Consider the following 214,145-nt stretch of genomic DNA (forward strand, 5'->3'; position numbering starts at 1 on the left):
TTGAGCCATTACAGTGACCCAGGCCTTGTGTTAGGGGCTTCCCCTACAAGTTCTCATTTGATCCTCAAAGAGGGATTATTATCTGCATTTTGCCTATGAAAAACCAGAGGTTTAGGCTGCACTAATATACAGCCATTAGCTACACTGGCAATTTAAATTTGAGTAAAAGTAAATGAAATTAAAAATTCAATGCCTCATAGCTACTGGTCAGTGGCCAACACATCTAACAACCTTTCTATAATGCAGAAAGTCCAAGGGACAGTGCTGGCTCACACAGATTTGCTCTACTGTCTGAGAGCACATTTCTCATAGGGGAAGATCTGGAACCTAAATGGTCATCATGAACCAGGTCCTGGTGGAGGTTGCTGGGTGAATCTAGTAACCAGGACTCTCAGATTTGGTTTTCACTGATTTCTCAGAAGCTATTTCATAAAAGCATTTGTTATTGTCATTTCCCACGTAAAGAATGGAGAGTTAACAGGGCTTGATACTACTCTCACCCTACCTGGATACCAAGCAAGTCATGGAGGCTTAAAACGGGTGGAAATGGAGTTCATAGCATAGTAGTTTTGAGTCAGTGGAGCCAAGACAAAGCTGATGAGGACTTTAGCTTTTTGTGGTTCCTCCCTTTAGGGACTGCAGCAAGTTGCCTCTGCCCCACATCAATGGATCACTCCTTCATTCAACAAAGAGATGTTGAGCTCCAGCAAGTGCCAGGCGCTGCAACAGGTCCCAGAAACCACAGATGCCTTTCTTTTGTCTCCTGGGGTTGTTAGAATGGGTAATTTCTATAAATATAGGCGTCAGATTTGGGTTTAGAGACTTGAAGCTGCTCAGAGAAAAAACAGTGCTATTAGTTATCCATTAGTAAGAAGGAGCCCTCAAGACCCGTTCTGGGTGGACAACAGCCATCCAGAGGGGCCCTTGTCTACCAGGTGACCGGCAGCAACAGGTACCAGGTCGCAGAGGGGCGGAACGGGGCGGGGCGGGGCAGGGAGCGCGCCCAGTACCCGTTGCCGCCGCCAGAGGGCAGCCAGGGAGCGCGCCGGGCGGCTGGGCCGAGCCCCCAGGTAAGTGTGGCGAAAGTGGGGCCGCCCCCCTTTCGGGTCCCAGCCTCTGATCGCCTGGGAGTGCGTTGGGCTTCGCTGCGGGGGCCGAAGGGGGGCGCGCAGGGAGGTGCCCGAGCAGCGGCTGGGACCTGGGAGTTCTGTAGGTGGGGTGGGGGCGAGCCTTAGGGGCCGGCGGGGCGCGGGCAGGGCCGGGAGCCCAGCTGCCCTTCCCGGCCGCACCCGCCGATGGCCTTGCTCGAGTCTGGGGCTGCACCCGAGTTGCCCGGGACAGCCCCTGGGCCAGGCCTTCTGCACACTTTGCTTGTGCATTCGCCCGCAACCTGGCCGGGGTCCTTGGTGGAGCAGATCGTGCGCCCCCAGCTCAGGGCGGCGGGCAAGGCGGGGGCGACCGAATGGGGGAGGGCGCAGAGGACTGCGGACACCAGGCGGCGCTAAGGCGAGCGCTGCCGGAGAGCGAGTCAACAAGTGCTGTGTTTACCCAGCGCCGGGCCGGCGCGCACGTGCGGCGGGAGGGGCCTCGGGGTGGCCGCGGCGGCCTGCGGGAACCTGCGTGGGGGTGGCATGCCCTCGCCCATCTGCACTTGGCCTGGCACAGGGTGGCGATCGATCGAACTCTCCAGATGATTGGCGTAGGGCTGCTTGGCGATTCTGGGCGCTGGACGTTGTTGCCGCCCTTGATTAGGTGGTTAGGAGTAGGATTCCGAGGGCATGTTGGCACCCAGGGGTGTGTGAGTGCGCGATGGAAGTGTTTCCTCCCTGGTGAGGCACGATCCCGCCGTGCGCCCTGCCCACCTCTTTTCATCCCGACAGCCCTACCCTGGCTTGTTTTCCACTCCGGTAACCTATTCCCAACAATCAGGCAGAGGTTGCGGGGAGGTGTTTCAGGCCATGCTCAGGCGACGGTCCTGGGTTCGCAGTGAGACTAGGCCACCTGAGCAGTGGTGCAGAAGTCTCCTTCCTTGGACTGCAGAGAGCGCTCTGTTGGGAGGATTCTAGACTCCTGCCTGCCTGTTCAGATGCAGGAGAGGCCTGATTATCTACGTGGGTGGTTTGTCACACCCTAGGGGTTGCCCTGGGGAGAGGTATGTGATGAAGGTGGAAACCTGCCTTCTTTGAGATCAAAGCTAGGGGGTTCAGGTGAACAGTGTGTCACCCTCCATCTGCGCAGCAAGGAACCTGTGATCCTCCTTGCAGTCTCAGGGGAGGAGGAGTGAAAAGATATCCCTGGAGACCCTGGTGAGAGCAGCGGACCTGCCAGTACTGCAGTCCAGGCTCTGCCCCGCCCCGCCCCCACACCTGGAGCGAGTGCACTCTCACCTGGGTCTCCCAGATCCTCCGACTCCCTGTCTCTGACATCCACTTGGCTTCTCATAGCAAAAAAGAAAACCAGGCGCCTGAGCAATAAGCTCTGCTTCCTCTTTTCTCTCACTGTCACATCCCCCACACACACCGTGCACCTGCACCTCCTTCTCTCCACCCTCCCCTTAATCCTCTGCAGCCTGGCTGCTGGCCCTGCCACTTTGCTGAAGCTGCTAAACCGCTTTCCTGAAAGTCATCTTCTTTCCAAACACTGCTCTTTGGTGGGCCCTCCATCCTCCTGTCCCCTGGGAGGCTGACCCCTGTATGCCTGTGTCCTCTTTGCAGCCTTGTCTGCTGTCATTTCTGTGTAGTCTCTCTCCTGGGGTGGTTCCTCATTCTTGATTGTTCCTTTTCCTTTTCTGAACCTCTTCCCTCTTTTCTGGGAAGGTTTTCCAGGCCCTGTGTATGGGGCTGTCTGCAGGAGTCCTCCAGGAGCACTGCCTCTGCTGTCCACCCCTGTCGTGTTGTGCTCCACTGGGTGCCCCAGGGTCACCACAAACTGAACAAGTCTGGACTCTTCTTCCCAGGCAGTGCCCTCTCTCCCTTGTCATCTGTGGGTTTCCCCCACTCTGTCATGCCACACTTGTCTCTGAAGTGTCTCTGCCTCTCCCCTCTCCTTTGTGATCCACTCTTCTAGGCCTGGGACATCCTAGGCCAGAGTACCCAGGTTTCTTAGCTGGCTTCTCTGCTGCCAGACCCATGCAGCATCCATCCAGCGTGTCACCTCTAAAATGAGTGTCCCTTTTAACTTGTCACTTATCTCCTCCTTTGAGAAGTCTGAAAAGGCCCTGGATTCCTTCTCTTGTAGAGCTCAGCTCCTCCCCTGCCTGTGAAGGGTCTCAGTCATGTGGACTCACTCTCAAACCTTGTCCAGTCCTGCACCTTCTGACCTCTCTACCTGTTGTCGCCTTCTTGCCCCTACCCTGTGCTACTTGGCTTAGATGCTATTTCCTTGCAAAGCTTGGTTCTCCCTCCCTCCCTTCTGCTGCCCCTTTCCTGGCCCTGCAGACAGCCACCTCTGTCTGCAGCTGCTGCTGATTCACAGCCCCTCCTGTCTCTGATGGAAGTCTGTTCCCTTTCTCCCTGAACCCCTAGGTCCAGGCACCCTATGGGTGATTAATAAAGGCCTTCCCACCCGCAGACCTCCAAGAACACTTCCCAACATCCTTCAGAGTCCAGTTCAAGCTCCTTCTTCCTCCAAGACTGTTCCATTTTCCCAGATTCTGTTCAGCCTGTTCTTCTGGGCTCACTGATGGGTTGGTTACAGGTTACACCACACAATTCAATACTTTGTTCTCTGCTGTCAGCCTCCCATTGCATTGGGTACAAGACACTGAGACCTGCCTTTCCTGCTCTTAACCATAGCAGCTGTTTATCGAGTGGGTCGTTCTGTGGCTCGTGTTGAGCAGTGTGCTGATCAGTCTGGACAGTCCCTCTTTTTGTGTTGTCCTTACACCACTCAGAGACTAGGCATTAGGATTCTGAAGGCTTAATCTGATTTTGTCTCTCTCTCTTATTCTTTCTTATGGGACTGGGAACTGAACCCAGGGCTTTGCACATGCTATGCAAGAGCTCTGCCTTGAGCTCCAGCCCCAGCCCTTTAGGCCTTAGGGTTATTGTGCTCATCTTTTTTTTTTTTTAATTAGTTGTTCAAAACATTACGTAGCTCTTGACATATCATATTTCAAACATTTGATTCAAGTGGGTTATGAACTCCCATTTTTCCCCCATATCCAGATTGCAGAATCACATCGGTTACACATCCACGTTTTTACATACTAGTGTCTGTTGTATTCTGCTGTCTTTCCTATCCTCTACTATCCCCCCTCCCCTCCCCTCCCCTCCCCTCCCATCTTCTCTCTCTACCCCATCTATTGTACTTCATTTCTCTCCCTTGTTTTTTTTTCCCCTTTCCCTTCACCTCCTCATCTTGTCCATGAGGATGCAATGCAGAGAGGACCAGGGGCCTGCCAGAGCCACACAGTTGGCAGGTGTACAGAGTGGAGGTTGAAACTTGATGCTGTCTGACTCTCAAGACTGTTTGTCCAGAAAGCATAGATGGTCTGCATCTTCAGTGTCCCCTTGGCAGCTGGCCCCATTGTGCAGGACATACTGGCCGCTTGGTTTGTTGGTTGCTTGGGACTCCCCTGGATTCCAGGAAAGGACTTTGTAACAGACAGATGGTTAGGTAGGACCAGTGACTCAGGGAGACTGAGGTCTTGGAAAGGGCTCTTTTCTGGTATGGTTTTCAGTAAGAATTGTGGATTAAATGGAGAAGAGAACTTTGCAAGGGCCCTAGGTAATTTCTTCCCCCCAGCCCCTTTTAAATGACTTTTTTTTCTTTGTAAACAAAACTAACCCTCCACCCCAGAAGGCCTTCAACTAAGTTTCTTTAGGAGACGTCCTTCCCTTCTCCCACAGGTCACTGTCATATTAAAATGAGCTCCTGCTGTGAAATCCCGTTACCATGACAACCAGTAGTGTGAGGCCCAAGTCTCTTGCTCCTAGGTCTCTGTACTGTATGCTTCAAGGGGCTTTTTCAATCTTTGTCGCTTTAAAAAAAAAATTCTCCTCTTTACTTCTTTTGCATAGACACTAAAACAAAAGAAAAAAAATGTTTGTTTTTTTTCCCAGGCAGCAATTTCGGGATATTGTTGGTGCTCCAGCAGGTTGTCACCAGGCTGCTGGCCCACTATTAATAGTGCCCCTGAAATGATGACCCTGGTTTAGGTGACATTTGGCGTGACTCACAGCATGCCACGGATAAAAGGACAGCATTTGGGATGCTGGAGAGGAAGAGGGACCAGGAGGCGTCAGTGTGGTACAGCCCTGCTCTAGATAGAGGTGTTGTAGGTGCCTGTCTTCAGCTGCTGTCTCCTCTTCTCTGAGGTCTTTTCTCATAGACAACTGGGCAGGAACCACCCAGAGCAGGGTACCTTGGAGGTGTTAAGAAGGACAGGGTGCCTTTGGCAGTGGTCAGAGCTACTCATGCTGACCAAGTGCTCAGGGTGCTGACACATCCCTTATTTAATCCTCCATGAAGTGGAATTGAAAGTACTGTTATTGTTGGGCTGGGGTTGTAGTTCAGTTGCTAGAGTGCTCACCTTGCATGTAAAGCCCTGGGCCTGTAATCTCTGTAATCTCAGAGACTTGGGGGACTGAGGCAGGAGGATCCCAAGTTTGAGGCCAGCCACAGCAATTTAGTGAGACCCTCAGTAACTTAGCAAGACTTCATCTCAAAATTTTAAAAAATATATAAAGGATTGGAATGGAGCTCAGTGGTAAAACACCCCTGTGTTCAATCTCCAGAATCAAAAGAAAAGAAGTACTATGTTGTTCCCATTTTATAGGCAAGGAAAATGATGCATAGAGAGGTCGAGTGTTTCTCAAAAGACACAGGATATGAAGGAATTAGGCTTTAGTCCTAGAACGTCTGACTCCTGTGGTCAGTATTCTATCTGGCACTGTACGGACAATGGAAGAACTTTGTTGCAAGAATGAATGGGTGAGCCGGGGTGGTGGCACATGCTTGTGATCCCAGGGACTTGGGAGGCTGAGGAAGGAGGATTGCAAGTTCAAGGCCAACCTGGTCAGTTTAGCCCGGGTTGGCCTTGAACTCCTGAGCTCAAGCCATCCTCCGGGCTCAACCATCCTCCGGGCTCAGCTTCCCCAGTACCTGGAACTTCAGGCCGATGCCACCCTTGGCTTATTATTATTATTTTTTAATCTAGATGTTGGTCACATAGATGTGTTCATATTGTCAGAATTCATCAGTTTTTATGTGTCCTTCTTTATATGCGTTATATTTTACATCAAAAGAGGAAGCAATGTCTCTTAAACCCAAGATGTGAATATGAGAGTAAATAAGAGTCCACACCTTTGACTTCACTGTACCTGGAAGCTTGGACTTCTCATGACAGGTGGGAAGTGAGTGGGTCTGCTTGGGCTGTGGATTAGAGCCAGGGTCAACTCTGGTTTCTTCCTGTCCCTTCTATCCCCCTGGCTTTGTGAGGGAGCCTGCTTAGCTCGCAGGTGACTGCTCGCAGTTCCTAAAGCAGCCCAGGCCTGGTCCCTGGATGCCCTCCCTGGGGGGTAAGTGAATCAGGGTGGCCTGGGGGAACTGCAGAATATGGAGGAGCAGCCTGAGCACAGACATCCTCAGCCCTGCAGCCGCTGCCAGTGGCCTGCAAACACCAGCATCTCAAGGACTGAGCAGCCTATAAAGTAGTGGACCTGGCGATGAGAGTGGCCCCACCATTCACACAGCAGTTATGTGCTGCTAAAAATACCCAGGCGCCTTATGTAAGCCCGCAGTTCTGTGGTTGGCACCTTATGTAAAAGCACTTCTTCCACCCTGGACAATTAATCAGTTGCATGCTGCTGTGTCCGCCGTGGGCAGCACGGAGTTGATGGTGGGTTTTCCTGGCCATGAGGTGCACACCCTCTGAGGGCCAGCCCTGCTGGACTCCTGCTGCGGCTGCGCTCCTGCCTCATTTACATGTTGGTGCCTTCTCATCTTTGGGTCTGGCCCATCCACATGGTTAAGCTGATGCCAGGGTTTGTAAAGTTTCCTCTTGCATAGCCCCCTCCCCCATTCACTGCCAAGATGCAAGCATTTTGGAGTTGGAAGGATTTCCTGCCCCATTCAAGGGTCCTCTCCATCAGAGGCCAGGATAGGTGACCCCGAACCATTTGGCTTGAGCCTTTTTTTTTGGAGGGGGGGATGGTACTGGGGATTAAACCCAGGGCCTTTTGCCTGCAAGGCAAGCACTCTACCAACTGAGCTATATTCCCAGCCCTTGGCTTGAGCTTGGATGCTGCCAGTGATGGGGACAGCCTCTCTCATTGTTACATGGCAATTTGAATAGTGAGGAAGAATGATGGGATTAAAACCAAGGCACAGGGGCTGGGGATGTGGCTCAAGTGGTAGCGCGCTCGCCTGGCATGCGTGCGGCCGGGGTTCGATCCTCAGCACCACAGACAAACAAAGATGTTGTGCCCACCGAAAACTAAAAAATAAATATTTAAAAAAAAATTCTCTCTCACTATCTCTCTCTCTCTCTCTCTCACTCTCTCTTTAAAAAAAAAACCAAAAAACAAAAAACCAAAAAACCAAGGCACAGGGGCTGGGGCTTAGGCTCAGCCATAGTGCACTTGCCTGGCATGTGTGAGGCACTGGATTCCTTTCTCAGCCTTGCATATAAATACATAAAATAAAGGTCTGCTAAAACAAATAACAACAACAACAACAAAAGAAAAACAAGGCACATAATAAGCCAGGTAGGCCAAAATGTTGGGCCAAAACCAAAAAGAAATTTCATAGTGATCAGATGGATAATCCATGGGCTATGAGGTGTGGAAAGGAGCATCACAGGGGACCCAACTGGGCAGGGCCTGTTAAAATAAAAAGGGAGGCAGCCTTCCAGCATAGCGATTCTACCACTCAGGATCTACCAGAAAGAAACTGGCACATGAAAGAGGGGTTAGCTCAGTTATAGAACATGTGCTTAGCATACTTGAGGCTCTGGGTTCAATCTTTAGCACAAATACCCCCCCCCCCAAACAACAACAACAACATTCTGGTACCTGTGCTTAGGTGATAGATTCTGGAACAGGCTGTGTGCAGTTTGCAGTGGTGAAAATGGTACAGTTTTCACGTCTGCTGGTGATGTGGAGGGATAACTGCATGAACTCATATTTTCAAATGTTAGAATACTATGCAACTTTGAAAAAGATAGATCTTTATAGAACAACATGGATAAATCTCTAAGACTGTAAAGTGAAAAGAGCCAGTTTCAAAGTGATAGATGCAGTATGATATCTTTTATAAAAATATACACAGGGAGGCTGGAGTTGTAGCTCAGCAGTAGAGCACTTGCCTTATACATGTGAAGCACTGCGTTTGATTCCCAGCATAACATATAAATAAGCAAAATAAAGATATTAAAAAAATTTATATATATATAATACACACACACACACACAGGGGCTAGGGAGATGGCTCAATGATACAGCTTTTGAGTCTATCCCTTTAGCATCATCACAAATAAGCCTTTCCCTTTTCCACAAAGCAAGAGTTTCTCTGATTCCAGCTCCCCATCATGCCCTCCTCCCCCAGGGCCTCTTTCAGATGTTTCTTGATGTATCTTTGGTTACATGGGTCACATATCAAGGACTGTGTGAGGCTGTGCCAGGCTCACCCTCCTTCTGAGTGTTGTGTGGTGGACAGGCTGTAGCTCAGTGGCAGAGCACTTGCCTAACATGTGTGAGGTCCTGGATTGGGTCCCCAGCACCATTAAAAAAATGTTTTTTAGGGACTGGGGCTGTAGCTCAGTGATAGAGCACTTGCCTCACAGGTGTGAGGCCCTGGGTTTGATCCTCAGCACCACATAAAAATAAATAAATAATAAATAAAGGTTTTTTAAAAAAAATTTTTTTAGAACGCATTATATGGAGAATTTTATAACCTGTATTTTATTTAATGTTACTTATCTATGAAAGTATTGACTGACATATGTAACAAATATTTCCCCCTCAGTTTGGCCTTTTTCTTTTATGGTTATTATATAGAGAAGTTTTAAATGTTTATGGATTGAATGTTTGTGTTCCCCCCAAATTCATAACCCTAGTGTGGGTTACTTAGAGTAAGGAAGTAATTAGGGTTGAAAGAGGTCAGAAGGGTAGGGCCCTGATCAGTAGGATTAGTGCCCTTTTGAGAAGAGGCCGAAGACAGCTCTCTTCTTATCCCCTCACATGCCCCAAGGAAAGGGCACGTGAGGACACCCGGGAGAAGGTAGCAGTCTGCCAGCCTGCCAGCCAGGAAGGAGCCTCACCAGGAACCGAATCAACTGGCTCCCTAACCTTGGACTTAGCAGCCTACAGATGGAGGAGAAATAAATATCTGTGGAGGAAGCCACCAATCTACGGTGCTTCGTGATGGCCTCCCGAGCTGACCAACATGTGTGATCAGTCTCTCAGTTCTTTCATTTTATAATTTCTTCCTTTGCTTTTGGGTTTGAAAGGTCTTCCCCCACCCCAGGTCAGATATATAGTCACCAATATTTTCTTTTTGGGTCTCAGTCTTTCCATTCTGCTCTATGTTCAATTCTAACCCAGTTGAAATTTATTTTGGTTTACGATGCCAGGTCTGCCCCTGGTTTGTACACACCATTGACCAGTTCTTTGGGTTCACTTTCTTTCTCCAGTAACTATATATTGAATTTAGTTTTTTGAATCTGATTTCATTTTTTGAATATACATCACTGGCTGAGTATCCATTATCCTAAATGTGTGGAACAAAGAAGCGTTTGGGGTTTGGGATGTTTTTGGATTCTGAAATATTTGCAAATACATAATGAAGCATCTTGGGGAATGGGACCCAGGTCTAAATATGAAATTTAGAAATTTCTGTTTCATATACATCTTATACCCATACCCCGAAGGTAATTTATATGATATTTGAAATAATTTTATTTATTAACAAAGCAAGTTTCATAGTGTGGAATTTTCTGCTTGTGGCATCGTATCAGCGCTCGAAAAGTTTTGGATTTTGGAGCATTTCAGATTGTGGCTTTTTTGGATTCGGAATGTTCAGTTCATTCTGTCATGTGATTCAAAAGCCAGAAAGTACAGAAGAGAAGCAGAGAGAACCTCTCTCCTCCCCGGCCCCTCAGCCTCCCAGCTCCGAGAGGGGATTTTTAGGGATCTTTCTTCTTTCCTCCAACTGACTTGAAATGTCAGCTTTATTAGAGTGTGCAAACAGGTTGGCTTCCAGCTTTCTGTTTTTTTCATGAGTCTGTCTCTTTTTCCTTCACTGTTATATATATATTTTTTGTTACAGCTTTATATATTTTGATGTCCGGCCATGCAAATTCCCTTTCCAGCTTTCCTTAGTGATGCATCCCTCTTCTGCATGAAATTAATAGTCATTCCATTCATATATATATATATATATATATATATATATATATATATATATAATATATATATATAATCAAAACCTCATTAAACTTATAAAATAATAAATATACTGAGTTTTCCTGTTCAGAAGTATGGTCCGTCTCGTTTTCATTCCTTCATGTCTTGTTTTCTGTCATCTCTCCTTTTTTTTTTTTGGTATTAAAAATTGAACCCAGGGGAACTCACCCACTGAGCCACATCCCCAGCCCTTTTTTATATTTTATTTAGAGACAGGGTTGCTTAGGGCCTGGCTAAGTTGCTGAGGCTGGCCTTGAACTTGTGATCCTCCTGCCTGAGCCTCCTGAGCTGCTTGGGATTAAGGGGGGGCCTGATGCATCTTTCCTTTTACAGCACCCAGTAGCATTTCATGGTTTTCTTTACGGAAGACGTGCATTTTTTGTTGCAGGCACTCTAACACTGAGCTACAACCCCAGCCCTGTTTTGTGTTTTATTATTGCTGTTGGAAATATAATCTGTTTCCTCTCATTTTCTCTTTCTTTCTTCTTTTCTTTTCTTTCTTTCTTTCTTGTTTTGGTGCTGGGGATTGAACCCAGGGCTTCAAGCATGCTACGCAAGTGTTCTACCATTGAGCTGTACCACCAACCCCTCATTTTCTTTGTAACTGAATATTGTTGGAATATAAGAATGTTATATATATATATTCGTTTGCAACAGGGTCTCACTATGTTGCCCAGGCCAGTCTCAAACTCTTGGACTCAATTAATCCTCCCACCTCAACCTCCCAAGAAGCTGTGCTCTACTGTCTTAGCTGAAGGTTATTGTTAAATTTTTAATTATGAAATATACATATTAAAAGCAAATAGAACAGGGGCTGGGGACGTGGCTCAGTTGTAGAGCACTTGCCTAGCATGTGTGAGGCACAGGGTTCGATTCTCAGCACCACATATAGATAAAATAAAAGATCCATTGACAATTAAAAAAAAAAGCAAATAGAACAGCCAGTTGTGGTGGCACACACCTGTAATGCCAGCGATTCAAGAGGCTGAGGCAGGAGGATTGCAAGTTCAAAGGCAGCTTCAGCAATTTAGCGAGGCCCTGTCTCAAAATAAAACATAAAAATGGCTGGGAATGGGCTGGGGTCGTGGCTCAGTGATAGACTGCTTGCTTGGCATGTGAGGCACTGGGTTCAATTCTCAGCACTACATATAAATAAATAAAATAAAGTCCATTGGCAACTAAAAAAATATTTTTACAAAGTAAAAAAAAAAAAAAAAAAGTAGAGGATTGGGGATGTGGCCCCTGGGTTCAATCTCTGGTCCAAAAAAAAGAACATATAAAACATATATGTATTATTTAAGAAGACTAATAAGCAGACATCTACCCAGCCAACTTAAGAGAGAGCACCACTAACCCTTTAAAAATTGCTTTTAAACCTCTCCTTAAAAGGATCATCTCCCCTGCCTCTCCCCAGAGGGAATGCTCACATCAATTTCACTGTAATCCTTCATGTGCTGTTCTTTAGAGCCTTACAACACAGATTTATATCCTTAATTGATTGTTTGATTTTTGCATGCATTTGAACTTTTACAAATGGAATTGTGTTCTATCCCCACTTTTTAATAGCTACATTGATAAGCAAGTGTGTTCTTGAAACTCATCCTTTTGTTAAATGTCACCGTAGTTGATTCCCTTTTTTACTGCCTTGTGCAAAGATGCCTGATTTACCCCTTCCACTTGTTGATGGACATGGGGGTTGTTTCTGCTTTTCTCTCTTGTTACCAACATCCTTTCCAGGTATAGGCGTCTCCAGGCTGTATACCTAGGATTGAAATTATAAGGGGACAGGCTGTGTGCATCTTCATCTCCTGTCCCTCCCAGAAGTCTAGAGCATTGTGTGTCCCCTCCAGTCATGGGTCTCAGTACCTGTTACCCCACATCCTCGATGGTTCTTAGTATCATCCAGATGTCTAATTTATGCCAACCTGGCCTGTGTGAACCAAGGGTTCACTATGAGTTAAATTGTCATGTCACTGATTATTATTGAGGCCGAGTGGGTTTATGAGCTATTTGTGTTTTCTCGTTTGCACATCTTGTACTTTTCTTTACTGGCTTTTCCCCTTATTAGATTGTTATCGATTCCTAGGAGACCTTCATGCATTCACGATGTGGTACTAATCCGGCCCCTATTATGTGTTGCAAATACTTCTCGCAGTATGTGGCTTGCCTTTTCACCATCTTAATAGCATCTTTTGATGAACAAAACAGTCAGATACTTCAGCAAGCTTGCCATTAACTAAAATTCAATATTTGTTTATGATCCTTTTGTGGTAAAATGCGCATACAATGAAATGCACAAATCTTACATGTTCTCTCCAATGAACTGAGATAAATCATAGACCTGCGTGATCCAGACCCCTATGAAGATAGAGAACATAACCATGAGCCCAGAAAGTTCCTTCATGACCCTTCCTGGTCAATCCCCATCCACTCCCCCAGAATCAGCCTCTAATCGGATTCCTTTTCCATTGTAGATTAATTTTGCCTGAGCTAGAACTTCATTTAGATGGACTCATACAATATGTGCCCTTTTGTGAAAGGCTTCTCACTTGACTAAAGGTTTTTGAGAGTCTTCCCGATGCTATATCAGTGTTTGCCTTCCTTCTTACTGCTTTATGGTATTTCTTTGTAGGAATATGTACAGCTTGCTCATCCAAATTGCCTGCTGATGGATACCTGAGTTGTTTTTAGCTTTTGACTGTTAAAAATGGAGTGGCTATAAATCTTCATGTTGACATATTTTTTATTCCTTTTATAGATATCATTTCTTTTATATGATTTACTTCTCTTAGCCGAAGAATGGCTAGGTCCTAGGCTAAGAGTAAATTTATCTCTTCAATTGAACCACAACATCCATTCGGAGAGTTGCACACATAAGTGAACTACCTGTCTCACTTGGAGAAAGGGAACATACCTGTGTAGCTAGCCACCACCCAGGGCAGGGGTGGGACTGGGCTACCTCCCTGGGCACTCCATTCTGGGATCTGAACCTGGAGCAACTGAAGCAAGGATGGAAAGGACAATTGAAGCCACTTATTCCCATCCTGGCAGCTGATGAGACTTTGAGGCTCAATTTCTTGCCATTACCAGAATTCCTGTTTTCTTCCACATCTGAATCTTCAGCCTTCCTATTGATTCTCAGCTACAAGATATTCCTCCAGTGAATTCCTTTCTGCTTCAGTCAGCCAGACTTGACTTCTGTTGCTTATAATAACCAAAGAACCCACATAGATACAGTGTCGCCCATCAATGACTAGAATAAAAAATTAGGTGGAGAGTGCCTCTCACATTGCTAAAACTGAGAGTAAATAAGTGGCCTTTAAACAGTGCTGAGTTTTTACATGACCCATTAATTTTTCATTTAGTTTTGTTCTGGTGCTGGGACTCATGCCCAGGTCTTCATGCATGCTAAGCATGCACTCTTTCCCCTGAGCTACAGCCACAGCCCCATGACCCCATTCAAACAGATGGATTCCTGGGCGGACAAAGCGAACTCTCAAACAGGCAGTTGCTTTAGATCACATTAGAGCTAATTTAAAAAGCTTGCAGCAGGCTGGGAGTGTGGCGTAGCGGTAGAAAGAGCAGTTGCCTAACTTTTACCAGGCCCCGAGTTTAAGCAAACTACTTCCCACATCTGGGCTTGGTGAGCTGCTTTTTTTTTTTCCCCTCTTTCTCTCTCCTTACTTTAAATTCAATTCCCAGTTTTGAAACCATTCTCTCTTAGTCCCCAGCGGAAAGCTAATGGAGAACACTGGTTTAATTTGGAAGGTGAAATGCAGGAGAGTGTGTTATTTTCTAGACTTAATTTCTGGAACCCGGGTTCACCCCTCTTGCTCCTTGATAGAGCGCATAGAGGGATTAGGTGAGGGGGTGTTTGGTGCAGTGAGAAGAAAACAAGGGTTCAATCTAAAGTTCTTTCATGCCATTCCTCAGGGATGTGTTTGCTTAAGAAGACTCACATCTAGGGCTGGGGTTGTGGCTCAGTGGTAGAGCGCTTGCCTAACACGTGTGAGGCACTGGGTTTGAGCCTCAGCACCACATTAAAAAAAAAAATGGTATTGTGTGCATCTTCAATGACAACAACAACAACAAAAAGACTCACATCTAAGTTGTTCTGCCCCAAGTGGGGGCCTCATCTGAAAATGAAAAGGGAAAGGGATTCCCTTTTGGTTTCTTTTTAAAATGTTATGGAATCGTACAGATTCGTGACAGAAAAAGACCCAATTTCAACTGGTCTCTGAATTGTCACAGTGCTTGTCCTTGTTAATGTCAGCATCTGGGAGTGCATTTGATCAAGAGGAAGGTGCTGCGGGTGAAGCTGGCCAAGAAAAGGTCAGAGATGAATGTGAAATCATTTCCAACCCCACATGGTAAGAATCGGTCCTGGTTGTGGCCGGAGCCAGGAAGTTGCCCGCGTTTGCCCAGGGCTTGCTTCTTCCCTCCCCACCCTGGTGGCCCTTTCTGAGAGCAGATGCCCGTGACTTTTTTTTCCACCTGCCATTTCCAGTTCTGCTGCAGGGTTTCTTAATTTCCAGAAGCCACTTCTCTGCAGTACCATGATCTTGACTTAGACACAAAGACCTCCCACTCTTCTGAGTTTATTCTGACCTTGCACTTTAAACTTGAGCTAAGTAGGGACAAGGCATGGTGCAGGGTGCAGTGGTGCACACCTATGATCCCAAGTGGCTCAGGAGGCTGAGACTGGTGGATGGCTAGTTCAAGGTCAGCCTGGGCAACTTAGCAAGCCCCTGTATTTTTTTTTTAATTGTTCTAATTAGTTATACATGACAGTAGGATGCATTTTGACACATGATACACAAATGGAGTACAGTGTCTCCTTTCTCTGTCTGAACACGTGCAGAGTCACACCCTAGTGTAATCATGCATGTCTATAGGGTAGTATGGCCCTATTAAGATTTCAAAAAACTGGGGGGGACCCAAACATTCAGATCCTGGCAGTGTCCCTTTCTCGAGCTCTACTGAGTGGGTAACTGTTTTGAGTTTCTCATTTGATTTGCGCCTAGGCTGAGGGTGCCCAGGTCACTTTTGCAGGTGGAGCACTATCTAAGGACACCATGTGGATAAGAGTTGTGTATGGCTTGTTATGACTATTTTCTAACGAATGGATGTGAAATGTCCTGTTTTCACCTTATCAGTTTATCAGTGTTTCTAAGTGCTCCCACAAAGGGGGACCTCTTCTGATTTCACAAAGGATCCCAGTGGGCTGACCTGGCCTCAGGTTGCCCACAGACCCATTGTCAGGTTCTGGCACCACAGGAGATTGGGAACTAATTTAGCGAAGGGGAAACCTGGGAGTGAAAGACCCTACAGGAAGGAGAAGTTGCTTTTGTAAGTTGAATTTCCATCCAGGTCATGCTCTGAGGTTAGGGTAGAAAGGACAGGCCAAGGGGGCATCTGGTACGCAACCATGGACTGACACCACTTTTTCTGATGTCCCGAGTGTGGACTCACGGGACAGCTCAGCTAGGGGCTAAAGGTCTGCACCATGGGGGTCATTGCCTTGATGAGGTTTGCTGTATGGTACTGTCCTATGATGAGCTCTGCCAACAGATGTAGAATATGGACCCTTCGGGTGCTGGTGTTGGACAGGCCTGGGGGATGGATGGCAAGCAGAGGCAAGTTGGGAGGAGCTAGAAGTTTGTCACTCAGAGGAGGGCTAGGTGGGCAGGGGGCGTGTGTAGAGACAGCAGGTTCAATTGTGGGGAGGAAGGTAAGACCCATCTCTACAGGTTGGCAGCGAATACAGGCAAGCACTCTGCAGAGGCCTCACCAGGAGGCAAGGAGGTGATGGGCAGTCCTCAGGGAAGGTCTTTAGAAGTGTGGGAATGAGGCCTCAGGGAAAAGGGCCTGCCCAGATCCAGAGGCCACACTCAGGGTAGAAGGATGTGCTGGGTCCTGAAAGAGCAGGCTGGATGCTTACAGGTTAAGGGCTGAGGCTCTGGCTTTCTCTCTCTCTCTCTCTCTCTCTCTCTCTCTGTCTCTTTGGTACTGGAGAATGAGCCCAGGGCCTCGAGCATGCTGGGAAAGTGGGAAAGCACCTTACCCCTGAGCTACATGCTCACCCCTTTTAAAAAAATATTTTTATTTAGAGACAAGGCCTTGCTAAATTGCTCAGACTGGGCTCAAATGTCTGATTCTCCAACCTCGGCTTCAAGTAGTTGAGATGATAGGTGTATGCCGCCGCAGCTGGCAGTTTTAGGACATTTCTGTGAAGGTATTTTTTATAAGTTACAGTTATTTATTTTCTGGTGCTGGGTATTGGACCCAGGGCCTCGAGTGTTCTAGGCAAGTGCTGTGTCTCTGAGTCGGACCCCCAGCCCTGGAATCGGTTTTCATCCTGGTTCTACCTGTTCCCCATTTTGTGACCTTGAGACATTGCTGTGACTTTGGGCCCCCAGTGTCCTCATCTGTAGAGTAAGAGTCATGAGAGTGTCTGAGGCATTATCATGAGCATTAAATGAGAAGTCACATACGAAACATAAAAGCTTATGGCCCATGGTGGTGGCTGTTATTGAGAGTGTTGGGGTCTCCCTAGTTTGCCCCGAGGAGTGTCCCTGGGGGCTGGGAGCTCTTCGAGTGGGGTTCCCTCCCAGGACTGCTGCTGTCTTTCGGCTGGTGTTGAGGTCCACAGCCCCTCCACTGCCTTGTCTCTGGCTGCTAGAGAGCTTGTAGCAAGATGTGTTGCTCAGTCTAAATCATCAGATTGCTGGTGACATTTTTTTCCTTTCTGCTTGGCCTCTGTTCTCTTTGATCCTTAAGTTGTTTATTTTTATTACATTTAGCCCCTAAACTGCCTCAAGCCCTCCTTGAAATAGGCAGCGACACATTTGGAATGAATAAATAAAATTTTAGATCAGGCACTGAGCAGAGTTGCCATAGAAAGACGCGTGCTGTGCCCGCCCCTGTCTCGTCCCCTCCTCTGCATAGTCTGGAGTATCCGTCAAGGAAGTAAGACAGCTCAGCCTCTGAGATAGATGAAGGCATATCCCCCTTCCAGCCCCACAGCAGAAAAGGAACCACAGGTTTTCTGCTGTGAAGATTAACTCTCAGGCAAAGGGGTGGAATTGGTAAGGGGACAGAATGGGGAGGACATAGCCTAACTCTAAGCAAGCACCTATCGCGTGTGCCTTGCACTGTGCTAGGTGCTTAGTACACTCTGGGCTGCTCCAGGAGGGTGGTACTGGAGATGAGTATCCCAGTTATGGGATTGTCAACTTCTGGGAAGTTGATTGTGTGAGCTTTGCTAAAACATGGACTCATGGACCCTTAGGAGTTATGTTGGGCTCTGGGACAGACCTGAAGATGGACAGCAAATGGAGGCAAGTCTAGAGGAGCCAGAAGTAAACTTGGGGAGGGCCGGGAGTGCAGTCTTGAGGGAGGAAGGTAAGACACATCTCCAAAGATTGAGGAGCAGGGAAGTGGAACTCCCAGAGAATCCATCTGGACCCAATTGTGGGCCATATGAAGGACCACATGGAAGACCTTCCCCAGGACTTCCTCCCAGTCTTCAGATTTCCCAGTGCATATGTCTTAGGCATTGATTGCCACAATACTGTAGCGTAACGAACCATCTGAAACCCGCTGGCATATGGCAGTAAGTATTTATTTCTCTCTTACAGAACTGTGGGTTGGGTGAGGTTTCGCCTATCTAGGCTGTTCTCAGTGGGACTTGGTTGGCTTCATGCTGTGAGTTGGGTTTGGGTTTGTTCCATGTGTCTCTGATCCCACTTGGACCAGTGACACCCAAGGCGTATATATTTCAGGGGACAGGCAGGAGTCCAAGAGAGAGTTCAATCGCACAAGCCTTTTCTCACAAGATATCATGAACAGCCCATTGGGCAAAGCCAGTCATATGGCCAACCCCAAGCCAAGGGGCAGGGAAGTACATTCCCACCATCAGGCCACTGTTGGGTGTGGCTATTTAATACTAATACAGGGAGTGAAAAGTTGAGACCAGTAATTCAGCTTCCTTTAGGATGAGTTCCATTCATTCACTCAGTAAATATTTATTGAAAGCCTGCAGCACACCAGGCACTGTGCTGCTTCTGGGGAGCAGGCCTGGTTTTTGTCTTATGGAACTTATGAGCACATATTAAAGAGCTATTTTTATCATTAATGATTCAATTACATTGGCAATAATCACTACAAAGGACAATTCAAAGTGTAAGAGTATATATAAGTACAGCCGGGCGCAGTGGCGCACATCTGTAATCCCAGCAGCTCAGGAGGCTGAGGCAGGAGGATCTCGAGTTCAAAGCCAGTGAGGTGCTAAGCAACTCAGTGAGACCCTGTCTCTAAATAAAACACAAAATGGGGCTGGGGATGTGGCTCAGTGGTTGAGTACCCCTGAGTTCAATACCCCTACCCTAAGAAAGAGTACGGGTACCAAAGAGTCCGACCTGGTCCAGGGAGGAGAAGATGTCTGAGATCAGAACTGAAGGGTTAGAGTTCCTCAGTCCTTAGGCGAGGGATCCTTAATAAGGTCAACTTCACAGCTGATGTCTCATCAGAAGCCACGGGAGCCAGAAGGCAGGAGAATAACATGGTCAAAAGTACTTAAAGAAGCTGTTAGTCAGGAACTCTATGTTCAGAAAAACTATCCTTCAGAAATGAAGGAGAGGGGCTGGGGTTGTGGCTCAGCAGTAGAGCACTCGCCTAGCATGTGCAAGGCCCTGGGTTCAATCCTCAGCACCACATAAAAAAATAAATAAATAAAATAAAGGTATTGTAAAAAGAAGGAGAAATCAAGGCATTGGAGATCAATAAAAACTGAGAAAAATTTGTTGTTAGCAGACATGCCCTATAAAAAAATACTCAAGGGAGTCCTTCAGGCAGATTTGAAAAGATTAGAGAATGACCCAAATCCATGACATGAGGAAATAAAGAGCACTTTTAAAGTGTATTTTGTTTGTAATTCTTTTCTTCTCCTGATTAAAAAGACAACGACATAAAGCAATAATTACGAAACTCTATTGACAGGCTTATCATGTGCAAAGACAATGTGTATGACAATAGGAGCACAAAGGAAGGGGGAGGGAAAAGAAGAGTCACACCTCACTTAATGACAGGGACGTGTACTGAGAAACATATCACTAGGCAATTTTGTTATTGTGCAAATACGTAAGAGTTCTTACAGGAGATGGCTACCGTACCACCAAGTGATGTAATCCACTCTTGTTATATACTCTGCCATTGACTGAAATATCATGCAGCACGTGACGGAATGGTAGAGCAATATTTAATCTATTGAGATTAAGTCAGTATTGATCCAAGTTAGATTGTTTTGAATTAAAATATTAATTGTATGAACTGGAGATATGGTTCTATGGTACAGTACTTGCCCAACATGCATGAGGCCTTGGGTTCGATTATCAGCACTGGGGGGAAAAATAATTGTGATCTCCAAGGCAACCACTAAGAAAATAACTTAAAAATGTGATAAAAGATAATTAAAAGGTATGCTAGAAAATGCCAATTTAACGCAAAAGAAGACAGAAATTTAACAATTTAGGGACAAGAAAAGGACATAAGACATATAGAAAACAAATAGCAAAATATCGTAAATCCTGTCTCACTAATTATATTTAATTTAATTATATTAAATTCAGATGGACTGGACACTCCAATAAAAAGAGATTGCAGAATGAACTTTAAAAACAATAAAAAATTATGATCAAAGTATCTACAAGAGATACCAATAGAAAGTCAAAGGATGGAAAAAATACCTACTATGTAAGCAGGAACTAAGAGAAAATTGAAGTAACTAAAATGTCAGACTGAATCAACTTTAATATAAAAACTGTTACTGAAGACTAATAAGGATATTTTGTAATGATCAGAAGAGAAAATCTATCAAGATAGCATAACCATTATAAACATACGCACCTAATAACAGGTTCTCAAAATACATTAAGCAAAACTAATACATGAAGGGAGAAATAGTTCAACAATAAAAGCCAGAGACTTCAAGGTCTCACTTTGAATAATAAATAGAACAAGGAGGAAGAGGATGAACAAGGAAATAAAAGATTTGAATAACACTATAAAGCAATCAGGCTTAACATCTGTAGACCACTCACTCTGCAATGCATTTAAAGCATCCTCCAGGAGAGACTGAAGTCCTCCAAAGTATGTTCTCTGATAAAGGGGAATGAAAATTAGAAATCAGAAACGAAAAGAAATTTGAGGAATTCACAAATGTGAATTTGCACTCCTAAGTAATCAAGGAGTCAAAGAAGAAATTTCAAAAGAAATTAGAAAGTACTTTGAGATGAGTCAGGTATGATGGTGCACACCTATCATCCCAGCTACCAGGGAATTGCAGCAGGAAGATCAAAAGTTCGAGGCCAGCCTCTGCCACTTAGCGAGACCCTGTCTCAACATAAAAACTAAAAATGGGATGTAACTCAGTGGTAGAGCACCCCAGGTTCAATCCCCAGTACCATAAGAAAATTAAAAAATAAAATAAAAACCTTAAGATGAATGAAAATGAAAACATACCAAAACTTGCAAATATATAACCATATATAGGCCTATATTAAGAAAGAAGAAAGACTCCACTTTAAGAAAATGAAAAAAGAACAGTAAGTTTAACCCAAAGCCAAGAGAAGGGATAAAAACAACAAAGATTAAAACAAGAAAAAAATGAAGTCGTGAATAAAAAAGGTCACATATCTTGTGATTCCATTTATAGTCAATGCCCAGAATATGCAAATCCATAAGACAGAAAGTAGATCGGTGGTTTCCAGGGGCCGTGCAGAAGGGAGGCATTGGAATGACTGCTAATGGTTTCTTTCTGGAGTGAGGAAAATGTTCTGGAATTTGATAGTGGTGGGATTGCACAACTCTGAATCGACTGAAACCCACCCAACTGCAAAATTCAAAAGTGCCAGTTTTATGGTTTGTGAATTATATCTCAATGATGGGACTAATAAAAAAAAAACTTTTTTTTTTTTTTTTAAAGATGGAGTTCATTAGGCAAAAGAGATTGTGGAAAGAGGATTGGGGAAACACTTCTATGTAGTAGTATTGTAGTGCTTGCAGAAAGGAGCCTGGTGGTAAGGGGAATACAGAGGCCCCAGGTGGGTAAAGATTTTGGTTTTATTCTCAGCGGACTGGGGAGATTTTAAGTAGGGTAGTTCCATGACAGGGCTGGCATTTTGAAGAGCTCACTGTGACAACAGTGAGGGCAGATTGGAGAGGGCCAGGAGAGGATCTGGGATGTAGCTGCAGAGGCCAAGGTACAAGGAACTTGCATTTCAGGGAGGCTTGTTATTCCAGGTCGCCCTGCTAGAAGGAGATACATCCTGGAGCCTCTACCACTGAAATCTCTCTCTCCCTAGCCACTGATTTGAATTCCCCCAGGTTGGTTGGTTTTTGTGGTACTGTTGATAGAACTCATGGGTGTTCTAGCACTGAGCTACATCCCCAGTTCTTTTTATTTCCTCTGTAAACTGGCCAGTCTGGCCTCCAGCCTATGATCCTCCGGCCTTAGCCTCCTGAGTTAACTGGCATTACAGGCATGTGCCACCAGAACAAGATGAAAATGTTCTGGAATTTGACAGTGGCCTAGCTGCCCACAGGTATTTTCTCCCTTTCTCTCTCTCTCTCTCTTTAAATTTTATTGTGTTTTCAATGGAGAAATACATCATCTGTTTGCAAAATAGCTCTTGAAAAACACAGGGAGTGCAGATATTGTAAAACAAAGCAAACTCCAGTCACGAGTCACTACATACACCATGCAAAAGCAACAGTCTGATCTCCAGGTTGTGAAAACTAAAATGAAAAATCACTACACAGAGAAGGTCCAAGTTTCCAGGCTGGCAAAGTTTGTGCGCAGTGACATGAAATGTTTAATAAACTGAATTTTTCCCCCCGACGTGTAAACACAATGACAAGACTAAATCTGTGCCTGTCGATATCAATCTAACTCTGAAGCTACACAAAAACACACAGACCCCTTGTGCACTTCACCTGTTAGTTGACTCTTTTTTTTCCTGAGGTGGTGGCAGGAAGGGCAAGGTGACTGGGCAGAGCAAAGATGTGGGTGGTGGAACTATTGTAAACCAGACGTTATAAAGTCATGAAAATAAAACCTCCATGGATGCATAGTGTAAGGGGCAAAGACCACACTCTAACTTTGGAAAATTAATTAGAAGGACGGGAAAAGCTTAAGTAATCGTGGTTTAGGCCCAGCGCAGTGGCCCACGCCCGTAATCCCAGCAGCCTACCAGGCTGAGGCAGGAGGATCTCGAGTTCAAAGCCAGCCTCAGCAAAAGTGAGGCACTAAGCAACTCCGTGAGACCCTGTCTCTACATAAAATATATAAAAAAAAGGGGGGGGGATGTGGCTCAGTGGTTAAGGCCCTTGGATTCGAGCCCCACTACCACACACCCCCCAAAACAGTTTAACATGAAAAATGCACTTGTGATTGAATGGAGTAGGATGGAGGGTTTAGGAGACAGGCTCACCAGAAAAATCGAGGAAGACTGCTCCCACAGGTATTCCCAATCAGCTCAGAGAATGGCCGGGGAGGTAAGCAAGTAGGTGTCTGTCCTGTTGGTCAGACTATGAGAACAACGTGCTGACTAAGGCTGGTTTCAAACAGTAGAGATGGAGGAGAAAGGGAGTTCATTGCCAAGGACCAGAGTGCATCATAGAAGCAGAAGGGGAGCTGCACACCCAGAGCTCAGGAGGCTGGGTCAGTGCATGCACTGGGGGAAGTCCGGAGCCCCTTCTGCCTGTGTCTGCCCCAGTCTTTGTATTGGCCCCCCTTCTTTCTTGCACTGCAGTTAGCCTTTCTGTGTCTCTTAGTTGGTCATTTCATATGGGGAGAATGGCGCCTTCCGCAGTTAATAAGTTTGCATCCTGCTGTCTTAGAGAGCAGTGAGCTCAGTCCGGCAGCTCCTCCCACCCCGTAGCTCCTCCCACCCCCGTTTTCTTTCTTCTTCTTTTTGGTGGTGCTGGGGATGGAACCCAGGGCCTCACCTGCAGTCGGCAGGTGCTCTACTACTGAGTTACGGTACCAGCCTCCTTTCATTAAAAATAATAATAATAATAATAAATAAACAAATAAATTAAAAAATTTTTTTGAGACAGTGTCTCCCTAAGTTGTTAAGGCTGCCTCGAACTTCTAATTCTCCTGCCTGAGTCTCCCAAGTCATTTCCTAGATGTTTTTTCCTGGTACCGAGGACTGAACCCAGTGCCTTGTACAAGGGCTCTACCAGTGAGCTACATCCCCAAGTCATTTCCCAGATTCTTTTATTTTTATTTTTTTGCCGGGGGTAGGGTATACCAAGGATTGAACTCAGGGGTACTCAACCACTGACCACATCCCCAGCCCTATTTTGTATTTTATTTAGAGACAGGGTCTCCCTGAGTTGCTTAGTGCTTCACTAAATTGCTGAGGCTGGCCTTGAACTCGAGATCCTCCTGCCTCAGCCTCCACAGCCTTGGGATTACAGGTGTGGCCCACCTTTCCTGGCTCATTTCCCAGATCCTTAAGGGATCGACTTCAACCAGCAGACTTGATCCAGGTGCACCCCTGGGACAGTCACTGGGCCAAAGGGGAATTTGTCAGTGTAAGCCCAGGGTTTCTGGAGCCACACTAGGTGGTGGCTGGGCAGCTACAGCAAGTCTGGGGAGCAGAATGCCCGGCTACCTTATTTCAAAAAGTTGTCCCCATCCTCACTTTGGATAGCTTAGAGCCCCATCAGTCGGCCCCTGGGGATGAACTACACAAGACTTTGTCACTTGAATTAGTTTGCATACAGCTGTCTGTCACCCCTCCCTTTTTGCCCTTCACTCAGCCTTTCCCTGGGCAGGGCACATTCCAAAGTTCAGAAACAGTCTAACTCTCTGTGTGAATTCCGTCAGTTCCCCCAGAAAAGAAATGCCTGACTGTTGCCCTCCTGAAAAACTTGTTGAAAAGGACCCCAGTTACTGTCATTGTCTCATTTTCACCTGCTGTTTGGCGCGAAGTGGTGCTGATTCAGGCAGCTGGAGCCCTGGTGACTGTGGAATAAATGGGCCTGTGATTGGGGACAGGAGGGGACGTGATGTGTCTGTGAAGTCCGGCGGGAGGCGAGTGCGAGGGTTCACCGCCCACACGACCCACCGTTGGCAGCTCGCCCTCTCATCCCTTTTCAACTGGCGCAGGTGATGTGTGTGGTGCCACCCTTTCTGCGGGGACTCTGTGGTCAGGAGACTGAGGGGCCATGGGGACCAGGCTCCTGGCACTGGGGCAGCCGCCTCCAGTCTCAAGAAGCACGATTGATCTTGGCTGGGGCTTTCTCTCTTGCTGGGAGAAGCAAGGAGTCGAAGTCCTTCAGTCAGCCACTGCCCTCAGACATCAGAGGAGGGGACAAGGACACTCTGAATGCAGATGCAGCTTCTAAGGGCTCCTTTCTCTTTGAATTCCTACCGCATTTGTAAGGAGGGCGTGCAGTTGGGTGCCTTATTATTTATGGCTGAATGCTGTTGCCTCAAATGTTGCTCCTAATACTAATTGCTGTGATATGCATAGACCTGGCTGCATAGAGCAGCGCCAACCTCTGCAGTTCATTTGCTACCACCGGGTGAAGGAAGTAGGGCAGGTTGTGGGGTGGGCATTTAGTAGTTGATAAAAATCTTGGGTTGGAGGGTGGGGTGTGTGTGTGTGAGAGAGAGAGAGTTTGTGTATGAGTGTGCAGTTCTTTCCCTTCACAGTCACATAGATGATCAGAGCTGAAACTAAAAGCCTGGCTTCTGAAGTCTAATTCCCGTCTCTGACCATCACAGAGGGCAAGTGAATTCAGATTCTTTCAGGCAAAGACTCTGCCTTATTCTTTCGTGTTTTCCCAATCTGTTATCTTTCCATCCATCCATTCCTTCCTCCATCATGTTCCATAAAGAAATTGAGAGTGGCAGTGGCACACGCCTATAATCCCAGCCGCTTGGGAGGCTGAGGCAGGAAGGTCACAAGTTCAAGGTCAGCCTCAGCATCTTAGTGAGGCCCTGAGCAACTGAGCAAGACCCTATCTCTAAATAAAACATAAAAGGCCCCAGAGATGTGGCTTAGTGGTTAAGCACCCCTGAGTTCAATACCCCATGCCAAAAAAAAAAAGAGAAAAGAAATTGAGGACGTACCAGGCACCTGTAATCCCAGCTACTCAGGAGGCTGAGGCAGGAGGATTGAAAGTTCAACACCAACCTCAGCAATGTACTGAGACCCTGTTTCAAAATTAAAAAGGGCTGGGGGTGTAACTCAGTGTTAGAGTGTCCTTGCGTTAAACCCCCAATACCAAAAAACAAAAAGAAAGAAAGAAAGAAAGAAATTGCCTACACAAGGATGCCTATGAGAATACGTATTTGTCTGTTATGTATAAAGAAGATAGGGCTGAGAGGGTGCCTGGGTGGTAGAGGGCCTGCTTAGTGTGTGTGAGGCCAGAGATGTGATCCCCAGCACTAAAAACGGCAAGAAATATAAAAACATGTACTTATAACAAAAAGGTAAAAAAAAAAAGTAGGTGCTATATACCAGACCTTTGTGTAGATTGATACATGTATATGTTTATATATATATATATATATATATATATATACTTTTTTACAGGCATATTTATACTGTATGCATGTATATAAGTATATGTAATTAAATAGAAACCCATAAAAATAAGATCAGGAAAAAATAAAGGTCATCTAGAAGGTCAAAACCAGGGGGAGAATTAGAATACATCTCAGGCCCCCGATGTATACACAGTGTACTATATTTGAACTAGACTTCTGAGAGGTGAGCAGTCAAGGCAGGAAAAAAATATGAGTGGTGTGGTTCCTGTCGTCCAAAGTGGGTACCAGAGGCCGAATGCTCTTCCAGGCCATTAGAGCTGAAGGAAATTTCTTGCCTGGATAGTCCTCTATGAGACCCCATGTGGCAAGGAAAATGTGTGGCCTGTGTGCCGTTGTGCCACAGTCTGGCTGGGCACAAATGCCGCAGTCTGGCTGGGCACACAATCACGAGCCACCACACAGCTTGTAGATTCAAACAGCAACTCTTTATTCCCAAACTCACACCAGCCGTCTACAATCACGTTCTGGGGAAATCCACGTTCTCTTCCCAAATCCACCTCCACTGGGCTTCTATCTCCCAAAATATACTGTCTGAATCCCGTGAGAACTCAAGGGGAACTCAGGCAGCAGGATACGCCCTATTCCCAGCAGGAATAATCTTAAACCTTAAACCTGGAACCTAAATTGGGAACGCCCTAAACACGATTATCTTAAAACCGGGAACACCCTAATCTGCCTTGGTCCTTGAGCAAGGTCACCTACATTCAATGTCACTGCAACATGTCAGCAACATGGGGTACGCTGGCAAGGAAATTGTCATACCTACTTGGCTAATGGCTCCCAGCACCGTTGCTATTCCTGCTTCGTGGTAGACGTCACTAATCAATCATGGCACCTTCCCACTGGGACCAGGGATAGCCTTTCTGCCCTTTTAAGTGTTATGTTCCAGGCCGCCATGCTCAGTGCTTTGGAATCTGCACACAAGATGAAACCCATTTGTTCTTCTAGCACAAGGGGTGGTGGCACCATCCGTAGTGATGGGGGGATTCTGAGTGGAGACCTTAATATTGTGGCAAGTGCCTTTCAGAGTGATGTCTGCTGGAATGTGTTGGCTGTAAAACTCCCCTAGGTTTAGCGGGAGTGTGGCAAGACAGTAAGAGGTGGGGGAGGTGTCTGGAGCAACCCAGTACACACTCAGGATTTCTGCTGGGTTATTGCACAAGTCTTTAGCAAGCACCTATTATGTGCCTAGAAAGTGTACCCGACTCCCTCTGCTCACCTCTCTGGCCTCAGTTTAATGTCACTTCCTCTGTGGCACCTTTCTGACTCTTCCATCTGCATGGGCATTCATATTCATAGCCCCTGGCACCTTTGCGTCATAGCTGTGATCATGGCTTGTCCTGAAAGATTTATGTTTATCTGTTTAGTGATTTTTTGTTGTTGTTTTCCTCCTCTTCTAAGATGTGAGTCCCAGCCATGCTGAATACCCTCCTGCTGCCCTCACCCAGCCCTCCAGAGGGGCTTCTTGCAGCCTCTGTCTTGCTCATCATGTCTCCCCAGTCCTAGTACAAGATCTGGCATGTAGAAGGTGCTCAATTAATATATGTGGAATGAAAGAATAAAGGAGGTGCAAAGATGGTGCAGATACACACTTTGTCCAGGAGAAGCAGACATGAGTGCAGTAAGGTGGCATTTGTCCCGCGCTGGAGGAGAGGGACAGGTGAGCTGTTGAGGGAGCTTCAGGGAAGGGAGAGGCACTTTACAGAAGGAAGGGGCAGTCAAAGAAGGTTTCAAGGTGTGGTGCCAATGGCTGGCTCTTGAAGGATGAAGTTGAGGGGAGGGACATTTGGGGTCCTGGGGCAGCAAGAGCAAAGGCAGAGAGGTAGGACTGGAGGAGAGGTAGAACTGGTGGTCATAGGGAGTGGCCACTCTAGGAAGGGTGGATGTGAGCGAGATGGTGGAGACTTGCCACCAGACTTGACTGGGCAGGAGAGATTGAGCCCTGATGGGGTGGGAAGGCAGGGCCAGCGTGGCCAAGGCTGGGGAAAGCAAGTAGGACTGAGCTTGGCCTGGGCAGGTGGAGGCCATACCTGGGGAAATGAACAGCCTCCGTTCCTGGACTCCGTTTACATCCTGTCTCGCCCATGCCTGGGGGACCACCCTTCATCAGGCTCTGTCCCCAGGACCCCAGGCCAGTCCCAGCCATGCTGGCTGTCCTCCTGCTGGCCTGGTGCCGCTCCCCAGGGGACTCCATGCAGCTAGGTCACTGAATAACATCCTTGCCCACATGTTTCTAAAGTTTAAAATCTGTGTTTCCCATACCTACTGCATTTTATCTTGAGCAGGGTTTCCATTCATGCTTGTATTTTGCAGTGATAGCATTATTCTCATTTCTCTCCTCTTGAGTTTTGTGGAGTTTTGTTTGTTTGTTTATGGTACCAGGGATTGAACCTAAGGGTGCTCAACCACTGAGCCACATTCCCAGCCCCTTTACTTGTTTATTTTGAGGCAGGGTCTTGCTGAGTTGCTTAGGGCCTCACTGAGTTGCTGAGGCTGACTTTGAATTGGAGATCCTCCTGCCTCAGCCTCCCAAACTGCTGGAATTATAGACACATGCCACTGTGCCTAACTCCTCTTGAGCTTTTTAAAGTGTCTCCGTCATTGAGCTAGGGACTTTTTATTTCCTACTTACATATATATATATATATATATATATATATATATATATTTTTTTTTTTTAATTTTTTTTAGATGTAGTTGGTCACAACACCTTTATTTTTATGTGGTGCTGAGGATCGAACCCCACTCCTCACATGTACAAGGCAAGCGCTCCACCAGTTAGCTACAGCTCCAGACCTCCTATTTATATTACTTTTCAATATACTAACTTACTGTATAATCAATTTCTGAGTCATTCAGTTTATCTGCTTCTGCCTCCTTCTTGCAAATCATACATGCGGGATTTATGAATCAATTTGGCATCTGCCGCCCTGTCCAGACCCACCCATTTCACCAGGGAGGAGAATTGCTTGCGCTTCCCGCATCACCATGCGATGCTGATTGACAGATGCTAACCGCTGTGGGCTTCCCACATGTGAGCGCGGAGAGTTCTCATGTCAGCATTCAAGGCTTCCTTCCGTCGTGAGTCTGCTTGCACTAGCCTGGAAGACCAGAGACGGCCAGAGGTGGATGACAGCGCCTCATCCTGGATCCTGGAAGATGGGCTAAGGTCTGGGATGACAGCTTCAGTCATCCTGGGGGCATGGACGAGTGGGTAAATGCTGGGTGAGCAGATCGAATGTGGTCACGGAAGAGACTGCTATATCAGTAGGTGGAAGTAGCTCAGAGGGAAGGGGCTCCCTTTGGACCATGAGCCTGCTGCAGAGGAGCCAAATTCTAGGAATGGACATTGGTGTTTGGGGGAAAGCAGCCTCTGCTCTGGCATCTCAGTTGCTGGCCTAGGCCTCCAAAGCACAGTTGGGAACAGGAACAGAAAGCTCACTTCCAGGGCTCATGTCGTATCCATAAGATATCTGGGTAACTTCCTCAGGGCTCTTGATTATAAATGACAAGAACTCAGCTCATAATAGCTTAAGCAAAAAGAGAAATCTGTGGCCCTGGCCACTTAGAAACCCAAACAGTGGTTCAGGCATGGCTGGATCCAGCCATGGATAATGCCATTGGGACTATTTACTTCTGTCTTACAGCCCCCCCCTGAGCTTCATTTGTGGACAGGCTGTATCTGGGCCATCCCAAGTCAATACTGTGTTCACAGTTGTCACAGACAAAGGGAAGTCTTTGTATGTCTGGGTCTGGGTCACATCCCCAGCCCTGAGCCAATCACTGCCTGGGGAGTGGGGCTTTGCTCATGGGTCAGCTCCAGTCATATTCACCCCTGAGGAATTGGCAGAAGGACCAGGCACGATCACCCTGGCCTGGAGAAGGAATCTCCTCAAAGAAAGGAATGCTGGGCAGGCAAAATGTATGGGCATCGCACAGGCCGGCAGAGGCCCCTGGACTTTTCTCTGCTAAAGACAGAACTGACTCCCCAGCCCACTAGAGCACATCCACCTGGGGCCTAGAGGCACAGTGTCCAGCTGCCCCTGATGCTGCAGTTCTCAGGTGTGCAGAGTACAACAGCTCAGGTCCCTTCCCACGTTCCTGTCTGGTGGGTCCTGACCACGTGGAGCTGGCCTTTCCACGTGCAGGCACTCTGTGAGCAGGTCGTCCAAGACTGCCTCTGGTCACTGGCACCACTTGGCCTCTGGTCACTGGATCCAGGGACTTGGTTCTGATGTCTGCATCAGGCTTTCCTCCCTGCTGGGGTTTGAGTCACTTCCTAATGCTTGACTTGGCTCAAGGCTTGACTTGATTTTACTGTCACCTGCAGTTTCTGAACTGGTCCATCCAGCCTAGGGTCCTGCCAGGGGAAGGACAAAGTGGACAAGCTGGACCCTGACAAAAGAGGCCCCTCTCTTGCATTGCTTCTGAACTCAGAGCGCCTGCAGCTCAAAAGTGGTTCCGAGCGCACCTGGTGGCTGCCTTTTGCAAATTCAGTGACAAGGTCATCACCTTCTCCCTTCCCTAGGACTGGCAGCGACTTTTTCTTTTCTTTTCTTTTTCCCCCAATGTGGTGTCGCAGATGGATCCTGGGCCTCCTATACAGTAGGCAGGCGACCTCCCATGGAGCCCCCTCCTCAACATTTGAAACTATAGAATCTTCAAATGAAGTCCTACTGGAAGCCTGATATATAAAGCAGACAGAAGCCACGATGCCTGGGTTGGGTTGCAATCCCGCCCCTCCTTCTTCCCACCTCTGCCCCCATGAGGGACCTGACACTCCTGGGGCTCCTGGAAACCCAGTTTGAGAACCCCTGGGTGACTGCGTCCATCAGTCTCTCTCAGGAACACCTGTTTTTATCCCCCTTAGGGACAAGGTTGCCAATGTTGTGTTTTTCTTATCACCAAAACATTTGCTTCCTTCGCTGGCTTGTTCCTACTATGAAAAGGTCAGTAGGGAGGTCCTTGTCACCTTCCTTCTCCCTGCAGGCAGATGTCAGGGGGTAGGCACTCCCTCGCAATGCGAGCCCTCCTCGTTTCATTACCTCCGCGAGTTGTTCTGGGGAGGCTGTTCCATTCACAGTATGGGTCAAGTTATCTGTGCCTCAGTTTACCCTCTTCCTGAGGAGCCATACCAGACAGGTCCCTACCCCTGTCAATGGCGGCTTTAGGGAGTTTTGAAATGCTGACTTGCTGGGCAGAGCTACTGCCTATGATGAGTGTTTTAGAGAACTTTCTAGAAAATGTGCCCTTCCAAACCACCGTCCCCCCCCAAAAATCTTGAATTTCATAAAATCGTATTAGAGTGATAAAAGAAACGACCCCACACACCAAAAAGGATGTAAAGATTCCCCAAGAAGACCTTGGACATGTCCCGCATCTTTTGTTTTACAGACTGTGTGGTGGCAGGGAACGGCTCTGGGGTAACCTTGGCCAGGCTACCATCCACCAAGGAGAATCCAGGCCTTGGTTTGGCTCCAGCTGGGCCTTCCTGGTGGCCGCCACTTATTGACTTAAGTGTGAGTGATTCAGATCTGCATCTGGAGCACCTGGGTCGCCCCTGACAACCGTGTGGGAGGGAGTGCGCCCTTGTCCTGTCTGGGGCTCAGCAGGGCCTTGCCCAGCGGCTGTGGCTTCCTGGTAGGTGTTTTTCTGGATCTCATGGCTCTGAGGACCCGGCAAGATGGCTTTGTGTTTTCCGGAGCCTGGGGCCTAGTTCCTGCAGAGGTTCTTCCAATACTTTCCTCCTCCCAAAGGGAGAGGGTGTGGGTTTGTGCTGAGGAGTGTCTGGTTAATTATTGACTAGAAACTTGCTTTTCTGGGTGCCCCAGGCCTTGCTGCACAGGAAGTAATCTCTACACTCTGCCCCATCCTTCAAATTACCCCAGGGGACGGGTGGATTTGGATTTGAGGTGCAGGTGAAGGGCTCCCGTGTTTTGGTCAAAGGTTAGCAGCAGGTGGGTCTGGGCTCAGGCTGGAAATGGGAGCCTACAACTAAGCAAACGGAAATGTTCTATCTGACAATTACCTTGTTGCATGCCATGCCGGTTGTAGGGCTGTAATAGGGGCAGCAGGATGTGTGTGTCCCAGTACTTGAGATTGTGACAAATCCCCACGTAGCCATGAGACAAAGCCAAGCCCAAGGACCACAGAGGAGGCAAAAATAAACAGGCAAAAATAGCATTTCTTAGAATGTGTGAGGAATTGAAATGATACAGACAAGCGTTTAAAATATTTTTTTTAAATATGTTTTTAGTTGTAGATGGACACAATACCTTTATTTTTTATTTGTTTATATTTATGTGGTGCTGGGGATCGAACCCAGGGCCTCACACCTGCTAGGCAAGCGCTCTGCCACTGAGCCACAACCCCAGCCCCCACGTTTAAAATATTTTAATGATTATTTTCATATGTATTAGAACATAACTTGTTTTTTAAATTTGCTTCTTATGGCAAATGACAGTTTTATGTTTATCATGCAGCTATAAGATTTCCTTTGAAAAGAACTTTAAGGAAAAGTTGAGTTGATATAAAGGAAAATATTGAGTGAAGAATAGTACAGGAGCCATGTGATGGTGGCAGGTAGCATATAAATGCCTGAGATTTGGGAACGATATACTAGAAGATTCAGAGATGAGTAAAGCAAAGATCTCTTAGAAGGTCCACTGAGGTGGGGAGGAATAGGACCCACGAGGCTGAGAGAGGAGGGGAGTCCGAATGTCCAGGTCCGGAAATATGGGTGTGAGTTTTGGCGTGATCCACTATAGTTGTGACAGATAGTTCTATCAGGACAGCAGGGAGGGTTTGGACTACAGTGTTGAGGACCATCCATCTCAGGATTGGGCTCTGAATTTATCCAGGAGGCAGCGAGAGCCAGGGCAGGTGTTTGAGGAGGCGAGTGTGTCTTGAGTGTCCCCAGGGAGGCTTGTTTATCTGCGATGGGTACCAATGTTACCAGCTCAGTGGATTCTTGTGCTCTCCATCAGGAGAATCAGATAAAGGCACAACTGTGACAGGAACAAAACCTTTTATTGGGACCTCTTGCTTGAGCAGAAGGGAGACACAGCATTGACTGAAAAGGTGTCAAACAGAGTGTCTGGACAAGGGACAGAGCTGGTTTTATTTATGCAAAAGGGCCACTTGCAGAGAGTTTGAGTATTTGAACTGGCTTTGGGGGCGTTTTCTAAGGGTTTTCATTGTGAGTCCCGTGCAGGCGCCTCAGCTTTGAAAGAAGGGTGGTCAGTCCCAGATGTCACATCTGTCCCTGTGTGATCATCTTTGCCTTGGGATAGGGATGAATTGATGCAGCTTTAAGAGAACACACAGGTGGGGAGTGGAAGAAAACACAAATTGTGAGAGTAACAGGTTAAGGGTGCAGGGAATTTGCTGATTGTGTGCCTCCTGAATGGTTTTATCTTTTCTGTTGTTTATTCTTGGAGCATCATGACCGGGGCATCCTGGCTTTAGTGATGCTCCTGGTATTTGAGGCCACTAAAGCTGTTAGAGCATGCGTGAGCGAGAGGGTAGGAAAAGGCACATACCCTGCTCTTCATAGCTAAGAAGCTGTGAGTGAAGGCCCCCCCCCGGGGGGGGGCACTTCCCCTTTTCAGAGGTGGCCTGACTGTCTCATTAGGACTGGAGGCCGGATGACCCATTGGGGACCCAAGTAAAAAAGGGTATTAAGAGGTCAGTCTAGGACCATGCCCACCTGGCCTGTCTCCTTCCTGCTGGCTCTGGCCTGCAGCCCAGACACATTGCAGAGAGACAGGTCTGAGGTAGATGAGCCAAGTCTTGGTCTGTCTGGGAGACAGTGGAAGCTGGGCAGGGCTGCAAGTCAGGGGTTGTGGATAGAGGCCTGGGACAGGGGGTTGGAAGGAGGCGGGAGGAGTGGCCCAGTGACCTGTTCCTGGTGCCTCCTGGCCTAGCACAGAATGTTCTGGAATGTTCTGGGGGAAGTGGGTGGAGTCAGCTAGAGGAAACTCCTCTCTGGGCCAGAATTCTTGTAGGATCAGGAAGTGTGCAGTTTCCTGCCTTGGCCTACAGCCCTGGGCCAGGTTTCATTCATCAGCTGGGCCTGGAGTCATCTGGGTCACTTTTTTTTTTTTTTTTTTTTACTCTCCCATTTCTCATAGAGCAGAGAATCCCATCAGTCATTCAGACACAACTTGGCTTAAAATATAGGGGTTATTCATTTTTTTCCCCTTTGAGAGCCTACTATGTGCTGGATATTGTGTTAGGAGCTTTCTTTCTTCTCCCCATTCATCCTGGACAAACCTAGACAGGGTGGGGGACATTTCACTATTCCTGGATGATACCGTTGGTGAGTCGCAGCCTCTGACTCCAGACTCATCCCCGCCTGTTGTCTGTGGTAGCCAGACTGTGGACAGGATGTCTCCCTTGCACAAAATACATTACTGTTCATGCTTCCTCTGTGTGGGTAGGGGGCTGCCCTGCAAAACGCGGTGCTGGCAGCGCCCTTCAGCATTCTGGTGGGATGACCTGAGTCATGCTGTAAGTAAGGTTTAACTGCTGCTCCCAGAGTTACATAAGACCAGAGGCTTATATAAATCAGTTTTACCTGAAGACGCTTCTGGGAACATGTCTCTTAGGGCAGGAGAGAAGCATTCTTGGAATTTTAAAATAATAACTCTCATTGGGGTAGAATGTGAAAACTTGACCTTGGAGGCATTTCCTTTTTGGATTGGCTGTTTCTGGCCACACCCCTGGGCCTGGCTGTTGGGGGAGGTTGTGTGTAGTGGGCGAGGGGTGTTCCTGCTCACTTTCTCTCTCTTTGGTCTTACTTTGGGGAAGATTTGAAAATCGGGGTGCAGAGTTCCCTGAGCATCTCAGCTCTGTCCAAAGTTGGTGCCAGGAGCTGTGACCTCCCTGCAGTGATTAACCTGCCCCAGGGCTTTCCCTTCCTGATTAGCGGAGTTCCTGGATCAGTTTTCCGTTCTAAAATTTGGAGAAGAGAAGGGGTCTGGGGGGGCCCCTTCCTTTGGCACTTCCTTCTGGCATTCCTGTCCCTGGGACACCTGACCTTTGCCTGCCAGGATCCTACCTCTCCTCTGAAGCCCCGGACACCAGACTCCTCCTCCTTGAAGCCCCTGTCCTTTGGCAGCGCCGGCTTTTATTAGCACGATTATCAGGTTCATTCGGGATTCATCCCCCCTGAAGCATGTACTGGGTGTTCAGAGCAAGCAAAATAGAGGTGACCCCTCTCCCCGGGAGTCTCAGGGATGAACAGATAAACAAAGAAATAAATGCACAGATTCAGATTATGATCTATGTCATGTAGAAAAAAAAATTGGGAGTTTATGCTGGTGACCTTTCTATCTTCTGCATTAGGCTGTTTCTCCAGTGAGGGCCACATACTGGGATCAAGTGGATGTTAGAGAAATAAAGGCGCAAACAGCATGCACATGCTGCGGCTAGCCCCATGCGGTTGTGGATGGACACAGAGCCTTCGGGAAGAGTGACCCAGTGCTCAGACGCTCAGGCGCAACGCTAGCCGCCAGGCGAGGCCCTTTCCCACCCATGAAGGCTATAGTGGGGTTTTTATTTTTCCGTGGAGAAGAACATTTAAAAATTAGGAACAAATTTCCACTGGGCCTGGTGGCGCACACCTGCAGCCCCAGGGAGACTGAGGCAGGAGGATCCCAAGTACAAGGCCAGCCTGGGCAAGTTAGCAAGACCCCGTCTCAAAATAAAATAAATAAAATAAAATAAAGGGCTGGGTGGTGGCGCAGGGGTGGAGCACCTGCCTGGCATGTACAGGGCCCTGGGGTTAATCCCCAGTACCACACACAAAAGTTCCATTGATGTACATTGGAGTACAGAGTTCCTCCTAAATACAGGCTAGTTCCCCCAATTACCCATTGTTAACATTTTACCTGGGTATGATACTTTTATTACAATTGATGGGTCAATATTGATACATTATTATTATTATTCAAATCCATAGTTTACCTTGGTTTTGCTCTTAGTGTTGTACATTCTGTGGGTTTCAGCAGGTGTGCAAGGATAGGTATCCACCATTGTGGTGTTACAGAGAGACATGGTTTCCCAGCCCTGAAGCCCTGGGATGGGAACCATGATTCCTTCCCTCTGTCTCCAGATCTCTGAATTTCTTAGTCTCCATAGTTTTGCCTTTTTCAGAATGCCACACAGTTGGGATCACATAGTATGAAGTTCTTTCAGATGCTTCTTTCACTTAACAGTATGTTTAAGAGGTTTTTTGTTGTTGTTGTTGTTGTTGGGGGGGTGGCTTTGTTCCATTTAATTTTTACCTGGGTATGATACTTTTATTACAATTGATGAGTGAATATTGATACTTTATTTTTGTTTCCTGACTTGTAACTTATATATCTATTATTTCACCAAAATTTCACAGGCAGGTATTACATATTGGTTCTGAGCTCCTAATTGCTGAAATTGTGAATTAAGGTTTAAGCATAATTGGGTCATTACTGTGGCACTGCCAAAACAGGTATATCCAGTGGAATTGCTAGGCTTGCTAGGCATGGTGCCACATACCTGCAATCCCAATGACTTGGGAGGCTGAGACCGGAGGATTATAAGTTTGAGGCCAGTCGGGGCAACTTAGTGAGACCTGGTCTCAAAAAGAAAATAAAAGGAGTTGTACTGAAGATATAACTCAGTGTAGAGGTACCTGGGTTTAATCTGGGGTGGGGTATGGGAAACTGTGGAACCTGCTTTCATAATGTCACCTGTGGGATGAACTTCCTAGAAACGCTTTACTAAAGGAAGACTTAAACATACAATCTGATCCAATGACAAAGCCTTAGTCCTCACAGAGAAAATGAGTCCTCATATAAATTGGTACCTATGACTCGGAAATATTCCTAGTCTATCTCCATGAATAAAAGAGCCAATCCTGGAGAAAGGACCATAAATGAAATGAGGACAAGCCATTTCATTACTGCTCTCTAAGATGCTGGTAGGATGAAGGCTTATTTTGGTATTTCTCCAGCTAAAGAATAAAAGTCTAAAAAAAAAAGTCAGGAAAAAATATATTCCCTTTGGGCTTTAAAATTCTATTCATGAAGCCAGGCACAGTGGCACATACCTGTAATTTCAGCTACTCAGGAGGCTGAGGCAGGAGGATCACAAGTTCAAGGGCAGCCTTAGCAATTCAATCTCAAAATAAAACAAAAGGGGGGCTGGAGGTCGTGGCTCAGTGGTAGAGATTGCTTAGCATGCACAAGACCCTGGGTTCAGTCCCCAGTACTGAAAAAAGAAAAGATTCTAGTTCCCTGCAGGTGGTATTCAGAATGATGAAGAGAATCAATGATTTAGCATGTGTAAGAGTTAAATACCAGGGAAGACAGGGACAGAGTGACGGTGGCAACAGGAGACTGGATCAGGTAGCTGGTAATCAGTGTTTGGGGGCTTATATGAAGCACACCCTGGGGATATCTGAAAATATTTGGAAGGGGATTTGAAATGACAAGAAGCCCATGTATCAAATGACTTCTGCTCTTAATAGATTCTGTTCCTTCAAGATGAGGGAAATAAAAACTGGCGCTACACACAGATGGAGAAACATAGGGTGATTGTATTTTGGGTTTTAAAAAATTGTTGTTGGTTGCTTTGTTCATTTATCTATTTGTTTTTATTGTTGATTTAAATTTTTGCAATGCTAAGGACCCAACCCAGGGCTTCACACATGTTATTTAAGTGTTTTGCCACTGAGCTACATTCCCTGCCCAGGAAGATTGTATTTTAAACAACAAAAAAAATTTTTTTGAAAACATCTTGTTCCTTATAATATAGCTGATCATATAGGCTTTTACATAAAAGAGCTAATTTGTTATTAAACATCTGCCTTGGTTTTTGCCACTATGATTTCTCAAATGAGAGAAGGAAGCAGAGTTCTATAATTCTCAAAAGACAACCGCACACCCGTAATCCCAGCAACTCCAGAGGCTGAGGCAGGAGGATCACACATTAGAGGTCAGCCTCCACAGCTTCGACCCTGTCCCTGTTTCAAAATGAAAAATAAAAAGGGCTGGAGTGTCGCTTGGTGGTAGAACACCCCTAGGTTCAATCTTCCATGTGGAAAAAAAAAAAAAGCAAAAAACGCGGGGCACTGTCTGCTTCCACAGTAGGGTTTATTTGTTTTGCTATTCCTTTCATGCACAGTGTGTTAAACGTCAGTGACTTTGTTGTCAGTTCAATGAAATAAAGATGCAATCAGCAGCAGAGTCTAATGTTCTGAGTTGTCCCATGGCGCCTTTGCTTCAAAGTGGACTAATGGGATAAAATAGATTCCACTTTCTCTTTCTTGTTTAGCAAAGACGAATCACTTCCCAGCCGGAGCAGGGGAGATGAAACCAGTAACATGACCTCAGCCCGAACAACAGTGTCGCTAGCTCATTTTTATTGCTGATTATATTTCAGTGTAGAGGTACATTTTGTTTATTCACCGGTTGAAGGAGATCTCGGTAGCTTCCAAGTTTTCACAGTTACAAATAAAGCCGCTACAGGCATCAGCGTGCTAGTTTTCCTATGGACATAACTTTCATTTCCATACCAAGAGGCACATTTATTGTGGATCATATTATAAAAATTCCTTCTTTATCCATGATTTTTCTTTTATATTTTCAGTTACTCGTGGTCAACCAAAAAGCTTACTGTAGTGTAATGAAGAATTAAGATATTTGGGCACGCCCAAATATGATATTGGTAGAGCACGCCTGTAATCCCAGCTATTTGGGAGGCTGAGGCAGGAGAATCATAAGTTCAAGGCCAGCCTCAGCAACTTAGACCTTAGAACCTGTCTCAAAATAAAAAATAAAAAGAGCCTGGAATGCAGCTCAGTGGTAGAGCACCCCTGAGTTTAAGCCCCTGTGCCAAAAGAAAAAAAAAAGATAGAAAGAAAAAAAGATATTTGAAAAGAGATACACCACACTCATAGTTTTTTTGCAGTATATTGTTAAAATTTGTTCTATTTTATTTAGTAATTATTGTCATTTATATCTTACTGTGTCTAATTTATAAATTAAACTTTATTAAAGGTTTATATATTTATAGAAAACATCATAGTATATGTAGGGTTTGATAGTAAATGTGAGTTTCCAGGAATCCAAAGCAGGTTTTAGACTATATCTCCCACAGATAAGGGGGCCACTCTTATGTTTAATTTTGTAGGAAACTGTTTCCAAAGTGGCTGCAGCATTTTGCAGTGAACAAAGATTCCTATTGTTCCTCATCCTCACCGGCATTTGATGTCTTGTTTTAGATTTTGGTAATACTAATAGGTGGGTGGTACTATCTCATTTTTTGTTTCAATCAGTAATTCTCTAATAACTCATGATGTTGAGTTCTATGCTTGTTTGCCATTTATATGCCATCTTTGATGAGCTAGCTGTCTTTGGTGTTGGGAATTGAACTCAGAGCTATGTGCATGCTGAGCCAGAACTCTGCCACTGAGCTGCACCCCCAGCCCCTTTTCAAATCTTTTTTCCACTTTTAGCTAAGTGGTTTGTTTTCTTACTTTTGAAAAAATACGACTTCGACATTTAGAATCCAATTTATTGTAATTGATTCATTTGACAGGACAGGGGGAAAAAAAAAGATTGTCACATGTATGTGGGATAACTTTGATGGGAAAAAGTCTCCAAGTACACATATGGTTCTGTTTAGAAGAGAAGCGAAATGTTGAGAAGGTCAGGTGCCCCATGGTTAAGACCTTGAACTTGAAGTTCATATCCTGAGGCTTTGTCACTTACCCACTTAGCTATTCACCTCTCAGAGTCTCAGTCTGATGTCAAATAGAATTGTTAAAAAATATATCTCAAGCTGGGAGTGATGGCACACTCCTGTAATCCCAGCAGCTCGGGAGGCTGAGGCAGGAGGATCACAAGTTCAAAGCCAGCCTTCAAAATCAAGGCGCTAAGCAACTCCGTGAGACCCTGTCTCTAAATAAAATACAAAATAGGGCTGGGGATGCAGCTCAGTGGTTGAGTGCCTCCGAGTTAAATCCCCAGTTACCCTTGCCCCCAAAATGTATCTCAGCCTGGCACAGTGGCACACCCCTTTAAGTCAAGCTCCTCCAGAGACTGAGGTAGGAGAATCACAAGTTCAAGACCAGACTGGGCAACTTAATGAGGCCCTTTCTCAAAAACTAGAAAGAGCTGGGAATATAGCTGAGTGGTAGGGTGCCTCTGGGTTCTATCCCTAGTACTGCTAAATAAATATATAAATAAATAAAATATATTTTAAAACAAAGCAAAAGGGATGAGGGGCGGTGTCGGGGGGGAACCCTCTCACGGGGTTGCTTTGGAAGATAAAAGGAGATGATTCTGTAAAGCATTTGGCACCAAGCTTTGTAGACGGTAAGTGCTCCTAAGTGATAGTGCTTCTAATTGATAATTAACAGGCACAACTTTCACTTTCCCTGGGATATTTTGTTTCTCCCTCATGGCCTACTCTTTGAGAGCCAGAGCCTACTGGAATCCCATCTATCCTTACCAGGCGGAGTTGGTGTGTGTGTTGGGGGACAGGGTGTATCATGCTCCAAGAGGTGCCCCTTCTCAGTCTCGGGGACCCTGCTGCTGGCTGCCTGTCATTTCATAAGTGTTCATGTCGTCTCAAGCCCTGGACCCCTCCATTCATATCTCCTTGATCACTTCTCCCACCCACCATGTCTCCTGGGCTGCTGCTTCTGTCCCTCTCAGCCTGGCTACAAGTGTGGATACCCCCATGGCAGCTTCTCTGAGGGTGAGCTCCAGGGAGGTTTGCTCTCCTGGTCAGAAGTCAGAGAGGCCAGAGAGTGATCAGGTGGACCGAGCTCTTCATGGTGGCTCTAGACACCTTGGGCTCCAGGCATCTTTGGAGATGGTTTTGGGGGTTGGACTTTGGTGTGACCCTGCCAGCAGACCTCCTGTCCCTCTCAGGAAGGCCACGGGGTCTTTCTCTAAACTGACTTATCTTTCAGTGGATGCACTTTCTGTTCACCGACCCTTGGTACTGCCCAGAAAGGAGCCCCTCTGGTGGGCATTTCCCACAGTACAGTGGGGAAAATCAGGAAAAGTGCCCACATTAGAGGTTGGACACAGAATTGTGCACCCCCACCCCCACCATTTTTTTTTGGTACTATGAATTGAACCCAGGGGCACTTAACCATTGAGTCACATCCCCAGCATTTTTTGTGGGAGTACCAGGGATTGAACTCAGGGACACTCAACCACTGAGCCACATCCCCAGCCCTATTTCATATTTTATTTAGAGACAGGGTCTCACTGAGTTGCTTAGTGCCTTGCTTTTGCTGAGGCTGGCTTTGGACTTGAGATCCTCCTGCCTCAGCCTCCTGAGTTGCCAGGATTATAGGCGTGTACCACCACAACCACTCCTCAGCCCTTTTTAAAAATTCTGTTTAGAGACAGAGTCTCGCTGAGTTGCTTAGGGCCTCCTTAAGTTGCTGAGGCTGGTTTTGGACTCACAATTTTCCATGTCAGCTTTCTAAGCCACTCAGATTACAGATGTGCACCACCACACCCAGCCAGAACTGTGCCTTCTTGTACAGTGGTCAGATCAGTGCCAGGGCTGGCCAGAGGCCAGGGGTAAATTCTGTGGAGCCACTGCTCCCTCCTGCCAGGGAAGCAGAAGTTCAGTGGTTAAGATCTTGGCAGGGAAGGGAGATACATTATTCTCTTTGAACTGACCTGCGAGGTTGTTGAGAGATTCAGATGAATTCATTCATGAGAAGCTCATAACTCAGACACTCAGCATTGAGGGAGGTTGCTGGCTGGTATCAGCATCATTGTCTTAGACCCTTCTCCCAGGGTCCCAGGGTACTCCACTCCCTCCCCCCACCTGCCTCCCACCTCCCCACCTCCCACTGCTTTGGCTCCCTCAGAGGAGGTGAGGGGTTTGAATGTACATTTTGGAAGAGAGCGGGGTTTGGTTTTTCTTTGTTTTCTGTGGTGCTGGGGATTGAACCCAGGGCCTTGTGGATGCCAGGCAAGCACTCTACCAACTGAGCTATATCCCCAGCCTGAGAACAGTTAAAGAAATGACCTGATGATTCAGTCAGTGCAGCCACGTTAGTTTATACCTCCTACCTGTGCTTTCCTGAGTATCAGGAATTCCAAGGCCACCAGTGGTACTGACAGATGCTACTTACGATGATGGTGGTAATGGTGATAGTGATGACAACGACCATGACACCGATGGCTATCTGCCCTGAGAGTGCACACTAATACTGGTCCTGTATGGCTTGGGTCACCTGTACCACCTAGAGTTTCTCAACCTTAGTGCATTCACCTTTAGGTTGGGTGATTCTCTCTTACGGGACTGTTCTGTGCATTGTATGAGGAGTAGCCTCCCTGGCCCCTCCCCACTGGGTAGCAATCTGTGGCACCTCTCCCAATGTCTGTGGTCATTGCCAGATGTCTCTTTGGGGACAAAATCCCCCCCCATTCTGAACCCCTGATCTAATCCTTTCTTCCCAACAGTCCCAGCAGGCAGTTACCCATTGTACAGATGAGTCCAGCTAAGGCTCAGAGACATGAAAGAAGCTGCCCAGGGTCACTCAGCAAATAATTCACAGAGTCAGAAGGTAAAACTCAGGCTTGTAACCAGGACCTGGTATTTCCAGGGAATAGAAGATAATTCATCAGCCTCTTGGCAGAGCCACCTGGAGAATGTGCCCAGGCTGGAACCTGCTTGGTCAACCCAGGTATCCACTGTCAGAGTCCTTGGGAGCTCAGAAATACAGTGGCTGGTGCCTGTTTTCTGATTTGATTTGAACCTAAAGAGCTGAATATATTTCTGTGGAGACTCCACAGGCCCCAGATCTGGGCTGTGACAGAAGGTCCTCCACTTCTTCCTTTAGACATCCTGACATCTGTAGACACCTGGGGGGAGGAGGATCAAGCAGGGTATGTTTTTCTGAAAATGAGGCCTCTTCAGCTCACCGTCTGTTTTCTCCCACCAAAGTTGTATCTGAGATTATGGGTTGAATGCTCCAAATGCCCACCTATAATTTTACTTTTAAAATAATTTATTATGAAAAATCAAAAGCAGACACCAACATTGAAAGCATTTTACTGCGAATACCTGCCTGCCCACTTAGATTCCGTCATGAATATTCTACTCGAGTTCCTTCAACACTCACAGTGTGTCCCTCTCCTGAATCCAGGTCAGCCTCTTCTCTGCCTTGTGGGTAGATGAGCACACCATAAATTCTCTAGGAGGAGAAATTGGTAATACAGAGTACAGCGTTACTCTGTATTGAGACAAAGATGATCCTCATTAACTGGGTTGATGGAAGAGATAAAAAAAAATCACGACTAGTTTAAAAGAGTTACTTTTAAAAGAGTAGAAACAGACTACTGAGTAGATTGAAAATAGTTTAAAATGTCACCCAGGACTGGGGGTGTAGCTCAGTGGTAGAACAGGTGCTTAGCATGTATGAGGGCCTGGGTTCAACCCACCACCCCCAACAAATGTCATCTAGGATTTAATTGATGCCATCTCGAAATACAGAAATAATATAAATGTATACTTTCAAACACTAAAAATACAAATTGCTTGACAAAATGAAGGCTGCATTTTGGCTATGAAATTCTAGATTACTGTCCTTGGTTTCCTGTTGGTGGAACCCCAACAGAAATAAGAAAAGACCTTGATAGGCCATTCCCACTCTTACCCCTTCCTCAGAGATTCCAGTTCCCTCCAGCCCAGATTCCATGGGTTAGGTAGGGGAGACCCACAGTCACATCTTGGCTTGCCCCCACCCTACTTTTCCCACCCTCCTTCTCAGGAGCTTCATGCAGGGAAGGGGGTTTCCCCTGCAGGTATCTTCCTAGGGGACAGATGACTTGGGCCTCTTGATATAGGCAATTCTGAACAACAGACACCTTTAATATAAATTTTTTTTTTAATCATGAGAATTTTTTAGGATTTTTAAAGCTTCTCATTTTGAAATAATTTCAGACTTGCAGAAAAATTTCAAAAACGCTACAGAGAATTCCTGTACACCCTCTACTCCGCTTCTCCTGTTATATTTAGTATCTTAACTCCTCATTTCTTTTCATGACCTTCACGGTTTTTTTTTGCCAGGTGGGGGCATGTACTGGGGATTGAATCCAGAAGCATTTAACCACTGAGCCACCTCCCTGGCCCTATTTTGTACTTTATTTAGAGACAGGGTCTCACTGAGTTGCTTAGCACCTCGATGTTGCTGAAGCTGGCTTTGAACTCGACATCCTCCTGCCTCAGCCTCCCGAGCTGCTGGGATTACAGGTGTGCAATACCATGCCCAGTTGACCTTCATATTTTTTAAGAGAACTGGTCAGTTATTTTGTAGAATGTCCCTTGATTTGAGTTTGTCTGATATTTTCTCACGACTCAGTTGAGGTTTGCATTTTGGAAGACTCCCTCAGAAGCGGTGCTGTGTCCTCAGCGCGTCAGATCAGAAGCCACGTGACATCCATGTGTTTTATCCCTGGGGGTCTCGGTCTCCATCACTTGGGTAAGGTGGTGACTGCCAGGTTCCTTCACTGGAAAGTTACTAGTTTTTTTTCTTTGCAATTAATATATATCCTGGGGGAGATACCTTGAGACTCTGTGAATATCCTCCTTCTCCAACTTTGCCTATTAATTTCCACCTCCATCATTGAATAGAACCAGGGATTAAACCCAGGGGCGCTCAACCACGGAGCCACATCCCAGCTCTTCTTAGTTGTTATTTTTTGATAGGGTCTCTCTAAGTTGCTTAGCGCCTCTCTAAATTGCTGAGGCTGGCTTTGAACTCGCGATCCTCCAGCCTCAGCTTCCTGAGCCGCTGGGATTACAGGCCCTTCTACATTTACTAATTACAACTTTTCTCTAGGAGAGGACTGTCTCCTCGCCTCTATTTATTTATGTATCATAAAGACAAGATATTCGATCTTAGGGGTTATAATTCAATAGTATTATTATTTATTTTGTTCAGATTATTCAAGCCTTAGCCATGGCAGCTCATTATGCAATTTTTTTTTTTTAATGAAAGCTTTCCACCATTATGGTACAAAGAACCCCTCGCCCTTCTCCTGGATTCTAGTGGTTCCTTGCATTTGACTGCAGTTGCTCTCTCTGCTCCTCCCTCCTCCCATCCCCTCCCCCTCCCTCCTCAGTCTCACGCAGTGTTTTCACAAATGCACCATCTGTTTGGTTTTTTGTTTGTTTGTTTTTTAATTTTTAATCAGGGTTAATTTGCAGTTAATCTGTGCCCAGACTATTGGGAGTCGACAGTAAAATGTCAGTGGCTAGCTCCTCCTGTCTCTGTTTAGGTCCCAGGTTTCTTCTTCATCTTGCCACAATTTTTTTTTTAACAGCTTTAAGACACAGTTCACACGCTCTACACTTTACTCTTATTTAAAGTGGTCAATTTATTGTTTGTTTTTATTTTTGTTTTGGGGAGGTGGGTTCTTGCTGGGTTGCCCAGGCTGGCCTTGAACTCCCTCAGCCTCCCAAATAGCTGGGATTATAGGTGAGTACCACTAGGCCCAGCTCTCATTGTTTTGTGTGGGTTTTTTTTTTGTTGTTGTTGTTGTTTTGTTTTGGGTACTGGGGATGGAACCCTAGGAGCACTGGAGCACTTAACCACAGAACCCCATCCCCAGCATTTTACATGTTATTTAGAGACAGGGTCTCGCCAAGTTGCTTAGGGCCTCACTATATTGCTGAGGCTGGCTTTGAACTCGTGATCCCCCTGTCTCAGCCTCTGGAGCCGCTGGGATTACAGGTGTGTGCCACTGTGCCCAGATCTCATGGGTTTTTTTTATATGTTCATAGATAGGTATCAGCATCACCAGTCAGTTTTAGAACATTTTCATTCCCATAAAAAGAACCCTATATTTTCAGCTGTCATTCCTCATTCACCCCAATAAACCTTGGGCAACCATTAGTCTACTTTCTGTCTGTAAATCTGTCTATTCTGGTCATTTCATGTAAGTGGAATCATATAATATAGTCTTTCGTGACTGGTTTCTTTTATCATGCTCTTGAGGTGCATTGTGTTGTAGCATGAATGAATATTTCCTTTCATAGCCAAATAATATTCCTTGTGTGGTGACCCCACATTTTGTTAATCCTTTCACCTGTTGATGGATATTTGGATTATTTCCACCTTTTGGCTGAACGTTGCGCTGCTGTAAACATTTGCACAGAAGTTTTTGTTCAAATACCTGTTTCCAAGAATTGTTTTTTGTTTTTTCCAGTTCTGGGGATTGAACCCAGGGGTGCTCTACCACGGAGCTACATCCCCAGCCTATTATTATTATTATTATTATTATTATTATTTTGAGACAAGGTCTCAGTGAGTTGCTGAGGCTGGCCTCAAACTTGCGATACTCCTGCCTCAGCCTCCCACGTTGCTGGGATTACAGGCGTGTACCACTGTGTTCGGTTCTGTTTTCAGTTCTTTGGAGTATATACCTAGGAGTGGAATTGTTGTGTCATAATTCTAAGTTTCACTTTTCGAGAAACTTCCAAGTCATTTCCCATAGTGGCGTCACCATTTTACATTCCCATCAACAATGCACAAAGGGTCCATTCCCTCCACCTCCTGGCTAACACTTTACCCTTCATTTCTTTGATTAAAGCCATCCTTGCAGATGTGAAATAGTGTCTCACTGTGGCTCTGATTCTATTTCCCTGACAGCTAACAATGTTGATTTGGGGTTACTTATATCTATCTTCTGTTGAAATCCCTTGTCTAGTTTTTAATTGTCATGTTGTTGTGACATAGGAGTTATTTATATATTGCCAATTTGACAAGGAAGGTGGAGCCTGGTGATGGTCAATAACTTCCAGGTGAGGACCATGGGCTTCATTTAAAATCTAAGCAGATTGGAGCCTTTGGAGGCAGAGTAGGCAGGATCTGAGCAGGGGAGGCTGAGGCAGAGGAACCCTTAGGATCACAGGGTGACTCAGCTCTGGTGAGTACCTGGCTCAGATGGTGGGAAGGGTGGGGAGCAGGGGCTGCCTTTTAAAAAGACCCCAGGCCTTCTCAGAGACCACTCCCTTTGTGCCACTCTGCATTGTGGGCCTGGGGTGGGGAGGGACACAGGGTCAGCAGCACTGGCTGCAGGCCTCCAATCCCAGCTGTGGCCTGCCCTGGGCAGCCACGTCAGCCCACCTTCTCTGTAACACCTTCCAGGTTTCTCTGAACCAGGTAACCCGGAGACTTCTCAGAACTCCTGCTTGGCCAGCTCCTGCCCATCTCAGTTTCTGGGAACTCCTGGCACCCTCCCGAGGGCTGGCTGCATGGTAAATGCTGGAGAAGATTCCCTGGTTCATTACTTTTCTTAGGCAGTACTTGCTGCAGAAAGACTGGGGGCAGAAGAAGGTGAGAGAAAGCACCTCGGCTCAGACCAGCAAAGTGAAGTCAAAGGAGGCCCCAGGTGCCAGCCCTGTGGGCATTGAGCAAGTGCTTGTGCCTCTCAAGGATTGCTTTCTTCAGTGACCATCATGTCACCCCCTTGGGCTTGTGATGGTTTGGCAGGAGGCCGCACCTGGTGCCTCCGGCTGCTTTCTTCCTAATTGGTTTGTCCAGGGCCGGCTGACTGTGTGCACATGTGCAGGGTGGTTTTAATGTGTTGGCTCCTCTTAAGCCTTGAAAGCTCCTGGCAAGTTGCCATGGGTTCTGTTTGGCCCTTCCCCTGCTCACCTGCTCTGTACCAAGCCCTGGTCTGGGGTGATCCCCTCTGACTCTCTGCTGGCCCCCACCATCACCTTGGCAGCGGTTGTTGGTGATGGCATCCCCACTTATTTGGGGTCTGAACCTCTGCCAGGGGCTCAGGGAGTGTGTAGCTAATAGACAGCTGGTTCCCAGGCAGTGCGGTGCTTGACCTTGGAGTTGGAACAGAGAACCGTCTGTTTGTGTTTCCATGAATGAGAGGGGACAGCTGGCCCGCAGACAGCAGGCTCAGTCAGTTGGGGTTGCGTTGGCTGCTGACTTTAAGCAAACAGCGAGGGCCAGGGGCTTAGGTGGAAGGAGGATGGAAAAGAAGAAGCTGGCAGGGCCCCAGGAGAGCCACCTGAGAGCTGGGGCCTGGGCTGGGCTGTGCAGAGGCCACTGGGGGAGGTGGCAGTGAGGAAAGCTGCTCCCCAGATCTAGAGTCTACGCTGTCAGCAAACCTGAGGATTGGGTCTACCTGGCAGGTAAGGAAGTGTGGGTCTGGTTTTGTTTTTTTTTTTTTCTAGAAGTCTCTGCTTCTTGGAGAGGTTTCTCTTGGGCTCCTTCAATAAGCAATACCCAGGTGTTAGCTAAAATCAGATTTCCTTTACAAAAATTTGGTTTGCCTGGGACTTTCCAGACCCACATAGAGCACACAAATGAAAGCAGGTTGTATTTTTTTGCATTAAGAGACAAACACAATTATCATGGCCCTCGCTGCCTGTCCCAAGCCAGGTGCTTACCAGCCCCTGGAAGGATTTGGGTATTTTCTGAGTGAAGACTTGCTTACCCAGATGACTTGCTATTATTCCCATAACTGTATAGCTTAAGTTCTAATTCCGTTTCCTGTTCTTTCTTTTTTCTCTTCTTTTGGTGCCGTGGATCCTTCTTTAACATTCTGGTGAAATAGTGGCTTAAAATGCAAAATAAGATTCAGAGGAAACCAATTATATTGACTTTATTAGAATAGTTGAGAAAGCATGTGATATTATAATCCATGTGCTTCTTTGTTGATGTGTTAAACAAACAGCCTTGCAATGGGTCTAACTCTTTTAATTTTTAATTCAGTGGTAAGTATAAATATTTTAAGGTATCTGCTACTCTTTAGTGTGATAGGAAAAAATCTGTGATGTTATTGATGACCAGGACACAGGGACTGACAATATTACTGCGATGTTTCCTACACTCGTAACTAAAGGAAATAGAAATTTTCAGTTGCAGGTTAATAAAAATCGAGATATATTTTTTCCCATCTAAGTTCATGGATCCCCTGTTAAAAACCCCCAAGACAAGCAATAACCAGAGGAGGTTGTTTTCCTGAATTTTCTCTTTGTATAAACCATGATATCTCTCTGTCCCAGAATTTAGACACCTCTCTGGATTTTCAGGGGGTGCATATTAGACTAATTTAATCATCTGTCTGTGGCACTTGGTATCCACCCACCCTCTAGATGGAGTTCTGGGTCCTGTTATCCCATGTTATGGGTTTAAATGTGTCCCCCAAGCTGGACATGATGGCTCATGCCTGTACCAGCTACTCTGGAGGCTGAGGTAAGAGGATCACAAGTTCAAGGCCAGCCTGGGTAACTTTGTGAGACTCTGTCTCAAAATAAAAAGGGCTGGGAATGTAGCTCAGGGGTTTAATCCCCAGTACCACCACCAAAAAAAAAAAAGAAAAAGAAAAGAAAAGAAAAGAAAAAAGTGTCTCTCCTGAAGAATATGTTGAAGTTCCAACTCCCAGTACCTTCAAAGAATATGTCCTTTGGAAATAGAATCACTGCAGGTGTAATCAGGTAAGACGAGATCATTCTGGAGTAGGATGGGCCCTTAATCCAATATGACAAATGTCCTTTAAAGAGGAGAGACAAAGGTGAGGCCACCTGAAGACAGACACAGGGACGCGAAGACCTTGGGAAGATGAAGACAGGCTTGTGGGGTGGGGGGACTCCAGCCACAGGCCACGCACAAAGTGCCAAGGTTTGCCTTCAAACAACCGGCGCTGACAGACAGGCTCGGCACACATCCTTCCCCGATTCTTCAGACAGAGCTTGGCCCTGCGGATACCTTGATGAAGACTTCTAGGTTCCAAGTCAGGCGCGGTGGCACACGCCTGTAATCCCAGTGACTAGGGAGCCTGAGGCAGGAGTCAGTCTCAGTGATTTAGTGAGACCCTGTCTCAAAATTAAATACATAAATAAATAAACGAAGGGGTAGGGATGTAGCTTATTGGTAAAGTGCCCTTGGATTCAATCCCCAGTATTTATAATAATAATAATAATAATAAGGCTTCTAGGTTCTAGAACTGCATAAGCCACAAAGCACAGAGTACTGTAAGAGACAGCCCTAGGGGGGACACACCATGGGGAAGGGAGTGCCACTTTGGGGAGGAGTTGGGGCTTCCCTCCTCCCTGGGCCTGTGCAGGGTGATCGGCCACCAGAGTCTGGTTACTCTGGAGTCCCTGCCTTGACTGGGGAGTTGTACCTGCCCTGTGTCAGACCTTTCAGAAATGACAAATGCTAGCTGCGCCTCTGGGAGCGCGTGGGCAGAGCCTGCAGCTCGAGGGAGGGGGGAAGGAGGAGGATATTTTGCATCTCATTTCAGGTGGAGGTTTTGCATAGCATCAGCCTGGGAAGGAGAAAATGGTTTCTAGATAAAGAGACAGGAAGGAATTTGGGGCCTATTGGAATAGGCACCTTAGGCTATTAAAGGGTCCCAAAGATTTACTTTCCTGGTTAAAAACAAACAAACAAACAAAAAACTGCCCCACAGCGTTAAGTGAGATCTCCTGTGTGTGGACCATGGGAGTCTTGAGGGGGTACAAAGAAAAACAGTGTGTACTCTGCTCCCCAAGCGGTGAGACTGAGTGGCTGGGGCCGGGGCCTGGTCTCAGCAGTGCCCAGTGAGTGATTGAATGTTGCAGTGAACCCAAAATTTGCTCTTTTTTTGCCCTGCTGAGGACAATAGGAGACTCTTAGATCTGCGACCGAGTCAGGATGAACCAGTGGCGTGGGTCATGGGGTGTCCGGGATGGACCGTGGCCAAGAGGGGCAGCAGCAGTCTGAACTGTGGCTTGGGGGCTTCAAGGGCCCACCTAAGCGGAGGAATCTGAGCAGGAGCTATGAAGATAGGTAGGGCACCCTTGTTTGTTTAACTATTACTGAATCATCCTTTGAAGACGATTCAAGAAATAAATCCTTTCATAATCCCAACTCCTACTCTGCCCCGTGGACGCCGCCTTTTCTGTGGTTGGAATGTGGCCGTGATCTTGAGCCATCCCTGTGTCCACTGATTCCACTTCTTGCACCTGATCTTGCTGTGTACCCTCTCCCAGGTCATTTGTTGGTTTTGACATTGCCCGTGACATTGTGTCTGGATATACACCATTGTTGGCCATTTCTCAAGACCTGGAGTCCCTTCTGGAGATCCCATGGTCTTAGTGGGTATAAACTGCCTTGCAGGGTGGGCCAGAGGCAGGGAGGCAGGACCCATTCAGAGGACGGGTCTGTGTGTGGCCGGGAGGAAGATGGAGATGGAGGTTGGACTTGAGATTCCAGGTGGAGGAGACTGGGCTTATTCCATGGGCCACCGTGGACTCTTGAGTGTTTATATCAGTTCCATGAAGATGTCCCAGATACTTGTCATGTTCTGGGCACCATGCTAGCCTAGGGACATCTAGACACCTCCCCAGAACCATGGTCTTTATAGGGTTAGCAGAGGCAAAGACCCACAAAGATACAGGCAGAATGAGATGCTGAGGAGTTGGGAGTGGAGTCAATTCAAATGGGGCTCAAGTAAGGAGGAGCTAGAGAGTATTCAGAGCAGGTGGTGCTGGGCATCTACCCAGAGACAGTAGGAAGAAAAGGAGTTCTACACAAGAGGACACAGGGACAGGGCTGAGCATGTGGGACATGTCCAGCTTGCAGTGGCTGGAGCCTGAGCTTTGTGCTGGGATGTGGTGGCAGGTGAGATTGGAAGGCTATTTGGGCCAAGTCATAGACAGACTCAAGTACAGCTTGGGTTTCTTCCCTAAGGTAGTGGGGAGCCATTGAAGGTTTTTGAGCAAAGGAATCACGCAGTCTAACCCAGGTAGTAAGGAGAATTTCTCTGGCTGCACAGGAAGTGGGAATAAGGGTAAGCCCCAAAGATCAATTAGGAAACTTTTCCCACATCTGGGGCAAGAGAAGAGGAGATCTGGAGAGGAGAGGAGGAGGAGGGGAGAGCCACCCCGAGGAGGCAGATCTGGCAGGATGTATAATGACAAGGCAGAGTTTTGGGACATTTGTCAGGCACTGGCTTCCCTGGGGCTCCTGTCTCATCTTCTGGATTTACTCGGGCCCTGCCTTATGCATAATGAGCTCAAGATGCTTCCAAGTGAGTGGTCCCTTCAGGTTTCAGGCAGGCCTCGGAGGCTTCCTGTCTGAATCTTTCATCCTCCCAGCAGGGCTGACAGATGGGGGAAATGTGGACGTCTGGGCTCACCTTATCTCGCTGCTATCATCCTGTTTCCCCGTATCATAGTAACAGAGCAGATGTCAGGGCCTGTTGCTAAGGGTTCCCTGGAATATTAATACCTGGGTGTAGAACAGAGGGCTTTCACACGGGGCCTTTGAGGGCTTTGGAAGCACCAGCTTGGTGGCAAGTATTGGCTTTTCTTTCTTTCCTTCCTTCTTTCCCACCCTCCTCTTCTCCCCTGTCACCAGGGTCTGTGCACAGCGAGCTGTCTTGGGATGGCAGACTTGGCAGTAGCAAATATACAGCCGCTCTCCCTCCCACACCAGGGCAGACGTGACTAATGGATCACAGCATCCTCTCCCGGGGAGGCTGAGATGCCTGTGCCATGCAGCTGTGTGTGTGTGTGTGGTGGGGGGGCGGGGGTTGCAGGGCAGATGAAGCCAGAGGCTACCTGCTCATGCCCCAGCCCCTTCCCTGTGCCCTCTTCTCCTCCCCTGGCACGTGGTGGGGTTGGAGTGGGTTTTGCGGTCCTCTCCTCTTTGCCCCATAGCCAGGCTTCTGGTCTTTTCACTGCCAAGTAGAAAATTAACTCGGAATAGTTCCGGAAGGGCTTTTAGCTGGATATTGAAGCCAGAGTGGGGGTTTTATTTGCCAGATGTCATTTGTTGTATATTGCCATGATAATGCTGTGGTGGCCCTAAGTGCTTGCTCTCTCCCCGTGGCTGTTAGAAACCAGGGTTTCTGCACTTGCTGGTGGCCTGTGTTTGCCCTTACATGTCAGTGTCCCCTCATAGGCACACGGTTTCCTTCCAGCCGTCCCCTGCCTGCTTCTTTCTTGCTTTTCTCCCTGGGTCGTTTCTTACACAGAGATGGTCTGTCCTGGGAACCCACACCCTCTCACGCCTGGGCTCAGGGATGTGTTTCTCTGGGGGTCTTTCATGGAGTCACACATGTGACTTCATCAAGGCAGACTTTTGGCTAAGCAAATGCTCTGGTTCCAAGTGGTTGGGTCCACTGACCGCTGACACTGCCACTGGCACCCTACAGCTCCATGCAAGCTGGCTCATTTGGGCCACAACCTGGGGAGTCCCTGGGCTCAGTCGTATCCACCAAAGCGCCCCTGAAATGAAATCAAGGAGGTGAGAACAGCAGGGTCAAAGGAGGGGAGATGGGAGTGGTAGGAGCTACCTTGTCCCTGGCCCATCCCCAGATGCAGGCAGAGGCTCCCCCAGCGTGCATCCTGCTTCTCTCAGGGCAGGTTGTTTTGCCCTCTGAGCGTCTGCTTCAAAGTCTGGTGTGTGCCAGAGGCAGCTGCAGATGGGTCATATTTTCATATTCTGTAATAGCTATTTCAAGTTGGGAAGGTTGGGGGCTGAACAGCAGTTTTCCCGGGGTAATGACTATTTGTGCTGCTCTGAGCGTCACAGAAATGTGCTCTCACAGTGTCCTCACCAGGACCCCATGGGGAGGTCTTCACCCCATTTTTTTTTTCTTTTGGTGTTGGGGATTGAACTCAGGGACGCTCTACCACTGAACGACGTCCCCAGCCCTTTTACTTTTTTACTTGGAGACGGGTTCTTGCCAAGTTGGCCAGGCTGGCCTTGAACTTGTGATCCTCCTGCCTCAGCCAGCCCCTGCTCCTGTGTAGTGGAGAATATTCTGCTGGCCAGCAGTTCCCTGACCTGCCTAGACCACTTGGTCAGCACTCAGAGTGCTAAAGCCAGTGCTGGCTTTCTCGACTGTGAGCCTGTGAACTCTGTTAGGGAGGTAGAGACCTTCTTTTAAGTGGATACGAATGTTTGCAAAGAAGAGGCTTTTTTTATTTTTATTTTTTGAGTAAGCGATTAGCGGACGGTACATGTTATTAAAACCAGCTAATAGGAGATCCACAGATAGCTTCTTCTATCTCTGAGTTCTGAGTTCAGAAATACAAAATCCACATTAGGCCAACAGGGCACAGCTGCCTCCAGCCGATTTTTCATGATGGCCAATTCTAGATGCACTTTGGAGAGAGTAGGCAGGAGGCCTGCCTGCAGCTGACAGCTTGGAGTGGCTCTGAGCATTACTGTAGAAAAGCTGACTCAAAAGTACGTTTCCAAAAAATGCACATTTCCTTTCCCTTTTGGGAATGTATCCTAAGGAAGTCATCAGAGCTGGGCACTAGGATTTATCTCCCAGGATATCCATTTTAGTGTTGAATATATTGAGCAAAATTGGAAATCATTTCTGTGTCCCCAAACTGGCCTCTGTTTCCCTCTAAGCCAATTCCCTGTCCCCCTCCCTCCCTCTCTTTCTGCCCCCCTCCCCACTCTCCGCAATTGGGGGGTTCACTTTCCTGCTTTTCTAGCCACCTTCTATAAGTCCCTGTTTTGTGGCCTCGGAAATTAATTTTTGTCCAGTTAATTATTGCCACGAATACAGTGCATGTTTAATACATATAATATTGTTCTTTGGAAATTTGGAGGAAAATGGTAAAATATATCCAGAATACTAAAGTATAATTGCAAATCGTATTTTTGAAGAATTTTCATAATGTGGGAGAGTACCATGTAGTACAAAATAGTAAATAATGTAAGTGGTAAGGACCTGATTTTATTTAAAATCTGCACTTGGGGCTGGGGTTGTGGCTCAGTGGTAGGGCACTCGCCTTGCACGTGCGAGACCCTGGGTTCGATCCTCAGCACCACATAAAAAAATAAATAAGTGAAATAAAGGTGTTGGGTCCAACTACAACTAAAAAATAAATATTTAAAAAATAAATCTGCACTTACGTACCTAGGAAAAATTGGAAGGTGTACCCTTAAGATGTTAAGAGTCATCTTGGGGGGTAGTGATGAGTGAAGTTGGGGAGTTTTTCTTTATAATATCCTACAGTGCCCAGGCGACAGCCGAGTGAGGTTGCATAATGACAGCTGCTGAGTCGGGGTCAGTCCCTCTGATTGCAGCATCTGCCTATGGTGAACTAATACCCAGGGCCACAAGCTTTTGACTTGAGGGGCAGAAGTGAATCTCCCTTTAAGAATGTGTTCAGTTTTTACAAACCTGATTCCAAAAGTTGCCCCAAAACTTATGAACTTGTATCCCCTAAAAATTTTCTCAGGGAGTTGTCACAGACCACTCCTGTTCCCTGTCCCCCATCCTGCAGCCCCCTCAGCCTCTGCATGGCAGACTGTCTGAGCATCTGTCTGTCTGGCAGCCTGGGCAGCTGGGTGCAGCTCTGCTCAGCTCGTCTCCCCCTCCCCCGCAGAGGTCAAGATGGCACCAGGACGCTGCAGCTTCCTGGCACAGGAAGGGCTGGTGGGCACAGCAGCCCCTGGCGGATAATCAGCTCAGCTGTCAGACAGACCGCCACCGCCCTGCGGCTGACTACCCCATAGGGAATCCCCAGGAACAAACTGCCTGAGTCAACAAGTCACAGAGCGTGCCAGAGTCCCTTCTGTTCTTTGCTCGTTTGTCTCCTCTGTTTCCTGAATTCCTCCTTGTCTGGTAAGGGCCTGTGCTGGGCCCCCGGGATGCTGAGAGGGGGAGGATGCAGGGCTTCCAGGGAGTCCACAGCCTCATGGGGAGAGGAGATGGGGTCAGAAGCAGGACCTGGGGCTGGTTGTGACAGGAGTGCCCTGCCCAGCAACAGCCTTAACTCACGTTCCTCATCCAACACGTGCACACACCCCAGTCCTCTGGCCTCTTCCTGTTGCAGCTGAGAGAACCTCAGAGATCCTCGGTGCCATCTCTCTCTGGTTTACAGAGGAGGTGACCAGAGCTCCACTTGGCCAGTCTTGGTCCACCAGCCCTACCTCTCTTCCCCTCCAAGCCCGTTCCTTCCCTCTCTCTCCCTAATTGGTGGGTTCACCTTCTGGCTTTTTTTTTTCTTTTCAGTTATACATGACATAGAATGTACTTTGACATACTCTGCATCCATGAAGTATAACTTCCCATTCTTGTGGTTGTACATGATATGGAGTTACAGTGGTCATATATGAACACAGGAAAGTTATGTCCGATTCATCCTACTGTCTTTTCCATTCCCCCATCCCTTCCCCCCTTCTTTCCTGTCCAATCTGGTGAACCACCCCCTATCTCCCCACCTATTGTGAATCAATATCTGCATATCAGAACATTCTGCCTTTGGTGTTTTGGGATTAGCTTATTTCACTTAGCATATTACCCTCCAGTTCCATCCATTTACTGGCAGATGCCCTAACTGCATTCTTCTTTGCGGCAGAAGAAGAATGGTATATATACACATTGGTATATATACCACATTTCTTTATCCATACTATCTGTTGAAGGTACCTAGGTTGGTTCCATAGCTTGGCTATTGTGAATTGCACCTCCCTGCTTTTTAAAAAAATTTATATATGACAGTGGAATGTATTACAATTCTTATTACACATGTATAGCACAATTTTTCATATCTCTGGCTATATACATGGTATATTCACACCAATTTGTGTCTTCATACATGTACTTTGGATAGTAATGATCATCATATTCCACCATCATTAATAACCCCATGCCCCCTCCCTTCCCCTCCAACCCCTCTGCCCTGTCTATTCCTCTCATGCTCCCACTCCCTATCCCACTATGTATCAGCCTCCTTATATCAAAGAAAACATTCAGCATTTGGTTTTTTGGGATTGGCTAACTTCACTTAGCATTATCTTCTCTAACTCCATCCATTTACCTGCAAATGCCATGATTTTATTCTCTTTTATTGCTGAGTAATATTCCATTGAGTATATATGCCACATTTTTTTATTCATTCATCTATTGAAGGGCATCCAGGCTGGTTCCACAATTTAGCTATTGTGAATTGTGCTGCTATAAACATTGATGTGGCTGTGTCCCTATGGTATGATGTTCTTAAGTCCTTTGGGTTTAGACCAAGGAGTGGGATAGCTGGGTCAAATGGTGGTTCCATTCCCAGTTTTCCAAGGAATCTCCATACTGCTTTTCATATTGGCTGCACCAATTTGCAGTCCCACCAGCACCTCCCTGCTTTTTAAACCACCTTCTATAAGCCCCAGTTTGGTTCCCTCGTAAGTTAATGTTTGTCTAGTTAACTGCCATTATCACAAGGGTATGGTGCCTATTTATCGCATATAATATGGTTCTGTGGAACTCTGGAGGACCCAACTCTTAGGGTGTGGGTTGCCCCTCTTGTTCGAGACCACCCTTGAGGAGGCACAGAGCTCAGGAATGTGTGTGTGTGTGGCGGGGAGAAGGTGAACACATCATTTGGCAGAGAAGCCCCTGGTGAAGAAGTCTGGGAGCCAGGGACAAGGGTCCATATGTGAGGTCCTCATCTGCTGCCAAGTCAGGGACCTGGCAACTCAGGCTGAAGAGGTTTGGAGAACCTACGCTGGTTATTGGCAGATTCCAAAAATGTTCCTCTTGGAATTCTTCGTCCTCTCCCCGATCTGTCCTGAGGTTACTCTGTGCGGGTAAAGGACACTTGTGTCTTCCCAGATGCCAGCCAGTCTGGGGTGGACTCTGTGGTCCCAGAGCTGGGACTTGAATGCTCCTATGTTCTCTTTTCTGACCTTTGCTCAGAGCCAACCCTGGGGACATGCTCAGCCACAGACTTGCATCTGAGATGAACCTTCCCAGCCAGCACCATGGAACTTAGCCCCAAAGGCGACATATTTCCACTTCCCTTGAATTCTCCATGGCATGTCACTCTGGACTTGTCTCTCCTGAAGCTCCACCAGTGACAGGTGTGGTGAGTGGGAGGAGCTTGTTGTTGTGTGGACCCTCCTGTCCCTGCCTCCTTGTGCAGCTCAGCAGGGTGGGGACCGGGTGCCGTGCCTTTTCAGCCTGTCCCCTCAGCTCCCTCGAGTACCACGGGGGAAACAGAGGCCCCAGGAAGGTAACTGACTTGTCCCTGGGCTTCTAGCAAGTTTCCACAAAAGCCAGACATGCACAGGTCTCTTTCCTGCCACCTCTCGCCCTGCCATGAAGCCCTCCCCACCCCTGGGTTTGCTGCAGAAAGTGACAACATGATGCAGAGAAAGTGGCTCTAGTCTGAGGGCCGTGGACCAGCATAGCTAGCTGCGCCTTTCCTCAGCCTCTCTACCTCAATCTCTCTCTCTCTTCTCATCCGTCAAAGAATAATGATTAGATTTCGGAAGAACAGAGCAGAATGGCCTGTGACTTGCTGAAGATGGATGGATTGTTTTGGCTAAAGTTAATTTTTTTAAAGGGATACACCCCCAGTGGATCAAAGCACAGCTAAATGGCACCTTGAGGTGTCCCTTACCAGTGATCCCCAAACTCTGGCCCCAAAGTGACCCAAAGGGGACAAGAAGTTCATCCCCTAGAGATCTATGTAGGGGTGATTTTGGGGGGGGCCGTGAAGAGCATCTACCACCCATATTGGGGGCCTCCATCTTCTGGGTGCTTTCATTCTTCATCAAGGTGATGAAGGTTTCGGCATCAGGACTTGGGGTTCTTTTGTCATCCCCCCTCCCTGCACTTCATGGTCTTTTAGTTCAGAAGCTTCTGCAAGATGGGATCTTCCTGTAGGGGAACCCTGAGGTTCCCTGGACTGTCACTGCCCTGTTACTCCCCAGTTTCTACAGGGTAGAGCAGAGAGTGGTCACCCCCACCCTTACTGTGCCCAACCCCAGGGGGAATGAGCTGGAAGGCTCAGGATTTGCTGTCCTGAGCGCAGTGGCCCGGGAGGTAGCGCCCCCTGCAGGTTGGACAGGAGCTGTACTGCTCCTTCCATTTCTTGAAACTCCCAGAATATTAAAAAAAAGAAAAGAAACAGGGGTATGGAGCTGTAGTACGTTTTAAATGTTTGCTTTGAACAGAGTAATGCATTTCACACCCACACAGCAGTGTGACTCTGCTATTCACAAGATAACAAATTAAAAACAAAAACAAAACCCCTTCTGAAATCCACAGTGCTTCAAAGGCTGAGGCTGGGGCACAGGTTGAAAGCAGTTGGAGGAATGTTGTTTTTTGAGCCTGTGGTTTCCTGACTTGTATGTTACCATCTTTTGAGAGAAGGGCTGGGGTGATATCTGGGGAGGCTCTTGGTGTCTGGCCAGCCCCTGGGTCTGCCCCTGGAGACCTGCCTGTGGGGTCTCCACACGTGGCTCACAGTGTAATGTCAGGTCCAACCTGCAAAAGCAGGTGCCCAAATGTGCCTGTGGGACTGAGACCAGATTGGTAAGGTCCTGGGCTTGGCTCCTGCAGGGGCCAGTCAGCTGTGTTCCGCACACTGCCCCCTGCTGGTGGTCACAGAAATGGGGTGACATTGGTCTGGAAGCAGTTCTCTAAGCACAGTCCAGCAAGGGGTCCATGAAGTCAAAACTACTTTCCTTATCATCATAAGACTCTTGGTCATTTTCTTAAAAATGTACAGAAAATGAAAAGTTCATACATGTGGTTTTAGACGCCACACTGGAGCTAATCTTTAAGAAAATTGATGTCTGTGGAGTGTTGGTGGCGTATCAGAGAAAAATATCCACAATTATCTGGAAAAGCTATTAAAATCCTCCTCCTTCTTCCACCTGTCTTGCACACCTGTGACACTCTGAATAGACTTTAACAAAACAGCATATCACCAAAGGTTGAATGAAAAAGCAGATAAGAACATCCACTTGTCCTTTGTTAAACTACAAATTATATAGATTTGTAAAAATACAAAACAATGCCATTCATCTCACTAATTGTTTGTTTTGAAAACAGTTATTTTTATAAACCATATAATAACCTAGTGGGTTTATTATTTTTAATGAATTAACAATAATTTTTAAATTTCTGTTTTAATTTTTATATTTCATACCAATAAATATAACCCTGATAGTTTGGAGTCCTCAAAAGATCTTGTAACATTTATCCGGGCATGGTGGCACACATCTGTAATCCCAGCTACTTGGGAGGGAAGGTTGCAAGGTCAAGGTCAGCCTGGGCGGCTTAGCAAGACCCTGTCTCAAAATAAAAAAATTTTAAAAACAGGGTTGACAATATAGCTCAGTGGTAGAGTAAGGTCCTGAATTCAGTCACCATTGCCACAAACAACAACAACAAAAAAACATCAAATGGGTGGTGATTCATATCCCACAAAGTTCATGCTTTTTTTGGGGGGGGAGGATGGGAACTACTCCTTCAGCTTGTGTCAGCCACTAATCTACTTTCAGTCTCCATAGATCAGCTTAATCTGGATATTTCCTATAAATGGGATCATATGATATGTGGTATTTTTACCCTTAGCATCATGTTTTCAAGGTTCAGGCATATAATAGCAGGTATCAGAACATCGAACATCGTTCCTTTTTTATGGCCAAAGAATCTTTATCATATGCCTATAGCACATCTTATTTCTCCAACAATTGATGAGTATTTTAATTGTTTCTACTTTGGGGCTATTATGAATAATGTAGCTATGAACAGTCCTGTGCTGGTTTTTGTGTGAAAATAGGTTTTCGTGCTCTTGGGTATATACCTAGGAGTGGAGTTTCTTGATTATAAGTCTGTGTTTAACATTTTGAGGAAATAACAAACAAAGGTCCAATCTCAGTGGGTTTTTAAAAAAATATTTATTTAGGGCTGGGGATGTGGCTCAAGTGGTAATGCGCTCGCCTGGCATGTGCAGGGCGCTGGGTTCGATCCTCAGCACCACATAAAAAAAATAAAAATAAAGATGTTGTGTCCACTGAAAACTGAAAAATAAATATTAAAAATTCTCTCTCTCTCTTCTCTCTATCTTTAAAAAAATTTATTTATTTTTTAGTTATATTTGGACACAATATCTTTATTTTTACGTGGTGCTGAGGATCAAACTCAGGCCCCTTGCACATGCTAGGTGAGCGCTCTACCGCTGAGCCACAACTCCAGCCCCAACCTCAGTGTTTTTTGGGGACTGAGGATTGAATCGAGGGGCACTCTACCACTGAGATACATTTCTGCATTTGTAGCCTTTCTTCTTTCTTTCTTTTTTATTTTGCTAAGTTGCTGGGGCCTTGCTGAGTTGCCCAGGCTAGCCTAGAACTTGAAGTCTTCCTGTCTCAGCCTCCCAAGTTGCTGGGATTATAGGTGTGCGCCACCACACCTGGCCCACCTCAGTATTTCTAAAAAGCTGAGTTCTGGAACCACTCACTGGCCTAGATTAAATCAGAACAGGGCGGTGAGGGTGACTCTCCTTGCTCGCTCTAGCCCAAGCTCATCTCTTTCTCTCTCCACACATACACACCTTTCCTTCAATATGCGCGAGCAGCATTCTCATAATAGATCCTTAAAGAGGTGGCCCCATCCTTGGTGGCCGAGCTAGACTGCGTTAAACCACCAGGTTTTGCCAGAGCAGGATTCTGGGCCAGTCCTGGTGGACAGTGCCTGGTGGAGGTCCTTGCTGCTGCTGTCCCCTCCCTGCCCTCTCCCCTTGCTCTGGAGAATGCTGTGGTCTTCCGTGTGATCCCCTGGGGAACATGAGTCATGGATGCCCGGGGCTGCTATTCTGGATCCCCCAGGTTTGGGAACAGGGGAGAGTTTTCCCCAGCTATCTGGCCTCCTGGTTGGACCCTCTTGGAGGGGATGTACTCGGGCGGGGGGGGGGGGTGCTGGAAGGTCAAGGTTGGATTGCCCTCTGGATCTTGCCAACTGAGTTGAAAATTACCAAGGCTGCACCTCTTCTTTTTCTGAACTTCCCCTCTGATGTCCTGCGAGTCTTGTCTGCTCTGGTCACTTAGCCACATGATCCACCCAGTCACCCACCCAGGATTCTGGAGCTCTGAGGGAGCTGTGTTTTGCTGGAGGAATAAGAAGCCATCAGTGGGAACGGTATATGGGGACAGGCTGGAAGTGCCAAGTGTCCCGTGCTTGAGTGCAGAGGGGTTCTGTTGGCCATCCACATCCCAGCCACATCTCTTGTCTTCTCCTTTTTCTCATCTAGATGTGATTCCCCGTGCCTGTCCGGGTGCCCTGAGCCATGGCTGACACCATCTTCGGCAGTGGGAATGATCAGTGGGTTTGCCCTAACGATCGGCAGCTTGCCCTGCGAGCCAAGTGAGTACTTCCAAGGCCACACCAGGTTGTCCCTTCCCTCTCCCTCCCTGCTGCCTTCCTTCCTTTGGGAAGATTCCTTCCCAGGGAGTTGAAGCAAAGCCTGGAGGGAAGTGCCCGTCAAATGCACGCTGTCTGGCCCCTGGGCTGGGAGCTTCACTCATTTAGTCATTTACCCACCAGGTGGAATGTGTTCCCATTTCTCAGATGAGGAAAGTGATGCCCATGTGATTTAACATTAAGTTAACATTTAAGTTAATGAACATCAAGTTAATGAAGTTAACATTTAATGTTATCATTTAAGTTAATGAACATTTAGTTAATGAAGTTAACATTTAATGTTATCGTTTAAGTTAACATTGGGTTAAATGCCCATGTCATTTAACATGTGCGTGGGCGGACTGGGACCCACATCTGGTCCAGCTGACTCTCATGCCTGTGTGTGATCACAACAGGCCACAGAGGACCCAACCACCTCATTTTCCCTTTCTCCTGTCACTGAGGCTTGAGTCTGAAAGTCCCTTGAGGCAGAGCCTTGGACTCTGGATGCCCACTTCAGAGTCCAGTGCCTGGCATGGTCACACCGTACAGGTCAAGGCCCCCTCCAGGAATGAAGAGCTGTCTCTCAGGCTGAGACCCAGCCGGGCTCTTTCTCAGGTCTCTCCCATGCTCTTAGCAGGGTTCTCTACCTCCTGGCTTTGGTCTGAGCCCTGGGGAATCGTGACTTTCCCTTTAACCCAGGTGTCCCCCCAGCTCTGGCTGGCCCCAGCTACTTCCATCCAATGTCCCTCTGGACTAGGGGGTGTGGCTCTCGGATGTATCTCCAGTCTTCCCATCCCTCTTTGCCCCTCTGAGGGGTGGGGGTCCCTGGCGTCTGGTAAAGTTCTAGAGTGTCCTTGACTCCGTCAAACTCTGCCAATTATGGGAGCCAGTATTTCCCAAAAGGGACCAAGTTTGAGAAATTTGCAATTAGATGTTATGAGCCTTCGGGGGGGACAGAGCTGAAACTTCAAAGGGAAATAGGAAAATTAATCTGAAACGCCCAAGAAGAGTGGTGTCATGCATGATTTGCGGGAATTTTTGCCCCACAGTTAATTTGTCCGGTTCACTGGGATGGCTTGGCTCCCCTTAGCTGCCTCCGCCTCTCCCCTGCAGGCAGAATGACCAGGGACGCAGGGTGGACCCCTGTCCTTCAATGCCAGGCAGACGACAGGCCCTTCCTGGGAGGGCAAGGAGTCTGGAGAGAGCTCTGACAGAGCCAGATGTGCCCTGCTCACCCCTCCAGGGTCCCTGTCCTTCTCTCTGACTGCAGCTCTTGCTCAGTGGCAGAGAATCTTCCAGAAAAGCAAATGCTGTGTCTCTTCCCCAGGGTGTGCTTCCAGTAGGGCCTGGCAGTGTCCAGGAGAGTAGTGCAAATCAGGGATTTGCAGAGTGGGGAGCTGTGCCCCATGGGACCCTCCAAGCAAGCCCAAGGCCTCTGCAGTACAGGCCTTCCTGCCGGTCCTCTGGCACTATCCACCACTGGTTGTATAGCAGTGAACAAGACCAACATGGTCCTTTGTCTTAAAGCAAAGACAGGGAGGTGAGCTTTGTGCAAATACTTACCCATGTGCTACAGCTGTTTTCACAGTGATCATTGGCAGTGGGGGCATGTGATAGGGATGCTAACATAGTTTGGGGGTCAGGAGAGACTTCCTTTGAGTGTGGTGCTTTTGTTGAGACTCAGAGGAGGAGTAAATGTTAGATGGAGATATAAGGGAAGCTTTAGGCAGAAGGAACAACATATGTAAAGGCCCTGAGGTGGAAAGAACATGGCATGTAAGTGTGCTGACAGGAGGCTGGTGTGGTTTGAATGTAGAGAGTAAAAAGGAGGATGGATGGGTGAGCCAGGACCAGATGGGGGCAGGGTCTGGCTTTCTACAAACTCCCATTCTGGAGGGGGAGACAGCAGGTGCCACGTTGCCTCATAATAGTACTGCAGCGATAGGCACATACCCATGCCTTATAGGAGCTCTCATGTGGCACCTCTAAACACGTGGCCCCTGGACTGTCCCCAGGTCATTCTGCAGCTCTGTGGATGTGGTAAGGGTGCTGGAGTTTGCACCAGGCCTCACGGTCGGTGCCCTTGTTCTCTCCCAAGGCTGCAGACGGGCTGGTCTGTGCACACCTACCAGACGGAGAAACAGAGGAGGAGTCAGAGCCTCAGCCCGGCAGAGGTGGAGGCCATCCTGCAGGTCATCCAGAGGGCCGAGCGGCTGGACGTCATGGAGCAGCAGAGAATCGGGTAAGGACTGGCCAGCCAGGCAGCAGTGAGCCTGGTGGGAGAAAGACCAGGCTGTTGGTGTGAGCCATGGGTGGGGAGGCTGGAAAGCTTGGTCCTGGTGTTCTGTGGCCCGACTGGGCATGGTCAGGAGGCCCCCCGCTCTTCTGCCAGACACCCCTGGAGTATAGGCAAGAACCTAGCTCCTCAAAGCCCCAGGATGCCTCTCTGTAAGCCGGGATGGCAACTGACATACAGGCCCAGGTCACAGCGCATGAATGAGCCTGGTGAGCCCTGTCAGGGGCTGGTGGGCTCCACACACCTTGCCCGTCAGCCACAGCTCAGCCGCGGGACAGATTCAAGCCCTGGCTGAACCTGAACGACTCCACCCAAGGCCTCCAGCTCGTTCTCAGCTGCTTTAATATCCAGAGCAGACCACAGTTCAGTTGTCCAATGTTTTTTGTGGTGTCTTTTTTATTTAATTATAAAAGCATTTTCTAAAAAATCTAAAAAAATACAGAAAAGTCTAAGCAGAAAACAAATGACACTGCATTGCATGAGGCAGGAATCCATTTCATTCTGGTCTCTTTTTTTCCCTGTGGTCATTCTTGTTTTTTTTTTTTTTGAAAAGGAGGATGGATGGGTGGATGGGTGAGCCAGGACCATGGCGGGGGGTGGTTACCAGGAATGGAACTCAGGGGCACTCAACCACTGAGCCACATCCCCAGCCCTTTTTTGTATTTTATTTAGAGACAGGGTCTCGCTGAGTTGCTTAGTGCCTTGCAAAGTTGCTGAGGCTGGCTTTGAACTCGCGATCCTCCTGCTCTTGAGCTGCTGGGATTACAGGTGTGACCTACTGAGGCCTGGAAAAATCAGACATTATAGAAATGCAGTTTGGGAGATAGAGGTACTATTGTAAAGATGACTGCTGTATGCAGTTTCTTGGATGTGCCTTAGAAAAAGGAACATACCCTTTTAATACAGAAAGAGCTTATATAAGACTGGTTGGATTTTGCTTTTTTTTTTTTTTCTTTTTTCATCTAACCTGGTAGGAACCCCAACCTCAAATGCTGGTGATTGATCTCCTGGGCTTCTGATTCCCCCCAGAAGCCTTCATGGTGGAAAAGAGCATTCATGGGGTCCCCTCAGCCATCGGGGTGCTTCTTTGCCTCTCTGAGCAGCTTTACGGAGTCCTTCCTGTTGTCTGGCTCCACGGCGAGCGCTGGGTCGGCAGGGACATGGAATGACCCAGAAGGTCACGACACAGGTTCATGGTTCAGATAGAAGAGGTGCATCCTATGTGTTTAGGTGACAGAAACATGGGATGGAGTGACAGAGGGTCCCCAGGAACAAGTGGGTCATGCCAGGGCTGGAGCTCGGTTTGGCCCAGGCCCTGCAGGTCCCGGCATGAGGGACCATGACCCCTGTGGAAGCCATCAGTGCTGGCTGGAGGGCAGGTGCAGAGGTGGCCTTGTGACCCAGCCTGCTGTCTCTCGGCCCCAGTGGCAGCCGCTCACCATCTCAGGGGAAGGCATGGGGCTCCGCCTCTTGGGAGCTTTGTGATTCTAGCCAGTAGCCTCCTATTTTGGAACCTCAGTCTTCTCATCTCTGAAATGGGAAATGCAACGTGCCTTTCACTGGGGCTGTAATGCCTGCGTATTGTCCTTTCCTTCGTTCAAGAATTTTTCCTGAGTGGCCCCTGGCTCCTGGCAATACAGTGGCTGACAAGCCCAGTCAATTCCATGGGGCCTGTAGGTTTCACACAGGTTGTGGAGCAGCAGAGGCTGTGGTGTGACCAGGGGCCGCAGGAGAGGCACCTGCCCAGGCTTGGCAGGGTTCAGAGAAGTGCCCTGGACGCTCACCCTCTCAGCATTTCCAAGAAGAGCCCTTTTTTCTTTCCTGTGACAACCTCTCCTCTGCCCTGCTGCTCAGACCCAGAGCCACCCCGTCATCCTGGGTCTTTCTCCCCTCCCCCCACCAAGCCATGCAGGATGCTTCAGAAATACCCACCCAGTCTCTGTCCTCTCTCCTGGGGCCCCAGGCCCAGTTCCTCTTGGCATCCTCCCTTCGGCTCTCCCTGTTATCCCAGCTTTCCACAGAAGCCAGGGTGAGCTTTTTAAAATGTCACTTTAGATCCAATCACTCCTCTCTTTAAAACTCTTCAGTGGCTTTGGATTGAGCTTAGGAAAAAAAAAAAAACGGACTCCAATTTGTGGCCTGAACCCCCGTGATCTGGCCCCTGCTCGCCCCTCCAGCCGCACTGGGTCACTGTCTGCTCACGAGGCAGTGGCCCTGATGACCTTCTTACCGGTGGCCATTTCTCTGCCCGAGCCTTAGCTCTGCTGTTCCCTCTGCCTTTCCTGCAGGTGGCTGGGTCCTGGCCATCCTCCACCTCAGGTCCCATGTTTTCACAGCCTTTGCTGGCCACCAGCGCCTCTGGCCCCCTCGGTCGTCCTCCCCACACCCCCATTCTTTGCATTCCACAGTGCGTCTCTGTTTCCTGACCCAGTTTGCTTGTTTATGGATTTTTCTTATTGAGTGGAAGTTCCACGGAAGCTGGGGCCGGCCGTGTCTTTCTCTGGCTAGTTTGCTCCAATATCCCCAGTGCTTGGGGCATTGGAAGTGCTCAGTTGATAGTTGGTGAATAAAATGAATGATCCGTGAGAGAACAGTACCTGTGGCATGGTCCAGTGTTGGGGCCCTGTGGCAGCCATGCTCAGGCAGTGGTTGTGTCGGGGACAGGAAGCACATTCCTTCTGATTCCGTGTCCTGTGCTGCAGGCGCCTGGTGGAACGGCTGGAGACCATGAGGCGGAATGTGATGGGGAACGGCCTCTCCCAGTGTCTGCTCTGTGGGGAGGTGCTGGGCTTCCTGGGCAGCTCATCAGTATTCTGCAAAGACTGCAGGAAGGTAAGGCCCTGCTCTGACCCTTCTATTCTGACTCTCCCGCCTTGACCAGCTCTGCTGCTCTGTGGCTTTGCATCTTGGCTCCCAGGAGTGAGAGAGGGAGTGTGCATGTGTTCATGCCTGCGTTTATGCATGCATGTGGTGTTCTCTGCCTCTTGGCAAACAGGACCAGGGCCTGAAGATGAGAGGAGAGGACCTGGCTTCTAGGGCTCGCTCCAAGAAGTGGACTTTGGGTCAGAGCTGGGGTGTGCATCTGGCTCTTACACTAGCCATATGACCTCAGAAAACTTGGCTACTATTTCATGCCTCAGTTTCCTCATCTGTAAAGTAGAGGTAATGATAACATATACCTCGGAGCTGTGAAGATCAAATATATTAAATTTGAGGCTCTTAAAATCTTGCCTGGCACAGAGACACACAATAAGTAAATACTGTTTTCCTCAGGGCCAAGTCATGTGCTAGGAGTGTACTTCCTATTCTATTGGTCTGCTTTCTTGGTCTCTGGTCACTCAATGAAAAATGATCTTTGCAGCAAGAGCAAATAGATTTTCTCCTTATTGTAAATTGTGTCACATGTTAAATTGTTTCATATTGAGTCCAGGACTATATATATACATATGTGTGTGTGTGTGTGTGTGTGTGTAGAGAGAGAGAGTGTGTGTTTTTAGTTTTCCCTGGTGTTTCTAATTGCATTTCTTATTGCCCAAAGAAATATGTCCTTCTGATCTTCAAGATTATTCAGTATCTCTATTTTGCTCTCTGTCACACCGAACCTATTTCCTATTTTCTCCTAAAAGAACCCTTTCTAGATTTTTATGCCTGCTCTAGACTAGAATAGTTGTGACACAGCAATCATGGGACTGTCCTTTGCTGTCCTCCCAGGTGAGAGATAGTATTCCCAAGATACCATGTCTTCCTCTTTTTTTTTTTTTTTTAATCCTCATTTTGCTGGAACGCATCCTCAAGTAACTTCCATGTGTCAGTCACTGTTTTAAAGCTGGAGTTGTTAGGGTTCTTTTTTTCTGTCTTGTTCACTATATCTCTCGAGATGACATTGGGCCAGGAAACAAAAAACAAGTAACGATCAAATAAATCGGATGATTTTGGAAAGTAATAAATCTGGGAAGGAATAACAGGAAATATAAAACTGGGGTGGAGAGGGGTCAGGGGTGACAAGGGTTGAGAGAACTAAAACAGATGGAATAGTCGAGTAAATATGAACTTGGAACACTGAGGCCATTGGCCACCTTGACAAGGGCATTTTCAGTGTCATTCAAGCTGGATGAGAAAGAGGTTAATGTAACCAGTTATTAAATGGGAAGGTGAGAATTTGGGGGTATGGTCATTTTTTCCCCCTGACTTTGTCACATGTGGTGAATTGGACTGAGGAACGTGGATTCGTTGGCCCAAGTATGGTGGAGGTGTGACAGGGCCCTAGTGTCATGGTGTCCCAGCTTCTCTCCAGCCCCTGGACTGGAGACCAATGGGGACTCGGGTTGCCTCATGCTCAGGGCTTGAGCAGGTGAAGTTGTTTGTGCTTCCTACCTGGGACAATAGGCCCCAGCAGCCTGTTTCCTCCTCCTGCCTCTCAACCCACAAGGCTCCAATTCCAGGTTTATGGCACCATGAACAAGGGCAGAACCCTCTCTCCTTCCCCTGAGAGGCAGGCTACGGCCCCTGGCTGTGAAAAGTGAATGCCAGCTGCTCCTGGGAGAGCCATTTCCTAGGCAACGTGGGGTCCCAGGGGAGGACCTCAGCTGGATGTGGGCCTGAAGGGAAATTGTTCCTCCAATCTCTCTCCCCGCCCCCACTGCCTGGTACCCTGGAGCTCTGGGCTCCTCAGGAGGACTTTTCTATTTGAAGTGGTATTCTCTCTCTCTCTCTCTCTCTCCCCCCTCTCTCCCTCTCTCCCTCTCTCCCTCCCTCTCCCCCTCTCTTCCTCCCTCTCCCCCTCTCTCTCCTTCTCCCACCACCACACCCACCTCTCTTTCTTTTCAGTACAGGAGTTGGAATCCAAGACCTTGCATGTGCTAGCTAGGTAAGCACTCTACCCTGAGCTACACCCTGCTCTGTTAATTTTATTGAGACAGGGTCTCTCTAAGTTGCCGAGGCTGGCCTGGAACTTCTGATCTCCTTCCTCAGCCTCCTGAAGAGCTGGGATGATGGGGACGTGCCACAGCACCCAGCCAAAGGGGTTCTTACTCTGCAGCAGGCTGAGGACTAGGTCCTGGCCTGGGCGGGAGGCAGAGGAGCCCTTTGAGCTTCAGAGGGGACTTGCACCCAAGCAAAGGTAGGAAGAGGGGCTACTGGATGAGCCCCTGCTGATGAGGGGCATTTGGAAGTTTTCTTCATCTGTCTTTAAGAAGATGGCATTGTCATTCATTCATAGGCACCCATTCTTTAAGTAGTAGAAGGCCCATTGTGTGCAGTACCCATTCTAGGTGCTGGCCGTACCTGGAATGAGTTAGACAAATCTTTGCTCTCCTGGAGTTTATTTTTCAGGGGTGGGAGAAGAGAAATAGATGAATATGGATAAACCTAAAACAATGTCAAGTTGACTGAAGGCTCCACATTGAATTCAAACAAAGTGATGTAATAACCTACACCTGGGTGCTCTGGGAGGCTTCTCTGAGCTCAGACTCAAAGCAAGAGTCGGGCCTGGGAAGATCTGGGTGGGAACTATCCCAGGCAGAGGAAAGGGAAGCACAAAGGCCCTGAGGCAGAACTAGCTGGGTTTGTTCAAGGAACTAATGAAGGTATCTGGGACAGTAGGAACAAGGGGTTAGCATGGCTGATCCCAAACAGCTTTGTAATTTTAAGGTCAGGAGCTGGAATGTTATTGTAAGTTGAATGGGATATCAGTGGAGTGTTTGAGCAGGGCTGTGATGTGACCTGATTTGTCTCTGAAGGGTGGATCCTAGCTGCTGTGTGCTGAGTAGACTGCAGGGGACACAGGAAAAGCAGGAGACAGGTTTGGTGGTGATGGCTCTCATTAAGAGATGATGGGCTTGGGGACAAGGCATCATAGCGACAGAGGCCCTCTGCTAAGACAGAGTCAGTTTCTTTAGCATATTCAAAGCAGATGGGGAAGAATGGCCTTAGGCTGGAAAGAGAGTTGTAGGCTCCCCTGGACAGGACAAGGGGCCATTGGTCCACCCTGTGTCTCAGGATGCTGCAGGTCTCCCGAGACTTGCCAGTAACTGTTCCCACACAGGCTCTGCAGTGTGTGGGTCTCCCGGCTGTGTCCAAGGGGCTCATCCATATTTCTGGAGTGGCTTCATGTTCTTACAAGGACCAGGGAGGGCCAACTTCCCTCTTCCGCAACAGCAGGATCATGAGGTGCTTGTGCCCAGAGCTATAGGTTCAGACAGACTTGAGCTGAGGTCCCAAGTCACTGATCCACTCTGGACCTCCACGTCTGCATCAGTAAAATAGGGTCACACAGCTCCCACCAGCACCCAGCGGAGATGAAGAGTGGACAAGGTAGAACGTGGCTGCCCCTAGCCACACATGGTCCACTGCAAGCCTTGGTGAAGGGCCCTGGCTATTGTCATTCCTAGGCCACCCGAGGGTCCCACCTGCTCAAGCTAACTGATCTCCTGTGGACCTTATGAGAGGTGGAGTGACATTCCATGGACTGTTTGGCTCTTCCTGGCGTGACAAAACACCACAGACTGGGCGCCTTAAACAACAGACATTTACTTCCTCGTGGTTGGAGGCTGGGAGGTCTGGGCCAGTTCAGTGCCTGCTGAGGCCTCTCTTCCTGGCCTACAAATGCTCAGAGATCGGAGCCCTGGTCTCTCTTCCTCTTCATGTAAAGACACCAATCCTGTTGGATTAGGGTCCCACCCTTGGACTTCATGTAACATTAATGACTACCTAAGGATGCTCTCTTCAGATACGTCACCTTTGGGGGTGGTGACTTCAACATGTGAATTTTGAGGGGACATAATTCAGTCCATCGCAGCCCATGTGCTCTTTAATAGAATCTATGTTTTCTCGGACTTAAAATGGAAGCTTCCACAGTGAGTTCCCTATTTTCCAAAATTTACGGGGAAGCCTCTGGACACCGTTGTTGCTCTCCAGCATGGGATATCCCAAGCTGGCAGGTATACCCCTCCGTTTCCTGCTGGTGGCTCATACACCCCTAGCACTCGATCACTCATTCAGCCTGAGACAGGACACACAGCTGAGGCGGGAGGGTTGAAATGAAAGGGACAACTGGATGACAGCAAGGACATGGATGTGGCAGGAGTGTTTGCCTTAGGAACGGGGTGGGGGGTGGGGCTTGGAGGAGGGATGGAGCATGCTCTCGTGACCTCCAGGGGTGAGATCCTGGGATCCTGGAGACGTGGGCAGAGCTGAGACCTTTGAGAAGCTAAGGCATTAGGGCGTGGGGGGTGGGGGGACAAGCAGCATTTGAGCAGAGACAGGTCTGTGGGGCCCTGCAGTTTCCAGAAGATGGTCACAGAGTGCACCGATGATACCCAGGCAGTGATCGTGTAGGATCTGAGTCCCCCGATAATTAGGGGAGCCAAGGCGTAGCCCCTGCAAACTTTAGCCCACAGGGTCTCTGAAGGCTGGGAGGTCAGGGATGACGTAATCCACTCCCTCATCCAAAAGGTGCTTCTCATACGCCCACTGAGGATGTGGAGACCCGGATCCCCACCATCCAGGGAAGAGAAGTTAATTGATTATGCATAATTAGTTACAGTTAGGGTTGGGGTGAAGGCGGCAGCCCTGGAGGAGCCGGCAGAGCTCTAACAGGGTGCTGGGCCTCATGGGGCCTCAGAAGCGACCTCTACTCTGGACTGGCTCCTGTCGGGGGAGACTCTCTGTTTATTTCCATCTCTGCTTCCTGGCTTCTCACCCTTAGGGTAGGCCACAGTCCTGGGACCTAAGTTATGGCCTTGGGCGGGCTGTAGAGAGGGACAGCTGGGGAGGTCCCTGACTTAGGGGTTGTCCAGAGCGAGGCCTGGTGGAGAAGGGTAGGCCCCCGGGTGCTGAGCGGGAGCCCTGGCAGCATCCAGCAGCCACAAGCTAATGAGCACGAATGGAGGCGATCCCCCCCTGGTCTGCGCGGCCAGGCTGCCCGCCCTCATTATCTGAGGGCGTAGTGGGAAGGGAGAGGGGCTGGCTGGTTAATTAGAGTTAATTAGAGAGGCCTGGCGCTCTTAATTGCTTAGGATCTGAGTCACGCAGCCTTGGGTCTAATTGAGAGTCCAGCTCCGCCAGCCACGGGGAGGCCATGCAGAGCTGTGGAAGGACCCGCCTGAGCCCACGATGGCATTGTCACCACCACAGGGGAGCCTGCCTGGGAAGTGATCTGTGGCCACGTGCACTTAGTCCTGGTGAAAGAGGCTCTGAGGTCAGTCTGTATTTTGCTTAGAGGCCTTAAGGGAAGTCCAGCTGCATGGGAGGGAATGTGGGCCCAGCACCGGGAAGCACTGCAGGGAGGGGGCTGGGCTCGGCCCCTTTGCTCTGAGGAGGAGCTGTGTGCTGCTGAGGGTAAGCTGGCAGTAACAGGAGGCTGTGCTGATTTCCCCCGAAGTCTCCCTCTCTGTTCAGTGTTGGGGACAGTGGTTGCTGAGCCCAGGGAGGAACAAATGGAATTTCTTTGTCACCCTGCTGCCTGCTTACTGGACTGCAGTCAAAGGAGGCCGAGCCCTCCCTCTCCATCACTTTTATTTCCAGGCACTCAGCCTTCCACTCAGAGATGGCAGTTTCTAAAGAGCCTGCTGACCCCTGAGAAGGATATTGCTTCTGGGCTGTGAAGCTTTGGGAGTCTCAGCCCCACCCGGTTTCCAGAGCCCTCCTCCTGAAGGTGGAGGCCTTGGGGACAGTTGTAGAGAATCCTGGTGCTGATAGGGTCTTCACTGCTCAAAGTGTGGGCCGAGGGCCAGCAGTATGGACATCCCTTGTTGCTCATTGAAGATGCAGATTCTCAGGCCCCCTCAGCCCTTGTGAACTAAAATCTGCTTTTTAACTAGATCCCCTTAGCCTAATATCCTCAATGTAGTATGTGTCTGAATTTCCTTCTTTTTAAAGGGTAAATAATATTCCATTGCATATATATATATATATTACACAGCAGTGGAATTACTGGATCTTATGGTAATTCTGTGTAGTTTTGAGGAGTTACCGTACTAGTTCCCATACTGGCTGCACCATTTTACATCCCAACCAGCAGTGTATGAGGGTTAGGAGGTCAGTTTTATGCAGGGCCTCCCTCTCAACTAATTCCTTCCCCTCAACTGATCTTCAGCACCTGGGTCCCTCAGGTGGAGCCGCGGAAGCAGCAGCTTCCTTGAGCAATAGCCATTTCATCTGAGTTGCCTTCAAATTGGCCTCGCCATGTCCTTTCTCCTCCTCGACCTAATTCAATGCAGAAGACGTGTTGGTGCCTCCTAACAAAGATGGATTTTTTCATTCAGCTCCTGCTATTTCCTCAATTCCCTGAAAAAGTCACTTAATTCATCTGCCCTGAGGGGCCAATCTGGTGCTTGCATGTTTATTCGCCAAGGCTGTTTGGCAGGAATTGACTTGGCTCCTGTTCTCGGGGTCAGAGGACCAGATACCGCACAGCATCTTGGGACATCTGCCTTGCTAGGGGCCTGAGAGCAGAACATCTCTGTTAGGTGTGCTTTTTTCTTGCTGTTTTGGTATCTACAGGTACCAAGAAGATGACTCTTCTTCCCCCAAAGAAAGAAAGAAAAAGAAAGGATGATTACTTGGTGCAGTTCAGAGTCTATTCTGTTCCCCCAGCATGTCACCAGCAGGCCATGGGCCTTCAGCTCGGGACAAAGGTGGGCTCAGGGGACACATCCCCCACCCCCACTGTTCTAGACTGAGACCTTCCTTCCTGCCCTGTGGGTTCGTGTTGCAACTCTCAGAAGACTGTGCCCACTTAGCCACGCACGTGAAGCATCTTGCCAGGCTCCCGGGGGAGGAGATGGAGATGCCAGCTCCTGCCCTTCGAGGATGGTGACAGATCTTGCAGCACAGTGTGAGAAGTGCTGTAGAATTTGAAGGCAGGGAGCAATTGGGAGCAGACCCTGGCAGGGCCCCATTGCAGAGTGGAGCTAGCCCCTGAGCTGGCCTGGGAGGGCAGGAGGAGGCCTAGCTCTGTGGAGGAGATGCAGAGGTCGGGGGCACATGGCTTAGCTGCTGCTTGGGGTATACCGGAGAGTGAGATGGGAGGGAAGAAGAGAAAGGCAGGCTGAGGAAGAGGAGGGAGGAAGGGAATTTGGGTTTTCTCCTGTTGGCAGCAGAGCCCTCTAGGAGTGCTGAGCAGGGAGATGAGTTCCAGGGCTCTTTGGGGGAGGTTGAGTTCACACACAGATTTGAAAGGACAGTGTCATAGGTGCGAGTGAGCATGCTGACACTGAATTATCCAGTTCGAAGTGGCCAGGGATGTCCCGAGATGCTGTGCAGTATCTGGTCCTCTGACCCTGGCAACAGGAGCCAAGTCAATTCCTTCCAATTCCACCCAAACAACTGGGGTGGAGACCCAAAGATGGGTAAGAGTTAGAAATAGCAAGAGCTGCAATGATTGACAGCTCTCTCTAAGCCAGGGCCCTGCCCACTTCATCATCCAAGCCACTCTGGGAGGTCACCATCTGCTATCGGCTCTTTGCAGGTGAAGAAAGGCATGCTGAGTGGAAGTGACATCCCTTGCCAGGTCACCCGATGGGGTAGGTCTAATGACCTCACCCACCAGGTTGCTCACGTGCACAGGGTCTGCCATGGGGTGTGGGGAAGGGGCTCATGGCCTGTCTGGAGCTACTTCTGTGATCTCATATCCTGAGGTGTCTTGCTGTTGAAGTATCAGAGCCCCTCTGTATAATAAGTGAGCCAGGACCAGTCAGGGGACACCTGCTGTGTGGGCACCAGGTGTGTGGGGAGTCAAAATAGAGAAGGACCAACCTTGTAGCCCCATGAAGCCACCCAGAGGGGTCTAGAGGCAGATAAGGTGGGTGTGAGCTGGGCCACCAGGAAGGGGTTGTTCTTCCCTCCGAGCCCCTCACCTGGGAGGCCACTCCAGTGAGGCCATCTGCAGCACAGCAGGGCACAGGCTGCCCCGAGTTCAGCCACGCAGAGACTAGAGCTTTCATGCTCTGTCTTGACCTTGCCCGACTCTGCCAGTGCTGGGAGGCTCTGATTCTGTGTTTCTAGAATGGACAGCTCTTGCCACCGCCCAGGCCATAGATCTGATAATATCTTGGAGCCCATTGCAGGCAGCCTACCATACCTTAGGGACTGAGAGCCAATGACAATAGATCGGGGATCTATTTTGTTTGTATGACCTATGGGATAGAATGGTTTTTACATTTGAGGTTGAAAAAAGTTGAACTTGGTGGTGCACACCTGTCACCCCAGCTACCCAGGAGGCTGAGGCCGGAGGATTAGGAGTTTAAAGCCAGGGTCAGCCACTTAGCAAGATCCTCTCTCAAAATATGAAAAAGGGCTGGGGATGCAGCTCAGTGGTGGGTAGAGCCCTTGTCTAGCATGTGCAAGGCCCTGGCTTCAATTCCCAGCTTCTCAAAAAAATAAAAATAAAAATAAAAGTAGATGAAAAAGAAAATGATTGAAAACAAATGAAATGAGAATCATTTAATGTGTGAAATGATACTGAATTTCAAGTTCGGGGACCATAAAGATTTATTGGAACACAGTCATACACAGTTTGCTCATTGCCTTTAGCTGCTTTGGTACTACAGTAGCGGAATAGTTGTGACAGAGTTCCAAATGTTTGTTTGCCGCCCTTTGCCAAAAAGTGTACCTACCCCTGCCCTAGCCCATGGGCCCCACCCAGGGCACCGGGGCTGCTCAGAGGTGAGAAGGGGTTAGGGAATGTAGCTCAGTGACAGAGAGTTTGGCATGCCTTGGGTTCCATCCCCAGCCCTGGGGACAACCAAAACAAAGAAACCTTATGTAAGGAGGGATGTGACTTCCTTCCCCTCTGCATTATGTCACTGGAGACCAGGTGAGTGGTGTGAATGACAATAGGTTGTTTGGGCTCCACTGAGTTGGCATCCCTCTGTCTTCCTGTAGAGCTTCTTTTCCTGATTTTTCTCCCCCTGTTGCTGGGGATTGAACCAGGGCTTCACACGTGCTAAGCACCCTCTCCACCAGGGAACCTCATCCCCAGCTCTTCTTTTCCTGGAACTTAAAAAAGTAATTGACACTATTACCTAGAGATTTAGAGCACTGGGTTTTCCTGGTGTGGGCTAGTTCCCTTCCCTCTCTCTGCCTGGGTTTCCTCATGTGGAAACTGGGGATAATCAAAGTACCTACCAGAGCTGGGCACGGTGGCACACACCTGTAATCCCAGTGGCTCAGGAGGCTGATGCAGGAGGATCGTGAGTTCAAAGGCAGCCTCAGCAAAAACGAGGTGCTAAGCAACTCAGTGAGACCCTGATTCTAACTAAAATTCAAAATAGGGCTGGGAATGTGGCTCAGTGGTCGAGTGTCCCTGAGTTCAAGCCCTAGTACCAAAAAAAAAAAAAAAAGTACCGAGTGGTTGTGAGGACTGAGGAGTGAAGTGTATGTGAGCTCTTGGAGACAGTGTCTGGCATATAGTGACTATCAAAAGTCAAGTGACACAGATGTGTGTAGAATACTGACCCCCCCCCCACCCTTGACCTTAGCAGTCTTTTCATACCTTTCTCTCTCTACACTCTTACAAATGTGTGCAGGTGTATATACTATGTGTTGTTTTTGCACTCTTGGCATTGAACTTGGGTGCTCTACCACTGAGCTATGTCCCCATCCCTTTTAATATTTTTTTTTAGTTGCAGATGGACACAATACCTTTATTTTATTTGTTTTTTTTTTATGTGGTGTCGGGGATCGAACCCAGTGCCTCACGGATGCTAGGCAAGCACTCTACCCCTGAGCCTCAACCCCGGCCCTCCCCAACCCTTTTTATATTTTTATTTTTATTTTTACTGTTGGTTGTTCAAAACATTACATAGTTATTGGCATATCATATTTCACACATTTGATTCAAGTGGGTTATGAACTCCCATTTTTACCCCGTATACAGATTGCAGAATCACATCAGTTACACATCCATTGATTTACATATTGCCAAACTAGTGTCTGTTGTATTCTGCTGCCTTTCCTATCCTCTACTATCCCCCCTCCCCTCCCCTCCCCTCCCCTCCCATCTTCTCCAACCCTTTTTTTAAATTTTATTTTGAGACAGGGTTTTGCTCATTTGCTGAGGCTGGCCTCCAACTTGCCATCCTCCTGGCTTTGCCTCCCAAATGGCCAGGATTTTAGATATGCACCAGTGCACCTGGATATGCCATATTTTTAAACGCAATCATAATACTCCTTACTCCATAATTTCCTGTTTTCTTTTTTCTTCCCACTTGATAACACATCAAAGCCGACGTCCCTCACCCCCGGGGTCTATACATCTAAATCGAATTCCATTTTTAGGAACTAAGTAACAGAAGGGAGCGCTTCACACTTCCTGGTCACCACTTCTTCCTGAGGCTGCTCACACAGTCTGCTGGGGGCCAGACTAAGGTGGTGCAAGTAAAAACAGGGGGGTTGCCTGCACCCACCCTCAGATCGCTGAGTCTGAACCTCTGCCAGGGTGCACAGCCCTCTGCAGCTTGGTTTCTGCTGCCCTCCTCTGCTTACCACTCCCAACACCACCCACAGGCAACCCACCCATCTGAAATCCAGCTCTCTCAAAAGCCTCTTGCAAATCAGAAGGCAGACAGCGGGTAGGGTGGGGTGGGACCAGGTGGCCTAAATTCACAGGTAACAATACAGCTGAGCGCCTTCCCTGCTACCCCCACGAAGGTAGGAGTCCAAACAGGCCTGGTTATGGCTCTGCTCTGACCTTTTCATGTGACCTTGGATAAAAATCGCTTCCCCTCTCTGGACCTTCCTGTAAAAGGAAAGGGTTGGCCCAGAGTCTCTTGGGCCCTGAGCTCAGTCCAGCCCTTGCAGTGTTACCATCTGCAGATCCGGGAGCCACAGCTGGGGACTGGAGTTCATTTCCCTCCCCTCTGCAGTTCCGCTTGCTTCCCAGCTCACTTGGGCTCAGCCTGGGATTGAGCCCATATCCTCTGAGCAAGAGGAAGCAGGGGGTGGGGTGTTGGCCTGTGCCTCTGATGCTGCTATGAAGTCCTGTGTCCTTCCTGCCCCCAGCCCCGTTCCTGAGGATACACAGGTGAAAGGCAGAGTTTGTACCCATTCTCCAGATGGAAAAACAGATTCAGGAAGAAGCCTAGGGAAGAAATGGTGACCAGGAAGTGTGAATCGCTCCCTTCTGTTACATAGTTCCTAAAACTGGAATTCGATTTAGATGTATAGACCCCAGGGGCGACGGCTTTGACGTGTTATCAAGTGGGAAGAAAACAGGAAATTATGGAGTAAGGAGTATTATGATTGCGTTTAAAAATATGGCATATCCAGGTGCACTGGTGCATATCTAAAATCCTGGCCACTTGGGAGGCAAAGCCAGGAGGATGGCAAGTTGGAGGCCAGCCTCGGCAACTGAGCAAAACCCTATCTCTTGGGGGTACAGCCAAGACCTCTAGTTCCTCCTACAGCTCAGTTCAGAACATTACCTACATATTTTTTAGGATTCAAAAGAGCTGAAAATGTACAGGAGATCCCCAAAGGAGGATCTGGTGCATTTTGTCAATGGGATGCTAAGGGTGATGTTTGTGTGCCCTGAATGCTGGGGAGGGACAGAGCCACTCAGACAGACTATATAGTAGGAAGTGGTGCCAGACTGGGCTCCCCAGGGCCTGAGACCTTGCCTGGGATACACATGGAGGTTTGCAGGGGGTTTTGGTTATCGCCTCGTGGACATGAGGTGGTCCCCTCATTGAATGGTAAAAACTGCTCTAACCTTCAGCTGGGGTGTCCGTGACACCGGCCAGGCTCTGAGGGCTCATGCAGTCTGTCCCACCATGACTTCTCCCTGGGGACACTTGCCTGGCCCCCCTGAGGCCCCTTGCCACAGCACTCAGTGGCAATTTTCCCCGGGTCTGGTCAGCGTAGCTGTGAGAGACCCTGGCAGCAGGAAGCGCTGTTGGCAAATCTGTTTGGCAGCTGATACCGGGGACGGTGATTTTGTGCAGCCTCTTGTCCTCTGTTGTGGTAAATAGCAGATAATGACATTTCCAGGCCGTGGCGTGGCTCGGCGCCACACACCTCACTGCTGCCTGCCAGCTGCCAGACTTCTGAGGCCTGGGATTCTTCACGGCTTTCAAATCGCCCCCTTTGTTTCCGGCTGCGATGTCTCCTTATAGCTGCTGGACGATCACCGGCTGCAGCTCGGGCTCCATTTAGCCTGTCCTTCTGTGCCCCACAGGCGGGCACCAGGGGCAGCATACCTGCTGACCAGGAGGCCAAAGGGAGAATGGGGAGTTGGTTCCTCTCCCCAAGGCTCCTGTTAGCTTCAAAACCAAGACTCAGGGCTGGGGATGTGGCTCAGTGGTACAGCACTCCCCTAGTTCGCATGAGGCTTGGGGATGCTTTAGCCTCTTTCCTCACCCTTATCATCCCACCTTCTGTGGGAGAGAGAATTCCTCCAGGGTTACTGATGTGGGAACTGAGACGGAGGGGGAGGATGATCTGCCAGCCCTTCTGGGGACCCTCATGCACAGAAACCACACCCGAGCGCAGACAGGACTGTACTTGAACCCTCCAGGGGGAGAGACCTGAGCGCCTGGGTTCCTAGCTCAGGGGAGGGGCTGCCGTGCCATCGCCATGTAGGGCCCCTTACCAGGCCTCTGACTGCCTCCCACTTTCCAGCTCATTCTCCGGTCCTCTGCTTATTCATCTTGCTCAAGTGCAGCTCTGATTATGTCACTCTGCTGCTCTCCCTGAAGTGTTCGGTGGCTCCCCAGAACGCCTGCAAAATAAAGTCTAAATGCTGCCACATGGTGCCCACGGCCCTCAGTCCTTTCCCCGCTGTGATCTGCTGACTTTAGTAGCATAAATGAAACTCGGGGCTGTAAGGGCTGGCCCTGCCAGGGCCTGGCCTGTCGGGCTTTCCTTGGAGCTCTGTCCTGCCCATGCCAGGGTCTCTAATTGATCATTAGAGCTGTTGCTCTTAGAATATAAAGAAGCACCAGGGTATTTATCTAGTCTGCTGTGTTTTTCAAATTAAAAACAAAGCAGATCCGTTCTAACAGGCTTTTGCTGGCTAGGAAGATATTTCCTGTGTCCCTAGTGCTGGAAAGAGACAGAGAAGAGAGTATTTTCCCATAGACCAGCCTTTTGAGGATTACAGGAATCCCAGAAAGGCAGACGGGCCAGTGCTCTATCCCTGGACAGGGGGAGCTTCTGAGGGGCAACAAACGTCTCACACTGAGTTGGCAGGGGCAGAGGTCTCCTGACTGTGGCCAGGGACTCTGGGCCAACTTGATTTCTGGACTGGCCATGTTTATCTGCCTTCAGTGCAGGCCTCCCAACTCTCTGTGGTCCAGCAATTCAAGTTAACCATGTGGCTGCCTGGTGGCCAGCTTCAAGTCGCAAGGCTGTGCTCTGGGTCCCTTCTGCCCCTCTTTCCTAGGACCTGGCCCCACTTGGCCCTACCTTTTCTTACATTTTCCATCCCGCCCAGCGCCAGCCTCCAGCCCGAGCTCTCTGCTTGCTCCCCCATGGGCCTTCAGGAGAGCAGGGCTGGGCTGTGTGGCCTCTGCCTCTCACCTCAACCCCATTTGTGCCTGGCTCCTTGCCCCCAATGGCTTTCCTACCACTCTGCCTATCCCCCAGCAAGGGTGCTGCTTCTCCAGGGTCTGCCTCTAGCCACTTCTTAATGCTTTCTTCCCCTCACTTAAATGTTTATGGAGCATCTAGAGTGTGCTGGGGAACAGTCCAGGCTCTGAAGCTACATTGGAGAACCAGGCAGGCGAAACCTGGGCCTCTGGAAACCTGTTCAGAGGTGGTAAGATTGACAGCAGGGAGCACACACCAGTGTGAAATGGGAAATCCCCAAGGCCTCTCTGCTCCCCAAGTTCCAGAGCTTCAGCAACACTGTGTGCTGCTCCTGCCTCTCCTGTATCTGCCACTCTTACCTTTCTCCCAGCCCTGGTTCTGTGTGTCACCCGCTGCTCTACGGCTCTTCCAATGGAGTCCAGGGAAAAACGCCACAAACATCAGTGCCCCACCTTGTCTCCTTGCTTACACCACCCCCGCCCATCCTGATGGCCAGCAGGGTGGTCTCAGGACAACCCTGCAGTCCTTCCTTCCTTTCCCTCCCCTCCCATAGGGCTCTAGGAATTCCATTGGTATCTGGGAATGTTCCAGAAAAAGTGCCTCTGCAAATAATGTGGAGGACAGATCCACTGGGAGGAGGACTGGGCCCATATTCTTAGCAAATGCCCTCTCCCTGAAACTCAGGTCTGATCATGGCCCTCCACTACTTAAATGCCACCAGCGGTCCCATGTATCTAGGGAATCCCAACCCCTGCAGTGACTTGTTCGCATCCCTCAGCCCTGTCCTTCCTTCCCAACTGACAGCATCAGGTGTCTGCTGAACCCTGGGGATTAAATGTGGACGCTGTTGAGGGCTGGGAATGTGGCTTAGTGGAAGAGCATTTCCCCAGAGCGCACAAAGGCCTGGGATCAGTCCCCAGCGCTGGGTGGTGGGAGAGTCCTCTCTCTCTAAGGACTCACAGCCTTAGAGGGGCCCCATCCCGGGGGAGAGAAGTCCTGTGTGATGCACTCAGTGGTGCTCTAGGAAAGGCAGCCCACTGTGGGGACACAGTGGGAAGAAACTAGTAGCAGGAACTTAAGAAGTGTTTGCTGATGCCCTTGACATCTCTGGCCCTGATCTCAGCTAACATTGCTGTCCAAATTCTAGGGATAGGGCCGTGGAGGGTTAACTCGAGGCTCCAGCCTCCCTGCCTTCCATCATGGAGATTTTAAATCTTCCAAAAGCAGGGCTGTGACTTCACATCTTTGGGGTCAGGCCCTAAATATATGGGGAAATGCCAATCCAAGGGCTTTTTGTTTGTTTGTTTGTTTTTACACCATCACCCAATACAGCATACTTCTGTGACCCCTGGTCACCCGAAAGTGTGGGAATCTCTTCCTGCTGGCTACCAATCCATTAAGCTCTAGATTTTCCAGCTGAGTTCTCCAGTTCAGCCCTGACACTTGCTACCTGGAGCGAGGGTCAGCCCACAGGTAAGACTGTACCCGACTTTAGATGCCAGTTGCAAGAATGCGGAGGACCAGCTGGCCATAAATGAGGGTTCCCAGAACCCATTCTTCGATTCAGTTAGTTTACAGCTCACAGACTCAGGGGAACACATTCCCTGGTTTATTGTAAAGGATATTATTATAAAGCGTACAGAGAGAGATGTGTGGGGCCAGGTGTGGGAGAGGGTGCAGAGCTTCCATGCCCTCTGCCCCATGCACCGCCCTCCAGCAACCTCCATGTGTTCTGCTGCCAGAAGCCCCCAGAGCCCCGACCTCTTGAGATTTTACGGAGGTTTCGTTACACAGGCATGACTGGGCCATTAGTGATCAGTTTCATCCTTTGTCCCCTTCCCTGAGGTTGGGGGTGGGGATGAAAGTCCCAAGCCTCTAATCATGCCTTGAAATTTCTGGTGTGCAACCCCTATCCTGAAGCTCTCTGGGGGGTCACCCGCCACTTCATTAGCATAAAAGTCACTGTTACCACTCTGGAGAGTCCCAGAGTTTTTTGACCTATAGGTCAAGAAATAGGAATGAAGACCAAATACATATGTATACGTTGGGGGTTGCTTCTTTTGTTTGTTTATTTATTCTAGTGTGGCACTGGGGATTGAACCCCGGGGTGCTCTGCCACTGAGCTACGTCCCCAGCCCTTTTAAATTTTTATTTTGATTCAGGCTGGCCTCAAACTTGCCATCCTCCTGCCTCAGATCCCCAAGTCACTGGGTTTCCAGGCACATATCACCATGCCCAACTATACATATATTTCCCAGTATCACAGGCCCGCGGACTGCTCAGATGTTCTGGAACTATAGAACTTTGGAGCGAGGACTTTCTCTGCCTGCCCCCCCCCCCCTCCTTGCATGGTCAAGACTGACCACGGGGAGTCCCCCATCCGAGGCCATCCGAGGCGAGGCTTCACGGCAGCCCTCAGGAATATCAGGCTCACTTGAAGCCCTGGGCTCAGGCAGCCGAAGAGACGGGACATTTTCAGAATACAGAATGGAAAACAAAAGACCTGGCCTCTCGTTTTCTTGCTTTCTGAGAACCAGACTCCCTTCACAGAGCCTGGGCTGATCCAGGGCGCAGGTGCTTCTGGTGAGACAGCGTATGTGGGAGGCCCAGCCCAGGGCTGCTAGAAAGCAGAGGTTTGTTATGCAACCAGGGCTGGGCTGGGGGAGGCAGGGCCTGCTCTGGGGCTTTGTGCTGCTGGCATGGCCGGTGTCTGTCTGGAAAGTTTTCACCATTTGTCTCCAGGGGATAGCTCTCTCCACCTACTTTCTCCCTGGCTCCCTCAGAACCCATGAGGCCTATTAGCATCTCCTCAACAAGTGTGCAGGTCTGCAGCAGAGGTGAGAGGCGCAATTGGGGGTGAATTCCAGCATAACCTGTGCAGCCCCTGACAGATGCCCTAAGCTGTCTCTGCTTCGTGTCCATTCTCGTCAAAAGCATGATCCCTGGAAAATGCTCACACTGAGTCTAACACAAAGCATCCCTTATATAAGCTCTTGCCTGTTTTATTTTTTAACTTTTTTTTTTTGCGGTGCTAGGGATTAAACCCAGGGCCTTGCACATGCCAAGCAGGCACTCTAGCACTGAGCTACCCACCCAGCCCGAACTCTTGCTTTTATTATTATGTTCCTGGACCTCCATCCTGGCTCTGCCACCTCCTCTTCACATGAACTTGGCTGAGCACCCCAGTCTCTCTGGGTCTTTGATTCCTCATCCGTGACATTCCGATCATCAAGCCTCCCCCCACCTGGGCCGTTGTGAAAGTCAACAAGATTAAATGTGGTAATGATAATGTGTGTTGAGCGCCAGGCACGGAATAAGTGCTCAATAAATGGTGGCTATTATCGTTCTTAGGAGTTATGAGTCTAAGTTACATGGCGGGGAGCAAGACTGATGTGAAGCCAGTTTCCCCCGCCACCTGGGCCTTCCCCTGCCCTAACTGCTTCCCAGCCTTGAAGCAATTTGACTTGGAAAGGCGAAGGGAGACTTTGGTGGGAGAGCTGCCAACCACTGTGGGATGGTGGTGGTCCTGGGAGATGATGGACAGAGTTCAGTGTGAGTCCCCCAGTGATCTGGGTGGAGACACACGGGCCCGCAGCCTGGAGGGCATGCTAGACCCAGCTCTGGCTTGGGCGTCATTTCCAGGAGGCCAGGCTCAGTGAAGAGGGTGCAGAAGCAAGGGACAACTTCTTTTAGGGCTAAAAGTAGCAAGGAGGGCCCCAGGACTGTAGCCCCCCCGAAGGATTTGTTGTAGGTTGCCTTAGTGACGGGGCAGGAGGGTTATGTTTGAGAACGCAGATGGAACTGACCTCAGCAGAGTGCTTAGTGTTTATGCACATTGATTTCCAGTCCTCTGTCACCCCTGGGGAGAATCAGTGTCATCACTTGTCCCCACACAGAGTCCCATAAGATCCTTTGATAGAGTTCTGGAGTCCACCCTGTGGTATCCTGACCAAGAATTGTTGGGGGTCTTTTAGTTCTTCTGCTGAGGGGACTTTACAGTTGCATTTACCTCTAAATTTTGAAAACCCAAGCAGGCACCCTTAGAGAGATACAAAGACTTTCCACCTTCTTTTTTAAATGCAAACTGAAATTTCAAAATAATATTGTGTTTGAAAAAAGTGAACGTGATATTGACTCCGCTTTTCCGGCTGCATGTGTCCCGTCCTCTGAACTCAGAGGATCTGGCAGCCCTGAGAGGAGAAGGAACCTGGTTGGAGTCACAGACTGGTGGCCACAGTGGGACCTCAGTGGAAATGAGCCTGTGACAGACTCATCAGCCTCTGGGGCCAACATCGGGCCCTTACCAGAGATGGCCAGCACAAGGAAGCTGTTGTGGGCTGTCTCCTCTGGCCCTCTAGGGACATCTCCCTTGTCCCTTCCATGTGCATGATTCTTTCTGTGCAAGTGTTGCTGTAATTGCCCCCTCCAGCCTTGGTCAGCCCCTCTGCTCTGTCCATTCAGACCAGTGTTTGTATGTCTTTCCTTCAGTGCTCAGTACTCCCATGGGTACTTCTTAACACCTCATGCTGGACACACATCTGGCATCCACTGTGTCCCCCACAAATGCCTGTTGAATGGATGAATTCCTTAGGACCATGTACCACATTTTGTGTGTCCCCCTTCAATTGTATGTTATTAGATTCACTATCGTCTTAAAACTCTCCTCTCAGCTTCTGATGGGACAGCCCCCTCCCCTTTTGCCCAGGCTCTTGTTGAAACCATCGCTGCCTCCGCTGTGGTTCACGTTATCCATCCTGCACACCCCGTCAGCTGGATCCAGATGGCCCACCGGAAACAAAGCAGAAATCCCAAACATAGTCTCCCTGTCTGCCAGGGGATGTGGAGACGAGCCAGGATCAGGAAGGGTTAACAGAGGCAGCGTACTGGGCCACTGTCCTCCCTGCCCACCCTGCCCCCCCCCGCCCCGCCAGCCCTGTGGTTCATCTTGTCTCAGTCCCCTGATTTCCCTCTCAGACCCACACACCGTGAGACACAGTCACAGAAATGATCCAGAGACACATGGAGTCATGATATCTTATTATGTGCTCTGTGAATGTTAATCATCAAGAGCAGAGGCCGCTGACTTCTTTAACCCTCCCCCTCTACTCAGAGGTGGCGGTGACTGAGTGGCAGGGGAGGGAGGCGTGTCTTGAAATCTGCAGAAAATGAAGGTGCTTTCGTTCAACTAGGGAGAGGTGGCCTGGGGCTGGCAGGCGGTGCCCGCATGTCAGCAGCTACTCTGACCGAGGGTGGTCAGTGGTAATGGCACAGCCCTCAGGAAGCCTGGCTGCGGAGGCCTGACCCTCCCTGGCTAATTTACCTGGCCACTAGCAGCAGGGGTGGAAAGGGCTGGAGGGTCCCTGGCAGGACACCCAGGTGAGAAGTATGGAGAGAGAATAACCTTCCTTCCAAAATCTCTCTCCAGTCACTTTCTGTTTCTATCTCAGACCAGACAGCAGGTGGCTGACATTCTTAAGGATGTGTCTCTCTGGGCCCTGTCTGTGACAGTATTTCTGGGTGGTCAGTTTCTGGGTGGACTCTGCATGCATTCAGCCCTGCTGGCTGCCTGGACGGTGTCCTAATGAATGGGAAGAGGGGCCAGGGCCAGGCTGTGCCTGCTCCCACCTGAGGTTCAATGTCACTTGTACTTCTGGAGGGAGGTGTGGCGACCAGGAGCCAGCCCTCAGCATGAGGAGGGTGAAATTGAGGCCAGGCTGCAGGGTGAGGGCTTGGAAAAGCATCCTGCCCAGGCAGCCAGACCTGGTTGGGGCAGTTGAAACCTACATCTGAGGCACAGAGGGAACAGCGTTCACATCCCAGCTCCCCACGGTCAAGTTATTTAACTTCAAGTCTCAGATCCCTTGTTTATAAAACAGACACTATAATACCCACTTTATAAGGTTGTTGTGAAAATTAAATGAGATTCTATATAAAACAGCCAGCTTGGTGCCTGGCATAGCATAAGCACCTACTAAAGGGTATAAATGTTTATAAATTGTACATCAGTATCTGAACTGTATGTACTTAAAGTTGTTTGGCAGCGGGACCCAGGCCCCCCATACTGAGTCTATGGCAAAAAGGCTATTTCTAATCTGTCCACCAAGCAGGGCCAGCGTGCATCTGCAAGCCTGGCTGATCATGTTTCATGGCTTGAGCATGGCTGAACTTATGGGGGGATCAGTGACCCAGTGACACTGACTGGTAGGGTGGGTTGTGCATGAGGCTAACTGTCTTCCTTTGAGTCACAGTCAACAGCTGAGTCCTGTCTCCTACATATGCTGCCAGCTTAAGTCTGTCCTGGCCTGCGAAAGTCCAGATCTGATCAATAAATGAAGTTGGGGGTGGGGAGTATGAGAACACCTGCCTAAGGTTTTTGAAGCTCTGGATTCAATCCCCAGCACTAGGGGGGAGGAAAAAGAAGGGAGGAGTGAGGAAGGATTGGGGCAAGTGATTTCTTTAAATAGGAATGCAGTATGTCTATTTAAAATAGATTCTGAGCTGGCCAGCATGCCTATAATCCCAGCCACTGGGGAGGCTGAGGCAGGAGGATCAAGAGTTCAAAGCCAGCCTCAGCAACTCAGTGAGACCCTGTCTCTAAATAAAATACAAAAAAAGGGCTGGGGATGTGGCTCAGTGGTTAAGGACCCTGGGTTCAATCCCCAGTAAAAAAAAAAAAAAAAAAAAAGGAAAAAAATGGATTTTGACTTTGCACAATCTGATTCACATTTTGGCCAGTATCCTTCCAGGTAGTCGTCTGTGTACAGATAGACTTTTCAGTGACCAGGTATGTGCGTGTATTTCTACAGTGGAGCATCATACTATGCAGACTGTTTATAACAAGCTTTTTTTTTTTTTAACTTGATTGCGCATATCACTCCATTTCATTATATATACAGCTTTGTCATTATTTTTGTCACTTTTCTGTTTGCATCATCATCATTTTTATTGCTGGCATAGCTTTCCACAAAACACAAGAAGATTTTTCATTTTGCCGATTTGATTCTAGCATCAGGAACACAGCATGTGGTGCGGAACACAAACTGGAGCCTTGTTCCTCACGCTGCTTTCCTTGTGCGTGTGTAGAAGGCATTGGGTTGTACCCACTTTCCCCCGCTTTATTGGCGTGTGTGGACAGGTCCTCTGCCGTCATCGTTTACAGCATAGTTCCTGATGAGAAACTCTCTAACCTACCAACTTCAATTCACTGTAACTCTTGGGAAAGTCTTTTATTTTATTATTATTATTATTATTTAATTTGGTACCAGGGTTTGAGCCCAGGAGCATTTTACCATTGAACTACATCCCCAGCCCTTTGTTTTATTTTTATTTTGAGACAGGGTCTCACCAAGTAGCTCAGGCTGGCCTCAAACTTATGATCTTCCTGCCTCAGCCTCCCAAGTCACTGGGATTACAGGTGTGTGCCATCACAACCAGCCAGGAAAGTTATTTTCCAAATTTATGAACCCCTCTTTCTAATATGACACTCATTAAGGACAAAGGGTTGTACCTTGTTCATCCTCAACATTCCTAGAACAGTGCATTACATGCAGAATTGAATAAATGTTGAATTGAAGCACCCAATATTTTTTAATTAACCATCTTAGGCGGTGGCACTGCCTGTAGTCCCAGCTACTGGGGAGCCTGAGGCAAGACAATCACTTGAGACTAGGAGTTTGAGGCCATTCTGAGCAACCATAGCAAGACCCCGTAAAAATTAACTATCTATCTTCGATATTCATTTGTGCAGGGCAGTGTACATTTTCTAGGCCTCTTTGTATAGAATATTTGAAGGCAGTTTCATCCTTTTTGATTGACAGCCTCATGAACGTCATTTTCTGTGTGGTAAGTGATAATATTGCCAAGCCCTCAGGGCCCATGAAGGTGTATATGGCCACTTGCCCAATTAATAAATGACCCCACATGGCTGTTCCACGAGATGGGGATGCCTGCTCTCAGGACAGTTTCCTTCCCTCCCCTCCATCGGTGCTAAGCCCCTCTGTGTCCTTGGTGATGGCCACAATTTGGAAAGCTGTCCATGGAGCTTGGTGGGACCTGTGTGGAGTGGCCAGGGTGCCTGGGGAGGCCTTGCAAGCTGACCTTGATACAGAGTGTCTGGTGCTTTCTGACTGACTCTCAGCTATGGTCTGGGATGGGGACAGCATGTGATGGGGGTTCCAGGAGGACACTGAGGAGGGCACCAATCAGGTCTTGGAACAGGCCTGCACACATAGGCGGCCTATAGGATGCACCCCTGGAGTGATGGGGTAAATATCCCTGCTCCCCACCTTTAGCCAATGACCCTTAGTCATTTCCTCTGTGCCTGACCAGCTGGACTCACACTCTTGTCTCCTGAGAATGGGGCCCGTGAGGCCAGCAGACCCACCTCCTCCAGACCACCATTGCTGGTCAGCCCCACTTGGTGTGGATATGAGTCACCCTGCCAGGGGATGCTGAAGGAGCATTTTGTGTTTCCAGGTGTCTTGTCTCCCCAGCAGATTGGCCTATTCCAGGAGGGACCACATCTCACCTTCTCAGTTGTAATCCTATAAGTAGTTCCGGCCTCTCTCTACCTTTGTTCTGCAAATAGCCATGGTGCTAGGCATTAGGAACAGGACAGTGAAGAGAAATAGACACAGCCTCTGCTCCCGGGAAGCAGACAGGTGTAGAAGCCAGGTGTATGGTGGCACAGATCTATAATCCCAGCCGCTTGGGAAACTGAGGCAGAAGGACTGCAAGTTCTAAGTCAACCTCAGCAACTCAGTGAGATCCTGTCTCAAAATAAAAATACGTAAATAAAAAAGACTGGGGAGGTAGCTTAGGGGTAAAGTACCTGTATTAAAAAAAAAAATTGCTGGTGTTTCTGCTGAGTCTGAAGGATGCATAGGCTACTGAGGAGACAGTGTGGTCAGATGCATTCCAGACAGAGGTTGTGGCACATGTGAAGGTCCTGTGGCAGAGGTAGAGCAAGGACCAGGGACTAAAGGAAGGCCAACCTGTCAGGAGCACAGAGGCTAGAGAGTAGGGGTGGAGGAGGAGACAGGTGTGAGTGGAGGCCGGCAAGCCAAAAGGGTCCAGCCCAAACTGGCATCAGCACTGTGCAGAGTGAGACAGGTCTTCAACAGACATATCAGGAAGCCTCTGAAGGCTGCTGAGCTGGCAGGGATGGGAGAAATGACATGATTTGATTTGCATCTTGAAAAGATCAGTCAGACTGTGTGTCAAGAGCCAGTTGGAAGCAGGCCAAGGTGAGGGTGGGGACGCCTGCCAAGGGGTTTGTGGCACAGGCCAGGCACAGGTGGTGGCAGTGTGGATTGGGGAGGGGTGCCGGAGGTTGGAGAGACACCTGGAGTTCTTGGAGATGGGCCCTTTGGTGGGGTGAAGGAGAGTGAGCACCGGGGACGGTGGCTGGGTTTGGGGCTATATTTATGTCCAATGACTGCTGTGTCCGTCACTGGAAGGGATGCCCTGGCAGAGCTCTGTGGGCCTTGCCTCCTCTGCACGACGCAGTGAGCTAAGCACATTCACCAACTGTCTCCCTGGCCCTCCTAGCTGGGGGCCTGCTTGTCACCACTGATTTACAGACGAGGAAATGAGGCCGAGGTAAGCGCCCAGGTCAGGATTGCCTCCAAAGTGCACCCCTGCTCTGTCCTGTTTCCCATGGGCTCAACCCCAAGGCACCCCCTTCCCTGTGTCCTCGAGGCTGGGACATACACAGGCAGAGGGGTGAATGGAAGGCTCGAGACAAGGTGACCAGAGAGGACGCACCGTCTGCAGGCCTTGATTTTTGTCCTTCCTGCTTGGAGTCAGGCCCAGCAGCACAGTGTGGTTGTTCAATGCCCAGACGCAGGTCCAGGAGGCAGGATGCAGGAGGTGGCCGAGCCCCAGAAGCCAGTGCTTACGTGCCCAGGGGCAATGCCACTCCAGGGAAACGCATCCCAGGCAGGAGGCAGGTGGCTTTCCCTGGGACCTGAGGCTGTCCTTCACAGGGAGAGGCTGGCCTGCCCTCTCGTGCATACACTTTTTAAAATACCAGCTGCTTCTTTTTTGGTATTGGAACCTGGAAACAGAGCCCATCAGGGGGAAAGGCTCATTATCCTCTTATTGATCTGAGATTTAATAAAGCAGCAATTATGAGTGATTTGAACAGGAGCCTGTTATCTCTCTGTGGTCCAAGCCTCTCAGGAGCATCTTGTTCCTGTACCTGCCATAGACACTATAGGTGCTTGAAGATGACCAAGAGATGGCAGGAACTGGCTGTGGGGTCCCCCAGGGACGGCTGGTAGTTAGAACACAGGGCTGTGCACACACGGGGGTGGGTGTGCCTTGTCATGCCGCCTTACCCACCCCCCATGGGGCTCCCAAAAGCAAGGGATAGAAGGAACATTCTAGAAACCCCTCCCACCACCCTGCCTGCCAAAGGTGGAATTGGAGGGGCTTTCTTCCCACCCGAAAACCACAGTCCTTATTGGAACCTGGGGAGCAAGCAGCACTGCACCCATCCTCTGTTGGGGAAGTAGGGGTTCCCCCGACCAGCAGGGACAAGCCACTGTCCCCCTTCCCCACTTCCGACCCCAGACTGGAGCTGACTGACAGCCTTTGAGCCCTTCTCTTCTGGAGGGTGACTGGTGCATGCTGTCCCTGTCCCCAGGCTGGGTGTCTGTGTTCCTGGGTCTAGGGGGGAGGACAGGACAGTTTTCAGTCCCTCCTTCCTCATCCTTCCCTGCCCCCAACAGCATAGCTATGTGATCAATCAGAGAGTATTTACCAAGATCATGTGCACCCTGATCCTTCAGAACCCTGCTTGCTCGTCACACCCGTGATGCAGCCAAGCACCCTGTCAGCCTGGGCAGGGTGAATTCCAAGCCATTGTGCATAACTAGGGCCACAGTGAGGCCTGGCCCCGCCCTGTTCCTCAGTGTCCCTAACACAAGGCTGTGCTCCTCAGGGTGACCCACAGGTGATAGTCACATGGACTAAGGAATCGGCTTTCAGGGAAGAGGCAGATGGGTGGAATGGAACTGCTGCTTTGTGGAGTCCTGCATGCTAAGTCTGAGGGTCCTGCAGCCCTGCACCACCCAGCAGAACTTCCAGCCAGATATAAGTGTCCTGTTTCTGTGCGGTCCTATATGTGGCCACCAGCTAGGTGTGGCAGTTGAGTACCTGAAAAGATCGTAGTGCCACTGAGGAACCATTTTGTTTCGTTGAAGTGTATTTTTTTTTTTAATTCCAGAGTTCAATCCCAATGTCTCCCACAGGGTAGGCAAGTGTTCTACCACTCAGCCACACCCTCAGCCCCTAATTACACTTTAAACATCCACCTGTGGCTGGTGGCTACTGCAATAGATAGCAGAAGGCTAGAGGAGAATCATGCAAGGTTATAGAACAGGGTGTGATGGGGGGTGTCACTAATCACAACAGGGACTGATGTTTATTGCTGGTTGCTTTTCATGCGTGTCTAAGTGAATTCTCAAAGCAATCCTAGAGGATAAACATTATCCCACTTTACAGATCAGAACAACTGAGGCTTAGAGAGGTTTTCTTGAGTAGTTTACCCAGGCCTGCCCCTCCTAAAGCCTGTGTTACAGGCACCATGCTACACTGCCTCAGCTTGAGCTAACATGACTGTTGACAGAGTTCACGGTATGGGGGTTAGAGCACCAAGGAGGACTGGGGACTCTTAATAACTCCAGGATTGAGAGATAATGCACCCAATTCTAGAGCTTCCAACATACAAAAGCAGAAAGAAGGGCCCAGTGATGATGGGGGTGGGGGGCTGCTAGGGACTGCATGTTTGTGTCCCCTCAAACCCCTGTGTTGACGCCCTCTCCTCCTAGGGGATGATATTTGGAGGTGAGACCTTTGGGAGGTAATTAGGGTTAGATGAGGTCACAAGGATTCTACCTGAGCAGAGCCAACTCCCTGATTGCCCTGGTGCCTTTGTAAGAAGAGACCAGAGTCTCCTCTCCTCTCCTTCCACCACGTGAGGACACAGTAAAAAGACCACTGTCTATAAACCAAGAGGGGGGCCCTCTCCAGCACCCATCATGTGGACAGCCTGATCTGGGTGAGGAAGAAGTTTCTGTTGTCCCAGTCATCCCATCTAGGGCAGTTTTGTCAGAGCAGACTGCACTTAAGACAGGGCCAGGACTGCACGGTGCCCTCCCCTTGGCTGTATGGCTGGGGGAAGGAGGTGACCACGCTGTGCAGAAGGCCGAGGGATGTTGGTGGAGGAGCTTCTGGGCCTGGACTTCCTGTCTCCTAGAAACCTCTCTCTTCCTCCTGAGCGATAGTTAGCTCAGGAGAGAGCCAGCTCTTTGGCCTAGAACCAGCACTGGGGAGTGTATGAGCTTCTGCTGGCTGCGCCTACATGCCCAGTGAAGTCTTTGTCCCAGGGTCATTCTGTGTCCCTTCTCTGCCCGGTCATTTAAGAGCCATCAGCCACATCCTTAGGTACAAGCCTGAGCAGAACCCTGATTGCCGTGGGCACTGACTTCTGGGAGGGGAGAGCATGATGGTTCCCCTGAGCTCTGAGAAAATATCCTGCTTTGCCATTAACTAGCTGGGAACTGAAGCAGTTGGTGACATTGCCGGCCTCCATTTCTCCATCTGTACAATGGGAACTGTAACTCTCCCTTCATACGTCATGTCCAGGGTCCCCGCGCCTTTCACACATACGTTTGGCAGCCATTGGTGTTTTATTCTCACCTGATTCTCAAGGTCTCATTCAGCAGCCTTGGGAGGAGCCACACAGAGTTTAGGGTGAGCCGTCAGCAAAACCCCTAAGAATGCAGCAGGAAAGTCTGGCCTCTCTGAGGGCCATTTTGCACACATGCCCTCTGTATAGGGCATCGTGGAAATTAGCAAGGAAAACAAAGCCACTAGGTTTCAGCCCCTGCGTCCCCTCTCCTAAGAGAGGTCCAGGTTGCAGCCTGAGGCCCACCTTGACTGATGGGGGACCCTGCCCTAGAGGCATCAGGATTGGGGATGAGAGGCAGGAGGGGTAAAGAGAGGCAGCCCTCAAGGGAAGGTCGGGGATGGCAGCTGGGGGTCCAGGGAGACAGGCTGCTGGTCTGTGGAGAGACTCACCTCCAGCCTGGCAAAGATCCGACACTCAGGGCTGACAGAGGTGGCCATCCCCACCCCTTTCAAGAATCCTGATGGCTCAGAGGGCAAGAAAATAGCAGCAGACAGTGCCCAGGAGACCCTCCCAGATGTGCCGGACCACCACAGACCCTCGGCCTGGGACCTTCCTGAGAGCTGGGGAGGGGCCCTGTGATGACTGGGACCTGAGAAGGGCTTCTCTGCCTCTTCCCATCCCTTCTCTGAGAGGGATGGGCGCTTGGAGCCAATTCTGTTTTATTTGGAAAAAGAAAAGAAAAGAGAAGTGACGTATCTCACACCTGAGCTTGGGATGGTAGCCAGTCCGTGCCCCCACCAGTGTGTCACAGCCTGTCTTCCGAGTGCAGACTCTCTCCTCTCCTCTCCTGCAGCGCCCAGGCTCAGCCACCCAATCAGGCTGGTGACACATGCTTTGGGAAGCCAAGTTGGTGACATTTCCCTCTCCGCGGAGAGGTGCACTCCTTGCTCAGTTGGCAGCCTGCAGCAAAGGCCAAGTAACAGATCCAGCCTTCCCTCGCCTGGTGCGGGGGGGTGGGGGGGTGGGGGGGTGGCAGGGACTGGAGAAAGCCCCCTCCTCTGCAGGCACCGGAGGCCCCGAGTCCCCTGAGAAGGAGCCACCGTCACCATCACCATCGCTGAATCATGCCCGGGGTGGGCTGGGAACCAGTCTCAGCCCCAACAAATCCACCTCTGCCTCCCTGTGTGTTTATTCTGGCCTTCTCAGTATTGCTGGTTGCCGTGCCTCTAGGGGAAGCAAAATATGTATTTAGACGTTACGTGCTTAAACAACTCTGGAGAAGGAAAAAACACTGGGATCGGAGTTCTGGCTATTTCTGCATCCTGAGGAAATGATATCATGGCTCCAGAGTCAGTCCCCAACCCAGTCCCAATTCGCCGCAGGATGTTGGGCAAATTCTCAGATTCCTCCATAGCCCAGATGCCTCACCTGTAAAGTGGGCCTTGTGTGCTTGCACAGGGGGGTCTTGGGATCGTTTTGGGGAGAGGGCTTGGCATTAAGTACACGCTCAAGCTTCATTGGGGTCCTCTAACCTGACAGGCAGGTGTGTGAGCTTTTTGCATGGTTATGTACAAACAGGTATCTTCTGTGCTGGATGACATTCTTCCCGCCCACCTGTCCAGGTAGCCAGCAGCACATGCTGTGTGAAGGCCGCACCACATTCTGTTGTGTTCGCCTGGTTCTTCCCCTGGTACTGGGCGTTTGGGTTATTTCCAGTTCTTTGCCGCTGAAAATGATGTAGCTGTGAATATCAGCAGATTTTTTTTTTAATGAGGTCCTAATAGAATATAATTATGGGGGTAGAATCAAGGCACGGACGGCATACCTCCACTGAGCCTCAGAGCCAAGCGAGGGTGTCCGTGCCTCTTGGATGATCTGTCCTTGTATCCCGAAGCAAAATCCATCATCCCTGGGAAGATGCCGAGGTGACTCTTGTTTCTGATTGTCTCAGCCCCTCCTCACCCGAGGGGGAACACGCTGAAGTATTAACACCCCTGTGTCCTCTCTCTTGTAGAAAGTCTGCACCAAATGTGGGATCGAGACCTCCCCTGGCCAGAAGCGGCCCCTGTGGCTGTGTAAGATCTGCAGTGAGCAAAGAGAGGTAGGGCCCTTGGGGCAGCAGGGTCTGGGAACACTCACATGTTAGGCTACATGGTGGGTCGCCGGCAGGAGCCTCTCTGGAGGTCAAGGAGGGACCATCCAGGGGTGTCCAGAGGAGAAGGGTGCAGAGGGACAACAAGCTTGGCCTACCACCTCCATACAGAGATGGCAGCGGGCCCCGGTTCTGCGCTTATGGAGTCTACGGTTTCAGTGGCATGTGGCATTTGTGCCGGCGGGGGGGGGGGGGGGGCTGTAATTGTAATTATCCATGTTGCACATTTACTCAGTTCTTGGCCCTGTGCTAATAAGTTCCTTAGGTTTATTCATTCATTTCCTCCTTGTTCAACCCCATCAGTGGCCACTGTTCTTATCCTTTTTTCCTGGTGGAGAAATAGAGACACAAGTGGCTAAGTGACTTGTGGACACTGAGTTGGGGGAGGAGCATGGAGTTGGGAACCAAGCGTAGCCAGGGCCTGTTGCAGTGCGCCACCCCCCCCCCCCAAGTCCTTTCTGGGGCTAGGGTTGTGTCATTTCAGTTCTGACCCCATTTCAGGGGAGGAAATTGAGGATGCTGAGGCAGTATCTGGCGGGGAGGTAATAGGGGGGCCCTAGAACTGCATCTCCCAGCCCCAAGCCCAGGGGCTTTCCTCACTGCACCAAGATCAGGATGGAGTAGCAACAGCAGGACTACACAGGTGGCTTCTGGGGAAGGCCATGGGGAGGCAGAACGGGGATAGAAGGAGCCTGGCCAAGGGAGCATGTCCCTGGCTTTCCAGATATGGGTTTGTCTTCTTATTGATCTGACTTGGCACTTGGTATGTGCTTATCATCTGAGGATCCATAAAATATTCTCAGTTCTGGAAAATTCTCGTTCATAGCTTCTTTGACTATTGCTGCTCTGCCGTTTCGTTTCTCTCCTGACGATCATATCTTTGGCAGCTTCTCATCATGGCCAGATCCCTCTGTTCTGCTGCCCACTGTGGATCTCCCTGACCCTCAGCCTCCTCTCCCAGGTGCAGAGCCTCCTCACCAGCCCCATTTTTAGTGACTTGGCCCTGGTCCCCCACCTCTCCTGGGACACGTTAGTCCCCGTATCCTAGAAGAACCATCTCCCAGCAGCCTCCACCCGCTTCTGGCTCTGGCACTCTGCCAACTGAGCCTTGGCTTCACAAGATGTATCGAGAGAGAGATCTTGGTGTTGAATGCATGTAATTTTCCTTTTTGTTGTTTTTAAAATATTTCCATCTGTCGTTGCTGCATGTTGGGAAGAGAGAAGGCGATGGGCAGAGCCTTGGGGAGTGAACTAGTACTTGGCCTTGCCTGGTGGTCCCTGTGCCTCATCCCCAGATGGTGATGATAATGCCCAGTTCACTGAGATGCTGCAAGAATTCAGCAAGATCTTTAAAGGGTGCAAAATGTCTGGCACTCCTTAAATATTAGAAACTTCTCTTCTGCCCCAGCCAGAAAGTCCCTGGGTCTCTGGGTCTCCAGTGGGCCCCTTTCAACTTTCTGATAGTCAGTATCCTCCAGGGAAGAAATTCCTTCACACAGGACCTTGAGGGGAGACACTTTTACAGGATGCATTGATGGTCTCAAATGAGCCATGGGAGGTCAGAGGTCAAGGAGTTGTCAAGGAAAAGAAAGTGGAGAAGGAAAGATGAATTTTGCAAACTTAATCAGCTAGCTGAGGCTGCTGCCCTGTCCGGCCACATCACGAGTTACCTCCATACTCCTTAATAGTCCTGACCTACCACATGCAGGGAGGGCCCAGCCCGTCCTAATCTCCAGAGCGCTCCAGGGCCCAGAAAAGTCCAAAATAGCTTAGGATGAATTTTCTTATCTTTCCTAACGCAAAGAATATGAGGTTATGCATTAGGCTATCAGTTTGTCCTTGAATTTTTAGAAGCCAATAAAACTTCGCAAGATCAAGAATGTTCGCTGTCCTCAGCGTCACCCATTCTGTGGACACACAGTAGGTAGGAATGGGGCAGCGGACGTGCTGATGGTCTGTGTCCCATGGGGACCACATCCCGGTGCTGAGTTTCCTGTGTGCTTTTGGGGTGGGAAGAGGGGCAGGGTGAAAGGTTTCCTAATGCCTTTTCTTTTCCTTAGAAAAATATCTAATCATAACAAAGAGATAGCATCCTAGGGCATTTGAAAATGTCTGATCTGAAGCACCACATAGAGCTGGTTCTGAGACTCTGATAAGAATGTGGTGTTCTGTCTCCTGGCGAAAGCCAAATCCTAATGGAAGAACTTGGGTTTTCTGATGGAAACTCTTGTTCCACTCTGCCCAGCACTCTAATCTGCCTTTCCTTTTGGTGCTTCACTTCCATCATCTCTTGCTATAATTGGAAGTAGTTTTTTTCTGGAGTGAGTCAAATGCAGGTCAAATGTTCCTGGGACTGTCGGGCTGGTGTTGCTGCCTGTTTTATGCACCCGAATGATGCAGCAATGTGAGCCTCAGTCCCTCTGCTCTTGAGGAGTTTATAATCCAATGTGTTTATTCGTTCAGGCAGTCAATATATATTTATTGAGCATCTTCTATGTGCCAGGCAAAGTAGCTCTTCTAATGGGAGAGGGAGAAAACATGCAGAGTCAAGTAAATGCTGTAACCTCACGGGGGACAATAAAGTGCTCAGGGGAAAGGGGGTGTTGAGAGCAGTAGTATGAGTGCTGTTTTACATGGGGGTCACAGAGGAACTCACCGATAAAAGGACATTTGAGCAGAGATCTGAAACACATTCTGCGGATATGGGGGGAGGGAACATTGCAAGTAGAGGGTACAGCAAATGCAAAGGTTTGTGCTTAGTGGCTTTGAGCAGCAACAAGGAGTCCAGCATAACTGGAGTGACATCAAGGTTGGGAGAGGTTGGTCAGAGATGTGGGAGGAGATCAGATCAGAGTGGTCCTTGCAGACCATTGTAAGCACTTTGGCTTTTGTAGTCCGTGAGATGAGGAGCATTTGGAGAGTCTCAGGTAGAGGAGGGATGTGATCTCTCTCTCCACACTCTTAAAGAACACTCTTTCTGCTGTGTTGAGAATAAACTATAGGTTGTCATGTCAGAGCATAGCATCCTATTTTATTTTTCATATTAAATGTTGCTCGGGTATCTAAGATTTTTATCAGTTGCTACTCTTGTTGGAAGCTTTCATTTTACTAAAAGTATACATTTTAGTCTTTTCTGAAATTAATATGGATCACCAAGGAACCTTTATAATGTATAGAAAAGCAAAATACACACTAAAAATATCTATCATCTTACTATCCAAAGAAACTGCTGTCAATGTTTTGGCATGTTTACCTTTTTTTCTGTGCTTTTCTTGTTTATATTGTTGAACCTGTGTTTTATTTTTTAATTTTTTTTAATTATTATTATTATTTTTTAATATTTACTTTTTTTAGTTTTCAGCGGACACAACATCTTTGTTTGTATGTGGTGCTGAGAATCGAACCCGGGCCGCACGCATGCCAGGCGAGCGTGCTACCGCTTGAGCCACATCCCCAGCCCCTGAACCTGTGTTTTAAAATCCACATTGGATCTTAAGTATTTCCCAGTGTGATCAATAACTCCTGGTAAACATTCTCAATGACAGTCTGTCATATGACTCTTCTTATTTAGGGCATTTGTTTCCATTTCTTTCTCTTATTAGTATCTGTATGTATAACTTTTTGCATGCATTTTATTTAATTGAATTCCTTAATGTATTTATTGTGCAGTCTGGGGATGGCACCCAGGGCCTGGTGCATCTTAGGCAAGTATTCTACACTGAGCGACACCCCCAGCCCTTTGCCTACATTTTAGATTATAGCCTCTGGATGAATTCCTAGGGTTCACTTGCCCCCTTTTCTTATAGACCCTGGAGCTTTGTTATGGTTTTTATTGAACTCATAGGTAGCTGATGTGTAATTTGATGCAATTTTTAAAAATAAGGGCACATAGATGGTGTGTTTCCTGGGTCCTTTGCCGCCATGTGATCATTGTTGCCTTTCTACATAAAGGACAAGTTGATAGTACAATTGTTCAGAATCTTTCCCACTCAATCTCTGTACTTGGCCTACCAACCACGTGAAGAACCATCATCAGGAAGAGGTGGCAACTAGGGGAAGTGGTCTCCAGGGAAGGGGAGCAGGGAAACCTGTGAAGAGACTAGAGAGAAGGGTTTTTTAAATTAGTTAATTAACTAAAAAATATAAAAGAAGGAATAGAAACCTCACTGAACAAACAGAACCTTTGCAAAAAGTACAGGCAAATTTGAAAAAGAGCCAAAAGAGTCATTTTTCTTCTTAAAAATAAAAAATATTATTGGGCTGGGGTTGTAGCTCAGTGGTAGAGCACTTGCCTAGCATGTGCAAGGCACTGGGTTCGATTCTTAGCACCATATATAAATAAGTAAAGTAAAGGTCCATTGGCAATTTAAAAATATCTTTAAAATATTATTAATGAATTATGAAACTCACTTGAACTACGTACTTCAATCGTTTCTTAGATCATCAAACCTTGTCATTCTCATTACTGGCTACAGGCATTGCCTTATTATTTGCTGCTTCTTTTTTTTTTAAAGATGGACACAATATCTTTATTTATTTTATTTATTTTTATGTGATGCTGAGGATCAAACCCAGTGCCTCACATGTGTAAGGCAAACTTTCTACCGCTGAGCTATAACCCCTGTACTCATTTGCTTCTCACCAATTTTTTTTTTTTTTGATTCCTGTGTGGTGCTCCCAACTATCTTGCCCGTGATTTCCTTGATCCCAGCTGTCAAGAATACTACCCAGGGCTGGGGCTGGGGCTCAGTGGTGGAGCACTTGCCTAGCATGCACAAGGCCCTGGGTTCCATCCCCAGGTCTGCAAAACAAAAATCAAACAAAAAAGAACACGATGCATTTGTGACCCCACCAAACTCCATTTGCCTAATTAGCTGCTTGGCTTTTAAAAACTAGCCTTCTACACCCGCGTTCCGTTTCCCAGCTCTAGACATGTCCCTCTGTGCATATTCTCATTCTGGGATCTCTGTGGACTGGCACTCTCTTCAGTCACTTGCCCGATTTTCTTGCTGGCCAGTTCATAAACTCTGTCATGTGTTTAAGATCGAATGAAACAAGAAAGGGAACAAAGTGGCCCTCCAGTGGGCTGGTTAAATAGCACATCAGCCTCACCCGGGAAGGGCCCCGAAACCAGAAGGCAGTTCAAGGATGCAGCATAGAAGGACAAGGAGGGTACCAGGGGTTGAACCCAGGGCACTTAACCACTGAGCCACATCCCCAGTCCTTTATTTTTTATTTAGAAACAGGGTCTCACTGAGTTGCTTAGGGTCTCACTAAGTTGCTGAGGCTGGCTTTGAACTGGCGATTCTCCTGCCTGAACCCCCAGGCTGCTGGGATTCCAGGTACACGCCACCACACCCAACTGCAAAGTGGTTCTAAAGGTGACAATGGAGACAGGCACAGATTGAAGCCACACTTGTGTTTTCATTCCCCTTTAACAACCTGTTGTGTTTTAAAAATTTAATAATTAGAAGTTAAAAGTTTTGGTCTGATATGCCTAGGCCATTTTCATTGATTTTTTTTTCTGAAACAAATAGACAATATTTGGATATTTGACCCAGGAAAGCTTTTTAATTACATTTTTGCTTATTTGTACTAACTATTCTGACTTCGAGAGCCCTTACTCATTTGAAGTTTGGGTTTCCATTTTCTGTCTTGCATACTAGTCATTTTCTTAAAGTGGTTTTCTATTTTTTTCATTTTTCCCTCCATTCTGGAAAAATCTTAAAGCTTTTCTCCCATGTCACTTGGAGCATGTTTGTGTGTGTCAATAGCCTAAATGGGATTCTTCAAAACCATCTGTGTACGGTTTAAAGAATCATCATAAAACAGTTGTTCACTAACTACTGCCCCAACCAAGAAATTGATCTTTGCCATGCCTGTGTTTGACATAAATAAGATGGAACCATGTGCCTTGCTTTTCCTTTATCCAACATTATGATTTTTTTTTCTTATTTTACAGTACTGGGGGTTGAACCCAGGAGCACTCTACCACTGAGCCATATCCCCAGCCATATATATATATATATATTTTTTTTTTTTTTTTTTTTTTTTTTTTTTTGAGACAAGTTCTCACTAAGTTGCTTAGGGCCTGGCTAAGTGGCCCAGCCTGGCCTCCAACTTGGGATCCTTCCTTAGCTTCCCGAGCTGCTGGGATTACAGGTGCATGCCACCAGGCCTGGCCTCAGTATTGTGATTTTGAAGTGGATATATTCCTTCCTCTTGTTGCTGTCTCTCTTCCCTGGGAATAAATACAGCCCCCGATGCTTTAGTCCTTCTGTTGATCTTGTCAGTGGCTCTCTATTCCTTTGCTGTTGGGGATAATTCTCCTGTCACCATCCACGTCTCCCAGAACACATGTGTGAGTGTTTCTCCAGCATTTACACCTGAGAGGGCTGCCCTTGGGCTGGGACATGTGCTCACATTCAACTTCATTAGCTAATTCCCAATCGCATTCCAAAGTAGCTGGACTGCTGGGTGCTCCCGCAAGCAGGTGACCGGAGTTCCCTCTCCAGCCACTTCCCTGTTCTCCCTGGTCATTTCTGCACTCTCCTGCCTCTGGCGTGGGTTTGGCTTCTGCTCTTACAGTCCTCCATCATTCCCCTCCTGTGGCCTGTTTTCCTCTCTTGGTGACTTCATAGCCAGTCTTCATCTTTTCAAGGCGCCAATCATCCACTTTTCTCTGAAACCTGGCATGCACATTCACACGTACTCAATATTCTCAAGGTTTTTCTCTTTTTCTGAGTCTTCTGGTTGGCACCTGCCCTCCAGTTCTCCCTGGCCCCAATTTTCTCTCTGTTCACCCATCTTCAGGTGTGGTGAGCTTAGCCAACCAGGGTCGACCCAGAGGCCATGGGCAGATCTCTCCCAGCACTTCCCCTTTGTTTGGGAAATGATGCTCTGCTTTGTGGAGGATACACCTTTGACTCTCCGGTGGCTGGGCCCTCGAGGGCCTTTGGAGCCAGGGAGGATGTAGGACTGTAGCCCCTGGTTTGCGTCTCCTCAGCTCTCCCTCTCTCTGCTCTCCCACACCGAGTCTGAAAAAATCCACCTTCCCAGATGCAGTGCACTGGCTGTGTCTGGGAGTCAAATCTCCTGGGGACAATGGCAGGAGGACAGCCCCTGTGTGGTTCCAGAAACCTGCAGCCCTGCTGGGTCAGGAAGGCTGCCCAGGCAGCTTCTGAGCCCTTCCCTGCCCGCTGGCAGGCAGGCAAGGCCTTGCTGTGCCTCTGCACACTTTTGCCATCCATCACCTGTGGTTGAGGGGCACCCTCTGTGACCTACTGTCACATCCCTCCTGCTCTGACAATTGTGATTTCTTTTTTTAATTTTTGAATTTGTTTTCATTAGTTATAACAGTAGAATTAATGCATTTATGCACTTTGACATAGCATACATAAAGGGGGTATAATTTCTCATTTGTGATTTCTTTTTTCACCTGTTTTCAGGGGTCTGTTAGTTGGGTTGGAAGGGACAGCAGAGGGGGACTTCTAAACACACAGTGTTGCAGACTGGAAATTCATTTAATTTATTGTCTAGCCTTTTATCTCTATCCATTTTTGAAAAACCAGAGTGACTCAGTGAACATCGTAATGTAATCAGGGGAAAAACTAATTGGAATCTAGATTACCCCGGATTCTAGAAACCATTCCGTCAGCCTCTAACAGATACCTGTGGCGTAAGAAGGCTTCTGAAGACTCAGGTGTTGTCTGAGGTGGGGGATGAGCTAGGAAGGGGTAAAGACCAATTTGTAAGTAATTGAAAGCTGATTAATACAATCAGCGCGTTCTCCTGTGTTCGTCATCTGCTTTGTGTTCAGATTTCAAACACACCCTGATTATAACTCGGCAGAGGCCAGGCTGCAGCCAACACTTACTCGGCCTCCCACAGTGTTTTGCATATAAAGGTGCCCGGGAAATGTTTGTTGGTTGAAAGAGAAATTTGCAAAGAAATGTCCTTGCTCTGATCACTTTAGAACCTCTTCCCAGCGGGTGCTTTTGATTTCCCTGGAGTCTTATAGCAGGAAACCCTGGCTGGGGCCAAAGTGCCCATCAGACAGCGGCTGTGTGTTCCCTCTGCCTGCCCCTCCCTCCTGCTTGTTGATTGACAGGCAGAGGGGATTTATGAAAAAGGAAAGTGACTCCCCGGATAATATTGAAACCATCTCCAACTCACAGAGGGTCAGGAGAACCAGGGACTCTCCCCTCCCCAGCCAGTCCCTGATGGTAACTAGCCGTGCCAGCCGAGCCCAGCATCCTTGGCACCTGCCTGCCGGGAGGGTGGCCTGTGCTTGCTGCAAGCTGCCATCTGCTTCTCCACACTGGTTCTCTCCTGGTCCCGCTGTTACTTGCAGTTTGGATTTTTGCTGCAAACAGCTTTGCCAGAGGGCCCCCTCCGCAGGCCCGTGAGTGCGCTTGGGAGTGGGTGGCTGGCGCTGGGGTGGGTGGCTGCCTGAGCACCCTGCCATCTGTGCCTGGCTCACTCTGGGCTGCTGTCGCGGCGTCCCCGGGGGACCCGGATGGTCACACTTCCTTAGTGTGTTGGTTGCCTCCCACGCCACTGTGGCTCTGCCAAGGAGACCCACTATCAGTGCTGCCTCCCAGCCTCCCACACAGGTACAGGTGACAGAAGGAGGAGGCTCCTGGCCCCCAGCACCCCCCAGAGCACTCTGCCTAGGGTGGACCCTCTGGCACACCCTCCCCACCCCCGAATACTGAACCACTTCCACCCCACTCCCCAACTTTGTTTGGGGTGCCTACTCAAGTGTCTGCACTGGAGAAACCTGACTCCATCAGCACGCTGCTCTAGCCTTCCGAGTTAATCGTCCATACCCAGGCATGCCAATGCAGCCCTATTATTGATAGCAGACATTAGCTGAGCACCAACTAGAACCCAGCAGCAAACACCTCTTATCCTCACAGGAGCCAGTGACAAGCATAAAAGGAGCTGTTGTTCCCTGTGACAGATGGAGAAACTGAGGCTTCGAGAAGGGAGGCTACTTGCCCAATGACATCAGAGAGTAATTGACGAAGCCACAAGTACCTTCGTGCAAATGCTGGGCAATGACTTACTTTCTGTTCTTTCCTCATTCACCCAATATTTGTTGAGTATTTGCAACAGGCCAGGCCCTGTTTTAGGCCCTTGGAAAACAGCAATAAGCAAAACACCCCAATATTCTTGCCTAGAGCTTGTGTCCTGATCAGAGGCCAGAGATGGGGAGTTAAGAACCAGACGATTAAAGTAGGAGCAAACTCATAAGCTCATGGTACAGCCTGTTGGATACTGAATGGAAACAAGGAAAAGGAGCACAGGGGTCAGGGGTGTTGGGCACGGGAGGGAGATGGCCATGCTAAAGTCTACCGGCCACCTTGTCACACCCATCAGGATAGCTATTATAGAAAAGCAGAACATATCAATTGTCAGGCTATGGGGAGATCAGAACCTGCACACTGCAGGTGAGGATGTGCTCACTCCATGTGAGCATGGAGGTGGTTCCTCAAAAAATTAGATAGAATTACCGTGTCTCCAGGATTTCTACCTCTGGGCATCTAGGCAAAGGAATTGAAAGCAGGGACTCCAACAGATATTGGTACACGCGTGTTCGTAGCAGCGTTATCCACAATAGTCCAAATGTGGAAGCAACCCAAGCGTCTATCATCAGATGAATGGATAGACAAAATGTGCTACACACATAATATTATTGATATTATTTGGCCTCAAAAAGAAATGATATTCGGACATATGCTGCCACCTGGATGAACCTCAAGGACATTGTGCTGGGATTGTGGCTCAGCAGTAGAGCACCCGCCTAGCATGGGTGAGGCCCTGGGTTCAATCCTCAGCAACACATAAAAATAAATAAATAAAATAAAGGCATTATGTCCAACTACAACTAAAAATAATAATAAATAATAAGCCAATCATAAAAGTACCAATTACCATAGGATGCCACTTAGGTGAGATACCTGGAGTAGTCATATTCATAGGGACAGAAAGTGGGACAGCAGGTTCCAGGGGGCTGGGGAGGTAGTATTTAGTGGCGCAGAGTCTCAGTCTGGGAAGATGAAGTTCAGGAGGTGGGTGGTGGTGATGTGCACAGGGTCACTCACTTAGGACTCCTGAAAAAATGGTTAGAATGGCAAATTCTATGTGCTATATATATTTTTTGTAGGGGAGCACAGGGGATTGAACTTGGGGCACTCATCCACTGAGTCACATCCCAGACTTATTTTGTATTTTATTTAGAGACAGAGTGCCACTGAGTTGCTTAGCTCCTCACTTTTGCTGAGGCTGGCTTTGAACTCTCGATCCTCCTGCCTCAGCCTCCTGAGCCGCTGGGATTCCAGGCATGCACCACCATGCCTGGCCTGTGCTGTACATTTCAACCGTAGTTGAGAGAAAACAAATAGATTAGCCAGGATGGGCCTTTTTGAGAAGGTTCAGCAAAGACCTGAGGCAGGCTGGCCCAGGGGGACAGTTGGCACAGCGTATTCTAATTGCTCAGGGCTCCCCACCTTCTAGGTGCCAGGCCCTGGACTCCCCAGAGGTGAGTGCTGGGAGTGGTAGCAGAAGGCTCTTTGGGGTTGACATGGTCCTCCATGAAGTCCCTGGGCCCACAGGTCCTAGCGTTTGGCTGTGTCACTCGACTGGAATTACTCCGCCACAGTAGATACGCTCAGAGGTTGGTGGTGTTGGGAACACTGTAGTCTGTGGGACCAATCTTGACCACAGCAAGCTGAAAGGTGCCTCTCTGTTTCCATGGAGCAGCTGATGTGATACTGACCTGCTGCAGCCACCCACCCGCCCCTCTGTTCCTGTGTGTCAGGCCTGATGTGTCTTGCTATGCTACCCTCCCATGCACGCCCCTGGGGAAGGGGTATAAAGCAAGGGGGAAAGCATCTGAATTTAGGCTTTTTCTTGCACTAATTTGAATAAAAATTTGATCCAACTTTCCTGCCCATTTTTTAGATGCCAAGTGACATTGGCTGGCACAGTTGTGCCCCTCCCCCTAGTCAGCTGTCTCACAGATGGAGACTGGGGAATTGAGGGTGGCTCCATCCTTCAGGAAGTATTTATTAAGCTCCTGGGTGGTGCCGGGCCCTGGAACCGCACACCCATCCCCTCTCCTATGCACATCCTATGAGCTGCCAGAAATTTCATCAGATGAGGAAGAGAAACAGGAAGAACTGGCCTCTGCCGAGGTCCTTCTGCAGGGGTGGATGCGAGGCGCGGTGAGATGGGCATTGATGTCCTGTTTTTTTGAGGCCAAATAATATCAATAATATTATGTGTGTAGCACATTTTGTTTATCCATTCATCTGATGATAGACGCTTGGGCAATGAAAGAATATGCTGTATATTCTCTGGAAGCTCTGGGACCTTCAATGACAAGTCTATGGTGGCACTGCCAGGACATGCAGAGCTGGTTCGTGAACCTGGGCTGTCTGACAGACTCTTTCCTCTAGATCCGCTTCCTCTTCCCTTCCACCAGGCCAGTGACCCCCGCCTTCAGCAATAAGCCCACAGACCTCCTGCTCCAGGGCCGGCCTGCAGGTTGAAGGAAGGACAGAGGAATAAGGTGGCCCTTCAGCTTCTTCTTTCCCCAATGGTTCCCATCTCTGGGGAATTCCAGGTCCCTGCCTCTTCTTGTCCTGACTTTACAAGTTGTGACTTTACAATACTTACTTAATTTCAAAATGCAAGTCACAACTAACACCCAGCCTGGCCCTGACCCTTATCTACTTAAATGCATCTCTGACTCTTGCTTTGGGTCTCAGGACCTGGTTATCCCTCTGACCCTTGAACTTTTGCCCGCACTCCTAACACTGCATCAACTTGAGGTCAGTTGTCATGGTCATGGGCTAGCTCCCAGTACTCCCTGTTTGCCAAAGAAAGCACAAAGCCTCTTCTGTAGGAATCTTGGCTGGTACCTCTTCATGTTGCAACTGGCACCTCATGAGATCCCTCTTAGCTTCATCTCCTGTGCATGAACCTTCAACCCAGCCAGTGGGTCACACTCCCTCTCCAGGAAACATGCCAAGAATACATATTGCAGCATTTCTTGGAATAGCAAAAAAAAATCTGGAAACAACTCAAATGTCCTTTTAAAGTAGAATGGATAGATCAGTTTGGGCAATGAAAGAATATGCTGTATATTCTGCAGAGAAGTCAGTTAAGCTTACCAAAGTTTGAATCAAAAAGATAATAAGCAAAAAAATAGCAAGTTAACAAAGAAAGCACAATGACTCAAAAACATGACGTTCAAAAACAGGTAATGAAGAATACTTACTTAATTTAGAAATGCATTCCCTGGAGTGAGTTTGTTTTGCTTTGGTTTGGTTCGGTACTGGAGAGTGACCCCCAGGGGCACATTACCACGGAGCCACATCCCCAGTCCTTTTTATGTTTTTATTTTGAGACAGGGTTTCACTAAGTTGATTAGGGCCTTGCTAAGTTGCTGAAGCTGGCCTCAAACTTGCAATCCTCCTGCCTCAGCCTCCCAAGTGGCTAAGATTACAGGTCTGCACCACTGAGCCTGTCTGAAGTTTTTTGTTTTGTTTTGTTTAATAGGAAAAAAAAAACACAAGAGATTGCTTAACACAAAATTTCAGATCCTGCTTACCTTTGGAAGGGAGAGTGGGCTTGTGGGGTCTTCTCCGTCTTCTAATGTTTGGTTTCTTGATGAGTTTACAGGTGTAAACTTGAATATGATTCTTTGAAATGTGCTATGTATGAAACACACTTTCATATGTATGCTAGATTTCACAGGCATGCACCCCCAAAATACAGGAGATCCCTAAAATCAGACAGTAATAAGGTCGAATCAGTGACACGGAGGAAATCCCGTAAGGTCTTCCAGATTGTGGGGGGCTGGGTGGAGTCAAAGATCTGAACTAGATTCGGGAAGGCTGAACATGCAGAGCAGAGAAGGCCTCATGCAACCTCAGAATTAGAGGTTTTCCTGAAGAGGGAACAGGACTTGATTGGAAATGAAGCAATAATCAAATACATGAGTGAGGAAAGTGTCCTTGAGTGGAAGCCCCCCACGCACCCCTGCCCAGGAGGGGTCAGCTCAGAAATGGTTTCACTTTAGCTTTGGAACATATTTCTGAGACTGTGTTTAAACATAGACATATTTGTTGTTCTGGGAATTGAATCAAAATCATGAAGCTCCTCTGAAAAGACCTGGCTGGGTGTAATTGGCCGGTCCAATTTTCTGCTGCCAGCCTCTATTCATTTCCTGTGTGCAGCCCACTCCATCTGGGGACAGAACTTGGCTTCCCCGCCAAACGTCACCAACACAGCTTCTCTCAGACCTGCGTGGGAACAGGGAATCGAGTTAAATATTGGGATTTGAAAAAATTTCCTACTGCTTGAGAATTAAGAGTTAGGGGAAGCTTTTGCAAAACGGTGACGGTGCAAATAATTAAGAAGGACACCTCAGCCGGGCAAGGTGGCGCAGGCCTGGAATCCCAGCAGCTCCAGAGGCTGAGGCAGGAGGATCTCGAGTTCAAAGCCAGCCTCAGCAACAGCGAGGCTCTAAGCAACTCAGTGAGACCCTGTCTCTGAATAATATATAAAATAGGGCTCGGGATGTGGCTCAGTGGTTAAGTGCCCCCGAGTTCAAACCCCAGTACCTGCCCCTCACCACCCTCTGCAAAGAAAGGAACACCTTCTTGGATTTGCCAAACTTGCAAGACCATCAGGACAAAGGGAGGAGATGTCATTGGGGGCCAGAGGGAGAAGATAAGGGTCCCCATGTTTAGTGATTTATGGGAAACTTTCCATACCCCAGAGAACATGGGAGTTGCAAGGGCTGAGGGTTTACCCAACAGGACACAGCTCCTGAGGTTAAGCTACAAGGAGCGGGTGAGGCCAGGGTCAGAGTTTAGCAAGACTGCCCCAGGACCTCTCCCTAATGCAGGGGTGCCCAGGCATGTGGCTGTCTATGGGGAGCCAGCATCGGAGGCTCCCCCCACCCCCGTGATGCTTGCAAACACTCCTCACCAGTAATTGTGGTGATTGTGCAGAAACCTCACCCGAGCAGCCCCTCACCAGGGGTTAATGGAAGCCAAAGCATTTCCTCTGGTTCTGAAATGATCCAGCCAAGGTGTTTAAATTATCTGTCAAGAAAACAGATAGCACCCTCATAATATTTTCTCTCACTGCATTTTTTTTTCCTTTCCGCTGTGCTGGCGATTGCCTGGCTCCCGGACTGACCTGGTTGCTCAAAAACCTCACTTGAAGTGAAGAGGAAACTCACTGGGGCCCTGGGAAAACCTGCGCTCCACGGGGCTGAGCAGGGAGCTCTCCTGACCCACAAGGGCAGGAAGAAAGGGCAGTGGTGTGTGCGCTTTGCCTTTGTTGGGGCTGGATCTCCAGCCTGCCTTCTGTTCTGGGAGGTCTGGGGACTTGCACAATGTGTTTCAGAGCTCAGAGGGGAGCTAGCCAGTCACCAGCGAGACCCCAGAGCCAGGAGACTTTCCAGGCAAAATAAATATGTTCACTGCTGCAGATGGATGGGGTGGTGGTGGTGGTCCTAGCTCACCAACACACACATACATACATACCTGTGAGTTTGTTTTTATTTGGATATGGGGCATTAAACTCAGGGGTATTCTACCACTGAGCTACATCCCCATCCCTTTTTAGTTTTTATTTTGAGACAAGATCTCACTAAGTTGCTAAGACTGGCCTCGAACTTGCCATCCTCCTGCCTCAGCCTCCCCAGTTGCTAGGATTACAGGCCCAGCTATCCATGTAATTTTAAAGTGTTATCCTGGGACTTGGAGTATAGCTCAGTGGTATAACATGTTTGATTCCCAGTACTGCAATTTTTAAAAGAAGTGTTACTCTTTAAAATGCAGATATGCTAATGCTTATAGGAGGAGTCTCAGCCTCAGTTAGGAGTTAGCACTTTAGGCAAGATTAGAACAAGATTGTTGTCCGGGCCAGAAGAAACGAGGAGCAGATCCAGGTCTTGGACAGCTTTACCCAGCAAGTCTGACAATCCTCAAACCACCTCTTCCGAGGGCTTCCGATGGCTGGCTTTGCTGAACATGGCCAGCTGAATGTATTCAGTGGCCCTCCCCAGGGCGGGGTGGATATGAGCTACACCATCCCAGACTACGACCATGCTCCCAGGCAGGAGAGGAAAACAGCCCTTTGTGGACTTAAGCCCTGGGCCACATGTGGTTTTAGTTTCCATAGCTCAATCTTAACACACAGGAGGAGCTCAATGGATGTGATTTGAATGAATTAATAAATATCCACAGACTCCCTCTTCAGAAGTTGTTTGTGAACATCATCTTCCAGGGAAGCCAACAGGAAAGATAATTACTCTAAACTTAATTCCTGCCAAAAGAAAAAAAAAAAAGGTAACCACAAAGAAAAATTACAAAAAAAAAAAAAAAATGGAAGGAAAATAGGGAGGGGGAAGGAAAAGAGGGAAAGCAAGAAAATTAAATATGTCCGATGATCTTTCTCCTGGTTTTCATTCTACTGGTTGTCTTAGATATGTATCTGCATGTATGTAACTTTATGAATAGTCAAAGCAAATAATTGTGTCTAATCTCTTCCATTACAATAGAAAAATATAGTAATTCCCTCACCATGAGGAATCCAGTGCTTTTATTTCCAACCAATATTTCTTTTATTTCAGAAATAATCTGAAATTCTGCATCAGATCATGGTTAACTTTAACCCCGTCTTCTTAACATAATTGCACATTGTTATATTTTGTAGCTACATTTTCATTCGTTATTTGGACTGAATTCTGCCTTTGTTGTGAATTTTCTGCTACCATGCTGAGCTGTTTAGTTCTTCTGTTGGCCAACTGACCTATTATTATACCTTTGAGCAGTTTATTAGGGAAAATGGTTGCCTCTCTGAATTGTCTTTTTTGCGAACAGAGTCACAGGACCCATTGGAGATCAGTCTCAGCCATTCTTGGGATGACAGAGGCAGGTGGAGCCACTACCCTAGGCTCTTGGAAGGGAAGATGCCAACCTCTTCCCTGTGCTGCTGTGTTACAGGCCTATGACCTCTTTTGCACCCTTACACAGAAAAACTAAACAGGGCTCGGGTTGTGGTTCAGCGGTAGAGCACTCACCTCGCATGAGCGGGACCCGGGTTCGATCCTCGGCACCACATAAAAACAAAAAAATAAAAATAAAGGCATTGTGTATAACTAAAAGAAATAAATATTAAAAAAAAAAAGAAAAGAAAAACTAAACACACACAAAATAACCACCCATCACATGATAGTCACACCCAGTATGAATTGAGTCTCCATCTAACTTGAATGGGTCTGGAGGCTTGTGGGCCAGCAGGTAATCCAGCAGTTAGCCAGAACTTGGGGTAGGATGGTTCCAATCTGCTTTGAGTGACAGACAACATTTCTAGCAGAAAACAGTGCTAGAAACAAACATGTATATGTTGCATTAGTGCATCTCATCATGACCTGCCTCCTTCAGTATTTTCATGAGCCCAAGGCACTGGTAGAGTCCTGTGTTAGTCAGTTTTCTGTTACTCTAACAAACACCTTAGATAATCCATCTATGAAGAGAAAAGGTTTATTTTGGCTCACCGTTTTGGGTTCCAGTCCAGGATCAGGCAGACCTGTGGCTGTTTGGCTTCTGGCTGGGAAGTGGGTCAGCACATAGGACAGGAGTGTGTGACCAAGCAACCTGCTCATCTTGAGGCTGGGAAGTGAAAGAAGGGAAGAAAAAGGGGTTGGAGGTTCAACTGTCCCCCACCACCTCCCAGTAGCATCACAGGCGAAAGACCAAGCCTTCAGCACGTGGGCCTCTGGGGACATGGGTTTCCAGATCCAAACTCCAGCAAGCCCAGCTTCTCGCCTTTGGGTATAATCACAGCCTCTCCTACTCAGCCTGTCACCGCAGAAACCTGGTCATAGGGTGTGCCCAGCAGGCTTGGAGAGCAAGACCGCCCTGACCAACTGCATGGTACCCCAGGCCCTTCCTGCTTTCTACCAGGTCCAGCTTTGCCCACCTTCATGCAGTAAAGGCTACTTCCTGCTGCCAAGATTCTGGCTCCTGGTGGGTAGGTGGGTATCCACCAGGGCACTTGGCTTTTTTCAGGGACAGAAATGTCAGCATGATGAACGCATGCTCATGTTTTCAAACTAACCGTAGCTTCACTAAGTCTTTTCCTATCTTGCTCCTCTTAGAAAAAAAAAGAAAAAAAAAATATATATATATATATATATTTTTTTTCTTTCCTTTCCTGAGCTACCAGTTTTTCTCCCTAAAGCCACATCCAGATTCAATATACCAGCCCTGTTCCAACTCCCCATGTGTCGACCTGCCATGTGGCCCGAGGATTGAATAACATCAACATTCAATTACCAATCTGTTATATTTTAATTTCAATCAAACTAATGCATGTGATTTAAAAAAAAAAATCAAATTGTTCGGGAAAGCATCTGCTGGTGAAGGCAGCCGCCCGCCTGCTCCTCCCTGGCCGTCCATCACCATCAAACTGCGTGTTGGGTCCCTTGCTGGTTTCTGGTTCTTTCTCTTGATCCGTCAGCTTGCGACACCCTCTGCCGACTGGCGCTCTGAAAGGTGAACAGCTGACTAGCTTGGACTATCCCGCTTCCTCTCTCCCTCCTAATTTTTGATGACTATATTATTCTTAGCACTTTGGTTAAATTCATCACTTCGTATAACATTTTCCTCTTTCTTCTTCCATAGGCTGTAGCATGCCTACCTCGGCTCCCTCTGGGTGACTTGTGCGTACCAAGGTCCCTATTCTTCCCTCCCCCATACCCACCTCCTCCTCTGCTAGGTTATGTCTTTACTAGTAGATTGTCAGAATTCCACATTTAGATTCTGATCGCTAGCAGTTAATTAATTCTTCCATGCTTGGTGCTTTGTGCCCAGGTCCTAATTTATAAGGGTGACTGAGTGGTGACACTGAAAGGCTAAGGCCATGGAAAGAAGGATTTATTTCCTACAGCTCCCAGGAGAAGAGGCTCAGCACACCATGCAGGGCCACCAGTGTCACTCAGGAGGCAAAAGGAGTCAGGGCAAGGCATGGGGCACAGCGTGATCAGGGTTTCTGCAGAAAAGGTTAGACAAGGGGCAGCCGAAGGCCAGCGAGTCTGGCAGCCTTTGGGCATAAAAGCTGTCCCTGCTTGTGTAGTACCTGGCCCTAGGTTGATTGAGGGCAGCGAAAATGTTTGCTTTATGTGAGAGTTAGATAAAGGAGATGGTTGGGGGTGTGGGCTCAGGAGGAGTTGGATAATCATATTTTTAAGTGCCTACAAAAGCCAGGTCCTTGGGGAGAGGTAAACAATCTTGACCATTAATATTTCTGCAGAATCTGAGAAAAACACAGAATATTTTGACTCTAGTTAGTCCTAAGAGTTAAAGATCAGGGGCTGGGGTTGTGGCTCAGTGGTAGAGCACTTGCCTAGCATGTGTGAGGCCCTGGGTTCGATTCTCAGCACCACATATAAACAAATAAGTTAATAAAGGTCCATCAATAACTAATAAAAATTTTTTAAAAAAGATCAGTGAATAGTATTTAATAGAGTATGATTTTATAACTAGGTGAGGTAAGCAGGCTATAGCTGGATTGCCTAGGTTCTGACTTTTGTGCCACTTCTCCTGTTTGAGTTACTTATTGTTTCTGCCTGGTTTCATTGGCTGTAAAATAGAGATAATAATAATAATATCTACTACATAGGATTTCTGTGAGAGTTATATAAATTATGGATAAAATTCCTAGAATGGTACCTGGCACATACAGAGTACTCAATAATTATTCGGGAGTTAAATTTTTAAATTTGTTTATTTATTATTTATTTTTTGTGTACCAGGATTGAACTCAGGGGCACTCAACCACAGAGCCACATCCCCAGCCCTATTTTGTATTTTATTTAGAGACAGGTTCTCACTGAGTTGCTTAGCACCCCGCCATTGCTGAGGCTGGCTTTGAATTTGCCATCCTCCTGCCTCAGCCTCCCAAGCCGCTGGGATTACAGGCCTGTACCACCACACCCAACATCTAAATTAATTTTATTAAATTTAAATTAATTAAATATCTCAGGATCCAATGGTATGTAAGAATTTCATTTTGGTTAACTACCTTAACCCCTCTATCACCCAAAGGGAAACATTCCTACTATCATGATCAAATGGATTCCTTTTTAATTCTTTCTCAAAACTATGTCACATTTTGATTTACCTAATATTTGGAACATGGTATTCTTGAGTAACTTTTAGTTTTTCCTGGAGTTTTTAATTGACATTGTTGTTGACTAAAGAATATAATAATGAAACTTTGTATCTTTTATCATTCTGCTTCTCAATTTTACTCTCTCTTGTGTGAAGCCTTCTCTGGAAGTTGGAGATACTGTTTTCAGGATCCTGTCTTCTTCCTCTTTATTGTTTTTCACCCGTGTTGTGCTGGAACCCATCCTGAAGTAACTTATTGAAAAGGATAAAGGGAAACTTGGCATTCTTGTGAGTTTTAAAATGTCTCCATTCTGCCCTTATATTGAATTGATAGTTTGGCAGATTCTAGATGCAGAACCTTTTAGCATGCAATGTTGACAGTTATTAAGTCTGAGGCCATTCTGAGTTTGGTTTCCTTCTTTGATCATGGCTCTGTGGTTTGAGCTGGGATTAGCAGGGTGGTTCTTTTGCTGACCTCTCCTGGAGTCCTTAGCAGCTGTAGCTCTCGGAGGGGGCTCACTCACTTGTCTGCAGCTGCTGGTGGCTGGGGTGTCTTAGCTTACCTCCATGTGGCTTCTCATCCCTTTGTACACTGGACTAGGTACTGTCTCATAATGGTGGCAGTGTTCTAAGGGACTCTTGAGTATGTGTCAGAAGTCACATTTTACATCTGCCACATCCTATTGTCAAAGCCAATCATAAAACTAGACCAGATTAAAGAGGTGGGAAAATAGACTCCATCTCTTGAAGAGAGGAGAATAAAATAATTTGGGGCCATATTTTATCTACTATAACCACTCCCCACACTTCCTCTGTATTAGTCAACTCAAGTTGCTACGACAAAATACCATAGACTGAGACAATAAGACTTAGACAATAAGAATTTCTTTTGTTGTTTTTTTTAGTTTGTTTTTGTGGTGCGGAGGTTTGCACACAGGGTCTCACTCATGCTAGGTAAGTGCTGTACCACTGAGCTACACCCCACAACCCAGAAACTTCTTTCTCACAGTTGTGGAGACCAAGAAGTCCAAGCTCAAGGCTGAGTTAGTCCCACAATGAAGGCCTTCTTTCCGGCTTGCAGATGGCTGCCTTCTTGTTGTGTCCTCGCCTGGCAGAGAAAAAGAAAGAGGTAGCAAACTCTCCCCAGGTCTCTTCTTCTAAAGATACCACTCTCCTAGTGAAGGCCCCACCCTAATCACCTCATCTAAACCAAATATTCTCCCCAGGGCCCACCTCCACACAGCATCACCTTGGGGGCTAGGGCTTCAGCATACAGATTTGGGAGAGACACAGTATAGTCCCTAACACCCTCTAAGAGCCTGTGCTTCTCCTAAGGAACCTGAGTGATTTAAAGCATTGAAATGTGGACGTCACATTTCACAGTCATGAGCTGCCGTATTTGTTGGGCACCTGCTATGTGCTGGCATGTGCTGGGTGCCCTGGGTGGCTCCTGCTGTTGCAGACCTTTTGATCTAGCAGAGACCAAACATGTAAATAGGCAATCTTAGCACAGGAAGGGTATGCGCCTTGCAGTGGGGGAAGTGCAAGGTTCTGCCTGTGGAAGCTTCTGGATAACAGTGGTTTCCCACTGGCAGAAGAGAAACTAATCTGGGGAAGGGGGGGCAGAAGAGAATTTTAAAGTCCGGGAGGCAACAGAGAGCTTAGCATGGTCAAAGGAGTGAGAGCAGCTGTGTCCAGCTGGTGGGGAGGGGTGGGGACGAGGACTGTCCTATGTATGGAGTGCAGCTTGCCTGGTAGGTCCCTGGGAGGCCAGCTCTGTGTGTGTGTGTGTGTGTTCAGGTGATGGGGGTTGGGGGGCAGGCACCACTCCTCCATCACCTTAGAGAGACCCTTAAAGTGACCACAGTGTGAAGGAGAGGACCACTCTCCATTTTCCCATGGCTTTTCAAGGTTGGGTCAGCCTGTGGCTTATAGACAGAACATAGTCTCCCTGAAGACATGGTCCCACCTTCCGTCCCCTGGAGACTGTTCCTTTGCTTGATCCTCCATCTGTTCATCTGGAGTGTCGGCCATATTGCAGGTTCCTACTGGGTCCTGGGCATGCAGAGACGGCTCAGGCACACAACTGCCCTTGAAGAGCTTCCTAGTCAGGAAGATGGGCAAGTGTGCACTCCAGCCCAGGTGTGACATGCTGTCCCAGTGGTACTACGCGGCCTCTGGGCGCACCGCACAGGGATCCTGGTTCTGCGTTAGATGGCTCAGAAGCCTCCCCAGGGGAAGTGAAGCTGCCTGATGGAGCCCAGATGAAGGGTGTCACAGGTGATAGGAGCAACATGACAAAGACCATGAACTTCCCCTGTGACTATGGGGCAGAGACAGTAATCACCCATCCAAGCCAGTGAAGACACTTACCTGAGTCATGCCAGGTGTGTGGAAGACAGAGAGGGGGTCACACTTGGACGGGGCAGAGCAGTGGCCAGAGAGGTCGTCAGCCCCCTCCTCCCCTATCCTCTCCAATCTGTTAGGCCTCCGCTTCTTTCCAGCAGGTTCCCGGCAATTACCACCTTCTCCAGCCACAGCCATTTAGGAAATGCCAATGATTAGTGATTGTTATCGTGGTAATTAAAATTCCCTGGGAACAGCTTGGCTAATATCCATCAGTATCTGCAGTCAGGTTGGCCGTGAGCTGAAATCATAATGAAAACCTCGAAGCCGAGCACAAAGCAGTGTGGTACCAGGGAGCATTCAGTGCTGCCAGACACCCCCTGCGAGTGCCATGGTGGCTGTGTGGGTCTTTTCTCATTAAATGGCATTTTCAAGGCTGGCTGCTTTGCTGGTCTTATCACAGCAAACCACACGTGGGGAGCAGAGTAGGGTTTCGCCGAAGCGCTCGGCTCCTCCAGAAAAGGAATGAGTTCCAAGCTGCGGGGCTGGCCTGGGGTGCAGGGGGGGTGTATTCCCATGGAGGGGTCCTCCTACCCATGTTCTTGGGGAGGGGCAAGGTGTTGATGTCAGGCTGTGGGTGATGGAGCTGGATGCTCCAAGCAGGAGTCACATGATTGACAGCTGCTGGTGTGCGTTGTGCGGAATGGCAGAGGGCAGCGAGGCAGGAGAAGGTCGGGATGTGCATGGCTTGGCATGGGGAGGGCGTTGCTCCTCCGAACTCAGCCCAGCTGGCCTGCTCAGTCCTCGCCTAGCCTCGCCAGGCCTGCTCACCCACGCGGAAGGCGTTTTCCAAATACTGACAGTGTTGTGTTACGCACATCTGCACAGGTGCGCCTCCTGTACTGGGTGATACACCTGTGTGCTCTGAGCCCTCTGGTGCAGGGACTCCAGAGCTGCCACTTCCCTCACTAGGCCAGAATCCCAGCCATTCCTGGCAGTTGGGGCCATCAGACTGTGTCCTTCTGGACTTCAGAGAAGAGTCAGCCCGGAGTCCCTACTACAGCGCACTCATAGGAATGACTGATCCGTTGGCCAGCCACAGACCTGCCCATGGACCCCAGACAGACCTTCAGCCTGGATGGCCTGTGGGGACATTGCTCTGCTGAGCATAAATATTAAGTGAATGATGTCACATTGATGACGTTTTCCTGGGTTTCCAGGGAATACCTGCCAAAGAGCTTGATGACCCATAGTTTCATGCAATTCATCCTGATAAATGTGGCTCCTGTGTTCTTTATCCTGTCTCCCAAAAGCACCTTACAGACCACTGTGTCTTTTTGGTGGAGGTGGACTGAAGATGGATTGTTATGGTAGAAAGTGAGGCTGAGGCTTGGGGCCTGGTGGCTGGCCTATGTCAGAGAAGACAGGAACAGCTGTGGAGGACAGGCAGGAGGGGCTGGGTACACACAATTCAGGGAGGTACCCTGGGGCTTGCTCTCCACCAAGACACTCTGCTGGGCCCTTCCTCTGTATCCTGTCTTTCATCTGCAATAGTCCACTTGGCTAATTCCCAAGAACTCCCGTTAAACACCCAGGCTACTTCCCCAGGAAGCCAACAAGCTCTGCACATCTTCCAACAAACTACCCGTGATTGCCTGTCATTTAACCAGTGTATACTGAGGATGTGCTAGGAGTTTGAGGACAAAGCAGCCATGATCTTTCCTCCTGGATGGTAGAGTTCTGTAGGGAGACAATTAAAAATGGAAGCCCAGGGTGATGGAGCACACCTGTAATTTCAGCAACTCGGAGGCGGAGGTAGTAACATCACACGTTCAAGTGCTGCCAGACACCCCTTGCGAGTGCTTGGAGTTACTAAGCAAGACCCAGACTTAGAATAAAAAATAGAAAGGACTGGGGATGTAACTAAACACCTCTAGGTTTAATCCCTAGTACAGAAAAAAGAAAGAAAGAAAGAAAGGACCAGTCAAAAGGTGGAAGTAACCCAAGTGCCCATGGGTGGATGTGTGGATCAACAAGTCACTTATCCATCCATAAAATGCAATATTTTTCAGCCTCAAAAAATAAGTAAATCCTGACAGTGCTACAGTATAGGTGAACCTTGAAGACATTGTGCTAAGTGAAATAAGCCAATCACAAAAGCATAGACCCTGTCTGATTCCACTTACATGAGGCAGCCAGAGCAGTGAAGTTCACAGAGGCAGACAGGAGAAGGACAGTTGCCAGGTACTGAGGGAGGAAATTGTTGTTTAATGGGACAGAGTTCTGTGTGCAAGAGGGAAAGAGTCAGAGATTGAATGTACCTGACACTACTAGATACTGAAAAATGGTTAAGGCGGTCAGTTTTGTGTTATGTATATTTTGGCATAATAAAAATTTTAATTTTTTTTCAAAAGGACCATACATATTTGTGAGCAGGACCATGGTCCTATGCTGCAGAGCACTGAAGGCTGTCCTCCGGGTCTTATTGGTCACAGATCATGTCCTTGTCCCTGTGCTCTCCCACTCCTGAAGAAATATCTTAGAAGTGGCAGGGGATTCCATTGTCCCTCCTGCCGCACTTACATCTGGGGACCTCAGGACTGGACAAATGTCCTAGCCCACCAACCCTGGGAAACTTCTCCCAAGCAGGGTCCACAGACTTAGGTTCCACAGGGAACATAAGATAAGGTCCCCACCCTGAAGACACTTAAGTGTCACACTGGGATGTCACTTTTCTTCCTGGAGGCCAAGCTGCCAATATACACATCCTCATCTAGATGGACGTATTCACATCCCTTGACCTGCAATCCCACTTCTCAGGATGTTACCTAAGGCAGTAGCCCCCTACCGACCAATGCCACATGGACAAAGATGATGCTCTGAAGGGCGTAAAGTGGCACATGCCTGTAGTCCCAGTGGCTTGGGAAGCTGAGGCAGGAGGATTGTGAGTTCAAAGCCAGCCTCAACAACTTAGGCCCTAAGCAACTCAGTGAGACCCCCCATCTCAAAATACAATACAAAAGAGGGCTGGGCGGGGGCTGGAGTGGTGGCTCAGTGGTAGAGCCCTTGCCTAGCATGTGTGAGGCACTGGGTTTTCTTCTCAGCACCACATAAAAATAAAATAAATAAAATAAAGTTCCATCAAAAAAACAATGACGGAGACCATGACTTATTAACACAGAACAATTCCATGATAGGAGAGGATGGGTCATATCTATACACTCTTATTTTTCAAATAAAACAAAAAAAAATTGCACATATGCCCTAAGTAAGAAATAGAAAAGAAACTCACACATTGGTGATAAGCAGGGCTCTCTGTGGTCAGGGTTATCGGCAACCTGTGGGTTTGTTTTTTTTTTTTTTCATTTTACTTCATTGTTATTGTCTTGATTTTTCTGTACTCTGTATCTGTTTCTCAGAAAAGAAAAAAAGACAAAGCAATTTCTATGGACGGGGGAGGCAGTGTGGCACAGGTCCCAAGCCCACACTGACCCCTGCTCACAGATGGCTGTCCGTGCCCACTTCATTTGATGCCCTGAAGCCCAGCCCACATTGGAGGACAGGAGCTGGCGTGCCCAGGCTGGGGCAGGCAGGGGCTGCCACTATTCAGGCCTTGCTTAGCTTCAGGGAGGCTGAGAGAGCCCAATGCAGGCAACTCAGGACCCCAGTTGTATAGCAGCTCTCCAGGGACAGAGTGGCCTTAGAGGCTCTGTTATCCCTCTCCCTCTGTGGCACATCCCTCCCCTCTGAGCATCCAGTCTGTAGAACACTTAGCTTTTGGTGGCCTCGCCTGACCCACTGAGGACTTATTTACTTGCAACCACAATTCAGCGAGCATCAGCTCTGCATCCATGGGGGTGAGACCCTGAACCCCCTGAACCCCCGGGGATAGGGTTAAGGCCCTTGGGCAAGTTGCTGAACTTGTTGGAGCCTCAGTGTTCCCCTTGGGAAAGTGGAGTAATAACATAAGCTTCCTCAGTGAACTCCTATCACCAGGCACCTCAGGGAAGGGGAGGAGACTTTGCCTTTGTGGATTTAGACTATGTGCATCCACAACTGCCTTAATCCATTTTATTTTGCAATAACAAAGCACCTGAGGCCGAGTAGTTTATTTTTTTAAAAAATTATTTGGCTCATGGTTCTGGAGCCTGGGAAATCTAGGAGCATGGTGCCAGCATCTGGTGAGCGCCTTGGTGTTGCACTGTGAGACAGAGCAAACGGACCAGCTCTTCCTCTTAGAAGATAGCTAATGGCAACACGGGGACCCCACCCTTATAAACTCATCCAGTGCCAGTTACCTCCTGAAGGTCCCACCTCCAGATACCATTTACACATGAATTTGAGTATTAAAGTTGAACCTAAGTTTTGGTGGGGACAAGCATCAATCCAGGGGTTTGGGATGCTTTCCAAAGGGGGCTCCACAAAGCATGCATCCCACAAATCTGTGCTGTTCAAGAATTGCATTAGACCAGTCCCTGCCTTGCAGGGATACTGGGAGGAGCCATGAGTAATTCGTGCCAGCCCTGTACCTGGCACTCCAGAGCATCAAGAGGTGACCCCATCTACTTGGAGAAATAGATGCAGCTCACTCAGCAAGTTAGTGCTTATTATGGTTTAGATGTGAGGTGTCTCCCAGAAGCTCCCATGTGAGACAGTGCAAGGAGGTTCAGAGAAGTGATTGGGTTGTGAGAGTCTGAACCCAGTCAGTGGATTAGTCCCCTGATGGGATTAACTGGGTGGTAACTGGAGGGTGTGGCTGGAAGAGGTGGGAATTGGGGCAGGCTTTGGGTATATATGTTTGTATTTGGCAAGTGGACTCTCTCTCTCTGCTGGCTCATCACCGTGCAAGCCGCTTCCCTCTGCCACACTCTTCCGCCATATTGTTCCTGCCCCACCTGGCACCCTGAGGAATGGAGCCAGCTGCCTGTGGATTGATACCTCTGAAACGGTGAACTCTCAAATAAACTTTTCCTCCTCTACAGTTGTGCTGGTCGGGTCATTTAGTCACAACAACGAAAAAGCTGACTATAACAGTGCTGTCCCCCAAAGTGCTGAGTGGATGGAGACTGAGTTTCTGCAGCAGGCATAGAAAGGCTCAGTGGGCAGCAGGGTGTGTTCTTTTGCCCTGATGGAAAACTCTGTACTTTAGCAGATCAGAGGCTCTGAGAAATGGTGCAATACAGGATCGGTGCAATACTCACTCATACTTCTCCTTCCTTCCTTCTTTGTGGCTTAGATCTTATTAACATCCCATAGCATCAGCATGGAGCTGAGGGCCTTTGGGGAGTGGGAGACACTGTCTCAGAGAAAAGATTCTATTTTAAATTCTTTCTTTCTAGTAGGGGATTGGGTCCACTGGCTGTGTTTGTCAGATGGGAGGAGGAAGATGGCATAGTGATTCTGAGCTTCAGAGCTGTGGGGTGGCTTCCCTGCCCCATTCTCTTGGCTGCCCTGTGAGAAGAGCACTGTCCCGTGTCCCACCTACTAATGAGGAAACCGAGGGTCAGGGAGGTGGATGTGTCCAAATCACGCAGCTGCGAGGCATGTGACACACCTAGAATTCAAACTCTAGGGCTGTCTGCTTAGAACAGGCAAGGTCTGCCCTTCTCTGACAAGGTGACATGAGTCCTCCACACACTCCCAGCCCTCCTTACTCAATGCCTTGAATGCATTTCTTCCATGGGGAAAGGGATTAGAGAGGACTTGGTGTTTTCTGAAGTAGGCATTAAGAGTTCAGGGACCTTATCTCAGTTGCTGCTCTGAATTCTAACCTGAGGCTCTGAGATTTGACTTCTTTCTGTGCCTGCTGCAGAAGCCCTCAGGAAGAGCTTTCAAATACTGTGATGTGGCCCAGCCTGGATTTTCTTTAAGCCTCTTGTCACTCTGTCCAGAGTTTCATGGGAAAGGGTTGGTTGGGAGGAAGGCAGGTGGCCCCTACTGAGCAACTTCCGGGTACTGGGCACCGGGCTGAGCATTCCCCAACTTTCTCAGCAGCCCTATTGGACATGCATTGTTATCATGCTTCACCAATGAAGAAATTTAGGCTCAGAGAGGTTAAATAATTCACCCAAAGCCACACACAGACAGTGTGTGTAGAAGCTGTTTTGATTCTACCTTGTTTCCAGAGGCAAGCAGGAGGGGAGCCTGAGTGACCTGCTGAGGGTGATAGGGGCACAGAGGGACTCCTCAGGACCTAAGAGGCTGCAGGTCCCTGATTTCAAATATCTCCTGCCCTGTCATTCTCGTTCAGGATGCAGGTGAACATCCTCAGCTCCCTGGCTCTGCCTAGCCTCCGGAAGTCCCACTTCATGGTTTAGTGTGATCTCTTCTCACTGCCTCCCCAGCCCTAGATCTTTTCCAAGGGGAGGTGATGGAGCATGCTTTGCACATGCTTGGGACCTGTCGAGCATCGTCTGACCTCTGTGGTGGGCTCTGTGGGATGGAGAAGGGTTCCTAGGGCACCCAGGAGGAGGATGCACTGAGGAGGATGCATCAAGGCAAGGAAGAGGAGGGCGAAGCCAGTGGCTATGCCTTGGGGGTAGCCAACCAAGCCTGGAACTGTGTAGCCACTTCTGAGCCCCTCTCTGAGAGATAGTGACAAACATGAGACAGGAGTGGCTCAATGGGAGGGGGCACGAAATACCTGAGGGACCACCAAACGGATCCTCAAGAAGCTGGGGTTTGAGCAGGATGTGGAGGAGGCCGCCCATGTCTGGCGGGCAGTGGGCGAGGTAGACACTTGCGGCTGAGTAGGTCGGCACAGTATGGCCCCTGACATGGGGCCAGAGGGAGAAGGTGCGGGTGAGGCCAGCCGGCAGCGAGGGAGCCTGTTGTGGCAGATCTACTAGAAACTCCACAGAGCCCTGGAGGGGCCGGGGATGGGCAGGGGGTGGCTAGGTGTTTCCTGATTCTGGGAACCAGAAAGGACAAGATGGTAGCAGTGGACAGTTTCATAAGCATGTCCCCATGCTTCAATGTGTCATCCCCTGAAATCACCACTTTGCAAGACAGAGAATGGTCCCTAAATTAGATGCAAAGATTCTGTGGAATTTATTCCCACTTGTCCTAGGTCCTTGAGGGGGAAGCGACCACCCTGGCCCACTGGCCAGGGAGGGCAGAGGCAGGAGTCCCTTCCCACTCTGATGGCTCTCTGCTCTCCCATCTCCCATCACCGGAAAGCATGGGGCTGAAGCAAGAGGGCGGGCAGGCAGTGATTGCTCAGCACAGGAACTCTGCATCTTGTTCTCCAAGCTGATGTCTCCCCACACAGGTCTGGAAGAGGTCTGGGGCCTGGTTCTACAAAGGACTCCCCAAGTACATCCTGCCCCTGAAGACCCCTGGCCGGGCTGATGACCCCCACTTCCGACCTTTGCCTGTGGAGCCGGCAGAGCCAGAACCCAGGAGCACTGAGGCCAGCCGCGTCTACACGTGGGCTCGAGGGAGAGGTAAGACCCTGTTGCCCTCTCTCCCAGGATCACCGCGGATGACCTGCAGGCCATCAGCCCGCCAGGCGTTGCGTGGGTGTGAGGCTGGGGCCACTACACTCTCCACATGGTCATGCTGTGCTTCGTCCCCTCCTGTGCCCTGGGCTCCCCACATACACCCAAGGGAGAGGGCAGCTCTGATCCCACAGTGATTGCTCGCTCTGTGCAGGGATATGGTGGGAGGGTCCTCTGGGGGCAGTTTCCCAAACAAGTGCTAATTCGGGGGCAGGGATGCTGCCGGCGACATATAGATCTTTGCAGAAATAAAATGTTGGGTGAAGTTTTTTTGCAAGATGTAAACCGGTATCTTCCCCAGGCAGCCTGTGCCCCTCTCCCCCACACTCATCTTGTGTCTCAAGAAGGACTTCCTGGCCCTAATGAGCAAGGGACCTTTGGCCCAGTGCCCTTGGCATTTGTGATGGCTGCATCGCCATGGGTGTGTCCCCTTGGGACATCACCTGGTGCTGTAGAGCGCTCTCCACAGCTTTTATGATGGTTTTTTGTTGTTGTTGTTGTTGTTGTTCCTAGGCTTGTTTTCAATAGTCAGTAAAGGTATTTAACAGCCCCATTTTACAGAGAAATAGCCTGTGGCCCAGAGAGGGGGGCCTGGCTCAGCTAGTGCGTGGCAGAGCCAGGTTCTAAGGCAGGCCCTTACCCTCCTGCCCTGATGTGACCACATTTCAGCCCAGGACTTGGGGTCTAAGGGTCCTAAGTGAGACAGCAGCCAGAGGGGTAAGGGGCTCATCTTGAGAGAGGTAACCCCAAGATACTAGACTTGACAGCGTCTTCTAAGGAGCACCCCAAGGGGTCATCATTACCCTATCTGCTCCAGATCAGCACGCCCACACTCACAAGCACACACACAAGCTTACAGACACATACACACAATCATGTGTGCACGCACACACACACTCATGTGCACATACACACACTCATGTGCATACATAGGCGCTTGCAGACACACACATGCTCTGGGCAGGAGCAGCGCCCCCACCACCTCCCCAGCTGCACAAACACAGATGGCCTTTTTGTTATGTGGGCAAGGAGGCCGGTGGCCCCACACACTTGCAATCAGCGCTCTTTCTTACCAACTTTGCACCAAGGCCAGACCAGGCCACTTAGAGGCTCCCCCAAGGGAACGTGTTCTCCCTCTGAGGTACCAGATGGCAATACCCACCCACCACCAGGCTCCTCTGTGCCAGGCCTGTGCCAGGCACGTCAAACTCTTGACAAGTGTCACCCCACAGGCAGCCAGTCGGGAAGAGCTGGTGGCCTGTCTGGTTGTGGCAGCTCAGGGGGCCCCTGAATCCACACTGAGAGGGACCACACTGGGATACAGAGGTACAGTGGGGGAAAGAAGGACCAAATTTGGGTGAAGGCGGGGAGAAGAATTGGTGGCAGAGGCAGAGGAGACAGGATCCAGGAGACACAGGAAGCTCTCGGCCCCAAGGAAGCTGCTATGTTAGGTGGGCAAAGAGGGGCACTGGGGAACCACAGATGGCTGACTGTCCCTGAGCTGCTCCAAAGCCTGTTCCTGGGTGATTTCTGTGTCCCCTGTGGTTGTCTTGTGCAGAAGCTGGGGTCTGTGCTTTCTGATGGAGCTGTGTCCTCTGCTATCCCAGGTCTGGCCATGTACTCACAGGAGTCCCGGGGTGGCTCCTGGATGCTTGTGGGAGACCAGAAGGCCCTGGGGAGCCTTATAGCAGCAGTGCTGGGCTTGGGGCCAGGGAGGAGCCCTAGCCTTTTCCTGCGGCTTCTTAGTAGTTTGCATGGCTTCAAGATGAAGTCGTGGAAGCCTCTGGGAAAGTCTCCAAGCTGCCAGAAGCTACTGTCTCCGTCCATTCTGGCTGCCGTCCTAGCTTTGGGGCTCCAGGAAGCAGATAGCCAGCAGCCCTGGCCGGGACATCTCTGGGCCTATCTAGTCCCTTGCTAACTGGATGTCCTCTTGGTGATCCCCTGGCTCCGAGTGGCTTTACCTTCACCCCAGCCCCGGGACCATCCAGGACCTGGTGCCAGGCGGTCTGCTGGACTCTGGGACTTGGGGCTTCAGCTGTGGTGCCGGTCCAGACTGTCAGGCGGAAACAGGCAACAGCACTAAGGGTCAGCAAGGACCACGTCTGTCCTGACAGGTCAGTTCCTCGGCACATAGCAAAGGGCAGCCCAGGGTAGACACTTATTAGATAAGAGCGAGGATGGATGACCCAGCCACCACCTGCTCCAGACATGCACAAGGAGGGGAAGGCCCCATGGAGGGGTTTTCATTAGGTCCAGCAGGCTCCTCTGGGCCCAGGGTCTCCTGAATGGCCCCAGGTAACACTGGGAGACTGTTAAAGCCATTCTCTCCCAAGGTGACCCTCTTTCGGCCTGAGGACCTCTTGACCAGCATCGTCCTCTCATGGGCACGGAGCTGATCCCAGCACCAGCTCGCTCACCCAGCCTCCCTCGGCCTCTCCCAGCCTCCCTCTGTCTCTGACCCTCTTCCCCACCCCCTCCTCCATCTCCCCTCCTCTCCCTCTGTCTCTCAGCCCTCGGACTTCTGCACCTGCAGTCCCCCACTTCTCCCCACATCCCAGCCCTCCCCGTTTTTTCTCATGTCCGGTTAGAAGAGGGGGGATAATCAATAGATACGAGCCATGAACTTTTCAATCCTCAGAGCAACTGGGTGAACGTATTGATGTTTCTGATATGTGCTCCTTTTCTTCCTCCTCTGAGTTTTCTTTGTTCATTTTTAATTACCTAAGAATACAAGTTAAATAATTCAACAGGATCTGAAAAACTAATCATCTCTTCTACTTGCTATTGTCCCCAACCCCTTTCTCACTGTACCTACAAACAGGCACAAATCTAGGCATGGAAATTTTTAGTTTTGCTTTTTTTTTTTTTTAAAGCAACAAAAGTAAACAGGCTCTTACCCAGGACTTTGTTGCTTTTTTCTGTTGTTGTTTTTAAAAGACTACCATGGGCATCCCTCCAGACCACTAGGTATAGATTTTACTTCATTCATGCTAATAGATGAATAAATTCCAGAGTATAGTGCACCAGGGCTTCATTATTCACCCATCAACAGACATTCAGATGGTTTCTCCCTTTTCACCATTGCAAGCAGCACTGAAATGTATTTATGCATAAAATACCATGAACCAGAGCTTTTTTTTTTTTTTTTACCAGGGATTGAATCCAGGGGCACTTAGCCACTGAGCCACATCCCCAGCCCTTTTAATATTTTATTTAGAGGCGCTAAGTTGCTTAGAGCCTCCCTAAGTTGCTGAAGCTGGTTTCAAACTTGCAATCCTCCTGCCTCAGTCTCCTGAGCTGCTGGGATTACAGGCATGCACCACTGTGCCCAGCTCGAACCCGAGCTTTTAAATCTGTGGAGTAGGTTTTCAAAAGTGGGGCCACACGTTTTAAATTGCAATGGACGTTGCCAACTATATATAAAGCTGTTCTCGTCATTTACACTCACCCCCATGAGACACTCACCTACTTGCACCTTTTCTGGCCGTGAATATTATTGAGGTTTATACTTGGGGCCAAGATGCAGGATGGGAGGGAATTTTGTTGTTTTTTAATGTGCACATTCAAATATCTCTTCCTTTGGTTGTTATTTATTGATTTTTCAGATTTCCACTTTTAAAAGCAGCCTGTTCACATCCATTGCTCATGTTCTGCTAAGTCATTTCCTTACTCTTGATTTGTCAAGAGCTCCTGACATGTTAGGGGTAGTACATGGTGCTAAATGGGCTGCAAATATTTTTCTCCTCTTTTGAACTTTCCATTTGATCTGGTTTGGGTTTTAACCTTTGTGATAGCATCTTTTGCCATGCAAAAGCAGTTGTGTGTGTGTGAAGTCAAGTGTGTCTTTTGCTTTGTGGTGTCTCTGTTTCCTGTCTTACTTTGAAATGCCTTCCTTGCCTGAACATTTCAGAAAAAAAAAAAATGTGCTAAATAAAAAGTTTAAGTAATGTGAGAGTAAAAGGAAACTGTCTATGACAAAGTTAGCAAAAAAGGAAAATATATAAAATCAGATATCATTAATTTATAAAGCAGTCAAACCATATTCAATCAAAATTCAAGTCAAGAATATCCCATCATCACCAGACATGATAGCGTATGCGTGTAATCCGAGTAGCTTGGGAGGCTGAGGCAGGAGGATTGCAAGTTTGAGGCTAGCCTCAACAACTTAGAACCTATCTCAAAATAGAAAGAACTGGAGATGTCGCTCAGAGGTTGAGTGCCTCTGGGGTTCATTCCCCAGTACTGGGGGGGAAAAAATCATTCAACAGTATTTTCTAGTTTGTGGTTGTTTCCAGTGCTGGGTGTCAAACCCAGGGGCCTCACATATAGCAGGCAAGCCCTCTACCACTGAGCTTCACACCCCATCCCATATGATTTTTAACTAATATAATAAAGCAAGAAAATAAAATTGCCTGTTCATATTGGAAGAGAAGAAAAGTGGTTCTCCCGTTTGCAGATGATGTGATTATATCCCGGGAAAACGCAACGGTTTCCACTAAAACAACCCTCTAGAGTGAAGAAGAAAGATTGGAAATTGCCAGGGCCTGAGATAAATCTATAACAAAGTCAATAGCTTTAACCTATGCTGGTTAATTAAAATTGGAAGATGGAAACCCCATTTGTAATTGCAACAAAAATAATGAAATGCCCAGAAACAAAATTTTTTAAAGAAAATTATAAAGTATTATTATGTTAGTCTTCTTGGGCTGCTATAACAAAACACCAGACTAGGGGTGGCTTAAACAACAGCAATCTGTTTTCCTTTCAGTTCTGAAAGCTGGAGGGCCAAGATCAAGGTGGCAGCAGCGCTGTTACCTGGTGAGGGCTCACCCCTTGGGATGCAGTAGGCTGCTTTCTTGCTCAGTTCGTGAATACAAGGACAGAGAGAACGAGAACTCTCTAGTGTCTTTTCTTATGAGGACACTAATCCCCAGGCTTTGCCCTATGACCTCATTTAACCATAATTTCATCCTTTGAGTCCAAATGTAGCCACACCGAGATTTAGAGCTTTGAACTGAATTGGGGTGGGGTGGAGGAGGGGAAAGAAATATTCAGTCTATAACACGTTATCAAAGGACAAAAAATTAGCTCTGAACAGAGAGGCAGATGAGAATCTCAGTCCTTCCCAATTTATAAGCGTAGTATAATTCCTGTCAGATTCCCAGTGGACTTATTAGGAAGGAATAAGTTGATTTGTTTAAAGTTCACAAAAAAACACAAATGTTCTTACAACACTATTCATAGTAGCCAAAAAGTAGAAACAACCTAGATGAGTCTCACCTGATGAAGGATAAGCACGATGTGTCATAATCAATCAATTGAATTATTCAGCTCTGAAAAGGGATGAGGTAGTGATAGGTGCTGTAACATGGATGAACCCTGAAAATATTCAGTGAAAGAAGCCAGAGTCCAAAGGCCATGTATTGCTGGGCAGAGTGGCACACACCTGTAGTCCCCAAAACTCAGGAGGTTGAGGCAGGAGGATTGCAAATATGAGGTCTAGGTGATTTAGTAAGACCCTGTCTCAAAATAAAATTTAAAGACTAGGGATGCAGCTCAGTGGTACAGCATTTGCCTAGCATGTGTGAGGCCCTAATACTACACACAAACACCAAGAAGGGCCACGTATTGTATGCTTCCATTCATCCAAAATGTTCAGAATAGGCAAATCTGTAGAGACAGCAAATAGATTGGTGATTTCCAGGGGTTTGGAGAGTATGGAGGGATGTGGGGAATGATGACCTCATACGTACAGGATTTCTTCTAGAGATGCTAAAAATGTTCTAAAATTAAACAGCGGTGATGGTTATACAATTTTATGACTGCACTAAAACCCACTGCATTGTGTACTTTCAAAGGGTGAATTTTATGAGAGAAGAGTTTAAAAATTCATAAGGAAGTTAGAGAATAGCTTATTTATTATAGAATAAATAAATAGATAAGTAGACTATAATAGAGATAGAATAGACCTGAGAATGTATAGAAGCTGAATATAGGTAGCTTTTCACTTCAATGGGAAAATAACGATTTATTTAATGACTGGAGTTAGTGTCATTAGATTTCCGTCCCCTTTTATACGAATTCAGAAACACATTTAATATCAATGTAAAAAATAAAAGAAGGAAGGGCTGAGGACATAGTTTGATGACAGAGTGTTCACTTAGCATGCACAAGGCCTTGGGTTGAATCCCCAGTATTGCAAAAATATAATAATAACAATAATAATAATGATGATGATGAAAATAATGAGATGTTGCATGCCTGTAATACTAGCTCCTTTAAAGTCTGAGACAAGAGGGTCACAGGTTCAAAACCAGTCTGGGCAAGTTAGTAAGACCTTGTCTCAAAATAAACAAAAAGGGCTGGGGATGTAGCTCAGTGGTGGAGCACTTGCCCAGCATGTGCAAGGCCCTGGGTTCAATTGCAAGTACAGAAAAAAAGAAAAAGAAAGAAAGAAAGAAATCTGGGTACAGTGACATGTACCCATAGTCCCAGCAGTCAGAAGGCTGAAAGAAGAAGATTCCTTGAGCCCAAGAGTCCAGGACTTTAAGGCTGCCACCTAAAAATAAATAAAACCGTGAAATTGTCAAGAAATAAGGAGACACGGCCCTTTCCTCTGTTACCTCGAGGACAGCTGGTGACTGCTGTGTGGCCCCACAGGACAGGGAGCTGACTCTCTGCATCTGCTAGTATCCCCTTTCTGGATTCTGCGTGTTGATTTGAGTCAAGAATTTGCCTGCAGACCCCTTGATGTTCCCCAGAAAGCCTGCCCGCAGCAGATACTCATTCTCACCACAGAAGGGGGCAGTGAACAGCCTGACCTGAGACCCCTCCTGGTAACTGACCCTCGAGTCTGACCTGGCCACCTCTGGGGACAGTTCTCCACCCTCCTGCCCAGTCGAGGTGGGTGGGGTGTGTCCCAGGCTGCTTTTGCCTGACAGATCCTTCCTGGCCCTGGGTTTATAGCAGCGATAAATAAAGTCAGCTGTCGGCTCCGCCTGGTCTGTTTCCCCGGGAGGCATGAGGTGTAAGAGGCAGAACCTGGACCCAGGGCTCACAGTCAGCATCCTCGTAGAGCTGGGCCCACCTCTTCTCCAGACCCTGAAAAGCTTTGCTCCCAGGGTATAGATACCCAATTCCTCCTCGCCTCAGCTCCCTCCAAGATAGTAGAGACACCAAAAAGACCCCGTCTTGAGCACAGGCTGCTTCAAATGCCTGGAGTTCCTGAAGCTATGAGACTGGGTCTGCCTGGGTCACAGTCTCTCCCCAGAACAGTCCCCGCCCCCTGCACAGGAGCCCCCCTATATACACCGTCCCCCACCCTCCCTCCTTCTCCTGGGCTGAACCCTGGCTTCCTGGACTGCTGGTTCCCTTCAAGGTCTGTTCTAGAAAAGTTCTTCGAGGGTTTGGATTTTTTCCATTTGGGTAACTTTAAGAAAAAAAAAAATAGGAGTTTTGTTATCATTTCAGTGATTCACTAGAGTTTAAGTAAATTTTTTAAAATCTTAACCTGTTCCTGGTTGCAGTGCAGTGAAAGCAAGCTTCAGGGTTCTGTTGGGGTTGAGCAATCTGGATCAGCTCAGGCCGCAGAGGTTTACCTGGGGCTGCCCTTGCTGAGTGACCCCCCCCCCAGCTAACCTGTCTACCCACCCGCCGAGTGTGCCCATGTCCCCGTGCTCCTGGAGGAGCCGAGTCATTCAGCTTCGCGCTGGCCTCTGCCAGAGCCCTCTGTGACTCATGGTCATTATCTCATTTGATGCTCAGAACAGCCTATGGGGCAGCTACAGACAGTGAAATTGACTCTTCGTGATGGATGAGGGGGGGAAGTCTGCCCAAGGTCACGTAGGCGGCTGGGCTGTGGCCAGGAGGGCCAGGGACCCAGGCTTCTGAATCCCAGTCCCACACCCTTGCCTCGTGGTACAGAGTGAAGCTTCTGCCCACATCACCGCCATGATGGCTTTTCCTTTCTGACTGGGAACAGAGCCCCCCCCCAGCCCCAAAACTGGCTTGAGTAAGAGGGTGCAGCCAGGCTGCTGAAGAGAGGTCCCTGGAGAGGGAGGGGAGGCCACAGGTGCTTCTTCATCTCAGCCCTGTTCCCCTCCCTCTGCCTGACCAGCAGCTTACACTCAGCCCAAGTCCACATGCCCTTCAGTCTCTGCACCTGTCCCCACTCTCAGGACCCCAAAGCCATCCTCATGATGTGATTGGCTCCTCATTTCTGCTCAGAGCACCCCTTTGACATCCAGTCCACAGTGGGACATAACAAGGACACAGCTGGTGAGGACCACTTTCCCTCCAAGTAGAGATGGGGCAGGGCAGGGGAAGGTTCTAGTTCTGGATCTATAATCATCTAATCACAGAATTGACTGTTTTGCATCTTTCACGGTAGTGAGCTCCCTGTTATGGGGAGCTTTCCAACAGAGGCTGGGTATTATAGTGGGGATCCTATAGATCCAAAACAGGAAGAATCTCACTGTGGGCTATTATTGTATGTCCAGAGCTATGACCTCCTATTGACACCAGGTCTGGGGCAGAAGATATATTCTATGGTCCAAGACTGGGGAAGCCACGTGGCCCATGCAGGCTTTGAACCCGAGACCTCTGTCTTGTTAGCATGGAGCCACAGCCGACTGAGCTAATAAGCAGTTCCGTGGCAGCCGTTTTTCCATCAAATGCATATGCTGTTTCCTGACTTCTTAACGCAGCGTGCTATTTATACCAGTAGATCCATTCATTCTTAATGAGCCTCGGTTGTGGATTGTAAAATGTTTTATTTTCAGACAGGATTGCTCACTGCCCAGAGCCAGCTGTTGCTATGCTGCCTTCCTTCTTTCTCTGTTTCTGAGAAATTAGCATTTTGGAAGCTCCTCAGAGCATCCTGCCGACCTCTCCCCTCCCCAGTATTTCCCCAGTGGACTCTGAACTTGCCACTTTGGTCACATTAGCTGGCCATGGTTCCTGAATTCCCAGAAGCCTTTGGAGCACAAAGTGTGCACCGTGTGCAGGAGGCCAGGCTGCCCAAGAGGTGGAAGGAGGCAGAGCTGAGCAGGATGTGTCCATGTCGGGAGGTGGGATGCCATCTGTCTGTGCAGGGTTAGACATTTTGCCTATGTTATAGGTCACAAACTGGTAGAGCAGTGACTCAATCTAGCTTAAAATTCATTGTCAACTTTTTTAAATGTGGAAAAATCTGACGTTTCTTCCTTTCTTTCTTTCTTCTAATGGAGTTCTGGCTTCTTTTTTGAAAATCAGAAGGTCTGCCCCCTCTCTGGAAAAATCAATCTGGCTTTGTAGCAGCTTCTGCCTTTACAAAGGGCTCATGTTCTCTGTTTTGCTGTGGTCTGGACCCCTCCCTATTGTCTCTGACATTCTTTTAACATCACCCTTGCAGGGTTATTAAGAAGAAAGGGTCCAGGCCTAATGGTGCACACCTGTAATCCCAGTGACCCACACAGGAGGTTGAGGCAAGAGGATCTCAAGTTTGAGGCCAGCCTCAGCAACTTAGTGAGGTCTAAGCAACTTAGCAAGACCCTGTCTCAAAAAAAAAAAAAAAAAAAAGTAAAACGGGCTGGAGATATAACTCAGCCATTAAGCACCTATGGGTTCAACGCCCAGTACCACAAAAGAAAAAGGGAAATTGTTCTTATTTCTATGGCCCTAGGAAAAGAGAGAGAATAGAAGATAGACTAACAAGGACTCTTGTTGCAAGAAAAATGGACAGGCTTCTCTGTGGAAGTGAAGGCTTCTCATATCTGACCCACTAACTTCACTCTCTGACCTTCTACCTGGACAGTTAGAAGCAGGAGCCTGACCATGTCACATGAGTCCCTACACCTAATCCTGACCCACGACCTCTGCCTGTAGTATCTCTGTGCCTATTGGGAGCATGGAGGTGACCACCACCATTACCTCCATTGCCAGTGGAGGTTTAAAGGGCCATGTTGCAGGGAAAGCCTTGGCTTGGGGTGACTTTTTTCCTCTCTGGGTGTTGGATTCCCCATGAGTGTGAAGGATGAAGAACTCGGGCAGGAGCCTGTTCTCTTCCAGTTTTCTAATGGTGCAAATCCAAGGGAATGAGCCTTTGGGGAGGAATTTCAGGCAGGTGGCAAAGAAGCATTCAGATCCCATGGGGAGGCAGCCTTGACTGCAAAGACCAGCCCTCCTTTCTGCATCGTGCCCTCCCCCCAAGCACACGTCTTCCAGGCCTGTGCTGCCCACCAAGTCCCATCCCACCCGCCCTGACTGTGCTCGTGAGAAGCTTTTGCTAAGTGCCTATGAACCACCTGTCAGGTCCCATCCCCAGGGTCACCACTTAGGCTTAATCGCCACTTCCCCATCTCTCTCCATTTTTCTTCCTGCGTAGGCTCCATAGTCCTGGGGACTGGAAGTACCTGGGATTTTTTTTTTTTTAATGTAAAGATAACAGAAGCCACCAGCCACACACACAGACACACGAGCCAGGAAGGACTGGACAGGAGGGCGGGCAAGTGTGTACCATCTGAAAGGGGTGTTTGGGTGCCACATGGTACACGCAAGGACCCGGGCCTTTAGAAGGACAACTGTTCGAGTCAAGAAAATAAGTAAGCAAATGGATGATGGTTATAGTCAGACCATCTTGTCTGTGGCTCCCGCCATCCGTCTGGGGACTTGAATGATACTGAGGAGAATGTACTGAGGAGCCCAAGCCCAGGGGCCCCACAAGAGAAGACACTGACCATTGGTCATCATTGGTCTCCTGTAGTCATGACAGCCAGGCCCACAGAGGGCTTGGGTGCTGTTTGCCGTCATTCTGCACAGGGAGGGGACATCTCTGGACAAATAAGAACAGCTCCAAGCTGGGTGCAGTGGCGCCCACCTATCATCCCTGCTGAGGCAGGAGGATCACAAGTTGGAGGCCAGCCTGGGCAACTTAGCAAGACACTATCTTGAAAAAAATAAAGAAACAAACAGAAGAAAAAAGCCCAATGGCAGCTGCTGTAGACTCCCGTGGTTGCTCATGAAAGGATCTCTGCATCCAGTATTTGGTATTTCTTGGGATTCCCCACAACCTGGGAAGGGACTCCACCATTGTCCACTTTATAGAAAGGGACACTAAAGCATGGACAGGTCAAACAACTTGCACTGTCATCTCAGCGTGAAAGAGAAGAAGAGAGACCAGTAGCTTTCAGGAAACTCTGCCCTTCCCTTAAATCTCAGAGAAACAGAGGCCAGGCCATCTCTTAATATGGCTGTTTTGGAAGGGAAGCCTGTACACCATGCATACGAATTTGTCTTGTCCTGGAGCCTTGTTTAAGCCAAAATTGCAGTGTCATTGAACAGAGGGGCCCTCCCCAGAACAGGAGTCCTGAGCTGGAGGGAGTGCCCCTGCCCCCATGGCCACACCTGCCCCTCCCTAGCAGCCCTCCTGCCTGTCCTAGTGTCCTCAGTGGCTTTGGACATCAATTTCTCAAGAGCAGAAGGTCCTCATAAGCCATACCACAGAGGATAGGGGCACAGCTGTCACCTCTAATTGACCCAAACCTGATGACAGCCTCAGATGATTGGCAATTCCACTGCAAGGTGAGGTCTTGGGGTTCCTCACCCCCATCTGAATGGAAACAGGGAAGCCAACCTCAGGCTCCAGGGCAGATGAAGGGGACGGAGCTGCGTCCAGGGCCAGGCCCATGCTGGGCTCCTCACACAGCACAGCCAGCCCTCGCCAGCTGCTCACCTGTCTTGCCCAGTGAACCTACAACTTAATTCCACCCACTCTAGATTTAGTGGCCTTGGGGGACCCAGGTGAAGTGGATGAATCTGGGCTTTGTCTGTCTCCAATAAAACCCTGGGCGATAACAATACCAGCTTTGCCGTGTTGATCTTGGCAGGTCCTTCTGGGGCCTCCTGCCCATCACAGGGGGAGGCCAGCCTTACAGATGGGGCTGAGCTGATTTCCCACGGCTGGTCCAGGAGCAGGCAACAGAGGCTGAGAGTCCACACAGGAAGGGGAGAGGCTTCCTCTGCCTCGGCTACCCTTGGGTAACCATGGGATCCAGGAAAGGCAGGTGGCTCATCCCACACCGTGGCTCTGAGCACAGATTCCCTGGGACTATGGAGGGCTGAGGTTCTGGCCCAGGTGAGGGAAATAGGCCCAAGCCCCAGAGGCTACAAAAACCTGGCCTCAAGGGCAGAGAGACCTGGAGGGAGAGGAAGAAACAGAGACCCAGAGACAGAGACTGGAGATAGAAACTGAAAAAGAATGAAGAAACAGACCCAAGAAGACCCAGAACACATGGAGACCCAGAAGAGAGGGAAATAGAGATAAGAAATGCAAAGGCAGAGAGAGAATTCTGGAAACATCAGTGAGAGGTGCAAAGCGATTGAAGAACAGAAAGCACCTGCAACCAGGAACAACGGAAGGCACTGTTCATCCCACAAGGAGTGGGCAGGAGGCAGGCACCCGCTGTGTTTTATGTCTGCCAGAAGCCAGAAGCAAAATCTGTCCCCTACCAGTGCAGAGAACACCCAGCCCAGCCCAGCTGAGCCTCCTGTTCCCCAAGTGCCGGAGCCAGGGAGCAGGCAGGTCTGGCCTTGGCTTTTCCTGCTCTCCATCCGGGATGCCTGGCACACCCCCTCCCCCACTTTCATATCTGCCTAAATCATACCCATCCTTAAATTCTGCCTCTTCCAGGAAGTTCTCCATGACTTTCCCTCTGCCTGAAGGCCACCAACTCACAATCTGTGTATCATGTTCTCTCTGGAAGGAGCAGTTCTTAGCTACCATCTATCTACCTCTCGATCTATCCAGAGCTCCTCGGGCAAGGGCAGGGACCACAGGACTTCCACGTTGGCAACTACATCTCTATCGATCTGAGGATTTATCTTCATTTTCTGGTGCCTCCTACCTGTCTGGGAGCCTGAAAGCAGGAGTAAATTAAAATTGATGGGAGAGAATAAGCCCTCCACTCCCCATGTCTGACTCCCCAGCCCAGTCTGTGCTGCCCTCTGACCCTCCCCTGGGGCCATCCTCAGGTCTTCCAGTGGCAGCTGGAAAGGGCTCCCCCCCCCAAGGCCTCACCATCACAACACAGGTGCCACAGCCTCACCCAGGCCTCCCAAGTGGTCCTGTGACCATCCCTGAATTGCAGATGAGGTGATCTGGTTGGTGGCCATCTGAACGCTGGGAGCACACCAGACCTCCTGACTCCAGGGCCTGACACAGAGGGACAGCCTGGTTCTGAGTATCTTCTGGCTGCCAGTAGGCCCATCCCTGGGAGGACAGACTCCCGGGGCCTTGGGGCCATTTTTCTCTCTGTTTGGGGCCTAGGAAATTTCCAAACCTAAAGAAGATCCATTTCTCCCTCCCCACCCCACCCTCAAGAGCAGTGCCCCCTCCCTCAGGGCCCACTCATTCAATGTCCATGGCAATCAGCCTCTGAAGGTCCCCCCACCACCGACCCCCAGCTCTGTCCCTGCTTAGTCTAAGGCTACCTGTGACCTGACTCGTCCCCCTTGAGTGTCCTTCAAGGGAGAAGCAGTGAGAGGTGCCTGTCCAGTGGAAAGCCCAGTCTTCTATGGGAACAGAGGTGGCACTTGGGGCCCTGAGGTCTCCTGGGCCTGCTTTGCCTAAGACCCACTGTCAGACTCAAGGAGTCAGATGTGGGTTACTACGATGTGGCCTTACCCTCAGTGGCTCCTGGCTTGGTTGGGAAGTCAAGGCAGGCTTTGAGAGGAAAAGAAATTCAGTGGCACAAGGTGCTGAATGGGAGAGGGTAGGTCATCTTTCATATTTACTTTCTGCGGCCAGAGGAGGCTGTAGAGCCACAGTTTGGGCTTCTGGGGATGAATTAGATGCCATCTTTTAAAAATATTTCAAGATGGAGCTGGGGTTGTGGCTCAGTGGTAGAGCGCTTACCTAGCATGTGTGGGGCACGGGGTTCAATTCTCAGCACCACATATAAACAAGTAAAATAAAGGTCCATTGACAGCTAAAATATATTTTAAAAAAATATTTGAAGACTTGTGTAGCTAACTAGCTATTTATGTTAGTATGTGTGTATGTGCGTTTGTACGTAGTGCTAGGGATCCACCCCAGGGCCCTCGCACCAACTAGGCAAGCACTTCACCACTGAGCTATGTCCCCAGCCCTTGTACAGCTTTTTGTCTTGCTTAACCTTATTTTATCCGTAGTTCTTTTGTCTCCATTTTATAGATGAAAAGACTGAGGTTTAGAAATTTGAGGTATTTGTCCAGGTACTTCCGAAGCAGAGCCCAAGTTCAACCCTAGGTGCTTGAGAATGAACTAGAAGTCTCCCTCCCACACTACACACAGCCTCTGACACAGAGAGGAATATTGGGGATAGAGAGACAAATGGCTGCCTGGGAGGATTTCTTTCTTTCTTTCTTCTTTTTTTTTTTTTCTTTTTTGGTACCAGGATTTAACCCAGAGATGCTTAACCACATCCCCAGCTCTTTTTATTTTTTGAGACAAGTTCTCACTAAGTTGCTGAGGCTGATTTTGAACTCACAGTCCTCCTGCCTCAGCCTCCGGAGTCTCTGGGATTATAGGCATGCACTACCATGCCCAGCAAGAGGAGGATTTCTAGGGACATTAGGGTGAGATTGTGGGTACCCTGTGTGCTGGGTGAGATGGGGGGCCATGGTCCTGGCAATGGGTAGCCCTGGTTCACAACCCAGTTCAGACTGAACAGTTTCTGGAAGCATCTGTGATCTTAACATCCATCCTACAAAGCAGAGCTTGGGGACTTACACTCCTGGCACTAAACATGGTGAACCCCAAGATCAGCCCTGCACCAAGACATATGGGCCTATGAGTTCAAGATACTACACACACACACCAAAAAAAAAAAAATAGCTCCCATCTATGAAGCACCTGCCACGTGCCAGACACAGCCAGTGTTACCTCTTAATGTTCAGATATCCAGGGAGGGAGTCCTCACCCCCCATTTCATTGTTGAGCCCACTAAGCACACAGAGAGGTAAAGAAACTGGCCCAACATCACACAGCTGGGAAATGGCAGAGATAGGACACAGACCCAAGTGTCTGACTCCAAGTCAGTACCTCTTCACCACCCCACAGCCCCATCCTGCTGCCACCAAAACAGAGCCCCAGATATGGGAGGCATCTCGGTGAAATTTCAGGCCACAGACCCAGCCCTGTGTACAAGGGAGGCAGCCGTCCTCTGTCCCAGCAGGGACAAGCTCGACATCTGCAGCCGCGCCAGCCTGGTGGGCTCAGGAGAATGGCTTGGAAATGTCTCTGCGCTCCCCAGGGCCTTATCATCGTTCCTTTACATTTAAATTTTTTTTTCCTTGTGTTTTTAGTATGCAAAATTTTCCACCATCTGCTTTGCCTTGGCAGAATGTTTGCTGAAAATATCTCCCTTCCTCTCTAATTCCCATAATTTCTGGGGGCTTTGGGAGCCTCCAAGCAGAGCAGCCATGGCTCACAAGTGCTTCCCGGGCTCACAGGCTGCCTGCTGTCCTTGTGCCAGGCAGACGGATGTTGGGTGGCACAGAAGGGCATTCCCTGCCTCTCAGCCAAGGAAGGGCATCAGGGGTCTCTCCACTGCTAGACTGACCCCAAACTGAGTCCCAGGATTCAGACTCCTAGTGATTGCCAGATACACCTCTTGGTTTGGGCCATGAAACCTAGAGAGATGTCTGGGGTCACGGAGAGAATAATGGCCAAGCAGAGCCTGGAGGAAGGCCCCCAAGGTCCCAATGCAATAATGTGAGGCCACATAGCCCCATCCACCTGTCTTCTGGCCTATCCCAGACAAGGTATCTCCACAGGACAGCAGCTGCCACATGTATCCTTTGAGGTTGTCAAGAGAGACTTTCCAAAAAAGAAGAGTCTTCCCCCCACTTCATGTACCAAAACTCTGAGTTTCCATGGTGATAGACAAATTGCAAATCCATCCAAGAATGAGCTGGGGGTGGGGGGATGCTGGCCCATCCCTAAAGACGTGGACACAGCTGGCGCTGGGCTGTCTGTCCGCTGCTGAGGCTGAGCAGGGCCACCCTCCTGGGCGTGATGGGGGAAATTCGGGGATGCCAGGTTCCATGGCAAGTGATGAAGGAGCTCAGGACCCTGTGGAGGAGGACACAGGAGAGTCCTCCCCGCTCCCTGCCTCCTTGCCTCTCCCTGGATCCACGCGATGCCCCTTGTCCTCCCTAAGGCGACCAGCCCACCTTCTCCCACGGGCTTTCCCATCCTCGATCTGAAAAATCAGGCGTGGGTAGAATCCCAGCTCTCATCCCTGAGCCATCCTGGACACAGCCTTTGGAGAATTAAAAGAAAGAAGAAAACTCAGCCCTCAGACCCTTGGAGTGTGTCGTGGAGGATGGAAGAGCAAGGGCCAAAAGATTTATGAGCCTAAAAGCTTTGTTAATAGACCTGGAAGATTTACGATCGCAGCTGCTGTGAAGGAGGAGAGGTAGCAGTGGCGATCGAATGGCAAATTAGCCAAGGTTTGGGGCATCTTGGGGACAGGAAAAGAAAGAACAGCTTCCTTGGCTGCTGAAGGAAGTGGGGGCTATTTGGGTAAAGGGCTTGTGGGACCCAGATCCCCTCAGCAGCACCTTCCCTTTCCCCAGTGACAGTAAGTGCGCCAGCTGACGCTTCAGGTTTGTTTCTTTCTAGTGGGGTTTATGAGAGTGGATTAGAGATGGGATTTGGGTCTGAACATAAAGACCTCTAAGCTGAGACCTGGCCCCCACTTGAAATCCCACATACAATGAGCAAAGCTGCCTGAGCCAAGAGACGGTGCATCAGAAAGAAATGAGTCTGCTGTGTGACACCATGGTGAGCTCAGTTGGCCTCTGATGTCGTTCCCCACCTTCCCATGGCTAGGGACCTCTGGGAGTTTAAGAATAAGCCAACTGACAATAACTTGGGGAAGTTGTTTTTTTAACCCTTGTGCAACACAGGTACCCCAAGGGGACATGGCAATGTGGCCCCTTCATCCCACCTCCAGGGGTGCCTTTTTGGACAAGACATACAGCTCACAATAAATGCTGTTCTCCCAATGTGGCATGGAACAGTTTGAGCCTGTGACCACATACAACAGATGACAGAATGAGCCAGGGGCATGGTGGCAAGGAATGAATGAGCGTGCCCACCACAACTTGAGCCCTGGGATATCCCATCCCATCATCTCCCGCTGAGCCCTTTGGCACCAAAGGATCAGGCATTATTGACACCAGAGAGCCCCAAGCCCACTCCGACACCTAAGTGCAGAGATGATCTGAAGATCAGCCATGGGGAAGACAGAACATTCCAAGTCAGGAAGCACAAATGGATCGCATTTAAGAGTCTCTGCCAGAGAGGGGGGAAACCAGCGCGGAAGTTGGTCACCTGGTCTCTGCAGGGACTGTCCCACCACGGAGCTCCACAGTGGCCTGGCTGCTCCATCTCCCCTGCTCTTGGCATCTCTGCCTCCTGCCCACCTCCTCCCACCTGCTTTGTCCAGGGACCCACAGGACTGGCGTTTAGTCAGTCAGGAGATGAGTCAAAACTACGCAAATGCTTCTGACGCCCAGGAGGTCCAGTCTCGGCGGATTCATGCTCAAGGCTGCTCAATCCAGGACCAGAAAAGCAACCGAGTTCTGTCAGGTTGCTCAGGTACTAGGAAGGGGCGGGTGGACCCTCTTGGTTCTAAATCACAAAAGACTTAAAAAACCAAAGAAGTCTCCCTGGCAGGCAGGGGTTGGGGGAAAACCAGAGAAGAAAAGGGCAGGATCCTTGAGCCGACAGAAGAAGGAAAAATTGGGAACAGTCTCATGGTCCTGGCTCACCCTACTCCACGGGCCAGCCACAGAAAGGAGATCCATGTGGCCTCATTGGTGGACAGGAGCTTGGCCTTTAAAGAGGGGGAAGCTGGCATGTCCCCAGTGCAGAGGGAGATCTGCTGGGACCTTGTCACTGGTGTCCCAGCTGGAGGAGCTAAGACCTTGATGGTAAGGAGGCAACTGATCCAAGATCCATTTTCATGGTGCAATTGGCAGGACATGAGGATGACAGACGCAAGCACCACCTTGTCATACTCCCTCCGTGAAGCACCTACTGTATGCCGGCCACTCTGGTTTGGAAGACCAGGACTTAGAATCTCTTACAGCCAAAATGGTCAGCCCAGCCCTGACCTTCTGGCTGCTTGCATCTGTGACCTGTGACTCCCTTAGCTGAAAGATGACAGAGGCTAAAGTCACGCAGACTTTCCAGAAGGCTCTAGATCCACGTGGAAGCTGCCATCTCCCCCTCCTGTACTCGCAGCCGATTTCCCTAAATGACCAGGCGCTTTCTCCTGCTGAACTCTAATGCGGTCTCAGAATTCTCCACAGGCTGCTCCAGACAGGGCTCAGCAGATCAAACTATTAGCTTCCGTTGGTACAGATCAATTCTGTTTCTAATCTTATCTCCTACCAGTGTGTACCTACAGCTCAGGGCTGGGAGAAGACTGCGTAACATCTGCCTGCTAAGCCCCTAGCCCAGTGCCTCTCCTCCTATCCTCCCTCTGTGACCAGCACTTTGCATTTCAAAGTAAATCAGACAGACACACACCTTGGAAATCCCACCTCATCCGCTGAGTCCTATCACCTGGGAGAGCTGGTTTCTGTCATTTGTACTTATTATCCTTATATCACTTAATTAAACGTTATGTAAATTGATGAAAAGAGATCAGAGCTGTTTCATTAAAACCAAGATCTTGTAAAGTCTTGAAGAAAGCAACTTGCTTTGGGAAAAAAAGAAAAAATATCTATTGAATTAGGTGTGGGCAGACAACTGTGAGAAACAAGAGGAAGAAAGGGGAAAATAGAGAAGACTGTGCAGTCAGATTGCTTTCCCAGTCGGTGTCTTTGAGTTCTTGCTCTGCTTTTAAGAAACCGAAGCTGGAGACTTACACAAGGCCGCACGGATGTGGTTTGTACAGGGAAGGGCCGTGTGGGCCCAGCCTCAGAGAAGCGCCAAGGCCTGCCGCCAAAGATTGGCAAATGGATGTACATTTCTATGTTTAAAATTAAAATAGAGTGTTTAAAGGATGAATATATTCTGTATTATGACGCCCACTGTTGATGAACCAGCCAAATATGGTCTCACGGAGTGCAGAAGAGACTGTTCACCGGGAGCGCTCCCTCCCTCGCCCTCCTGGGACTCCACCCCCACCCAGCGGCTCCTTCTGCATGCACAAGGCCCACTGGGAGCTGGATGGGGAGAGACTGCAATGAGAAGCCGGGCCCTCTGGCTCCTGATTTTGCTCTTCCAGTGGAACCAGAGTGGTCACGGCACAGGCCTGGAGCCGGCCTGCCCAGGCTAGGATCCCAGCTCCTCCACTTACTACCTAGGGCACATGCCTCGGTTTCCTCATCTGTAAGATGGGACGATGAGATCTCCTATCTCATAGGGTTGTTTTGAAGCTGCCATGAATTCACGTGTAAAGTCCTGGGAAGCTGTGTGAAGGTCAGCTGCGACCTGATTCTCATCCCTGCAGAGTGTCACCTCTTGCCTTTAGATCTTTGCACCAAAGGGGATAATCAGCTTCTACCAGGCAGGCGGGTTCCAGTTCTGTCACATGTGGAGATAGTTGGGCAACAGACGAGCCCTCCTTGCTGGTTCTGGATGAGTTTGGTCCACATCCCAGCTCCTCACACCAGGTCTTACCTCCTTAGCAGGAAGGAGTAACCCCCAAGGTTCTACACCGCACTGTCATGGCAGGAGGGAACCTTTCTGGTCCCCTCTATCCAAGCAGTGGCCCACAGGGTTGACCCCCTCTGCCCATGTCTGTCTTTTCCAGTGGTTTCCAGCGACAGTGACAGTGACTCCGATCTCAGCTCTTCCAGCCTGGAAGACAGACTCCCACCCACTGGGGTCAGGAACACCAAAGGTGACAAGCTCGTGGGGGAATCAGGTAAGTGTGGGTTATAACACTGTTTCCAAAGCCCCAGGTGCCGAGTGGCTTTGTCACTTCCTTAGATGGCAGCTTCGAGGCTGGCATCTGGTTGTTCTAGATGGGGGTGGAGGAGGACCTGGGGCTGGGCCCACTAGAAGCTAAATCTCAGCAGCACTGAAGAGCAGGGCATGGAACCAGGCTCATCTGTATTTGCTGGGGCTTGGGACAAGAGGCAGGGCCAGCCAGGCCACGCCCTCCACCTTGACCCTGGGATTCCTCCCATGCTCACAGTGGGGTTCCCAATAAATGCCACTGCCTCAAGGTGACACTTCCTTCTCTTTAGCACAAGGGAGACAGAGAAGGTGGTTTCCAAAGCTTCCTCTGATTTTGACATGGCTGAGTGCACCTCTGTGACTCTGTCATGTAACAGAGGGTTAACTCCAGCAGAGCATGCCCTAGAAAGGTAAGGAAAGGCCTCCCCCTTCACTTGAAACAGGACCTTCCTGAAAAAGGAGACACTCCATTCAGACATATTCCCAGGTGAGAAGTAGGATCTGGTTTTTTTGTTTGTTTTTTTGTTTTTTGTTTTTTTTTTTCAGTTGTAGATTGATACAATATTTTTTATTTATTTATTTTTACATGGTGCTGAGGATCAAACCCAGTGCCTCACACATGCAAGGCAAACACCCAACCACTGAGCCGCAACCCCAGCCTGAGAAGTAGGATATTTGAAAGAAGGAAGGCTGAGTTTAATATACAATTTAAGAGAGAAAGAGAAAGTGCATGTGCTAGCTGTATAGTAACTGCCCCAAATTGGAATGAAATGCCTTGGGGTGCCGTCCTGAAGCTAAGACTAGAAGATCTGTCCTCTATGGAAGTTTTGGCTAGATCAGAGATGGCAAATGCCTGGTACTCTTTTGACCACTCTCAGTCCTGTGTCCATGGCACAGTACTCATTGATCATGATTCTCTGAGCCCTGCTAGGGACTTAGAGTGCTCAGTACAGTTTTCCAAGTGGTCAGTACCAATTGGCAGAGATGATTGCAAAAGATTAAAAACTGCCCCTAGATTCAGCCCCTTTGGCCCCAAAATTCTTTATTAGAAAAATTGTAAAGGAGTCAGGCACCGTGGTGCTCACTTGTCATCCCAGTGGCTTGGGAGGCTGAGCAGGAGGATCGTGTGTTCAAAGCCAGCCTCAGCAACTTAGCATGGCCCTAAATGACTTGGGTAAGAATCTGTCTCTAAATTAAAAAAAAGACAAAAGGGACTGGGGATGTGGCTCAGTGGTTAAGCACCCTGGGTTCAATCTCCAGGACAAAAAAAAAAAAAAAAAGTGTAAAGGAAATACCTGTGCCACCTTGGTTTCCACACTCCTCCTTCCTCCTACCGTGAGGACTCTCATCCTCTCCCTTCACACCCACTCCCAGCTAGGACTAGGAGACAGGAAAGGATTGGGTGAAATGTTACAGGCTCCATTTCTGCTCTCAGCTGGGCAAGAACTAACAACCATATTGGAGGATTCTTTGGTGACTAAAGACAGCAGACTCCCTCTCCCTCTCCCTCCTGGGTTAGCCAAAATACACACCCTTCTCCCCACCACACACCCTCATCCTAGGAAGGCGGGAAAAACTAATAATTGTGAACTTTCCTGTCAGTGGCTTGTTGCTGTGAGAAACAGCTTGTGGTCCTTGCAGGTGGCAGCACGGAATCCCCTAGGATGGGGCTGACCCACCCGCCCAGCCTCCTCTCAGGAAGTCAGAGCAGCCTGACCAGTGAGACTGGGGAGGGCTCTGCAGACCCACAGGGGGGGGGCCCGCCCTGGCCTGAGCCCAAGGGCCCCGGTGAGTACCCGCTGCACCTTCCCACTTAACCACCACCTTCCCCCTCTTCCGTCCCCTCTTCATTCCCTCCTCCAAAACTGCAGAGGGACAGTTTTTTAGTTCTTGATGTTTACCAAGCGCAGTACCAGGCACTGGGGCAAAAAGCCAGATCCCCCCTCCACTCCCCTGACCAGAGAGAGGAACCCAAAACAATAGCAACCACCCCGTCAATAAATTTAGCAATGCTTGTTACCAACCTCTACTTCACAAAATGCATAATCTGTCCAAGCCTTTCCCTATCTCTGAACATGAATAGGAACCCCACCTTGTGCCTACTCTGTGCCAGGCATCCAGTTCTCACCAAGCCCCCGTCATGTGCCAGCCTGGCCTGGGACTGGGGGCTCTGGTCAGTCCTTGCTCTCCAGAAACCTGTCCCATGAGGGAGGAAGCTGAATCGGCCTCCCAGGCTAGCCAGAGCTGCCCAGATCCTAGGACAGAGATCCTGGGGTGCTGGAGCCAGGGACCCAGAGCCCAGCCTGCCCCAGCTCCTCCAAGGTCAACTTCCATTCTGTTGACAGAGTAGTTGGGAGCCCTACTGTCCCCATTTGATAGGAGTGGAAGCAGGGCACGGGGGTAAGGGCAATTATCCAAGGAGCCCAACCCCCTGGCCCTGGCCTTACCCAGAATCCTCATGTAGTCAGGGTGGTTCTCATGAGAAACTGCACCTGCAGGTGGCCCAGCTCCCTTAAGAAGAAGCCCTAACTGAACTGGGCACCTCCCTGGTCAGAGACCCACAGGCACATGTGCCCAGGGCAGCAGCTGATCTCCTGCCAGCAGGGCAGGGGTCTCCTTCCAGAAGCCTGAGTGCACCCCAGCAGCCACCCACCAGGACCCTCCCTTTGTCCCTCCCTCCTCCCTCTTCTGAAGCCTTCCCAGGGCATTTGGGAGGGGGGCAGTGGTGAGCAGCTCTCCAGGCAATGGAGGCATCTATATTCCTGGAATAGACCCTGTCCCCTCCCTCTAGCCTCCTGAAGTCCTCCACAGAGGTCAGTTTGGAATGAAGCAGGCCCAAGCTCTAGGCCCAACCCACCACCCATGACCATGTGAATTTGGGCAAACCATCAGGTTGAACCATATGAAACTGTGGTTTTGTAGGTCAAAAACAGTCAGTCACCAGCAGACTCTCTCCACAATCCCGTTATCACTGAAGTATCCCTCATGGGGTTGTGGGGAAGGTGAGATCCAGGGTCCCTGGGGACTGCCGGCCCTGAGTAGGTCCTCAGGAAATGTCCAGACGTAGCCAGGGCATGGAGAGGGTTCAGGGCTTCAGAACAATGTGGAAAGCACTGGCTTAGAAGAGAATTTCTATTCCCATGTCCGTGGCTCCTTCTGACATCCTGAGGTCACTGGGCAGCAGCCTCAGGGGCAGGGACAGTTCCAGTAAGGAGGCTGCCTTCACCTCTATTTCGTTCCCAGAGGTCGAGCTGTCCCTGAGGAGGGAATCCATGTCTGCTCACTATGCACTGGTCTTTTTCTCTTTCCTCCAAAGGCAAAAGACACCCCCGGGCGAGTCCCCGCTGCTGATGTGGCTTCTGGGACTCGGATGCATGGAGCAGACTTTCCAGTGGAAGATCTTGAGAGAGAGGAAGGAAGCAGGAGCCAGGCCTCCCCAGCTCCTTCCTGGCCAATCCCTGAGCTCTCACCAGCCACCCCAGTGCCATGACCTCTGACTCAACTAACCAGTGTTTGGGGGCCGAGTCTGCTTACCCCCACCCAGTGCCTTTCTGCACCCCTCCACTGCCAAGGCGCCCTCCTCCTCTACCACTCCCCTCCCAACAGCCTGCTCCGTCACTGACTTTTATTTATTGTCCCCCTACCTCTGTCCCCACCCGCTGTCTGACCCATCTTTAATTCTGCTTGGGTCTTGGGTTGGGCTGGAAGGGCCTTCAGAGCCTTCTTGAGGGGCCTTCCCGTATGCACTGAAGTTTCAGCAGGAAGCTACATGGGCCTTTCTCCATATTTATATTTATAGCAAGAAGAAATACAACCCTGAGCGTTCCCCCTCAAACTGAGCTTGGCCCCTCAAGGTGCAAAGACCTGAGCCCAGAGCAGGTGGGATGAGAGATCTGTCTACCCCTTCCCCCAGCTTCGGCTCCCAGGGAGGCAAAAACAGTGTCCTGTCTTTCCCTGGGGCTGGCCCAAGAGCTGGCTTGAAATCTGGCTCCTTGTTAGGTTTCTCTGAACCCCCCATTGACCTTCCCAGGTTGCTCTCAGCCTGGGCAGGAGACTCCCCGAAGACACAATTCACTTCTCTTCAGTAGGTTTGGTTTGGCATGAAAAATACACAAAATGCAGGCAAATGCTTTTGGAAAACCCTGTGTGTTTGTGTGCATGAGTGTCCACACCCTGCCCTCCTTCCCCGGGCACCCGGTTCTCCAGGGGCCTCCTTGTCTGCGGGCCAAGAACCCTTATGCCCCCCGCCTATTAGCTCTTTGCCCTTGCTGCTGGCAGACGGTAAAACTCATGTTCCCCTGTGACCTGTTACGATTCAGAATTAAAACAATAAAGATTAGAATTTGCATTAAGCCAGTGTTGATCCAGAGACCACAAGAGCTTGTGCTTCTGAGATGCATTAGGAGAGAAATGGATTGGGGGGGGGGGGGCGGCGGAATGTGGTAACATTGATTTAAAAGAAATAGCCAGATCGAGGTGTGGAACAAGAGTTTACGAAGCTAATAATGTTGAATGGGGAGAAAAAAGTCATCTATGTTAAAAAAAAAAAAAAAAAGTTATACAGATTTATATGTTCATCTGTAATAAAATGTTTTTAAGTGGACAAAAACTTCTGTCCTCCAGAAGCCCACTGAAATGACATCAAGCAATGAAAATGGCACAAACCACAGAAAAGCACAGGAGACAGGAGGGCAGGGGGTGCTGGAGACCTCTGGGCGACAGGACAGCATGATGTCTCGTGTCAGCTCTCCTGCTCCAAAACACCTATAAGGGAGGAAGCCCTAAGGAACAATCCCTCTTGCTCTGCAGAATCCCCCAGATGCTCAGAACTTGGAGGGACTGGGTGTCCCTAGGGTGGATGATCGATCAGGATGGGTGTGAAAATGGTACCGGTAGAAGGAAGCAGTTAAACAGGCGGGGGGTGCCCGTGGGAGGCCCTGGGTTCCATCCCCAGCAGCGCCAAAAAATAAATTAATTAAAGTGGCCCACCTGCCTAGTGACCACTCTTCCCTAACCCTGGCAGAGGACAAGTTTACTGATGGCTGAAGTTGAACTAGAAAGATTCTGGATTAAGGAGCCCAGGCCAGCCAAAGGCTGCAGGGAGGTGCTGTCCTGGGATGGGGAATGGTCAATGGGAAACAAACCTTCACTCTCAAAACCTAGTCCCCCCCCCACCTACCCCCAAGGGGCAGTGCATACTGAATTTCTCTCTGGGAAACTGATCAAAGAGGACACAGGGACAGATTTGACACTGGGGGGGGGTCCCTCCAGTCTAACAATGGGTCTCTACCCAGTCACCACTGGGAGGCTCCTTGTTCACATACCCTGCCCATGTGGACAGATATGGGGGCAGGGGGCTGTCATGTTTCACTCACAGTGTGAGCAGCCAAGGGCACCCAGGAGTCGACTGAGTCCTATAACTGAAAGCAGAGCTTCCAATCCACAGGAGATGGGAGTCCGGAGAGTCCTCTGAAGCTATTGCACCTGTGAAACAAAAAGATTTTTTTTTAAAGGAAGTGTTAGTGCTTTTGAAAATTAAAAGTAAAATCGCATTTTGGAGGATGGATACTGTGGACTGAACCCAGGGGGTGCTATACCATGGAGCTACTTCCCCAAACTTTTTATTTCATTTGAAACAGGTTCTCACTAAGTTGCTGAGGCTGGCCTCAAATTTGCACTCCTGAGTGTCTGGGATTAAAGGCGTGCACCAGTACACCCAGCTGAGACCAACAATTTGCAATCCTCCTGCCTCAGCAAATTATAAAATATCTTGGCATTGAGAAAAAAAAAAGTCAAGAAATGTACAACCGAAAAGAATGATCAACACAGAAGTTTCCACTTCCAACTAATAGGAACTTCAAAGTGAGAAAATTATTGAATGTTTTCTAGATGGGTAGTAACTTACAGTTAGAAGCAAGAAGTTCTGGGGTTCTATTGCCCAGTAGGGTGACTATAGGTAACCATAACATGCTATGGATTCTTAAAAAGTAGAAGAAGCCAGGCATGGTGGCACACGCCTGTCATCTCAGCAACTTGGAAGACTGAGGCAGAAGGATCGAAAGTTCAAGGCCAGCCTCAGCAACTTAGAAAGACCCTGTCTCAGTATGAAAAATAAAAGCTGGGGTGCAGCTCAGTGGTACAGGGCTCCTGAGTTGAATCCCTAGTACCACAAAACTGGGGAGGCGGGAACTAGAAAAAAAGGTTTTGAATATTTTCATCATAAAGAAATGATAAATATTTGAGGAGATATACTCACCCTGATTCAAACATTACACAGTGTATATGCAAATCAAAATATTACATGGTACCTCATAAATATGCATAATTTTATGTTATGCATCAGTTTTAAAAATTAAATAAGAAGCTGTGCATGTAGCTCAGTGGTAGAGAACTTGCCTAGCATGCAAGAGGCCCTGGGTTCCATCCCCCACACCACAGAAAGGAAAAATAGGGGCTGGGGCTGGGGCTCAATGGTAGCGCATTTGCCTGGCATGTGTGAGGCGCTGGGTTCGGGTCTATGCATGGCATATAAATAAATAAAATAAAGGTCTATCAACAACTAAAAAACATTTTTTTAAAGGAAAATAGGTCAGAAAATTTAAAAAGATATTTCCTAGAACTAAAGCAAGCACAGAGACATGGCACCTCCCTGCCACTGTGACCCGTGCAGCCTTGGTGAATTTGATTGACAACATCTACTAACAGGTGAGCATGCGCTGTAACACCACACCCAGATTCCCCTCACTGGCTGGAGCAGCTGAGAGTGCACCTTAACACTCTTCCAGGGGATGCACAGGGTGGGAGGCCATGCCTTGAGTCGCCCTGGTCTCCAGTGGTGGTTGTCACCTTTGGCTGCTCATTGGAATCACCTGGGAAGGTTTAAATGCATTCCTGCCAGATCCACTTTAAAAAATTCTGGTTTAATTTTGGAAGCAGTCTTAACAGGAATTTTAAAGTTCACCAGATAACAGCAGGGTTCTGGGAGAGCTGAGGGCCATTTCTCTGCTCTTCTACATAGGCTCCAGGAAACATGAATAGAATGTTTAGCTGAAAACTGGGAACAGTCTACCACTGACAGAAGAATAGATGCAGAAATACATGTAAAGAGTGGAATATTATGCACTGGTGAAAATAAGTCCATACTTAAGATAGATGAATCTCACAAACATGGTGAGCAAAGAAACAGATGGCTAGAAAATAAATTCGTTACGATGCAGAGACTTTAAAACATGCAAAAGTTTTATATATTAGCCAGGTGGGTGGTGCCACCTGTAATCCCAGCGACTCAGGAGGCTGAGGCAGGAGGATTGCAAGTTTGGCACCAGCCTGGGTAACTTAGCCAGACCCTGTCTCAAAAAATAAAAAGGGCTGGGGATGGAGTTCAGTGGTTGAGCATCCCTGAGTTCAATCCCTGGTACCAAAAAAAAAATTGTATTGAAATACTTTTTATACAGTGAAAGAATAAAGAAAGACAGTGGAATGATAAACAGCAGATTGAGGACACAACCTGGGAAGAAAAGGGATGCAATTAAAGTTTTTCACCTACATGGCAGGGCATAATTATAATCCAAGCAATGAGGGAGGCTAAGACAAGAGGATCACAAATTTGAGGCCAGCCTCTGCAACTTAGTGAGTTGTGAAATAAGTAAAATAAAAATTAAAAAGGGCTGGGACTGTAGCTCAGTGGTGGTGCACCCCTGGGATCAATCCCTAGTACCAATAAAAAAAAGGTTGTAATATATTTTATATTGTATTATATTTTATATAACTGAATACATTACATATTCCATATTACATTTAAATTATTTTTCTGTGTCAGATCTTTTAAAGTAAAAAATTTAAGGAACTGTATCAAGTCTTTTTTATCATTGTAACAAACCTTTCATTACATGATGTGACATTGTTAACTACAGGCACAATGTGGTAGAACAGATCTCTAGACACTATTCATCTTGCATAACCGAAACTTTCTACGCATTTGACAGCAAATTCCCATTGCCTCTCCCCACCCCCAGACCCTGGAAGCCACCATTCTGCTTTTTGTTTTTATGAGTTAAATCATTTTAAATACCTCACACAGGTGGAATCATGTAGTATTTGTCCTTCTCCACTTAGCACAATGTCCTCGAGGTTCATTCATGTTGTTACAAATGGCAGGATCTCTCCTTTTTTAAGGCTGAATCATATTCCAATATGTGGATATAGCACATTTGTTTTATCCATTTATCTGTCAGTAGACATTTAGATTGTTTCTGTACATTGGGTACTGAGTAATGGCTTGAACAATATATATTGGTTTAAATAATGGCAAAGCTCATTTTTACCGCTCCTATTCTACCTTTTGTTGATTTCTCTAGTCAGTGACATACGATAAAAAAATAATAATAATAAGCCTGCATGCTTGAAAGTAACCAAATATTGACTCTATCCTGCAACTTTATTGAAATTGACTTTCAGGTCTCTGTAGGAGTCTGCCCTCTCCATCAGTTCTGTGTAAGTTGTTCTCTAGTGACATGTGCATGATGACCTTATTCCTCTCCTCTTCCCTTTGGGTCCAAGGTTGAATCATAAAGACCCAAGCCTTTTTATGAAATTTCAGGATATCAGGATAAATAGGAAAAATCCTAAAATCTTCCAAAGAGAAAAAGAAATAGATCCCATACATACAAAAGATCAGGAATTAGAATGTCCTTAGACATTCTAATTTACTTTCTCAAAGTAGAATTTGAAGCCAGAACACAGCAAAGAAATATCCTTTTGAATTCAGCAGGGAGGGGTTGGTGATGTAGCTCAGTCGGTTGAGTGCTTTCCTCGTATGCACAAGGCCTTGGGTTCAATCCCCAGCAACACACACACACACACACACCAAAAAAATGAATTCAGAGGGGAAATTATTCCTAATCTAGACTTTTACACTCAGCCAAACATTCGTGAAGTGTGAAGGGAAAATGAAAATATTTTCAGATACATGAATTCTTGAAAATTTTCCCCTCTCAGGCAGCTACTGCAGGATATGCTCCAACCAGACAAAGCAGAAAACCATAAAAGGGGATAAAGAGGCCACAGGAGAGAGGCAGAGAATATTCAGGGGGATGGTAAAGATGTGTGACTTGGCCAGACTGGAGCTCAGACAGGGGAAATAGATGAGGATATACAAGAAACATGTGTATTTGGGTAGATTGCACCTAAGAGCTGAATCCTATCCTATTTTATAATCATATAAAATTTAAAAAATCAAGAATTAGAATAAGCTGAGATTTAGGTACAAAGGAGCTAGAACAATTCTTGGGGTTGCCTAGAGAGGGACTCCAAGTGGCAGGGGATTGCTACTCGATGTTGTAAGTGTGGTATGACAGTTGCCCTTTGTAGACTACATACTACATTTAAAACAATAAAAAAAATTTAATGGAAAAATACATACCAAACTCCTGATGAACCCACAGGGCAGCGGGTGGAGGCAGTGAGAGCCCTGAAGCCGTAAGGAGTGAGTGAGGCAGGGAGACTGTGAGTTCTAGCCAGGCAGAGAAAGTACAGACTTGGGCTGGACTTAGGATGGTTCAACTTTGGCGGGATGGGGGGTGGGGGTTGGGGGGAGTGTACAGGGAATTAAACTCAGGGGCGTTCGACCACTAAGCCACATCCCCAGTCCTATTTTGTATTTTATTTAGAGTCAGAGTCTCACTGAGTTGCTTAGTGCCTCGCCTTTGCTGAGGCTGGCTTTGAATTCGAGATCCTCCTGCCTCAGCCTCCTGAGCCATTGGGGTGTCAGGTGTGTCCAGCTCAACCTGCAACTTTTTGACAATGATGCAAAAGCAATCCACATTCAGTGGAAACTGGACTTCAATTTTTTAATTTTGATCTTTTCCTGGCTATCTGTATGTGGCTGGTCCTCTCCCACCAGGTTGGGCAGCAGCAGTGAGCTCCCGGCAGCCCCACAGTCAGGAGGGGCAACAACCCACTCCACAGAGTGTGGTGTTGCTAATCTATGACGTTTGGAGTGTTAGGTGTATTCAATGCATTTTAACCTTAGGAGATTTTTCAAATTAGCAGGGTTTATAGGAATGTAAACCCCATCCAAAGTCCAGGGACTCCTGTATCCACAACTCCACCTGGGAAACACCTAGCCTGCGAGTGGCTGTTGCTTCCATTTCTAAGTTACAGGTGCTCTACCTGTGTCTCTTCAAGGGACCAATCCCTCTCCAGCTAGCAGCAGCATGAACCCCACAATCAGCCCCCCACAGAACCCCAGGTCTCAGCCAGACCTAGCCCAGAACAGGGACCCACTCCTGGCAGCCCAAGGATGAATTCCAAATTCATTTCCTAGAAACAGGTTTATCATAAATCAATCCTGGGAGTCTCAGGTTTAGGGTGAAGATGGGATCCAGACCCTCCCGAGGGGTCTTAGGAGCAACTTCCAGAGTCAAGGGTTCTCTGTGGGTTGGTCCGAGAACCAAGAAATTCTTTCTTAACAAAAAACACTTGAGGGGCTGGGATTGTGGCTCAGTGGTAGAGCCCCTAGCATGTGTGAAGCACTGGGTTTGATTCTCAGCATCATATAAATAAATGAATAAATAAAGGCCCATGAACATTTAAAAAAAATTTAAACGGCTGGGGCTGTAGCTCAGTGGTAGGGCACCCCTGGGTTCGACACCCAGTACTGGGAAAAAAAAACAAAAACATGAAAACCAACGCAGAGTCCTGCCACTGTGATCAGCACATCAATAGCAGCTGTCATTTCTCCTATAGGACCCATATGTAGCACCTATCTTAGGCATTATTTTATTATTATTTTTTTCAGGCATTGCTCTTAGGAGAGCTTAAAGAGAAGTTCAGCGGCCACCTAGTGCCAGCCGGCTGGGGCTTGGGAACAATGATGCTGGTCTCACTCATTTGTACATCTCAACCATGCCCTGCTGAGGGCCAGGGCAGGGTTCTAATGGTGCACAAAACAGAGATGGCCCCTGTCTTCCTATTGCCTCTGAATCACCCAATGGACTTTTAAAACAGATCACTGGTCCCCCTCTCCAGAGTCGGGGTCTAGATGGCTGGGCTGAGAGGTGCATTTTTAAGTTTCTAGGTGACACTGAGGTTCCCCTTTGGGGGACCTCACTTTGAGGGGCACTGATGCAGTAGATCCCACTAGGGTTACCTGCATTTTCTCCGGCCGGCATTCCTAAAGCCACACCAACTGGGGGATGTGACATAGACCTTGACAGGGGAGGCAGAGGAGGGGAGACCAGGCTGGCAAGCTGAAGGGTGAACACCTGTCTCCAGTTGACTCCTTGAACGAGATCTGCTGCTGTGTGCCTTCCTCCAGAAAGATGTGCTGCCCTGAGCCTGTGCAGCCCTGGAACAAAGAGCATCCACTGGCGGATTCACCTCCCACGGGCTCAGCAAATTAGAGCCATTTCCACCCCCAAAAGTGAGGGCTGGCGTCTCTCCCTAATGGGAACGCGGCCATTGTCTGGTGCTGCCTCTCCAGGATGCCAGAAGCTTGCATGATCTGTTTCTGCCTCTCCTGTGAATTGTCACCGCTACGCTGTTGCGTTCTGTCCGGGCGCAGGGCGCAGCGGGCTGCGGAGAGGGAGGCGGCCTGGCTGGGGAGGGAGCCCCACCGAGGGCTCCAGGCTGCGGCTCCCTCGCCGCCTCAGCCGCCCCCACCCCCGCCCCTCGCCTGCTGGGCTTTGTTTGCTGACAACAAACAAGAGCCCTCAATTCCACTGAGCCAAGGCCAAGGAGAGATGAAGCATTTTGCTGTGAAGGGAAGATAATAACCACGGTAGCCACCATTTGTCGAGTCAGGCACCTGTGGAGAAGGTAGGGAAACCTCACCAACCCGGGAGTCCTAGGCTACATTTACTAGTCCCATTTCACAGAGGGAAAAACTGAGGCCCAGAGAGATCGAGAGAGCCTGCAGGGCTGGGACTGTAGCGCAGTGGTAGAGTATTTGCCTAGCAAGTGTGAGGCGCTGGGTTCGATCCTCAGCACCACATAAATACATAAAATAAAGGTGTTGTGTCCATCTACAACTAAAAATATTAAGAGAGAGAGAGAGAGAGAGAGAAAGACACCCCATTTGCATCTGGGGTCATCAGATGCCAAAGACTGTGCCCTTGAAGCTGCACTACGGGGTTGGGATTTGCATGTGAGAACAAATCAGGACTCTTGGGGCAGGATTCCTGAGTTGTATCAGCAGCACGGATGGAAACTTCTGGATGGGAAGGGGGGCAATCAGCCCCTTGTCCCACTGGCACATTTCCCACTGCCGATGTTACAAGTGAGAATAAAGCCTGGTCCTTACACAGAGATTTTGCCACCCTGGAAATTGTCTCAACCCAAAGTGGCTGAGAACCCCAGGTACTGACGCCCAGGGGGTGGGTTCAGGAAGCCGCTGTCTTTTCCAGCCATGTATGGGGGGGTGGATTTGGCATAGAGGGTTTCTAGGAGCTTCTAATAATCAAGTACCCTGTGGGAGCTTTCGGAGCCCAGGACCTATCTTTCAACAGACCTGCAACTCCACAAGGGCTATGGGAGCTGGGACACAGAGGTGTCACCTGAGCTCCAAGAGGGAGCCCTCTAATGTGACAGACCCCTAGCTCATCTCAGGAGTGACCACAGCCATCTCATCATCCCGTGGGCACCTGCCTATTTTAATTGGTGGTGAAACTGCATATAACTTACCATTCTAACCATTTATAAGTACATGGTTCAGTGGCGTTAAGTACATGCACAACATCACGTAACCATTATCCCCATTCATTTCCAGAAATTTCCATCATCCCAAACTGGACCTCTGTACCCATTAAATAATGACTCCCCATTCCTTCTCCCAGCCCTGCAACCATCAGTCCACCTCTTTTTTCTGACTACTCTAAGTAGCTCACATCACATTCATCCATTTGTATCTGGCTTATTTCACTTGGAATACTGTTTTCAAGGTCCTTCCATGTTGGACCGTGTCAAAATCGCTGAATTCCATCGTATGGCTGAGTGTCGTACCATTGGACTGACATGGATTTTGCATATGTGATGGATTTTGTTTATCCAGTCATCTCAATATGGATATTTGATTTGTTTCCACCTTTTGGCTGCATGAATAATGCTGCTATGAATTTGAGTATATAAATATCTGTTCAAGTCCCTGCTTCCAATTCTTTAAGTATAAACCCAGAAGTGGAAAAACTAGATCATGTGATATCAAGGCCTGATTGGGTGAGTCCTCAAATTCTCTACTGAGGGACAAGAGCCTCTGACTGTGTCTGGGGACCAGCGCCCTCACCTGGACCTGTTGTGAGCCCTGTGTGTTTGTTACCCCCCAAACACAGAAACCATGTAACCATGTAAAGGACAGTAGAATTAAATGGTTTTCTAATTGTGTTCCCCAGAGTTTCTGGAGCAGGAACAGATGATGGGAAGATCCAGAGGGAGGCTTAGAACCCGTCCCACTCTCTACTGCCAACATAGGGGCTCCCCTTTGACATCCTTGCTAGGGTTCCATGGTGGAGTTCAGGGCCTGCTACCCTGGCACCTTGGAATAGTGAGAATTTAAAGCTGAAGGAGTCTGAGGAACTGTAGGTGAGGAAGCTCTTTTTGATCTTCCCTTGAAGCAGGCCACAAAACCTAGGAAGGGTTTTCTGGTCTTCCCTTGAAACAGGTCAAAAGACCCGGAGTAAGGGTCTGTGGCTCAGCAGTAGAGCGCTTGACTAGCACATGTAAGGCGCTGGGTTTGATCCACAGCACCACATAAAAATAAATAAGTAAAATAAAGGTATTGTGTCCAATTACAACTGTGTCACATAAAATTTATATTAAATAAATGTGCATGCTTTCAATATGGCTGTTGTTTCAGGGGCCCCAGCCAATGAGCCTGAGATGGGTAAAAGAAAGATAAGTTTCTTCCTCAACAATTGGATCCCACAACAGGATGGACACGGAGACTGGGCTGGGGAGTCCACCTGTCTAGGTCCCCAACCCCGGGCTGCACCTGCCCTGCCCTCTCTTACTGCAGCAGGAGAAGCCACCAGCATGAGGTGACCAGGCAGAGGGCCCAGCTGCTGGAGAGGGGTCCAGGTACCAGCCAAAAATGCAATGGGAAGGACCCTTGCCAAAGGAGATGGTTCGTGCGCGCGCGCGCACACACACACACACACACACACACAGTACCTACAGACACAGATTCAATGGCTTATAAACTAGCACAGCCAGTTGATCATACTGCTCATCTGAGAACTAGCTGTGGCCCTTCTGCACAGGTCAGGGATGAGACCAAATGGAAACTAGGCCTTGCCCACACCAGGAGGGTAGAAACACCCTGCCAGACCCTGTAGACAGAACATTGGCAGAGGCCCCACCAAGGCTAGATCCTGGTGCCCCACCCCCACCCCCAGGAAAAGAGCCTCCCTGAGCTCCTTCCCTCCCCACTTCCCTAGGGCTCTCCAGGCCGTGAAAAACCAACCAGGCCTCCCCTGCCTGCTGCACCAGCCCCACCCCCAGGCTGTCTGGTGCCGAAAGGAAAGGAGAGCATCGTCCCCCCCACCCCACCCCTAAGTTGCACCACAGAGCAGGGAGAGGAGAGCAGGCAGGAGGAGGGGAGAGGTGGGAGGGCTCTCCAAGAGCCCGAGGAGCCTCTACAAACTCCCCTCATCTTCATGAAGACAGGCCGAAGCTCTGAGCCCTTTGATGCAGACCCCAGGATGTCTGCAGCTTCTTCAGTGCCAATTACTAGAGAAATAACTCAGTGTGCTCACCCCCTGCATCTCAGCAGACACTCTTTGGGGACATTTTAAGTCTGACTGTACCTGCTGAGCAGCTGACAAGTGAAGCCTCTCATCTCTCCCTCCCTCCCTCCTTCCTCCCTCCTATCTCCTCCCTCTCTCCCAGGCTCCTTCAGGGGAAAAGGGGACCCAAAGCTGGGTGGTATGAATCCTGTCCCCAAGGCAGGGCCTACACAGATCAGCACCCTATACCACCAGCCTGGGCCTTGCTTCTAGATGTGGTGGGGCGAGGCCATGTTCCCTACGGCCCCTGTCTTACACTAGCCCCTCAAACACAGAAACCATGTCTTATTCATATTTGAGTTGCTGCTTAGCATCTAGAAATATTGCTGGATGGATGGATGGGAAGGTAGATGAGCAGGTGAGTTGATAGACAGGGAATGGATTGGTGGGGCACTGAGCAGATGGATGGAAAGATTGGTGGATGGCTATTCTCGGTGGATCAGTGTACCAAAGGACAGGAAGACGGATGCTGTCCCATTGGGAAGATGGATGTGCGCGTGCGTGCATGGACGGAGGAGCATGGAGGGATGAAAACACTCCCAGGCCCCTGGCCAACCTGCTCTCCATCCCTAGGTAAAAGATATCAGCTCACAAACCCAAACCTATACTTCCCACAAGTTGTGGATTCCTGACCTGGGATTTATTCAGTTCAAAGTGACCAAAAGTCTCCCAGAAAGAGCGGATTTTGAAACATGCCCTACAGGCCATCGAGGACCCAGTTTTGGGGACCTTAATTATGACATGGCGTGGAGACCAGGCCAGGTCTCTAAAGCAGCCACTATCTGGGGAAAGAGTGGCAGATCTGGCCTGCATGCACTTTAGCTACCCACCCACTACCCAGCCAGAGCCCACCCACACTGGTTCACCAGGAGCTGAGGGGCAGATGGGGAGGGACTGTGTTGGGATCCTGGCTCCATAGGCCTGTACCCAGTCCACCTTAGCTACCCGCCTCCAGAGTTTGCATAATCCCTCCTGGCCCCCTACTTTAAACCCCACAAATTCTATCCACCAAAACCACTCCCGCATTCCTTATGTCAATCAGCAACCCCTAAGAGGTTGTGCAGCTGAGGATTAACTGGGATTAACTTCACATGTTCATTAGTCAACCCTAAACGTGTATGCAGATCTCTACAGAAACTCACACACAAGTATTTTAAAATAAATCATTCAAATATGCTCTGGTGCTGCTCTCCTGGCTTGGATACCTCCAGAGCCTGGGAGTATGGACAGGTGGCCTTGCCGGGGTGGGCCTCAGCTTAGGGTGAGCCGCATGTGCTCCAGGGTCTGCTGGCCCTAAAGGTCTATGACTTGGTACTATCTCACCCCTGGCAACGGGGTAAGAGCAGACCTAGTTCCCAGGCCCCTCAATGGCAGGAGCTGGGGACAAGATCATCACCCAAGCCCAGAGAAATCAGCTAGACTACTGGGCTCAGGGCCATCTACCTCCAAATGAGCCTGAAATAGACCACGAAAGTAGCCTTTCCCAACTCTTAGGGCCTTTCAAGTCCCAGCAGATAATTCAACACAATTTCATGTGGAACATGCTTAGATTATCTGAAGAGGTGGCCCCATGTTTCCTCTCAAGGAGGAAACTCTGTTTAGGAAAATGCTTTCGTTTTTATTATTATTTTCTTAAGAGGCATGGTCTCACTATGTTGCCCGAGGCCATCACCCATCGCCTGGGCTCAAGAAATCCTCCTGCCTCGGCCTCCCAAGTAGCTGGGACTACACGCATGCGCTTCCACACCCAGCTCCAGGAGAATACTTTATTTATTTATTTATTTTTTTTTAAAGAGAGAGGGGCTGGGGATGTGGCTCAAGCGGTAGCACGCTTGCCTGGCATGCGATCCTCAGCACCACATACAAACAAAGATGTTGTGTCCGCCGAAAACTAAAAAATAAATATTAAAATTCTCTAGTACTGGGGGTTGAAACTGGAGGGTATCTACCACTGAGTTACCTCCCCAGCACCCCCAGTTAGCCCTTTTTATTTTTTATTTTGAGACAGGGTCTCACTGGGTTGCCTAGGTTGGTCCTGAACTTGAGATCCTCCTGCCTCAGTCTCCCCAGGCACTGGGATCCCAAGCATGTGTCACCGCACCCTGCACCATCCCAGTTTCCCAGAACTCAGGATTTTGGGGGGATGCTGTATTTTCAGGGGTAAAACCAGGAAAGTTCTCAGGCAAACTGGGGAGAAGTAAGCATCTTGAACAACTAGCACCGGTGCTCACACACTCCTGGTGGAGCCCAGACCCAGCCTCAGGTACCTCACCTTAGGCGATAATCCCCATAACACCCCAATCCATACTCTCCCCCACTTCACAGCCCAGGAAGTTGAGACGGGGCGAGGTGAAGCAGCTCACATAAGACAACCCAGCCATCGAGGGCAGAACAAAGATTCAAGCTGAACTGCAGGCTTGTGTCAGTCAGCTTTCTGTCACTGTGACAAACTACCTGTGATAAACTACTTAAAAGGAGAAAGATGTGTTTCTGTTTACTATTTTAGAAGTTTCAGTCCCTTGTCACTTGGCCCCATCACTTTGGGACTGTGGAGAGGCTGAACATCACCGTGGGGAGCACTTGGAGCAAAGCTGTCCCCTGACTGCAGCAGGAAGCAGAAAGAGGGAGAAGGGGTGGGGACCCCAACACTTGGGTGACTCAACTTCTTCCTTCCTTCAAGAGGCCCACCTCTTGCAGGTTCTACCAGCCCCCAAAAGCACCAGCCACTGGGACCAAGCCTTGGGGGACACTTAAGATCCAAAATATAAAGCCACACATAGGTGCACATGCCTGTAATCCCAGCTACTTAGGAGCTGATGCAGGAGGACCGCTTGAGCCCACAGCCTAGGCAACAGTGAGACCTTGTCTCAAAAAAAGGGGGGGCAGGCTGGGGCTGTAGCTCAGTGGTAAAGTGATTGCCTGGCATGTGTGAGGCCCTGGGTTCGATTCTCAGCACCGCATAAAAATAAACCAATAAAATAAAGACATTCTGTCCATCTACAACTAAAAAAATTAATAAATAAGTATTTTTAAAAAGAAGAAGAAAGAGAAAAGAAAGAAAAAGAAAAAGAAATTTCCTAACCTGGGTAAAGGGCCCTGATATGGCCCTGAGTGGTGGCTCATACCTACAATCCCAGCAACTTGAGAGGCTGAGGCAGAAGGATCACAAGTTCAAGGGCAAGTTGGGCAACTTAGCAAGAATCTGTCTCAAAATAAAATAAGAAGGACTGGGTAAGGAGCTTACTGGTAGAGCACTTGCCTCGCATGCACAGGGTTCTGGGTTTGATCCCCGGTACCAAAAAAAGAAAGAAAAAAAAAATCTAAAACATAATACTTGTCTACTCAGTCTCCTGAAGATGCTCAACTGGTAGGAAATTGAAATCAGTATCCTCGGCATTACTCTGTGCCTGATCCAGGGCCTGATCCAGGGCCTGATCAAGAAGGGCCTGAGTTTTCTGAGCCCCCTCCCCATTCCTGCCAAAGCGCCACTGCCCTACTGTCACACCAGCACCGCCCCCCCCCTCCCCCGTCACCCCAGCTGTAGTTCCCAGCTGGCCCTGGTCTGGTCCCTCCCACTCCCCGCAGCCCCGAAGAGCCCCGTGGACCTCCGCAGCTCACCCGCCGCGGGATTTAGCAGAATTGAAAATGCCCACCCCCCCCATTTCTGTCCTTAGCCCCCTCCCCACTGTATTCCAGGCCCCGCCCCCCTCACCCCACCCCAACATCTGCAGGCAGAACCTCCCACATCCCCTGGAAGGCGGAAGCAGCCTTTTCCCGCCCAGCCTAAGGGATTTCCAAGCTGGGAATTTCAAACAGCTCAGCACGGAATAGGCTCCAACAGGGTCAGCTAATGGAAATAACAAGATGATAAATTATTCCAGGAAAAGAGCGATTTTCCTTATACCCTGCTTGACTCAGAAACGCAGTGATTGTGGTGGAAATTGGAGGTGTCAGAGCTGGTATCTGGAGAAAAAGAAATGAAAGCTTACTGCCTGTGGCTCTTAGTGCACCCCCCCCCAGGTGTGAAAAATGAGTGTGAGGTCAATCCCAGGCTGGCCCCAAGCAGGCCTGTCCTCCTTAGTGACCCCAAGCCGCAGGACTTGCCACCCCCTGGTTGAAGAGGCCAGAGAGTCAAGGACAGAAAGCTGCAAGGTCAGACAAACTGTGTTCAGACAAACTGTGTTCTGCTCCCAACTCTGACTCTAAGCTGTGTGAATTTCGGCAAGTAACTTTACCTCTCCGAGGCTTGGTATCCTGGAAATGACAACAGTGAGGGTTACATGAAATAATGTGAGATATGTTCTCAGAATGGTGCAGCAGTAAATGGCAGCTGTTAGCTGCCCTGTCTCACCCACCCTCCCCCATCCCACTCCCCATAATCAGTGGGGCACAAAATAGCTGCCAGGTTCTGGGTGTGAATGCAGCAAGAAATGATAAAAGCTGCAGTTGGATGCAGGAACCTGGAACTACTGAGGACATCACACCCGCTCAGAGGAACAGTTCCCAGAGGTGAGCTCCTGCCCTGCATGACTCTGCTGCTTCTGGGGTCCTGGTCTGACCCCCCCCACCTCCCACCCAGCCAGACACCCACCCTGGGGTGCACTCCACTCTCTAGAGAACTGAACTTTATTCTTTATCCTTTCCTTTGCCTGCTTGAATTTTATCTGGCTTTATGGTTGCTTTTTAGCCAGTTTTGTGGAAATCAGTTTTTCCTCCTGGTACCAGGAATTGAACCCAAGGCCATGCACATACCAAGCAGAGTTGAACCCCAGCCCCTATGGAAATCTTTCCAAGATAGATTAGTAGCACCACCTTTTCCCAGATCAGCCTACAAATGTCTTGTAAAACTTGGATTTTTCACAGTGGTTTGGGAGGCTGAGGCAGGAGGATCCTGCAAGTTCAAAGCCAGCCTCAGCAAAAAGTGAGGCGCTAAGCAACTCAGTGAGATCTTGTTTCTAAATAAAATACAAAATAGGGCTGGGGATGTAGCTCAGTGGTCGAGTGCCCCTGAGTTCAATCCCTGGTACCCCCCACCAAAAAAAACACTGTGATTTCTCAGGGTTTGGAAAAAAGGGGGACCTGTGCCCTCATGCTAAATGGCCCCAGGGACTTAAGCTACAGTCATCTTCTAAATAAATACATGAAGATTTCAGCTCCAGACACCCTCCTTTGGACTCTGCTGCCCATGCCCCTGGGGAGACCAAGCCTCCACTGGTGGACAGAGATAAACAACCTCCACCAAATTGTTGCTCTGCGTTTGCAGGGAGACCAGAGGGACTGAGCTCTGTTCTAAAGAGTTTTCACTGTCTAGAGGCCTTTGATCCCGCCACTTCCCGGGGAATGGCTGAGTTCCCAGGGCTGAAGTTGCCTTGAAGTTTAAATGCTGGATAGGAAAAAGAGTTTTTCTCTATTTGTTGTTGACTCAATCCAGAGTCAGATTGTCTGAATCTCAGGTAAGATTTCCTCAACTAGGTTGTGTGGACAGATACAAGCACGGAACTGGAGGGGGGGATGCAAAACACAGAGGGCACCTGATTCCAGGCACAGTGGACTGAAGGGGTCTGTAGGCTGGAAAAATCTTCCCCATATTTGGGGCCTGGCATGTTCACATTTTTCTTTTGTTTATTTATTTATTTTTGGTTCCAGGATGCTTAAACATGGAGCCACATTCCCATCCCCCTCCTTTTTTTTTTAACTTTTTTATTTTGAGACAGGACTTTGCTAAGTTGCTGAGGCTGGCCTTGAACTTGCAATCCTCTTACCTCAGTCTCCCGAGCCACTGAGGTTATAGGGCTCACATTTTTATCTTCCCAAGTAAGAATACAAAACCATAGCCATTGTATAAGATCATCCTGTTTTGGGAAAGAAATGGGGAAAAGTTAAAAAAAAAAAGCCTGTTTTTTAAATTAGGAGAATTTGACTTTGTGAAAAGCCTCCCCGTTGTCCTCTGCTTTTCCCGCCTTGTCACAGAGCCAGGAAGGTCTCCCCATGAACCCTTCAGCTTATCAGCTTTTGCAAACCACTGGGGCAGGACCAAGACATGGAGATAGGCTACTCCTGATCTCTAGGTCTGGGGTGGCCTCTGTTGCTGCTCTGGCTGGGTTGGGGGTCCTCGGTGCCCGCTGTGCCCCATCCAAGGAGTACAGACACACAGCCTGGGTTTGAACCTGGAGCCTTGGTCTTTGGTCCTCCCCACCCCCAGCTGGACTTGAATGAGGCCGTGCGTGGGCACCGGGAGTGGGCTCAGTCCTCGTGTGCCGCTGCTTTTGAGTTGGGGCTCCTACAGCCCCTGCAGCCCTGTGGAGGTTCACATGAGTCTGGGGACAGGAATGATCTTCAGGTGTGGAAGCATCCAGGCTAGTGAGAAAAGGTGGTGGATGTCACTCCTGGCAACATAGGCCCCAGGGATCACACCCAGGTGCCGAAACACTATTTTTGGAAGGCTCCCAGCAGATACCTGAGCGGAAGAGGGGTGTGGGGCCCATAGACCCAGCCTCCACAGCTGGAAGGTACTGTTCAAGGCAGGACCCTGACAGAGGGGCCATAGGGGGACTCCAAAAAGCTGAGCTCCCATCCCCTACCACACATACACCTCAACACCAATACACATTCTCTCTCTCTCTCTCTCTCTCTCTCTCTCTCTCTCTCTCTCTCTCTCTTTAACCTAAGCAACAAAGGGCCTCTGAACACCTACTCTGATTAGTTGAATGTTTGTTCAGCTAAATGTGTACATGGGCGCATGTATGTACATGCCTGTGTGGGGTAGGTCTGTATAGATGCGTATGCACCTACATGCACATGCATACACAAGGCCACGTGCATGCACATGTACACACACATCTGTACACACCATCGTGGGTGCACACCCAGTATAGGCACATGTGCCCAAAAACCTCTAGGTCCACACAGGCCCTCACCTGAGTGTCCTCTGTAAGTGTATTCGTGAATGTGTGATGAACATAAAAGAATCCAAACATCTGTCCTGACGTCCACCTCTCTATCTATCTGCCTCCTTTGTCTCCCTGTTTCCTTCTGTGTTGTGAAGAAAGAAAGATAGCAAAGGAGATTAGTCAGGGATCCATTGAGTTTGGGAGTCACAAGACCTGCTCCAAATCCAGCTCTGCCACTTCCCATCCCAGTGGCACTGGGCAGGTCACTTGATCTCCAGAGCCTCAGTTTCTCATCCATATGTGGGATCACAGCCTCTGCCCAACATACCCTACAGCAGAACAGTGCACAGGTTCAGAGTGACCATGTCTTGGGACCAAATGGCTGCCCCACCTGGGGCTGAGCCGCAGGGCTCACAGTCTGTTCTGTCAGTTTCTGGCAGGGTGACCTTGGGCCGCTCTTTGCCCTCTCTGCACCTCCCTGTCATTGTCCCTAGGACTATGTACCTTTCTGAGTTGCCATGAGGTGACATAATCAACATCCTCAGAGCAGTGATCCACACCTACAAGGTGCTTTCTAAGGGGTAATTTTTAAGATGTGTATCAAAAGCATCTGGGTGTGGCACACACCTGTAATGCCAGCACTCGGGAGGCTGAGGCAGGAGGATCCCATGTTCAAAGCCAGCCTCAGCAATTTAGCAAGGCCCTAAGCAACTTAGCAAGACCCTGTCTCCAAATAAAGTATAAAAAGGGCTGGAGGTGAGACTCAGTGGGTAAGCGCCCCTGGGTTCAATCCCCGGTACCAAAAATGAAAAGCATCTAGAGCCAGAGAGAAAACAAAAAGCATTTAGACTTTTTAAGAGAGATGGAAATGTTCTAAAGCGGATTGTGCTGATGGTTGTACAGCTCTGTGAATTTACTAAAAATCATTAAATTGTACATTTGGAATGGTTGAATTTTATGGCATATAAATTATACTTCAATAAAGCTGTTTTTAAAAAAGCATTTAGAGCTGAATGGAAAAACAACTTGCAGAATAATATATACAGCATTGCTGCCTTTTATGCAAAGTTTTAAGCTATATAAAATAAATACTTCTCTAATACAAATACACTAGTAAAAAAATATCACAGGCCATGTAGAATGATACAGGTAAGTGTCATAACTGGGATTGCCCCAGGGGCAGGATACAAAAAGGGATTTTTTTTTTAATCTGTAAAGTATTTTTTATATATTTGAAAGATCCAGGAAACTAGGACGTGGTATCATAAACATCTGAATATAATAGGGGGCTGGGTGCAGTGGTGCATGCCCATAATTCCAGCAGCTCAGGAGGCTGAGGTGGGAGGATCACAAGTTCAAAGCCAGCCTCAGCAATTTAGTGAGGCCCTAAGCAACTCAGTGAGACCCTGTCTCTAAATAAAAAATTAAAAAGGGATGGGGATGTGGCTCAGTAGCTAAGTGCCCCTGAATTCAATCCTTGGTACCAAAAAATATATATATATTGGGGCTACGGATATAGCTCAGTTGTAGAGCACCTGCCCAGTAATGCACGAAGCCTTGGATTCAATCTCTAATACTAGCTAACAAGAAAAAATTTTAAATTCTATAAATATTACAAATAAAGTAGGGGCAGGGGAGGCATGTGAATGAGAGAAGCGAGTGGGTGGAGTGGAGGGGAATGGCAATTTTCTTTTTTATCACTTGGGGGTGTGATTATGCTGCTGTGTGCTATATAACTAGTCATTCATTACACCATACGTTGGCAATTTTTTTTTTTGGTCCTGGGGATTGAACCCAGGGGGGCTTAACCACTGAGCTACATCCCCAGCCTTTTTTTTAACTTTTGAGACAGGATCTTGCTAAATTGCTGTGGCTAGCTTCAAACTTGCAGTCCTCCTGCCTCAGCCTCCCAAATCACTGGGATTACAGGTGTGCACCCCGGTGCCTGGTGTGCATCTGCATTTTATGCAATTTTATATGCTATAGTCATACTTTGGGGGGGGGCCTAGGGACAGAACCTGGGCTTTATGCATGCTAAGTGTGAGCTCTACCACTGAACTACATTCCCCATAATTTTTAAGTTAAAAAAACTTTCTGAAAAAAAAGATGAAAATATTCATTTGGTGATCACATTTTGGGGCTTATTATGTTATTCTCCAATCTCTTATTACAATTCAAAATAATTCAAACAAAATAATGGCCTGCCTTTCGGGATCGGCTGAAGGCTGCCTGGAGAACCAGCTACTTTTACGGGGACACATTGAAGTGCCTAGAGAGGAGCCAGGAGGTGGGGGGGCATGGAGCACCTGCTAGCCCCCCTCCTCAATCAGGTGGCCCTGGGGCTGCCTCTGCTATCCCCAGCCCCCCATGGGAGCAACCTGCCCATCAGGCTCCCAGACGAACTGAAGCGCCAGTCAGACACTCCGCAAAGGGGCCTCAGATAGCCTCCCTGATTTCCCAGGCTCTCCACGTCCTCTGGCTGATGGATGGCCCTCCACTCTCCCTCCCTCCTCTCTCTAAATGCTGCTGTCTCCAAGGCCACCCGCTGGAGTGGGAGCTCAGGCAGGGAGGAGCCGGGTTGGATGGGGCTTGTGGGCCTCTGCTGGGTCCCCTCCTCCCTCCTCCAAGTGGCCCTGCCTGCAACCCTGTGGTCTCCCCACAGCTGCCTCTATGCTCAGAGGCCTCCCTCCAGCAGCCATGGGCCAGGCCAGTGCTAAGTCCCTGTCCCCAAGAAGCTTGCCAACAATAAACAAACAGGACACAACACAGCTGCCCTTAATGGGTTCCTCGTGCCCCTCTAGGAGTCTAGTCTTGAGCTGAGACCTGAAAGGTAAGAACGAACCACCTCAAGGTGATATGGTACAAGGATATTCCAGAAGGAGGCAGTCACTAGTGCAAAGGCCCTGAGGTAGGCCCAGGCTTTAGTCTGTGAGCCTGGGCAGGATGAGAGAAGGGAGAATTGACATGAAATAAATGACACAGGTTATTCCCAGGCACTAGTGTCCTCTGCCAAGGCCTAATGAAAGGGAGCTGAGATAACATCACCACCCAGGCTAATGGAACCCAGAAGGAGCCAAGGAAACAGTCCCTAAAACAACTTCCTGTCAGCCCCACTTAGGATGGACTTCAAGTTCTGAGCCAGAGGCTGTGGGCAGAGAATCTCAGGTGGAAGGGGAGGGCAGGATCATTCTCAAAGTTACTCAAAGTGCCTCAAAGTTATTGTGGGAGCCAGGGCAGGTCAGGAACCCTCTCTGGGACTCAGGCTCCATGTTAACAGAGGTGTGCTCTTCTGTGGAAACCCTGCTTGATCTCCAGCCTCAGAAGGGTGGTTGATTCCAGGCCTCATTTTTACCTTGCCAAGGGGTACTAAGGCAATTAGGTTAGACTCCATAGCCCGGAGCCCACAAAGATGGACATGTCACCTTCAGGAGATCCTCAAGAAATTAGGCACTTTTGGGAAGACAGACACTGGAATGATAATCACGGAAAGCAGACAAACTACACCAGAGGGCTATTGTGGAAAGTTCACCTGCCTGGGCTTTGAAAGGAAGCTGTGCACCTGAGCAGAACATGGAGGGCAGCCTAGGGGTGGGCCAGTGGCCAGGGTAGTGAAGGCCCCCCAGCAGGCAGGTGTGGTCTGAGCCCTGGGCAGTGCATCTGGAGCTGTAGGGACCCTGTGCCCTGAATCTCTAATTGCAGGACCAATACACAGCCCACAGACCCAGGAGGCAGGAGAGCCACATCATTACCAGTGCCAAGCCCCCAAACCACTGGGCCTCCACTCTCTGCCCTGAGCTCCAGCCAGAACCAGCCACAAGCTCCTACAGGGCCCCCGTGTGGCCCTTCCTTCTGCCTAGACCCCCCTTTTTTCTCCCTCTACCTCCTTTGTTGAGGTTTTTCTCAGCATTCATTGTTCATGTCCAAGGTCATGCCTCCTGAGCTGGCCAGGAAGACCTCAGGGCAGAAGAGGGGTCAGGGCCCCATCAGGCGGGGCAGAGGGGCACAGACTGCCATGCTCCTCACCTATGTGGACCTGGGCTCACCAGGGAAGGCTGAATGGAGCTGTGAGGCCCAGCCCTGCAAGGAGAGCAGGGCCCAGGTCACTGTCCCTGGGAGCAAGGGAGGAGAGGGTTGGCCCAGCTCTTGTAGGGGCAGTTGAGGATGTTAAGCAAACCTCAGCTAAGTGCCACCCTCCCTAACACACCTATAAGGAGGTAGGCTCTGCCACCTTTGGTCTAAATGTGTTTGACAAACAGCTTGTCACAGGGGCCAGGGAACAGAGAACTGTCACAGCTGAGGTTGGCAGGACAAAACACCCCAAGGATGATGGTGATCAGGGGGTAGATTCTGGAGCTGGATTGCCTAGCCTCAAATGTTGGTTCTGTCTCTTTCTAGTAATGAAAGCTTGGGCGATTTACTTAATCTCATTCACTTAATGCAACATATTTTGTTGTAAGAATTCTATGTTTATTTCAAAGTTCTACTAAAGGACTATCCTATTGTTAGGATAAAGCTCTAACCTGGGTACTTTTGCCTTTTTATTTTTATTTATTTATTTATTTATTTATTTTTGCAGGACTGGGCATGGAACCCAGGATCTCCTGCATGCTAAGCAGGAAGGCTACCACTGAGCTACATTCCCTGCCCCCCACCCCCATGCATTTTTTAAGTTAGTCAATTTAAAGAAACAAGAAAAGTAAATAACAGCGCAGGTCCAAGTGAGACCGTGGTTCAGCAGCAAGAGAACTGAGCAAATGCCCTCTAGGGGGTCTCCCCTGTTGGCTGTGCTTTGGGTTTTCAGCTGTTCCTCAGACCCTGGGACACCCAGAGGGCCTGGGGCGGGAGCAGGTGTGCCTAGTAGCAGGATGGAGAGGGGTTGGGGCTAGACTTCTGGAAGGTCAACAGCTAGGGAAGCACCATAAGGCACAGCAGGGTGCCACAGGAGCCGGGGGCTGGAAGAAAGTCATTGCTGAGGTCGCTGTAGGGACCCTGTGCCTCTGAGTCTCTAACTCTAATTGTAGGACTGAGGCCTCCAACCTGGCTGGCAAAGGCATGGGGTGGTGTATGGAGGCTGTGGGGGTGTCCATGGGGGGCGTGGCGCAGTGTCATGGGTGGAGCTTCAAAGAAAAAATGGGAGAACTGCACAACTGATGGACATCACGGGACCTGGCTGACGCCAAATGGTGGCGAGGCCCAGGTCATCTGAGGTGGTGTCAGGGAGGCTCTGAGGTGCAGGGCCAGGGTGGAGAGTAGTGGAAGGAAGTGTGGGGGCTGAGGAAGCACAGTCCTGCAGGGTACAGCCAGGCCACCAGATCTGTGAGGACAAGAGCTAAGCAGTGTTCAGGCAGCAAAAGACCATTGGAGCTGGCACATCCACCCTGTGGGAGATCCCTGGGAATCCCAGCTCCCCTGCCGTGGAGGGTCCTGCCTGGCCCCCCAGTGTCCCCATCCCCCACTCCCACAATCCCTGCTGTCAGGATTAAGACTTGCCTCAAGAGCTGGAGATTCAGAGAGTGACAACCTGTTCAATAATTATTACTTTCCAAATGGGGCGATTCAATTTTTTTTTCATTGTGGGCTTCATTTTTTTTTCCTACTATTTTTAAATCTTTTTTTTTTGTAGTTGTAGATGAACAGAATGCCTCTATTTTATTTGTTTCACTTATATGTGGTGCTAAGGATCAAACCTAGTGCCTCACACATGCTAGGCAAGCACTCTGCTGCTAATCTACAACCTTTTTAATTGTAGTTGGACACAATACCTTTATTTTATTTATTTATTTTTATGTGGTGCTGAGGATCAAACCCAGTGCATTGCACGTGCTAGGTGAGCGCTCTACCACTGAGCCACAACCCCAGCCCCCTCCTGTATTTTTGATTGTGCAAAATAGACATAACAAAAAATTATCACTGCAGCTGCATTGCATTAAGTCTGTCCACGGTGTTTCGCAGTTGTCACCACTGTCCTTTTCCGGAACCCTTGCTGGAACTCCACACTTGTTAAACAATCATCCTGTCTCCCCGCTCCCAGTCGTTGGGAACCTCTAGTCTACTTTCTGTCTACGGACATGCCTATTCCAGGCCTTATTTTTGTTGCTGATAATTCACGCATTCAGTGAAGATGTGCTGGCAGCTGGAAGTACTTCCAGCTGCCAGCAAAGATGTGCTGCAGAACAACTTCCCTGTGCCCAGTTCCCTTCTCAGATAAGCTGATGTTGTCAGTTTCCTATTTCAGAGGTTTTTCTATGCATATATTAAAAAGCATATACATGTGTCCTTTTATTTATAGACAAAGGGAACACACTGTTTTATGCCTCTTGCTTTTTATTTAATAATAAATTTGAGAGACAAAAAGACCGCTAGTACATCCGAATATCAATATATCTTTTCTATCAGTCTGCAACGAGCTGCTTCATTCTTTTTAATGGCTGTGTGATGTTCCATCATCCAGGTAGATGATGCTGTCGTTAACCAGTCTCTTATTGATAGAAATTCTTCCGTTTTTCAGTTTGTTACATTTATCTCTTGACTGCACATGCCCACCTTTAGCAGCAGAAATGAACTAGCACCTAGTTAGAAGGAGAACAAATGAAATACAAGAAGATGCTCTTTTCCCAGCGGCTTAGGAAGCTGAGGCAGGAGGATCACAAGTTCAAAGCCAGCCTTATCAGGGCCCTAAGCAACTTAATGAGACCCTGTCCCAAAATTTAAAAAATAAAGAAATAAAAAAGGCTGGGGATATGGCTCAGTGGTTAAGTGCTCCTGGGTTCAATCCCTGTTACCAAAAAGAGAAAAATACTCTCTTACATTTCTCATATTAGCAAAAATTCAAGTCTGACAACGCCCAGTGTTGGTGAGGATGTAGAGGAACTGAAATGAAAGAGATGACTGCGAGGGCGGAAATGGTTGTCATTCATTTGGGGAGCAATTTGGCACTATCTGGTCAAGCTAAAGATACACAGTCCTTTAGCTCAGCAATCCCCTGTCAGGAAATGCTAAAGAAATGCTCCTACCTGTGGGCCAAGGCACAGCACTGGGGATGTAACTCAGTGGTAGACCATGCAAAGGCCCTGAGATCAATCTCCAGCCTCACCCCCCACAAGAAAAGGAGGGAGGGAGAGGCCAGGAGGGGAGGGGAGAAGAATAACCACCCCAGCATGTGGAGGGGGGCTTTACCACGGAGACACATCCCCAGCCCTTTTCTTTTATTATTTTGAGTCAAGATTTCAACTTGCAACCCTCCTGCCCCTGTCTCCCAAGTAGCTGAGATAATAAAAGGTTTGGGGGTTTTATTTGTTTTTGCATCTTAATCCTTTTTAAGTATACAATTCAGTAGCATTGATCACATCATAATATGGTACAACTCTCACCACTGTCTAGTTCTGGAAGTTTGTTCTTCATTACCCCAAACAGAAACTCCCTCCCCAGTACCTACTTACCCTTTTCCTATTCAGGCTCAGGGATTTCTTGATCTATTTTTCATCTCTATAAATCAACCTACTCTAGATATTTCATGTAAGTGGCATGACAATATTTGTGCTTTTATGTCTTATTTCATTTAATATGTTTTCAAGGTTCATCCATATTGTAACATATATCAGAACTTCATTTCTTTTTTATAGTTAGATAATAGTCCATTGTTTAATTATTATCATACTTTGTTTATTCCTTCATTCGTTGAGGGGCACTTGGGTTGTGTTCACTTTTTGGCAATTGTAAACAATGCTGCTTTGAACATTAGTACACCCTTTTTGAGTCCCTCCTTTCAATTCTAGGTATAAATCTGGGCATTTATTTATTTGTTTGTTTGTTTGTTTGTTTATTTATTTTTGGTACCGGGGATTGAACTCAGGAACATTTAACCACTGAGCCACACCCCCAGCCCTTTTTTGTATTTTGTTTAGAGACAGGGTCTCACTGAGTTGCTTAGCACCTCGCCATCGCTGAGGCTGGCTTTGAACTCAGGATCCTCTTGTCTCAGCCTCTTGAGCCACCTGAGCCACCACGTCCAGCTGGGCTTTATTTTATTTTTTTTTTCATTCTTTTTCTTTTCTTTTTTTTTTTTTTTTTGTTTTTTTGGTACTGAGGACTGAACACGGGGGCTTAACCACTGAGCCACATCCCCAGCCTGAGTCAGGGTCTCACTAAATTGCTTGAGGACTTGCCAAGTTGCTGAGGCTGGCTTTGAACTTGCAATCCTCCTTATAATCAGCACTGAGATTATAGGCAATCGACACTGCACCCAGTTTTGTTTTTGTTTTTGAGACAGGATCTTGCTTCGTGATCCTGGATCAAACGGGGGATCCTCCTGCCTCAGTCTCCCAAATTGCTGGGTCATTGCGCCCAACTATGCTCAGCTTTTTTTTTTTTTTTAGTTTTAGGTGGACACAATATCTTTATTTTATTTTTTATGTGGTGCTGAGGATCAAACCCAGTGACTCACGCATGCCAGGTGAGCGCACTACCACTTGAGCCACATCCCGAGCCCTCTGCTCAGCTTTTTGAAGAACCTGGAATTATTTCTTTTTAGAAATAACATTTCTAATGGGTTACCAATGGGCACAGACTTTCTTTATATTATACCCCAAGCCTTTTTTGTATGACTGAAACATTTTATAAATTTAAGAAGTGGAACGAGTTATAATTGGAAGCTACCACTTGCATTGTTAATACTTTTGAATTGCATCATTAATTCAAAGCCATTTGCCTTGGGTTTCATTTTTTTTTTTTTTTTTCAGTGCTGGGGACCAAACCCAAGGCCTTGTACATGCTATACATGCACTCCATCTCAGAGCTACACCCTAGCCCCCAATGCCTGCCATTCTAATCCATTTATAATGCTGAGATGTTCACCCCAGTCCTGAAAACCACACCCTGGGCTCCAGTGGCCCCCAAGCCTGTGAGGGGGGATGGTGGTTCATTCAGGCTGTCCCTTGAGCCTCAAGCTAGGCTCCTCTTCTTCCCAGAGATCATTTCCAGAGAACCCAGCATTTTCCTTGTTGTATGTGATCTGCCAAAGGCAGCTGACCCCAGGCTAAGTTCCTCCTGGCAGGTGAACCTCTCATCTGGGCCTCCTCCCAGCCTGGAAGGCCAGATCCTGGCCGTGCAGAGAGAGAGAGAGAGAGCCTAGTACCTCTACCCAAGAGGTGTGTGGCCCAGGCATCTAGAGACCTGGCTGCGAGTCCTCTTTCTCTCTAGGCCTCAGGTTTCTCATCTGAAAAACTACAGCAAATGAGGCCAGGGGCTCCCAGACCTGTGGTCAGCAGGTGCCTCAGGAGGGAAAGAAGATGAAGCCCTTCCTTGGGCCATTGAACCCATCACTGCGGCTCCCAAGCGTTTGACATCTGCAAAACACCATTAGGTAAGTGTTAACTTGTCCCCACTGCCAGGCCTAGTGCTTGTAAATGTACTGTGACGAGTGTAATGTGTTTATGAGAATGTGCATAATAAATTATCAGAAATAGCTGCACTTTTAATATCACTTAATATATCAAGTTTGCCTCGCAGCAGCTACAGCTATATTGCAAACACGTAAGTGGACTCATTTGCGTTGATGCTCTTCGATGCTCCCCATGCTGAGGCCCCAGTGTGCAAAGGAGGTGGGGGCCCCAGAATAGATGACTCCGACATCCCATCCTGACTTACCCTCCATCATCCAGAATCGAAAGAAAACTGGGGCTTCTCATCACCAGGGCCCCCTGCAGCGTGCAGCAGGGGCCTGTTGCAGAGGAGGCACTCAGTAAACATTTGTTGAAATGTGGATTCATGAATAAATGAATGGACAAGGACCCCTGGAAGGCTCCTCTCTGCCAACCAGCAACAGTGTTTGGAATTCTTCCATTGCCTCTCCTTTGGGTTGAAATTTTCTATTAATATCAATACAAAGAAGTTTCTACTAGCACAGCTTGCCAGAGCGCCTCCAGTAATCAATGATGGGTAACATGCTAGGTCAGGGCCAGGTCCATGGACACCATCCAGAGGTGCCAACCAAGGACATCCAGCCAAGAGCTACATAGAGATCCTTCCCTCAAAAATGCATGGCACCTACTGGAAGGAAAGGCATTAAGTGATGTGGAACAAGAAAGAGTTCATGATATCCACAGACTCCCCAGTGTGGCTTTGCCAAACCCCTTCAGAAATTCCAACACCCATCAGATGCTCACCTCCCTAGACAGGAATTGCTAAGTATGGAGAGATGCTGTGGATGGGTGCAGCCAAACAGGTTGAGAATCACTGTGTCAAACCATTAGCACCTTCTAACCCAGCAATTCTCAGCCTTGGTTGTGCATTAACAAACAAACAAACAAAAATCCAGCAGGTGCTTGTTAAGACACATCTGGAGTCTGCATGCACACACTCTGGATCTGTGGGTATAGGGTGGGAACCGGGAATCTGTATTATTGCGGTTGGGTATTAGGGATTGAACTCAGGGACACTCAACCACTGAGCCACATACCCAGCCCTATTTTGTATTTTATTTAGAGGCAGGGTCTCACTGAGTTGCTTAGCACCTTGCTGTTGCTGAGACTGGCTTTGAACTTGCAATCGTCCTGCCTCAGCCTCCAGAGCCGCTGGGATTACAAGTGAACACCACCACACCCAGCTTGGAATCTGCATTATGAACAGACATCCCAGTGGTATAAATGCCCAGAGCATCCTTTGAGGAGTCTGCTTCTACCCCACTGGACAGGAGCCTTTGACAGGCTCTGTAGGGAGTGGGAATTGAGGGAGCGCTAAGAAGCCTGTTTAAAGAAGCAGGTGAGGGGGGGCCTGGGGATGTGGCTCAAGCGGTAACGCACTTGCCTGGCATACTCGGGGCCCTGGGTTCGATCCTCAGCACCACATAAAATAAAGATGTTGTATCCACCGAAAAACTGAAAAAAAAAAGAAGCAGGTGGGGGACAAAAAGGGACGTGGGGCTCCCAACAGCTATAAAGAAGAGCAGATGCTACTCACTTAACTTTACTAAAATCTGGTCCAGCTGCAGAGCTGCCCACCCCTGCAACATGATTGATGAGTCTTGGACATGTTCAGCTGCCTAAAGATCCCCACACAGGCCAGCCAGAACCCCGCCATGGCAAATACGTTCACTTCTGAACCTGCTTCCTCTTGACATACCCATCTGGTCCTGGTAACAGGCAAGGAGAGCAGGCAAATGTATTTCACCAGTAGAAAAACTGAGGCAAGCACAGGGCCTATGATGAGGGTGGCACCAGGAAGGTGGGACGAGAGCTCCAGCCCCTGAGCACCTGTAGCTGCCAGGCAGCCTGCCAGCCATTTCGTACTCCTCCTCACCTCTAATGCTCCCATGATTTGTAAATTTCCCATCTCATAGATGAGACTAGGGGCCTCAGGGAAGCCATTTGCACAAAATCAGACACAATTTGGAGGAGGCCGACACTGGCTTTGGAATCCAAGCCTGTCTCCCTCCCTGATTCTAGAAACTGGATATATCTCCAGATAATACCACTTTTCCCCCCACCCATCATGGGGTGGTGCCCTAGCACACCTGCGTGTGTCCTGTGAGAGTGAGTGGTGCCCGGCATGTGCTGGTGCCCGTGGGAATGTGTGAGCATGCATCCTGCAGGTCCCTGCTCAGCTGGTTCACCTCTTGTCCTGCGAGTATGCAAAAGTGAAAAGGGTCCCACCCACCTGGCTACATGTGTGTGCATGTGTGGGGTCCCAGGCCAGCATGCCGGCTGGTGTGAGTGTGAGTGAGGATGCTGCCCTCCACGCTACTTCTTCCAGACCCTCCCCAAGAGCCCACTCCTGCAGAGCCAAGAGCTGTGAACTGATCCTCCAAAAAGCAAGACCCACAAAAGGTGAAGAGGCCAGGAGGAAGAGGTCAGATACCTTTCTCCATTCCCCCATCCCCCTCCCTAACCCCACTCCACAGAACACAGAAGCTAAACTTTGCCATTAAAAGGGCACAGGGTCAGGGGTCAGTATATCTAGGCTCTTGCTAGTCACCTGACCATCTGAAGTCTCGGTTTACCCATCTGCAAAATAATGACCACATCCTCCTTGTGAAATGATGGTTCAGTGTTGGTATTTTAATACCCATATCATTACATAGTCATTTTATGATGCAGCCACCTCTGGCACAGAAAAAGTCACTGTGTGCCTGTGTAAGAATTATCCCCCTTTAATTAATCAGAATGAGAACCTCACAGATTCCAGGCTCTCCTGTCCTTCCCTCGGCCTTTGACTCTTGGAAGACTGAAATGTGCTCCATCAGGATCCCAGATCATCCTAGGAGTTCCTAGGCCAGGTTGTCCCATGGTGATCCCTGGAGAGGAGAGCCAAGTTCGGGTCCCTCTTCCTTCTCCCCCTTCTCCTCCTCCTATGGGCTGTCCTTGTTCAAGAAGCCTCAGGAGGACTTGGAGGAACAAGGTTTTAACCTGTGTACCCAGCTCTGTCTGAACCCCCCTCTAGGGGGAGTGGTAGAAGGGAGCATGGGAACAAAGCCATTGAAGACAGTTGAATTCTAATCCCAGCTCCGCCACCAGCCAATAGTCATCCCAGTCAAGTCCCTGTGCCTGAATCCCATCCCACCCTTTTTTTTTTCCATTTTACTTATTTATATTTTTAGTGCTGGGCATTGATCCCAGGAGCATTCTGCTACAGAGCTGCACACCCCCAGCCCTTTATTTTTCTATTCTGAGACAGGTCTTCCTAAATCGCCCAGGTTGGTCTCAAATTTGTGATCCTGTAGGCTCCACCTCCTGGATAACTGGGATTACAGGTGCACCACTGCACCTTGTGAGCCTTAATTGCCTTAACAGCACACTCTGCCTACAGAATGAGGTCATAAAAGGGATCAATAACATGACAGCCCCGGACATTCTTGGCACAGTATGACACGATTTTCAAAGGTGGGTAGCGACCACCACCATCTAACTCAGAGTAACTGTTACCTGATATGTTCAGTGCTACATGAGGGCTCACCCCAATTCTGTGAGGATAGAATTGGTCCCACTTCAAAGATGAGGAAATTGAGATTCAGAGGGCTCGAACGACCTGCCTTAATGGTGTAGCTGGAGGCAACAAGGGGAAAGGTCTCTCCTTTCTTTTCTCTGTTCCCCATCCTCCTCAGGGTCTGTGGTGGGGAATGACACAGGCTTGGGGCCCCTCATTCAGATTCAAGGGAGAGACCCAGCCAAGAAGATAAGGCTTCTCTTGACACGTCAATGGAAACCAGAGAGTAAACAGGATTCCATCCATGCCAGGGCTTTCTGGGGACACACCTGTATCAGCAGCAGCCTGTTCCCAAGAGAGCTTTGTTTTCAGAAAGCTAGGCAGCAGCAGGACTTGGGCTGTCAGGGATTTATTTAGTTATCTGACCCTGTGGGTGGCCTGAGTGGGTGGGCAGGTAACACCCTGCCTTTCTACCTCTGCTTCATTGGTCATGTTCTGGGAGGGCATCCTCTGCCAGACCCTGCCTGTCCTCACCCTCTCATTGACCAAGCCTGTCCTCCTGGGTCCTTCAAACTGCTCACTGACCAAAAGAGATCTGACTTGAGGTTACAGAGTGTGCATGTTTGTGACCTGAAGGAAGTGTGCCTAGATTGTGCCAGAAGTGCTCTGGACAACTGAGAGTGTACATGTCCAGTTAGTGTATACACAGCCTGTCCCTTCACTCCTAGAAGTGTGGCTGTGTGTCCTGCTAAATGAGGTACAGATTTTAGGACGCTAGGCTCCTGTCCTCTGATGACTTCTATGGGTGTGTGTATGTGTCCTGCCTGTTAGGTAGCTTGGAAAACTGAACCCTGGATATCAGCACTGTGTGTGTTCTCTTGGAGTTTGGGGTGGTGCTGGGGACTAGTACTGTGCCCCAGCAACCTCCCCAACTCTGTATATGTGCATGTTTAGTGTGTCTGCAGCCGTGAGTGGGTGGAAACTTCCACTAAGTACCTCTGTATACGTTTGTGTGTGCTTGAAGTGCCCCTGCACACCTGCGTGTGTCCTGTGAGAGTGAATGGTACCCAGCATGTGCTAGTATACGCGGGAATGTGTGAGTGTGCATCCTGCAGGTCCATGCTCCGCTGTCTCTCCCCTTTGTCCTGCAAGTGTGAGTGAGTGGAAAACGCGCGCGTGTGTATGTGTGTGTGTGCGCGCGCGCGGGGTCCCGGGCCAGCGTGCGCGCCAATGTGAGTGCGAGTGAGTGTGGTGGCGCTCGACTTGCTCCGCTCGCTCCTCGCTCGGCGCCCGCCCGCCCGCGCAGCCCGCACACTCACACTGCTTGGTTGCTACCGGGTGACGCGGGCTGGGCCCGCCCCCTGCCTGCCGGCCCCTAGCACTCACTCGCGCCGGCCGCCTCGGAGCAGGCAGCAGCCGTGTCAAGGCCGTCCGGGGGCACCCCGGCGATGCCCGCAGCCCCCGCCACGTCCCGCCGGGCCTGCTGAGCCGCCCCCGGGCCGGGGTAGCGCCGGGCCGGGCCGCGCCCGGGCGGGGCGGCGCTGCCTGTATGACCCTCCGGCGGCGCGGGGAGAAGGCGACCATCAGCATCCAGGAGCATATGGCCATCGACGTGTGTCCTGGCCCTATCCGACCCATCAAGCAGATTTCCGACTACTTCCCCCGCTTCCCGCGGGGCCTGCCCCCGGCCACCGGACCCCGCGCGGAGGCGCCCCCGGACGCCCCCGCACGTCCGGCCGCGGCTAGCGCGGGCCGCCACAGCCCCTCCGACGGCGCCCGCGACGACGACGAGGATGTGGACCAGCTCTTCGGAGCCTATGGCGCTAGCCCCGGCCCCAGCCCCGGTCCCAGTCCTGCGCGGCCGCCGGCCAAGCCGCCCGAGGATGAGCTGGACGCCGACGGCTACGAGTCGGACGACTGCAGTAAGTTTCCAACTCGCCGACTTCTCGCCCTCTCCCTTCTCCGTAGCTGGCGTGACCCCCGCGGGTCTCGCGCGTGTCCTTGGTCCCCTTCTCGTCGCTCTCCCTCTGCCTCCGCGTACATCCTCCGCCCGGCTGGCCACGGCCCCGTTGCCTGCTCGGTGCGCTCTCCGTGCGCCCTGCAGACCAGCTCCCGCACCTCCCCCGACCTGGACGCAAGAGGTGGGAAGTTTGGGGGCGCCCTGCGGGGGTGTCCCATTTATGGGCCCCAGCTCCCGGGAGCCAGCGCCGCGCCCCCTCTCGGCCCTCCCGCCTGGAGACCCGGTGCGGGAGGCGGCTTTTGTTCCCGGGAAGGGCGGAGCTGCGCCCCGGGGAGACACCAGTTGCTGCTGGCCGCGCGGTCGCTCCCTGCCCGCAAGCTAGCTGCCGGCAGCCTGGCAGCCGAGGGTCGAGCTGGAGCAGGTTGGGGAGGAAGCTCGAGGCTGGGGCCGGCCAGACTTCCCCGGTGGGCCCGGCGGCCCGCACAGCGCAGCGGCTTTGCTGATGCGCGCGCCGAGGACCAGGAGGACCGCGGGGCCGCTTGTCCTTTGGAAAAACCTTGGCGGTTCTCCTCCTGCGTTCACGGACCCCGCCGCCGCTCTCGCCTGGCCTGCGGACCTTTGCCCACCTGTTACACCTGCTTCCCCCCAGGCAGGAAGGACCCCCAGCCCGCGCCCGCTCCTCTCGGGACTGAACCCCAAGGAGCAAGCAAGCGCCAGGGTCCCCGGAGCCGAGGCCCGGCCGGCGGGCGCTCCTGGCGCCTTGTGCTATCCCTGAGTGTGCCTGCCCGGAGGGATCTTGTACTGTTGGGGAAACCGAGGCGGGAAGATACCGAGATCCCATGCCCAATAGGTTTGCGCGGGGGTGGGGGTGGGGTAGGAATGCAGCGTGAAAGGCCCCCAACCCAGCTGTGGCCCCAGCCAAGTCCCTCAGACCCGGAAAATCGGTTTCAAAACCTCGCCCTTCCGCGGATATGAACCTTGCAGGGCTGGGGGCCCTCAAGGGCTTCCCCAGGGCCTGTAGCCCCTCCCCCGCGCAGCAGTGGTAGAATAGGGCTCACACGGGCCTCTGGACTGGGGCCTGGAGATTCTCTGAGCTTAACATGTGCCTCTGGAAGCTGAAGGTGGGGGTTAAGAGTGCCACCGGTATGCAGAGCCCATATCCCCGAACCTGGGGAGGGCCTATCAGCAACATTGGGTCCAAGCCCGACTCTGTAGAGAAACCACCTTGGGTGCACTTTATGGAAGCCATGACCACCTTCCTCTGGGCCTCCAGCATGTTAAGGCCCTGCCCCCAAGAGTGGGACTGGGGAGCAGTCCTCTGCCTCCACTTGCCTGCTGGCTTGGGGAAATTGGGTCGGGAGAGTTTATTGCCTGCAGGGCTGTGCCCTGGATCTGCCCAACCGCAGCCCTGGAACCCTGTGCAAACTCACCTCCTCACTCACTGGCCTCTGCAGAGGCCTGAACCAGGACCCAAGTCAGTTCTTTGCCTGCCCTGGAGCTAAAGCCTAGGAAAATTGTTCCTATTTCCAGTATCTTGGATGCTGTGCCAAGGGAGTGAGCCAGGTGGGCGGGGCTTCTGCTTGAGCTTCAGGCCACCCTCCTGCTGCCACAGAGGGCCCTCTGGATGACATATAGCCAAGAGTGGAGAAATTTGGTCATTTCTTTAGGCTGTCCCTGAACCCACAGGTGACAAAGGAGCCAGAAAGTAAGTAGCCCAGGCCAGCAGCCGGGTCTCAGTCTATCAACTCAGCACTGGTCTAGCCAGAGGTAGTACAGCAAAGGAGAGGAGGACTGGGTCCCCAGGCCAGAGCACACAGGTGTCCTAGCTAGGGACAGACTCACATGGTTGGGCAGTACAAACAGTCCTGGACACAATTTAGCCAGCTTGAACTGGGAGTTGACCACACCCATATCACCAGAGCTCAAAAGAAGTCTGAGAGAGAGCAGAGCTAAGGAGAAGGGTGTGTGGCTGATCCAGGGTGGCTGGGCTTAGCCTCACCCCCTTTAAGAGCAGCCCAACCTTGGCTTAATTCCCATCAGTGGCTGGGAGCACAGAAATCTTGGCTGCTGTCCTTGGGGAAAAACGTTAGGGAGGCATGACCACCCTCTACCCAGTGCCCCCCGGCAGTGCCCCCTTTGAGCTCTGACAACCAGATCCCTAGAATAAGCCTAAATGATTCAAGCCAGATGGTTCATTACGGCTTTAGCCAGGGTTATGCTATTTGCTGCCCTAATTATTGGATTATCTCTGTTCTGACAAAAAGAAATGAGGGCGGTTGCTGTGTTGTCCAAACTGAGAGAGAAGTGTTGTTTATTGGCTTGGCCTTTGTCCCCCTCTGTAAGCCCATCCTTCCTTAGTCACCTCAAAGAACACACACACAACCCACATGCTCCCAGCAGACCTCATTGAGAAAAGGCAGAGCGCTGGAATGAGAAGCTCCACCCCCTGGCTTCCCTCCCAGGTGTCCTAAGCTGATTACCGGTGTGCTCCCTCCAGATGGGCTGCCTGCCCTCCCATGGCTGCACAGGCTGCCCCTGCCTGAGATGCTGTCCCATCCCATCTCCACCCGCAGAACCCTATTCCGTTATTCAAAGCTGTGGCAACTTAAGTTAGTTGCTTTGGGTTGCAAATCATGGAAAACCAACTCAAAGTGGCTTAAACAAGCAGAACAGCAGAGTCTTGTGGCACCTGGGTGCACTGCTGTAGTGGCTCCTCCACACCATCAGGAGCAACAATACTGTTTTTCCACTTGGCCAGCTCTTTTCCTCTTGGGCTGAAAATCAGGACAGATTTCTATTCCCAAGGATATATGGGTGAGGTTCTAATGATGCAGTCGGTCTCCCATCAGATGAGCAGGATGGCTGCTGTGGGTCCAGGCATCACATACAACAACAAGGTCCTAGATTTGATAAGGATCAGTTTCCTCCCCACATCTGTTAGTTTAAGACTGAGGAAACTTCTCCCAAAAGTTCCTGGAGTGTGAGGGGGAAGTATCAGTATAGCACTTGCCTCCCATGCACGAAGCCCTGGGTTTATCCCCCGAACCACAAAAACAGAAGTTCCCAGGAGACCTGTCCTTTCGTCTCGTTGGCTAAAATTACATCATATGCCCCTGTTTAAACCTGCCTCTATATGATTCACCCTGGGGCTGGCTCAGGTCTGATGCCCCTAGAGGCCTGGAGGAGGGGTGAAGTTGGAAGAGTCAGCCCCAAAGGCTCTCTGTGGCTGGGGGCAGATCCCACTTCCCACTGGATGTGGTTCCCCATCCTTTGAGCCATCCGGGGACCTCTTTTGGCCTCCGCCACATTCTGCCCAGACCTCTTCATATTTAGGCACTATGCTAAGTCATGCCTGTGACATGACCTCTGACCTCAAGGTATTCACGGAAACCAAGACAAATGAGCGGCCCAGCAGCTAGGGACAGGAAGGCAGGAGCCCAAGTAAGAAGCTTTGACTTGCTCAGAGGGCACCCACAGAGAGGGCTCTGCTCTGAGGCTGAGAGGAAGGAGGAAGCAGGCTGGCAGAGTGGAAGAAAGAAAAAGAACAGCTGTGTGCACAGGTGCCGAAGTTTTGGAAGCAAGCCCAGCGGAGGTGCAACAAGAGATCCAAGTGGCTGGGGCAGAGGGAGAAGACATGATGAGATCAAAGTGGTCATATCACAAAGGGTCTTGAATGCCTCGCCAAGGAAGCTGAACTGAGTTTGGGAGGTGACAGAGAATCTTTGAAGAATTTAAAGCAAAGGAATAAAAAGATTTATAGAAGTCCTAAACTTTTGCTTCTAAGAACCTGGGATTCAGGAATGTTTAACTCATTCCTCTCCCCCTTCCCCCCCCCCCCGCATGTGGTGCCTGGCTCAGTGTCTCAGTTTCCCCAAATGGGAAAGCTTTTGACTTAGCCTTAATAATTTTTCTTTTTTTTAACAGTACTAGGGAATTGGAACCAGGTTCACTTTACAATTGAGCTACATCCCCAGCCATTTTTTTTTTTTTTGGAAACAGGGTCTCATTAAGTTACCTAGGCTGACCCCGACCTTGCAAACCTCCTGCTTCAGCCTCCCAAGTAGCTGCAGTCACACGCATTCACCACTGCACCTTAATTTTCTATGGTTTTTGACAGTTTTTTTTTCCATGATTATTTTAGAGGCTAACATTTTTCTTAAAAAAAAAAAAAAAAAGACAGATTTCCTATTTCCAAGGGTGTATGGGTCAGGCAAGTTCAGGTGCAAACCAAGGTCCTAATGAGGCTGTCAGTCTTCACCGAGAAGCCGGGTAATGTTTAGTTTTAGAGGAACCAACCGGGGCTTGAGCTTGATTTTCTCTGAATTAGCCCCATTAAAGCTCTATAATTATCGACAAGCGGGTGACAAATCTCAAAGGCCCATTAGTGACCAACCCTCATTATTTTTCCAGAGATATAAACTTTTGTCGGGGCATGTGATTTGAGTGGCCCCAAGGGCAGGACACAGCAGGATCCTGTGGCTCGCAGAGAAGCACCTTCTCCTGCCCCCAGGACCCTCCTCACCCCTGCCACCACCCAGGGTGTTTGCATCTCAAGCCCTTCACAGGCAGCTGGGAGTCCCCCAGCCCAACAGCAGCCCTGCTTCCTCTTCCTAAGATGTTGGCTAAACAAAGTGGCAAACAAAAATTTTCCAGAAGCTACTAGACTTTAAGATAGAAATTATGGGGGCTGGGGTGGTGGCTCAGTGGTGGAATGCTTGCCTGGCATGTATGAGGCACTGGGTTTGATTCTCAGCATCACATATGAATAAATTAAATAAAGGTCTGTCAACAACTAAAAAAAGAGAGAGAGAAATTATGCAGCCCTGCTGGGCAATACTGGCCAAGCCATTTCCCCTCTCTGAGCCTTAGATCTTCAAATGAAAAAGAAACAGTTTGGACCATATGCCCCCTAAGAGAGCTCTCCCAACTCCAGAATTGTGACTGAGCTTCTACTTATAAACTAGAATTTCTTACAGAACTTTGAGTAGAGTCTGGCAGGGTGGTGCATACTGTAATCCCAGTAACTTGAGAGGCTGAGGCAGGAGGATCGCACATTTAAGGTCAGCCTCTACAACTTACAAGATCCTGTCTCAAAAAAAATGAAAAGGGCTGGGAATGTAGTGGTAGAGGCCCCCTGGGTTCAATCCCTAGTACTAGTACCCAGTTCTGCAAAAAACACCTTTTAGTGGAGTTCAAAGAAGCTCAGCAGCCCACCCTGCCTCCCAGGGATGCATTAGGCATATGGTTCTTTCCCAGGAAGTGGTCATAGGTGTCCAGTTTGGGCAGGACAGCATCTTTAGACAGAGCCGTGGAAGGGGCTCCTTCCTTCCCCTGGAGCTGTGTTCCCAATGGGGAGCAGGCCACCCCTCTCCTTCATCCCTCTCTGGGGTCAGGAAGCAGGTAGCCGTCATGGACTGTGTGTCTATATGTGACACCACACCCAGCCCCACTTCAGTGCCCCCCAGGAGAGCAAGTTGGTGTGAACTGACCTGCGGTGTGGATTGAGCACCTGCTTCTGACCAGTCTTACAGATGTGGCCAAGGCAGGGTCCCTGTCCTGGGGACACTCATGTCTTAAAGAAACAGGTGGACCCAAGCTGAATGGCAGATTGGCTATGGTGCCCCATCAACAGGTCAGAGAATGTTACTATAGAAGCACCACGGGCTGGGTGAGTCCTGGGCCTGAAGCTAGTGTTAGTGGTTCCAGGGATGGTGAGTCCACCTCACCCACAGGTGAGAGCCAGGCTACAGGCAGCAGAAGGCCAGATCCAGTTATCACTAAAGCACATTTTCTTTTTTTGGAAAAGGGGACAGGTTATGACAGATTGAACCCAGAGGCACTTAACCACTGAGCCACATCCTCAGCCCATTTTAATTTTTTTTATTTAGAGACAGGATCTCACCCAAGTTGCTTAGGGCCTTGCTAAGTTACTGAGGCTGGCTTTGAATTTGCAATCCTCCTGCCTCAGCCTCCAAGCCGCTGGGATTACAGGCAAGTGCCACTGTGCCTGGCAGCACATTCTTTATGTTAGGCTCTTGGTCTAGACACTGTTCTAACAAGTATTATCAGCTGGTTTCATGGAGGGAACTATTGACAAAGAGAGAGAGCTGTTTGTGTTACAAGAGGCAAGTGCTCTAATAGGGTTTCAGGTTGATACAAAAGGAGGAAGCAGAAAAGTGAAGGATAACCTCACAAAGGACCAAGCTTGGGACCACCAGGTGGAGGGATCGCCTCACATGGCCCCCCCATGTCTGGGCGGTGACAATGACCCACAGACGAATAAGCATCATCATAGCAGTGACTTGGGTTATTTAGAAAAGCTTAAATGACCATTCATATATCCTGTCCCCAAAGGCGGGGTGCCGGGGGACTCGGTGATCCAATTTAGAACGGGTTCCTTCCAGAACGGGTCTCAGAGGGGCAAGCACAGTTATCTAGAAGTCACCTAAATGAATCTGCTCCTGCAGTAATTATCTGCTGAGCACTCGCTGTACCCCAGACGCTGTGTGCCAGGGTTGCTGTCTCCCATCTGTAGATGAGGAAACCGAGGCAGGAAGAGATCACACAGTAAGGAAGTGCCCCGGCAGGATTTGAACCTGTGGAGTCTGACATCAGAGGTGGCACTCCACACTGCTGCAGGCAAGGACAGAGGCATGAGCCGTGTGCCTCTCGTGGCTGGGGCCTGGTTAACAAGGCAAATCCAGCTCGTGTCCTGCTCAGAGGAGAAAGGGCAGCTCCACCCATGTGGCCCTTCATTTTCCTGCAGATTCAACAAATCTCTTCCCTGGGCCCCTGCAAGGGCCTAGAAGTCCTCAGACTTCATCTGCAAGGGCCCAGATTGGAAGCATGCTCAGGTTGGAACCGTGTTCCCTTTGCAGGCCATGGTTTGGGGCAGTCTATACAGACAGGTGTGGTCGGCATTGGCCATTGGCCGCAGCTCATCCAGACCAGAGCTGAGAGTCTAGGGAAGCCCCAGCCTGAAGACACGTGGAGCATCACTGCAGCCACTAAGCCCCCACTGGCCAGGTGGCCTGTGTTTGGAGTATCCCCTCCCCCAGCCCCTCTGTGCCACTCCTCAACTCCCACGATCCTTCCTGGCTCAGATGAAGCATCATCTCTTCCAGGAAGCCTTCCCTGATGGCCCCACTTTGCCATGAGGCCCTGTGACCCTCCTCTTGGCTCCTTCCTATGTTCTGACAAGTTCTTTCCACCTGTGCTTTCCTTGGGGGCAGGGACCTGCCTTATAGCTCTCTTGATCCCTAGAGTCTAGCTTATTATAAACACTGGGTTAATAAAGAATGAATGAATAAGACACCAGTTGAGGGGCAGGGGATATAGCTCAGTTGGTAGAGTGCCTGCCTTGCATGCACAGGCCCTGGGTTCAATCCCCAACACCACACACACACACATACACACACACACACACACGCAACAGTTGATCAGCCCAGCAGCTTGGGAGCAGGATCAGGGCGTGTGAATGTACATCTTGCTGTCTGGGACCTGCCCCCAAGGTCTGCTGGCCTTCCCGCTGAGAACCTCTTGGGCCTGGAAAGCTACCACTACTCTGAATGACTGCTCCAAGGGTGGCAGCTGCACCCAGTTACAGTTGCACCTCTGCCTGGCCCTGGGGAACTGACTTGGGAGCAGCCGCCTAAGGACCAAGGTGGCCCTTTGCAGCCCACCCAGGGTCTCAAAGGGGCCAGAGAGACTGAGCTCCACAGTCCCACTAGTTGCAGTGAGAGGATCAGCTGTCAGCCCAGGGCCTGTAGCTCTCAAAGCCCCATCACCTCTGCCTTGTCACACAATCCTTATGACACTTCACAAGTGAGGGAAACTGAGGCCCCGAGCCCAGGACAGCAGTTGCGCATGGCAGACAGGCTGCTTAGCACAGGTGGGCACCACACTGGGCCAGGGCCAGGCAGCCCAGTGCGGCACAGGCCGGCCCTAGAGAGAGGCAGGCTGTAGGCTGACCCCGCCCTGGGTGTGACTCAGGGTACCATCTAGGGGCAGGGGATGAACCTGGCCTCTCTGAGCCTCAGCTCCTTATCTGAAAAGTGGGAAGAATATTGCCACTTCCCAGGGTTCAGTGGGATGGGAGGATGAAGAAGCATATAATTGGTGATCAGTCGGTGTCTGTGGTCCTTGGGACTGGACTCCTCCATTCCTGGCTATTTGGGGAGGGGGGAATTAGTGGTATGCCTTTTCACTTTTTTAAAATATTTTTTAGTTGTCAATGGCCTTTATTTTTTTTATTTTTATGTGGTGCCAAGGATCGAACCCAGGGCCTCACACATGCTAGGGGAGCGCTCTACCTCTGAGCCCCAGCCCCAGCCCCGGCCCCGCCTCTCCACTTTTACCTGTTAGCTGGAAGCAGTAGTTTTATTGCTAATGTAGTCTTTCCATTTTCTTTTTGTAAAACTCGAGGGTTATTTTTTCCCAGTGCTTAGGGATGGGACCCAGGGCCTCTTGTATGGTAGGCACTGAGCCCCAGCTCTGTGTATCTGTCTTTATTCAGAAGCATTGTAGACTGGAATGGCGATGCTCATCGCTGTGATTGTGAACATGTGTCTGTGCCCTTAAGGAACCAGCAGTGTGCACTGCAAATACGCGTAGTTCCTTAATCTCAATACCGAAGCCATTTGGGTAATTTAAAAATGTTATTAATGGTATCCTCGTATCGTTTTACTAAGCTTTGCTATAAAAGTAATACTTTGGTTGCTTTAACTAATTCCAGCCATTTAAAAATGAAAATGAAACAGGGCACAGTGGCACATGCCTGTGATTTCAGTGACTCAGGAAGCAGGGGCAGAAGGATCGCAAGTTCAAGGCCAGCTTGGGCAACTTAACAAGGCCCTGTCTCAAAATTAAAAAGCAAAAAGGACTAGGGATATAGCTCAGTGGCAGAGTGTCCCTGACTTCAGTCCCCAGTGCAGGGGAGAGCTGTGGGAACAAAAATGATTTTGCTTTTCGGTTTGTACAGCAGCCCTGAAGACAGCGTCGGTGCAGCAAGGATCTGTAAGGGGTAGATAGAGCAGTGCTTGTGCGGGAGGGGTATGGGGGTTTAATTTGTGTAAACCACTGGTGTTCTGTGAAATTGGAGTTGATGGCCACATTCTGTATACCTCCTGAATATTCAGATATCCTCAGAAGGAGCATGAAGAGAGCTCGGTGCAGTGGTGCACACCTATAATCCCAGCAGCTCAGGAGGCTGAGGCCAGCCTCAGCAAATTAGTGATGCCCTAAGCAACTCGGTGGGATCCTGTCTCTAAATAAAATATGAAAAGGGCTGGGGATGTGGCTCAGTGGTTAAGCACCTCGAGGTTCAGTAGTGGGTACAAAAAAAAAAGTGGCTCATTGCGTACAGGAGAGGGCGTCACTTCTCTGAGATGCCAGTGTGTGACCTGTCTCTCTGTTTGCAGCCGCGCTGGGCACGCTGGACTTCAGCCTGCTCTATGACCAGGAGAACAATGCCCTCCACTGCACCATCAGCAAGGCCAAGGTAGGCTCCCGTACCCCAGTGTCCCTGCTCCTGCTGCGGCTTCTGGAGAATGGGCCGAGGCTGGGGAGGCCAGTCCTGCCCCCGTCCTTACTGTCCAGGCTTCACGGTGTCTGTGGGAGCAAATTCTTACTTAACGCATCTCAGCTCCCACTTATCCCAAAAAAACTCTGCACCATGGGGCATTTGAGGGAAGAAGCAGGAGAAAGGGAGGAGAACGGGTATATGGAGGCCCTGGTGGGGCTTTCAGGGGACATGCAGACTGGGAGGACTGTCCAGGAAGGGAGTCAGTAGGGAAGACCTGTCCTGCAGCAAAGGAGGGCGCGAGGGTTGGATCTGATACCACTGGGTCTCCTGGACCCCATGTTCCCGGCTCTGGGGCTTCCTGGGCGGACTCCACTGTCCTGTTCTGAATGCTGCGGGTGCCACCGAAGCAGGCTGACACTCCAGGTAGGGGTTAACCTTTGGCCCTGAACCCAAAAGGTACCCTGGGGCCCAGAGGTCCCCCAGCCAGGCCCTCCAGTGCTCCCTGTGGCTCTGCCCTGGAGCCAGCGTGTGCCACTCTGGGTTCTCAACCATGCTGTTCCCTTCATCCCCCCACATGGCTCCTTTTTGGGAGGAAGGTACCAAAGTTGATGTTCTCTCGCAAGGTAAGGGCCTACGTGGCCGGCAGAGCCCCCCTAACAGGGCTGCCGAGGGGCCTGGGCCGGCCCAGCTCAGAGGGAGGGGCTTCCTGCAGAGCAGCCTGGGCCCAGAGCCCACACCCGGCAGCCCCAACCTGCAGGGGCTCTCTGCCCCTCCCCTCCACCTGCTGACTGACCTTGGCTGCCTGCAGCCTCCCTAGGCTATACCCCAGCCCAGCCTGGGCCACCACCCTTGATCTGCCATGGGCGAACATGAGTATGTCCACATGGAGACCAGGGGCCTGGCCACCTGGGGGCCACCGCTCCATCCCTCACTCTGCCCTCTTGTGGCAACTCCCCAGGCTGCGGCTCAGGGCATGCCCAGACCTACCCTGTAGGAGGAGAGCTGAGCATCTGGTGGCCCTCCAGCCTCGCCAAGGTGGAGGCCAGGCTGCAGGGCCACACAAACCCCTTCTCCTCTCCTTCCCCGCCAGCTTCGTAGAGATGGTCCAGGCTTGGGGACTAGCTGTCAGGCCACTCTTGCCAGAGCCCACTCCTTTTCTTTCCCATCCGTCACTAGAGCTCTTCCCTGCCTCCTCTGCCCAGCTCCAGTGTGTTTTGTGTGTTTTGTGAGTGTGTGCTCGTGTCTGTGTGTGTCTGTTGGTGGGTGCACAGATCTAGTTGGAAACTGATGTGTACGCATATAGGTGTCCACGGGGGGCACATTCCTGAAGGCATCAGAGGCTGGGGACAGAAACCCCCAAGCCATGGTAGCCCCCATTCTCCAGTTCTTTCTGTGAGTAAATCCAGCTCTATAGGAAAGGGGTTCAGGCATGGGTAGAGCTGGGGTTCTGGGGTGGAGAGTGGGAGTTCCCCAAATGGGAGCCTCTCAGGGTCTCTGGGGAAGCTGCACCCACTTGACCACACCCACCCTGAGTGAAGGTGAGTCTCTATTCATCTGCAAGGTAGGGCCCCTTCTGCCCCCTGAATGGCTAACGCAGCCCCCAGTGCTCATGTGTGCTCAGGGCCTAACGCTTTCCTGGAGGCTGCACCCACCTGCACACTCACAGGCACACCCAAGCACACGTGGACACAAGGGCACTTGTCCCAGGAGGAGCTGGGGAAACCCCAACAGAACCACAGTCTCGGGAGACTCTGTTCTTTTCTTTCTCCTATTTTTTTGGGGGGTACCCAGGATTGAACCCAGAGATGCTTAACCACTGAACCACATCCCCAGCCCTGTTTTATATTTTATTTAGAGACAGGGTTTTTGCTAAGTTGCTTAAGGTCTCACTAAATTGCTGAGGCTGTCCTTGAACTTACAATCCTCCTGCCTCAGCCTCCGAGTCACTGGGATTACGGGTGTGTGCGCCAGCAGTTGCTGTTTTCTGACTGTGGTAAAATATACAAGTATGAAATTTTCCATCATAACCATTTTTGATGTGTACAGGTCAGGGGTGCTAAGTGATTCATATTGTGGAGCTACATCGACAACATCCATTTCCAGAACGTTTTCATCTTGCAGTACTAAAAGTCTACCCATTCAACAGCTCCCTGGTCCCTCTCCCTGCCACCACCACCAGACTCTTTGTGCCCAGGAGTTTGACTCAGGAGACCTCGTGGGAGTGGACTCCTGCAGGGTTTGTCCTTTTGAGGTGGCTGTTTCACTCTGCCTGATGTCCCTTGGCCCATCATGCATGTTGGAGTCCCTTCCTTCTTAGGGCTGAGGAATACTTGAGCCTTTGCAAGTCCTGAAAGCTCTTCTCCTTGAACACTGGCCAGCAGCCTCTGAGAGGCCCAGGGCCTGGGTTTGGGGGGAAACCCTCTTCTCCAAGCAAGACTCTCCGTGCCAAGAGCCACCGGGGCCTCCCCTCAGCCCCTCACCTGCCTGCCCCTCCCTTAGACTGTGGGGTCAGCTTTTTGTCTTTCGTAGGTAAGCTGGTAGGAGGCCTACCTAAGAGGCCACCCTCTTGCTCCCTGACCTGAAAACCCTTCCTGGACAGGGGTCAGGCTCCGTGGAGAGCAAGATGCACAGAGGGCTAATGAAAGCCCTGCTCCTGCCCAGGTGACTGCAGGAGAAAATTTGAGAAATTTGACCCGATGGAGACATTTTAAGCTACAACAAACAAATGTGTAAGAATTGTAGAAATGTATAGGGACGGAGGAGGTGGCACGTGCCTGTCATTCCAGTGGCTCAGGAGGCTGAGGCAAAAAGATCGAAAGTTCCAGGCCAGCCTCAGCAACTTAGTGAGGCCCTATGCAACTTAGCAAGACCCTGTCTCAAAAATAAAAACTAGAAAGGGCTGGAGAGCCAGGAGTGGTGGCGCACACCTATAATCCCAGCAGCTGGGGAGACTTGAGACAGGAGGATCGCAAGTTCAAAGCCAGCCTCAGTGATGGCAAGGAGCTAAGCAACTCAGGGGGACCCTGTCTCTAAATAAAACACAATATAAGGCTGGGGATGTGGTCAGTGGTCGAGTGCCCCTGAATTCACTTCCTGGTACCAAAATAAATAAATAAAAATAAGGGCTGAGATGTGGCTCAGTGGTTAAGTACGTCCGGGTTCGATCCCTGGTACCAAAACAAAAGAATTGTAGAAATGTGACAGAAGCCTTCAGCCATGCCCTGGTTGCAGCAGCCCTGCTCAGGCTGGACCACCAGACTCCCCAGAAGAACGCCACACTTGGCTTTGGGCACTCTGTGGGAAAGTGAAAGAGGCCAGGAGTGGGTCTTGAGGGAGCCTGGTGGCTATGGGCACCCACAGAGCCTCCAAACAAAGCCCCATCCCAGAGTTGGGGCAGTGCAGGGCAGACCTGTGACCCTAGCAACTCTGGGTGCAGCTCAGAGACCCCCATTCCAGCCTTCAGCGGCTTCTCTGGCATCTTCCCAGGGCCTAGCATGTTAGAGAACAGGCAGGCACCAGAGCAGGCCTGCTTCTGTATTGCTCTGACTCAAGGAAGTTGGTTTTTTTTTTTTTTTTTTTTTGGTGGTACTGGGAATTGAACCCAGGGGCGCTTACCCACTGAGTCACACCCCCAGCCCTCTTTATTTTTTATTTTGAGACAGGATCTTGCCACATTACTTAGGGCCTCCTAAGTTGCGGAGGCTGGCTTTGAACTTGCAGTTCTGCCTCAGCCTTCCGTATCTCTTGAATGACAGACCCACGGCACCCAGCTGGAAATCAGAATAATGAAGCCCTTTTACAGACCCTAAAGCAGAGGACACAAAGGAATTCGTCCATTTACCCAACTAATAAGTTGCAAAGGCCAAGATCTGAACTCAGGCCTGTGCGACTCCCAACCTGTGCCCTTTCCCAGTAGCTGACAAGCAGTGTGTGGAGCCCCCACTTGGGCCCCGCTCCAAACCAAGTGGTCTGGGCCCGGGAGAGGAGCTTGGGGCTGCCCATGGCCATGGGCCTGACCATGAGCAGTGAGCTGCCTCTCCCCCACCCAGCGGCTTGGCTGCTTCTCTACGTCCCCACGTGACACCCCAGAAGGGGGAAAGATGCAGTTTCCAGAAACAAGCCCCTGCAAGAGGTCAGCTAAGTCCCCATCTGTGGTTCCCTTGGTCGCAGGCTGTGCAAAAGGAACTTAGTTTGCAAAAGGAACTGAAAGCAAAGTTAGTGAGGGGTGCCATCTTGTGGAGGGACCCTCGATGCCTGGGCAGCCTGGGACCCCTGTGGACACCAACTGGCTGTCCCTGCGATAAATCCAGAAAGAAGCTAAGTCTGGTCTCACCAGTCTCCCAGGCCCTGGAGCACTCTCCCACACCCACCGAGGGAGGCGTAAACGGGTAGACAGGGCCATGTGGGTTCAGGGTCAGGGAGGGCAGTCTGTATCGGGGAGCTGTGTTTGAAAAGTGGGGAAAGGAACGTCCAAAAGAGGGAGGGGCCGGATCAAAGTGGGAAGATGAGGCTTGACCAGGACGAGAGGAGTCACCTGGCCTCCATGAGAGGGAGGATGGAAAGAGAAAGAGGCCCGAGACAGCCGTCCCAGGTCAGGGTGGGGAGGTTGCACTGATGGGCCCTGAGTCAGCCTCCTGCACCCCGTCTCGGGGTGTGGGGTCAGAGGGCTTCTGGGAAGAGGACCAGCAGACCAGGGGACAGGCGATTTCTGCTGGAGGCCCTGGCTGGTCTGTGTCCTCAATGGCCAAGTCATACCCTCTGCTGCTCCCTCTGCTCAGGGCCTGAAACCCATGGACCACAATGGTCTGGCGGACCCCTACGTCAAGCTCCACCTGCTGCCAGGAGCCAGTAAGGTAAGGGGGTTCCTCCCCAGGCCTGCATGCTCTGGCTGGGACACCCAGGGGATCTCAGCCTTGACCTTCACTCAGCACCAGTCAGCCCCACGCCCTCCAGCCTCTCCAGGGACTTCAAGAGTCAGCATTACATATTTGGTCGGTGGGGAAAGCACCCCCCACCAGAGAATTTCTGGGACAGTGTTTTCTAAGAAGCCTCAGCTGGAGATGAATATCAAATGCCAAGAGCCCGGAGCAGTGGCGCACGCCTGTAATCCTAGCGCTGGGGGGCGGGGGGCTGAGGCAGGAGGATCAAGAGTTCAAAGCCAGCCTCAGCAATTTAGTGAGGCCCTGAGCAACTCGGTGAGACCCTGTCTCTAAAATACAAAAAGGGCTGGGGATGTGGCTCAGTGATCGAGTGCCCCCGAGTTCAATTCCAAGTACTATTAAAAAAAAAAATTGTATGCCAAGAAAAGACTCCTTGGCCAATAACATGGTGAAACATTTTCCAACAGGTTTCTTGACTGTAGGACTTGTCAGAGCCTTTAGTACATTAATGGGCTGCTCTGCAGTTCTCCATAAAGGGTACTCAGTGGCAGCACCTACCCAATTTATTTGACCCCTGAACTCCTGTTCCCATACTGGATGCCACAGCAGGCAGATGGAAGCACAGAGGGCGTGGGGGCACTATTGCAGAGTGGCCAGGCCACCCCCGGGGAGAGGATGGGTTCTAGACAGAAAGAAAGCCCCAGCAAAGGCACGGAGGAGGGGGCTTCAGGGATGCGCCAGAAGGAGCCGATCCAGCTCCTCAGCCAGGTTCCTTCCCACAGGACCAGTCCCTACCAGGGGACTGAAGGTGGAGTCCCCCTCACCTGAGCCTCCTGTCCCTGCTACAGAAGATTGCCACAAACTTAGGGGCTCAAAGCAACACACATCTGTTATGTCACAACTCTGTGGCTGGACACCTGGCAGGGGTCTCAATGGGCTAAAAGTCAAGGCGTCAGAGAGCCGCATTCCTTTTGGAGCCCTAGAGAGGTCTGCTTCCCAGCCCTTTCCAGCTACCAGAAGCCACCCACACCCACGTTCCTTGGCTCTTGAGTCCATTCTCGGTCACCTCTCCTTCGGAGGCTCTGCCTTGGCCCCTCTTCTGAATTTTTTTTTTTTTTTTTTTTGGTGATACTGGGAATTGAACCCACGGAGCTACATCTCATATCCCATCCCTTTTAGTTTCATTTTTCAGACAGGATCTCCCTAAATTGCTAAGACTGGCCTCCAGCTTGTAATCCTCCTGCCTCAGCCTCCCAGGTTGTTGCTGGGATTTTAGGCGTGTGCCACACACCAGCCTCTTTCTGCTTTTAAGGACCTCCTCCCATCACAAGGGACCACCCAGATAACCTAGGATAATCTCCCTGGTTGGGTCTTTTTTTCGCATATGCTAAGCAAGCGTCCTACCACCGAACCACCCTCAGACAGCCCTATTTTGAAGTCCGCTAATTAACAGTCTCAGTTCTGTCAGCCACCTCCGTTCACCTTTTGTGTGTCAGACAGCATGTCCACAGGGTCCCTTGGGATTAGGCCAGGGCCATCTTTGGGGCCATTATTCTGCCTCTGGCACTCCTTCAGTGCTAATAAGATCATTTTTTCCCCTTTCTCCAGGCAAATAAGCTCAGAACCAAAACTCTGCGCAACACTTTGAACCCCACGTGGAACGAGACCCTCACTTACTACGGGATCACAGACGAGGACATGATCCGCAAGACCCTGCGGTGGGTGAGGGCCTGGGGTGCCTGCTCCCCGATGCGCCATCCCCGGGGACCGCCTTGCCCATGCACAGCCCCACCCTTGACAAATCCCCATTGACCCCGGAAGCAGACTGGGGGTGCACAGTGCGTCTGAGGTGCTGGCTGTGCCCATTGCCTCCAGGATCTCTGTGTGTGACGAGGACAAATTCCGCCACAACGAGTTCATCGGGGAGACTCGAGTGCCCTTGAAGAAGCTGAAAGCCAACCACACCAAGACGTTCAGCATCTGCCTAGAGAAGCAGCTGCCGGTGAGTGGGCCTTGGGCACCCCCCAGCTACCACGCTCTGCCCACCCATCCAGCGCCCTCTGTGCTGGAGCTCAGGGCCAGGAGGATTTACTAAGCACCTACTGTGCACCCCACATGGTTGTAGGTGCCTGGGAGATGGGCATTACGTCCTGTCTGTTGTAGGCACCGGGCGAGGCTAATGAGTAGAGCAGAGAGAGCAAGGGAAGTGGGCAGTCCCAGGAGCTGAGATGGCAGGGGAGCTGGGAAGGACGTGGGCACACAGGAGGATGTGAAGCACAGGCCTTGCGTCTGGTGACATATTATCAGGCTCACTGCCTCCTGGGCTCAAAATGGCAGGAAGAATTGGGAGGAGACAGTGAGAGCCAGAGACCCATGAGATGAGCAGGCCCAGGGCGGGGTGGGCTGAGAGGCTTGCTTCCAGACTGGCACCAGCAGCCGGGCCCTCGGGCAGGCGAGGACAGGGGCAGTGCTGGTGTTCTGGGCTTGAGCAACTGGACAGATGAGGTGGCTGTTAACTAGGAGCAGCTGGGGCGATGTGGGCTCAGGCGCTCAATTGGACCGTGTTAGTCTTGAAGTGTCTGTGAGATCCCCAGAGGAGACAGCAGATAATTTTTTCCTAGAAATTGCAATTGTTTGCAAACAGTGTCAGAACAGATTTTGTCCTTCGGCCGCCTCCGGCAGCTGAGCCCTGCAAGTGTCTCGGTCTCTGTCTCTCTGCGCGCTCCCCCGCCCCCAGCCTCCTCCTCTGCACCCCAGTCAGAGGGCTGGAGGGGTCAGCAGGAGTCCCCAGTGTCCTAGGGCCAAGAGAAACACTGGGTCCTCTGCGGCCCAGTGTTCAGGACACCAGAGAGTGGCTCAGCGTCCCCCCAGAGCCCCTGCGCTAGAGGAAAGGGAGGGAGGATGTGGATTCCCAGCGAGCTCAGCCCAAGCCAAGCCCCGGGAACCAGTCAACTGCAGCCCGAGCTCCCCGCTGAAGCCCATCCCATCTTTTTGCATAACCTGATCAAGTTTTATTCCCTTGTCACCTTCTCTCCCACTCACAGTCGTTCGTGTGATGGATCTGACCTTTTCTATTTTATTATTAGTCACTAACCACAGGTAACCCAGTTTTTCCAGATGATCTGCATCATTGAGTGGGGCTCTGTGGTCTCCCGCAGCAGCTGTGCACCCTCCCGAGTTCTGATCATTCGCATCAGCGACTGTGTGGGCGTGGACGTGTGTGCACGTGTGAATTGTGTGTAACCGTGTGTCTGTGTGGATGTTTGTAAGTGCCTGTGTGTGCAGTGCCTGTGTGTGTGCACATAGATGCACAAGCACATGTGTGTGTGTGTGTGTGTGCGCGCGCGCGCGCCCCAGGCTTGGTCCAGGCCTTGCTGAGTCTTGCTTGAATTTTCTAGAAGCTTTTTTGAGCAGTTTGGGGTCACACAGTGGCCACCGCTCGGCAGTTGGGATAACCTTTGTCTAAGTAAAGACGCACGTTGGTGGTGCATTTTAGATTTTACCGTCTGTATACATTCTTTGTTCTAAGTAAATATGGAATCAGATCCAGTCTATTGGTCTTCATATGAAACAACCCAAATATAATATCCTGTGCCTGAAAAAAAATAGCAGAAAATGTCTGTTCATAGGTACCAATTCATTTTCACATGTCACACCAATGCCCTCCGTCCCTGTGACAGTTAAATCTCCCTCAGTCTGAGCCATTGGTACCGATGGCCTGAGCACTGGGTTGAGAAGTTTCAGTTCTGGGAAGGTTTGGCCATGGACCCGTGGGAACTGCTGCATCTGTCTACAGAGCACAGTTCTGAGCACAGGCCAGGCCTGCAGGATAGGAGCCGGGCAGAGTCCTGAGAAAGGCCTCTGGGGCATGTAGGGCTCAGCTGGTGGGCAGAGGGCAGAGGGCAGAAGAGAGGCGGTTCCTGGTGAGCAGCAGAGGGGAAAAAATGCACAGTCTCGTCTCGGGGATAAGAAATGGAGAAGCCGGTGGGGGTGGGCAGATGAGATGGAGAGTCAGGAAGGTTGGGTCTGACCCCAGAGACAGGCACGGGCACTGCTGAGGTCCCCCAGCATCCTGAGAGGCTGCAGGAAGCAGCCCAGGTCTTCTAAGGTCAGGGGACCCCTTGTTTTCTAGCCAGCTTCCTGTGGCCTGGACAGACCCTTTGGCTTTTCTCTAAGACCCTTCGGGAGGGGAGAGATGAGCAGAAAGGCCAGAGAGGACATGGCTGTGACCACTGGGCAGCACCCCTGCAGGTGGACAGACAGAGGAAGTGAGGGGCCCCGGATGGCCTCAGTGGCAGGAGGTGGGAGCTGGCAAGGACAGCCCAGTGACTTCCCTGCCCAACAGGTGGACAAGACGGAGGACAAGTCCCTGGAGGAGCGAGGCCGCATCCTCATCTCCCTTAAGTACAGCTCACAGAAGCAGGGACTGCTGGTGGGCATCGTGCGCTGCGCACACCTGGCTGCCATGGACGCCAACGGCTACTCAGACCCCTATGTGAAAACGTGAGTGTGAGGCATTGGCCTCCTTCCCCTCCTCGTCCCAGGGATGGGAAGCCCGCGTGGCCAGATGTGGCCCAGCATGCGGCACCTGGGGAGCCTGGAAGGGCAGTGGGCACTGCTGCATCTGTCTACAGGGCCGGGTCGTCCTGTGTGCTCCTTTGGCAACTTGGGAGGTGAGTGTGGCCAGCCCGTTTCACAGGTGGAGAAACTGAGACCCAGAAAAGCTGGAGTGGCTTCCCAGGATCACACGGAGAATAGTTATCTCCTAATGCCATAGTCAGGCCTCTCTTGTGACTCTGGGGCCCAGAGTCATGAGCAGGTTGGCGACCACCTTCGCTGCTTGGGGCTCTTCACAAACAGAGACTGTAGTCTGAGTTCTTAGGCAGACTGTCCTGAAAGGAGGTGAGGGTGCCCAGGGGGCAAAGAGGGGACACTGAGGAGGCCCAGGAACTGAGGCTATGGGCACAGCTTGGCCCCACAGGGAGATCAGCGCTTCTCTTGGCACAGCCCTGGGACACCATGCCCATTGGCCACTGTCAGATTTCTGTCAGTTTTTAAATCATGTCAAAAATGATGCAGCCTTTTTAGAGAGCAGCTGGAAGTTCCTCAAAAGTTAAGCCCAGAGCTGCCACATGACCCAGAAGTTTCCCTTCTAGGTTTACACCAGAGAGCATGGAAAACACGCCACACAGAACCGTGTCTATGAATATTCATAATGGTATTATTCATAATAGCTAAAAGTAGAAGTACCCCAAATGTCCCCATCTACTGATGAACAGATAAATAAAATGTGGTTTTAGCCATACAATGGAATACTACTCCACACTGAAAGTAATAAAGTACAAGTTGAACATCCCTAATCCAAAAATCAGAAATCTAAAATCTGCCAGATGTGGTGACACACATCTGTAATCCCAGAAACTGGGGAGGCTGAGGCAGGAGGATGGCAAGTTCGAGGCCAGGCTCAGCAACTTAGTGAGGCCCTTAGCAATTTAGTGAAACCCTGTCTCAAAATAAAAAAGAAGGGCTGGGATTGTGGCTCAGCGGTAGAGCGCTCGCCTCGCACGGGCGGGACCCAGTTTCGATCCTCAGCACCACATTAAAAAAAAATAAATATAGGCATTGTGTTGTGTCCATCTACACCTAAAAAATAAATATTAAAAAAAAGAAAAAGGGGGGCTGGGGATGTGGCTCAAGTGGTAGCGCGTTCGCCTGGCATCCATGCGGCCCGGATTTGATCCTTAGCACCACATACAAAGATGTTGTGTCCGCCGAAAACTAAAAAATAAATATTAAAATTCTCTCTCTAAAAAAAAAATTAAATTAAAAAAGGAAAAATGTTTGAGGATACAACTCAGTGGTTAAGCATACCCAGATTCAATCCCCAGTAACCTCCATCCAAAAAAAAGTGCCAAAATCTGAAATTTTTATTAATTAAGTATTAATATGGCACTACAAGTAGCCCACATGATGTGGATTACAGTCAAATACAGTCAGATATTGTATAAAATTACCTTCAGGCTACATATATAATAAGGAATCTATGAAATATAAATAAATTTTGTTTAAACTTGGATCCCATCCTCAAGATATCTCATTATGTATATACAGATATTTCAAAGTCCAATCAAAATACAAAACACCCTGTTCCAAGCATTCTGAATAATAGTCAACCTGTGCTGTTCAGTCCTTCAATGTGGACAGGACTTGACGACACTGTGCTAAATAGAAGAAGGCAGACAGAAAAGGTGACAAACTGCATAATTCCACTTACCTGGAAGTCCAGAATAGGCAAATACGAACAAGCAGAAAGCAGGTGAGCAACCTGGGCACACCTGTAACCCCAGCCAGCAACTCAGGGGGCTGAGGAAGGAGGATTGTAAGTTCAAGGCCAGCCTCGGCAACTTAGTGAAACTCTGTCTCAAAATAAAAAGGACTGGGGATGTGGCTCAGTGGTAAAATGTCCCTGGGTTCAATTCCCAGTACCAACAAAGAAACAAAGAAGAGCAGAGGCCCAGGGCCATGGGCAGGGAAGTCAGGATAAAATGGGGAGCAACTGCAGAAGACACTGGGCTTCTCTTAGGGGTGATGCAAATGTTCAACAAGTGCTTGTGATGGTTATGCATTTCTTGAATATACTAAGAACCATTGGTTGTAGACTTTTAAAGGGTGCATTCTTCAGTATGTGAATTATATTTCAATAAAGCATTGATTGGGATTAAGCAACTGGATCACCCACAGCTCTAGGAGCAGAGCTCATACATAGAAGGGGACAGCTACATTGTTGAAAAAGCTCAGGCTCCCAGAAAATGGTACTGAGCACTACCACTTGAAAACCAGCGAATTGGGCCCTGGCCTCAAAAAAAAAAAAATAGCAGAACAATGTATTCGGGTGGATTAGAGACCTCAGTGTGAGAGGAAACTGCAATTGTTAGAAGACCACCAGAAGACTTTCTTGGTATCAAAAATGGAACCCAGGGGGGCTAACCACTGAGCCACATCCCAGCTCTTTTTATATTTTATCTAGAGACAGGGTCTCGCTAAATTGCTTAGGGCTTCGCTAAATTGCCAGGGCTGGCTTTGAACTCTCCATCCTCCTACCTCAGCCTCCTGAGCTGCTAAGAGCATGCGCCACCCGGCCCAGCCCAGCAGGCTGTCTTTATGACATTGGAGAGAAAGCTGGCAATGTCCAAGACAACTGGAAAATGTGTGTTCCTGTTGGCCACCTTATCTTCCTTCCAGGTTTCTGTCCTGGACATCCACGTGCAGGTAGAAAGCTGTTTGTGGCAGAGTCATTTGCAATAGCTATAAACTAGAAATAGCCAAACCTTTGTCAGCAGAATAGATTAATAGAATGTTCCCGGTGAGCAAAACGAAGTGCCGTGCTGTTGAAATGAACAGATCGGCACTAGATGAATCAACACGGTCAGCTGCCCAAAACGTGCTGAGCCAAAAGCCAACCACACGACTGTGCATGCGACGCGGCACTGTTTATGTAGTTGGCTCTCCATATCCGTGGGTTCCGCATCCGTGGATCGAAAATGCTATTTGAAGGAAAAACTGCAACCCCCTGGGCTTCTTTACCTGGCACTTTCCCTTAAGCAATAGGGTGTAGCAATTTTTTTTTTCTTGTGGGGTTAGGGATCGAACCCAGACCCTTGTGCACGCAAGGCAAGCACTCTACCAACTGAGCTCTATCCCCAGCCCAGTGTGCAACACCTCTTTACACGGCACTAGGTATTGTAAGGAATCAATACGGACAGAGTAAAGAGAGGGTGTGCATGGCTGGTGTGCAAATACTAGGTTTTTTTAATCTATCTACCTACCTACCTATCTATCTATTTATGAGTGTTTGGAATTGAACCCGGGTGCTCTACCAAGGGGTCCAGTGATCCCTCCCCAGGGACAAAAAGCTCTGCCAAACCCTGCTGGCTTGATCTGCATCCCATGGCCCCTCCCCATCTCCTATCCTTCCCTTGGATATAATTCCAGATACCTGAAGCCAGATGTGGACAAGAAGTCCAAACATAAGACAGCCGTGAAGAAGAAGACCCTGAACCCAGAGTTCAATGAGGTATGAGGGCCTGCTGGAGCCTCAGGAAGGGCACCCCTCCCCTGGAGTGGGTGGGTCTGAGGGGGCTGGGTTCTTAAAGAGCCACGGCAGGAGCCGGAGAGTAGCGGGAGAAGGAGGGTGGGAGCCCGGGCTGTGGGAGGGGGGTTGAAGCGCCCGCTGGCCGGGCTGTACCCGGACGCAGTGATGCAGATGGGGAATTGCTGGAAACCTCTTCAGAGGATTCAACTGATGGAACTGCAGCCATGTTGGATGTAGGGGTGGAAAGAGGGAAGCTTTGAGGGGACTCCTGGGTTCCTAGCTAGGAGACAGGTGCAGGGAGAGGGATATGAAGATGATCGGGAGAAGCTTTGGGTGGGGCATGAGGATTCAAGATGCCCTATGACCTTGGTTGGGGCGGGGATACCAGGTGGATAACTAGGTCCTCAGCACAGGGGGTGGGTACAGCTGGTGACAAATCTAAGGGGGTCCCCCACCAGTGAGAGGCATCATAGAGGCCCTCAGGCAGAGCCTGAGCCATACCGGGGATTCAGGGCAGGCAGAAGAGGCTGAGGAGCTGCTTCCAGAGAGGAGGGGATACCAGATTTGGAAGGTCCCAAAAGCTAGCAGCAGAGAATGTTCCTCAAAGGCAGGCCTTGTCAGCAAGGCCAGCCTGGGTAAAGCCAAAGATGACAAGGGCTCCTTCTGTGCACTGAGGTGGGGTCAGGGGGCCTGCAGGCATCTGGAGAGAATAGTTTCAGAACCGAAGGGCAGGTGGGGGCACACCCAACCCTCCTGCTCCCTCCTCCATGCCCTTACCCCATCCCAAACCCTTCCTGGCCATGTGGCCTTGGCCCTGATACTCCCCTTCTGGCCAGCAGGAGTTCTGTTATGAGATTAAGCATGGGGACCTGGCCAAAAAGACTCTGGAGGTCACCGTTTGGGATTATGATATTGGAAAATCCAACGATTTCATTGGTAAGAAGAGGGTGCGATGGGAATGTTGTTGAGTCAATTGCTCATCCTGGGTTTGGACAATGGCAGTGGCTCTGAATCAGGCAACAGCCCCTCCTCACTGGACTCTGGATAAAGCTGGGGCTGTGGACCACTTGTCCCCAATGTATGGAGCCTCAGATATTATTCAGCCTGTCCCCAGAGAACAGGCGACGGGCCCAGAGAGGGAAAGAGCCCTGGGAGGGCCACAGAGCAGTCTTTGAGGGAGCTGGGACAATGCTGGTCAGCAGCTGAGGGTGGACTGTGAGTCCACATGGCCCCTGGCTCCTGGTGGCTATGACAACTGTGCACAGTGCCATTCTCTCCCTTTTCTGGTTCCCATTTCTTGCCCCTCAGAGCACAGAATCTGGAAGGGAACCCAAGGGCCCCCAGGGAGTCAGGTGATCACCGAGTCCCTGGCCGCCCCTCTGACCCCCCTGCAGGTGGTGTGGTTCTAGGCATCAATGCCAAGGGCGAGCGCCTGAAGCACTGGTTTGACTGCCTGAAGAACAAGGACAAGCGGATCGAGCGCTGGCACACGCTCACCAACGAACTCCCGGGGGCAGTGCTCAGCGACTGACTGCCCCTCCTGCTGCCATCTGCCCCTGCCACCTAGGCCCCACACACAGGCCTGGCCCTGGGCTTCCTCACATGCCACCAAGGGCTGTGGCTCCCACACTGGGCAAGATCCAGGATGCCTGCTTGGACACACGGCCACTACAGCCCCGACTTGGAGGACACAGAGGGAGCACCTCGCCACTCCAAGGGGCAGGGAGGATGGACCCTGGAAACCAGGGAGGACTGGGCCTGCTTTCAGCCCCCTGGGGCCCTGGAGGGCTGGCGGTGGGAGAAGGCCTGGGCCTCAGCACCTGCTAGGGTAAGGCGACAGGGCCACCCAGGGGCGAGGGTCCTTCAGAGGTCAACAGTAAGGCACAGGCTGAGAGTTCAGAGGTGAGGGACGCTCTAAGCAGAGCCAAAGAGAGCAGAGGAGGGAGATTGCCACCACATGCGTTCCTCTCCAGCATCAAGGGGCAGGTGGAGATAGTCCCTGAGCAGAGTCCCAGAGACTCCGAGAATGAACAGGGGCACATTGGCAGGTGCTTCACCCACTGGTCTATAAGGTACTGGGGGTGAGACGTGAGGCCTGTCTTCCAGGAGCTCCCCCGTCTAGTCAGGGAGCTGAACACAAACCATTGCAACAGAGGGTTAAGGAATGCCAAGACCGGCCCAGCCTGTGCACAAGTGCGGGGAGGGCAGGGTGGGCTTCCTGGAGGAGGCAGTGCCTCAGCAAAGCCTTTAAGGGTGAGTGGGCCTTTTGAGGCAGAAATTAAGGGCCGTCCAGGCAGGGAGAGTGATTTGCAAAGGCTGGGAGAGGAGTAGAAGGTGATGGGACCAGGCAGCCATGTGGACCCTGGAGTTTGGTAGGTTGGACAGGAGCTGGGCTTATGGCAGGTGGTGGGAAGTGGCGGAAGCACCATGGTGTTGGCTCAGAGTGGTGTCCAGTCCTCAGACCCAGCTCTCCCACCCTGACCTCTTCTCCTGAGGGACCTCAAAGATGGACCATGCCCCTGGTTCTTTCCACCATGGGTCCAGTTAGCCACAGAGGAGAAGAAGGTCCCTCACACATAAAAAGAAGCAACATTCCTCCTGTCCTCTTCCCTCTCCCCTCCCCGCTGGGTTCAAGCTGGGTATTGGGGCTCCTCATGGTTGCTCATGATATCCCGGTCCTACCATAGCAATGATGTCCCTTTCAAGGGTACTCTGTGTAGGCCTATGGGACTGGCTGTGTCCTCCAGGAGCTGAGAGACTGTGCCAGTCTTACTCTCCAAGAAGGGGTTTAAGAGCATCTCAATCCTGGGGCCTTCAGGAATGCTGGATAAACAAATGCAAAGCCAAGGAGTCGCGAAGCCCACTGTGTTCAACCCATCAGTGCATGACGGGTCACGAAGGCCCAGAGAGGGAAGGTAACCTGCCCAAGGACTTGCAGCCCTAGCATATCTGGAACCGGGACTTGTGGCCCTCATCCCACTCCAACCCAGAACTCTGAACACCACATTTCAGGGAAAGTAGGGAGCAAAATACACGTGGTAGGGGCCGCCAGCTGCCATCGCAGGGCTTACCCCTGTCTGCTGCTCATCCACACAGCTGCCAGGGCTCCCAGGAAGGAGGGCTGGACCTTGTGCTGCAGACACAAAGCACATCACCCATCCAAGGTTCAGAGGGATGATTCAAGTCCAAGTGCCCCTCAGTCCTTTCCCAGTCACCAGGGAAGACAGAACTCCAGCCTCCCTCCCCCCACAGTATCTGACCACCCTTGTTGCTCAAGGAGACTTGGTTTCCCCATCTCAGGGGTCAGCAAACATTGTCCTAATGAAATTTCCCAACCCTATAAGATGGGTGGAGTGGTCACCACCATTTTATAGATAAAATAGGTGCAGAGAAGTTGAGTAGTTTGCCAAGGCCACATAGCTGGGAGGAGGTACACTAGGAAGCAAACACAGACTCTTTGATGGATTGGGGGGTCAGGACTCCCCAGAGGTCCTTCTCTCCTGGGATGTTGGGGATTCAGTAAAATCTGGTGCCACCTCACCCTCTAATTGGCTTTGAAATCATCTGTGCCACTTAGGGCTCTATCTACCAAAGCCCACACCCCTGCCCTGGAATTCACCTGCCCCCTTGGCCTCTGAGTCTGATCAAGGGGAAAAGGGCAAGGAAGGAGACTCTGTGGGGCCTAAGGTGAGAAATGGCCTACTTTTAAGGGACCTTTGTCTAGTTGAGCTGAGTATCTTCTCTGCTTAGAGCCTCAGCAACTTGAGAAGAGGTGGAAGAGCTAGAAGGGGCTTTGAGTCCCACCTGGTATGACTTCCTCATTGGACACATGGGAACTGAGGCCAGCAAGGGGAAGAAAATCAGCTGAAACAAACCAGGATTCCTGGCACCCAAGCCAGGGCCCACCACTGCCACAGGCTATGCAAAAGTGGGCCTGCTCCTGAAAGATAGTTGTTGATCACAGGAACAGTCAGGCTAGGAGGCAGGACTTCTGGCCAGCTGGCTCAGGTGCAAGCTGGGGCGCAGGTAGGAGGGCTCTAGGAAGTGACAGAACCTTGTTCAGGATCCTGGCGCTGTTCTAACCCCAGGCACAAGAAAAAGCACTTTGAGAAGCTGCAGAATTGGCTCTGCCTTTGACCCCGAACGGGCGTCTTTTCCCTAATTCATCAACCCTACAAAGATAAGAAATCTAATGCCCCCCCCCCAAAAAAAATCATCCCTAAGTCAGGTGTCACTCACCAGGGGGTCTCCCGAAGCGCTGCGTCCACCTCGCGCCCTGGTCTCCGCCCCGCCCACCACCACCACTAGCCAATCCCCGACGGGCCCGTCTTCCAACCGTGAGGCAGTAACCTTCTGACCTCTAGTGGCGAGAGCGAGGAACTGCACCTCCCCGGCCCGCCCGCCCGCCGAGCCCGGGCCGTGCATGTCCTGCCCTTTGTTCATTTTCAAACCGAATGAACCTCCCAATGCATGGACTCTGGCTGTCGTCGACGCAGACTGTCGTGCACTGCTTCACACCGTTTTGCTACCACGTGTCGGCTGCAAAAACTGTCCTCAAACTGCAGCCCACAATTTTTGTACTTTCGTCTGACCTACCCAAAGGTGTCCTTTTTAAGTCTTATTTGTTAATATTTATAATGACATATAATCCAAAGTAAATGGAACGTTGTATTGCGATCATATTGACTTAGGAGATTCTCATTTTAACAGATTTGGCGGAATGAGGGGGGAAAGTAACGAACTTAGCATTCTGTCTCTTTTACTCTTCACCAATAATCCATTTGAGGCGGTGGCCCAAGTTCCTGATGGGGAAACTGAGGCTCAGAGTGCTTAAAATATGTGTGCAAATCACATAGCTGGTCAATGACAAAACCAGGATTCCAGGACCACAGTATGTGACGTTTCTATCCACTCATTCATTGAGATCATCGATAAGCGGCAAAAGAATAATGATATATGAGAAAGCAAAAAGAAAAAAAAAGATGAGTATAAAGGAATCAGGTTGGGAGGGGAGATTGTGCTGAAGTAGGGAGGTCAGGTGGGCCTCCAGAGACTTATGAGCTGAGACTTGGAAGAGGAGAAAGAGCTGTGGGAATACCTGGAGAAGTGTGTTCCAGGTGGAGAGAATTCCCAGGACCTCTGGAGGCAAGAGGAGGGCTTGGCCAGTGTGACCAGAGCAGGACAGGACAAGGGAAGATGACAGATGAGAGCAGAAGGGACAGGGACAGGGGGGAATGGGGTGGGGTCTCATAGGATATTAAAAAGACTGGTTTTCACTCTGAGATGAGGACTGTCGTCATTTCTAACTGACTACCTTGTAGAGATCGAAAGACTGCCTAGTAGAAATTAAGCCTGTAATCTGGGGCAGATAATCAGGCCCAGTGTCCAGAGCAGTGGTGGCTGGGTTCTAACCAGGCGCTGCTACCAGTGACTTTAATGGAGGTTCTGGCTGCCAGCCTCCCTTAGCAACCACCTGTGGGCTCGCTTGATTTTCCAGGCCTCTAGCCCATTCTCTGAACTACCTGATACCCTTCCAGTGCAATTTCTTTTCTACCTGTGTTAACCAGAATGGGATCTTGTTCTTTGTAACAATGGACCCTGCCTGGTGCTCTGATGTAATCTGGACATTTAGGTCTTAACTCTCATACCATCGCTTCATGAGGCCCGCCTTCAACAAACCTAGTCATGTTCTCCCTGTCTCCCTGCTTTCTTTTCGTCATGGTCTTTATCATCAAATTCATATCCTCACTCACCTTGATTTTATTGTGAGACAGGGTCTCACCAAATTGCTGAGTCTGGCCTCAATTTTGATCCTTCTGCCTACAGCCTCCAGAGTTGCTGGGATTTATAGACATTTGCCACTGTGCCAGGCATGTACTCTTTTTAAAAATAGCTTTATTGGGCTGGGGATGTGGCTCAAGCGGTATCGTGCTCGCCTGTCATGCGTGCGGCCCGGGTTCGATCCTCAGCACCACATACAAAGATGTTGTGTCCGCCGAAAACTAAAAAATAAATATTAAAATTCTCTCTCTCTCTTTAAAAAAAAATAGCTTTATTGCCATATACTTGATATATAAAGAATTGTACATAGTTAATATGCACAATATGATGACTTTGGACATAGGCAAACCAGGCATGATAATGTTACCCCAATCACAGCAATGTATGTATCCAACCTATCCCAAAGTTTCCTTGTATCCCTTTGGATTGTGATTATGGACATAACATGCGACGTATTCTTTTAACCAATTTTGAAACACACAATACAGTATTGGTAATTACAGGCGCTGTGTCACACGACAGACCTCTAGAATTCATCTGCCCAGCAAAACTGAAATTTTTACCTGTTGAACCATTCCCCATTTTCTCCACCTCCAGCCTCTGACAACCACTGTTGTATTCTTTACATCTATAAATTTGCCTCCCCTCACACGCAGCCCCCCACCAGTACTGGGGATTAAACATATGGGCAAACTACCACTGAGCTACATCTCTAGTATTTTTTATTTTGAGATAGGGTCTTGCTAAGTTGCCTAAACTAGCCTCAAGCTTGTAATCCTCCTGCCTCAGTCCCTCCACCCCCACCCAAGTAGCTGGGATTGCAGGCAGAAGCTCTCATCTGCCTCACTTTGACTATTTTTGATACTTCATATAAATGGAACCATGTAGTATTGGTCCTGTGACTGATTTCTTTCATGAAGCATAATATCCTCCAGTCCATCCATATTGTTGCAAATGGCAAGATTTCCTTCTTTTTTAAAGACCGAATGACATTTCATTTTGTGTGTCTAGCACATTGCCTTATCCACTGACCGACTGTCCATGGATACTCGGGTTGCTACAGCACACTCACTTCCTCAGCTGATTCATCAGCGTGGAAATGATCCAAAATGGTGGCCTCAGACCCACGTTTGAGTGGACATTCAATTATTTGGCTCTCCACAGCTACTTACTAACACTGTGTTTCTTAGTTTATATTCTCAGGACAGAAATGACTCAGTCCAAGTTATGACTCACTTCCTTGGGTCAAAGGGCAAGGGTTGACCTTACATCGTCAAACCATGGCTACAGGCAGGATGCACAAGGTCTTTCACAGGAAGTCCCTGAGTCACTAAGAGGAATGAGAAGGGCTAGCCAAAGGAAAGAAGGGACAGAAGTCAACAGTCACTGCCACAGTACAGAGACCATTCTAAAGACAATGAATAGAAAACAGTCAAACAAAACAGTTAGGAGTAAGGGCGCATACCTGTAGGTTCAGTGACTCAGGAGGCTGAGAGAGGCAGGATAATTCCAAGTTCAAGGCCAGCCTGGGTAACTTAGTGAGACCCTCTCTCAAAATAAAAAATAAAAAGGATGGAGGATGTAGCTCAGTAGTTACAGCACAGCTGGGTCCAATCCCAAGTACCACAAAAAAATAAACATTGAGGCTGGGCATGGTGGCGCACGTCTGTAATCCCAGCAGCTGGGGAGGCTGAGGCAGGAGGATTGTGAGTTCAAAGCCAGCCTCAGCAATAGCGAGGCACTAAGCAACTCAGTGAGACCCTGTCTCTAAATAAAATACAAAATCAGGCTGGGGATGTGGCTCAGTGGTTGAGCGCCCCTGAATTCAATGCCCAGTACCAAAACCAAAAAATAAACATTGAAAATAAACAGGGAAATTACCTCAATAATTCACAGAATGAATAAATTCCCTATGGTCCATCTAAAGGCTAGAAACTTATGCAGCAATTTTCATTTTTAATGATGAACAATGGCTGGTTATCTGGGAAAAATGTGATGATGTGAAGGGAACAAAGGATTAAATTTGAGTGTAGGGTGCAATCTTTTTACTTTTTCAATGTATGTTATTGTAAAATATACATTAAATTTACCATTTTAATCTCCCCACTACCCTTACTGGGGATGGGTCCCCGGGGGCACTTTACCACTGACCTACATTTCCTGGCAATTCTCCCAAATTTTTATTAAAGCAGGGTCTCCCTGAAGCTGGCCTTGAACTTGGGTTCAAGTTTGCTAAGTAACTGGGATTACAGAGAACCACTATACCTGACTCCTGTTGTTTTTATGCTAAAATGTTCTTAATTTTGATGAAGACAAATGTTAGGTATCTATTTTTTTTTATTGCCTGTGCTTTGGATATCATATCCAAGAAGCCACTGTCAAATAAAATGTCATAAAGGTCTTCCCATTTTCTTCTCAGAGGTTTGAGGGTTTTAGCACTTATGTTTTTTGATTCATTTTGAGTTCAATTTTCTATATGGTATATGGTGAGGATCCAACTTCTTTCTTTACCAGGGGATATCCAGTTTTCCCAGTATTATTTGTTGAAACATTTTCTTCCCCAATATTTGATGTTGGCACACTTTTCAAAAATCAATTGACCATAGATGTAAGGATTTATTTCTGGGCTTTCTATTCTAGCCCAGTGGTCTATATGATAGTCCTTATATCAGTATGTGCTGTTTTGATTACTGCAGATTGATTTCATTTTTCTTTTTTTTTTTTTTTGTACCAAGGAGTGAACCCAGAAGTGCTTAACAGCTGAGCCACGCTCCAGCCCTCCTTATTTTTTGAGAGAGGGTCTCACTAAGTTGTTTAGGGCCTAACTTAAGTTGCTGAGGCTGGCTTTCAACTCTCAATCCTCCTGCCTCAACCTCCCAAACAGGCATGCAACACTGAGCCTAGCTATTACAACTCTTTAGTAAGTTTCAAAGACACTTGAAAATTAGTTCTCAATTATTTTCTTCTTTTTCAGAATTGTTTGGATTATTTGAATTACCTTAAAATTCCCTATGAATTTTAGGATGGACTTTGCTATTTCTGGGGGCGGGGAGAAACACCCTTGGGGGGCTGGGGATGTGGCTCAAGTGGTAGCGTGCTCGCCTGGCATGCGTGAGGCCCTGGGTTTGATTCTCAGCACCACATAAAAATAATAAAGATATTGTGTCCACCTAAAACTAAAAAATAAAAATATTAAAAAAAACACCCTTGGAATATTTAGATATTACACTGAATCTGTAGATCACTTTGGGTGACAATATTGTCTTCCAATCCATAAAAACAACTTCCATTTATGTTTTTGTCAACTTCTTTCAGCAAGTCTTTCAGTGTGCAAGTCTTTCACTTCCTTGGTTAAATTTATTCCTAAGGATTTTATTCTTTTTGAGCTATTATAAAGATAATTTTTTGTAATGTTTGTTGCTACAGTATAGAAACGCAACTGACTTGTGCTGACTTTGTGTATTGCTGAACTGGTAACTCTTAAGGGTTTTCTACATAAACATGTCACCTGTCAACAAAGATAATTTTACTTCTTGCTTTATAATTTGGACGCCTCTTCTTTTTTCTTGAATCATTGCTCTGGGTAGATTTTTTAGTTTTATGTTGCATAGAAGTGATAAAAGGCATCTTTGTCTTGTTTCTGATATCAGAGAAATATTTTCAGTCTTTCACCATTGAATAATGCTTTTTATATATGTGTGTTTGGAAGGTATACACACACAGAGAGAGATATCCGTTAGTATCTTTTATTATATGTCTTTTATTATTAGGTAGTTCCTTTCTATTCCTAGTTTATTGAATGTTTTTATAATTACAGGGTATTGAATTTTTTTCAACTATTTTGTCTGCACCAACTGAAGTGATCATGTGGTTTCCCCTTCATTCTATTAATAAGGTGTATGTGGCATTAATCTTCATCTGGTCAACCATCCTTGCATTACAGGAATAAATCCCACTTGATTGTGATATATAATCTTGTGTGTGTGTGTGTGTGTGGTGCTGGGGATTGAACCCTGGGCCTTGTGCATGTGAGGCAAGCACTCTACCAACTGAGCTATATCCCCAGACCTATATAATCCTTTTTCTAAAATATTTTTTTCTATTTTTAGTTGTAGATGAATGAACACAGTACCATTATTTTATTTTTATGTGGTGCTGAGGATCAAATTCAGTGTCTCACATATGCCAGGCAAGCACTCTACCACTGAGCCACAACCCCAGCCCCTATAATCCTTTTAACATGCTTTTGAGTTGGGCTTTTTAGTATTTGATATTCATAAGGGATACTGGTTTGTAGTTTCCTTGTAGCATCTTAGGATTTTTGCTTTTTGTTTTTGTAGCAGTGGGATCAAATCCAGGGCAAGCGCCCTACCACTGAGCTACACCCCCAGCCCTCCATAGTATCTTTGGCATCAGGGAAATGTTGGTGCAATAGATTGAATTAGGAAGTATTGTCTCTTTTTTAAAATTTTTTTTAGTTATAGATGGACACAAT

The 214,145-nt window shown here is 49.2% G+C and overlaps 2 protein-coding genes across 2 annotated transcripts; both read left to right on the forward strand.

Annotated features, from left to right (window-relative positions):
- Positions 1–1,031: 1,031 nt before the first annotated feature.
- Positions 1,032–149,181, forward strand: Rph3al (rabphilin 3A like (without C2 domains)). Its single transcript, XM_058580074.1, is given in 10 exon segments — positions 1,032–1,070; positions 62,077–62,189; positions 64,327–64,470; positions 67,227–67,356; positions 95,703–95,789; positions 124,662–124,836; positions 144,681–144,794; positions 146,471–146,580; positions 146,582–146,617; positions 148,146–149,181. Coding segments are annotated over 9 exon segments (1,047 nt in total). The 5' UTR covers positions 1,032–1,070; positions 62,077–62,112; the 3' UTR covers positions 148,320–149,181.
- A 31,645-nt stretch (positions 149,182–180,826) lies between these two features.
- Doc2b (double C2 domain beta) lies at positions 180,827–208,551 on the forward strand. The gene is made up of 9 exons (XM_046447000.2): positions 180,827–181,336; positions 190,794–190,873; positions 195,676–195,750; positions 197,386–197,495; positions 197,653–197,779; positions 200,123–200,280; positions 203,770–203,851; positions 204,709–204,805; positions 205,264–208,551. Exons 1-9 carry the CDS (start codon positions 180,964–180,966, stop codon positions 205,398–205,400), a joined length of 1,239 nt encoding a protein of 412 aa, XP_046302956.1. The 5' UTR covers positions 180,827–180,963; the 3' UTR covers positions 205,401–208,551.
- Positions 208,552–214,145: the final 5,594 nt, after the last annotated feature.

This window comes from Marmota monax, unplaced genomic scaffold, assembly GCF_021218885.2.
Source record: "Marmota monax isolate L192 unplaced genomic scaffold, Marmota_monax_Labrador192_F-V1.1 WCK01_AAM20220418_F8-fsc00138, whole genome shotgun sequence".
In the NCBI taxonomy this organism is placed as follows: domain Eukaryota; kingdom Metazoa; phylum Chordata; class Mammalia; order Rodentia; family Sciuridae; genus Marmota; species Marmota monax.

What these genes read in the sequence shown, in the direction of transcription:
- Doc2b (XM_046447000.2), top strand. Translation starts at nt 180,964, where the DNA reads ATGACCCTCCGGCGGCGCGGGGAGAAGGCGACCATCAGCATCCAGGAG. An exon ending in GCCTAGAGAAGCAGCTGCCG is followed by an intron (nt 197,780 to 200,122) that starts GTGAGTGGGCCT and finishes CCTGCCCAACAG; the next exon opens with GTGGACAAGACGGAGGACAA. An exon ending in AAAATCCAACGATTTCATTG is followed by an intron (nt 204,806 to 205,263) that starts GTAAGAAGAGGG and finishes ACCCCCCTGCAG; the next exon opens with GTGGTGTGGTTCTAGGCATC.